Here is a 233,980-nt window from a genome sequence, read left to right as displayed (position 1 = left end):
CGATACCAGCCAGCTAGACCCAGGAATGACCGCACTTCCTTCTTGGTTCGGGGACGAGGGCATTTTTGGATTGCTTCTACTTTATCCAGCTGTGGTCGCACCTCTCCTCTCCCCAGCTGGTAACCCAGATATCTGGTCTCCTGTTGTGCCCAAACACACTTTGAAATGTTAAGTGTCAATCCTGCTCCTCCAATCTTTTCCAACACTCTTGCTAGATGTGAGACATGCTCCTCCCAGCTACTGCTATAAATGATTACATCATCTAGATAAGCAGCGCTGTAGTCTTCACTTCGTCCATTAGCCGCTGGAAGGTGGCTGGAGCACCATGCAGGCCGAATGGCATCACAGTAAACTGGAAAAGACCAGAAGGAGTACGAAATGCTGTGTACTGTCTGCTTGAGGGCTCCAATGGAACCTGCCAATACCCTTTACACAGGTCAAGGGTGGTAATGAACTTGGCTTTTCCAATCCTTTCCAGCAGCTCATCCACCCTGGGCATGGGATAGGCATCAAACTCTGAAACTGCATTAAGCTTTCTGAAATCAATGCAAATCCGCAGTGAGCCATCTTTCTTACACACGATGACTACTGGGCTGCACCACTCAGAGTTTGAAGGTTCAATAATACCTGATGTTAGCATGGTCTCGACTTCATCTCGCAGCTGCCCCACCAACTGTTGTGGAACTCTGTACGGGCGTTGACGAATTGGCTGCTTCTCTTTCAGTCGAATTGCATGCTCAATCAGAGTTGTCCGGCCTGGATTAGGAGAAAAGAGAGGAGACAGTCTCTGGAAGATTTGCTGAAGTTGTGAGGCTTGGTGTGAAGTCAAATGACTGAGATTGGGGGTTGACTGTTCAGCCATCACTTCAATACCAGGAACCTCTTCTTCCTCCTCCACTGGCCTCAACAGGCATGATGTTTCTGGAGCTGGACATGATGGTTCTTTCCACTCCTTCAACAAGTTCACATGGTATGCCTGTGTAGATTTCTTTTTTTCAGGATGGTAGACTTCATAGGTGGTAGGTCCTAACTGCCGGCTGATGGTATAGGGCCCTTGCCATTTTGCCAGAAGCTTGCTGGTGGATGAAGGCAGGAGAAGTAACACCTTCTGTCCAGGACTTAAGACCCTTTGCCGTGCCTGCTGGTCATACCACTTCTTTTGTTTCTGCTGGGCCTGCAGTAGGTTCTTTTCAGCTTCTTCCTGGTACTCAGCAAGCCGACTTCTCATCTGCAGCACGTACTGGACCACACCTTTAGCACCGGATGAGGTCTCTGATACATCCCAGCTTTTCCTCAGCAGGTCCAGTGGTCCCTGAACATCCCACCCATACAGGAGTTCGAATGGGGAGAATCCGGTTGATGCTTGCGGCACCTCACGATAGGCGAACAGAAGGAATGGTAACCAGCGGTCCCAATCTCGGCCAGTGTCATTCACAAACTTCTGCAGCATCCTCTTCAGCGTCTGGTTGAACCTTTCGACCAGTCCATCAGTCTGCGGATGGTAAGGAGTCGTCCTGATGGCTGAGATCCCAAGCTGTTTATGAAAGAGTTTTAAGAGATTAGAGGTGAAATTAGTCCCCTGGTCTGTCAAAATCTGATCTGGGATTCCAACTCTTGAAAACAGCTGGACCAGAGCTCGAACTATTGCTGGAGCAGTAATGGTATGTAGTGGAAAAGCTTCTGGAAATCTGGTTGCATAGTCACATACTACCAGGATGTACTGATGACCACGCCCACTCTTCACTAGGGGTCCAACAATGTCCATTGCAACCTTACGAAAAGGAGTGGAGATGACAGGTAGTGGCTGGAGGAGCGCCCGATCTGACTTCCGAACGGGACGAGTCTTCTGACATGTGGGACAAGAAGCACATAAGGTATTAACGTCATTGTACATTGACGGCCAGTAAAAACGTGAGCTGACACGCATAAATGTTTTGTGACGCCCCAAGTGCCCTGCCCATGGAATAGTGTGTGCTAAATGCATGACAAGTGCCCTACAGCTAGTTGGAACTACCAACCGCTGTTTATCATTACAGGCATACAATACACCATCTTTTAACACAAAAGTTTCTCTTCCACTCCACTTAGCATCATCTTTTCCACTCACTCGGTCAAATAAAGGTTGTAAAGACGCATCCTGTTTCTGTAGCGTAGCAATATTTTCAGGTACTTTCCACATGTCATCTACTGTTAAATCTGTAGACACATTTCCACTCAGCATTAACTTTTTCTCAAATTTTTTCTGCTTTCTGGATTTTCTAAACCTCTTTGAAACCTCAAACAAACTCTCATCAAAATCAGGTAAAGACCCAACTTGTTCTTTGGCCTGAGAACGGGTAATCACAGGACAGGAAACATTGTCACCCTCAGTTTGCACTTCCCCCAAAAGATGAAACATCACAGGTAAATCTGTACCCAAAATGACGTCAAAAGGTAGGTTTTTCACCACACCAACAGTTAGCAAATATGGTTGATCATCAATAATGACAGTCACTTCTGCTTTTGGATAAACATGACAATCTCCATGCACACACAAAATTTCAGTTTTCTTTTCATAGTTCACACATCCAACAGGTACAAGAGTCTTTTATAAGTGATGTGGAACTACCACTGTCCATTAATGCAGTCACTTGCTGTCCATTCACAGTCACAGTTTTATGAGTTCTAGTTTCAAAGTTTTTGACTCCAGCCTGATTTTCAGTTCTAGGAGCATAGCAGGAACCAGTAAACTTAGTCTTCTTTATTGGGCACACTGAAGCCTTGTGGCCCAGCTGCTGACAATAATAGCAAATCAGTGGCTTACCATGAGATGGTTGATTCACGGAACTGGTGGTACCTTTGACCTCCTGGCTTGGCTCTCTGGTATAATGTTGATGTCCAGCTGGTTGAGCAGGTCGTGGTGCAGGGTTGGAGAAACGTGCTCCTCCTCCTCGCCGTGCGTTCATGTACTGTAGAGCCAACTTTGCCGCAGTCAGACCATCCTCAGGCTCATGTTCCTTCACCCAGGTCCTTACATCAGAGGGCAGAACTCTCAGAAGTTGTTCCTGGATGATGAGCTCCCCGATGTCCTCCTTGGAATGCTGGTCCGGACGGATCCATCGTCGGTAGAGGCCTCTAAGGCGGTGGTAGGTTTCAGTAGGAGTTTCACCAGCAGGGATACTTGTTGCTCTGAATTTCTGTCTGTAAGTCTCTGGTGAAATGTCAAACTTTGTTAACAAAGCAGTTTTCAAGTCCTTGTAGCAGTGAGCACGGTCCTCATCCATGGCAGCATAGGCCTCCAGCGCCTTCCCAGAAAGGAGAGGAATGAGACGGCACGCCCATTCACTCTCTGGCCACCTCCAGGTCTTGGCAATGCGCTCAAACCGCAGCAGATAATTTTCAAGGTCTTCTCCTAATTGATAAGGGGGAATCTTTGGATCAGTGGTGTAACTTACTGAGAGAGGTTGATGGCTTTGATCACTGTCGTCATCATCATCATCATCACTTTGCTCTGGACCAACTCCTGACTGAAGGTGAGGACGTCGTACTTGCTGTGGTTGCTGCAGGGACATCCTAAGATTCCGCAGCTCATTCAGCAGCCCTTTCTCTCGCTTTTGCTGACCTGCCATAAAGTCCTTCATCAAAGTGAGAAACTCACTGCCAGACACACTTAATCCACTGGGGCCAGGTTTTGATTCACCTTCCTCATCTGATCCATCAGCCGTTGGCATGCTTTCCCATGCTTTGTCAGGCACCTGTTCTTCCATCTTCGATTGTGATCGCAGACCAGATCTTTGCTTCACCAGACGAGTTCCTCTTCTCCGGCTTGTCATAATCCCACTTCTGACACCATATGTGACGGGGTTCTCTTATGCTTGGACAAAAAAAAATGACTGCCCAAGGCCAGAGATCACTTTAGTGACATTTATTCAGTCCTTTAAGTGAGCAAAAACGTGGCAGGTGAAGAATATATACACAGGGACGTCCAGGCAGGTTAAAAACAGACAAAACAACAGTACCTTCTAGGTAAGAGTCCATCACCTTCACTGTAATATGGCAGGAGTCTAGCCACAGACTGCCTCCCTGTGGCGCAGAGCCCTGCTTTTAAAGCCACAGGCTCCGCCCACAGAAAGACCAATCAAGCAAACAAAGAAAAACAAAAACAATTACTTCTAACTCAAATGAACTATTAAAGGATACAAAACAGATCATAATAAGGAAAGTAAATAAACTTGTAATCAAAAATACAATAATCAAATTAATAGAACTTGCAATCAAAAGTACAATAACCAATTTAATAGGGAACACTCGGTATGTTCCGATGACGTCATCACCTGACTCCTGATGCGCCACACCTGGAAACAACTCTGCTTGTAAACAAAAACTGGGAAAGTGTTTGGAAGTGAAAACGGGTTAGGATGGATACAAACTGAAGCAAGAACACCGCGTGTGCACCCACGATGAGCCGCATCAGTTTAACCTTTAACAGAAATAAGCGATCGTGAGTATGTGTGTGCATATTAACACGGACTCCTAATTAAGTCCTGGCTCGTGACGGCTCCTCCGTCACAAGATGTCATACTAACAGGCAGCCATGACATTAGGCTGATTGATATTCCAAACTACTTTGAACCACACCCTTGAGGTCAGCATGCAGTGCTAATTTTCTTAATTCATTCTTAGTTTTCTGAACACTTTTTTACCTCAGCTTTTTTGACTCCAAATCTCCTCCTCCCAGCAAACTGGGTTCACCACCTCCCTAGACTCCTTGCAGTCAGTGACCTGTTTGTCAGACCAGCCTGCTCAGTATTTGTTTGCTGCCCATTCATCTCTTCCTGTTCCCACACTCCAAACAGTATGTAAAGTTTTTTTTTTCCATTAAAGATGGCATTTTTCTATTTTTCTCATCACTGTGAGAAAAACTAAGCACCCATCTATAGGGAAGTGACAAATATTTGAAGCAAATTAGCCCACTTTTTCATCCATTTCAACTAGAATTGCTTCAGCAAAAGTAGCTTAAGTCACAGTGTTGGCAGGTTTTATTTAAATATGCACACTTACATCTCAGTTCTAATCAGAATAACATCAAAAAACACAGCTACTTTGCAATACAATTCAAAAACTACAGCCAATATAATGTGGATTTACTACACTTAGTGATATTTCAAATATGTATTTCATCTTAAGAAATTCCAACCAAAGAGGATGTTCAATACAGAAATGTCACCCAACTGAAAAGCATATCCAGCTGCTGTACAATATATGCACTCAATACCTGGTTGGGTATCTTTTTGCATAAATCACTGCAATTTAATGCTGCATACATTGAAAGCTTATAGAACTTATTTAATGTGCATCCAGCAAATTGTTATTACCAATGGAAACTTTGTTTAATGCACACTTTCTATGTTAACATCCCCTAATGTTATGCAGTCTGTGCACTTTTATTCATTGTTAGTGAATATCATGAATTTTGTCTTGCTCATATTTAGTGATAACATATTCATGTCAAACAAAACTTTTAAATTCTGAGATAATAGTATCCAAAAGTTGTTGTCACCAGAAACTGATATATTTGTATCATCAGATCAGCAAATAAAATAAATCTTAGAATTGATGATGCCTTACTTATGTCATTAAAAAATAAAAGGAAAAAATTGGGGGCCAAATTCTATTCTATTCTATTCTATTCTATTCTATTCTATTCTATTCTATTCTATTCTCAGGGAATTCACTCTCCATCAGGAATACAAGGGAAGAAAATGAAGACCTCTCCAATGTCCTGTAGAAATCTGAACTCAGGCTGATCTCTAATGTTGTAATGGAGTTTTTGGGTGATTTCCCAGAAGCATTTCACAGCTTCATTTGCTTTGATCCACTCTTACACTGTACTTCACAAGAAGATGTCCACTATGAGCTGCCAATGAGGCAATAAGTTATTGAACATGTTGCTCGAGGTTGGTATTGTAGTAATTTAAAAGTTTTCAAATCACATTTTTATTTGAAAATGTTTTCCGTTCCTTTTCTCACTTTGATTTGCTAAATAGTTTATTTCTTTTATAACAAGGAAACAAACTTGTTGGAAAGTTTGTTTCCAACTGTGAGCAAATGGATTGACCTGAAAAAGACCTTTGTATTTTTGAAGACCAGAGTTTGGATGAGCTTGTAATCACCCTCAAAAAGTCACACTCTGTTACAAAGAGGACTGAGCGGATCTGTTGTAAAGAAATTATTTTGTTAATATTTTCTTCAATATATCCACAACAGCATCTAGCAGAGGGCATCACAAAACATAATTCAGGAAAAACTCAGTTGGTCAGGCGGCTTTTTCGGTCCTAGCATCACACACTTGGAATACATTACCAATAGAATTAAGAAACATCACATTATACAATAGTTATGGAAAATCCTTTAAACAATGCCTTTTATAAAATCAAAACTACATTCATGTTTTAAATTAATATCTCTGAATTAACAAATGTTTTTGTAGGGAATTTTTCTGACAAGACCACACATGTTCAGTCTGAAAGCAGGATTTCATGTCTTTTGTTCTCAAAACTTTTAATACTCTTGCTTACATTTATATTTAGAAAGCAGGACTTCATGTCTTTCTTCTAAAAACTTGTAACGCTTGTATTCAAAATTTCTCGCGCTTAGACTTGGTCTCTGCTCGGACTCTCTGCTCGCTTACAAAACATGGAACTGCCTTTTGGCACAGTTGCCTGGCAACCTCTCAGCCAGTAGATGAAAGTGTTGTACTGGGTGCGTTTGTTTCCTTCTAGTGGGTGTGCCTGTGTGGCTACTATCAATTGTATCAACCTACATCACCCACTGGATGTAGGGAGAAAGAAAGACGTCAGCTTTCTGCTCCGTAGCACACTAAACATTATCATCATAAACCTCCCCAAAAGACCCCAATTTAAAAAAATCTGAACTAAACTTTTGATAACAAAAAGCTAAATTAAAATAAGTGACAAAAGATAATATTTCTTACAGTCTGAGGTTTTACAAACATGTTAAAACTGCTTCTGCTTCTTTTCTCATTTGAGCCTTTTAACAACTTCAGACATTTATAGAAAACATAAAAAATACACTTAATGTTCACCTACTACTCCATACATTTCAACTATAAATAATCTAGAAATGCTTATGAAAAATACCTTAAAATGTTTAACACATCAACCTGTATCAGCTGTTTGAGATGTATGGCAAGCATACATCCTTCCAGTCATTACTTTCACATGCTTATTTATGCAGAGTCATCAGGAAGTTGGGGCCTACCTGCAAGCATTCATTAAGGTGTGATATTTCTTTCCTGCTGTGATGAATTTTAAATGTGGCTTTTCCTTCTTGCCAAAGAGAACCTACCTTTAGTTTGAGTTAAAAGCTCAGAAAAAGTGCAGTGTATGCAGCATGTGACACAGTCATATGACAAATTAATTTGCAAAATTTGCAACATATTTAAGGAGATCCTGAGCGGATGGAGAAAAGCAGGAGCTTCATGGATCCAGACAGCATGTCATCTTTCATAAATGTACAGTTTCTTGCCACACTGTGGACAGGAATGATGTGCATCTTGCAGTCCTCTCATGCACAGTGGAATCAGACAGAAACCGCAGAATAACCTGAAACACAGAAGAAGGGTCAGATCTGCCTGCTGAGCTTCAATACTGTAATTCTTCTGCATGTACATGGGTGTGTGGTGTGTGTGTTCTGCTCCCACCCCATTAAAGCCATAATGATACATGAGCACACAGCAGTCCTCCCAGCCACATACGTAACGTTACTAGTGACAAGCTCGAGGCAGTGAGGACAGCGAACAAATCCAGGAGAGTCTCTCAGACTGTTCAGTATGATGGGAATTGGCTGTGGCTGGGACACGACCGCTACTGTCAGAGCTCTGCTGCCTCTGGAGGCTCGTTCACCAACTGCCAAGAAGAAAAGAAACATGGAGCCAAATATGTACAAGAAATTAGTAGCCAATAGTAAATAGCGTTTAAAAAATAACTTAGTACTTTGTATAAGTGGGTGGACTGTGACTCTGGAGTTTTCAGATGATGTAGCCACAGCAGTTTGCCCAGAGGGTGGAGTCAAGACAGGAAAAGCACTTGGGAAAACTGTAAAAAAAACAAACAAACAAAAAAAAATTATGCAATTGTGTTTGAATTGTACATAATAATTCACAATTCTTTGCTTTTCTCTATATTTTCAATAATTTGTCATATTGTTTACAGGGTTCGTACCCGTCATGGAAAACCTGGAAAGTCACGGAATTTCATTTGAGGTCATAAAAACGTTATTTAAATTGCAAATAAGGGCAAAAAAATGCACCGCAGTGAAGTTAGTTTCAAGTTGGATATTCGATATTCGAGCTCCGCGGAGTAACCGGCGTTTAGCTCAAGGTTGATCCGATTTATGAACGCTACTGTCGGCCAGCGGTTCTCTATCGCTCCCGGCCGCAGCGCCCGAAGGTTCACTTAGGGACTATCAACAAATTACCGAACCAAACATTCCTGTCAAAGAAATGTTAATAAATGCCTTGAATTGTAACCAACTAACTAATTGTCTGTGCTAATTCATGCTTTTACATGAGCCAAAATAGCATCTATAAAATTTTAGTCATATGCAATATTTTCAATGATTTTAATATTAAATAATATAATGTTTTATTCAATAGCTTCCAGGTCATGTGACCTGTTGACTCAAAATCACTTTGAAATAATTATTCTAGTCCCTATAGTTGAGGCACAGATATTTGTTTTCCATTTTAAATTATTTTATTTTTTTAAAGAATTTTTTTTTGTCTAAATTGAGTATTTTTGTCAATAGCTTCCAGGTCATGTGACCTATTGACTCAAAATCATTTTAAAATAATTATTTTAGTCTCTTTAGATGAGGCACAGTCATTTGTTTCATATTTTAACAATTTTTTTGTATTTTTTAGCAATTTTTTTTGTCAAAATTTAGTATGTTTTTGCAATAGCTTCCAAGACGTGTCCTATTGATTCAAAACCACTTTGAAATTGTTTTACAAATCATTAGAGATGAGGCACCCTCATTTTTCCCCATTTTAGATTTACATAATTTAAATTTACAAATTAAAAAATATGATTGGTGTTTAATATCTTAAATTTCATGTGACCGACTGAAAAGGAATAAAAAGGGCTAAATGGAATAAAAATGAGTTTGCACCACCTATCCTGTCTAGTAGAATAATTTCACATTGATTTTGAGTTAATAAGACCCAATTAACTTATGGGTCTTATGACCCATAAGCTGTTGAAGAAAAATCAATCAATTAATCATCTTCCCCTTGTCTGCAGTCGGGTTGCGGGTCAGCAGAGGTCCAGACTTCCCTCCCCAGCCACTTGTTCCAGGTCCTCCAGGGGAATCCCAGGAGGAGCTGGAACGCTCGTCCACGCTGGAGAAACATCGTCCCTCCAGCGTGTCCTGGGTTTTCCTGTGGGCCTCCTCCTGGTGGGATGTGCCCAAAAGACCTCACTAGGGAGGCGTCAAGGAAGCATCCTAATCTGATACCTGACCCACCTCAGCTGGCTCCTCTCGAAGTGAAAAATCAGCAGCTCAGTCTCATTCCCTCCTGGATGACTGAGCTTCTCATCCTATCACTAAGGGAGAGCCCAGACACCTTATGGAAAAAAATAATTTTGGCCATTAGTTTGTGATTTTGTTCTTTCAGTCAAGACCTTTAAGCCTATGCCATAGATGAAGGTAGGGACGTAGATCGACTGGCAAATCAAGACCTTTGCTTTTCGATCCAGCTCTCTTCACCACGACAGACTGGTACATCGCCCACTTTACTGCACCAATCCTTCTATTGATCTCCTGTTCCATTTTGCCCTCATTCTTGATGTTATGGATTCTGTATTTTCCTCCATCTCTTTTAGCCTCTTAACACGCTGCAGCATACAGCATACATACCATGTTTATATGTGACTGCTGACATGTAAACAGACTGAAACTGATTAGAGTGCCGTTTAGGGAGGGTACAGATTGCAGAGATGAATAAAAAGCTAAACTTGCTACAATCTTTGCCTCACTTGGCCCAACGCTGGACGGTGAATGTAACATCAGAAGCATGAAGTTCCATTTGGATGATAAGTATGGCTTGTGGAATTTGATCATCTTTTAGCATTAAAGTTTGTTTTTATATATAACCAAATCTCATTATTTCTCAAGGTCATTTACGATGAGTGGTTCTGGTCGGGTCCTGAAACTGGTTAACGGACATGGGTGGTGAACAGAGACAGAAATGAATGAACTCCAACAGTGAACAAGATCCTAAAATGCTTAAACTCCTCCTCTTGGGTCAGGACAATCTTCCCTGACCCAAATAAGGCGCTCTACCCTTTTCCAGCTCAAGACCATGGCCTTGGATCTGGAGGTACTGATCCTCCTCCCGGCCGCTTCACATTCATCTGCATATTGCTCCAGTAAAGCTGTAGATCACGACCTGATGAAGCCAGTAGGGCCACATCATCTGCCAAAAGCAGAGGTGTGATCCCAAGGCCACCAAAATGGATCCCTTCAGAACCCCGGCCTGGGACAGAAAACACCCAAATCCAAAAATCTAATCAAATTTTATTATATATCACATTTCAACAAATAAAAAATATGTTAAAATGGAAAACAAATGTCTGTGCCTCATCTAAAGAGACTAGTATAATTATTTCAAAGTGATTTTGAGTCATTAGGTCAAATGACCTGGAAGCTATTGAAGAAAACATTATATTATTTAATATTAAAATCATTGAAAATATTGAAAATATTGTATATGATTAAAATTTTATAGATGCTATTTTGGCTCATGTAAAAGCATGAATTAGCACAGACAATTAGTTAGTTGGTTACAATTCAAGGCATTTATTAACATTTCTTTGACAGGAATGTTTGGTTCGGTAATTTGTTGATAGTCCCTAAGTGAACCTTCGGGCGCTGCGGCCGGGAGCGATAGAGAACCGCTGGCCGACAGTAGCGTTCATAAATCGGATCAACCTTGAGCTAAACGCCGGTTACTCCGCGGAGCTCGAATATCGAATATCCAACATGAAATTAACTTCACTGCGGTAAAAAACGCTGGTTTATGTGGTGTGTGTTTTCTGTACTGCGTTTGGTCTCGGTCGTGTCGGACATTGAGGACTCGGAATTTTATTTCAAGACCACAACAGTGGAAATGTCACAAAATTGCCAGCATATTGTCCAGTTTATTTGTCAACATCCTTGTTTTCACTGGATGCAAAACATACCGATTCAAATCCAAAGCATCAGGGAGTAATTTCTCATGTTGGTGGACAACAGAAAGTATGACAGCAGAGCGCAGGAAAAAGAAAAAGAAGAGTGTAACACATGAGTGATGAGGAAAATATCCAAACAGGGTTTTTTAAAACAGAATCCTCCTCCGCTTCTCAAAACGTTAGTCTTGCTAACAGCGGTCCTATGGTCCCACCAGAACCTGGAGTGTTTCTGATCTGATGCCTGCTGAGTCAGAGGCGGTAGAAGTCCGATCTTCTTCACTAGTCGCAACTATGACCATGGATAATCCGTACAGTACTGATAATATACTAAAGTGCAATCCAAGCATCCTCCACTCACTAACCCGTGAAAATTCGGGCCCTTTCGCATCGCTTTTGCGTAAGCGGGAAGGGGGGCTTAATAGGGGGGGGGGGGTTCAAATATTGGGCGGTTTGCTCGGCCCTTCCACCTTCTGGACCTTCGAACTCTTACTTCGGGTAACTGATGACTTGTGTCTTGAATTTGGAAGAAAAAAATCATATTTTATTTATCACTACAGAAGGGTTCAGTGAATGCGCATATGAAACTGGTGGGTTTGGTACCTCAAAAAAGGTTAAGAACCACTGATTTAGAACCATTACACTCTGTAGCCCGTTTTCAAACTGTGCCGTTGTCAGAGAAAACATTTGGTGGTTTCATGTAAATATACACTACAAACACAACAAAACTCTTCCATTTTCACCAAAAATCATTGTCGTGTAAACAGAGCCTTAGTGTATGATATTAAATATAATGCAAAAAAGAGCAGCATCACGATTGTCGAGAGCAAAGAAGACAAATTATCTTTCCCTGACTTCACTCTATCAGCATCCTCAAAGTTAGTGATGGGGTCAAATATTTGGAGCATTTCATCACCACTGACCTGTCTGATGATGGAGACATTTACAGGCAGCGTTGTACTCAATATGTACAAGCTAATATTCTCCTTCGGAAGTTCTCCTTGTGCTCAGCATCTGTCAAAATTGCACTTTTTAAAGCATCTGTACTCCAATGTATACAGTCCACCTGTGGTGGCGTTACAGGAAAAGCAGTATGCATAAGTTTCAGATCGCTTACAATGACGGTACGAGGATGCTGCTAAGAGTGCCGAGATGGAGTAGTGGCAGTCAGATACCAATGTACCGACTTGTGCTGTTGTATTTCAAAACATTACATAGAGATGTATGTGTAGGTTAACAGACTCTGTAAACAGCATCATTCATACCCTGACTAACTCTGTTCAAAGCTCAGTGAGGTTCTTCTCTGGTTTGTGGAATCACTGGTGCCTTAGTTTGTAGGCAGTGGATGATTATTTTATTTTTTAGTCGTTTTGATGTTGTTATGATTGATTGATTGATTGATTGATTGATTGATTGATTGATTGATTGATTGAATATTCCAGCCCTGTAATGTAGATAATGTTTAAAGAATGGGGAGGTAGACATCTTACCGGCCTCTCCATACGTTGGAGGAGGTGTAGATGGGGACTGGGCGGAGGTATAGACTGGAGAAGAGGAGTGGTTATGTTGTCCTGGAGACTGAATTGAACGATGACTGTTGGCTTCCTCATATGAAGGTGGTTCCATCAGCAAATTATCCAGTTAACCTCTGAGACAGCGGGTAAATGAAACAAAGCAATGTTAATCATCCTGTCATTATTTTTCTGGTATGTTTTAGCATCATTTCAAGCCATTCAGTGGTTGTTAGTTTGTCAGAAAGCTGTCACTGCTGTATGGCGCCAACATATCCTGCAGGGATCTGCTTGTTAATAAAACATTGAGATTCTGCTGTCTAAAGCTGTAAATTTTGGGATCCTCTGAAGGATTACACAATTATATGTGTTTGTAATATATGTACAGTAACTAGAGAAAAAAGTCACCACCACACAAATTGGTAACAGTAATATTTCCTTGGACCGCCTTTAATTTTAATTACGGCATACATTTGCTGTGTTGGTATTGTTTCAATAAGCTTTGGCAATGTCACAAGACATATTTCCATCCAGTGGTGCATTAACTTTTCAGTAAGATCTTGTATTGATGATGATAAAGCCTTCTCCAGGACATCTCAAAAATGATTAATGGGCTTGAGGTCTGGACTCTGTGGTGGCCAATCCGTGAAAATGATGCCTCATACTCCTTGAACCACTCTTTCACAATTCCAGCCAGATAAATTCTGGCATTGTCATCTTGGAATATGGCCGTTTCATCGGGGCAGAAAAAAGAAATTAGAAACGAAAAACCTGATCATTCAGTATATTCAGGTAGCTAGCTGACCTCATTCTTTGAGCACATTCTGTCGCTGATCTTTATTTGCCTCTACAGGCTTGTACATTACGCACTAGATTTCGCTTCTTACCCTGATGTGCCCATCACTCTGGAACGTTGGGTAAATCTGCACTCATCAGACCACATGACCTTTTGTATATTACTCCAGAGTGTAATCTTTATGCTCCCTACCAAACTGACGCTTCTTTTTTTCATGATTAGCCTCATTGATTTTGTGAGGTGATTTTCTTGAGGTTGCACAGCTGTTCAGTTCCCAATTGCTTGAGTTCTCTTCACATTTGTCTTCAGTTTAACCATTACATATAGCTTGGAGTCCTGCTGTTGTTGTTTTTGTTTTTTTCGATTTGATTTCACCAAACGTTTAAGTGAATGATCACTGTCATTCAGGATTTTTGATCACGATCAGAATTTTTTCTGGCCATATTTCTTCTTTGACAATGATGGGTCTACACTTCCAGTTTTTAATAATGCGCTGAACAATTCTTAACCCAAATTTAGTAGTTTCTGCCATCTCCTTAAATGTTTGCCCTACTTGACTCATGCCAATGATTTGACCCTTCTCAAACAAATTGACATCTTTTCCACGGCCACTGGATGTGTTTTTTGATATGATTGTTTAAGAAATTAGAAAAACCACATTGCACCAGTTGGGGTTAAATAACTTGTTGCCAGCTGAAACATAATCACCCTGCAGTATATCACCCAATAGGAGGCTTGTACCTATTTGCTTAGTTAATTCCAACTTTTTTTCAGTGTGGGTCCATATATACTGTATAAGCTCCCAGAGGCCTGGGAGCTTGAGGGTTCTGTGCAGTACCTTGGCTGTCCCTAGAAATGTGCAGTTCTAGGCACAGCCAAGATACTGGAGGAACCCTCAAGCTCCCAGGCCTCTGGTAGAGGACCTGAGCTCAGAGGATGAGCGAGACCACCCGCAGAGGGTGAGAAGGGGAAAAAAAAAAAAAAAAAAAAAAAAATATATATATATATATATATATATATATATATATACATATCAGTGACGTGTGGTGGGGTTCATAGCTGGTGAGGCACCAACTTAATTATTTACAAATCTAGACCCCCTGTATGTTATTGTTTACATAAGGAAATTTCGCGCATGCGTACAATGCTGGAGCGCAAAAAGACTATTCTTTAACGTGTGATGCTTAGCCGCGCCGCCGCAGAATAATTCCGTTATTAATATTATTAATAATATTAATAACAGAATTATTAATATTATTAATTTTGTGCTGTGCTTAACAGCAAAGAGAGAAACCATTAAAGTACAACTCAAAACCAAGTCTTTCTCGCTCTCTGTATCAGCGCAGCTACTGTATGGCTAGCTCGCTGTTACTATCTCTTACTCTGCAGTTGTGGAGTCATAATGTCGGGGTTCATGAGCGCCCCTTGCCATGAGGCACGAGAACTGCCTGCCTCACCTCGAATCTGCCGTGTATGATCGCTCCTCAGCACACGAAACACGTTACACACACAGTTAGTGACAATAAAAACAGAGTACATTAAATACATAAGCTAAATTATGGAAAATCAGTTCATACATTAAATGTTTTTAATCATTTTATTGGCGACGTACAGAAAGGAGGAGCATGCTCTCAGAGTGGCAACCGGTGCAGTTAGTGAGATGTTGCGCAATCCCAGGTGAGGCTCAGCTCACTGCTGCTACACCAGCTTCACTTCCGAGCATTTGAATGCGAAAATTCAACAATTTTGAAGGAAAAAAAACAACATATTTGGTTAAATTAAATGGAAAATAGGTACTTTATAGTACAAAACCACAGGGTGAAAATATGTTTATAAATTATTTTATTATTATATATTATTTTTCCATGATGACAAGTGAGGCTCTGCCTCACCTGCCTCCACTGACCGCACGTCACTGATCATATATATATATATATATATATATATATATATATATACACACACACATCAGTGTTGTGGTCAAGACCACCTAACCCGAGACCAAGACAAGACCAAGACCAGAGTGTATAGAGACCGAGACAAGACCAAGACTTTTAGGGTCCAAGACCAAGTCAAGACCAAGACCAAGGGAAGTCGAGACCGAGTCAAGACCAAGACCAGCGCCCCATGCTACATGATACGATAAAATGTGAAATATGATCAAACTTACTTCTCAAATTGATCTGAAAGATCCATATTCCCATAAAAACACCTAGATATTAAATACTTAATACATTTGATCAATATTAAAAGCAGAACAAACTCTTTGTTCTGCTTTGCTTCCATCTCTGTGCTATGATCCGCGGTGGTTTCGTGCCATCCCTAAAAAGATAACGCCCTGGGTGTTTGCCCATATTGCTCATGTCAGAAACCACCACTGTCTGCACCATTAAACATAGCAATTGAGGTAATGCCCTGATGCTCAACTATGAACACTGACCAAGGAGCAACAAGCAAGAAGTAACCAAGCACAAGACTGTTCTCACCCTCTCTACCGCTACATGAAGCCAAGTAGTCTGATGCCATGGCAGACTACCATTACAGCTGCCACTTTGAACGAAAACAATCAAAGAGCAATGTGCATGCTCTGTGTGTTCTTTCGTTCTTGTGTTTTATTTATTTAATAAAAAAATATCAATGTACATAATTAAATAAAATAATGATAGCTACTGCAGTGTATGAAGAGGATTACAAGAACAAAGAAGATTCTTCTGTCAGGTCAGCATACGCTGTCAGATCGTCATACGCTTAGCACAAACTCATGGCTACATCTGTCAGACACGTCATTACCATATAATTTTATTTAATTAGCAACAGAATCATGACGTAGATCATCATACACTTCATTAACAGTTGTATGGCATCCTGACTTAGCAGTTAAGTAGGTTAATGAGTTTTACACGGGCGTGTGTTGTAGTTGAAACATGTAATTGGCAAGTCAAGTTATTGGTTGGATTTTAATCGGTGTGTTTTGCATCCACTGAAAACAAAGATGTTAACAAATAAACTGGATAGTGTGCTGTACGTTTAATGATATTTTCACAGTTGCGGTCTCGACTGGTCTTGAAATAAAATGCCGAGTCCTCAGTGAGACAAGACCGAGACCAAATGCGGTCGAGTCCGAGATGAGACTGAGACCATCAAAAAAGGGTCTCGAGACCAAGACATTTTATGAACATTTTTTTAAAAATATTTTTTAAATATAATTTTGGTTTAAAAATAAAAAAGGGGTTAAAATGGAATAAAAATACAGTGCAGACCAAAAGTTTGGACACACCTTTTCATTCAAAGAGTTTTCTTCATTTTCATGACTGAAAATTGTAGATTCACACTGAAGGCATCAAAACTATGAATTAACACATGTGGAATTATATACTTAACAAAAATGTGTGAAACAACTGAAAATATGTCTTACATTCTAGGTTCTTCAAAGTAGCCACCTTTTGCTTTGATTACTGCTTCGCACACTCTTGGCATTCTCTTGATGAGCTTCAAGAGGTAGTCACCTGAAATGGTCTTACAACAGTCTTGAAGGAGTTCCCAGAGATGCTTAGCACTTGTTGGCCCTTTTGCCTTCACTCTGCGGTCCAGCTCACCCCAAACCATCTCAATTGGGTTCAAGTCCGGTGACTGTGGAGGCCAGGTCATCTGGCACAGCACCCCATGGTCAAATAGCACTTACACAACCTGGAGGTGTGTTTGGGGTTATTGTCCTGTTGAAAAATAAATGATGGTCCAACTAAACGCAAACTGGATGGAATAGCATGCCGCTGCAAGATGCTGTGGTAGCCATGCTGGTTAGTATGCCTTAAATCCCCAACAGTGTCACCAGCAAAGCACCCCCACACCATCACACCTCCTCCTCCATGCTTCACAGTGGGAACCTGGCATGTAGAGTCCATCCGTTCATCTTTTCTGCGTCGCACAAAGACACGGTGGTTGCAACCAAAGATCACAAATTTGGACTCATCAGACCAAAGCACAGATTTCCACTGGTCTAATGTCCATTCCTTGTGTTCTTTAGCCCAAACAAGTCTCTTCTGCTTGTTGACTCTCCTTAGCAGTGGTTTCCTAGCAGCTATTCTACCATGAAGGCCTGATTCACACAGTCTCCTCTTAACAGTTGTTGCAGAGATGTGTCTGCTGCTAGAACTCTGTGTGGCATTGACCTGGTCTCTGATCTGAGCTGCTGTTAACCTGCAATTTCTGAGGCTGGTGACTCAGATGAACTTATCCTCCGCAGCAGAGGTGACTCCTGGTATTCCTTTCCTGGTGCGGTCCTCATGTGAGCCAGTTTCTTTGTGGCGCTTGATGGTTTTTGCGTCTGCACTTGGGGACACTTTCAAAGTTTTCCCAATTTTCCGGACTGACTGACCTTCATTTCTTAAAGTAATGATGGCCACTCATTTTTCTTTACTTAGCTGCTTTTGTCTTGCCATAATACAAATTCTAACACTCTATTCAGTAGGACTATCAGCTGTTTGTCCACCTGACTTCTGCACAACACAACTGATGGTCCCAACCCCATTTATAAGGCAAGAAATCCCACTTATTAACCTGACAGGGCACAGCTGAGAAGTGAAAACCATTTCAGGTGACGACCTCTTGAAACTCATCAAGAGAATGCAGAGAGTGTGCAAAGCAGTAATCATAGCAAAAGGTTGCTACTTTGAAGAAACTAGAATGTAAGACATATTTTCAGTTGTTTTACACTTTTTTGTTTAGTACATATTTCCACATGTGTTAATTCATAGATTTGATGCCTTCATTGTGAATCTACAATGTCAGTAGTCATGAAAATAAAGGAAGCTCATTGAATGAGTAGGTGTGTCCAAACTTTTGGTCTGTACTGTATATATATATATATATATATATATATATATATATATATATATATATATATACGATGAACTATTTTCATGGGGTTGAACGACTACATATTTTTAAGGTCGACTACATCATAATAGTCGAGTCGATGTCGACTAGTCGTGGTGACGTCATAGTGACGTAAGCGCAAAATCCCTTCACAACTACTTGGAGGCGTTATCAGCTATTTTCACGGCAAATATTGACACCCCCTCCCCTTCTCCCGCTTTTACTAAGTCTATTATGCAGAATTAAAAGAGCAATAAACAGATCATTCTTCGTGAGCAGCAGAGAAAAGTTCGTTGCACAAAGTCCCCAGATAGGACACAATGTTAAATCAACGTTGAAAAATAGTTAGAATCGTTGATTTTTGGTTGAAGTCGACAAATGATGGTGGATCAACCATCAAACAACCATCCAATCAAACCGTTGAAACTCTGTCATTGAATCAATGTTGTTTGGTGGTTGAAATCTGATGACTGAAATGCCAAAGTCTGATCAACATCTGATCAATGTTGAATCAATGTCAGCTGTTTTGCCACACCCCTTCCCCTCCTCTCCTCCTCATCAGAGCTCTGGGTCAGAGAATTTTATTACTGAGCATGGGTTATTACATTTTAAATTAACCACTGTAGAGGATAGTGGGTGGTGATTCATTTCTGTGTATTTTCTTACTTGTTAATACAAATTCTTACTGACTGTTTGTGTGTGACATATTGACAAAAAAACATCTACAACATACTAAAAGGAGTGGAGCGGTCGACCCCCACTATTTACATGAGTGGGATGTCCCAAACACACAGCTGATTCACTGTTGGCTTGTTGGCAAAAGATGTTAATTCAATGTTGAATTATTATCACAGAGGTTGCATGTATAGTTGAGGTCGACAACTGACGGTGGATCAACCATCCAACAATCATCCAACTCTAGCCAATTAACTAACGTTGAAACTGTGTCATTGAATCAATGTTGTTTTGTGGTTGACATCAAATAAATGAAATGTCAACGTCGAATCCAGTGTGTTTCAGCACTGGTCCTCCAGGCCCTACAAGTTTTAGTCATTTCCCTAATTCAGCACACATGATATTAATTGACGTCTGATTAACGGGGTTTTGCTGAACTGAAAACACGCAGGTCAGTTTGATTGAGGACAAGGTTTGGGGAAGATTTACCCAGATAGCACACAGTGTTAATTCAATGTTGAATTATTATCACAAAGGTTGCATGTATGGTTGAAGTCAAAAACTGACAGTAGATCAACCATAAAACAATCATCCTATTCTAACCGTTGAAACTGTGTCAATGAATCAATGTTGTTTTGTGGTTGAAATCTAATGAATGAAATGCTGAGGTCTGATCAATGTCGAATCAATGTCAACTGTTTTGCCGCACCCCTTCTTCCCCTCCTCTCCTCCTCATCAGAGCTCTGGGTCAGAGCATTTTATTACTGAGCGGGGGTTATCAGGTTTTAAATTAACCACTGTAGAGGATAGTGAGTGGTGATTCCTTTCTGTACATTTTTTTACTTGTTAATAAAAATTCTTACTGACTGTTTGTCTGTGATATATTGACACGAAAACATCTACAACTTACTACAAAGAGTGACGCAGTCCACCCCCACCATTTACATGAGTGGGACGTCCCAAACTTTACTGTTGGCTTGTTTGCAAAAAGATGTTAATTCAATGTTGAATTAAGATCACAAAGGTTGAATTTATGGTTCAGGTCAATGACAGAAGCTGGATCAACCATCAAACAACCATTCAATTCTAGCCAATTAACATCCATCGGTTGAAATGCCACATCGAATCCAGTGTTTTTCAGCACCGGTCCACCAGGCACACTGCCCTGCAAGTTTTAGGCATTTCCCTAATTCAGAACACATGATTTTAATTGACATCTGATTAACAGGGTTTTGCTGAACTGAAAACATGCAGGTCAGTTTGCCTATAAGGTTTGGGGAAGAACTAGTAATCTAAATGTTCAATCAATGTAAGCTGTTTTTTGCACCCCTCCACCACCACCTGCCATTCAAACGCCCAACCCCCTTCCCTCCACCCGCCAAAGACACACACACACACACACACACACACACCCCTTTGCCCCACCGCCCACCCCTTACCTGGCCCCATCTACCCCTCAACTGGGTGAAACAACTTTAATATTAAGTGAGGGTTTTTCATTTTTCACATTGGCTCTAGTGGCTGTTATTCAATAGTTAATTGACAGGAAGGTGGGTAATGAGAGAAGGGGGAGGACATGCAGCAAAGGTCGGGAATTAAGCCTGCGACAGCTATGTTGAGCACTAAGGCCTCCATTGTGGGATGTGCTTAACCCCTTCGCCACCACAGCACAACTCCTTTTAGGTGAGGGTGAATCACATTTTAACTTAAGCACTATGTGTTGACAACACTGAGTTGTGATTCCGTTCTGTACCCAGATTGCACATGATGGCAATTCAACATTGAATTAACATCTTTTGCCAAAAAGCCAACAGCGAAGTGGCTGTGTGTTTGGGACATCCCACTCATGTAAATGGCAGGGGTGGACCGCTCCACTCCTTAGAGTAAGTTGTAGATGTTTTTGTGTCAATATATCACACACAAAGGACTTTTTATGAAAAAGTAAGAAAATGTACAGAAATGAATCATCACCCACTATCCTTTACGGTGGTTAATTTAAAATTTAATAACCCCCACTCTCTAATAAAATGCTCTGACCCAGAGCTCTGATGAAGAGGAGAGGAGGTGAAGGGGTGCGGCAAAACAGCTGACATTGATTCAACATTGATCAGACATCAGCATTTCATTCATTAGATTTCAACCACAAAACAACATTGATTCAATGACACAGTATCAACATTGGTTACTTGGCTAAAGCTGGATGATTGTTTGATGGTTGATCCACCATCAGTTGTCGACCTCAACCAAAAATCAACCCTTCTGACTATAATTCAACATTTATTTACTATTGTGTGCAATCTGGGCAGTTTGTTGGATCCCTCATCACCTCCTCATCTCCCCCTACTCCCTCCCATGTTGAGAACAGTGGGTTGTGATTCCTTTCTGTACATTTTCTTACTTGTCTGTAAATATTATTACTGACTGTGCATAATGTGTTGACACAAAAACATCTATAAGTCTCTACTAGGAGTTGTACAGTCCACCTCCCCGTTTTTACACTTGTGGTTTGTCCCAACCAAAAAGCCACTTTGCTGCTGACTTGTTTGCAACTGGCTTCTGAATTGAATTCTCCTCTGAGCAGTTGTATGGTAAGTTTTTCAATATTACTTTGATTTTAAATGTGTTTATTGAAAAATAAGGGCACTGTTTTGTGCCCATAGTAATCCTGCTTATTTTGGGGCAAAACGGATATTTTTAATAATTGAGGTCATGTCTCCTTTTGTATTATTTTCATCCTACCCACCACTCCAGGCCTAAGTATAAAATCCTGCAAGATTTTGTGGGATTTGAGTTTTTAAAATAGGGCGGGGCCTATTGTTTGGTCTGGGAGAACATGTGGTGGACAAGGAAGTGTAAGGCTGGCTGCTCCAGGTGGGCTTTAAATTGTTGTGATAGTAATCACTTGTTTTTAACTTTTTATTATGATATGCTTAGGGACGTGCTTAAATGAGCCTCTGTACCAGAACAGCTGAGTTAGATGATTGCATGATTGTCTGTAGCCATCAAGAAGTGCAGAAGGTTGTTAATCATCCACAGATTCAATCCAGGTGAGGCAGAAGGGAAACACTTAACATGTAAGGCAGGTGAAACACTGAACTAAACCTGCTAATGACTGATTCAGTCTGTTGATCCTTGGATTGGTAACTGGTTAAACTGAACTGGACTATTGTTACTTGTGTGGGATCTTTATTAGCATATAGACACTTTTTAAGGAATTTAATCAACTTATTTGGAAATATTTGTAGTTGATGGAAGATTGAACCAGCTATTTGATGGAAGTTTATTCTGTATAAATTATAGATAATTTTTCCAACTACAGTATAAATCACCTTTTGTTCTATTTATTTGTCTCTGGTGTGTTAAATAAACCCTGATAAACAACCCTTTTATTTTAAATATTGATTTAATATCAATATCATAAATCCTACACTATACTGCAGCTTGAAGGGTAAATGTAGTTGTATACGTAAAGATTAAGATAAATATTAATTTAACAGTGAGTGTACATTGGGAACTATATGGTTTGTATTTCTCAGACCTGTAACCACTACACTTTTTAATCTTTCAATGTCTTTCAGAACTTTTCAAATGTTTATCATATTTCTAACTGGCACCTTCCTCACTTTTATTTTTGTGTTTTTCAGCTGTTACTCTGCAGTTTGACTGAATGCTGACTCTTGAGGACTGCAGCAAAACTGTCAAGCAGTGGCTTCATTACGCGCCAGAACGAGAGGAAGACATCGCAAGGAATCAAAGTGACGCCAACCAGAGTCAAACTGGGGTTACCACAACTTGTACTGTTTCCCTAGTTCATACAGTACAAAGCTTAACCTCATGCACTCTGTTCTTCTGTGGACAACAGACTGTTGTTTTGACAGTCAAAAAAGAGTCAAATATGTTTAAAGATCTGTCTCTCTTTTCTTAAATAAAATGTTATATCAAACCCATGTTGTCATTTTTAACCTTTTGTACACAGTTTACCCATCATCTGCCAATAATATAGTGTGTTTAACACCAGTGAAGAAACTTTTAGTGGCATGTTATGATGTAGACCTATCAGACCTAAAAATGTACATAAATCCTTAGCTTTCATTCAATATAAAATCAACCCAAATCTGCATGCAGATCCACATTCAGATAATGGTTGAATCAAAGTTGATTCCTAACTGATTCAATGTAGAATCAACACAAACATGCATGTAAGTTGACATACAGATGATGGTTGAATCAACATTGATATAATGTCAGTTATGGTTGAAACCCTAACGATTCAAAATACAAGTCACCGACCACTTTCAATGTTGTTTCAATCATTCTGTGCTATCTTTTTTTTTTTCAAACACCGGCTGATGCTGATCTCTGGATAGCTACTCATAGGAGTCAAATTATCACACTGACCACAATGGTGCTTTTGGAACATCACAAACCAAACTTATTATGAACGGATCTCGTTTGGTTACAGTTGAATTCAACGAAGCCTCCTGCTGCTCCTCCGCCCGATGCGCAGCAGGAGGCTCTGCTGACTCAGAGTCGGTTCGGCTCTCTGAACCGACATGCAGACGGCGGCAGAGATTATGAGGGGCCGTTTAGGACAAAATTTACGTTTTGTCTCTCACACACTACCAAAAACTCACGCATACTCAAAAAAATAGCCACGCACACTCAAAAAATACTCAAATTGCGTATACACACACTACTAAAATGTCACACACACACAAACGTTAACTTTCTGGCTCACATACACTGCTAACAGCTCGCACACACACACAGACGTTTATCTCTCACATACACAAGACTAAAGTTGAACACACACACAGTACTAAGACTCGTTTTATGTATGTGTGAGAGCGAGACTTTTTGAATGTGTGAGAGTTGTCACGGAAGAGGCGGGGCATAATTTTTGGATCAAACTGCGCATGCGTAGATCCTAAACTATAAGTTTCGATTGTTGACTCACTGTATGTTCTATTACTTAGTATATTTGTGCTTTTAAAAATATATAGAACGTTTAACTTTCTTGTAGATTAAATGTGCTATAGAAGTAAATGAATCTGATTGATTGATTAAAAATATCAAAATTGCTGTAGTACAATCTGTCCACTGGGTTCCAGCATTACAGGAATTATTAAGAGGTCTTGTGAGAAATTCTGTTCCCCCGTGAAATTCTGTTCCCCCTGTGACGGGAGCGCGCATTGCAGCCAGAGACGCGGATCCGGTGAATCTGACCATTTTCACGGCGCTTCTGATGGATTTCTCGGTAAAAAACTACTCATATGATCATGTCAATGTGTAACTTTCAGTTTAATCGGCAGCTATCAAAATAAAAATACATACATAAATAAACGAGGTCTGGTGTGGAGGTTTTTTTTCTCTGTTTTGTGTTATTTTGAAAGCGAAGAAAATTGATCTTTTTTCAGCTTTTGTCTCGTAAGCCTGACAAATAAAAGTCAGTCAACAAACACAGGTTCCCAACACATAGTGTGCATTTATAATTTTTCATTTCTGATGAAGGAGGAAGGAGATTAATATACCTGCAAGATCTTTTACTTTGTTTTCAAAATATTTGCACTATGTTTGACATTTGTCCTTAACATAGTTTAATATAAGGTAGCTATTGAAAGATAGTTTCAATATATTTATATATTTTTAAAAGCACAAATATACTAAGTAATAGAACATACAGTGAGTCAACAATCGAAACTTATAGTTTAGGATCTACGCATGCGCAGTTTGATCCAAAAATTATGCCCCGCCTCTTCCGTGACAACTCTCACACATTCAAAAAGTCTCGCTCTCACACATACATAAAACGAGTCTTAGTACTGTGTGTGTGTTCAACTTTAGTCTTGTGTATGTGAGAGATAAACGTCTGTGTGTGTGTGCGAGCTGGTAGTAGTGTATGTGAGCCAGAAAGTTAACGTTTGTGTGTGTGTGACATTTTAGTAGTGTGTGTATACGCAATTTGAGTATTTTTTGAGTGTGCGTGGCTATTTTTTTGAGTATGCGTGAGTTTTTGGTAGTGTGTGAGAGACAAAACGTAAATTTTGTCCTAAATGGCCCCTCATAGAGATCGCCTCTATCAGATCCTCAGGATGAAGCTTGGACTTAGTTTCCAGATGTAGTCAAACCATATCTTTATAAGAGCGTAAAGCTGCTAGGTTAACAGCTTAATACGCAGGGTGACGCTGATCAGTTGGCTGGATAAAAAAGCCTGGCATCATGCCGCGTTGTCGCACATTACTCGGGTAGTCTTTTTTTTTTTTAAGGATTTTTTAGGCACTTGTTTATTTGACAGCAATCTGACTGTAAGGGGGCAAAGAGGGCGGAGAGAAGCGTGGGCCCAGCGAATGGAGGACGGGAGTGGGACTCCTGACTAAGTCTCTGTATGCGCTGCGCAAACCACCGCGCCGCGCAACGCCCCTATTTCGGTAGCCTATGCTGTAATTTACAGTTTGTCTTTGTTAAACTATTTACATTTTTATACAATTTGAGCTTTCTGACGAACTCACCTAGTTCACATTCTTTCATTTCCTCTGAAAAATCTGTTTAGTCATGTGATTGCAACTAGTCGACTGGCCCAGAAAAAAGTCATTGCAGAGAAAAGAATCGATGAGTCGACTAGTCGACTTATTAGTGCAACCCCTAGAATTGAGTGTCTGTTATCGTTTACATCGTTTACTATTGCTTTTTTGTTTCTATAAAATTATGGTAAAATTTACATAGTAAAATATATTTCTTGACATATTTTGCTTTTACCTTCTCAATAATATAATACAAATACAAGATTTTAATGAAGTGGTTTAAGTAAAAAAAGATGTCTGGAAACCACTGTTAACCTGAAGCATGAAAAGGGTTTCTCTTTTCATCTCTTACAATTTTCTCAGTTGCTTTGGTGCATTTCTCAGATAATTTTTGACCTTTGCAAAACAGTAAGTATATTTCTAAAAACAGCAGAAAAGAAAGACACAGCCCTCAAAAGGCTATCTTTCTCAAAGTTGTTAGTTAATCTCTCAAAATTGAATAGCTGTAACAATGAAAAAACAAGTGTCTCACTGTGTTCAGATAAGAATTGATTAGTCAAATTGATTAGCCGTGTTGCCAATATAACAGTGTAGTCTACAGGGATGTGCTGTTCTAAACTATGGCCAGTGGTGGGAAGTAACAAAGTACAACTACTTCGTTACTGTACTTAAGTACATTTTTCATGTATCAGTACTTTACTTAAGTAGATTTAATAATGGATACTTTCTACTTTTACTCTACTACATTTTACAGTAAGTATCTGTACTTTCTACTTCACTACATTTCTGTCGCGTTACTCGTTACATCCAAGTCGCGTTGCGCTTTTTGTCCCTTAAAATGTGAAGTTCAGGGTCTTAAGGTGGCGCCGTAAAATCCAAGCAATAACGTGACTTAGTGTCTGTTGTCACCCATCGTCTCCACCTTTACTCGCATGCGGAGCTCCAAGACATGCGCAGTGGTTTCCTCTGAGCGGGAGAAGATGTAGGTCTAATCGTCAGTAATATCATAACGCTGCATAAATCGACATGTAAAATAAGCAGCGCTTCGCTTTCACAGACGGTGGGGACTTCGTCCAACTTTTAGCGTCACTTGGAAGGAAAACTTAAAGAAAGGTAAGCTATGTGGACGTGATGCTAGCAAAGCTAGCTGTACAGAGACACACATGTTGCATCTGCGATGAAAAAAAGTTGTCACTCATGCGCTGAATTATTGTGTGGAGGTGTTGACTGAGGTGTCGCAAATATGGAACAACGCTGTGACCAAAGTCTGCATTGATATGACATTCAGGAACGATCCGATTCTTCTGGACAGATCTTTACTGATTAAATATATTTCAGCTCTAAGTATTTAATATCTAGGTGTTTTATGGGAATGTGGATCTTTCAGATCAATTTGAGAAGCAATTTTGAAGGTAAAACTTAATTTTTTGTTTCACGTAGTGCGGGGTGCTGGCCTTGACTAAAACAGTGCTACGTGGCGCCTTGGTTCCATGTCCTCCCCCACCCACCTTCTTTCCATCCCCTTTCTGTTGGATTTCTTTCAAAATAAAAGCCACTAGTGTCAAAAAAAAAAGTGAAGTTCATGCTATGTTAGGGCAGGAGACGAGACGTTTCCATCCCTGAAATTATGATGCATAGAATCACATATCTAAGTCTAAACTGTTACAGAGAGTAGACATAATAAAAACATGCTTTATCTGTGGCATTGTTCATTAAAATGGCACATTTCTAATGTATTAAAATTAAATACGATCAGTTCACTTAATGATATTAGGGATTAGGTAATGCATTCAACAAGTACTTTTACTTTTAATACTTAAGTATTTTTAAAAGCCAGTACTTTTTTACTTTTACTTAAGTACAAATGTTAATGTGGTAGTTTTACTTTTACTTGAGTATATTTTTGTCTGTGTATTTGTACTTTTACTTAAGTAAGTAAATTTTTTGAGTACTTCCTCCACTACTGACTATGGCTACAAGTACTGTACACTGTAATTATGGGAGATCAATGACAAGTTACTGGACAAGATTCCCATCTAGGCTTTTACTGTATTTTGTTGACAGACAAAAGCAGAGCACAAAAAATAAAAACTAAAGTAGCAATGGGAACATAAGACCTGTAAATGCAGTGTTGCTGGAATTACAGTTCAGTCTTTCCATCTTCATGCTGAGAAAATATTCTCAATCGGGTTAAGGAATGAAGAGCAGTGTGAGGAACTCCATCAGCATCTTGTTGTGGGTCATAAACCATTGCCTGATGATTCTTCTTCTCTCTGGCTGTTGACTCCATCCAAATCCTTGTCCTTCCATTGTCAGAAATGTAGCATTGTGTTGTTCTCTGTGTTGTTCTATGCTAGTGGTGCCCAAAGTGGGTCCTTGAGGGCCGGCATCCTGCATGTTCTAGTTTTCTCCCCGGTGGTCGTAACAACCTCCTCAGCAAGTTCATGTTCTTCTTAGTCCTAATGAGCCATCATTTGATCCAGGTGTGTTAAACCAGGTAGAGAACTAAAACATGCAGGATGCCGTGCACAGATAGTTAGAACACCTGTTCTCCAGGAGCTACTTTGGGCTTCCTAGTCCTTTATTTAGTTTTTTAGGAAACTGGTTGGACATTGTTTGATCTAAAGAGTCACACATTTACCTCTTTGAAAAAACTCAGGATTCACCTTGGAGCAGTGCATGTTATAATTTATACAATGCAATTATGCTTAAATATTGAAGCGTTTAGGACAATAAAACAGGAAGAAATGAGGCATGACTAAAGACAATTACACAAAACACATAGATCCCATCTCATGTTATATGATATGTTCATCACCAACTGTGAAAACAATGTTCTATGGGCACCACAATGTTTTATCCAAAGCTTATTGCTGCTGAACAGTGGTGGTTTCTAATATTAGCGACATGGGCATCCCCTTTCCCCCACCTGTTTGACCAAGGCCAATTAGGTGGGGGAGTAGAGTGAGAAATGGATAAAAGCAGACACTGCGCTCCATCCTTTGCTTCACGAGGTGTGCTAAGTTGACCTGACTAGAGCCCTGCACTGGATGGTTCCAAAATCAGTTTGTGTTATACACTGCATCATTGTGCATTATATCTTTTTATATGTAACATGATCAGGTAATGTTGACACCAGAAATAGGAAGTTAATGAGCTGTTTGGGTATTTACAGTTGTAACGTAAAGCCTCTGCAGAATGTGGAGCTGTGATTGAGATGTGGCAGGAGCTCCTCCCCCACGCTGCTGAACAATGAGGGTGTGAGTGTTTTAACGCTGAGTTTAGCTCTCAGCCTGCCTAACAGGAACCCAACAGACTTAAACGGACACAAACAAAACAAGAGCACTGACTTTAGTTTCACACGTCAATATTCAGCTTGTCTGTAAGTACAACTACTATGTTTAAAAAAATCACCTAAAAATAAAATTTTGTAACTTTTTGTGATTACTTCACATTAGGAGTAATTTGAAAATGTTGATAGTTTATTCAAATTCAACTGATTTGGAGATGGTTTCTGTTGAACAGTTGCACTTTTTATTAAATTAATGTTTATTATTTAGCCATCCATGAGAGTCAAGTAACCAAAAATTATGCAGATGTTCTTCTGAACCAGCAGAATCAGCCTTTAGACATACCTGTTGAATGTGGTCAAGTCGTTCCAGTTCACATGGGATTTCATTCTTTTGTAAACAGGACACATTCAAGCCTGTCCACTGATCCGATCCTAACTGGCCCTATCACATTCATCACAAGCACCAGGTCCAAACACAGTTTGTGATCCAGACTTCAAACAAGAGGAAAGAGGATTTATAGGAGTAGTGACCTTACCTCAGACAAAGGAGTGACTGGTTGCCTGGCTGGTAGAAGGAAATACATTCTAGGAGCTGTGACATTACAGCCTGTTTAAACCTGTTTTCCCTCAGGAATTAGAAACATTTCACTTGTTACATGTTAAAACCAGCCTTTCTGGTTTCCTCCTGGGCGGAGACGACACGCTCACCTGTGGGCCTCACCCACTCACTCTATATATGGAGGCACATAGACATAACAATGACTTTCATCAAGTTCCACAAATATAGTTCATAATTTTCATCATACAGATATGTGGTATTTCAGCCCCTTCAAAGTATTTATAATCTAGAACTACTAACTACTTTAAGAATTGTTGGTTGAACATAACAAATGTGCTTAGATATTAATTTAGAACATCCAATGGAACATTTTCTTCACCTAAATCCTGCAAAATTTGTAAAATTGTTGGCACTGTTATGTTATTTCTTTGTTGTGTTTTGGATCTTTCTTTTGGGGTGTTTTCAGGGGCAAGAAACTATTAGATAATGAAAAGCAGTTAGTTTGCCCTTATTGGGTAAAGTTTCAGCTGTCAGACATGCTGAGAGGACTCAAAGAATGCTGTAATCTTGGAAAATAAATTGCAGAGTTGTGACTCATGGATGTATCACTGATGAATCATCATTCAACTGATCACACTCTGATTCTGAGCTGTAATCTGAAAACTTGGCCTTCATCTTGTTGTCACTGAAAGGACATTTTCCTCCTGTCTCTTATTTGTTTACATATTTTTCAAAACCTCAACCAAAGAAAGGGGGAGGGGTGTCACTCCACCAGCTTTGCATTCATTGAAACAATAATTGTTTTGTCCATTCGTCATTGCAGAATGGCTTCAGCTCAGTCACATTAGATTGGCAGTGTCTGTGAACACCAACTCTTAAATCTTGCCACGGCTTAATTAAATTTAAGCCTGGACTTTAAACAGGCCGTCCTCATATGAAAATGTTTTCATTTAACAGTTCCATTGCAGCTCTGATTGTATGCTTTGAAATTTTTGTTCTGTCTCAAGATTTTTCCAGCTACCAACAGCTTTTCTGCTCTTTTATTCTTCAATAAAGAATAAATAAATAAATAAATAATTTTGTTTCTTTCCTTAATACAGCTTTATTCTTTGTCCTTAAGTTGTCAAATCAAACTTTATCATTTTAAGAATCAAATAGTTTTAAAAGTAGCAAACTGAGAGCTTAAACACTCATTCTAATTCTCAGTAGAGAGACAACGATTCATAAGTTGTATAACTTTTACTAAGAAAATTGGAAGAAGATAGCTTGACCTTAATATGCATTTAGCACGATTACAGTTCGTCTTTGGACGTCTTGTTTTCAGAAATTTCTGCAGACTCGTCTACTTCCTGAGAACAGAGAGGGAAGAGAAAGGTTTGACTGCAGCTTTAAATATGAGTAATAATGGCTAAGAGGTAATGAAATAATAGCAAACCTTGCTTTGATCACCACTGCTGTCTTCTTCTTTTGCATCTGAGCTCTCCTCACCATCATCATAATCATCATCATCATCATCGTCCTCACCATTTTCTTCCTGTGGTAAAACTCCTCCATTATCTAGGAACTTGCTAAATGTCTCCAGATCTCGGTTTCCCGTGTAGTCGACCACCTGAGTGAAAGGAGCAAAATGAAAAGGTTGATATTTTGTATGACTTCTGCATCTCTGTGGTGAGCTGAGAGTTTCTACCTCTTTGCCTTCAGCTGGGTAATATTTGATGGTTGGAAATCCTGAAATGACAAGCGACTCCACTTCATTGGCTGTGGCGTCCATCTTGGCTATGATGATGTTTTCATGATCAGCATATTTCTCTCCCAGCTGGTCCCAAATCGGAGCCAGTTCTTTGCAGTGTCCACACCATGGAGCATCTACGCAAACAGAGACAGGATGTAAGGGAAACTCAGGCAACTGCAGAAATAATAGAAATGTATAATATTTAAGTCACTGCAACATTCTCTTTTAAATATTTGAGGTTATTTGTTTAAGAAAAATGACCCCTCAAAAATTCTCAATTCAGATGATCTGTTAACGTCTGTTGGGATCCATTTTTACTAGTCACGAACTGATCAGATCTAATTCCTAAGAAATGTTTTGGCTGGAGACATCACTGCTGAACTACTCTACTGCAATAAAACTTTGAGATGATCTGATATGAACTGATCCCACTACAAAAACAAGATCTGAATCTTGCTTTTGTCTTTGGAGCCAACATTCAACTCAGACACAAGTCCTTTTCTTCTAACGTGCTGGCCAGGAAGAAGATTTATTTCTAAGCCTTTGAAGTCTTCATTGGAGAACTTATAGAAAGTAGTTTGCGTACCCTGCGTATCAACGCATAGAGACATGAAAGTCTCTGGACGCATCTGCCTGCAGAGGCTGGTGACAGCCTCTCCATTTTTCCAAGAGAAGGGTACTTTACTTGGTTTTTCCACCTCAAAGTACCAGAGGTTCTGCTGAAAACTTACCTGGGACGCCAGCCAACCATTCAATTTTTGAATTTTTGGACATTGCTTTGACCTGACTGACTATAGACTGAGTGATTATTATCAGTCTTTAAATCTATATTCTATTGCATGCTTGACTAGTGTTTTGCTGATTAATAAAGGTCAGTTGTGAAGGTCAAGCTGGCTCCACTGGAAGAGGTGAAGAGAGACAGAATGCTGAAGAAGATCAAAGCTATCAAGGATAGCTTCAGTGTGGTGGACAGCCTGAGGAGCAGAGCCAAAGATTACTGCAGCCCAGATCTGCTAAAAAACGCTACAGCAAGTCTTTTCTGCCTGAGGTTCAGACTATAAAGTAAAATTCATAGGTAGTCTCCAGAGCTGTGTGCTTTACATGTTGAATATATATTTAGTAATGTACTGAGCAATATGTGTGTCCTTAGGAGTATCACTGCTCATTGTTATTTATTATTGATGTATATGTATTCTTATTACTTTATTTTAATTTTTATTATATATTTTTTTATTTTTATCATTTGTTGCTAGCATGACTAGAATTCATTGGCTCACTTTCAGCCACTCTCTTCTCCCTCTTGTTCCTGCTTCTCTTCTTTCCTTGATTTCAAATTGATGTGTATTTTGTGGTCGTCTAAGACCATATTTTCTTTGTGTAGCCTAAATGTAAGCCCTCAACTGGTGGAGTTTCACCACTCTTTGTTTCAAAGTGCTGAGCCACTCTGGGTCTGGACAGTAAACCCGACCTCCTTCCCTTTTGCTCTGATCTTGATCCTCCTTAGCCAGGGGAAAGGGGTTCCTCTGTCCTACACCACTATTGTGCTGCATTCATGGTTCTGCAAAAGGGATTTTCCCTTTCTTTTCTTGTTTAATCGGTTAATTAGTTAGATTGCATGCCAGTAGTTAAAGAAAGGAGAATAATTTAGCTGTGAAGTTGGGCTAATAAACTCTCAGACTTGATTCAAAATGAATGTGTCAGTGATCATTCCTTCTTGTGTGGAGTTTCTTCTGCCAGTGGTCTGAATTCATTCCTTCACCAGAGACTGAGTTTGGCTTATTATTCCAGAAATTCTAGATGGTGCCCTGATTTAAGTAAGTAACTTAGATTTTTATTAACAATTTAATCAATAATAAATTATTGATCAAATTATTAATAATTACATAAGCCAAATATCAAAACAAGTTCTGACTCAGCAACAATTTTGATGCAACCTTGTGAGGATGTTACAACATTTTTTTGCTTTTTGCTTCCAGAATTCTGATTCCCCAATGCATCCCACCAGAGATGGACGGACGGATGGCCAAAAAATTCTGAGTAATGTTGAAATTTCCACTTAATTTTCCAGAAATAAGGGACAAAATGCAACAACTCCAACAAAATCTTTTATTGGAGTCTGCATGTTGTGAAGATGGCACTTAGTGGTACTGCAAAGTGAAGCGCTTAAAACCATAGTGTGTTGCTTTAAAGCAATACTTCTCAAATAGAGAAGAAATAAACAAATATTAATAAACTAAAGAAGGTGCAAGTAACCAATGCTTACAGATGTAACACTTTTTCTCTTTCAACCTGCTTAGTCTTGATTAAATGTTACTGATTCACTAAATAAACTGATTTTGGAAATTATTTCGAGGTTTTGGTAATAAGGTCATACAGTGCTGGAGCTAGTGGTTTGTACAGATAAATGATTAAATATGAACAGATTTGCAATAGTATTTCAATTCTGGGGAGGAAAGGGCACTGAAAGAAGTTGCAAAATAAAACATAAAATGTAATATTAACTTACATATGAAGTAAAATAAAACTAAATGAAACATCAAATATAAAGTTAGAAAGATTGATATCATCAGGGATATTTATTATTGTTAAATATTTATAGTTATTTGTATAAATCTTTTGCAATTTTTTCTCCTCATTTTTATTCATTCATATTTTATTTACTGTATCTATTTATGTGTTGTGTTTGTCTATCATTATTGTTGTTTATTTCTACCTACTGTTTGTGTACAGCACTTTGCAAATGTGCAATATGAATAAATCTGACCTTGACCTTCATCACATAGATCAGGTAAGAGTTTATGTATGCTTGCATAATTGTGAATGAGTTAAATTGACAAGTATTTAATTTTCTCTTCACCATATTGAAATGATAATGAGGCAACAGAAGTGTGTTCATATGTAATTTGAACCAACTGTTTTGAGCAGTTAGTAAAAAAAATTAAAAAAATGCAAAAATGCTGATATGGTACAAACTAACTCACAAAACTCAATAAAGACGTTTTTGGCTGGGTCCAGAGCCACAGATTTAAAATTCTTGCCCACCAGGACTTTGACTGGTTCTTTGTCCCACTCCTCTGGAATCTCTTCAGAACGATAGTATGGCTGCAGCACATAGTGACAAGACAAGTGACTGGATTTAATATGGGTGAATAGCTGCATTTAGTAAGTGGGTGAGCATCTGTTTTACCATTGCAATGCCATCAACAACTTCCTGACACAGCAGCCACAGTGAATCTGCTGTTAGAGCTCCAGAGGGAATACTGAACTTCTTCTGTGTTTCCATGTGGATGATCCTTGCAGTCGGTGCGTCGCTTTCTGACACTCCAAAATAATTTAGCACATGTGACAGGGCCTGTGTCACATCAATCAGAACAAACAACATCTAGATAACACACACAGAAAGTTCAGTTTTTGTCAGTATGATGTGTTTTCCAGGCACATAGTACCATTTTATAGCACAATCAAGTAATAATGTTACCTTTGGATGTTATAAAAAGGCTACAACATTAAATATGAATTAAAATAAATTTTACTTTGTAATTTAACATCTTAAGATTGTGGTCCCCTGTCTCTTTAAAAACTCCTGCTCTTTCTGAAACTCCACCTTCAGAAAGTCATCACAACATGGCTTCTCTATTAACGCTTTAACAATGTTTTCACCAGAACTGAATGGAGAAATTATATAAAAGTTGGCACTTTTATATAATGAGTTCAGCAGATACACACAGTTCCACCAGGTGTTTACGAATTGCTGCTGGCTAGTCTGAAGTCTAGCCTAAAGGATTTCTCAAACATTCATGAAAGAATCTAAGCAACACTGCAGCTATGTTTTTGATGGGGGAGTAACATTATAACATGATGTAAAGCAAAACAACAAAAAACAGTCAATTTTTTACATAATACTGTTACTAACTGCTGAAGATCTGTCTTTAAACAGTTTCATGTTGTGGGCTTATTCCTTTGTCTCGACAAAGTAGTCCAGTTTCTAACACAATCCAAGGCAAACCGATTAATGTCTGTGTAACGCAATTAAAAAAGCTGAAAGACAGAGCCCAGCTCTTACCTTGCCCTTAAACTCCTTGGCGACAGCCTTGGCCTGCTCCACCAGCTCCAGCTGACTCTGCACTGTGGAGTTGATGAACAGCAGGCTATGCAGGCGGATACGAGAAGCGAAGATCTTGTCTGCTACCTGAAAACATAGCATGAATATTTTCATTATAGATTCAAATTTGTACTTCTAATCATGTTGATAAGCCTGACTGCTTTACCTCAGTGTTGAATGGGATAATGAGCTCCAGGCTGTTTTCCTTGATGAAGGAGGTTAGGTTGTGTTTGTCTAATTTCTCTTCTTCTGACCACACATAGTCTTCTCTGCCATCATCAAACTACCAGAAACATAACTTCTTTTAATCACACTGAACAAATCAGAACAAAATGATTTGAGCTAAAATAAATTTCTGACAATTAACTGATGAACCAGCAAAAAATGAATAAACTCTGTGATTTTAATATTGCAATTCTTTTAATTGAATAGAAGTGGCAATAATTGCAGTTATTAATCTGCATTTGCTACCTTGTGTTGTGCAAACTGCCGTGTAATGGTGAGCTCTTTCCAGTTTCATTGGTGATTAATAAAAAAAAAAGCATTGTCACTGAAATGTGTGGTAACACTTTTTTTGAAGGGGTGTGCATAATGACACTGTCATAAACATGACATAACACCTGTCATGAACATGAAGAAGTCTTTATGAATGTTTATGACAGTTGTCATGAAGTGTCATTCGATAAATAATGACATTTTCAATGCAAAGTTGCTCTAATAGTTGCATTAAAAGTCCATTAAAAATGCCAACTTTGCATTAAATTATCATAATTTACAAAATCATGCAAAGTTGGCGCTTTTAATGGACATTTAATGCAACTTTTAGAGCAAATTTGCATTAAAAGTGTTATTTATCAAATTTATTTGAATATAATTTACGGGAGCAGGAATGCGTATCAACGTCGTGACCGACTTTCATACCAACAGAGCAATTTTTATAGGTATGAGAGCGATTTAAAAATTATTATGGGGACAAAAATCCACTCCATTTCTCACTCTATAAAAGCGGCATTTGGTGTCAGTTACACTCTGTGTTTCGGCAGTTGGAAATTTCGCTCGTTTTTTGCTTTTTACATCGCCATCGTAACTCCGATCCCCAATAAAAGTAATAGCTCCCTTCTCAGCATCAAGCCGCACGATTTGATACCACTTTTGTGGGTGGGAACGCAGCGGTACGAGCCGCATTAACAGTGATGGAAGAATAACTAGAAAATTCCTGCAGTAATTTTAAGGGGCCTGCCAAAGTGTGCCCGTCAGTTTGGACCCAGCGTTCTGATGCTAAAAATTAGCATTAATGCTAAAGAAAGCTTCGATGTAGTCAATAACCTGTGGAGAGTCAGAAGCATGTGGACTAAGCTGTACTTGTACCATTCAGTGTGTTAAAATTAATGCATAAACTAAAATTTGACAAAATGCTAATGTTAGCATGAATTGTATCAGTAGCATGTGAGGCATCACTAGCATGTTCTATGTCATTGACTTACTCCATTCAGTATACTAAACATGGTAAATAAGTAAGAACATTAACTAATAGGTTATTTTAGGTAAAAGACTAATGCGCGCAAGGCAGTGCACTAGTGGGGGGGCAGTGAAATGCTAATGTTTGTGCTGATGTTAATGAGCTGCCTTGCTGCGAGAAAAAAACTAATATTTAGTTTATATTAAGACATAAATATAAACAATCATGAACGTTTTCAGGCAAAGGAATAGAGGAAGTTAAAGGAAACTCTTTGGAACAAAGAACCACATCTGAACATTCAGTAGGTTAACAAAATAGTTTTAGCTTCTCCTGTCTGAGAAAGTCATTGCCTCAATTCTTTTTAATATTTTATTTTTTTTTACCTTTCGATTGGATTTTATTGCATGTGAAATTCATGAGGAAGTTTTCTAAAAGTGCCCTTGTTTCATTTAAAGAAATACTAAAACTGAAATTTTAACATCTTTATAAAATAACCTTCAGGGATAATTTAGCTTTATAAGTTAAAGAATTACTTTTAAAAACAGTTTCATATTACAGCATTTTATGAAATCAGTGAAAACTTGAGGCATGAACAGAAAATGCGTAAATGCCTGACAGCATTTACAGGAGCTGCAGTTTCTGTGGAATTGTTTCAGCTCAGTTTATGTGTCTTAATATAAACTAAATATTAGTTTATATTAAACTTAATATTAAACTTAATGTTATTTAATATTATATTATATTCATATTATTTAATATTATTCCACCGCCTACGGTGGTTCACTGACCTAAGAGGAACATGCAGCCTTTTATGTTGAAACTTTCAGTAAACTTCATTTTAAATTGCCACACTAATCCAATGTGTAACAGTGGTTTGGTTAATCCACCTGTATGAAGCCCAAAACAGGAAGTAGTTCTGAATGCCAGCTGAGGCCTCCTCTGTAATGACTGAGTGTTCCACCATGTTGTAGTTCTGACCTCCTGCTCTGCCCTCTGTATTAAAGTGTTCCGCCATGTTTAGAACTACAGTCTTTGTAGTCCAAACCATAGACATAATATAAGAGTAGACCCCGCATTGGCCGCTCCGGCGCAGGAAATACGGCGGCCATCTTGGAGCGGTATACCCTCCTACTTTGCTCAACCAAAACAGCAGAAGATGCCTCAGCACTGAGGGATATTGTTCTGGTCGATGGATTATTGATGCGAGGGCTCCACATACAACATTTCACAAGTAAGATGGACATATTATATATTGTATATATGTGTATATATTGTGATTAGAATATTACTTTACTGTATTTATGTCCAACTCCCAGCTAATATTAGCTACAGTGCTTGGTGTAATACGGGTTCAGCCCCGCTATGAAGGCTGAGATTCTGTAAATCTAAAAAAATTAATTATTCTCTAACATTGACTTAGATTATCTGACACAAGGGCCTATATTAGAAATGAAACAAGGTAACACATGTTATAAAACTTATATCATGTGTTATAACATTCACCAGCAAAGTTTACACAGGTGGTAAAAACTATTATTTATATTCTTTCACTCTGTCAAAAGTAAGATACATCCTAAATCTTCCGAACCTTTGTCAGCATGATGATGGAAATTAAAATGTAATGTAATTATGTAATTTCTACAGCACTGTACAGTTTTCCATGAGGAGATTGTCCTATGGTTCCTTTTCTACGTTTTTTTTTTGTTCTCTGCATTTCTATTTTTCTTTCTGAATCACCATGGCATGTAATAAATTACAGCAAAAGCGTAAATGTGAATTTTGTAGTTTCTTCCCATGACTAATCAATTTGACTGTCTTATCTGTACATAGAGAAATTACAACTTATTATTCTGAGTTACTGATATGTTAACTGACAGAGTTTTGAGAGCTGAACTAAGGATTTTTCAAGCAAACAAATGCTATTTTTGCTGTTTCTACGAATTGTTTTGAGAAATGTGTTTACTGTTTTGTAAATGCCAACAATGACTTGAGAAATGCACCAAAAGTGACTGAGAAAATCTAACATAGCATAAATTGTCTCAGGTGTATCAATTTGTTTGCCTGTGTGAAAAGTGTTCACATTTACAGCTTTGTTTCTGCTAGCTTGTAGGAATTGTAACTTACATAAATGGTTGAAGACAACTTATTGGCCTTCATGGGACTCGGATAAATGGTGAGTATCTATCTCATAAATTGCCTAAAACAGTTATATTTAACTTTTAAAGTCAATTTGTGTATTGAAAGTTGGACGTAAGATTGTTTAACATGTTACAAGGGTTCTCTCTTGTTTGGGGACGTACATTTGAAAAAAGAAGAAAAGGATTGCTGCTCCAAGACGGAGCTTTGTATAAACACCTGTCGACAACAAACAAAAGTTTAAAACTACTGAATTTTCAGTCAGAAATGATCACACCGCCTGGTTGAAGTACCAGTCTCCATATGCAAGTCAACAAAGGTGAAACAAACATTTAAGCGAATGGTGCATTTATAAGATGTTCATGTAATGCATCTTTCTAACTTTCGCTTTGTTTGTTTTCCAGCAGAGAGGAAACACCCAATTGACAACATGTGAGTCTCAATTTCAACCTGTGACTGGGAAGACTACAACCATCCTGAGCAAAGTCTGAACTCAGCGACTTGTGACTCTCAACCCAGAACAAGAATCCTTTTATCACCGGTTTTTCTTCTACAATATGTTATCTCTTATATGGACACATACTGTTTTTTAGTTGGTTTGTTTTGTTTTCCAGATCTCAGTAACACCGTGAGGAAACTGGACAGAAAATAGAATTGGTTCTTTTTTTAACTGAATTTTTAAACAGAAATTGTTTCTTTAAGTGGATTACTCATAATCTGTATTTTTTGTTTAATTTGAATAAATTTTCTTTATAACTTTCTGTATAGAAATGCTGACAAGTTACACTTCCTTGTGTGTTGAACTGTAATTTTTATGGTAAAATTCTGGTAAGAACAGCGACCGGTAATTTACCATAAAGTTTTGGGGTTTCTTTACAATAAAATGTCAATATATCATACAGTCTGGCTATGTTTTTCACTTATGCCTCAGGCAGTATGACCGTATTTACTACGGCAAAAGCACATTTAAATTTTTTATTTTATCATATTTTAGGAAATACGGTATTTTACCGTATTTTAAAAATACAATAAAAAACTGGCAGTTTTGGTTGCCAGAATTTTACCATGAAAAGACGGTAAAATGCTGGCAACCACAGCTGCCAGTTTTTTACCGTAAATTGAGGCTCTGTTTTTTTTTTACAGTGTACTTTTACATCAATATTAAGGAATAGTTCACTTTAAACAACCACCTATATATTTCTGTAAAGGTAATTATAAGTTAGTTTTGTCATATTTCAGGTGTACTAAGATATTTGACATAGAGACTAGACCAAAATGTATTTTTTGGTTTTGTGTTTTTACAGTGTTGAGGAATTTTACATTTTAAAATTGCATTTACTACTGTGTCTAATTTAAAGGCAGACAGGGCTCATCACTGAGAGCTTTTAACTCCCTGTGTTATGTGTCGGTTCATGGGATCTCACCATGAACCCCAGGTCATGTCTAAAAGACGTAGCCGGGGGGTTACATCCCTCTCAGGGTGGCCAGGAGGTGATCTGGCCACTCTGATCACCTTGCACTGCAAATCTTTACCTCATGAACATAGATTGGCGTTGAAGACTTTGGAGTCAAAAGTTTTGTGTGGAGTTGTGATTGTATTTTGCGTTTTGACTTTCAGTATGTAATCTAATCACTTTTCAGAAACTTTCAGTTGCTTTCTCAGCTAAGCTTTGGTTTGTTATTTTCATTCTTACATATATTTTTTGAGTAGTTTTTGTGTGTTAATTGTGCCTAAATTTAATGAGAGTTTTTATGGTAAGTTTGAAGTTTGATCTCTTCAAAGTAGAAGAGCTTATAATGATCTGTTTTTGACTGAAATAAATTCTTAAAAAACAAATTTTTCACTGTTTTCTGGGCAGCTTACCAATGAACTATAGACGGACAATATGGAATCTACACTGATTGATAATTCAACATAAAAACATTATTGCAGAGATATTTAAAATTTTTAACACCAATACATTTCCAAAGCAATGGATGACAGTTGAGTCTGTATCTTCCATACCTTTTTGAACAGTACCACTGAGTCTGATTTCACTTCGTACTTCTGAAACACTTCAGGAGTTGCAGTAACTCCAAACTCAACATCAGTCAAATCAAAAGCGACCTCCTTGAACACCTTGGCAGACTCACTTTCCAAACTCTGGAAAAAAGGAACAAGAGGAAACAACATGGATGTTTTAAACATGGACTTCTATCATGAGACATTGAGGCATTGCTGAGTATGCCTTATGAAACCTACATTGAAGAATCCTACAACAGAGATATTGTGGGTGCTGATGAACTTGACTGCAGAGTCCACAAAGTCAAGATTTGAAGTCCCAGGACCGGCACGACGCTTCATCCATTGAATTATTCCCACCACTGATCTTTTACCTGGAAAACAGATACACCCATGAGATAAATAGTAAAAGTGGGGATTTTATTTTTTTTTTTTTAGAAAAACATGGCATAGGTGAGTAGAAAAGGTAGGATTTTCACAAACTGTGCATGGGACATTGGTCAATATTTTAGGATTGGGCAATTGTTGGTTTTCATATTCACTTCCTTCCTTAGTTTTAAGATTCCTTGTTGGTGGTTCTAGTATTTCATATGGAGTTTCTCTGAGTCACAGTCATCGGATAAGTTTCTGTGAACTCCTAGATTTGAATCCCTCCCAGTGTCCCATTTTCAGCTGCATGTTTTCCCTACAAACTTACGATGTTCAACACATGGGTAAGTTTGAAATCGCACACATGCAACTGTAGAGCTTGAATAATTTACTAAAGACGTAATTCAACCTTTTCAACCATATCTACAGTAACAGAGAAACATCTAAGACTATATGGTGTGGGGTCTTAAACAGGTCTTAAGACTGTGAGCACAATTAATAGGGAAGTTTTAGTTTTGACTATATAATCATTTTATTTGTATTTTCCAACTCCACGCTGTATAAACTTGAATGTTTATTGACAAATACAAATACATATTGGCTGATATGTATTTATTTAATGAGGGAGCGTAGGGCCTAAGACGATCAACACTCTATATCAAGGTGTGCAGAACAGTTAGCCAGAAAAAAGATTTAAGTGATTCTAAAAAATCCAAAATTGTCAAAAAGTTTTTCAGATGGATGCAGCACTGTTGAAGTTGTTAAGCTATTGAGAAAATTGGGTGTCATCACAGATTCTCTGACACAGAACCATCAAACGTTTTGCTGAAAATAGTCAACAGGGTTGCAAGAAACATGTTGAGGAAAAAAAAGATGTAAATTAATTGCCAAAGATTTGAGAAGAATCAAATATGAAGCTACCAGGAACCCATTATCTTCCAGTGCTGTCATATTCCAGAACTGCAACCTACCTGGACTGCCCAGAGCTCTGAGACATGGCCATGGTAAAGAAGGCTGAAACCTGACCACCAGTGAACAAGACACATAAGTTGAAACGTCAAGACTGGGCCAAGACAGATCTGAAGACAGATTTCTCAAAGGTTTTATGGTTTGATGAGATGAGAGTTTCTACACCTCATGTCAACCTCAAGGCCCAGGGGCCAAATCCGCCCTGCCACAAGTATTGATGTGGCCCTAAACTCTTGAGATAAGAGTTGTGAATACTTGTAGTGGTTGCATTTCATTTCTACAATATTTATTAAAGATAAATGTCTCTGCATCTCTACCAGTGTAATCCAGTGGCTGCTTGCGGTCCCCGTTGATGAACACCTTCAGAGTAGGAAAGCTTCCAACCTCAAACTCATCAGCCAGCTCCTTCTCCTCAATGGCATCCACCTTAGCCAGTCGAATCCCTGCTTCCTCCTCCTTCAGTTTCTCTGCGACCTCGGCGTAAATCGGTTCAAACTCTTTGCAGTGGCCACACCAGGGAGCATCTTAGACAAACATACATGTATTTGAAGCACAATTGCACACTGTCAAGCAGAGTTGAGCAGTAAGTAGTTATTTACTCAACTACATTTACTTGAGCAACTTTTTTGAAAAAAAAATAATAAAAAAAAAATAAAACTTTTAAGAAGTATTTTTACTATGCTCTACTTTTTAATTTCACCTGTGTAGTTTTATTATGAAGTACCACTACTCTTGCTTGAGTAAAATTTCTGGACTCTCTACCCATTGAATGAAGAACCAACATGTTTTAACCAAAAATTCACCAGACACAGACCTGCAGTTTTTGATAAAGTTTCATATTTTCGCGAAACAGGCGGACGGAGCCTGGTGCTGCAAGGCTGGAGGCCTTGTCCTGTTAGGCTGTGATTTTATCTTTTCTTTTTATCTTTTTATTACTTTCTTTTTCTTTCTCACTGTTTAAAATTATGTAAAGCACTTTGAAATGCCTTGCTGCTGAAATGTGCTATACAAATAAAATTTGATTGATTGATTGATATGTTTTTTATTGAAAGAAGCCGAGTTGGAAAATTTTTCTTTTGCCTGATTTTGTTTTTTGTTATTTATATGAATTATTGTTATTTTTGTCCGTAAGATACCAACATTTCTGCTTGACTTTATATTTTGGTCCGCCTGATGTAATTTTTAAATATTAAAGGATTGATCATTTTTTCAGTTACTCGGTAATTGAGTAGACTATTTACCAAATACTTTTTTACTCTTACTGGATGGCTACTTTTTACTTTTGCTTGAGTAGAAATATGTTGAAGAAGTACTACTCTTACTTGAATACAATTTTTGGCTTCTCTGCCTGCCATTCACTGGAACATTGACTGGAAGCATTATCTGTCCTGTTGCTACCGTTCCCTCAATTCCCAGGGAAATAAGCTGCTGATAGCAGAAGCGGTGGTTGGCCTCAACCTTATCCTCACTACTCTTTTTTTCCCTCTGCTGTTGTCCTGCTGAGCTCATGTGTGGGAGCTTTTCAGCAGGACAACAGCTGGACTTGACAGGACATGTGTGGGGACATTTCTCCATTTGTTACATAGTACCTCAGGGTTATGGATATAAAATACCAGAGGAAATCCTCGATTAGTGTGTGATAAAATAATGTAATCCTGCAGCTCTAGGTGATATTTCATGATTATCTCAACTTTATTTCTCTCTTTTATTAGCAGAAATATTTCAGTTCTTTTAAGAAATGGTCATGCTTTATATTTAGGTATCCTTGTGACATTTTGAAGCCATTCATTGTTTTTAATTTTAGATCAATATTCCTTTAAAATAATGGGTAACACTTTATTTGAAGGGGGTTGAATAAGACCGTCATGACACTGTCATAAACATGACATAACACCTGTCATAAACATGAATAAACCTTCATGAATATTTATGACTGTTGTCATAAAGCGTCATTCGGTAAATTATGACACTTTTAATACAAAGTTGACATTATTCAAAATGTCTTTGTTATGACAACTTGACATTAACCAATAAATCATTACTGTTTAAACTTTATCTTTAATAACATAAAGTTACCTAATTTTTAAAGTGCAATCAGTAATACTTTTAGAACAAATTTATATCAGTAATGATTTATTGGTTAATGTCAAGTTGTCATAACAAAGACATTTTGAATAATGTCAACTTTGTATTAAAAGTGTCATCATTTACCGAATGACGCTTTATGACAACAGTCATAAATATTCATGAAGGTTTATTCATGTTTATGACAGTGTCATGTCAGTCTTATTCACCCCCCTTCAAATAAAGTGTTACCAAATAATGTTTTTGTATTAAAAAGCAGCACATGTAACATATGTTCTACCAACTTTCTGTAAAACACCACATCTTGCACAACCTGTCTGCCTGTTTAAACTTATGCTTAATAATAAGAATATTGACATTATATTTTTACTTACAAAACTCAACCAGTAAAAACTCATTTTCGCTGAGAGCTCTGTCAAAGTTGTTGATGTGTAGAACCAAAATGTCTTTTTCTTCTTCTATGTTTGTTGTCTTCTCCTTCTTTGGCTTCTTGTCTGTCTCCTCTGAGGTGTCCTCTAATGTCTCTGCTGATGATGCCTCCGTTGCCTTGTTGGGGTCATCCTTGGGGTCACCAGCCTGAATGCTGAAGGACCCCAGCAGCAGCAGGCCCAGCAGAGCAATGCATAGCTTGTGTGTTCTCATGTCTCTGTGTGTGTGTGACCTGCTCTGTCACCTCTGCTCAGGTGAGGGAGAACCTATCCTACGTTTTTTTATCTAACAAAGAGTGTGTGTGTCAGAACGTTACTGGTCTTCCCTCTTGTCCAATCAGAGGCTGCGCTTTCACAGGACTCATTGGAGCCAATCACATCATGCCATGTAAAGATATTGATTTGGTTCATAAACAGTAGTAACCACAGAATTTATTAAATGTCAGCATTTGTCATATTTTTCCCATTTGTTGGCATGTTTTTAATTAATACTGAGCAGATATTTACGTTATTTACTGAGCAGATATTTTATAAGCACCAATAAGTAGTTTTATTGGTGCTTATCAAAACCTCATTTACCTAAAAATGACTCAATGGTAAAGGTGGGAGAAAAGTTAGCTTTTTCTTTAACATATATTATGGTAGAGTTTAAACAATCTGTTGGACCTGGATGCAGAAGAAAATGGCAGGAACTATAGATTCAGGTGGAGTTTTTTTGTACAATACATTATGAAAGGTATTCCCACCAATTTCCCTTTTATATATTTAGTTTTTATTTACTTCAACATAGTCAATATATTTTATTGGAATGTTATGTGGCACCTTGAATACATCAGACCGGTCATTAATAAACTCAGCAGGTTTGACCAATAGAGTGACAGGAAGAGACCATAACTAAACCTTTTGGTCTATATGAAAAGTACAGAGTGAGGGATGAAAACTAACAAGTAGCACAAACCTGAATCTAAATGAGACTCCAGAGATATCTAGAGATATTTCAGCCTCTACATGTGCAAAACTGAGAGAGACATAAATCAACAAAAACCTTGAAATCCACATTAGTTCTGTGAATACTTTTGAAAAGTAATGTGTGTATTGTGTAGACACAGTATGAAGTCCATCCACACTCTGAGGTGGCTTTGTTGGTCGTTAATTGCTTCAAAATCTCTGGAAATGGAATAAAAACAAGTGAACAAGTAGTCAAGGTCCAAAGGAAAACAGAAAAAAATGTAGAAACTGTAAAGAAAAAGTGATCAGGATCACTATGATTGAGTAAAAGAGTCTCGAGCTCATGTAACCCTTTAACGGATAAACCAGCAGGTGTTCAGCAGTTCAACTGCTTCACCAGAAGACTCTTTGCTGGTGCAGATATGGCACCCGCACTCTTGATCTAGCACCACTACAACACTGCTGTGCTCTAAAGGTGAAGAGCTGAAGCTTAAAACCAACTGGGAGAATGCTTACAAATGCTGGTTTGTTGCATGAAATGTAAGGATGCACATTTTATTTGGACTATCATTTATATTAGTATATTAGATGCAGGTGATCTTGGACAATGAGTCTAATCCATGCTGGCCGGATACAGGAGCACCTTCAGTCAGACTCATTTTACCAAAGTGAATCACAGAGCAACACAGAAAACCATTTCTGCCTGTAGCCATTAGACTTTACAATGTCTAAGTCTGAGTTACTTAAATCTAATTTACTCTGCATTCATTTCTAGATTATTTATAGATTAACATGCTTCCATGTGCATGCTTGTTATTTATTTATTTACATTCAGTCATATTGAATTATCTCATCACTCTTAGGTATGTACATTTTATAAACTATAATCTAAACCAGTGTTTCTCCACCGTGGCCCTCACCCCCCCTGTCCTGCATGTTTTAGGTGTTTCCTTTCTGCCACACACCTGAATTGTATCTCTGGGTGATTAACAGGTTTCTGCAGCACCTGATGGTCATGCAATCATTTGAATCAGCTGTTCTGGAATAGAGGCGCATCTAAAACCTGCAGAGCAGGGGGGGGGGGGGGGCGGAGAGAACCAGGGTTGAGAAACACTGATCTATAATATTATAACATTATGGTTATATTTATATTATTAATATTTAATACCTTAGATGAGGTACCTTGTCAACAAATAAGCAATTTCCCCTTGGGATCAATAAATTATCTTCTGTTCTATTCTGAAAGAACCTTAGCTGAAAATAATAGGTATAAAATTAATATCGATATGAGGACTCATTTTCATTTTCATATCGGTGCATCCTTAATGAAATGTGCTCCGAAGGCGAATCAGTTTTTGAAATAATCAGAAAAAGAAACATTTCCTTCAAAATTAAAGCATGGTTTCTACGGCAACTATCCTAAACATTCTTGAAGTGTTTCCTTGTCAGAGTACAGGACTACAAAGAGAAGAAAACAACCTGCTTTGTTCCTGTTCATTTCTGTTTGTTGAACAGCTGCAGAGGTCGGAACCCAAGTTGGTTTCAGGCAGCTACTGCGTGTTTAATTCTGCGTGTGTGTCGTCCATCAGTGTGTGAGTGAACTCTGGGTGTGGGTCCCAGTAGGCCAGCAGGTCACTGAAGTCTGGCTCTCTGCCGGTCATGCCGTGCTGCATCAGCGGGTTGTAATGTGTGTGTCTGTCACTGGTCTGTCCAGGTGAGCTGCTGCTAGTGTGTGTGATGTTAGGTGTGATGGTGAAGCTAACCAGAGGGCAACGAGGAACTGGCTCAGTCCAGAAACTTAGTGGTAGGTGCCTGTTGATCATTGGCTGGACCCTGAGTCGACCCAGGCCGCTGTGATTGAACAGGTCAGCCAGGGGCCCCAAACCGCTGCGTCTTGGGTTGTCATCTGGAGCCAGCACACCGTTCACCTGCTCCTCTGGAGTCTCCGCACCTGCGATCCTCAGCAGGTCGTCATAGTAACGCAGCCGACCGCTGCTCACCACGGAGACAGAGTCGTCATAGATGTCACAAGTTTCTTGATCCGCAGAGGAGCGGCCAAAATACCGCTGGACGTCATGACTGATGAGGTCAGCAAACCTCAACAACTGACTGGTCACATCCAGAACATTCTGAGCAGGATTCACAATGAACTGATCCAAGCATTCCTCTTCTTCTTCTTCCTCTTCCTCCTCCTCCTCTTCATCTTGATCTTCTTCATCTTCTCGTTCCTGTGGCTTCTCCCTCATCTGACAACCTTCATCCTTCTTGTATGGAGAGTGCAAGAAAGTGTGGAAGTAGGCAGGAGCCGGGATCTGAATGTGGAAATTCCTGATAACTCCTGTGGCCATGTCACCTCCAGACCTGTAGAGGTCAAAACAGGAAGAAAAGAAAAAGTATAAGGATATAGGAGGCATAAAACACTGCAATGGGTGAAAAAGTTTTCCTACCTTGGAGCTGGATTTGATTGCGTGCAGTGAGTGTCCTGGAGGAGAGGGCCCGGGTCCTGTGTGTGAGCTGATGAGTGACAGTGGTCTCTGTTTTTATACCGCAGCTGACATGTGTCTTCTGTCGGACCGGGGCACCTTCCTAAAACAAATATTTGCGTACCGGATCGGTCAGACTCACTCTGTTTACTCCATCACTGGGCAACCAGGGAGGACATCCACGCTTAATGGGGGCTCTGCTAAGTGACCAGGGAGAGTTTTTACACACGTGTACACAAGCTCATCATTGCTCTTTCCGTTCCTGTTATCAGGCTAGTTAAAAGATAAAAGAGCGTGAAATTCAATCACCCGCTGTGTTGATTTCTAAAGGGGGTCGAGAGGAGGCTGGGGGTGGTCACTGTGTTCACCCAGACCCTTGTTTGACCTTGAAAACTACACTGTGACACTGCACAGTCTGCTCAGATTCAGACTTCCTGAAACATGACATTCCACCAATACTTTTTATGTGGAAACTCAATTTCTTTCATGTGTTTCTAACCTTTTCTGGCCTTACTGGAAGTATATAAGGATTACAAGACTGCATATAATTCTAAAAATTAAGCTTTAAGTCAGAAACAGCCTACAGAGAAACTTGGCCTTGCAGTGAAGCAGTAATTAGTTGCCATTTGTGGTTTAATGCTGAATCATCAAATAAAGCAGTGAAAGGACAATGTGGACAACTTCCTAAAAGAGCTCGAACATCTAATGATTTTTGCTAAAGTAGTCTCGGCTTTTAAACTTTTCACACTTTTTTCCATGTCAACCACAAACTTCAGTATAGTTTAACAGGGTTTGGTGCAATAGACTGTAGATGTGTGTCTGCTTCAATTAAACTGAACAGATTTTTTTAGGTCCATTAACAGGATTCTGAAGAACTTGACTCCTCTGATTAAATCTTGCAGAGAAGGTTTGATAGATATTTCCAGACCTGTGTAACATTGTGCATATGAGCATGGTGTGTGTGTGTGTGTGTGTGCATGTTATCAGCATATCCAGACTCCTCTGGTTTTGCCTGTCATCAGTATCCAGGCTTCTGTGTTGATTTTAGGACTAAAGATCAATAGCTGCAATATGTCAGCACTTGAGAGCCTAACAAAGAATTGCACACCTTTTTAGGCACACAAGCACCTAAACACACATGGACACACACTCAAAAAACTGTCAGATTTGGTTTTTACTTCATGGTTACAGGAAAGAAATATAATATATTTTAAGACAAATGTTGATTAACCACACACTGGCGGGCTGTCCAGGGTGACCCCGCCTCTCGCCCGGAACGTTAGCTGGAGAAAGGCACCAGCACCTCCTGACCCCACTAAGGGACAAGGGTGTAAAGAAAATGGATGGATGGATGTTGATTAACCAATACATTCCATGCTGTACAAGATGTCTTTTTTGTTTATATACATTAATATGCAAGTCATGAGCCATATTTCTTTGTATGAAATATGGCTCATGACTTTATAGCTAGTCACAACTCTTTAGCTATAAACTTTAATATCTAGCACAAAGGAAGATATGACACTACAGAAAATATGTAATTTTTCAGCTAATGAAACATTTAAGCTGTAGAAATAAAAAGAAAATAAAACAACCACCAGGTTCTCTCTGAAGATGTCATGACAGACTGGATATTTATTTCATTATCTTATGATCGCTCCTCAGCAAACAAACACATTACACATCATTATACACATAAGGTAAATTATGGAAAATCAGTATATTAAATGTTCTTAACCATTTTATGGTCGACATACAGACAGGAGGAACTTGCTCCCATAGAACGGCAGCCAGCAGTTAGTGAGAGGTTGCGCAATCCAAAGTGAGGCTCAGCTCACTGCTGCTTCACTTCTGAGCATTTCAATGGGAAACTGCGAAAATTCAACGATTTTTAAGAAAAAAATAATCAAAATTAGTTAAGCTAAATGAAAAATAGTTTATTAGTACAAACCACAGATTGAAAAGTTATTCTTCCATTATGCCTGCCTCAGGGGAGGATCGCACGCCACTGATGGTGTTGTCAAAGTAGTAGCATAATTAACCTACTCCCCACTATTATATATTTTTTAAATTAAAACTTTTTACTTACCTCGTGCACTAGCTGCTTTGAACATGGGGCACAGCTGCTGCCAAGCACATAGATGCAGACACGCAAAAAAAGGGTATACTAAAAATGGTCAGGCCAAAGTTGGTGGGGACACGTCTCCCAGTCCTTCAGAATGTTACGCCCGGACTTGTTACTACTGCAAACTGTCTTCCTTTTAGATTTAATTTTTTGACTCCTCTCTGTAAAAGTGCACACAGTGTACAAGTTCTTTGCATCTCGTTCCATTTAGTGTTTTTGGGTACAATTCTGAAGTTATCTCCAGTGCCCCGTTTCAGAAAGCAGGATAAGTGAAAATTCTGAGTAAGTTCTGTGCATATCCTGGGTTTTCCGTTTCAGAAAGCTGTGTATCAGCTATCTGGAGTCAACTTACTACCGCAAAGTACTCCGTGAACCATCCCTGCTCGGCAGCAGGATTGTTTGAACAAATCCTGTTTTAGCTGAAACCTGGCACAAGGAAAGCGTCAGAAATGAAATGTTCTTTTCTGTGGGAGGCTGTACATGTTGGAGAGTAGATAGGGGGTAATGGAAATAAAGACCATTGTTCAAGTACAAAACCTTGCTTTTATTTTCTATGATCAAAACTGCAAAACATCTAGAAAAATATACAACAAATGCTTCACCTCTCACAACATTTAACATCTGAAAATTGGAAAATAAAATAAAAGTAATATTCACATTTTCCCCTCTGTTGATAAAAGAACATTCATTTTTATTTCCTTTCTTTTATATTAGGCATTTGCAAGTATTAAGGTCTGCTGTTCTGGTTTTCGGATTCAGACATCTCCACAGTAGCCGGAGTCGTTGGAGAGCTGGGAGTTGGAGCTGCGGTTAGATGAAGAGTTCCATATGTCCAGGTTCATGTGTGGCCCGAACGGGTTGAAGCTGGAGTACTGGATGGGTCGGTAGGTTCCCTCCGGCTCTCGGGTGAATGGGGAGTGTGGAGGTGTGACAGGGGTGATGGGAGACATGGGGGACACTGGGACTGATCGCTCAGCTGGGAAGTGGGTCTGCGGGGTCCAGATGGAGCCAAACAGACCAGACATGGGAGAGAGGCTGCGGGTCCCCGAGAAATACGGCTGTGAAGGAGAGAAAAGGAAAGACGTAGACTTTTGGTTTTGCTTAAAGCTAATCCCTCAATGTGTGCCCCATTCTCCATTATGCAATGGCATAATAGGGCCAATGTAGAGAGACAAAAAAAGAAAAGTAAATTTCCACAAAAAAAAAAAACAACAAAAAAAACGAACAACTGAAAATTTGAGTTTTTCCAAGCAAACTTTCAACTTTTTAAGGCCAAAAAGTAAAAACTTTTTTCTAGAAATTTTCTGAGATTTTTTTTGCCAGAAGTGTGCTCCTTCTTTTCCTATCTACAATGGCCATTGTATCTTTATTCTAAAATATTTGTTTACAGAAGAAAAGATATTGTGGCGTGAACTTAGACCTGTCACAATACATTTTGCTGGATGATAAATTGTTCCAGAAGTTATTGGCAAAAATTATATTGTTGTTTTGAGATAATTGCAAGAAAATATTCTAAAAGATAACCTTAAATTCTAATGAACATTTAACACTTGAACAAGAAGACATTTTAAATATCCAAAATAAATAAACAAAACATAGTTAATTTTGAAGTCTTTGTAAACAAAACTGGGTAACACTTTATTTGAAGGGGGGTGAATAAGACTGTCATGACACTGTCATAAACATGAATAAACCTTCATGAATTTTTATGAATGTTGTCATAAAGCGTCATTCGGTAAATTATGACACTTTTAATACAAAGTTGACATTATTCTAAATGTCTTTGTTATGACAACTTGACATTAACCAATAAATCATTACTGTTTAAACTTTATCTTTAATAACATAAAGTTACCTAATTTTTAAAGTGCAATCAGTAATACTTTTAGAACAAATTTATATCAGTAATGATTTATTGGTTAATGTCAAGTTGTCATAACAAAGACATTTTGAATAATGTCAACTTTGTATTAAAAGTGTCATCATTTACCGAATGACGCTTTATGACAACAGTTGGCATAATAAATTTATAAATGATAAATCATGCCAATGGAAATTATTGGGTTTGTTTTAATTTATCATTCCATTAATTGATTTATTGATTATTGTGACAGGCGTAGCAGTGATGAACAATGTGACAGAAGTATATAAAAGTGGTACAGTGATCCCTCGCTATAACGCAGTTCACCTTTCGTGGTCTTGCTGCTTCGCGGATTTTTTTGTGTGCAGTTTTATTCACAGTGCATTGTGTTCTGCGTCCTGATTGGCTAAAATATACGTAATACAGACTGGCCATTCAGGAGATGGAAACTGAAACTTTGAATGCCAGCTGAAAAAAACTGTGGCCAGAGGCTCTGCCGTAGATACAACTGTGAATCTTGCAAAGCAGCTTGGAGGAAACGCTTTAATGACACGACTCTGGATCACATTAATGCTGTGATTGATGCACACGCACATCCGCTGATCTGAAAACAGGTTTTGTTCTTTGGTTTCGATGTAGAGTATTTAATTATGCTGTGTAATAGTTGTAAAAAAATAAAGGTAACTACTTCGCGGATTTCACTTATCGCGGGTTATTTTCAGAACACAACCCCCGCGAAAAACGAGGGATCACTGTATCATCTAAATTTAGCGAGATAGACTTTTTTTTATTTTACTAGTTTTAGAACTAGTAAAATAAAAACAAAAACTGTAAATATTTTCCCAGGTTTTCTGCACATTTATGCAAAAATTCCAGACTTTACCAAACGTCTGAGTTTAAATCCTTTGTTCCCACTTTAAAAACTAAAACCAAAGCATCTCTATAGATTTTAAGTTCATATTTGTATCATGAAACAGCTGAACTTTAAGATGGTGACTCTGTTTTGTCAAAATGGTTAAGAGAAATGTTTTCATGCACAGGAGAAGTTTTTACTACTGTCAGGACAACTTAAATATAGGAGGAAAGAAAAAAAAACATAACCATACATATCTTGGTCAATTTTGAAATCATCATTCTTATTGTATAGCAAGATTACCCATCCAGATTGAAAACGTCTTGCTTTCACTGCATTAAGAGAACAAAGCAAGACCATAAATGCAAAACAGAATCTGGACAAATAAATGTGCCATCTTTGTTTGCTAAGATTATGTAACACATTTGACTTAATACCTATTTTTTAAGATCTTCACTTTCTGATGACTGATCAGAACTAGGAAAACTTTCTGAGTCTGATATATGGACAACTGACCTGCACAGCTTTAATTGTTTTGAGTCAAAATGGAAATCTGATTTATTGTACAGTGTTATTAACTTGTCCAATTGTGAAAGTGTGTGATTCTTTGGTCTCAACGGTATTTGCAGCATCACAGTTTAATTTGCAGGGAATATTTATTTTTAGCTGAACAATTACAGCAGACACAAATGTACACAAGATGTCACCTTGCTCCCCACACATGCTGCTGAGTTCCAGGTGGAAGGAGATTCCTGAGGCTGCTCATTACTCCAGCTGCTCTGACTGCCATTGACGTTCTGCCCCCCCTGATTGGGGAAACCACTCTGAAAAGGTCCATTACCTGGAAAATGTTTCAAATAAACAAGTTGAAGATCAAACCCATAAAAAAACATATTCAAGTGGTTTGAAAACACTTAAGGAAGTTAAATGGGGGGAATGAAAGACTGGAATTCAGATATTAGGAGCTGATACCAGTGTAGCTGCAGGGACTGTTGCAATGACTGTTGGCACTGCTCCAAGTGAAGCTGCAAAATAAGCAAACATTGAAGCCGTTTTAATATTTACATAAAACTGCAATCACCGTGTTAATACACAAAGCACATTATTCAGAAAACATAACCAAACTTTTTACATCAGTAACAAAAAACTTCCTCAACTCATCCATTAATATGCTTGTCACAATAACACATTTTACTGTATGATAAATTGTCCCAAAAATGACATTGGTAAATGATAAAATTGTTGTTTACAGATCATTTTCAAGAAATTAAAAATTTACTTGCATATTTATAATGCAAGTTCTCTTTCTCAAGAACTAATAAACATTAATTTTGTGCTGAACACTCCACACTGGAAATGGAAGACATTTTAAATATCCAAAATAAACCCAACAACCAAAACCAATACATAAAAAGGAAATAAAAATCACACACAAGCAAGACCATAAATAAAATGCATGAAGTCTCTATAAACAAAGCTGCCCTTCAAATAAACATGGTTGTAAATTAATCAATAGTTTAAAAAAACGAGTATTGAAAGTAGAGATGTGCCGATCAGGTTTTTTCCTGCCGATACCGATCACCCATGAGGGCCGATCACCGATACTGATCACCTATACCGATCACCGATACCGATCACATAATTATTATTATTATTTTTTATCATAAACCCTACCGGTTACATTATGTGGAAAAAGGAACTATGAATTCACCTTAATTTAGACAAAAACTTGTTTTTAATAACTTTTTCCAAGAAGAAAACTAAACAAAACAGGCATTGTGCAAATTGTACTGCTATTGATAATACTGTCTTTAACAGACTGATAACATATGAAGGCTCTGAAGAGGCTAAATAATACAAAGAGCCAAAATAAAACCTCTCAACATTGCCAAAAAGTTCAAGTATAAAACTTAACATTCAAAGGCAAAAACAGGTTCCATTACAATAAACAATCCAGAGTTACTGAATGAAAACTTCCTGTTAGCATGGCGGCTAGCTGATTACTGCTAGCTCTGATTGGCTGTTTCTGACTGAGCGGAGTAATTATGCAGAACAGGGAGGAGATCGATTTTTTTTTTTTGAGATTATCTGTCTCATGTTAGGACAGTGAAAGTTTTAATACGTATGTAAAAAAGATTTTTTAAGTTAGATGCTGCAGCTTTAAGCAGAGGTTCGGTGTGAGAGTCACTACCAGGTGGAGCAGAAGCGAAGCTCCGTCTGTCAAATATTACTACCTGTAGCGTAGCAGCGGTTCAACAGGAGAGCAGAACCAGCGTCTTACATCGCAGCTCGAAGACTTAAATAATTTTGCGGGTTATTTGTTTAGCTTTCTGACCGTCATGCTAATCCGGGTGAGTGTTTGTAGCTGTGCGCTGCTTTACCTGCTATCTGATCCTCCGTATGTCTTTTTTACTGCAGTGAGCCTCGATGTAGCCAAACTCCGTCAAGTATGGCTTTGTTTTTATTCCATACTAGATTCGTCGTGTTGATGCATTTTGACCTGCTTCAATTTTCCGCCGCAACACGCAAACTTCCCCATTCACTCAGTGCGATATAGTTCCACATCGCTTTGGATTTGTTGCTGCGCGTTTGCGCAGAGTGAAGGAAAAAGGAGGGAGACCAGCTGCACAGGCAGGCTGGAACTGAGATGATCGGTATCGGCAACAAGAGCCAATGATCGCCGATCACCGATCATGCACTTTTTCATGAAGATCGACCGATTATGATCGGTGACCGATCGATCGGCACACCTCTAATTGAAACAAACATTTTCTTCGAAACAGAAAAATAGTGAGGTCATAAAATTATGTTTTTTTCTTCAAAGAAAAATAAAGCTTAAACACACACCTGCTTCCAAAACAATATGTTGGCTCTGATGTAGCAAAATGTCAAAGAGTCTAATGAGTATGAATGCTTTTGCAAGGTGCTGTACTACTACATTATCTAAGGATAAAAGAAGATAAAAGTAGTTTATGCAGCCCTGATGTTCTCCGTCTCCTACCCGTTGTACGATGCGGTGACTACTGGCTGAGTCATGTAGGGCAGAGCTTCGGTTGTGTTGTATCTGAACTCATTGGTTAGAGGGATGGATGGAGCTGACCATGTATCTTCAGGCACATAATGACCAGCTGCTGACCAAGGACGACATAAAAACTTCCATCAGTGATTAAAGAAAATGTCTCACGTGTTTCAATCCCAGTTATCAGAAGAAAAAGTGTTCACTTAGTGGTTCTGTTTTTACCTATATTCCTGTCCATTCTTGCAGCCACATCAGCAAAACTTGGGGCAAAGCTTGAGGGAGCAGGGTCTGAGCTTTGGCACATCTCTTTGTTGTACAAGCTGTTTGTGGAAAAAAAAAAAAAGAAGTTCTTTAGTGGGAGCAGGTAATTAAATGGAATCTTATTTGTTGCTAGGCAGCTTAAAATTGTCCTCCATTAAATGTTTATGGTATTTATTTAGCTCCGCTGTACAGGTCCTTCTCAAAAAATTAGCATATTGTGATAAAGTTCATTATTTTCCATAATGTAATGATAAAAATTAAACTGTCACATATTTTAGATTCATTGCACACCAAGTGAAATATTTCAGGTCTTTATTGTTTTAATACTGATGATTTTTGGCATACAGCTCATGAAAACCCAAAATTCCTATCTCAAAAAATTAGCATATTTCATCTGACCAATAAAAGAAATGTGTTTTAATGCCAAAAAAATCAACCTTCAAATAATTATGTTCAGTTATGCACTCAATACTTGGTCGGGAATCCTTTTGCAGAAATGACTGCTTCAATGCGGCGTGGCATGGAGGGAATCAGCCTGTAGCACTGCTGAGGTGTTATGGATGACATGCAAAATTTGCTTTCATCCGAAAAAGTAGTTTGGACCACTGAGCAAAAGTCCAGTGCTGCTTCTCTGTAGCCCAGGTCAGGAGCTTCTGCCGCTGTTTCTGGTTCAAAAGTGGCTTGACCTGGGGACTGTGGCACCTGTAGCCCATTTCCTGCACATGCCTGTGCACGGTGGCTCTGGATGTTTCTACTCCAGACTCATTCCAGTGCTTCCGCAGGTCCCCCAAGGTCTGGAATCGGCCCTTCTCCACAATCTTCCTCAGGGTCCGGTCACCTCTTCTCGTTGTGCAGCGTTTTCTGCCACACTTTTTCCTTCCCACAGACTGAGGTGCCTTGATACAGCACTCTGGGAACAGCCTATTCGTTCAGAAATGTCTTTCTGTGTCTTACCCTCTTGCTTGAGGGCGTCAGTGATGGGCTTCTGGACAGCAGTCAGGTCAGCAGTCTTACCCATGATTGCGGTTTTGAGTAATGAACCAGGCTGGGAGTTTTTAAAAGCCTCAGGAATCTTTTGCAGGTGTTTAGAGTTACTTTGTTGATTCAGATGATGAGGTTAATTTGTCATTCAGAGAACCTTTTCATGAGATGCTAATTTTTTGAGATAGGAATTTTGGGTTTTCATGAGCTGAATGCCAAAATCATCAGTATTAAAACAGTAAAAGACCTGAAATATTTCACTTGGTGTGCAATGAATCTAAAATATGTGTCAGTTTAATTTTTATCATTACATTATGGAAAATAATGAACTTTATCACAATATGCTAATTTTTTGAGAAGGAACTGCATTTAGAAATCTAAATATACGTTTCACATGTTTAAAGTTGTAAAACAAAAAACGGATAAAAACACAGGTTCCATTTAATTTCTCTTAGAAAGGAAATAATCTTAAAAGAAATAGGGAGGGAAAAATAAAATAAAAAGAAAGTCTGACATAACTTGGCCTCCTCTTTATGCAAAAGAAAAAAACAGAGATTTTTGTTACAGTGCAAAAAAACTCAAATTTCTCAACCAGAGAGACAAATCATGGAACAAATAGTTCCATGATTAGAACAAATAGCAACTAAAATATATGCCAGAAATGCAAAAAGGAATTAATTTAAGACTTAAGGAATTATCATTCATCTAGACTAGCGGTTCTCAACGTGGGCGGTACCGCCCCCCACGGGGCGTTCAGAGTACTGTAGGGGGCACTGACGGAAAATTTTACAAAAGGGGGGCGCTGGGATTCCTTTGGGGGGCGTTTGGTCAAAGGTAAACTTTACACCTTATATGCACAACAATGCCAGTTTAGACTTTGAACAACTTGGTAAAACTGTATTGTGTAACATTAAAACATGCTTGGCTGCAACTGTATCGATGGCAGCTCTTCTTCTTCTCCTATTCAGTGTTTGTAGCTTTTGGTGGAGCTCCGCTCCTGCTACTGGTAGCTTCACCACATCAGTTCAGCGTTACACCGGCTGATGACGTTGCTGTGATTCACTTTGTCTGGTATTTTTGTACAGATGTTTTGGCAGTTCTGTGATCATGTCAAAGCAGCAACTTTTATTAAAAAGTGTTTTATTTCCGTTTGAAAGCTGCCCGCTTCCATGGAAGGACAACAGAAAATAACTCTTATAAACATGTAATTACTAAAATCACGATACCCTCACTTTGTATCCCTCTGAAAAATGAACCCATTTAAATAAAGAAATCCCTCCATGGGTGATACCACGATAGAGAACTTTCATTTTATAGCGTTAACACCGGTGCTGTAAGTGGTCCGGTATGAAACGGGGGTGATGGAACAACGGTACCACAGCACTTTTAAATTTCAATAATCAGAATACCGAAATTGTTTCCGTTGTTTTGAAAGGGTTATGTCAGTCTGGCTTTTCCCCATCGATACGCTTCCCGAACGCTGCGCACCATAGGGGGTTAAAAAAAAGAAAAGAAAAGAAAAAACGACGCGCACATTGCGCAAAACTCTGAAACAGGAGAAGCGGAACATAAAACGGAGCGACGAACTAGATGTGAATTATGGCATAAAAACAGAGAATCCAACGCTGAACAGTGAAAAATCAACACATGATGTGAAACACATGATGATTAGGCGGCGCAGCAGGTGATGAGTGAAGATTACTGGTGGTGAGCGTCAATAAACGATCAAATAAATCTAGCAACAGGAAAGAAACTAAAGTGGACATAGCAATAAACCGAGAGAGGATAATACTAATCAAAGGAAACTAAATGTAAATGAATGAAGAACAAAATGCAAGAATAAACTAAGAAACTAAAGTAAATACAGAGGAATAAACTTGTATGGCAAGACCTTTTGAGCAATAATTAATACAGAGGACTGTAATGCAAGAATAAACAGACACTATTTCCAGATAAAAGGTAAAATAATATTATTGAAGTGCCATATCTGATACTGAGAATAAATATATCTTACAGACCATATCAGTAAATAACTTATCACTTATTTATGTTTTTAATTAGATTTGATATATTTATTTCTTCAATATATTTTTCATGTCAGTGTTAATGTCATGAGGCTGATGACTCCATGACACCTTCAATTTGACTCATTAGGATTTGATTAAGAACCAGATTTGTTCTTTGTAATTTCTGTCCAGTAAAACTATTAATCTATAAATCAATAGACAGGTCTATATAAAGATATAATCCATGTTTCTGTCTCATATTTGTATGGCATTAAAAGGATCTGGAACTTTTGTTTTTCCGCTGAAAAACAAAAGTGGGGGGCGGTGAGGGACCTGGATAAAGGCTAGGGGGGCGCTGGCCCGAAAAAGGTTGAGAAACACTGATCTAGACACTAGTTCCGTTTCCATTAATCCATTGTGCAATTTGACTTTTTGAAATAAAATTTGCTTAATGGAAACATACATATTTAAAAAAAAACTAGTGGTTTTTATAAAAAGAAAACTTTGTCACTAGAATGAGGTGGTTATTCAGCCGTATTGAAATTGGTTAATTACACAAAAACACTTTTTTGCATCACATGAATCACATGATCAACAACTGGATGTTGCCACTGGCGCAAACCACGAAGAAGATAACAGGAAGTAGTTGGAGGACCATGGCGTATTTTTTTAATGATGTATTGCATGAACAAACTGATTCCCATGTGATTTTAATTTCATTTCTCATTTAATGGAATCACAGCAATAGTGTTATGTATTTTGAACATTAGCGGAATGTTGATACAGATTTGTACATATTGGTGATGGAAACGCAGCTACTGACTTGTTTTAATGCAGTCGTATCTGACGTACATTCAACTCAGCTTAAATGCAGAATGTTCCTAAATCTTTCAACGTTCCCTACCGCAGATGTTCAGTTTTGTTATTTTGACCTCAGATTGACATTTGCTGAAAGCAGTGAGTCATGCTTCATCCAGTGATAAATGCCTCCCTGCCATCCATTAATACCAATTACAAATTTAAGCCTTACACACTCCTGTTGCCTCTTTGTAACCTCCGTTTCCAGCAGGCAGTTTCTACTAAAATGTGTTTTCTTGGTGAAATACCTTGAGGCCTTGTAGTTGTTATTCATGCTCTGGTAGCAGTCTGTTTCTGTAGGGTAGTTCTGCAGCAAATCTCCTGACAAGAAAAATGACATTATTATATTAAAGTCCTTGGTTTTTGAGATTTTTATTATTGCTTCCAACAGAGACAGCCACACTAAGAAAGAAGTTATAAATACTTGTGTATTTACTTTTTCTGTACGAGGTAGTGCAGGCGTGTGTTCGAGCACCATGGTCTTTGTCTCCCTCCATGCTGCTTGCGCTGCTCCAGCTGCCCCAGCTCCCTCTGCTGGCTCTCACACTTCCCGATGAACTGCCAGAGTCTGACCCAGACTCCGACAACCCCCCTGCGCGGCGCTCTATGGCTCCACACCTTCTGCGACTCCGACTTGGACACACACCTGTCAGAAACAGAACAGTAAGTGGTGTTCTTATTTTGCAGTCCAGAGCATCTCATGAATACGCACTGTTCTGTGTGAGCAGGTTTTCTGGTTTCAGCACTTCTGACTTTAAGCTGCTGCAGCCACGGTTCCTGGTACGGTTTTCGCTCATATTGTGATCCCTCGTTTTCCATTCAGGTTCCTTCTCCCTTTCTGGTACGGTTATAACATTGTGCTCAGGAGGACTACAGTGAAAAGAACAAAAACAAAACAGGGTGATTTTAAGGTTTGGCTTTTGCAAGACTACTTTTTCTTTTTGATTTTTTTTCCAAAATTTATTTATGCTTTAACATGAGGTACGGTGTAAAGGCAGTGCAGTAGTTACATAGTTAACATTGTACCATTAACATACAAACATAATTGGGCTAGAACACACCCAATTATACACACATATATATCTACATGAGATACATGAAATGAATCAAGTCAGAATAAGCATACTGCATTAGCAGACAAAAAAACAGACAAGACTTCTTTTTCAAATCAATCTAAATTATTTGCACAGCACTTTTCATGCAACTTTTGTGAAAAACAAAGAAGCCCCCACTGTCATGCATCAGCCCCGTCTCCAGAGGAGTTTAGCAGGGGGACATTGGCTTATTTTGGAGGTGCAGAGTAAATAAGCTTTTATCTTAGTATAAATACATAAGTAAACCTTTATGTAACCTTTCAAATAAACCTTTCAAATAAAATAACTATGTTTATTAATACAAAATAAACAATAAGGATGTAAACAGTGACATGTATAAAATGTTGAGTAAATACGCTCAACTTTCCACATACATTAGCTCAGAAATCTAAGAAATCTACTCCGGTTTTTGATTTGATACTTTTATTTTGATGAGAGCTTCCACTGTTTGTGTTGTGCAGCGCCAGCTTGGCAGCAACAGAAGGAATGGAAGATAAGTTACAACAGTGTTATAAAAATGTATCTTGCTATTAGCAGCCCCTTGATAGAGGCACATAGTATGTTTATTTTGTAAATAGGATATTTCTAATATTCATCAGATGGAACTGTGAATTTGCTTATTGTAATCAAATACAGTAGAGGTTTAGAATCAGTTGATATTGTTAGTACTGAACGTTATTTTCAGTTTTCAAATGTTACGGATGTAAGAGCGTGTTTTCTAGCTTACTGTCTTTGTGTTTGTGTTTGTACATACAATTCTTACGGTGAAACTCAGGGTTTACTTCAATAAACCTCACTGTTCATCAGTAAAGTCAAAATCCTTCTTTTGGGGATGGGGGTCTGATACAGTAAGAGCTTAGACCTCCAGGAGTAAGAGCTATACCTCCGGGAGAAGTAAGAACTTCGCCATCGGTGGTTCTAGTTTCACCCTCGGGATTAAGAGCAAACTCAAGTAACGGCAAGGCAACGGCACGAAGCAGCGAGCTGCAGCAACGGTCCGGTAACGTTTTGTTAACAATGGAAAATATGGGGGGAAAAAAGTGAAAAGGAACAAGGAACGGACAAAACTGTTAATGAAATGTTACTGAGACGAACGGAACAGCTTAGTGTACCCACTAAGAAGATGCTCTTACATCAAACGGAAATGAATGAAATGAAAGACTTAATGAAACAGAGAGATACCGAGAGTGTGTCAAGGCAGGAAATAAAGGACGTTGAATGCAGAGAGAAACAGTTGGGGAAACTTAATATGGATCTTGTAACTGAATTATCATTACCAAGGCAATCAGAGCGCCCTCCTGTGTTAACAGAAAAAATGATAGCCTACCAAAAGGAAGAATTAATAAAAAAAGAGAATAAACTGTTAATTCTTTATGAACACTTGAAAGGGCTCATCAGAGCATCCAGAGAAAGCTTAAAGTCTGACTTATCAGAGAGAGATTTATGTGTAATGGCAGACAATATTGAAAATGCATTGAATGGCATGATGAAATTGTACAGTGAAATAAGAGAACGTAGTTCTCCATCTCCTGATCTAAGACGCAAAATGGATTCTTGTGAAGCTGTAACAATGTAACAAAAGACATTATGAAGATACTAAGTGAACGTATAACAGCTATAGAAGATTTTGATGCAGAAAGAGAAAAGCAGCATCTACATCAGCTACTTTCACAAGAGTATGCCCGCTCCATCTACGGTACTGCCTCAATGTCTGGTCTGACATTTCAAGTATCACAGCCAAAAGGATTGATGCAGCTGCAGAATTGGCTGCAAAGGAAGCAGAATTCAAGATTGTCCAAGAGGAGATCAAACAAAAAGAAAAAAAAATAAGAGAAATGGAGGAGTAGTACAGAAGAGAATTAGAAGTACAAAATTCTGAACTTAAACGTCTGGAGGCAGAAAAGGAAATGATAGCAGCTCGTGAAAAATGTATAATCTATGACAGAGAAATCAACATGAATATGGACAATCAGCAAATGCAGCAGCAAAACATGCCATTCACTCTTGATCACCATGCTGCTTATGCAGCACAAAGAACTCCTTTTGGCTTACCCATGACATTGATGCCACAAAGGAACCTAACGAACCCCACCAATAACAATGAAAATTATTCAAACCCTCAAGTTAACTCTCAAACACCTCTTACAGAGATTTCCCAGCTAGCCCAAGCTATTCAAGATAGCATAGCCATAAACAGAATCCCAGTGCCAATGCCTACAGTTTTCAGTGAAGATCCAATTACCTATATTAAATGGAGGGCCTCTTTAATTTCACTTGTTGACTGTAAAGCCATATCATCTGCAGATAAGTTTCACCTCCTGAAGAAATGTCATAGGCCCAGCAAGTAACTGTCTCCAAGGAACATTTTATCGTAGTGACGATGAGGCATATAAGGATGCATGGGAAAGACTTGACCAATGTTATGGTCAAGCCTTTGTTGTCCAAAGAGCTTTTAGAGCCAAATTATCTAAATGGCCTAAAATAGGCTCAAAGGATGCAGAGGGTTTATATTTACATTTTCAGATTTCTTAAATGCATGTCTTCAAGCCATGCCACATGTAAAAGGCCTAGAGATACTAAATGACTATGAGGAGAATCAAAAATTGCTACAGAAAGATCTAGATTGGCTAGTAGCCCATTGGAATCGCCAGGTCACAATTACACAAACAACAATATCTGCCGTTTCCATACTTTTGTAGCAAATAGAGTCCAAAGAATTCGCCAGAGTACAACCCCTCAGCAATGGTTTTATGTGCCATCAGAGGAGAATCCAGTTGATGGCGCATCAAGGGGCAAATCTGTCACTGAGCTTCTCTCATCTAACTGGTTCACTGGCCCCTCAGTTCCCTGGAAAAGTGACCTTCCTACAACATAAGATTTTCAAATAATCATCCTCTGCTAGGGCCAGACCTAAGCAACAATCTAAATGGCCTAAAATAGGACCTTCGGTTCAGGAAACATCTGATTGCCCGAATGTGCGATATAGAAAAGATGTTTCATCAATTCCATGTCCAGCCATGTGACCGAGATTACCGCCGTTTTCTGTGGTGGAAAAATGGCAACACAGAGACATAGCCACAGATATTCCAAATGAAAGTACATCTTTTCGGCGCTGCTTCATCCATAATTTCCAGGGTGTGGAAATTATGGACTAAAGTATTTAGCAATGGAGCATTGTCGCTCGCAAGCTGAGTTTATAGAAAATAACTTTTACGTGGATGATGGAGTAACAAGCACAGACACTGTTGAAAGGGCTGCATAGCTTGCACAAGAAGCCACTGAAATATGCAAACAAGGAGGACTCTGTCTATACAAATGTATCTCAAATAGTACTGCTGTTCTACAAAGCATCCCACCATCTGAATATGCAATAGACACAAAAACAAAAAAGTTGACATTCGAAGACATGCCACAGGAAAGGGCCTTAGACATTCAGTGGAACATTGAACATGACTGTTATAGATTTGACAACACTTTAAAGGTACAACCATCAACATGCCAAAGCATCTTGTTGACTGTTGCAGCCGTCTATGATCCCCTTGGTTTCTTGGCACCATATCTGCTAAAAGGAAAAAAAAAATCTACAGGAGATGTGCCAACAAGGTATTAATTGGGATGACTCTTTGCCAAAAGAACTGAAACCAAGGTGGGAGAGCTGGCAACATAATTTTATCAACCTAAACAAGGTGAACATATCTCGCTGTTACTTTCCAGCTAGTTTTGGTGAGCCTAAAGAGATAGAGCTACATCATTTCTGAGATGCAAGTACAAGTGGTTATGGATAATGCACCTATTTAAGAGCCATAAACATTAAAAGCAGAATTCATTGTTCACTAGTGATAGCCAAGGCCAGTGGTCCCCAACCCCTGGGCTGCGGACTGGTACCGGTCCATGGACCAATTTGTACTGGGCCGCGCAAGAAATACCTAAATATTTCCGTTTTAAGTATTATTTGAGTCTCGAGGATCTTTTATTTTGAAAATCCTTTCACCGGATTCTCTGGGTTACGTCTTGAGCGCTAACATTGAGCCCACAAGCAGCAAAATGAGTAAGAAACAGGTCAGGTGTCTTTGGAAAGTTTCTTTGCGAAGGGGAAAAAGCCCAGAGAAGAGACAGGAGGATGGATTTATCCCAGACCTTAGGTGATTCCCACATTCCAAGCCCGCTCTGCATGATATGCGGCGACCGACTTGCTAATGAGGCAATGAAACTTCCAACTGCTTCGCCACATAGAAACCAAGCAGTCTGTGGATAAGTAACACTTCGGGTGTCATTGTCTCCCATCACTCCCAGATGGGACCGTCTCGTTGCAGAGAAACAAGCTCGGGGCTCCCATTTAGTCATTATCGTGAGTTAAAATGTTCACAAAAGTAAAATGTTTCGGGCCATTTGCGCATCTGTATCTTATTTTGAAAGGATATGTCAACGTTACCATAGCGACCAGAATCAGAGAGTGTTAGGGCAGTGGTCAAGACGAGATGAGTAGAGCTTGTGAGTCTTAAGTCTGGTTCACACGGCACGATTTAAGAATTGTCAGCCGATTTTCCTAACATCTGTGACCACAGAGCTGATAAAAGTACAACAGGTTCGATTGATTTGTGTGTTCAGCCACACGGCAGGAGCAACACACCACACAAGAAACGATTCCACTCACGAACATCCCGATTCCAGAAGAAAATCTAGTAAAACCCCTAACATAGCATACGGGAATTTAGAATAAACAAACACGGATGAGAAGCAGTAGTGATAGTTTGTGGACTCATTTTAAGCGATAAAAGACTTAAAAAGAAAACGCGTTAGATAAAAAACGTTGGGAGCAGCCGCTGTATTTGCTGCACTATGATTTGGAGGCGAGTTATGTTTTTTCGTAGTTAACATTTTTAACTGAATAAACGACCTTTACATATAATAATAAACATTTCCACATATCTCCGATGTCCACCGGACTCTCAGTTTGAGCCGTGTCAGCTGTTTGGGATTCCCTTCCGTGCTTACGTCACTGCGTTGTCTGATTGGCTACCTGTCACATTCAACAGGCTGTATTTTTGCTCCCAGTCAGGGAAAACCCCACAAACTGCAGTAATAGGGCCAAGACAATGTTGAATATGCCCGATGTTATATTGGGCATATTCCAACACACCATCACGTAACACACCACACACTGCAGGACATTGTAAGATTGTCGTAAAAGGAAAACCAGGTAAAAAACAAACAAACAAACAGACAAACAAAACAAAACAAAAATAAAAGGCTTTAGTGGGCTGGGAACACCAACATGCAGTAGCCTTATCTGACGGTCTTAACTTAATTATACCACAATAGGCACCAGAACAGGCAAACATATTAGAAGGACCTATAAGAACTCTAGAAATTGAAAAGACCAGCTCTTCACTCCAATCTGGTAAATGTCCAGGTGCTGATGGATATCCTGTTGAATTTTTTAAAACTTTAAAAGGCAAAATTAGCTCAATATTACAATGAGTCTTTAATACATCTCTTGAAAAATCTAAACTACCTGATACCATGTATATGGTAAATATTATTGTAATCCCAAAGAAAGATAAACACCCAGAACAATGTTCGTCATATCGACCAATTAGTAGAGGTGTGTCGATCGATCAGCCACCAATCATAATCGGTGGATTTCCGTGAAAAAGTGTATGATAGGTGATCGCCGATTACAGTCTCTTGTTGCCGATCACACAAACTGATCGCCTGCATCTCATTTCGCAGCCTGCCTGTACAGCTGGTCTCCTCTTTCCTTCACACTGCACAAACATGCAGCAACAAATCCTAAGCGATGTGGAACTATAACGCACTGAGTGAATGGGAAAGTTTGCATGTTGCGGTGGAAAATTACCTCGGGGTGAAGCAGGTCAAAATGCATCAACACAACAAATCTAATATGGCATAAAAACAATCCCATATTTGACGGAGTTTGGCTACATCGATGCTCACTGCAGTAAAAAAGACATATGGAGCGATTAGATACAAACACTCACCCGGATTAGCATGACGGTCAGAAAGCTAAACAAATAACCCGCAAAATTATTCAAGTCTTCGAGCTGCGATGTAAGACGCTGGTTCTGCTCTCCTGTTGAACCGCTGCTACGCTACAGGTAGTAATATTTGACAGACGGAGCTTCGCTTCTGCTCCACCTGGTAGTGACTCTCACACCGAACCTGCTTAAAGCTGCAGCATCTAACTTAAAAAATACATTTTACACACGTATTAAAACTTTCACTGTCCTAACATGAGACAGATAATCTCTGAAAAAATAATCGATCTCCTCCCTGTCCTGCATAATTACTCCGCTCAGTCAGAAACAGCCACTCAGAACTAGCAGTAATCAGCTAGCCGCCATGCTAACAGGAAGTTTTCATTCAGTAACTCAGGATTGTTTATTGTAATGGAACCTGTATTTATTTGCCTGTGAATGTTAAGTTTTATACTTGAATTTTTGGCAATGTTGAGAGGTTTTATTTTGACTTTTTGCATTATTTAACCTCTTCAGAGCTTTCATATGTTTTCAGTCTGTTAAAGGTAGTATTATCAATAGCAGTACAATTTGGACAATGCCTGTTTTGTTTTTATCTTGGAAAAAGTTATTAAAAACAAGTTTTTGTCTAAATTAAGGTGAATTCATGGTTCCTTTTTCCACATAATGTAACGGTAGTGCTTATGATTAAAAAAATATATATATGTGATCGGTTTTGGTGATCGGCTGTCATGGATGATCGGATTTGGAAGGAAAAAACCTGATCGGCACATCTCTACCAATTAGATAGAGATGACGGGCATATCCGACAACCTGATCCAATAGTTCACTCCTCCCTTAAGCACACTACATGATTTTTTGCCTCGATTTCCCGTTTACAACAATCTTAGAACGTCCAATGATCGTAACCGATCATCCTAGCGTGTCGTGTGTTACGACTGATCGGGTCCAGTCGGTAGAACGTCGTGACCGCTCCGATCTAAATCAGGCATATTCAACATGTTATATTGTCATGGCCAGTTTTATCAATGCAGCGTGTGGGGTTTTCCCCAAATGGGAGTGAGATCACAGGCTGTTGAATGTGACAGGTAGCCAATCAGAAAGCACGGATTCCCCTCCGTGCTTTCTGAGATGAAACACGGAAGAGAACCCCAAAGAGCAACCCAAAGTCCAGTGGACTTCGGAGATGATATGTGGAAACAACATTAATGTTTATTCAACATTTCGTGAGAGGAATATCCACAGAAATGACAAGGAGAGGAGTTGGAGCAAAATTGCTACAGCAATTGATAAACCTGGTAACTTTTCAGCTGTTCATCGTTAACGTGATAGGTTATGATGATAAGGCAATATATTCAGCTGTGTTTGTTTACTCTGAATTCATGTGTGATATAGTGAGTTTTTATGGGATTTTCTGTCCGTCAACAAAGTAGCTTTAGACATTTATCCGGGGTGCTTCGACTAGGGTTACCAAGGGACCAGCCCCTATACATTTAAAGCCGGGGGAGAGGGGGCGGGGGAGGAGAGACAGAGACTGCGGTGGCAGCTGTCAGTTGGTCTGTGTTACCCAGGAAGCAGTTGGGCACAATATCACAACACCAACAACAACCCCATGAGTGAAACAATGATTGGGGCAGCCTACTATAAAAGTACTCGGGGACCACTTCTTTATTATTACACATCCACATTTGTAGAGTACGGAACAAATCACATACTTTAAGGGTGGCAACCCTAACTGTACCGTCTTATAATGCTGTGCGCCTTATATATGAAAAAAGTTTTAAAATAGCCCATTCATTTAAGATGCGCTTTATAATCCGGTGCGCCTTATAGTGCGGAAAATACGGTAATCATAAAATAATATTCGGAGCAAGTAGCCTACATCTCATTTGGTGGTAAGCGACCTGGACAATGGATACGGGGGCGCTGGCCCAAAAAAGGTTGAGAAACACTGTACTAGTAAAATTTCAGGAAAATGCTAAATTAAAAATATCTTCAATTTACTTTTGAACACCAATATAGGCACGATTGTTGTGAATTTCAGTTCTTCTCATCTTAAAAAAAATGTGTGTTCTACCTGGAGACATTTTCTGTCATCCTGCGATTCTTCTTTCCCTTATTGTTTCCCACTGCTGTTCCACTCTCTGGATTCAGAGTCTTCTTTTTCTGCTCTTTGGCTTCTTCTCCAAACTGGATTTGTAAAAAGACATGGTAACACTTTATTTGAAGGGGTGTGCATAAGACTGACATGACACTGTCATAAACATGACACCTGTCATGAACATAAAGAAGTCTTTATGAATGTTTATGACAGTTGTCATGAAGTGTCATTCAGTAAATAATGACGTTTTTAATGCAAAGTTGATCTTCTCATTGAAAGTCCATTAAAAATGCCAAATTTACATGACTTTGTAAATAACGACAATTTAATGCAAAGTTGGTATTTTTAATGGACTTTCAATGCAACTTTTAGAGCAACTTTATTATTAAAAGTGTCATTATTTACTGAATGACACTTCGTGACAACTGTCATAAACATTCATAAAGACTTCTTTATGTTTATGACATGCGTTATGTCAGTCTTATGCACACCCCTTCAAATAAAGTGTTACCAAAGACATTTTAAGTGAGCTAATGAATTCCTGAAGCATCTGGAATTGATGCCTGACGCAGAGGCATCAATTCCTGATGCTGCAACAGAGGTTACATCTGTTACAGCGTCAGTAACAGATGGTTCATACTTGGACCTATGCAACCTTACCTCCAACTCAGAAATGTCCCTTTTCTCAGAGTCGATCTTCTCTGTGTAGCGCTCGCAGCAGCTCCGTTCCACAAGGCTGCAGAGTAACAAACCGGGTCTGGGTCCTGGAGCCAGTGTGGTGTCCTCGGGGAACCTAGTAGCTATTTCCACAGGAAACATAACTGCTGCTGACATACTGTGCTCCATGTCACCCTGGAGGTCCTCTTGAAAACCGGCGGGGATCTTTTTCTCTGGTTCGCTGATGAACGCTGGGTGGTTGTTGTTGCAGGAGTCCGGGGTGAGGCTGTCTGGCGTCAGGTCCTCGTGTTCTTCGTCCATGGCAGCAGCAGCAGCTGCGGCTGAGCTGGGCTTATGCTTGGTGTAATAAAGCGACACCTTATGCTTCTTCTGTGGTTGGAAGGTAGTGGTTGAGCCTTTCTTTGAGGACTGAGACCGCGGGGTCGGGCTGTTGGCCACAGCTGAAGAGCCCCGGCCCTTTCCTTTATCAGATGTGTGACAGGTGTCTATGTAGGTCTTACAGCTGCCTTTAGATTTACTGCACACATACATAAAAAGATGACAGTTATTTTTAGCATTTTAGTACAAACCTTAGAGCATAAAACCAATGCTTTTGACTGGACATACTTGACTCCGTTGGAGGTGATGTTATTGACAGAGCTGTTCTCCTGAGACAGGACAGAGTTGTGGTTGTTCCGGATGCTCGGGGTAGAGAACTCTCTGAGGATGTACTGAGCCTGATGGAAGGCCATCAAACACACGCCCACCAAGGAGAAGCTGCAAAAACAGAGACTCAGCAAATATTCACTCCTTCCTCCTCCTAGTAAAAAATATTTATGCAAGCCATCCTGATCAAAATCCTACCACTCCCATACTGATCAGAGGAATTTATGATCAAGTATCTGCTGACAGTCTGATAAAGTCAATACTAGTATCTTTAAGACACATTGCCTACATTAAAATTACTAAACTTGAACACCTTCATGATTTGTGTCTAAAGATCTCTGACTGAACTTGACACTACAGCTGCAGTCTGTTTTTCATACACTATGCTAATGCTTCAAACGTAGCTTTGCTCTGGATGCTGTAAAATTTGATGTGTAGTGTTTCAGCTGCTCTCTATTTACTTCCATTTATTTTACCAACTGCATTTATGCCTGACCCAGATATTTCCCCAACACAAACCATTTACCAGTCTGTTCCTAACCCTATGCTTAACCAAAACATACTTCACACATTACCTCTAAATCTGACCCTTAACCCTGAACAAGTGGGTCCACCAGGTTCAGACTGGGTTTAGGTAGACACAGATTGGAAGCTGTAGCAGGTGTAGTAGTCTCTCTTTTTGACTGCAGCAAACTTTTCCAGGAACCAGAGTAGTTAACTAGGCCCATTACTTACCAACCTACATTTTCTACCTCATTTCTGCAATTAGAAACAAAATCTGAGAAGAAATTTAGTCCAGAAAAAAGACTCTTTCTGGGAGGTAGTTCATTTAACAGGAACCATCTGTTGACCTTTTGTGGATGGAAAATTATTGAATTGATGGAATTATTAGCATTTATGATTCAGTTGTTTCTAATTAAAAATATTAACTTAACCCTCTTATGACCAACCTGTCAGCGCCGACAGGATTCAGCTTGTGCACTTCCCATTACCGTAACTTCTGAAGAGTTCAACATATCAAAAAATTCCAAAAGTGCAGAAAAGCTGAGACATTGCGCTTTCAGGGTATATATGATACATTGCGGTAGCCACCAGGAAAGCTGTGATATGAGCTTGACCAATCACAAGAAAGATTCTCCGTTGTGTCATATTTGTCACCCAACCTACTCTGTGTCGTAACTCCTGAACGGTTGGCTGCATTCAAAAAATTCCAAAAGTATTAGAAGGTGCATAAAATAAGCTTTTCAACTGTGTATCACATGTACATGTTGCAACACACATTAGAGTAAATATTTCCGTTATGGAATTTCTCTGCGGAGCTTCGTATTGTATCAACGGTGCGAGAGAGAGAGAAGACGGCAGAGGATGAGTTGAAGTCGTCTAAAAGAAAATCCACCAGACTGATAAAGGGTCCCAGAAGACTGATGTCTGAAGGCAGTGAACATGAGAGGCATATAACCAGGTTATGTAAAATATTTGTACAAGCTAACGTTAGTCATATAAATGCTGCACAACTATTAGCTCCATCTTGATTCCTGCATAATTTGTGCGATAACTATTTATTATGCTGAAAATAAAATCGTGGTCTTCCAAAAATAATGTCCTATGTAATATTTTTACCTAACATGATTTTGGCAAAAAGAAAAAAAAATCACCACCACTTTTTTTTCTGCCTAATTGGGAAAAAAGCAAGAACAACAAATCAGCCAAGTGAGGGATTGGTGACCTGTCCAGTGTGTCCCCTGCCTCTTGCTCTTGACCACTGGAGATGGGTACCAGCACCCTCTCAACCTGAAGTGTGATAGATAAAGTATGGATGGATCCAGAGTGGGATTCTGTCTGCAGCTGGAGAGGAACTGCTTTAGAGCCTACCACAAAAAATGAAAACGCCTGAAATAATTTCATAAAAAACAGGCATAAAAACTTGTAAATTGGAGGCCAGGCTTCACAGTTTTCTCTGCATTTATGTAATATAGTTGAAAGTTGAAATTGTTCATCTGAAATTGTTTGCCCCTGTCATCTGGAAGTTTTTGTTCAGTAATAAACCTCAAAATTTCAATTCTGATTTTATTTTATTTTTTTCAATTTAAACAGTTTGTTCACCATTTTTAATAGACAGAAATGTTAAATAACTATTAAATACTGAAAGCTGAGGTTGTTCTGGAAAAAAGAGCAAAAATTCAGACTCATTGCACATTTTTTGAGAATTTTACAGCCATAAAATCACAAAAATACCAGGTGGCCCAGTTACAATTATGGTCATAAGAGGGTTAACTACAACATCACAGAATATTAAAAGATTGAAAGTGAAGAAAAAGCAGCGTTGCTCTGCGTGGTTATTTAGATGAGCAAAATAATGTGCTCAACTTAGAATGGAGTTCTGCAAGCCGTGCAGAAACACAAAGTGACTTAATAAATATGCAGACCTAACATGGAGTAACATATACAGTAGAGCAACAAAAGTATCTGAAGCTCCAGTTTAGTCAGGGACTTGGATGCTGGTCATTTAAAAGTTGAGGGATGATGCTGGCGATGGTGATAGGAGTTTGTCCCTCAACTGTCAGGTGACTGACTGCATGAAATGGGAAGCAGTTTGAGAGCCTCTGGGCTTGATAAAGCTCTATACAAGTCATTTACCATTTAAAAATGTCTTAATCAGGACCGATATCTGGGACCAACTACACACCTTCCCCACTGTTTGGATAATAGTGACTAACCATGTGAAGATGAGAGTGACAACCCAAAAGGTTTCCTCCCAGCTGGGGCCTGGTACCACCTGGGCACAGAGTGGCAGCATGTGGTGGGGCAGAGTCACGTTAAGGGTGAAAGGGAAAGTGCTACCACGTGATGTCACCAAGGTGAGGTCCCGAATCACCCAGGAGGATGTGAAGTCTGGTGTAAACCTACAAACAAATCAAAATAATTAATAGAAAAGATGTGAGAGGTGCAAGAGAATCAGCAACAGAAGGAAAATGTTTAAATGAGGAAATAAAATGAATTAATGAAGTTTAATAGTTCTTACGCAATTGTAATCTCAGAGGAAGTGTTGTGCTCCAGGCTGAAGGAGCGACACTGCAGCACCTCAAAGCCATACCCCTGACATGCATAACCATTGATGTTCATGGACATGACTGTCAGAGGAAGCTCTCCTGCATTCTCCACCTTAAAACTCTTCCTGATAGCAAACAGAGGCTTACTGGTGCGCAGACCTGGAACAGACATACTCTATTTATCTTTTGTAGCATTTGTAACTTAGTTAAAGCCAGAAACGGCAACATGTCATGTTATAAAACAGAGCAGAAACAATGCTCTCACCGTCACGGCACTCCATCAGAGTAGACTGAGGAACGTTGAAGCGTAAAGACACGCCTGGACCAGGAAGTTTACCCCCGACTCTTAGGAGTTCTTTGGCTCCATGGCCTTGTAGGGTCACCATGTCAAATACTGTCAGGTTGTTTCTGAAAAACAGACATACAACCTCCTCTTACACAGCGGCACACTGAAAAAGACCTTGCATATCTAACAGACAGAGAAAAGGATTAAGAATGAACCGAAATCTGATGATTTTCAACTTGATCTGCCCCGAGTGGTGTGCAGCCAATGAGAAACGCTTCTCCTTTTGCTAATGCTGAACACCCGTACCCAAACTAACAAGACTATTCTTTGATGTGAAAGTTGTTAATGAAGAAAAAAGCTTAAGACTAGCTATATTTTGAACTGTTCACAGTCTATAAGAAAATTTTAGAGGTAAGATGAGAGTATGTAATCTTTTGGGCAGCGGTCCTCAACCATTCCTGACAGCCCTCCATCCAACACCAACTAAAACCTTTTGCTCCAACAGAAAACAACACTAATTTATCTCGGTGAAGAATGTCATTTTAGTAGTGATTGAAACAATTATAGCACTGTGGTGATATTAATTATTGAAATTACTCTAAATCCATAAATGCACTTTGGATAAGGAAATTACATGATTAAAACAAATATTTAATGCAATTTAATACATTAAAGATCTGCTGTCCTATCAACCCTTCCAGACTTTTCAGGTCTTCTGGTTCTGCTCTGCAACACCAGAACCAAACGAGGAGAAGCCGTATTCAGCTTCTATGCACTACAAATCTGGAACAAACTCTCAGAAAACTGTACAACTGAAACACTGACTTCCTTTAAATCTTGACTAAAATACACCTGTTTAGAGTCATTTTTGAAACATAATCAATTATGAATTTAACAATGGGACTTGACTTAATGTATAGTTTTCATTGTTGATTCTATGTTGCATGACTTTGTGTTTTGTTATGATGTAAAGCACTTTGAAATGCCTTGCTGCTGAAATGTGCTATAGAAATAAAATAGATTGACTTGATTGACTGGTAAAGGGTTCTGATAATCACTTAGTGTGGTTTTAGTTTGTATGCACGATGATATAAATAATTAATGATAGTTTTCAACAGTGAAGACATTATTTTTGTTTTTCTTTCAGCATATTCTGTCTGGCAGTGTTGTGCCAATGTGAGGCCCAACAGATTTACTTTCACAAGTGAAGAACTATGGCATTCACTATGATGAGATATACATATAGAAAACTAATTCAGATTGATGAATTAATTCTCTTTATACCTTTCCCAGCATAGGTATAAAGAGATATGGAGTTAAGAGTAGAGAGGGGAGAAAGAAGAATACAAGAGCACACTGCTTTTACACATGCAGAAAGAGAAAAACAACCAAGAAACCATAGCAACAAACAATATATCCACGTATAATAACTACAAAAAGTTAATAATGTATTCAGTGGTAACTGCAGCCCAACATGGTGAATCTGAAAACACCTAAATCTCAACAGATTTAGATTTCATTACTATTACAGGGTTTCCTCTCCCCCAGAAAAGTTGCTAAGCCGAGGCGGTCCACCATGTTTTTGTATTAAAAAATGTTAAGTAGCCAGGAAAAGTAAAAATATTACTGGGTGCTACGGGAAAACACAACAAGTCTTAAAAACAACAAATCAAAAAATATAATTAAAATGAATATCAATTATTTGCATTTCTGCTTAATCCAAATTAAGCCAGTGGCTCCATCAGGCCCCCCAGGGCTTCAGGGGCCCCATAAATGATAATATTTTAACACAGACCACAGATACATGAATGTAACACTGGTTTATTGAGATGATCAATGCTGCTGAATTTGATTTAATGGTTTCAGCATGCATAAATTAAAATACTTTAAATTGTTTAACATTTAAATTTAAGATTTTAAGAAGCTGGCAAGTTTACTTTGTAAAAGTTCAAAGAACAATATTCATAGTTAGATTGTTTTGTTACCATAGCTACAATCTGATGCTGTGAGTTTAATGTTTGAGTTTGAGCTGTTTTTCACAAATACTAGTGAAATAGTAAACTGCAATTATAACTTATTGCATTTTAGGTTGGCCAATTAAACTACTCCCTTCTCCCAGATTAAATCCAACACAGAAGCTGTTAGAGGTGCTGATGATTTTAGCAACAAAAGGGGCCCCTAAGTCAAATTCTGCTGAAGGCCTCATACAACTTTGCACAGGCCCCTAATGATGAGTTAAGTATGCTGAACTGTGTGCAGAGATCCGCAACAAACAGGAGATTTAATTCAATGCTGCTAATGTGGCTTTAGTAGCTCTAAGATTTCGTGCCTGTTGAGTTTTTAATAAGCGTCACAGAAACTGTTTTGGTTGCTCAAGTTTGTGGGATGAGTTTTTCAGATCTCCGCATGGCCGCATGCATTAACTCTGGTTGACTAAGTGGACAAAGCATTTGATATGCTTTGGTGCATCGTGTAACTGGAAAAATAATATTAAAAAATAAATAAAATAATATAAAACCAGCATGAAGCGTGACTACTACGAGAAAGCAAAAAGGTCCTCACCGGGCTGAACCTGCATGACGAGGTTAACACTGGTTCATTAACCACTAACGCTCCGGCCAACCGGGATCACATGCATGAACTTTACAGGGAAGACAGAGCCACATGCTGGGCAGCGAGTTGAGATGTAAATGCAGCATAATTGTTTGTTCACAAAGATAAATCATTCTCACCGCTCCCTCAACGCGCACCTCTGAAAGCACCACTACAAGTTATTCTTGCGGTTCATATAGAGCTGCGCAACCAGAGCTAACGAGGTGGGTTTTAAACTCTCATCTTGATGTAGAGTTCACCAAAGAGACATGATTCCACACAGGGGGTTGATGTAAATATCCATACCGGTCAGCCTGGGTCCAGTTTGAGTGAAAGGAGGCGTGCGCCAAGGTAAACAAGAGATCAAGGAGCGGCAGCACGCGAGACAACGTGCAGAGGCGCCAGCTGTGTGATTGGTCGCTCTCCCGGCTTTAAATCTTTTAGGAATAAATTTGCTCTGCCAGTGAAATGCTCAGAGCAACAGAGGCGCTTGCAACCCAGATTAAATTTATTTAAAAAATAGGAATAATAATAATAATAATAAAAAAATAAAATTTTTTTGGATTATTAATTTTTCTAATAAAAACAAGCAACACTTAGCCTGGTGGGGGTGGCTAGTAAAGCATGGCAGACCGCCAGGCTTATAATACACTGGGGGAAACCCTGTGTTATTATTATTATTATTATGCATCATCATCATTATTACAGTTTTTAGTTATACAGCTTTACAAAAACCTCTGATCAATAAATCAGAAAATAAAGGTGACTTGGAATTAGCTATTATACCTGATAACAAGAATGGTGGTGGTTGGTTTGTGTTGGGTGGGGCTAAACACCACAGCGACCTCTCTGGTCTCCCAGGGCTGCAGCAGCAGACGGAGAACACCCTCTCCTGTTACATCTGCTGTGGGCTCACCTGCCTGAAAAGAGAAACAGCAAAATGGAAAAAATGCTGTCAGAAACTCCAATAAGAGGGGGAAAAAAAGCAAGATAGCTGAGTGCAGATGGTGACTTGAAAGTTCAGCTAAGAAAAATCAAATTAATCCCAAAACTATTTACATCAGTAAAAATGATTCAAGAGTTGTTTAAAGGGTTACCTTTGGAGGAGATGCCAGCAGAGAAAACTCTTCTGTGCTGATGTTCACAGTTTGGGAGCTGATATTAAACCTATCAATAAAACAAAAAGAATCTATTAGGATGCTCTGCTCCAATATAACAGTTCAAAACAATGCAAGCACATCATTTTATTAATTTACTATAAATACCAACCAAACTGTTTACCATTTGGTTAGAAGATCCAGAGCTTCACTGGGAGAAGGGTAAAGGGAAATGGTTTGAATCTCCACAGAAACCACTGAGGGCGAAGGATTCTTCAGCATGAATGTTTTAACCTGGACCAGAGAGGACAATATGAACCACAAGTTTATGGATAGAAAGGTATTTTTCAGTAAATAACCATGACACTTTGCTTACTTTGCTCTCATTGACAGGCGTAGCCCCAAAGTACAGAGGAGCAGATCCCTCAGAAAGAAACCTGGGCCACCTGAAGAGACATTGAATTAATTATGATGTGAATGATAAAGCTGAGAAATGGACAGAGATGGGCTGGTGTTGCAGCTCACCTGCAGGGTAGTTTGTCTTTGTAATTCTGTGTCCGAGAGCAGAGCTCTGCAGCCAGCTTGCTGTCTACAGCCCAGGAAGAGGTAAAAGAGTCTGGCTGAAGGGAGCGCTGCCACTCCTGACGACCTGGGAGACATCACCAAGAAAAACATAAACAAATTTTCATCAGGAAGCAACGTCTTACTTCACACACATGCTGGAAGGGGCTAAATTTCACCTGCTTCAGATAAGCGAAGAGAACATTGTCGTGCACACTCACGCTCGGCCTCAAACACCACCTCCTCCTGTTGGCATACACACCATTAATAGTCAGCTCCCATTTACTTCACACATTTCCCAACCAAGAAAGCAGCAGCCAGGAACACATCAGGTTTACCTTTGATGAAGTTGAATAAAAGTAGAAGGGAATGTGCAGGCTGATGCCGAGCCTGGTGTCCAGACTCAGGGTCAGCATGTAATTCAGAGGCAGAGTCCTGTTTAGCAGTTGGAGGGACAGGATGCGCCAGCAACCTGTGGAGACGCTCACTGGACTACTGAAGTTCACCACCTGACAGACAGGGGGCAGCAGATGCTACTGTTAGAAAAGACTCATGGGTTTGCTTGATAAATGGCAAAACATCTGGAATCAATCTTGTAAAAACATTAAGCAAAGCATCATTTCATTAAAATATGTGATTTGTTTCCTGTCACAAATGAGCTTTGTGGAACAAACTTCCAGAAAACTGTTCTGTTAATTTAAATCTAGACTAAAAACCCACTTGCTAGAGTTGCTTTTCAACCATAATAAATAAAACATTGACCAACACATATGATGTGTATTGATGATTTCAGCAATGACACTTGACAAAATGTAATGTCTGTTATTGGTTTTCACAACTGTTGACTCTATGATGTGTTTGTTTTTTATGTTTTCACATTATAAAGCATTTTGAACTGCTGTTGTTGCTGAGATGTGCTACACTACCTTCACCACGCCCTGCAGCATTTCCGACAGCGTGGCATTGACCACAGTGAAAGGCAGAGGGGAAGGGTTGGAGAACCACAGCTCCATCTGGTGGTGGTTGCTTTGTTTCACCTGAAACAAACTGAACAAATCCCCTACTGTCCATCTGCAACAAAGCACAAATTATACAACAGTTCTTATTAATAAAACCAAAACCCCCAATAAACGTCAATAAAGAGACAAATGTGGGACCTATGTGTGATGTGTAATCCTGGGAAGCTGGAGGTCGTCTTGTTCCCCATTATTTTTAAACTGATATGACTTATACACTTCTGTCCATGACCTGGAAATATACCTGGGACCAGACAGGAGGAAAACAGCTGATCAGCGTTAATGTTTGACTGAGAAATTGCTTCAAGGAAAGGAGACGACTCACCTCTGCATGTTAAGCTGGCCACCTGGGTGAAGTTCTTTGCCTCTGGTCTAAGAAGAACCTTGTTAAAGTTTAGGCTGGTCTCCACCTTTGACAACACCTGCATGTCCTGGAAACATGAAAACATCTCGTTACAGACATAATAGCACAATGATAAAACTAAACAATAAGAAATTCTCACCTTTATGTAGAGCTGTTTCCCTCCAGAATTCAACATATAAACTCCTATTTTTGCATCCCCTGTGTGAAAATATAACAATATTGTCCATCTTTACAGTATAATCCTAAAATGTTTGCAAACCAGATAATTAAATTTGTTTGTCATAACAGATAATTAAATACAATGTAAAGGCAATGAAATTATTATTGTGGGTTACAAACAGTGAATGTCAGTTTTGAAACTCAAAATTAGAAAAGCGGCTGCACACTTCAGAAAACAAATGCTTCAAATCTCATATGACTTTCATTCCGGTGAATTATTTAAAACTGAGCTAAAGAAGGAAGAGGTGGGGGGTCTCTTCCTTCGGTCTCTTCTATTCATTATGAAACTGGGAAAAATAAATAAATTTGGAACATCCCTCAGAACTGAACTAAAAGCTTCTCTTCTGCAACTTTGTGTGACTCATGCTTAGATTAATAAATGTTTTTGAAAAGCTGACTATAGACATCAACAAGCACCCACCAAATGCAGCTGGTCCAACAGTAGGAGTGACCATCAGGAACAAAATGTGCTCAATGACGTAGGGCTTGAGCTTGTCCAGTTCAGCGGGCCGGTCACCACAAGCAGACAGATTAATCTGGAGACTGAGACGCTCCTCTTTCTGGAGGCAGGACCCCTGGGACGAGAAAGGAAAGCCTTACCAGTCATGCACCAAATACAAGGAAATGGAATTATTTGGAGAGTGAGGAGAGATTTGAGAAGCTCTATGAAGTGTGTACTCATTCGAAGTCCACGTAAGGATTTGAGTGTGCAGGTTACCAGCTTGCAAAATTGTGAGAATTAGGACAGTACGTTTCTGCTCCCCAACTTAAACATTGCTATTTAGGCATATATACTTCTAAAAAGTACAGTTACAAAAAGTAAATAATTTGAAGTGTACACTATAGGTTTTTTTCTTTCCAAAATCATTGCAGGATATATTTGGCTGTACACTACCATCTTTCTGAGATGTTTGATGATTGTCAAAAAAAAAAATCATCAAAAATTATGTTGTACTAGAATTCAATTCAACAGTCTTAGGGTGTATTCAGACTGGATAGTCTGGTAGACTCGGTTCGATTGGGGACTAAAACTGCAACATTTGTTACATTTTCAGAACTTAACTTCGCATTCAAACTGCACTGTGTCAAACGACTAAAAAACTAACAAAAAAAAACCTGTCCCCCCTTCGCCTGTGGTGGTGCTGCACCAAGAACTACTGAAGGAATCGACACAAAACCTCTGAAGAAGGCCAGCGCAACTTCCTTCTTCACAAAAAGTAAACAAAAACAGAACAGTGTCAGATTTTAGTGGTTGTAGGATTTCTTCATTGATATACATTACTGGTTTGGACAAAGCCTGTTAGCCGCTAATGCTAGCGACCAGTGGTGGAGAAAGTACTCAAAAATGTATGAAAGTAAAAGTACAAATATATGACAAAAATGTATGAAAGTAAAAGTAAAAGTACCACATTAACATTTGTACTTAAGTAAAAGTAAAAAAGTACTGCAGGGTTTCCCCCAATGTATTATAGGCCTGGCGGCCCGCCATCCTTTGCTAGCGCCACCGCCAGGCTAAGCCTTTCTTGTTTATGTTTTTAAGACAATAATAATAATAATAATAATAATAATAATAATAATAATAATAATAATAATAATAATAATAAAAAACAAACAAAACATTTTTTTTCTTCTTTTATAAGCCGGATTGCAAGCGTCTCTGTTGCTCTGAACGCTTCACTGGTGGAGCAGATTTATTCCTAGAAGATATGTTTATAGAAGATAGGTTTATAGTTTCTGTACTTAAAACCGGACCAATCACACCGCTGTCGCCTTTGCCTTGTGCGCTGCAGTAGCTGGATTAAGTTTACCTCAGCGTGGATCCCGCACGCCTCCTTTCACTCAAACTGGACACAGGCTGACTTGTATGGATATTGACATCAACCCCCCTGTGAGGAATTATGATTCTTTCCAGAGTTTTTGATCAAGGTAGGACTTTAAACCACTCTGGTTAGCTCTGGTTGCGCAGCTCTACGTGAACTGCAGGAATAACTTGTAGTCGCTTTCAGAGGTGCGTTGAGTGAGTGGTGAGAATTATTTATATTTGTGAACAAAGAATGTTGTGCGGCTTTTCCACCTCAACACGCTGTCCAGCGCCCGGCTCTGCCTGCGCTGATAAAGTTTATCTATGTGTTCCCGGTTGGCTGGTGTATTAGTTAATGAACTAGTGCTAACCTGATCATGCAGGTTCAGCCTGGTGAGGAGCTTTCGCGCTCTCCTGTCTGTAAAGCATCACGCTGATTTTATATTATTATAGTATTATTTTTAGTATTATTTTTCCGGTTACACAATGCATCAAACCGTATCAAATGCTTTATCCACTTAGACAGTTAATGTTCGCAGCCGCGCAGAGATCTGAGAAACTCGTCCCATAAACCCGACCAACCAGAATAGTTTCTGTGACGCTTATTAAAAACTCAACCGACACAAAATGAAAGAGCTACTAAAGCCACTTTAGCAGCATTGAATTAAATCTCCCGTTTATTGCGCATCTCTGCGTAGTGCAGCAGATTACCTCATCATGCAGGGCCGGTCCAAAGCTGTATGAGGATTTGAGCAGAATTTGATTTAGGGGCCCCCTTGTTGCTAAAAACATCAACACCTCTAACAGATGTGTTGGATTTAATCTGAGAGAAGGGGAGTAGTTTAATTGGCCAACCTAAAAAGCAGTCAGTTATAATTGCAGTTAACTAAATTGTATTTGTGAACAAACAGAGCTCAAACTTAAAGATTAAACTCATAACATCAGATTGTAGCTAGGGTAACAAAACAAGCTAACTATGAATATTGTTCTTTGAACTTTTACAAAGTAAACTTGCCAGCTCCTTAAAATCTTAAATTTAAATGTTAAATAATTTAAAATATTTTAATTTATGTATGCTGAAATTGAATCAAATTTAGCAGCTTTGATCATCTCAATAAACAAAAGTTACATTCATGCATCTGTGGTCTATGTTAAAATATTAGCATTTATGGGGCCCCTGAAGCCCTGATGGAGCTGCTGACTTAATTTGGATTAATCAAAAATGCAAATAATTGATTTTAATTGTATATAATTAATTGTATATTTTGATTTGTTATTTTTAAGGCTATTTGTGGGTTTAAATAGTGTTTCAATGGCAATGTTTCCCGTAACGTATACAGGTCCTTCTAAAAAAAAATTAGCATATTGTGATAAAGTTCATTATTTTCCATAATGTAATGATAAAAATTAAACTGACACATATTTTAGTTTCATTGCACACCAAGTGAAATATTTCAGGTCTTTTATTGTTTTAATACTGATGATTTTGGCATAAAGCTCATGAAAATCCAAAATTCCTATCTCAAAAAATTAGCATCTCATGAAAAGGTTCTCTGAATGACAAATTAACCTCATCATCTGAATCAACAAAGTAACTCTAAACACCTGCAAAAGATTCCTGAGGCTTTTAAAAACTCCCAGCCTGGTTCATTACTCAAAACCGCAATCATGGGTAAGACTGCCGACCTGACTGCTGTCCAGAAGCCCATCACTGACGCCCTCAAGCAAGAGGGTAAGACACAGAAAGACATTTCTGAACGAATAGGCTGTTCCCAGAGTGCTGTATCAAGGCACCTCAGTCTGTGGGAAGGAAAAAGTGTGGCAGAAAACGCTGCACAACGAGAAGAGGTGACCGGACCCTGAGGAAGATTGTGGAGAAGGGCCGATTCCAGACCTTGGGGGACCTGCGGAAGCACTGGAATGAGTCTGGAGTAGAAACATCCAGAGCCACCGTGCACAGGCATGTGCAGGAAATGGGCTACAGGTGCCACATTCCCCAGGTCAAGCCACTTTTGAACCAGAAACAGCGGCAGAAGCTCCTGACCTGGGCTACAGAGAAGCAGCACTGGACTTTTGCTCAGTGGTCCAAACTACTTTTTCGGATGAAAGCAAATTTTGCATGTCATACGGAAATCAAGGTGCCAGAGTCTGGAGGAAGACTGGGGAGAAGGAAATGCCAAAATGCCAGAAGTCCAGTGTCAAGTACCCACAGTCAGTGATGGTCTGGGGTACCATGTCAGCTGCTGGTGTTGGTCCACTGTGTTTTAACAAGGGAAGGGTCAATGCAGCAGCTATCAGGAGATTTTGGAGCACTTCATGCTTCCGTCTGCTGAAAAGCTTTATGGAGATGAAGATTTTATTTTTCAGCACGACCTGGCACCTTCTCACAGTGCCAAAACCACTGGTAAGTGGTTTACTGACCATGGTATTACTGTGCTCAATTGGCCTGCCAACTCTCCTGATCTGAACCTCATAGAGAATCTGTGGGATATTGTGAAGAGAAAGTTGAGAGACGCAAGACCCAAAACTCTGGATGAGCTTAAGACCACTATCGAAGCATCCTGGGCTCCATAACACCTCAGCAGTGCTACAGGCTGATTCCCTCCATGCCACGCCGCATTGAAGCAGTCATTTCTGCAAAAGGATTCCCGACCAAGTATTGAGTGCATAACTGAACATAATTATTTGAAGGTTGATTTTTTTGGCATTAAAACACATTTCTTTTATTGGTCAGATGAAATATGCTAATTTTTTGAGATAGGAATTTTGGGTTTTCATGAGCTGTATGCCAAAAATCATCAGTATTAAAACAATACTGATTTTTTAAATACTGAAATATTTCACTTGGTGTGCAATGAATCTAAAATATGTGACAGTTTAATTTTTATCATTACTTTATGAAAAATAATGAACTTTATCACAATATGCAAATTTTTTGAGAAGGACCTGTAATTACCAAGTGATATTTTTAAATTTCCTGTCACCTTAACATCTTTTAATACAAAAACACGGTGGACCGCCGGTGGACCGCCTCGGAACCCCGACCACTGGGCTTAGCAAGTTGTCTTGGGGGGATGCCCTGATCATGGTACAACTGTGTTAGATTAGCAATAAAATTTCAAAACCAATACATTACAGGGTTTCCCGAAGTGTATTATAAAGCAGGCTAGGCATTGCTTGTTTTTGTTTTTATAAACAATAAAAATAATTTTTAAAATTACTTCTTTTTTTAACATAATCCCACTGCAAGTGTCTCTGCTGTGCTGATCATCTCACTGGCTGAGCAGAATGGTTCCTGATAGATGCATTGAACAGGACAAGAAGGCTGGACGATCTTGCTCCTTTTTTAAACTCTGTAGTTGTGGGTTTAAGTATTGTCAGCAATGTATTCCAGGAACATATAAATTACCTAGTAATATTTTTTACTTTTAATGTTTTTGTATTAACATTTTTTAACACAAAAACACAATGAACATCCTGGTGGACCGCCTCAGCGCCCCAACCACCAGAATTAACAAGTTTTCTGGGGGAAACCCTATGCTGGCTTTTACAAATACTTAAGTATTAAAAGTAAAAGTACTTGCTGAATGCATTACCTAATCTCTAATACAATATCATTAAGTGTATCTATCGTATTTAATTTTAATACATCAGAAATGTGCCATTTTAATGAACAGTGCCACAGATACAGCATGTTTTTATTGTGTTTACTCTATGTAACATAGTTTAGACTTAGATATGCGATTCTCTGCTCATAATTTCAGGGATGGAAACATCTAGTCTCCTGTCCAAACATAGCATAAACTTCTCTATTTTTGCCACTAGTGGCATTTATTTTGAAAGAAATCCAACAGAAAGGGGATGGAAAGGAGGTGGGTGGGGGAGGACATGCAACCAAGGAGCCATGTAGCACTGTTTTAGTCAAGGCCACCTAGCCCGAGACCAAGTCAAGACCTAGACCAGCACCCCGCGCTACGTGACGCCAAAAAATTATGTTTACCTATCAAAATTGCTTCTCAAATTGATCTGAAAGATTCACATTCCCATAAAACCACCTCGATATTAAATACTTAGAGCTGAAATAAATTTCACCAGTATCAATAAAAACTCTTCATTCTGTTTTGTTTTCATCTCTGTGCTACAATCCACAGAGGTCTCCTGCCATCCCTAAAAAAATAACGCCCTGGGTGGTTGCCCATATTGCCCATGTCAGAAACCACAACTGTCTGCACCATTAAACATAGCAATTAACGGTAAAGCACGTGCAACTATTAACACTGTCCAAGGTGCAATAAGCAAGAAGTAACCAAGCAGAAGGAGCACCGTGACTGTTCTCATCCTTCCTCCTGCTGCAATGTCTTCCACCATGACAGGTGATGAAAACAAAGAGCAATAAGCATGCTCTGTGTTCTTACGTGCTTGTTTTATTTATTTTGCCAATTAAATACACACACACACACATATATATACATATATATATATATATATATATATTAATGAAATAAAATAATAATAGCTACTGCAGTGTACGCAGAGCATCACAAGAACAAAGAACGGCTCTCAGTGAGACTTTAGTACTATAGGTCTTAGGAACGATCCGTCCAGAAGAATCGGATCGTTTCTGAATGTCATATCACTATATTGCAGACTTTGGTCACAGCGTTGTCCCATGTATGCGACACCTCAGTCAACACCTCCACACAATAATTCAGTGCATGAGTGACAACTTTTTTTCATCGTAGATGCAACATATGTGTCTCAGTCTGTACAGCTAGCTTTGCTAGCATCACGTCCACAGAGCTTACCTTTCTTTAAGCTTTCCTTCTAAGTGACGCTAAAAGTTGGATGAAGTCCCCACTGTCTGTGAAAGCGAAGCGCTGCTGATTTTACATGTCGCCATATCTTATGATTTATGTAGCGCTATTATATTACTGACGATTACACAGACATCTTCTCCCGCCCAGAGAAAACCACTGCACATTTCTTGGAGCTCTGCGTGCGAGCAAAGGGGGAGGCGATGGGTGGCAACAGACACGCATAAGCCACGTTATTGACCCTATTCCTGGGGGCTTACTGGGGAAACGCTTATGGGTGTTACTTCCGGCGGATAGCGGAAGTAGCATTATTTCATTGTAATTTGTAGGGTTTTTTGCTAAAATATATTCATGACAGAAGTTACATCTCTCTTCAGTTATAATACAATATTTAGTAAAATTTGTTTACAGACACCCCGTCTGCTATCAGAGAGCTGCTCAGTACAGATTATCATCATTGTGAGTTTAATCACAGGTAGCAACAGGAAAAAGATTGTTAAGTTTTGTAACGGAATGATTGTGAATTAGCAGCGCTGCTAACAGCTCGTTTCTCTGAAGAACTGACAGTAAAAAAGAAAAAACAGAGAAGATCTGAGATCTGTCATAGAGCTGAGTTTTGCCGACAGTATGAAACACCAGAACGACACAATATTAGCTTGGTGTGATGTGAATTTTATTTTTCGTTGAATATTTAAAAGTAATAAAGTTCATGATCTGAGTATTTATCTTTATGATTGGGCCTGGAAATTTTATTTATAAGACAAAATAAAATATCTGGATTTATTTAATCCATCAGAACCAGAACCTTGAGGTTCTCCGTTGCCGAGTATCGCTGCAAATTAGCAGAGAAATAACCGCAACTGCTCCGCTCCAGATCTTGCGCAACAGCTAAATCTCCCAACTGGACTAGAACCGAACTGAATCACACGTTAACCTATTATTGAGAGCAACTTGCCACAGGAAAGTGTCGTAAGATGCCCTTGTGGAGCTCGGGTAACTGTTGTGCTGTTCGTGACTGTACTCTAATAAACAGACCACATTAAGTTTGTGGCTACAGCAAGTTCAAGATAACCTACATCTGCATCTGAACCAACCGAGTGAGTGAAGTAGCTATGCTCGTGCGGGTAGCTACATATGCTAGTGCGACTTGAAGAAATGCGGCCATTTCTTCAAGTTGTCATCCCTCCCGGCAACAGAGCTTTGGAACTTACGTCACTGTGTGTGACGTTTACGTCTCGCGGAGTCGCTCATCACCATCTTTGTTGGCCACAGACCAAAACAAACTAGTCAGAACACCGGTGTTTTCATTGTGTTACCGACCGCAGTGAAGTTGTTTTCAAGTTGGATACTGGATATCCCATGCTCCACGGAGTAAGGGGCGTTCAGCTCGAGGTTGAAACACGTCTACTGCCTGCTGCTTTTGGGTCCACCACCACACCACATCATGACAAACCAGATGGGCTCCTGAAAGAGCCCATCTTTAAACATTTAATGTGTAATGAAACAATAAAGGTGACAAGTACATTTTATGAAATAGATCACACTTTAAGTAAATATTTGTTGTATTTAACATATTTCAGGTAAGTGAACATGTAATGTAATAGATCATGTCCTAGAATTTTATGTAATTAAACATTACAGGTAACAAATGTGATGATCATCTGAGGTAATACATTTTATGAACATTTTAAAAAATATATTTTTTAAATATAATTTTGGTTAAAAAATTAAAAAGGGGTCAAAATGGAATAAAAATACAGTGCAGACCAAAAGTTTGGACACACCTTTTTATTCAAAGAGTTTTCTTCATTGTCATGACTGTGAAAATTGTAAATTCGCACTGAAGGCATCAAAACTATGAATTAACACATGTGGAATTATATACTTAACAAAAATGTGTGAAACAACTGAAAATATGTCTTATATTCTAGGCTCTTCAAAGTAGCCAGCTTTTGCTTTGATTACTGCTTCGCACACTCTTGGCATTCTCTTGATGAGCTTCAAGAGGTAGTCACCTGAAATGGTCTTCCAACAGTCTTGAAGGAGTTCCCAGAGATGCTTAGCACTTATTGGCCCTTTTGCCTTCACTTTGCGGTCCAGCTCACCCCAAACCATCTCGATTGGGTTCAGGTCCGGTGACTGTGGAGGCCAGGTCATCTGGCGCAGCACCCAGTCACTCTCCTTCTTGGTCAAATAGCCCTTACACAGCCTGGAGGTGTGTTTGGGGTCACTGTCCTGTTGAAAAATAAATGATGGTCCAACTAAACGCAAACCAGATGGAATAGCATGCCGCTGCAAGATGCTGTGGTAGCCATGCTGGTTCAGTATGCCTCCAATTTTGAATATTTATTCAAAATTGGAGGCATGGGATTTTCCCAACAGTGTCACCAGCAAAGCACCCCCACACCATCACACCTCCTCCTCCATGCTTCACGGTGGGAACCAGGCATGTAGAGTCCATCCGTTCATTTTTTCTGCATCGCACACGGTGGTTGGAACCAAAGATCACAAATTTGGACTCATCAGATCAAAGCACAGATTTCCACTGGTCTAATGTCCATTCCTTGTGTTCTTTAGCCCAAACAAGTCTCTTCTGCTTGTTGCCTGTCCTTAGCAGTAGTTTCCTAGCAGCTATTCTACCATGAAGGCCTGATTCACAGTCTCCTCTTAACAGTTGTTGCAGAGATGTGTCTCTGTGTGGCATTGACCTGGTCTCTGATCTGAGCTGCTGTTAACCTGTGATTTCTGAGGCTGGTGACTCGGATGGATTTATCCTCCACAGCAGAGGTGACTCTTGGTCTTCCTTTCCTGGAGCGGTCCTCATGTGAGCCAGTTTCTTTGTAGCTGTTACATGCCTGCCAGGCTGTTTGTTTCTCTTTCCCCTCCCCCTTTGTCTCTTCACAGGTACTAGGGAAAGCTGGTGTCAATCTCCCCTGATTGATTCTCATCAACCATGGGCCAATCAGCATCCAGGGAGGCCTTATTTAAGCAGCCCAGCTGGGGAGAGCTGGGATCTGTCTTTGTTACTTGACGCATAACTTGTTCCTCTTTGTGTGAAGGTTTGTGGTGGGAGTAAGAGGGTGAGGTAAGTTTGGGGTACCCTGTACATTTCATCACGTAGGTGTTTTTTCTGTTAGATACACTAGGTAAGCAGGTGGGTGCCACCCATGTAAAGTTTTGGTGGAAACTTTTGTTAGATTAGATAGGCAGGGTTTTTGTTTTCTTTTGTTTCTTTAGCACAGTCGGTAGATAGGCCCTGTTTTGTTTTATTATTTTCTTTGATTTGGCACCACCTAACCGCCCCTTTCTCCCCCACAGTTTGTGTGAGCCTTCTGGGATTTTTGTCATCAATAAATCCCTTCTTTTTACAACATTCACTTGGACTCTGTCAAGTTTTTATGGTTGTCGTGTTACTCCCCTCCTCCTCACAAAGGGGGGGGCCGCAACACAAGTGGGGGCTCGTTCGGGATCTCACCATTTTCCCTGAGCTGTAGACATCCATAATAATTTGAGAGATCCTTGTGTCTGTTTAGAAATGAGCTTCAGCTTAGAGGATTTTGTACAGGCTCCTAGCCATGAACAGCTGGAACTGTGTCGTAAGGACGACTTGTTATGTCTGGCTGAGCATTTTGACATTTCAGTGAAAAAACACTTTTCAAAAGCTGAAATTAAGAACATTGTTGTTCAAAAGCTGGTTGAGATTAAAGTCCTGGTGGACCCAAGTAAAATGGATATAGATGTTTGTGATCCTTCTGTTGATTTAGGACTCCCTCCTTCGAAAGATGAAGGAGTTGCTGTAATGGCAACGCCACCAAGGGGGTTGGGAGAGCCACAGGTGCCCCCTGCGACTTTACCACGGTTTGATCCAGTGTCACCAGAACTCAGTGGCTCCAGTGGTAATGTCAGACTCAAGGTTCGGCTGGCTCGCCTACAGCTGGAGGCACAGGAGAGGGAGGTGGTAAGAAAAGCTGAGTTTGATTTCAAACTTGAAATGCGCAAGTTGGAAATTGAAGCTGAAAAAGAGATTAAGCTGAAACAGCTTGAGGTAGAAGCTATGAGGCTTTCACGTGGCAACTCGCCTCCTCGTTCATCTGTGTACTCTGATTCTCCACAGGTGGTGTCAGACAAAAACAAGTTTGATGTCAGCAAGAATATTGCTTTGGTGCCTGTGTTTAGGGAGTCAGAAGTGGACTCTTACTTCAATGCATTTGAGAGGATTGCTGTGGCACTGGAGTGGCCAAAGGAGATGTGGGCTGTTCTATTGCAGTGCAAGCTCATAGGTAAAGCACAGGAGGTTGTTTCATCACTGTCAACAGAGGAGGGCATGAAGTATGAGGTACTGAAAAAGTCAATCTTGCGTGCTTATGAACTTGTACCTGAAGCTTACAGGCAAAAATTCAGGAACCATAAGAGGTCTAGTGGCCAGACCTATGTGGAGTTTGCACGTGAGAAGGGACTACTTTTTGATAAATGGTGTGCTGCAAGTGAGGTTAAAGGTGACTTTGAATCCCTTCGCCAACTAATTCTGTTGGAAGACTTCAAGAACACATTGCCCGAGAGACTGGTGGTTTTCTTGAATGAGCAAAAGGTGGCCTCTTTATCTAAAGCAGCCATTGTCGCTGATGAGTTTATGTTGACACACAAGAATGTATTTGTGTCTGTACCTCGTGCAGATAAAGTTTTGAACATTCGTCAACAAAAACCTGACCCCACTCAGTCAGAAGCTGAGGCTAAGCAGCAATCTCTTTCTCCACGTGAGGTAAGGGAGTGCTTTTACTGTCATAAAAAAGGCCATGTTATTGCTGACTGCCTTTCATTAAAGAGCAAGGCTTTGGCAACACAGACAAAAGGTGTTGGGTTGCTTAAAAATGTGTCGCACTCCAGCAACCAAACTGCTAAAAATGAGAATGAACTAGATCCCTGTTTCATACCTTTTGTTACCCAGGGTCTTGTTTCTTTAACAGGGGATCCAAAGGATGGCCGACAAGTCAAAATCCTGAGGGACACAGGTGGTTCCCAGACAATCATTCGGGAGGGTATTTTATCTTTGCCCGTCATGTCATCTTGTCACTCCAAAGTGGTTGTTCAAGGTATTGGAATGACTTTTGTATCTGCACCACTGCATAATATCCACCTTAATTCATCTCTTGTGAGTGGTTTTTGCAGGGTTGCTGTTCTTCCCACCTTGCCCATAAAGGGGATTGATCTTATTCTAGGGAATGACTTGGCAGGTGGAAAAGTATTACCTGTGCCTGAGGTGTTGGACACACCTGACACAAGTGTGGTCTTTGAACCAATGCCTGACGTTTTCCCTGCTTGTGTGGTTACGCGGGCCCAGTCAAAGAAATACAGTCTTGATTTGTCTGACTCTTTTCTTGCTACAGAGCAGACTCAATCAGCTGGATCAGAGACTGAACTCAACAAATCTAAAAATGTATTTCCTCTTCCAGGTCCAGAGATGATGAAATTACCAGCTTCCAGGGAGGAATTCATTGCTGCTCAAAAACAGGACACGACTCTGTTGAAATGTCATTCTTCTGTTCTTACCCAGGAGGAAGCCCAGGGGAAGAAGGTGGCATATATGGTTGATGATGGTCTCCTGTTGCGACGCTGGGCTGGTGAAAACTTGGAAGACTGGAGTACCATTAATCAGGTGGTTGTGCCAACAAGGTACCGCATGCAGGTGCTAGCATTAGCACACGATCACCCACTGTCGGGGCATCTGGGTATAAATAAAACTTATAACAAAGTTCTCAACCACTTCTTTTGGCCAGGTCTCAAATCTGATGTTTCACTTTATTGTCGTACTTGCCATGTCTGCCAAGTTTCAGGCAAGCCAAACCAGGTTATACCTCCTGCTCCTTTGTCCCCAATTCCAGTTGTGGGTGAACCATTTGGAAGGGTGATTGTAGATTGTGTGGGGCCTTTGCCAAAGTCTAGAAGTGGAAACCAGTTCATCTTGACTATAATGTGTGCTTCCACCAGGTTTCCTGAAGCCGTGCCCCTGCGGAGGATCACAGCTCCCATGATTACCAAAGCTCTGGTAAAGTTCTTCTCAGTGTTTGGTCTTCCCAAAGTTGTCCAAACAGACCAGGGCACAAACTTTAAGTCTAGAACCTTTGCCCAGGCACTAAAACAGTTGGGTGTAGAGCATGTCACCTCGAGCTCTTACCATCCTGAAAGCCAAGGTGCACTTGAAAGGTTTCACCAGACATTAAAAGCGATGCTGAGAAAATACTGTATGGATACAGAGAAGGACTGGGATGAAGGTATCCCATTTCTATTGTTTGCTGTGCGTGGAACAGTGCAGGACACTTTAGGTTGTAGTCCTGCTGGACTTGTGTTTGGACATGAGGTTAGGGGACCTTTAAATGTCCTTAAAGACCAACTAATCTCACTCTCTCGCTCTGTAAAGAGCATTCCAGAGTATGTTTCAAAGATGAGAGAGCGCCTTCAGGCAGCTTGCGCTCTTGCGCAGAAAGCCTTGGCTTCAAAGCAGGTCAAAATGAAGCAACATTATGACAGGAAAGCAGTCACTCGTGAGTTCAACCCTGGTGATAAGGTTTTGATCTTGCTGCCCATCCCTGGCTCTTCTCTGGAAACAAAGTTCTCTGGACCATATGTGGTAGAAAAGAAACTTAGTGAAACAAACTACATTGTTCAAACTCCTGATCGCCGCCGCAAGACCAGGCTTTGTCATGTCAATATGATAAAACTGTATCATTCAAGAGAGACCGACCAACCAACCCAGAATCGGGTTGAAGCCATTTCCCCTGTAACCTGTGTGTCAAAGTCAGCTGAGGAGGATATGGTAACACGCAAAGATCCTCCACAAGTTGCAAGGCTTAGTAATAGTGAAATACTGGCTAACCTGCCTGACTATTTGTCACATTTATCAGGTGACCAAGTGGAGGACATCACAAAACTCATATCAGACTTCCAATGTCTGTTTGGGGATGTTCCTACCAAGACTAATGTGGTGTCTCATGACATTGTTCTTTCCAATCCTGCACCTATAAAGCAGCGAGCATACCGTGTCAATGCCACAAAGAGGGAGGTCATAAAAAAAGAAGTGGAGTACCTTGTTAAAAATGGACTCGCCATTCAAAGTTGCAGCCCATGGAGTTCTCCATGTCTATTAGACATGAAGGCTGATGGAAGTCCAAGGTTCTGCACAGACTTTCGTAAGGTGAATGCTGTCACAGTCCTTGATGCACAACCGCTACCCCTCATTGAAGACTGTATTGATGAAATCGGACCAGCAAAATTTGTCACTAAACTTGACATGCTGAAAGGGTATTGGCAAGTACCTCTAACCAAACAGGCCTCTGATATCTCAGCTTTTGTTACACCAGACTGTTTTCTTCAGTACACAGTGATGCCTTTCGGGCTATGTAATGCACCGGCTACATTTCAAAGGCTTGTAAATAGAGTACTGGGAGATGTGCCAAACTGCCGGGTATATCTAGATGACATTGTGGTATATTCAAATAACTGGTCTACTCATCTTTCTGTTTTGCTTGAGGTCTTCAAACGTCTTTCAGCTGCCTCACTGACACTCAATCTGTCAAAGTGCGAGTTTGGTAAAGGTACCATTGTCTATCTGGGCCAACAGGTTGGTGGAGGAAAAGTGTGTCCTGTGGATGCAAAAGTCAAAGTAATTTCTGACTTTCCTGTTCCTTCAAGCAGGAGGGAGCTGCGTCGATCCCTGGGGATGGCAGGATTCTACCGTCGCTTTTGTAAAAACTTTTCTACGGTAGCTGCTCCTTTAACAACTTTGACCAGCCCTTCTACACCTTTTACTTGGTCTGATGAATGTCAGCATGCTTTTGAACATCTAAAAGGATTGCTCTCATGTTCTCCTGTTCTTTCCGCCCCAAATTTTAGTCTGCCATTTAAGCTGGACATAGATGCCAGTGCTGTTGGGGTAGGAGCTGTCCTTCTGCAGGAGGATGAAGACGGCATAGAGCATCCTGTAAGCTACTTCTCAAGGAAGTTTAATCTTCATCAAGGTAGATATTCTACCATTGAGAAGGAAGCGCTTGCACTACTCTTGGCATTACAGCATTTTGAAGCTTACCTTGGCTTGAGTGTGGAACCAGTCACTGTCTTCACAGACCATAACCCACTTGTCTTTCTTTCCAGGATGTACAATCAAAATCAAAGACTTATGCGGTGGGCTTTGATCATTCAGGAGTACAACCTGAAGATCTGCCACAAAAAGGGGTCTGAGAATGTATTGGCAGATGCTTTGTCATGTGCTTTTTGAGCTTGTTTTCTTTTACCTTGAGTATTCCAAACATTTATGTTTGGACTTATAAGGGTGGGGGTGTTACATGCCTGCCAGGCTGTTTGTTTCTCTTTCCCCTCCCCCTTTGTCTCTTCACAGGTACTAGGAAAAGCTGGTGTCAATCTCCCCTGATTGATTCTCATCAACCATGGGCCAATCAGCATCCAGGGAGGCCTTATTTAAGCAGCCCAGCTGGGGAGAGCTGGGATCTGTCTTTGTTACTTGACGCATAACTTGTTCCTCTTTGTGTGAAGGTTTGTGGTGGGAGTAAGAGGGTGAGGTAAGTTTGGGGTACCCTGTACATTTCATCACGTAGGTGTTTTTTCTGTTAGATACACTAGGTAAGCAGGTGGGTGCCACCCATGTAAAGTTTTGGTGGAAACTTTTGTTAGATTAGATAGGCAGGGTTTTTGTTTTCTTTTGTTTCTTTAGCACAGTCGGTAGATAGGCCCCGTTTTGTTTTATTATTTTCTTTGATTTGGCACCACCTAACCGCCCCTTTCTCCCCCACAGTTTGTGTGAGCCTTCTGGGATTTTTGTCATCAATAAATCCTTTCTTTTTACAACATTCACTTGGACTCTGTCAAGTTTTTATGGTTGTCGTGTTACTCCCCTCCTCCTCACAAAGGGGGGGGGGGGCCGTAACAGTAGCGCTTGATGGTTTTTGCGTCTGCACTTGGGGACACTTTCAAAGTTTTCCCAATTTTTCGGACTGACTGATCTTCATTTCGTAAAGTAATGATGGCCACTCATTTTTCTTTACTTAGCTGCTTTTGTCTTGCCATCATACAAATTCTGACAAGGCACACCTGTGAAGTGAAAACCATTTCAGGTGACTACCTCTTGAAGCTCATCAAGAGAAAGCAGTAATCACAGCAAAAGGTTGCTACTTTGAAGAAACTAGAATATAAGGCGTATTTTCAGTTGTTTTACACTTTTTTGTTTGGTACATATCCACATGTGTTAATTAATAGTTTTGATGCCTTCAGTGTGAATCTACAATTTTCACAGTCATGAACATGAAGAAAACTCTTTGAATGAAAAGGTGTGTCCAAACTTTTGGTCTTTACCGTATGCCCAATCTATATAGTTTCGTAGAATAATTTCATACAGATTTTGAGTTCATAGGTCACATGACCTAGAAGCTATTGAAAAAAAAAAAATTCTGACTACAGAAATAGCTAAAAAATATAAAAAGTGTTAAAATGTAATAAAGATGAGTGTGCCTCATCTATGCAGTCTAGTAGAACAATTCACACAGATTTTGAGTTAATGGGGCACACGATTTGGAAGTTACTGAAGAAAACATTTAATAAAATTATTTAAAATATTGAATATGACTTAAAATTTTAATAGAGGATAGTGTGTCTCGTGTAGTAGAATGAATTACCACTTTTTTGTATCAGTCACAAGACAAGGCATTTATTTACAGGAGTGTTTGGCTTGGAAATTGACGGTCCATACGTGAAGCTCCGAGCAATTGAGGAGGGAGCGGTAGAGAACATCTGGCTGAAATTAGCGTTCACAAATAGGATCAACCTTGAGCTAAACGTCCCTCTCTCTGCGGAGCGCAAATACCCAATGTATTTCATAAAATGTACTTGTAACCTTTATTGTTTAATTACACATTAAATCTTTAAAGATGGGCTCTTTCATCTGGTTTGTCATGATGTGGTGTGGCGGTGTACCCAAAAGCAGCAGGCAGTAGACGTGTGTCAACCTTGAGCTGAACGTCCCTTACTCCGCGGAGCACGGGATATCCAGTATCCAACTTGAAAATAACTTCACTGCAGTCGGTAACACAAAGAAAACACCGGTGTTCTGACTAGTTTGCTTTGTTCTGTGGTCAACAAAGATGGCGCCGAGCGACTACGCGAGACGTAAACGTCACACGCAGTGACATAGGTTCCAAAGCTCTGTTGCTTGGATTTTATGGTGCCACTTCAAGTCCCTGAACTTCACATTTTAACGGAAAAACAGGGCAATGCGACTTGGATGTAACAAGTAATGCGTCAGTTTTGTAGGAATGTAGTGAAAGTATAGATACTTACTGTAAAATGTAGTGGAGTAAAAGTAGAAAGTATCCATTATTAAATCTACTCAAGTAAAGTACGGATACATGAAAATTGTACTTATGTACAGTTACTTCCCACCAGTGCTAGCGACGTTCCTGCAGGCACCGTTACAACGCGGTGAGTCTGTCCATTAAACCAGGCTCTTCCAATGCGGGGTGAGCAGGAATCACAAAAATGATCGCAACGCCTTTATTTCTTACCCGATTTCTATAAACATGGCTTAAATTAAAGCTGAGGAAATTGCTGATGTTTGTAAGTATTCTCCCAGTTTGGTTTCTATCAAGATGCAAGAGAGGACTAAGCAAATTCCTCCATCCTATTTGATGATTATGTTCAAACAAATGAGGCAATCAGTCCCGTTTTTGTCATTTGTTAAAGGTTTAAAAATTACAGCAGCTGCACAGTGCCACAGCAATGGGATTTAAGCTGATAAACAGGTGAAACAACTTTAAACCATTTATATGCTGCTTTTCCTCGGTTTCTGTGTCGGCACGGAGACTCGTTGATATGACAACCAACACAACACTGAAGCACTTTGAATTGCCTTGTTACTGAAAATGTGCTATATAAATAAAATTATCTTACCTTACCTTACTTTAACATCTTCGTTAACCCGCAGAGCAGAGAGTAATATATGACCAGAATGTCCTGCACTGTGGCTAATTTCCTGCTTTTGGAACGGTCTCTAGGTAGGGTGCATTCAGACAGGTTTTCTACCGTTCCAAGAACTAGGTTTTCAGGTGGATCAGAGTTTGGTTTTTCAGTCCGTTTTGGAATTCAAATTTGCATTCAGACCTCCCCAAAAACTTGGAATTCCTAGACAAACGGATTAGAGTCTGATTCAGGACTCTAATTCTGGGTTGGTCTGAATATACCCTTAAAGACAACTCCTCCCGCTATGATTCAGCTAATTAAAGGTATGATTACATGTCAGCCGTTAATCTAAAAGGACTATATCTGACAAAGGTCTGCCGATCGATCATAATCGGCCGATTTTCGTGAAAAAGTGTATGATCGGTGATCGCCAATCACTGTTTCTTGTCGCCGATCACCAAAACCGATCATATTTATCTCACTTTGCAGCCTGCCTGTGCAGCTCATCTCCTCTTTCCTTCACACTGCGCAGGCGCACAGCAACAAATCCTATCGCGTGGAACTATAACACTCAGAGTGAATGGGGACGTTTGTGTGTTGCGGCAGATTACCTCGGGGTGAAGCACGTCAAAATGCACCAACACAACAAATCTAATATGGCATTTAAAAAATAAGCTCTTGACAGAGTTTGGCTACATCGAGGCTCACTCACTGCAGGAAAAAAAAGACATTCGAAGTGGCCAGACAGCAGGTAAACCAGCGCACAACTTCCAACTAATTTAAGTTTTCGAGCTGGTGGTGTAAGCTGGGTGCCGCTCAACCTCCACCCAGCAGTGAACTCTCACACTGAACGTCTGCTTAAGGCTGCAGAATGTGACTTAAAAAAAGATTTCAGATATATAATACTTTTACTGTCCAAGCATAAGACAGATAATCTCTGAAAAATAAAAAAATCGATCTCCTCTGCCTCTTCCTTGTGTTCTGCAGAATTACTCAGCTCAGTCAGAAACAACCAGTCAGAACCAGCATTAATTAGCTGGCCAGGCTCTCAGAAAGTTTTGATTTAGTAACTTAGGATTGTTTATTTTGATGGAACCTGTATTTGACTTTGAACGAATGTTTCCTTTTTTACCGACATAGGCAGTGTTATGAGATTTATTTCCCTCATATATATTTATGGTACTGAGAACATTATTGTTAAATATTACCATATTTTCTGGACTGTAGAGCGCACCTCACTATAAGCCCCACCCACAATGTTTAAAAAAACCCCAAAAAAAAACAACTGGAAAAGTACATATATAAGCCGCACCAGGATATAAGCTGCTGGTATCTCTGCCGCTCTCGGTTTTCCACAAGATAAATCTGCTATTAAGGACGCAGCCCTGCGTCTCCAACGTCGAACCATGGATTCGTCCACACCAAGCTTACGTGCAGCGGCTAACGTTCTGTACTGCCAGATCGATAGCATTCAACTTAAAAGCTACATTATATGAACTTCTTTGTGTGGTTTCCATGACGAGGAGGTATGAGTTTGAAAACATTTCTCTGTCGTGCCTGCTGCTAGCATGTGCTTGTTCTAAATGAAAATCAGCACTTTCTTCTGTGATTTCCAATTTTGACTTCCAATGATTCACTTCCTGCTAAAGAGCCCCCTGGTGGTTGAAGAAAAATCCACAGAAAAGACGCACCGGGCTATAAGCCGCAAGGTTCAAAGTGAGGGGAAAAAGTAACGGCTTATTGTCCGAAAAATACGGTATTTTACTGATTGCAGGTTTTTCAGTTGTACTTTTGACTCAATAGCTGCTGTATTGTGCCTGCAAATATTTTTGCATGTTTTATGACTAAATTAGGTGAATTTATTGCCAGATCATTTTTCCAGATCACATATCTATATCTAAAGTGAAAAATTAACAGCCAATCCATACTATCGGCAGTTATTGGTGATTGGCTGAGATCAGCTTCATGGATGAGGCAGCAAAAAACCTGATCCAAGCATCCCTAATATCTGACGGTGACTTTATAGATAAAAAATGTAATATCGTTAACAAACACTGTCAACTTTCAACAATACTCCCTGCTACTCAAAAATAAAAAAACATTTGTTTAAAAATTATGACGATATCCCTAGAGAAAATAAGAACCAAATAGCTTTCTTTTCTACTCCCACAATTTTTTTTATTTCAGAATTCTGTGTGAAGTTCATCCTTTTAATGACTTTCTGCAAAAGAAATTCATTGTAAATACCCGTTCCTGTGCATTTTTGTGACAGCAGAACACCTTTTTTCAATTGCAACTTTATTACCATTTCTTGAGAAGATTTTCAAATCTGGATTTTGTATACATATAAAAAAATCTATTTCACTTTAAAGTTTTGATATAATAGAATTGGGTCTAACGGGATGAAGAGTCAAATTATGACATCGATGATTTAATCCTCCAAGTTTTTATTCACAAATACTGCTTTCTAAATATCACCTCTATTTTTAAAGCAAAATAATACTAGTCAAGTAAACACTTCAAACCGACCACTGTTTTGCAGGACTTAATGGGCTGCCCTGTGATGCAACTCAAGGAATAAACAACACTTCATACCAGGTGGTGGTGGTAATACACTATTTGTTAATCCTCCAAAAGAACAGAAGAACAGAGAAGTTAGATGGTGGGGGAAGAAAATGTATAGGTCATGCTAGACTTTTTTCCATCATCAGCCATTTAGATCAGCAGTCAAAAAAAAATCCTGTCAACCTATTTTACCTAGCAATTTTTTTTAAAAGGTTTTATTGGTTCTAGAGTCTTTTATTTGAGAGTGGTCAAACAGGAAAGAGGGTAATAAAAGAGGGGGAGGACATGTGGCAAAGGTCATCAGGCTGGGACTTGAACCTGTGACAGCCGCATCGAGGATTTAAGGCCTGCATAGATGGGATGTGTTTCCACCGCAGCATCCTCTTTACCCATTAATTTTTAAAATGACAATGCATTTGAGTGCTTTTACTTTTCATTCTGTTGAACTAATATTCAAGAAGCTGAATAAATAATCCACGATGTGTCATCATCAAGCAGAATATATTAAACTTTTTCTCTGCAGTAACAAAGTTTTGGAAACATGTAACATTTCACCAATTTAAGTGATCAGAAGTTGGTAAGACTCTAAACATTATTTGATCCAAACACTCCCCTCGGGGGGACAACTTGTTTGCACTTTTTCTTTTGGCTTTCTCTGTGTATGTATGCGCCACAGAAAGACGACCTACCATCAAGCAAATAATTTTAGGTTGGGATATAGATCTAAATTCTAGCAAAAAATCTTACGTAATTTGTTAAAGCAGTGGTCCCCAACCTTTTTATCACCGCGGACCAGTCAAGGCTCGGCAATTTGACTGCGGCCCACAGGGGTGGGGGGTGTTCACATGACACAATTAAATTTTTTTTGCCCCGATTTTCCCTTTATGACAATCTTAGAATGTTCTGAGTTCAAAGATTGTCGCTTGGCATAATCGCAACTGATCATCCTGCAGTGTGTGGTGTGTTACGTAGAACCAATCTAAAATCAGGCATATTCAACATGTTGGGTTGTCTTGGTCCTTTTATCGCAGCGTGTGGGATTTTCCACACGCCGCAAATAAAGCGGCTGTTCTCACAGTCTTTTATCCAATGTTTTTAGCCCCAAGCAGCTAAGCGCTGCGAAGGCCTATTGAAATTGTGCTGTAAGTTATAATTATGCTTCCGTAAAATAAATTGGCTTTTTGGAGACTTTATCATATTCAAAAACTCACCAAACTTGGTGGACGCGTCGAGACTGTGAAAAACTTAAGTATTTTAAGGTCAACGCAAAAATTGCAAAAGAAACAGCTCAACGGTGCTACCTAGCAACTTTCAAAAGACCCTTTCCTATTAACTTACTTCATCGCAGAGACATGAAATTTGGTACACTTGTAGAGCTCCCCAAGACGCTCAGAATTTACAATGGGCTCTTTGCACCTCAGCTTCCGCGTTCGGGGTAAAGTGGCTCGATTGTTTCCGATCCAATACAAATATCATTTACATTAGGTGCTTGCAGGGCTTGGCCAAGGTTTGTACATCGATCCGAAGCCCCAACAAGTCAGCTGGAGAAAGGTTTTAAGATGTTCGCCTCGTTATACATTCACTGACATGAAGGTGAGTTTTACTTAAACTTTGTGGCTAACATTAACTTTAGCTTATGCTAGTAGGCAATATTCTCGGACATTGTTCTTGTAAAATGTGCTATTTAAGTATCTAAACATTCTAACTGACAACGTATTTATCTTATTTTCAAGTATATTATGTGTGTTTATTGTCGTTAGTGTCAGAGACTAACGGGGAGGTTACGGTTCGGGCTTTTTACTAACGAAGCCTGACGAAGCTCAACAAGCCTCATAGCTTAACAGTAGCGCAGCTCTGGTGTCAGAGATCTGGTTCAGCTGTTCAGGTTCAAAGTTGCTGCTTTTAGAAAAATATGACCGTGTTGCTTCATGTCTCCGTGTTATTTCGTTTTATTACCTTTGCATGTTTCTTGTTCAGAGCTCAGATAGGACGGTGTTTACAGCAGGATGTACAGGCGGATCAGTTGCTCGGCTGTCTGGCTCTGGTCTGCTCTCTGGTTCCCATAAACTCTTTCAGGCTGAATATAGAAGTGACTCCATGGAAATAACTCAGGAGGCTCCTTTATTTACCATCCGTATCCCCGGTAGTTTTAGGCTGATCCGGAGTGAAGTGAAGGCTGCAAACTTTGCTGTGCGGCGTTAGCTGGTAGCGACAGATATTTACAAGCCATCTTCTTAATTCAGGATCGCTTGGAAATTAACGAAAACTTAAAAGCCCATTATATTAGGAAGACAACAATGTTAATAGTATTGTTTTTTTGCATCTGAAATACGACTTAGTCTTTTCTACCAGTCATGGTAACTCAAAGCGGAAAAAAGTGAGCCGCATTAGCTCCTGGAGATGTGACGTCAACGCCTTAGGTGCAAAGAGCCCATTATTGTCATAGTGCAAGTATGACAGGAAGTCGGCCATTTTGGATTGAAGTTCCGATTTTGACCCCATTTTGGCCGTTTACAGCCTTCGCATTTGATCGAACTTCTCCTAGGGATTTCGATCGATGAGCTTCAAACTCGGTCAGGTCGTTCGTAAGGCATGCCCGATTAAAAGTTGTTGTTTCGTGCCTGCTAAAAGGGGTTTCCTGAGGTCAAAGTTCACCTATTCACCATGAAACACCAAACTGTTATAACTCCTACACAAAAACTCACAGAGGCACCAAACTTTCAGTGATTGATCATCGGGTGCCCTACAATACCCAATGGTCAAATGATGACATCACTTAGGCCACACCCCCTGAGAACAGGAAGTGTCATGTTTTACTTTGAACGGTCCCTTTCTGACCCCTTTGAGCTAATCAAGATCAAACTGTGTCCACAGACAGAAAACATGTTGGTGTAATCTGGATTACAACCCCGTTTGTTTTCGATGCAGTAGGTGGGCGTGGCGGCGTGGCGAAGTGACCTGTAACGGCGTTGCTATACGTTTGGCTCTAAATTCCACAATTCTAAGCAGAGCTGCACCAAACTTGACAGGAGTGATCCTGGTTGGATCCCTTACGTTCCTATATCGTCATAGTCTGATGTCATCTAAGCCCCGCCCCCTCAGAACAGGAAGTGCCTTTTTTGTTTCCCTTGGAAAGCTCCATCTCTGGCTCTTTCGACCTAATCAAGATGATTCTGTGTTGGATGACAGATAAGTTGGTATGAGAGGCCCCATGGGCCAAAACTTACAAACTCTCTTACACTCACAGTCAAACTCTCTTACACGTACTATCAAACTCTCTTACATTCACAGTCAAACTCTCTTACATTCACAGTCAAACTCCCTTACATTCACAGTCAAACTCTCTTACACGTACTATCAAACTCTCTTACATTCACAGTCAAACTCTCTTACATTCACAGTCAAACTCCCTTACATTCACAGTCAAACTCTCTTACACGTACTATCAAACTCTCTGACAGAGATTGATTGCAACGGAAGTTAACTTAAAATTTCAGTTTCTGATTGGACCCCAGGCAGGAGTCGGCAGGTTTTCACGGATAGAAAAATAGCTGAGCGGCAGCGACTAACAGAGGCAACTAATATTTTAAATGGCATCGTTAGCGCTCCTACAGTAATGTCAGCATTATCAGAAGTGTTTAGAAGCTGACAGCCAGCATCGGAAACCCCATCTATCAGTGGGATAGATGGGGCTAGCCGTCTCTTCGGAAATGGCAGTAAAGCCAGCCTGCACTCGATTTTAATGTGCGTGACAGCACAAGTTATGGCGCTCTCTTTTCAAATTAAAAGCGCATCTCCAGTTTATGTTTGATTCATACATCAAGTTTCTCTCCGGCGGCTATAACAGGCTATAAAGCTTTGTGTTAATTAACCCTCTATGGCATGACTTTTTATTTTTTTGGGGGAAAAATATTTTCCTGCATTCTTTGGGAGCTTGTTGGTCCCTAATTACATATCAATCATAAAATTGGACCCTGACACCTCCCGGAACCGGATTTGGGTTTGTTGCCTCAGGGCAACATTGCGCTACAAGGGGTCTAAAACGCCAAGTTTTCTACAGTGATTATGAGAAATGAAATACAAATCAAACAAAAACTATATTCAAACTTTTTTTTGACAAAAATAAATCACACATGGTTCCAACTCACCAAATATAAATAAACAACTAACTTTCATTAATGAATGGTACATTTAAGCAAATGACTAAAACGACCATTTGTGTGTTTGTACATGGGTATGTTTGGCAGAGTTAGAATCACTAAGGATGCTGAAATCAGTCTTTTTCCCTATTATATGTTAAACATCAGGAATGAATTGCTTGCTGATGTGAAAAAAAGTGTGCATCACATTTTTGGCTCTTGGTTATTGGCATACCTGGGAATCACCGTCTGTTTATCTGATTATCTATGGGTTGTAGCAACCAGATTCACATCAGTGACAGGACTTAGGGCTGCAGGTTCTTCTTTTTAAGAGTTTGTAGTTCTGATTTTTTCGGTAGAATTTGAGCCAAGCAAAGGATAACATTTCCACCAGCTCCCATATCTGGTAGATTTGGTGGTGGTATGGCTCACCCTGTGTAGATTTTCAAGTTGTAAGGAACACCATCTGCACCAGCCATATGAAGTACCCTGCAGACCCGTATATTTGGGTTTAGCAGGTATTGCTTCAGTCTTTGCCTGCCTTGGAATGGGGCCATTTGTTCATTGATGACCAGCTCTTCACCCTTTGGGACTGAAGTCAGTTTTGAGGATAAACAAACAATGAAATAATGGTTGTACAGTGGATCCTCATGTTTTCATTGGGAATGACCCCAGCTTATGAGCCATGCACATTTTGTCCATGAAACGATCTTGCATCTATCTCCTGTTGCTGCTAGTCAATAATAAAGTAAAAAAATTGGCTTTGATAGTTATTTTGTAATCAATTGCATATCATCGCATTAGAATAATATTGTCTGAGCAAAAGGGCCCCCCAACTGCGCAATGTTGCCCTGAGGCAACAAACAAAAAAAAAAACAGTTTTAGCATATAAATTATAAAAAAAATTGTCTTGAAATGATCTATAATGCTTCTTTACATACTTACAGATATTAAAATATTTTAGAGTGACCCAAATTTAAACATGAAGAAAAGTAGGAGGCAAGGTGTAGCATGCGCCTCCGCGTCATAAAAAGGACTGCTCCTCTTCTAAGTAAAAGGTCACATGAACCTCAATACCCATTTTATCTGGACAAAAATATGTCTGGAGGTATTTTAAATCATTCCCCCCAAAAAATAAAATAAAGGAGCAACGTAAGGTACAGAAATGTGGTTTGTTGCCTGAGGGCAACGCCATGCCATAGAGGATTTTAATTTGCAAAACGACATTATGTATCTGAAAAAAAATATTGTGTGGGCAAAAAATCCTGTAAAGCACATATGTGCAACCTCAGTTAAAATTGGTCTTATAGGTGTCCCTGTGTCATCCTGACGTGAGAAAAGTACCTGGTAAGGTATTGTTTATGTAATCTGAAAGAGTTTTTTGCATGTCAAATGTCAGCAATTTTGATTGAGGTAGCAGATATGTGGTTTACAGAATTGTTTGCCCACATAATATGTTTTAATTTATTTTCAGATACATGATTTCCTTTAGCAAATCAATTAACACAAAGTTTTACATTTTTAAAGCCGCAGGAGAGAAACATGAATCAAACATAAACCGGAGGTCCGCTTTTATTTTGAAAAGCCTGCCTGGGGTCCAATCAGAAACTAAAATTTTAAGTTAACTTCCGTTGCAATCAAACTCTGTCAGAGAGTTTGATAGCGAATGTGAGAGAGTTTGATAGTACGTGTAAGAGAGTTTGTAAGTTTTGGCCCATGTGGCCTCTCATAAGTTGGTCTCACTTGATTTAAAGTGCCAAGAGTTTTCAACGGAGGGCATGGCAATGGCGGTGTGGCGAAGTGACCTGTAACGCCGTTGCCATACATTTGGCAGTAAATTCTATATTTTTGAGCCGAGCTGCACCAAACTCACTAGGATGCATCCTTATCCATCCCCGAACAGGAATCCATAACAGTCGTTGGTGGGCGTGGCCTAATTTCTCTACAGCGCCCAATAGAATTTTTTAAATGATCAGCCCCAAGCCATGCTTTAACCTAGAAATATGAAACTAGGTACACGTGTGTATCTTGTCAGGAAATACAAAAAAGTCTCTTGGAGCTATGGTGCAAACCCAACAGGAAGTCGGCCATTTTGGATCAAACCCGCCATTTCCTTTTTTTCATACACATCACATCTGATCGAACTCCTCCTACAGCTTTTGAGATACAGACTTCAAACTCACTCAGCACACTCTTGAGACATTGAAGGTGAAAAGTTATCTAAAGAATTCTCGTACATTAAAGCATGTGGGCGTGGTTAAGTGTCAAACTTAGACTTTTCTCCATGAAACATGAATGTGCAATAACTTCCAAATGCCAGGTCAGAGCTGCGTCAGACTTTTCATGTCTCATTATAGACCAGCCCTGATCACATTAACATGGTGAATTGATGACATCACCTTAGCCCCGACCCCCTCCAAAAGGAAGTCACCTGTTTTTTCTGGTGGATGTCTTACTTTATACTCTATGATTCAAATGGGATCAATCCTGTGCCAACTGATATAAAATGACATGATGATGAACTCTGTGAATATTGGCTGCTGGCTGAACCATGGGGGCATGGCTAAATAGCGAATAGCAATGCTCGCCATATGTCTACGATTGTCTCTAATTCACACATGCATCATCCGATTTGCACCAGACTTTTTATGATTGCCTCTGGTGAACCTCTAAAGAGCCCAATAGCATTACATTGTAATTTGACTCCACTGAGCCCACTAGGTTAATCAAAGAGCTGTATCGTCTTGCTACATGGCTCAATCTGCACCAGATTTTTTGTGCATCGCCGGGGAGTGCTGCCGAACGCATCAATGCATATCGCCTGGAGGACGAGCGCGGGAGCCACACGAGAGCGTCTGCGGTGGCTGGCGTGTGGCAGTGCTGGAACCCCTGCGGTGGCCAATAGGCCGGAGCGGCGTTAAGCTGCGAGGGCCGTTCGAGGCTGCTTGCAGCTTTAATTTTCTTTGAGTCCGCAAACTATCACTACTATTTCTACATCGTCATCCGAGTTTGTTTATTCTAAATTCATATATGGTATGTTGGGGGTCTTACTAGATTTTCTTCTGGAATCGGGATGTTCGTGAGTGAAATCAGTTCGTGTGTGGTGTGTTGCTCCTGCCGTGTGGCTGGACACACAAACCGATTAAACCTGTTGTACTTTTATCAGCTCTGTTGTCACAGAGATTTGGAAAATCGGCTGACCATTCTTAAATTGTGTCGTGTGAACCAGACTTAAGATTCACAAGCTCTACTCCTTTCATCTCGACCACTGCCCTAACATTCTCTGACTCTGGTCGCTTTGGCAACATTAACACATCCCTTCAAAATAAGATACAGAGGCACCACAAAAACAAACATTTTACTTCCATAAAAATTTTAACTCATGACAAATCAATGGGAGCCCTGAGCTTGTTTCTCTGCAACAAGACAGTCCCATCTATGAGTGATGGGGGACAATAACACCCGAAGTGTGTTGCTTAAATGCACAGAGTGTTTGGTCTCTAGATGGCGAAGTAGTTTTGAAGCTTCATTTCCTCATTAGCAAGCTGGTCGCCGCATAACATGTAGAGTGGGCTTGGAATGTGGGAATCACCTACCGGTACGGGATAAATCATTCTCCCAGCTCTTCTCTGGGCCTTTTCCCCTTTGCAAAGAAACTTTCCAAAGACACCTGATCTGTTTCTTACTCACTTTGCTGCTTGTGGCTCAATGTTAGCACGTAAGACATAACCGAGAAAATTCGGTTAAAGGATTTTCAAAATAAAAGATCCTCCAGACTCAGATAATGCATAAAACAGAAATATAAATCTTTTTCTTGTGCAGCCCAGTACCAATTGGTCCATGGACTGGTACCGGTCCGTGGCGTGGAGTTTTTTTTTTGACAATAGTAGAATATAGATAAAGATTTGTGCACATTTATAATGGAAAAGCAGCTGGTGCCACCAGTCCAAACAGGTGAGGTATGTGGCGTGCACAACCTTCAGCACAGCTGAAGGTTAAGACTAAATTTGTGTTGCTCTATTTAGGATTTGTTAAAACAGTCAGAGAGACCATAGACTTAAAAAGAAGAGGAGTCACCCTGTTGTAAATTAATTTAATTTGTTTTTAAACGTTACTGTGTGAACTAAGATTATACAAGGGTGGACATAAATTTATATAGTAAATGTCTGTATCTATGTATATATGAATATAGGGACTTAGAGTAAATGGTGTTTATATTTAGTGGCATATATTTGCTAATCTGCTAATTTAGTTAGACTCAAAAATATAACATATCTATAGTGTCAAAGGTTCTTACTATTAAATTGTGTAACTTCTAAGTACGTTAATGTTTTCCTTTTTTGATCTAATAATGAGGTTCCATCCAAAAACACAGTATGACTTTGTGGGGTAGGAGCCCATACTACTCCTTTTTGAACACGTCAAGATTACTGTGGCTACAAAAATATGTCTCTTCCATTCCTTATGTTTCTTATTTTATGCTATCATGTTCAAAATTAAGAAATAAAATAAGGTAAATAAAAATATATACATAAATGCCAATTTGCTAAATATCGGTATTGGTGACAACGTAAACTGAGGTACTCGTACTCGGTGTGGAATAAACTGGTATGGGGACACTTCCTACCAGAAAGATATCTGAGATAAGGGAAGATTGGTGTGCAGTGCAGGAGAGGAGACCAACAAGCCAGCAAGTCAAAGCAAAAAAGTTAACTGTATCAAATAAAGTCATGGAAATGTACTGGGCGTACAAAATATACATGTTTCAATTCTTGCAATGAAAACATTAAACCTGACATCAAATTTGTACTGATGCTCTAACAACATTAATGATTCAATCAATAGTTACAGTCATTCAAGACTGTGCTGTTATCAAAGAAAACACAACAACAAATGATAAAGATTATAAAATGGTCTGGCTTTTATCCGGTTCAAAAAATAGTAAATTGCAACATCATGAAAAAAAGAAAGAAGCTGAAGCTGTTTTAACCCCTGAACTGCCATGACGACTCATGGACCCATCGACTTACTAGTGTTTTAGGAGAGACAGTTGAAAGGTACCATTACGGCAGTACAGTAATGGTAACATTTAAGAAGTCTTGCTTTTAAGAGTTGTATAATGAGTACATGGAGTTCTTTAGTAATTACAGTATAGTGTCTCTTAACAAAACAATTAAATGTTTGTAAAGAGATCCAAGTACGCCAAGGAGTAAGAGAGAAAATCTAAAGGTAAATAATCCAGCCAAAGCTTTAGAGAATCTGGCTCTCTTGTCAAGTCAAATAGAAAAAGTTAATTTTTTTCCACTTTATATTCCTGCTTCAATGTAAAACAACATTTAGTTTGTAAAATTCAAAACAAAATTTTAATGTAAAGCTTCCCTGAGTTGTGAGACATTGGCTTAGAAAAAGCAAAATAACACTGACAGGCTGAGAAAACAAGGAGTACCTGAGGACTGTTCAGTAAACTCTTTGGCAAACTGCACTCCAGGAGCAGACCCAGAATGGTGATGTTAGAGGCATCTTCCTGCAGAAACACACAGCAACAGCATGTCAGTGCAGGGGGTCGAAGACAGGATGAACCTGGCTAAAACTAAATCACTAATGGCAGTAACACCCTCACCCTTATACATGAATCTGTTGCTCAACTGGACAACTCCTTCAGTGACAGTGTTGCAAAGCAGGTGCACAAAGGAGCATTATTGAGGATCCTTTATTTCCTCTCTGTATGATTGCATTCCCTAAGATCCTTGTCCCTAAAGATAAATTTAATCATCTCTTTTTGGTTTCCCTTTTTAAACATTGATCATCCGCATACACATCTGATATGTAGATCAGACTAAGGTAACTACATGTCAATACTATGAAAGTTTGCTGATTAGAGAAAAACTGGCAGTAAATCACCCAATTAAACAACAGTCATGGTTATTGTGAGAGCTGATGGCCATACTGACATTTTCAAACTGCCATCTCACTTCCTGTTGTGGAGAGGAGAATATGTTTCAGATGCCTCTCACACACACAAACACACACTTGCACTGCCTCAGATTGCCTCTCAATCTATGAACAAGTCAGACGGTGGTGTTCACGCTGTGTGCTCCTGAAAAATGTAAAAACACTGAGAAAACAGTGTCTGTGTTCACAACGGACCTAAAAAATGAAGCTTAGCATGCCTGCCGATACATCAGCCATTAGCCATCAACCATCCACTAATTTAATCAGAGTGGGTGTATCTGTGCACATGTGTGTATGTGTGTGTGTGTGTGTGTGCGCGTGTGTGTAAGCATATTTGTCTGGGCTAGCAGGAAAAAGAAAATCAGCTGTTTCCAACTATGCTCTTATTGACTGTTATGCAAGGTCTGAATGAACAAGCTCATCAGCATTTGGATGCATACCTGAGTTTGGGTCAACTTTATGCTCTGGATGTGAGGGAACATTAGATGAGTTTTCTTTCGTTGGGAAGATTTCAATGAAGTTTGGTGGCTTCCCACACCAAACACCTGAAGAAAAAAAAGTTAAAGTGACAAGCTTACTGTACTCCAGATAAACACTGATATACAAAAAAAAAAACATTTACTTCTTAGAAAGTCATCAGAAAACTATAAAACTTGAATAAATGAAGATCAGATGTGTATTCTCTGTTGGAAGCTCAATTGGTAAGTAGAAAACAATGAGAGCTATAAGGAGGGCAGGTACATTAGCATGTTATAAATAAACAGAACTGTGCTAAAATGAGACAAAGGCTAAAAACAATTCAAGCTAATTTAATCAAAAGCAATCAAACCAATGTACACTTAATGAAAATTCTGTTATTTAAAACTAAGAGGAAAGTCAAAATATGTACAGCAACTTAAAAAGTGAAAAAACAACAACAACAACAAAAAAAACACTGAAGTAATTTATTGGCATTTTCCTGACAGATCAACATTTAATAAGTGCAGTGTGAATTTAATAAGCATCTCTAAGACGTTTGCAATCAACAATTAATCACATAATTTAAAACAAACTTCATAATTTCCATTTAATTGATTATTTTTTAAAGGACATCATAATCCATTTTATTTGTAGTTTGTGTTGTGTGGTTTTTATTTCCATTTAATTTATTGTTGTTGGTGGTTGTGTTTTATTTTTGGACATTTAAAATATCTTCCAGTTCCAGTGTTACATGTTTCTATAAAATTAAAGTTTATTGGTCTTTCACAGAGCAATCTTGCATTATTGTGCCATTGTTAATACATTACTTGAAAATGGTCTCAAAACAACACTATTCTTTACTGCAACAATTACTGGGACAATTTATCATCCAGTAAAATGTGTTATTGTGACAGGTCTACTGATTAATCTGTTCTACAAAATAAATTTTGTGCAACTCCAGAAAACAGCTAAGCAGAAAATATAGTCCAGAATACAATACACTGGCGTATTGGATTCTTAGGATAAATCCAGATTGCGTGCAAACATAGGACATTTGCTAGAGAGCATTAATGAACAGCTTCATGAAAACCAAGGAAGGTAGCAGTCGGATCAGGGAGGACCCTATGGAGATGTTTGAAAGTAGGGTTAGATTAGCTTATAAAACCAAGTCCTAACCTTCAGCTATGTTAAGGAACACCGCTGATTCAGAAGTAAATGGAAAAAATATTTCCTATTTAGTTCGTAAATGGAAAATATTTATGATCTAAATATTTTTAGATATTTAGATCGTTTTTATTTTTAGATATTAGATACCTAAAAATATCTAATATTTAGATATCTAATTTTTAGATATTAGATATCTAAAAATAGCTGCCTGCTATTTAGATTGTAAATGACGTGGCTGTCCACCTAAACTGACAGTCTAAACAAGAGAAGCTTAAGAGAGTGCATCTCTTGACTATAGATGCAATCAAGAGGGTTAACTATGGAGCTGCTTCAGAAATCCACAACTCAGGTCGGCAAATGCGTCAACAGACAACCATCAGTTGTGCACGCCACAAACCTCACCTGTTTGGACTGGTGGCACTAGCTGCTTTTCCATTATAAATGTGCACAAATCTTTATCTATATTCTACTATTGTAAAAAAAAAAAACTTTTGCAATTGCAGTGTTTCCTTTAAATAAAAAATGAAAGTAAAATCATACGTGATTAAACTAATTCATGCGGCAAGTCATTAAAAATTATAGCAGTGATGGATGTAAACAGTTACATTAAATACATTCATAATTCAGCCCTGACACCAACTTTCAAGCTCCAACGCCTGAATAAGACCCTGATGTCTGATGACATTACTGCCACAGGGCTTGTGGCTCCATATGCAAGGAGTCACAAGCCCTGTGTTCAGATGTGTTAATCTGTTAGAAACATATCTCATAAGGATGAACTGCTGCCAAAGGCGAAACTATGACGCACTGACTAGGCCTGTCACATCAAACAATAAATCAATTAATCGCATGATAAATTAAAATGACTGCAATCATTTTTATTTGCATGATTAATCATTTTTCTCTTCCTACCAAAACCAAGTTTGGTGCCTTGGTCTGAACTTGTCCTTTTTTTGAAGGCCAATTTTTTTTTACAAAGAGTTCATAATTAATTTTATTTGTTTTTTCTGTTGTTTGTTTTGGATATTTAAAATGTCTTCCAGTTCCAGTGTTCATAGATTGCCTCTCAATCTATGAACAAGATTGAGAGGCAATCTCAATCTTGTTGAGTTTGAGATTGCATAATAATGTTCTTGCATTATTATCCCTTTTCCATTTTATTGCTTAGAAATTGTTTCTAAGCAACAATAGTATCGTTGATCACAATAACTTCTGGGACAATTTATCGTCCAGTAAAATTAGTTATCGTGACAGGTATAGTACTGACCCAGTGGTGCTGCATATAAATGTAAACCACAATATGAATCTCTCTCCTTGTAAATAAATGTAAAAAAAATGTACATAAAAAAACCATTGGTGCTTCTTTTTTTAGACTTTACAATTATGAAATATATTTTATTGGTATGTCACATAAAATTCTAATAGGGTACAGGAATCTGTGGTCGAAACAGTCCAGTATGTGGAAAACTTTTACATGGTTTGATAATGCTGGATAATACCACAGTCAAAAAAAATGCCCAGTGGGAAAGGTTATTCATATACTGACCTGGTACGAAAGCAGCCCATGGGCTGATGTGTTTATAAATAATGTGTTTTCTACACTGCCCTCCTCAGATGGGAGGAAAATTAGTTTAAAAGATGCCTTTCCCTTCGGTGGTATGACCTACAGCACAAAAAGAACATTTCAGTACCCTTCAGTAAAACACAAATCATTGAAACAATAAACACTGGTATTTGTGAACATACTTACTCTTCTGTGAAAGGAAGGTATGTAAAAATGCCTGCTGGATGGAAACATTGACAGCAGGGTCACAGGAACTTCCTGGCTGGGGTTGTGTATATATATGGTTTCAGCTCTTGGCAACCCCAGCGGCCTGTAGGCAGCAGAGTATTAAGATCAGCACGGAAAACATTCATCCTGAATACACTGAGGTCAGCAGGAATAAAGTGGAGCAAAACATTCAAAAGAGGCAAATCATAAATTCCTTTCACACAAACTCTAGCAGTTCATTTATGGCTTCTGTTTCACAATGTTACACAAAGGTTTACATGTTATATGTATTAGGTCAACATTTTTTTCTACATTCCAGTAAAAAAGAATTAAAAATCCCATGTTAACATTCATAAGATAAAGCATGTCTTTTAATCATTAGTCAGTACAACAAAGCAAAACTGTTTCTGAGCATTTTGTCAGCATGAAGAAGATGGAAACCATTTACATTCACTAGATGCAACTCTTCAGCTATGAGCTGTGCAAATTTCACCTGAATGAGCTGGTGATGTCAGCAGTAAAAGCACATACAAGAGTAAGCAGAAAAGGAATGCTTATAAAAAACACTTATGAGATCAGGACTGAGGTCATCTCTCTCTGGGCTTGGCCAGTCTGTTAAGCTGCGACACTCAAACATGATTCAAAATGATTCACTACCAATAAATACCGTCTGCCCTGCAAGCACACCAAGCTGAATAAGCCTAAATGTTCTACCATTTACACTATGAAACTACCACACATCAATCCATACAGCAGCAGTGCCCTAATTAGACAAAATCAAAGAACAGTGGCAGCTGGAGATGAGATTGAGAATAACTGAGTCATAGTGACAGCAGGCAACTAGGCTTATCATCAATATGTATTAGACATGGCTTAATACAATTTAAGGTTGTTCATAGGCTCCATTTGTCAAACAGTAAACTTGCAAAGTTGTTTCCAGGGTCAGAAGAGGCTTGCCCAAGATATAAAAGCGAGAAAGGCACACTTGGACATATGTTCTGGGAATGCCAAAAACTGCAGGGCTTCTGGACATCTGTATTAAGGTTCCTGTGTGTGTCGTGGAATATTAATATTTCCCCAAACCCTCTCACTGCAATATTTAGGGTTGTTCCTCTGACATGTGGTGTGTCCATCTGGCATGCTTCAACTGTAGCCTTTTCCATATTGATTGCCCGTTGACTCATACTCTTATCGTGGAAAAGAGAGACCCCCCTTTCCCATAAGCGATACATTGAGGACTTGCTCTCAAATCTGTTGAACAACAGAGGCATGTTGTGCATGGTTCTGCCAACACATTTTACAAAATATGGCATATTGAGACACTCCCAGTCAATTCAGCAGAAAGTCAAGTAAGATTTGGGGGGGAGGGGTGTTCCCCCTTTGGTTTGCTTTGTTTATCTATGTAACAGATGTGTGGATTTGAATGTATTGGTTGGGGATTTATTTTGCTGAAACTCCAATAAAATATTAAAATAGAGAAACTACCACATCTCTCCTAACATTCATCTGCTAGTCAGATACAACAAAGGTAGTCAAACATTTCTGGGTGTATATTATTTATTATGTAGTGTTTCTGGTTTTTAGATGCAATTTTTCTGGAAAGCAGGTGTATAGCAATGCAATTACAGTCTCCACGTTTGGTAGTGAGGTTCTAACAGAAAGTACAACTGTTCCACGAATACTGTTGGTGGCCTGCAGTATTTCTAACTTCAGTGCTATGAATTTTAGCTGAGCTCATGTAGCACAGGTATTTATTAAATATGTTTCAAGTTTAAAACAGGCTTGTCTCATTCAGTACTTCAGCATTTTTTGCATTGCAGAGTAAAAGTTTAAGAAAGCTTAAAATTAATTTACATAATTTCAAAACAGCATTCAATACTTCTCTTTTTAGACTTCCTAGTGAGCTTAGACATTTACATAATAGTTTCCTAATGTGAGCAGTTTTACATGCATTACAGTATTTTTGTTTCAGAATTTTTGAAATTCTCTCAAATGATTTTTACCACCTAGCTTATAATGTTGGGTTGTAGCCTTATTCCAAATAATTAGCTATACTAAATGCCATATTTGAATAAGTTGTGTAAAAACAAAGAAAATACAAAATAATATTTGAGGCTTGTACTAAATTCAAAAACTCAGAGATTTTAAAAAGTATTTAAATACAATTACTTTGTAGAGTATAAATCTAAATCAATGCTCACAGACATGGATGCTTTTGCATTTCAACCTTTGTTTTACACTTTCCTATTATTGCCAAGCAATATGGGAATCATAGGAAAGTGTGCAGAAGGCCATGCAACAGACTTGTCATCAGACATTTTAAGTTTGAACTGAACTGTTCTCACTTCCTGCTCGTCTCCGAGTGTGACTTTACTTTCATTTTAGGGAACGCCATCACGGCCTGCATGAGAATGAAACCTGGACATCGAGTTCAGTAAATCTAGGTTTTAGATTTGAATGAAATATCTATATAAAATCATATCTAATATCATAGTGTTTTCAAGGACATGTTAATTATTTTATTTATTTGTTATCCATTTAAGTGGGGGTTAGTACTTCTTCAAAACATGACATGCATTTCTAATAGTATTTTAATAGTCTTTAGCAGTCAGCTGTTCTGACAATACTTGCATAAAAAGGGAACCACAAGACTGATGAGTGGGACATTCATTTCCCCAAAGCAATTATGTGTAGTTGTGAAAACATTTGTCCAGCACTGCTGAGATTTGGGGTGCCTAGCTTCTGCATTCTAAATGCATAATATAAATCATTTGAATTATTTCTTATGTTCAACAGGATGGGCAGAAAATGTTGTCAACCTGCAGAATTAGGTTCTGTGTATTTTTAGGCAGTTCTTTTTTTCGTTTGAAATGAAAAAAGAAAAAACGAAAATAGACTCGTTTTTTTGTTTTTCATTTATCAAACCAAAATCAAAAATCGGATAACGGCTCGTCTCTGCTCATCATCTAATTTCCCATTTAGTGCAATGGAAAAAACAGATGAGCGCTCAATTTCGATTTTCATGATTTCATTTTTGACAAGTCTGCTGACCCGGACGTTCTCTCTGCCAGAGTTAAGTACACTATTAATTTGTTACAAAAAATTGTTTTTAGATGTTTTGAGGCGAGAAAATAGTTCTCATAGCTTCATCTATCCATTTAGTGAATAAAAAATTAGGCTTCTTTGAAATGTACTCTGGAGGTTTTGGAGCAACGTAGCTCCGCGTGGCCGAGAGGCTCCAGGCTCAGTGGGCGGCTGGAGTGCATCTTAACCGCAAACTGCAGCCTGATCTCGGCAAGTCACCCTGTCATTTTCTGCTGCTTATTATCTGTTCGTAACGTCTCAAAGTGTGATATGAAGAGCTTAATGTCTTTTTAGGTTATATGAACCGTTTGATACATGTACCAAAATATAATATACTTCTCTAGAGTTTGATACTTCTGAAGATATTTTGCACAGTGTTTTCTTCCAATTCCAGTTACTAATATTCCCTTCCTCATGGATGTTTTTGAGTTTGCAAATTCATTTATTTTGTGTGTGTGCGTGTGTGAAATATGCACTTCCCTTCAATTGGCTTCTTACGTGCAGTGTGAACCTTTTAAATTATTTACTTTTTATTTTTTTAGGTAGGTGGCTCTTCAGGAGAAACCTCAGCTCCAGGTATGGATGCAGCTTCCCAGAATCTCCTAGTGATCCTCTTCCTCCTCCTGACATTGTCTTCTTCACTGTCTCCTCATCTTTTATATAATTATATTATAGGAATATTTTTTTCCATATTATTACTGTATTGATTTTACATCTAAGATAAATATTTCCCAAATAAGGTCTATTTTTATAACTAGTCGTAGTTCCCTTTAAGAAGGAGGGGCCCTGATTTCTGAAACTACAATTCTGATGGTTGTGATGTCATAATCTCCATCAGGGATCAAAACAAAGGGTTGCTATCAATTTTATGAGGGGTAGATATGATTGCATTTGTTTAAGTTTGGATATCTTGTCATGACTCCAGGAACTGTAGCTGGAGCTCAGCGAAAGCAGCACTTACTGTGTCCCAAAATCCAACACTGGGGGTTGAATATGCAGAGGCATCCCATTCTCTTGTGTATATGGAGAGGAACTGTTCAAAAGAAAACACACACAAAAAGTGTTAAACATAAAGTACTTATGGTTAGCTTTCTTTAAGAATCAGTTTCACATTGAAAGAGACCAATTTGACCTGCCATTGATGTGTCTCTGAGCAATGCAGGTAGTCATAGAATTGAGTTAGTTAGCAGGTCTAAATGTAAGCTATGTGTTACTTGCTTTTCCTTTGAGGATTACCCTGGACAGCTCACTAGATCATCACATGACAACACAGATACACAAAGGACAAACAACCACTCACTCATAAACACAATTTAAACACACACAATCCATTGCTATTGCAAAGGATTGTGTGATTTTGCAATTTCAATGTTGGCAAACACTAAAATTACAATGATGACTGCAGCTCAAGTTAAGTTAAAGGTATGGCAGATTTCCCCCAGTGCGTCATAAGCCTGGCAGGCCAACAGGCTTTGCTTGCCCCCTGCCAGGCTAAGCGTTGCCTTGTTAACAATTTAAATAGGCTTTTCTTATACCCCATTAACTCAAGACTGCGTTCCACTTTGCTGGGCACTTGACTGGAGGAGTGGAGTCCTTTCTGAAAAACCAGGAGCGCATACCAATCACGCTGTTGCCAGCCTAGCACGCTATTGCGACTGCATCTCTTAGGTTTTGCACCTCGTCGTGCTCATGCACATCACCTTTCACTCAAACTAGGTGCGCACTGAGTGCCATGACAATACGAGCAAACATTTTATGTGGTGTTGGCTCTGTGTCTGTGCTGAAGCTTGATGAAGTTTGCATGAATCAGGAATAAAACTGGTTATTTTAGTACTTTTTGCTATTTATTCAAGTTTTGAGCACTCAAGGAAAGTTTCCCTCACAAAGTCTTATTGCGCTCATCAACATCTAATACTAAGTAGGATAACTGGGCATTAATTATCCAACCTCAGTTTATTCTTACTTTATGTAATGACCATTGCCATTTTTTTGCCCTTCATATTAGTAACATTTTAATAATCCGTATGTCTGGTACCTGTGTGTTTCATGTCACTGAGCACCTCTGAACACACGATGAAGAGACGAAAGGCAGCTGAAGACCAATACAAGAAGGAGGAAGTTCAATGGTTTACGCTTTCCCTCTTTATGCAGGCCAATAAACCAATCAACATGACACTCTGATCAGGAACTACATTTTACTAAGAACAGTTTTATTCCTCTATCACTGTGCAACTCCTAAAGCTAGCTCTTACAGCCAGTTGAAAGTGGCTTCAGAAATATGGCTAAAAGAAGTTCAATGCATTCTTTGCAGAGAGTTAAAGATAAGTTTCATAATCCTCACAAATCCAGTGCAAAAATAAAAACAAAGCAAAAGTTTAAATGCAACAAAATCAGCAGACTTTATATTAACACCAGCGTGTTCATCAATAAGAAAGAAAATTACCAGATGCAGCATAATTTACTGTAGAAAAGAAAAAACAAAAACTATCGTAATAAAACTAAACACAAACGATGGTGGGCACGAAAACATTAAACTTGATCAACCTGTGTTTTTCTTCTTGAGCAGTTACAGTGAAGACAACAGTTACTGCTATTTTTCTTACCCTCTACCACAGCTTCCTGCACTGCAGTAGGGTCAGCTATAGATGTAGGACTACAGTAGAGGAAGTGACTGACATGATGTTGCAGCCACTCTGCAGCTTTTCAGCTTGAGCTGCAAGTACTAAACCCTTGGTTCAGATAAACCGCCTCTCCACCATCAGCAGCTTACATGCAGATGAAACCAAGTGTGCACATACACAGGACATGCAATTTGGGAGGAGAAAGCACGCGATTTGTGGAATTGGTCTTGCAAAGTTATGAAGGGTTACACAAGGCTACCACACTGGCCCTAATGAATACTGGTTTTTAATTCTAGAAATTCCTGTTTTGCTCCTTTTCTCAAGTTTACATTTGGTGGTGAAGGTATCAAAATATATTGACCGCGTTCATTCAGCCTCATTAACATTTTTTCCTGTCAGCCATATTTAAATTTTCATTCTAGTTCATACTAAACATAAGTTTAACTTTTATAATGGAAAGATTTTACTATGTTTTGAACGTCTCCGCCTCATTTTAAAACAATATATTTAAAACTATTTGCATTAGACCCTCTGAAAACCAAAAGCCTCTGCAACAACATAAGACTGCAAATATTCAGCTGTGAAATAAAAATGTATAAAGAGAAATGTCTTTAAAGGCTCAAGGTTATAGCACTGTCAGACAGACATGAGGGAACAGTCTGCAAATGTGTTGGTGAAGAATGCTAACACTGTCTATCTAGAAGTATAAATGCTGGTTAATTCTTAACTTGTCAAGCAGTATAACTTCGAATACCGCTCCTCAGAGGGAAAAACAAGGGTAGATAAGCAATGAGGGGTCAGATGTGGAAGGAAAGTGATGCCGTCTCCCTTTGCAAAGCTTCACTGGTCACCAGTCAAAGTATTGAACTACAAATTTTAATACCGTATCAACAAAATGTATTGAAGTTTGTTGTTGGCAAACTTTACATGGGAGTAACTCAGCATATTCCCTTTGAAAAGAAAACCCTACCATCCTACCAACAAGTGTTGCTCTGTACTCTAACACACCAGTTCTGACCACTGCTCAGTACAAAAATAGCTTGTGTTTGGTGCCATTTGATCCCTGGGATGCAAGTCAAACAACGTTGGTGGTAGCAGTGACCTTAACGGTGCCACAGGGGATAGGTTAGGAAGAGAAGAGTGTGGGCCAGCCATTATTCACACAAATGTTTGCATAAGAAAACACAGCAGGACAAAAACAAGTCTAAAATAACTGTTGTTTCAAATGACTATACATCAAAAAAGTGTAAAAGAGTCTCTCTCTCACACACACACACACACACACCCCCCCACACACACACACACACACACACACACACACACAAGGAAAGAAGATCAGGCATTTTGAGGCCTAGCACAGACGGAAATGCCATTAACCTCTCTATCTGCTTCCTGATTAGCTCTTTTGGCTGGGAGAGGGTGATGGCAGACCTGGTCAGTGGCTGATAACCCACATATGAGAGGCTTCACAGCCCACAGCACCTGGAATTAAAACCAGCCATATTCTCACTCTGTTCAGCTGATGTACATAAAACCAGATACACCTTATCATCTAAGCTGAAAAGTTGTCAGACAAGTTCTTTAAGTTAACCAGACTTTTAGAAGTACTAAACTTCTTCAGTCTATCTGGATTTGGGATATTTTTCTTTTTACAAAAACATATCAGTAAAGGCTGAACATTAATCTTATTCATTTACTGTGATTCTTACTACTGCAGATGTGACAAATTAAAAAATCCATGAAAATGGTCAGTTCTAAACCAGTACACGCTGAGTATAATATCAGGGTAAGACTTTACATAATCACGATGTGAAAGGCAGTATGCATTACTCTTTTACTCTTTAATCTCTTTTTTAATCTTTCTGGAAACACAAAGAGAAAAGACTGAAATATCTAGAATCAACAACCAGACATTGTGAAGGTTCCGTGATGTTTCCAAGCTTTCACTGTGACAACCACTTACAAGTCAAGCCGTTTATATTCTGATTATGACATCTATTTTCTGAGGAAGCAAAAAGACCAGAGATGGCACTTTTTCACTTTTTTTTCTATTTTTTTCAAAGAGTTCTAAAATTAGTCAGGAATTTGGTTCTGTGTCTCTGGAACGCACCCCCCTAAACTCTGTCCATCACACCCTCTCTCTTACTAACATAAACAACAGCCTGTATGCTGGGAAAGTCTTCTAAAGGACCTTTAACACAGGCCTATTAACCGGAATCACATTTTTTCTCTTCCTTTATGAAGAAAAAACTAAGTCTCCTCATCTTCCCACAAATACTATATTCTCCTCGATATATGCATTTCTAATCTGTAGAAAATTAAGCTACACTGAAGTACAGTTCACAGTTAGTCTCTCCACTCTGACACAATCTCTTGACTTCAGATAATTAAAGATGAATTGATACTGATGTAATTTGTTTCATTCAAGCATGCAAGAAAACTTCCCATGAGCCCTGTCTATTTTCTTCATAAGCTCAACTTAGTTGTGAAAAGAAGGGTTGCATCTAAGCACCTTGTGTCTATAGTGCATCAGAAACAGATTTTTTTAAAAAGCAGAAGTTGCATGATATTGGAGGAGCTCTTACCCGTCTTCCAGAGGAAGACCATCTCTTCTTCGCTCCTCCACCACCTGCAAATAAAAGCAAAACAAGACATCATTTAGAAAGGTTAACAATGTGAAGAAATGCATTTTCTATCACAGTTTGGTCATAGAAACTGTGACCAAACTGTCACAGTTTTTATGGCTGTGACTGTATATCCAAAATATCAGTTGGGATATTTGTGGATTGCCTCATGTCTGCCACACATTTTGCAAGCATTGACATTGTACACAGGATAGAAAAACAAGTGTGTCTGACATTAACTCTGTTTTCAAAATGCACATGCAGCTTAAATTAATGAATCCAGGATTGATAATAAAATCATAGGGACAACGGTAGGATTTTTAGAAAATCAGGCATAGATACTAAGCCTGATAGTATCAGCTAAACTTCTGTACTCCAGTCTGAGCATGTCTTGTGGAAAGCTTCCCAAACACAGCTGAAACTAGATATCTACACTGGAAAAACAGGCAGCTGTTTTTCTAACTGTCAGACATAGGGCAGCGTGATATTAAGAAAACTGCTGTGATGAAGAAATAAATAAAATCTAAATGTATTCATTCAAGCAATGCACAACCTGTTGTGAGATTTATTTTATAGTTAGTAGGCAATAAGACCCAACTACAATTTTAAATCAATTTAATCCAGACCACAATAAGTAATTAAAAACCTCAAGAAAAATGTTTTCATTATTTTAGAGTCAGGAGCATTCATTATAGGGCTGAAATTTTTATAGAAAATTGTGAAATGGCGACAATATTGGTAAATATTGCGATAATTCCCTCAATTGCGTCTTCTTTCTTCTCCTTCGCATCTCTACTTCCATCGTTTGCTGACCTTTAGAATTTTGGACAATGTCACTAGTAGGGTTGTGCCGATCAATCGGTCATTGATCATAATTGGTCAGTTTCCGTGAAAAAGTATATAATCGGTGATTGCCGATCACTCTCTTGTTGATGATCACAAAAACCGATTACCTGTGTCTCATATTGTGCAGCCTGCAGAGGCCCTGTGTATCTCCCACTTTCCTTCAGACTGCACAGGCACGCAGCCCCAAACCTTAAGCAATGCTGTGTGTAACTTTAAAGCTTTGAGAGTGAACGGGAAAGTTTGTGTGTTGCGACAAAAAAATACTTTTTGGGTGAGGCAAGTCAAAATGGACCACCACAATAAATTTAATATGACATTTATTTATATCGAGACTGAATGCAGGGGGAAAAAAAGACATCCAGAGCTATCAGATAGTGGGTAAAGCAGCACATAATTGCCAACACTTATCTGGATGAGTATGATGGTCAGAAAGCTAAGCAAATAACCCAAAAAATAATTGAAGTCATCGAGCTATATGACCAGCGGTGAAACACGCTGGGTTCTACTCTTGCTGTTGGACCTCCACTACACGCTACTGGGAAGTAATATCTCAGAGAAGTATAGACACTAGAGCTGCACCAGACAGTGTTCTCTCACATCAAACGTCTCCTTTAAGCTGCAGAATGTAACTTTAAAAAAAAAAAACTAAAGTTTTTACATAACAAATAAACTTTTGCTATGTCCTAACCTGAGACAAATAATGTGTGAAAAAAAAGAATTGTTCACTCAGCAACAACCAATCAGAACCAGCACAAAGCAACTAGCTGTGCTCTCAGGCAGTTTTGATTTGGCAACTTAGGATTGCTTTATAAAGCATCCTGCATTTGCCGTTGAATAAATGTTTCCTTTTTTACATACATGATTTGAAGCAGTGTTGTGAGATTTATTTGACTGTCTGTATAATTTAGGCTATAATTTAGCTTTACTATTAAATATTGTATTACTGATTGGAGATCTTTCAGTCATCCTTTTGACTGAACATGTGTTGCATTGTGCCTGCAGTGCAAGTATTTTTGCATGTTTTTGTCTAAATTAGACTATTTTATGATTCCATTTTGCCACATCACATAGTGGCATTTATACCAAAAGTGAAAAATTAACAGTCAATCCATGTGATGAGTATCTATGATCGGCACTCATGGGTGATCGGTATCAGAATCGGCAGAAAACAACATGATCGGAGCACTAGTTACTGGGGTTCAGTAAAGGTGTGATGAGGTGTAAAACTCAATACAAGACAGTACATAATATTGAATTTACAAGAATGAGACTGGACAAGATTTAGGTATTACTTTAAAAAAAAGTAACATGGGTCAATCAGATTGACCCATGTTGCTTAAAGGAACTTTAGGGACTTTATTCTGCATTTTTCCACCAAAAACTCAAACTCATGTCATTTTTGTGGCTTCTTGAAATTCATCAGACATTAAGTAGTGCTTCAACGAGGCAATGCTTGAAGTACATTTACCATTTCCCAGTTGCTGTTGATAGCGTGTGTGCTGGGATTGTGATGAAGCTCAATATTCCCCTAGACATCCAGCCATCAGTGGCTACAAAACATGTTGCATGTTATTGTTTTCATCCAGAATTTTTGCGCGATGCTGGAGGGCAGAAAGACAATTCTTTTAGATGCAATTCATAGCCGCGCTGCCGCAGTAGAACAATTCTATTATACTGAAACCTGAAGATATAGTAGTTAAGTGCAGTGCACCACAGCAAAAGACAAAAATAATAGAAACACATTGAAGAACAACTCAAAAACCACTTGTATTCTCTTTTCTCACTTTCTGCGTTGGCTACGCTACACACAAACTTGTTGTCGTAGCAACTGACTGACAAAGAGCTCCAACTTGTGTATCAGGATTTAACAACAAAAAACAAGCAAACATTTCCCACAAAAAGAACAGAACATTTAGTTTGTTACAGTATTATGTTTTCAGGCTTGTTGTTTATTTCAACGTCTGAACACAACGTTGATTAGCTAATTAAACATCTGCTCTATTGATGACCTGTTAGAAAGTTGATGTGTGGGATGCGTTTTTTGGTTAACTGAACGAAAACACACAGAATGCACTTCACTGCCTCGTTTAAGCATTATCCTAAGGTCTGGATAAATATAGCTGATTCTGCGGCACATCAGTATTTTAAGGTTGTCAGAGTCAAGCTAGCATAGCTGACCTACTTTCTGCTACCTCTCTATTTTTATTTTAATTAAAACTTTAAAATGGAATTTGCTTGATATATAAAACTGGTCTGAACAGCTCACTATATATTATAGCATTCTGCTGGGGTTTCTCCATTACATGATACAGACAGTACCCAGAACAGAGCTGGGCACTGTCTGTCAACAACCTCTTAACCTGAACAAGTTTAAATGAGATTGAAAGCACAACTTCAGTGTGTGGGACGTTTTGTACATTCAGTGTGATCAGCAGCGTCTCTGCAGCAGAGCTCACACCCACAGGTGATGATTTCTTTCTGACTGACCAAGTGACACTTTATTTTGTTTCCACATTACTCAATAGAACCAGTTTGGCTTGCTTAGCACCTCAACTGAGCCAGAACCAAACTAAGCCACAAATCGAGCCAAAAATTCCTAATATTTAGCAAATTTGTAAAAGCTTGATTCTTCCAATTAACTTTACAGGCGGCAGAAGAAGTGCTGCAGTGACTGGAGTTTTGTCCGAATGTATGGAGTCAACAGTACTGAGGTGCTGCCCCTCCCACACTTGCTGCCCCACACTGCTTGGACAACAGGCTAAAGAAGACTCCCACATTTTTCCTATGTTCTCCAGCTAGACTCCAGCGAGAAGTAGGTGATTTGAACCTATTTCTAGTTGCTAATAATACAAACATACATGGTATGTTAACACCATAACATCAATACATTTTCTCTGAAGGCTATCAATTGACTCATATCTAGTCTAATTGATTTTCCTCTACTTTAAAATTCTAAATGACTATTCAGAATAATGGATTTAAAGGATATTTCAATAACATCTCAACATTCATAACTTCTCTTTTAGACTACAGACCAAATAATAGCATCTGACAAATATATTTGTCATTTCTAAATGAATCAAACTGAATTATGCACTGCAAAATAACATTGCATACACTGCTTCCCACAGTCCTTTAGAAAACATAACAGAAGTGACTTGGAGCAGCTTGAAAAGTTCCAACTGGTGAGTTGTCCAATTATGGCCCCAAGCACATTTAAAGGGGATTTAACATGCAAAATCCACTTGTTTAGTCCTTAAAGTTGTGTGTACTTTGAGTGTCTTGAAGTGCAAAAAATGTAAGTTTATTCTCTTCTGGATTATCAATTTTGTAAAGCCACCCTTTTTTTCCTTGCAGCAATTTTGTCATCCAAGTTCAGTTCCGTCGAAATTGCAAGTTGATAAGTCAAAATGTTCGGTTCAGAGCCTATTTACCCACAAGATTCTTTATATCCTTCTGCAGGTTCGTCATCTTCATTCTCCTACTTTGGGTCAGACTGATGGGGCGTGAAATGTCTCTTACATTTAAAAAGACAGCAGCAAAATAAGTTGCTCTAAAACAAGTCTCCGATCAAGGGTAAACGAGTCTGTGTAATAATGAGTAATTCAGATCAAAGCATTGCTGTTCCACTTCATATAGACCATAAGTTAATGATTTATATATGAAAAGGAAAAAAATGTAAAAGCATGATATATCCACTTTAATGGAAGCAGCAGATTTTTTTTCCCTCCAAGAAAGCACAGAAAAACAGTCAATTTGGGAACAGGGCGGCAGGTGAAACTTGCACAAGCAACTGTTAAGATGTGTTTAAACTTGTGGAATTAAAGCTCAACTAACAGAAAACTAAAGACTGTTTTTATTTTAAATTAGACCAGTATTGTCAAACTCCATTCCCCAACAAGTACAACACACCTGAATTAAATGAGTGAGTTACCTCCTCATGCACTCAGTTTCTACGGAGTCCTGCTTATAACCAATGTGATACAGAACGCACACAGCTGAGAACCAGCTGTAGAAAACACCAATGCCATGCTCCGCTTGGAGCATGGCATTGGTGCCACTCTATTCATTGTGAAATGTGACACCCAACAATATCAACAATTTCACAAACCTCAATGGTTTGAGTGAAAGAACAGATCCAGTTCCTTAAATTGATATGAATATGGTCATTATTGCAGCATACTGAGGGAGTATTTAGAAACTTTATGAACATATACACTGAGCATATAAACTGCATCATCTGCATTTTTTTAAACACAGCATACATTCTTTTGTTAATCTACAAAAATGTACCACACAAATGTTTTTTAAACCATGTTTTTTCCTTCTTGCAATTTTCAGCACCGTCTCTTGAAAAAAAGAGTCCTACAGAAAATGCTGTTCAGCCCTCAGGTAGCACCAAACGTCAGGTGATGGCCTCATGACAGGTTATCTGTAAACACTAAACTGCCACTATGTGTATTTTCTGTGCACCATAATTACATAATCATCAGGAATGTCTACAGCAAAATGATAAGAAAAATGGTGCAAGCATCAGATAATTTTTTTTACGAGAAAGACAAAAACTGGATGTGCAGATAACTAAAATGTCAAAGAAGCCTTTAAACCAACTTACAATACACTGTTATCTTACATTAAATAAACTATTCAGTGCACATTAAAATAATCAACTGCAGAGAGTGGTCCTTCACTGTGGTTTCTTTAGGAGTCAGAGGCTGAAATTCACTTTTTGAAACATGGGGAATTTGTACACTTTAGGAGGTGGGGGTTCAAGGTCGTGTATTACTGTATTTTTCAGACTATAAATTGCTCCTGTGTACAACTCGCAGTCAAAAAATATGTCATGAAGAGGAAAAAACGTATACAAGACACAGTGGAATAGTCACAGAAAGTCACATTTGTTGTTTTAGAAATTGTTAAACATGACCTTGTTCAGGAACATGGTTCCCCTTGTTCATTGTTTCTGATACACTGGTATCTGTGCTCTAAATAGTGTGCTCTGCTGGCGAAGTGGAGCAGATACTCCTGCAGTGGAAAATTTGCCGTGATGGAGAGGCAGTTGCACTGCATGCAGCAGTAACACCAAGAAGGCCCTGCAAATCATTTATACTCATCTCCTTGGTAACAATCAGGATGTGGATACATAGCTGTACCATTCACAAGCCTCTCCTAGCAAAACGTTTCTTAAGAACTAGGGATGCTCCGATCAGGTTTTTTGCTGCTGATTCCAATAATGATCATTCATGAGGCCGATCTCTGCTGATCACCTATCTTTGCCCATCGCCTGGAACGGCTGCTAATTTTTCGCTTTAGGTAGAAATGATACTATGTTATCTGGCAAAATGGAAAGATTATCTGGTCATAAATTCACCTAATTTAGACAAAATAGACATATTTTAATACACATCTAAAATCTTCTTTTTCTTTTTTTTTCTTTAAGTTACATGCTGCCGCTTTAAGCAGACGTTCGGGGTGAGAGCTCAGTGTCTGGTGGAAGTTGAGCAGCGCTCCGTCTGTGAAATATTACTAACAGTAGCGTGAAGCGGCGGTCCAAGAGCAAGAGCAGAACCAGCATCTTACGCTGCCAGCTTGAAGACTTGAAATATTTTTCGGGTTATTTGTTTCGCTTTCTGACTGTGATGCTAATCTGGGTGAGGGTTGGTAGTTGTCCGCTGCTTTACCCGGTATCTGGCCGCTCCGGATGTCCTTTTTGTCCTCCATTGAGCCTCAATGTAGCCAAACTCCGTCAAGTGCTTGTTTTTTAAATGGCATATTAGATCCGTTGTGTTGATGCATTTTGACGTGCTTCACTCCCAAGGTAATTTTCCGCTGCAACATGGAAACATCCCCACTCACTCTCATAGTGTTATAGTTCCACACGACAGGATTTGTTGCCGCGTGTTTGCTCAGTGTGAAGGAAAAAGGAGATAAGCTGCACACAGGCTGCGTGTGAGATAAATGTGATCGGTTTTGGTGATCGGCAACAACAGAAATCAGCCGATTATGATTGGAGGCCGATCGATCGGCGTACCTCTATTAAGAACCCAACTGTGGACTCTTTCCTCCAGCTCTTGTCTACTTACCCATTTGGTTTTCTCTGCTTCACTTCTTCCACCTAATAACTTGGGCCTTAAAGGATATTATGTATTTCCCAGGCACATAGTACCATTGTATTAACACAAATAGCTAACAATGTTCAGTTGTTATAAAGATGCAGTGTATATCAAAAACAACTAAAAAGAAATTTGACACCTTGAAATTGAGTATGTCTCTTTAAGAAGCTCCTGTTCTTTGACATTCATCACAACAATCCTTCTCATTATACTGTTTACAACTGTTCTCAGGAGCACTGGACACAGAAGCAGCTCATATGATGAGTTCAACAGACAGTTCTAGTGAGTGTTTGGAAGTGCTGCTGCTATTCTGAAGGAGAGGTGTAAGGGGCCACAGTACTTCAGGTATGCTTTTGATTAGGAAATAACATATAAAGCTCAAAAAGTTGATTTTACATAATGCTGCCCCTTTAAATGAATGGCATACTTGTAAGCAAAGAAAAACACATAGGAAGAAATGTAACAGTAATTGAGAGATGAACTACAGATCTGGTCACATTTGTACTTTAGTTCCTTTTTGTCTCCTTCACTTTTTGTTGGCAGAGCTGCATCTGCAGCTCTCTATTCTTGCTTGGTTCCATGATCTAATCTTTTCCTGCTCTCATCCTTCTCAGCTCCACCTCCCTTTGCAGCAACAACTCTGTTGAAATAAATACTTAAATAATTAAATTGGTGATGTGACCTCTGACTATGCAGAACTGGCATCACAGGTAACCCAAACTATTTGCACTGAGGTAATTAGTTGCTCATTTCTCCAACTCTTTGGCTTGCATCAATAATCACATTGGTACCCCTTCTCTCTTGCTTCCATCTCTTCTTTCTCCCTCATCTGCCTCTGCTTCTTCGTTCTCCAGATTAATTGTTTCTGCAATAAATTAGCCAGTTTTTAAAAACTCCTTTGGGAAGACCGACACTCCCAAAATTGGAAAAATATAAATAAATAGATGGCTTGATAAAGAATTAATGTGGTAAATATTGGTAAATGTGGTGAAGGAGAAGGATCCTGTTGTCATCTTGGAAAATGAGTCTCAACCACTTCAAGGCCTGCTGGCCGGATACATTAGCACCTTCAGCCAGAGACTCATGTTGTCAAAGTGAACCACAGAGCGAAACAGAAGCCAAGTTTAAGCAACTTAAATCTAATTTTCCCGACACTCAATAATAGATTATTTTTAGATGAACATATGTGCATTGTTATTTGTTATTTATTGTTGCTTGTTATTTATACTTACTGAAATCATTATTTCCCACCAGGTTTTTCTTGGCTCTCCCCCTACCAGGCTAAGCATTGCTTGTTTTTGATTTTAGATTTAAAAAAAAGAAAAAAAAAAACTTGAATTTTTTTTTTTAATAAGCCGGATTTCAAAAGTCTCTGTTGCCCTGAAGAAGATGGGTTTATAGTTGACGTATTTAACAGGCAACAAAGCCAGGAGAGCAGACTAATCCAGGGTTTCCCCCAGTGTATTATACGCCTGGCGGTCCGCCATGATTTACTAACCCCGCTGCCAGGGGGGAAAATAATAATAATAATAAAAAAATCGGGGTTTTTTTGTGGTCATTTTTAAGGCTGGACTGCAAGTGTCTCTGTTGCTCTTAGCATTTCACTAGCAGAGCAGATTTATTCCTAAAGGGTAGGTTTATAATAGATAGGTTTATAGTTTATGCATTTAAACCCGACAGCGCGGACCAATCACACAGCTGGCGCCTCTGTGCTTTGCCTCGCGCTGCTGCTACTTTACCTCAGCGCGGATCACACGCGCCTCCTTTCACTCAAACTGGACACAGGCTGACATGTATGGATATTTACATCGACATGCTGTGAGGAATTATGATCCTTTGGTGAACTCTACGTAAGAGTTTAAAACCCGCCGCGTTAGCTCTGGTTGCGCAGCTCAGTGTGAACCGAAGGAATAACTTGTAGCGAATTCAGAGGTGCGCGTTGTGGAGTGGTGAGAATGATTTATCTTTGTGAACGAACAATTATATGAGCCGTTTACATCTCAACACGTTGCCCAGCGTGTGGCTCTGTGTCTGTCTTCCCTGTAAAGTTTATGTCTGTGGTCCCGGTTGGCCGGAGCGTTTGTGGATAACGAGCTGCGCTAATCTCATCATGCAGGTTCAGCCCGATGAAGAGCTTTAACGCTCTCCTCGGAGTCACGCATCTGACAGACAGTGAGACGTAAATTGACATTTACATGGTCAATTGATGACATCACCTTAGCCCCGCCCATTTCCAACAGGAAGTAACATGTTTTTTTCAACTGGATGTCTTACTTTTACTCTATGATTCATATGGGTTTCATCTAGAAGTGTGCCAATCAATCGGCCATCGATCATAATCGGCCGATTTCCATGAAAAAGTGTATGTTTGGTGATCGCTGATCACTGTCTCTTGTTGCCGATCACAAACCCCTGCATCTTGTTTTGCTATGCACCACTGGTAGTAACATTTCACAGACGGAGCGGCGTTTCTACAACACCCGCAGTGAACTCACACCAAACGTCTGCTTAAAGCTGCAACAGGCAACTTAAACAAACAAAAAAAGATTTTACATATGTATTAAAACTTTCACTATGTAATAATATGAGATAGATAATCTCTGAAAAAAAAATCGATCGATTTGACTTTTGCATAATTTATGGGACTGAGGACCTACTGTTAAATACTTTACTGATTGCAGGTTTTTCAGTTGTCCTTTTGACTGAATAGCTGCTGTATTGTGCCTGCAAATATTTTGTAATTTATGTATAAATTAGGTGAATTTATTGCCAGATAATTTTTCCATTTTGCCAGATCACGTAGTAGTATTTATACCTAAAGCGTAAAATTAACAGCCAATCCAGGTACGGTTGTCCCTAAATCACACATGCATCATCTGATTTGCACCAAACTGGATATGCATGACCTTTGTTCACCTCTAAGGAACCCAATAGTATTGGGTTATTCCATCAGCTATGTTTCCTCACTACATCAGCCGATCTGCACCAGATTGGTTGCGTCGTCAGGGAGCGATGCCGAACTCATCGATGTGTATCGCCTGGCAGACAGGTGCGGAAACTGCGCGAGAGCTTCGGTGGTGGCGAGTGGGTGGTGTTGAGAAAATAAATTTAAAATGAGCTAGTTTTAAAACTTAACATGTCTTGATTCAAATACCCTAATTGTGGTTTTGAAATTAGTAATGTATTCTGGCCTATTGACCTTTATGTTACTTGTAGTTACAGCAGATGGTTTGCTAGGATCGTTTGAACTGCCTTTTGTCTGTGTGGGAAAAATACAGTAGAAGTTCCAGCTTTTCACACTCATCTGTGAAAGGCCGTAAACACGGCAGGAGTTTCTGGCTTCAGATAGAGGGTCAGAGACAGCTCCTGGTTGGATGAGCAAAGATACGCCTTATTTGAATAAATTAAAGATAAGAATACGCCTTAACTATAAAACTTTCCACATAGAGTAACAAATCAGATTTGCTCTTGCAACTTCTCCAAAGACATCTTTGCTTTTCTTTCTTTCTTTCTCCTTCTTTTCTATTTGTCTCAGGTAAATGAATGTATGTCTCTGTTGTTCTGCAGTTTCTGTTGTAATTTTATGCATTGTCTTCTATTGGATTAAACTCTGTAATTCTGTGATGTCAACACGCATTGCTGTTTTCTTCTGAGTGACTACACATGGCCGCCGTGAGAGGACCCGGGATCATAAAGGAAGAGAGAGAGCCAAACTTTTCCAAAATCAACCTCATTTTAATTATCAGCTTTATCGACTCTTACCGTTTTTCTTTCCGTTGATGGCACTGAATGAAAAAAAAAGGCTCAACTCCGATGCTCTCCCCTGACCCTCCCTTCCTCATTTCCTTTGTGTAATGTCCAGCGCACACTACATGAGTAGTCCGCCGATTGTCGGCCCATTTTCAAAACCTGAGAGACCACACATTAGCAAACAGAAATCCTAGGTATAATGGTTCGATCGGGTTCGATCGTGCCGTGTGGTGTCCAGCCACATGGGCACAAAATAATAGCTATAAGTCCCGTTAACTAATTTTAAAACCAGGCATTAATCAATGCTTTACTAGAATCTACCTGTGATGCATGTGGCTAGAGTCAGCGTAAAGTTCTGACTGAATGAAAATCATTATAACCTATTTATGCCACGTTAACGAAGAACAGTTGAAAACTTACCGGGTTTATCAACTACGGTAGCAATTTGGCTCCATCTCCTCTCCTTGTCATTTCTATATTCTTTGTACGAAATGTTGAATAAACATTAATGTTGTTTCCACATATAATCTCCGATGTCAGCTGGACTTGGGTTGCACCATGTCAGCTGTTTGGGATTCCCCTCCGTAATTTCCCCTCAAAAAGCAGAGAATCCGTGCTTTCTGATTGGCTACCTGTCACATTCAGCTTTAAGCTCCCAGTCGGGGAAAACCCCTGCTGATGTAGATCAGAGCTACCATAACACACCATACACTGCAGAATGATCGGATACAAAACCGCAAGCGACAATCTTGGAACGCCCAACGTTCTAAGATTGTTGTAAAGGGATAATAGGGGCAAAAAATCGTGTAGTGTGAACTATTGCATTAGGTCAGGGGTGTCCAAACTACGGCCCGCGGGCCAACTGTGGCCCGCAGTCCAGTTTTTATTGGCCCGCAGCAAATTCTGAAAATATAACTGAATATGGCCCACACAAGAAGCTTGAGTTCAGCTCTGCTGCACTTCTCAGTTTCAACACTAGATGGAGCCAGCCACAGAAATGAAATTAAGAGAAGAAAAACCATTACTGTGAGTCACCAGAAATGGCAGCACCGAAGAAACGCAAAATAGCAAGTGAGTGTAGGAGATTTCAAACACGGTGGGAAAATTAGTATTTTTGCAAAGAAATCAACAGAAAATGTGTCTGTTTGATTTGCAATGAAGATGTTGCTGTAATGAAAGAGTATAATGTACGTCGACATTATGAGACCAAACATCAGAGCTACACATCGTACACTGGTGCCGAACGAACACAAAAAGTCAAGCAAATGGCAGCTAGCCTGCAAGCTCAACAGCAGTTTTTTTTCCATGCTAACAAAATACAAGAAAACGCCACAACAGCAAGTTATGAAGTCGCTAAACGTATTGCCCAGCACGGCAAACTGTTTTCAGATGGTGATTTCATAAAGCAGTGCCTTATCAAAGTAACAGAAATAATGTGTCCAGAAAAAGTGCCTGATTTCAACAATGTGAGCTTATCCAGAAATACAGTGGTGCGGAGAATCGAGGACTTGTCAGCTAACTTGAAACTTCAGCTGAGAGACAAAGCTTGTGCTTTTGATTTTTACTCAATAGCGCGATGAGAGCACAGATGCCACAGACACCGCGCAACTGTTAATTTTTTTGCGGGGAGTAGATGATAATTTTTGCTGTACGGAGGAGCTGCTTGATATGATGAGCCTAAAAGGCACAACGACGGGAAAATATATTTTTGAAGCTGTGTCAGAGGCAGTTGAAAAAATGGGGCTTAAATGGGACAAGCTCTGTGGAGTAACAACGGATGGAACTCCAGCCATGACGGGCGAGCGCAAAGGAATGGCATCGTTGGTGTGCGCCAAGGTAAAAGAGAGCGGAGGTGAGGCTGTTAGGATGCACTGTATAATCCACCAAGAAGCACTTTGTGCCAAGACTGTCCAGCTGGGCGATGTGATGAACACTGTTATAAAAACTGTCAACATAATTCGAGCTAAAGGACTGTACCACAGAGAATTTCAGGCTTTCCTATCTGACATGGACGCTGAATACGGGGATATACTCTACCACTCTGATGTGCGCTGGCTCAGCCGCGGCTCTGTGCTGCAGCGGTTTTATTCGCTACGATCAGAAATCGACCAGTTTTTAAAAGAGAAGGATCGAGCTCTTCATGAACTAAGTGACCCTCTGTGGCTGGCAGACCTGGCATTTTTAGTTGATCTTACCCATCATCTGAATACACTGAACAAGAACCTACAAGGCAAAGAACAGATGGTGCCATGAAAGCCTCCTGCGTAAAGCTCCGCCTGTTTGAGATACAACTAGGCTTTAATCCTGCACACTTCCCTGCGCTGTCTGAAATCAAGTCTGCTTTTCCAAAGACCGACCTTTCTGCTAAAAAGGAGAAAGATGTGTCTGTTCTCTCTTGTGACAGAATTCAACCAGCGTTTCCAAGATTTTTCTGTCCTTGAAAAACAAATCAAGCTGTTCTCGACCCCCTTTCTGGTGGATGCAGAAGAAGTGGAAGAGAGTCTGCAATTAGAACTGATTGAAATGCAATGTGATGATTCTCTGAAGAGTCAACATCAGCTTCTCTCCCTCCCTGAATTCTATCAGAGTTTGGATAATGCCAAGTTTCCTCTGATGAGACTCCATGCAAAAAGAATGATGAGCCTGTTCGGCTCAACATACATATGTGAACAAACATTTTCTCAGCTAAATCAGAACAAAAGCAGACTGAGAACCAGAATGACGGATACCCATCTCTGTGAAATCCTTCGTGTCTCAACCACTAAACTTTCTCCTAACATGTCAACCATCCTTCAATCCAAAGGACAGCATCACTGCTCCCACTGAATGCAATGTTCTTCACATTATAGATAAGTTAGAAATACAAATAGTATTGATGTGTAAATATGTGACCTCTAGTGTGTGGCCCGGCCCTTTGTTTATTTTTCTGTATTTGGCCCTCACTAAAAAAAAGTTTGGACACCCCTGCATTAGGTAGTCGGATGTGCCCATCTTCTCTATTTAAATCTAGTGATTACTGAAGGGCAATACAGACTTCATAATCTGCACTTATTTGGTTGAATGCAGTATTTATTTCCACTTTGGCTTTATGTTGTTTAGTTTTTATTCAAGTAGGTTTTTTGTTAATGGGGACTGAGAATTAATTTTATTTTTGTTTTTGGTTGTTTAGTTTATTTAGTTCATCAGTTCCAGTGTTATGTGTTCTATTGAAAATAAAGTGCATCTATCTATGGCAGGAAATCGCATGCATTATTAGTCATTTCCATTAATCAGTGTCAAAAGGTCTTGAAACATTATAGTTTATTGCAATAATTTTTTGGACAATTAGCAAAATTTGTTATCGTGACAGGCCTAGCTGTGAGGGCCTCCGATGCCGCTTGTTGCTTTAATCTTCTGATTCTTATGTTTCCACCAAATGAATTGGCTTTTTGGAGGCTTTATCATATTAAAAAACTCACCAAAGTTGGCGAACACATCAAGTCTGTGTGAAAATTCCGTATCTTAAAGTTGTTGCAAAAATTGCAGAAGAAACGGCTCAACAGCGCCACCTAGCAACTTTCAAAATACTCTCTCTTGTCTCCCTTGTTGACCCTTGTCCAAGCCCAACGGGAATGCGGTCCAATATTTGTTGGTGTGGCCTAATTACTCCACAGTGCCCCCTAGAGTTTTTTTTTTTAATCAGTCCCAAGTATGAAACTTGGCACACAAGTGTATCTTGTCAGGACCTACAAAAAAGTCTCTTGGAGCCATGGTCCAAACTCATTGGCCATTTTGGATTAAAGCAGGGGTCCCCAAGCTTTTCTCTGGTCGGGGGCCGGTCTTAGTCTTTGGAGAAAGAAACCTTAGAAAATTCTTGTCAACGGGGGGGGGGGGTCGACACATTCGTGCTTTTGGATAGATTTTTACCCAGAATGCAAATGGAAAAAACCGTGAGTGAAACGGTGACTGGGACTGACTAGTATATATTCCATTGAGGGAAAGTTAGTTTCACATCTGCTCAAGCCCCCTGGTGGTTGAAGAAAAATCCACATATAAACTGGAAAATAGAATATATGAAAAAAAAACACTGAATGCTCTCTGGTATGAGGAGGCGGGCCAGATCCGGCATTGTTCAGGGGGCCGGACCAAATGACGTGGCGGGCCGGATCCGGCCCACGGGCCGTAGTTTGGGGACCCCTGGATTAAAGTCTCCATCTCGGCTTTTTTAATGAAATCGTATCAGAGTGTACTCATCCTACAACTTTTGAAATACAGAATTCAAACTCAGTCAGCATAGTCTTGAGGTACTGAAGGTCAAAAGTTATCCTACAGTTTTTTGTACATCAAAGCATGTTTCAATCTTTGACAATTCGCCATAAAACAGCAAGGTTCAATAACTTCCACATGCAAGGTCACAGCTGCACCAGATTTTCTGTCTCATTACAGACCAGCCCTCATCACATTCACATGGTCAATTGATGATATCACCTTAGTTCCGCCCACTTCCAATCGGACATCCTGTTTTTTCTACTGCATGTTTTACTTTTACTCTTTCATTCATTTAGTTTTAAACCAGTGCCAAGTGACATAAAATGATAGGATGATGAAGTCTGTCAACGCTGTCTGCTGGCTGAACCGTGTGGGTGTGGCCAAATGGCGAATTTCAACCCCTCACTGTATGTATATGATCGTGTCTAAATCATATGCAACAATTATAATCATATGCATAAATCTGCATCATCGGATTTGGATCAAACTTCCTATGATTAACTTTTCTGAACCTCTAAAGAGCCCAATAGCATTAAATTGTAAATTGACTCCACTGCGCCCCCTAGGTTATTCCATCACCTATATCTCCTCGCTATATCAACCAATCTGAACCAGATTTTTTGTACATCGTCGGGAATACATTGATACATACTGCCTGGTGGACGGGTGCGGGTGCGAGAGGGTCTACGGTGGCAAGCAGGCAGCGTCGCTGGAGCTCCCACAGTCGCCACGAGGCCAGAGTGGCGCTGAGCTTTGAGGGCAGTTGAAGGCTGCTTGCAGCCTTAATTTTTATTATTATTTTTCTGGTTACACAAACCATATCTAATGCTTTCTCCACTTAGTCAGCCAGAGTGAATGTGCCCAGTCACGGGGAGATCTGAAAAACTTTTCCCTTAAAGTCCAGGCAGCCATACCAGTTTCTGTTTGTTATTAAAAACTCAACAGACATGAAATGGAAGCGCTACTAAAGCCACATAAATTAAATCTCCCGTTTGCCCAGCAGAGATGGCGAGTGCAGCGGATTTAACTCAAGGTCCAAGGTTGTATGAAGCCTTGAGCAGAATTTGATGTAGGGCCCCCTCTTGCTGGTAAAACATCAGCACAACTAACAACATTTCAACATGGATTTAGTAAATTCTGGAAGAGGGGGCCTAGTTTAACTGGTCAACCTTAAAAGCAATCAGTAATAATTGTAGTTTACTGAGATATATTTGTGAAAAAACGGAGCTCAAACTGGCGAGCATTTCACTGGCAATGTCTTTGCATAACATACAATTACCCAGGATCATTTTAACATTTTCTGTTGACTTAACATCTTTTAATACAAAAATACGGTGGGCCGCTAGTGGACCGCCCCGGTGCCCTGATCACCAGGCTTAGCAAGTTTTCTGGGGGAAACCCTGCAATTACTTACATCACTCTTTGGTTAATTTATTTTATAGACTTTACTCAGAAGCAGAAGACGTGGAGGCTCCTGAACAACATCATGCCAAAACCACCGGAGAATTAAACGCTGCAGATCTGACAAACATTTATATTAAATAAATAATGTCCAAGAGTCTAACATGCTGTCACAAACACTGATTCTTCTCGATGTAGACTATCACTTTCACTTACAATCCCAGTTAACCGTCACATTTACTGCAAGAGTAAATGCACAATAGTTTTGAGTAACGTGAGACACACTACTAGCAGAGGTCATCGTTCAGCGTTAGTTTGTGCTAGCTGACAAATGATGTTCATGCCGAACAACAAGACATTATTATGGACACAATAAAGTATTATCTTATCTCATCACATCGCCATCATCTGCAGATTTGTGTTGAAGAGTAGGAGCAGAACCTTCCTTCATTCAGAGTCTTGGGAAAATTCTGTTGGTAGTTTTCAAAGGATTCCTAACTAAACTGATCTGTACAAATTACAGTTGTCTTGGGCAACATCACAGGGATATGCATATGCCATGCAGCTCTGTTCTATGTGACTGGGAGAAAATGCATGAACGCATGCTCTGTATTGCAGCCAACAGCAAAACATTTTTCTTTCCCAGCAGTCACTGCAGCAGCAACTTAACATCTTCTTGTAATGAAATGGGTGGAGCTCCACTGGGTTGCCATGTGAGGGGCGGGGCACAGTTTGGGGTTGCTAGATAACAGAATTGTGATGCAACAGTTTAGAGTTTTTTTGAAAAAGGTCGTTTTCCAGACACCAACAGAATATTTACTAATTGCCAAAAAACAACAGGAGTTTTTTTTTTATCTTATGGACTGATACTAGCACCAGGAGATCATAAATGAAAGGACGGAAACATGTAAAAAGAGAATTTGCATGTTAAAAAATGTCCTAAATCCTCAGCAAAGTGTTACTGCTTTCACAGCCACACACACTCATTCACTGGCATTTGAAAGCTGGAGTGTGGTGATTATGGGGTAAAATATACACACTTATAGTTCCTCCTCCATACAAACATACTCAAGAAGGAAAGTGTAAATACCTGAAGCGGCACAAATGGGTCTGTCTCCTCTGGCTGCCAGACCTCAACCACGCTCGTGGACATCTGACTCAGAGCTTTGTGGGAATGAGATGAAATCAAATTAACATCTGATCATTAAGCTATGTGAAAAACAAACAAAGTATCAGATATAAGCAGCAGATTTAGATTAGGAGCTGCAACTTATATTATGTTGCAGGCTAAACTCTCATAATTCTTTATTTTTTAGATTTATAAAACAATAAGGCAAAAATTAATCAAAATAAAATAAATTGTAGTTTTACATCCCCCTCACCTTGCTATCAGAATGTAAATTTAACACTATAATTCCATACATAGCCTGATATGTGTGTGCGGATATCTATATATAGATATATGTACATATATATCTATATATACATACAACACACTGCTATGGTAAAAACTGGAAATTCAGTCCAGCTCATAGTACTAGGAGCATCTCTGATGTGCATGTTGCACCTGTCATAGGTTTCCTGCATTGAAAAACCTTATGACTGAAGTAGCACAATTTGTATTTTTGGGTGCAATCTAAATTTACTAATATACTTGATCACAATAATGGATAAATAAAAATCCAAAAATGTACTCCAGTGTTCAAGAATATGGATATTAGAGAGCCCTTAACAATAGAGTCAAGTTGGAAGTATACCTAGGTCTTCTCTTATTTAATCATTTTTGAAAACATTCTAATAAAACACAACTGTTTTCAAGATGAGAATAATTTACTAAAATTTCCAGACTTAACTAAGAGAAAAAAGAACAAACACTGAGTGTGAGAAAAGAGTGGCAATTTGAAAAGGACAGTAAGCAGGAAGCCTTGTCATTGACTTTTAAAAAGTAGAATCGAGAGCCTGATCCCTCAGTTTGACTCTTCTCCAGAATAGCTCCCAGTTTTTGGCGCAAAGATCTTTGGAACCTGGTTTAAAATGTACAATAAAATGTGCAAATAGGATCCCTCATGCTGTCCTGAAATCTCTCTGCAGGTTGGAGGAAGACATACTGATCAAATATTGTCACTCACTCACTGTTGTTGCTACAATCCATCCAAAGATCATTTGCACAAATTGCTATAAAATAACTTGGCATAATGATTATACCTTTCTCACAGAAAAAACACAGGGTTCAGTGAATTTAAATTCGATGCAGTCAGTTGGTGTTTTTAGGTGGACATTTTTTTAATAATTGGCACAGTGTGCTCTACTGGTCTGCTAAATAGGCTAAAACTTGATAGTTTGTGGTAGGACTTGCTTCTGATTGAGATTAAATACAAACGAATTGTAAATATGTCCATTTGAATAGCATGTTTCCATTACAAACTAGCGCTATATAAAGAAACTGAATTATTAATACGAAGATATCTGAACTTGTAGTGAATGACAAGCAATCACGAGCCAGGAAACGAGTCTTGCTCGGGAAGTTGACAAAGACTGTTTGCTAGCTGCTTGTTTAGCAGCAGGTTAGCTCAGAAGCTAACGAACTTAGAAAAAAAACACTTTATTGCTAATGAAAAAAAAACATTAAGTGGTGCAGAATTGCTCTAAAAACCCATCTAGATTTTATAGTACGAACAGATTACATTGGTAGTAGGATAGTTAATCTTCTCTACCATTTTCGAGCGTAACGCACTCAGTCAGGTAGCTAACTTCATTTTTTTCTCCTAGAAACGGTTGTTATTGATTTAGCCCGAAAACGCTTAAAACAAAGGTGAGAACAAACCTTGCAACTGAGCCCCTCCGTGTTGAACGTATGGTAGAAGTATCTGAAGTATTCCTAAAAATATATTAATCCACGTTTTCCTGTGACAGTGGCTGTCTTGTTGGAAGCCCTGTAGCCCCGCCATGCCGCCTCTGAGCTAGCAGCCTGCCTTGTTTCGCTGTGTTGCTCTTTCTGTGTCAGAGCTGCTGCAGCAGCAGCAGCAGCTTCCTCGTCGCTCGCTGAAAACACAGCGTGTAATGGGTGTAGTTCCCATCACTGCTGTTCATGCACGTCTATAGCAGAATAAGACAAACAAGTGTGACAAAAAGGTATCAGGCAACGTGTTTAAAGTACTCTGAAGCGATGGAATGTTAATTACAAGGTTATTTCATTTTTCATAGTTTAATCCCCTTTCATTACGTTCACCACCCAACCTTCGGTTCAGTTCAGTTTGCACAGCGCTATATAAAAAGTTATTTTATATAACAGCCGGTTTTAATCTCATGAAAGAAAACTGTCCAGAAAAGATGTAAGAAGCAGAAAGTAATAACTTTTCAGCTTTTCATCCTGAGCAAGCATAGGGTAATAGTGGTAATAGAGAAATATTTTCTCAACAGGAAGAAGCCTCCAGCAGAATCATGGGTGTCCATTTTCTGCCATCCACTTGAGGTTAAGAGGAAAGAAACATCATAACTAATTCACACTTCTAATTTTGCACATATGATTTAACATTAGTTTTGTGAATTATGGTAAATGGTAGAAGAAATGACCATGTTTCAATTATTACATATCTGTGTGTGTGTGTGTGTGTGTGTGTGTGTGTGTGTGTGTGTAACAAACATTTATATTAGATTTCACAAAAAAGGTACTGAAGGATGTGCATTGTTAGTATTATTGACATTTGGAAAATAACACTTTCTCACTGAGCATTAATTTAATAATCACTGCAAATACTTAGATGTCTCAAGGGAACTGAGGCTGAGGGTACTGCATTTTATAGTTCTCCAGAAGTCAGTGAGTAGAACTCCACGAATGAATCATAGTTGGGACGGGTTGGACAAGTACCTGCATGATGCCACTATTCACACATGTGGGTGTGTCAGCGCTCTAAAAACTGGAGCACATTTTTCAGCTGCATCAGTACTGCCGCAGACAGCAGTACAGAAAATGAACCTGACTTTGAGCCTCACCAGATTTTAAAGACAGTGCATCTGCTACTTCAAAAACAAAGTACACAGAACCTGTTTAAGCTCAAGGAGGGGCTGGAGCCCAACTGTTATCAGGTGGGTCACACCCGGTTTGGACTGCTTGCCCATCACAGAATCAACACAGTCACTCCCATAAGGCAATTCAAAGAAAATAGTAATAATCTAATGTGGAGGTTTTTCTAACAGAGAGGAAACCCAAGAAGACAGTGGGAATAATAATAATAAAAATGCAGACTTTGCTCAAAAACCAGAGACTGCTGTAACAAATGTAGTATGGTGCCACCCGCACATGGAACGTTTCAAATTTAAATCAGCCAACCAAGACGCATCAACTAGGTCAGATGAGTAAACCCAGTACAACCAAATACCCGTTTTGCATTTGTTTAAACAGAAGGCAAAGAGAGGAAACAGGGCAACCGTCATTTTAGATGCCTTAAGACAAGAGAGTTCCCTTTTTTCTACATACAGAAAAGAATTGTGCAGCTTCGGTGGAAGAAATGCTTTAATGACAGATTTTGCATAGACATAAAATGGAAAACCTGGTGTAAAAAACAAACTATCCAACATTTAAACAGTGAAAACCTCAGCTGGTACAAGGACTATGAAACCCATGCTCATTTTTTTTGTAATGAAATAACTTTAATGCACCTGAAGTAGTAAATATTTACAAAACTATTACTTAAACTTTTCTTCAACATTTTACTCTGGTATTTGTCCTACTGCATTAAATCAAGGCTACTCAAAGATGACAAAAATGAAAAATCTAAGAGGAAAAGTACACTAGTCCTTGAACCCAAGCCATCTGTAGAAGACATGTAGATTCTCCCATTGAAGATCCAGATGTAGTGAGTGTTGATTCTTTTTCATCATCAGCTTGGAGGTCTCAGTTTTCATCCAAACAGGTGCCCACTGTCAGTCTGCTTACTTATTTAATCACAGGATGCCCCCCACACCTCAATCATTAATGCTTGACTGTCTTTTCCAGGTGCACCTACGCACCGTCTCTACCGATGAATTCATATGGGTGGTGAAATCACCAACATCTCTCTTCAAGATGTAAAACTAACTGAATCCTGCTGCATAATCTTTGCTCCAGGGAACACAACAAAAACTTGGAATTAGGTCATCAGGAAAACTGGGTTCAAACAAAATCTCTATTAAACATTTTTCCCTCTGTGGAAGATATCCCAATCAGTCCATGTAGTCAAAGTCCTCAGGGATGCCAAAGGCCTTGTTGATGCAGCTGTCATCAAAAGAAAACTTCTTTTTTGTCCAAGACTTGATAGCAAAAACATTGTCTGAAAGAAGAAATAATCCAATATTGATAAAACATAAATTTGACAAAAAGTATATAAAAGTAGTTTACCCAAGCAGTGCTACCCCATTTTAAAGCAAAGTCACTTAGGAAACAGGAGGAAGATGTTTCACTCCTAGAAACTCCTGTAAAGTCCATAGACACAAAACCATTTGTCATTGTTGATGTTTTGGCTGAAGAGAATGGAGAACTACTTTTAGCTATTAACTTACCTGCAGCACCTAGAAAAGATTGGTTAATTATGGCAACAAACATATTGAAAATTAGGTACTCTGTTTCTGTTTTCCACTGTTGCTTAACAATGTCAGAGAGGCAACAAAGGAGAAACACTATTTAGCTTTTTAAGTTTTTGTGGGAACAACTGTAAGTAAGCTCTGATGTTCTAAAGCTCCAAGCTTCCTTTTACTATCAAGATTTGGAAATCTTGATAGTAAGGCTAAGGAATATGGATATTCATGCTTTACAGACTTTAAACGTCTTTTGAAAAAGTTGGAAGATGAGATTATCTGAATAGCCATCACATAAAGGACTTAATTATGGCAACTGACACCAATGCATTCACACAACAAAATTGAAAAAGCATTTGCACCATTTACATTTTTTGCAGCGACATTGTCTCTTCATGTCTTCTCTAGTGATTTTTTAACAGTTTATTTCCAGTCTATGTAGACATAGATATGAGAAATGCACATCAGCTTTAAAATTTGAGTATTAGCAAAAATAGCCAATGAAGGATGATAGTGGATAGTGAAGTTTTTTTTAAAAGGAGCATCTGTAAAGAGTTTGTCATCAGCAAATGAAAGCTCAAAATGGTCTTAGTTTAGAGAATCAAAAATAAAAGTTGAGTATGGACAGTCAAGCTAGAAGCTAGTCAGAGTGGAGAAAATGTCAAATTGAACTTCTGTCAACTGAAAACAAAGGACCACATATTTGCGAATGCAAAACAAAATACCTCTACAAAGTCTGCAAGTGCAAAAAGTCTGTTTTGCAGAAATTCCACCAATTAATGCTAAACCCCACTAACACTTTTAGCTCTAGACAAGACAGAAGTGATGAAATGAGTCACAGGCTTGTGTGGGAGGGTCTACAGATTTGGTTGAAGTTACAAACTGCAAAGAATTAAGATTTCTTCAGCTAATAGCACCTAACGGCAGGACAGACGTTACGTAAAGCAGGAAAATAAAATACGTTCTGTACATTTCAACAGAGAATATGTACAATTTGTTGTGAGATGATTTATTTGAATGTCAGTCTTTTTTTCATAATCATAGCTAAACCACAAGTAATGTTTCACATTCACTCAGTGAAGTGGTTTGAAGCATGTTTACTTAAGCAAATTTGGAGATTTGTGTATCTTTATGTCACCAGTCATTACAGATAATATCTAGTCATACAAAAATAAACATATCAAGAAATAAACATACCTGTCCACCTGGAGACAGCTTCTTTTGCTACAACATTCGACTTTCCTGCAAGACACATTTTGTCATCAGCATTGGCACTGCATTGTTTAAAGTTTATGTTGTAACAAACAGTTATAAATTTTGAAGAAGCAAAATAAGCCTGTGAAACAACAAGTAGGGCATTTAAAGGAGAAGCATGCAGTGGTGGGTTCCTCAACTCAATGTCTTAAAACAAACACCAACAACATTGGTGGATATATCACAACAAAAAACAAAAATAGTCATTGTCTCACTAATGCATCATGTGGCCTTGAGCATCAATTACACCTTGACGACTTCTTTTCGTGTTCACAAGCTGACTTATTGTCTCCTGAGACATGGCATCCACCTATTTTTCTTTAACACTGTAGTGGCCTTTATTCAACAGTAGATGGGCAAGAAGGATGACAGAGAGCGAAGGGTAAAACATGCAGCAAATTTGGGGGAGGAAATTGAACCGAGGACAAGTGCATTTAGGTCTTTTGGTCTGCTGAGTGCCTCTACATGGCAATGCAGCAGATCCCAGAGGTTTTCTATAGGATTTAGGTCTGGAGAGAGTTAAGGACATTTCATTCAAGGTGTCTTAGTCTCCAGTAGCCATTCCCTGATGATGGCACCTTGATAAGATGCAGGATTTTTGTCCATGTAAATGAAATTAGGCCTGACTTGTTCATTCTGGGGCAATACGACTGGATTAATGGCATTATTCAGGTTGAATGCACTTGTCAGTGTACCATTCACAAAGGGAATGGCAGTTCTGTATTGATTAGACACACCTGGACACTTTGCACCATGTCCAACACAAGACTCATGAGTCTAGACTCCTGATTGTTCTCAGGAGAATATCCTGAGAAGAGTCAGGATGATTTCTCCTTCTTGTCCATCTACTGTTGAATAAAGGCCACTACAGTGTTAAAGAAAAAGAGGTGGATGCCATGTCTCAACAGACAATAAGTCAGCTTGTGAACGCCACAAGAAGTCGTCAAGGTGTACGTCTCGTCTTGTCTAACATGCTGAGGACTGCTTAAATACCACTTCAAACTGAACCAAGAAAGTTACATCAAAATCAGAAGAATTTTATTGTCGTTGTCAGAAAGACAACAAAACTGCAGTTCCAGTATAACCATCCATTACACAACAAGACGAGGGAGGAGGGGGGGGGGGGATGAAAGGGGGGATAGTTGGCTGAGGCCTCGCAGCCTGACAGGCGCCGCCTTGCAGAAGAAATAGGAAAAATAAGAAAAACATCAGGTAAGGAGAGGGAAAAAAACAGCACATCTCACACTCTGCTCTTTGTAGGGCAGAGTTTGAGATTAAGAAAAAATCTTGGCACCTAGGGACATATAAACACATATAGACAAAACAAGCCGGGTATGAGGAGGAGGTGTGACGTGCATATGGGTCTCATGTGAGTTATGTGTGTGTCAGACCATGAACCCTAACTTAAGCACGCGATTGTCTGTGAGTATGATGTTGGAGTTCACCACCAGCTTATCAGTTCAGGGCCCACAGATGTTCTCTGGGAGGTGGGGGGCAGGCAGCAGAACAGAACCTTCTTTAGACATAACAACCAGGGGAGGATAGCTGGTCAGCCAAGGCCAGCCCTGGGAGCCAGATTCCGATAGCAAAAATTTGTTTAGCTGACCTCAGTTTACTGCCTTCCTTGAAAGTCTCGCTGGTGCTTCTCAATGGCAAATCCAAACAGCCAAATTTAGGGTCTCCCGCCTGACCTGAGCGAACAACATTCTTCAAGGTCACACCATATCCATTCTGAGTCTGAGATCCGCTGCCCGGCCACGGTCCTGTTCCAGGATCACACCCAGTCTACGGCTCAGCTCCCGTATCATATCAGTCTGAGTGTTGATCGCTCTGCAGATCCCATCAACCATACCTGGCAGCCTTGAAGTGGCCAAAACGGCCGCCGGCATCTTCCGAAATTTCCGATAAGCCAGGTAGCTGCCAACTCCAATAAGCAGAAAACCTGTTATCATAAATCCAATCATGTATACATCTTCAACATCCTCGACTGACAGCATCGTCAGACACACGGTCTTCCACTTCCATCCAGAATCCATTGTGTATCCAGCGAAAAATGTCCCATCGGGACACGAGGGTTCCCCTTTACCCGGTTTTCCAGTGGAAAAAATTTTATCAATTGCGTTGAGAGACCAGCTGACCAGATCCATAATTTGCAACTTCAGAAGCTATTCAAAAGAAGACTCTAAAAACACAGGACAGAGACGCTGAGCTGAGATAGGGAGGGCTGGGAGACAGAGAAAGTGTGTCGTCCTCCTTCGAAAGACGGAGCAGAAAAGGTATCTTAGTCTCCAGTAGCCATTCCCTGATGATAGGTTAATTTGTGGGTCAAATACCTCTTGTGAATTTTGTTGTTAAAGTTCTTGCTAGAGAACAAAAGATTGTGGAAGAAGTACTAAAACATTCAACAGTTGGACATATGAATTCACAAGATTAGAGAATATCACATTAAAGTCACATGAAAAGGTTTGAGGGCAATTTAGGGTAATTCTGAAAACAGAATATCCCTAACCTTTTGTGAGTAGAGTATTTTGAAGCTGTGCTTTATTTTCTGTTTCACAAATCATACGACAGTTGGCTTCCAACTTGTCAGTGTAATGAAGCCTATTTTGCTGCTCTGTAAACGTCTGTACAAACTTAGATCCGCTCTGTTGTAAAATTTTTGACAGACTGAATGGTTAATTCAGTCTGTTAATGCCTTAATTTTGACTGAAATAATGAAACTGCCAACACTTTGACACCCATCATAGAACCCCTAAACTACTGGTTTAGTTTGAAGACGTTATCCTAGAAAAGCAGTAAACATGGCCCTTTTTTTGATTAATGAATGAGTGTGAATCATGTCTGTGGGTTTGGTCAACAATTCAAAAAATGAAAAATTAGATGGACAAAAGCTTCAATTGTGACATGACTAATCAAAGATAATTATCTACATGCAACTTTCCAGATATTCAACTTTTTCCCCCTTTTTAAGACAATTAGATCTGGAAATCCAAATATTAATTTTCTTCAACTTCTGTCCAGAATTGGAAAATGGTAGAAATAAAAAAATCATACCTTCCATGACTGAGTATGAGCCATGTGCAGACATAACTATATTGATGTGACTAATGAGCTTTAAATTTTTTTTTCTAATCCTACTCTTACCTGACAATAGTTTATTGGCAACTATGGGAGTGAGAGTCGATAAGTTCTGATGAATCCTAAACTTTGTCATTCTTGTGCACACCCCCACAAATTTTACAGGTTTTACAAATAGTAAAAGCACCACTCCTTCCTACAAAGACAAAAATATCACCTGTTACAATGGTTTGTAGGTGTATAGGTGTAAATTTGAGAAACTCTGTATCAGAGTTTCTCAAATATACAGATGGAATGAATCAACAGGTTCGCCTTGGCACGTCTCTCCTTAGCGCTCACGTAGCAGACCTCACTTCATCTAAGCCACCTGCCTCTGACTTCACAGAGGATCCATCACTCTACGCTTCTGTACGCTTCTGAGGTCTGAGACCGGGGTCCAGATATTATCTTTACACCCGTCTTCCTCCAGAATGTGTCTGGCCCCCCGGCACTGCAAAACAGGACATTACCTGTCCGGATCACTACAAGAAAAGTTACAAAAAACAGAAATACAAAAAAGCAGCGGTCTTAATTCAAATCTCAGACTGATCCCCTGCCTAAAGGAACCTCAGACTGAAGAACTTTTGTTCTCTACCTCACTTAAACTAGCTCTTTTAAATACCAGATCTCTCTGTACTAAACCTTTATTAATTAAAGATTTCATCACTGAGCATCATATTGAGGTTATGTTTCTGACAGAAACATGGTTGAATGACAATAATGAACCAATCATACTAATTGAATCAGTGCCTCCTATCTACAATTAAGTGAGAATAGAAAACATAAAACAGGAGGAAGCATGGCTTCAATACTTAAGAATACCATAAATTGTAGTAAAATTTCTTTGGGTCATTTCACCTCTTTTTAGTATCTGGGAATTTAGGTTAAAGGCCACCAATGAACTTTGATACTAACTTTATACAAAACTCCAACATATGTGGAAAATTTCTTTACTGACGTGAATGAGCTTCTATTTCTCATATGCATTGATTATAATTGTTTCAACATTCATGTTGACAACCTGAAGACAGAGGGGCAAAATAGCTCTGTAATATATTAGAGAGTTTTGGTTTAACACAACATGTCAAACAAGCAACACACACTTATACTCATGGACACACACTGGACCTGGTTATCAGTAAGGCTGTGAATATTTCCAATGTCTCTGTAACTGATGTCGGCCTGTCGGATCACTTTGCTGTTATCTTTGAAAGTTCTTTATCTGTTAACCCACTTGGACAAACAGTTACTGTCACAAAATGTTCTTTCACAGAAAACACAGCAGAAACATTTAATCAAATCTACTCTTCTTCCTCGCCCTTAAGCTATAATGACATAGATAAGTTGGTAGATGATTTTCAGTCTAAAATTTCAGATATCACTGATTATATTGACCCCATTAAAGTGAAGGTTGTGTCTGGTAGGATGAAATATACATGGAGAAATGCACAAACAGTTCAATCTGCAAGACAACTTTGCCGTAGGGCCAAACAAAAATAGTGTAAAACTCAACTTCACGTTTATTATGAAATCTATAAAGAAAGACTACGTAACTATCATTCAACACTAAAACATGCAAGGGAGGCTTTCTTTGCAGATGTCATAAACAAAAACATTAACAATGCTCAAGCTTTATTTGCTACTGTTGACAGGCTCACAAACCCTCCTATGACGTTACCACCTGAACTTCAATCAACATTGAATGCCGCCTGCAACAAGTTTTCCGGCTTCTTTTCAGAGAAAATAAAGAAAAATAACAGGATTAATCTGCACATCCACTCTAAAGTCAGTACCAATGCTGCCCTCAAACAAAACAAATACAGGAAAAATAACCCAATTTCAACTACTTAATTATAAAACCTTAGAAGAAATTATAAGTCAATGAAGCTCCAGTTCCTGCTGTCTGGACGTCCTACCCACACATTTCTTTAAGAAAGTCCTGCCTGTCATTAATGATCTGATCCAAATAGTAAACTCATCGCTCTCTTCAGGTGTTTTCCTCCAGGCTTTGAAAACAGCAGTTATCAAACCACTGATAAAAAAGAACAATCTAGACAAATCACTACTGCAGAATTAGAGGCCGATCTCCAACCTCCCATTCATCAGCAAAGTTATTGAAAAAGCGGTTTAAACAATTAAATAACTTCCTAACAATAACCAACCGCTTTGACTCCTTCCAGTCTGGTTTTCGTGCTCACCACAGCACGGAGACTGGCTTAGTCAAAGTGTTCAATGATATCCATATAAATACAGACCACAGAGAACTACAGTGCTGGTTCCGTTGGACCTCAGTGCAGCTTTTGACACCGACGACCATGACATTTTATTGAATCGACTGGAGAGTTGGGTCAGACTCTCCAGACCAGTGCTCAACTGGTTTGAATCTTACATAAAGAACAGGGATTTCTTTGTTTCAATCGGAAACTTCTCATCAAAGAGGTCAAAGGTCACATGTGGGGTACCCCAAGGTTCAACCCTAGGACCCGTCTTATTCAATATTTATATGCTCCCACTGGCTCAAGTTATAACAGGAAATAAGATCAGCTACCATAACTATGCAGGTGATACACAGCTCTACATCACGATGTCACCAGGTGACTCTGAACCCATCCAATCACTGAATAGATGCTTAGAACAGATAAATGTGTGGATGTGCCAAAACTTTCTCCAGCTAAAAAGACACAAAACTGAAGTTATTATTTTTAGACCTAAAGAGGAGCGAACTAGAATCAACACACAGCTTCAGTTATTACAGCTAAAACCTAGTGATCAGGCCCAAAACCTGGGAGTAGTGATAGACTCTGACCTGAACCTTCAGAGCCACATAAAGACAGTTACAAAGTCGGCCTTCTACCACCTAAAAAACCTTTCCAGGATTAGAGGACTTATGTCTCAGCAAGATCTAGAGAAACTCATCCATGCGTTTATCTTTAGTCGCATTGATTACGGTAACAGCGTCTTCATAGCTCTGACTAACATATCAGTCCTCCAGCTGTAGCTGATCCAGAACGCTGATGCTGATGTTCTCACTAAAACCAGGAACACCAGTTCTAAAGTCCTTCACTGGCTCTCTGTAGATCAGAGAATAGACTTTAAAATACTGTTGTTAGTTTATAAATCACTGAATGGCTTAGCACCACAATACATTAAAGATCTGCTGTTGTTGTATCAACCTTCCAGACCTCTCAGGTCTTCTGGTTCTGCTCTGCAACCCCAGAACCAGAACCAAACATAGAGAAGCAGTGACCATAAAGCTTTTTGTGTGTGCGTGCGTATGTGCACGCATGCGTGCGTGTGTGTGTGTGTGTGTGTGTGTGTGCGTGCATGCGTGTGTGTGTTTGTGTGTTTAGGGAGAAGGCGAGGGAAATCTGATGCCATAAGGCATGTGAAAACAGATGAGCGAACACAAACCACATATCTCAAACTGTTTATGTTGAATATAGTACAGTTTACAATAGGAATTCTGCAACACTGTAGGGCTTGGCAATCAACTTTATCGAGTACATGAATTTTTTATTCAAGTTATCTATTAATTTTCCACCAATGCATTTTTTGGGTTTCCATAGTTCAAAGTGGAAACCCGAAAGATGGTGGGCCATCTTGTTTGACAACCATGTTTTAGAGCTTCTGATTATTTGGATTTTGAAATCAAAGCAACTCACAGAAAGAATGATTGAAATAAAAGTCAGGTTTTGAAAATATTTCCCATTTCTAATTTCTTTTTAAGAAAGGAAAGTCAGGAGTGGAGGGATGGAAGTCAAATACAATTGAAAATCAAAATGGGTATAAAAAAATATGATTTTATTTTCAAATTGGTACAGTAACAAAGAAAGAGCTGAGACCTTAGCTCCCTGTTATGCTTTGGTGGGACTTTCGGGGAGCTGTGAAACTGTTTTGTTGTCAGTGCTAATTAAATAAGCTTAGTACAAAACTAAAGGGGCTTTGAAGAACCAAGTTATTTTAAGTTATTATTAGGTAAGCTAAATCCTTCTCGTGTCAATCATATTTACTGTAATTATTTTTACTGGAAACTTCTATAAAGATATTTCACTGAATAAAATATTTTTACTTCAGTATTAAAATTAATGAAATGGTGATCAGTAGGTCAATCATTAAATTAATAAAACTAAATACTTTCAACATGCATATACAGTGTATCACAAACTTTTGTGATACACTGTATATGCATGTTGAAAGTATTTAGTTTTATTAATTTAATGATTGGAGTAAAAAAAATTTGATTTTTTTTTTCAGTACACCCCTCACATTTCTGCAGATATTTAAGTACATCTTTTCATGGGAAAACACTGACAAAATGACATTTTGACTCAATGAAAATTTACACTGTCTGTGTGCAGCTTATATAACAGTGTAAATTTGTTCTTCCCTCAAAATAAATTCATATACAACCATTAATGTCTAAACCACCGCAACAAACGTGAATACACCCCTTAGTGAAAGTTCCTTAAGAGTCAATATTTTGTGTGGCCACTATTATTTACCAAAACTGCCTTTACTTTCCTGGGCATGGAGTTCACCAGAGCTTCACAGGTTGCCACTGGAATGCTTTTCCACTCCTCCATGATGACATCACGGAGCTGGCGGCTATTCAAGACTTGGCGCTCCTCCACCTTCCACTTCAGGATGTCCCAAAGATGTTCTGTTAGGTTTAGGTCTGGAGACATGCTTGGTCAGTCCATCACCTTCACCCTCAGCCTCTTCAATAAAGCAGTGGTCGTTTTAGAGGTGTGTTTGGGGTCATTGTCATGCTGGAACGCTGCCCTGTGACCCGGTTTCCTGAGGGAGCTCTGCTCAGCTTCAGTATTTCACAGTACATACTGGAGTTCATGAAATGTAACTCCTCAACACCTGCTGCACTCATGCAGCCCCAGACCATGGCATTACCACCACCATGCTTAGCTGTAGGCATCACACACTTATCTTTGTACTTCTCACCTGATTGCTGCTACACATGCTGGAGAGCATCTGAACCAAACAAATTAATCTTGGTCTCACACAGGGCATTTTGATCAAATAATCAAAATGCCCTATGGTCATTTTGATTATTTTGCCCTATGGTCATTTTGATTATGACCACAGGGCATAATCCTGTGGTCATAATCAAATTGAGTGAGAGCAATTTGATCAACTAATCATTTGAACAAATTGTGAGGTAATGTGGGTGACTAGACTCACTCATGTCTTTGATAATGTCGGGGTCACACTCGCGGTACTTCTCCAGCTCGGCTTGCAGCTTTGTTCGCTCTTCCCTCAGAGACTGCAGCTGCTTCAGCAGAGAGCTTCTTTCTTTCTACACACACACACACACACACACACACACACACACACACACACACACACACACACACACACACACACACACACACACACACCCTGTTAGACAGATTCTTATGCACTAAACCTGATGACTGTGTGAAGGTTCTTTGATACCACTTCCTCTTACCGTTCCTTCTCGTCCCACTTTTGCCTTTTCCACTGTTTTCTCTAGAGAAACTTTTCGATGCTTTGCATCAGAAACCTGTAAAAGAAACAAAAACAAGAAAACAACATCAAGCTTCCTATAAAGTCTCAGAGTCTGGAAATTTAAGGAGTTTGATTTCAATATTTTCAAGGTCTAAATAAATCTAGATTTTAAATCTTCTGCAGTTTCATTCTGTGTCCTTTATTAATTATGATCAATATCTACATTTCCAAAGGTAAATTGGTCCAATCAGAGCTTGAAAATTGTAGCTTAAATAAAAGATGCAAAGTTTTTAGTTATCCATCCATCAACCAGACTACCCATCACTCGTCCATATTATAATCCAATCATCTGCCTATAAAAATGCATGCCTGTCCATTCATCCTTTGTCCATTTTTAAAGTCTGTGGGTTTTACAGGTTCCATATGAAAGGGGTTTGAACTCAAATATTAACTGGAATTCTGTTATGGAAAATGTGAAGAATATCTTTAATCACAATTAGGGCTGCAACTAACGATTATTTTAGTGATTGGATAAAAGAGAAAAAAAGCCCATTCTGCAGATTTCTCATTAAACCACTTAAGCCTTTCTTATATGGTATCAGAAATACATGAAAATATGCAAATAAACAAGAAATTCAATTCATTTTTGAAATAAGAAAAACAATGTATAAAGCATTGAACAAAAGCCTTCCTTCTGGTATTCAGAAATTATTTAAGTTAAGAGAGAATAAATATCATTTGTGAGGTTTGTTTATATTTGAATGTGCAAAACAGAAGAGCCAGATAAAGTCTAGATGTGTTTCAGTTATTGGTGTGAAACTGTGGAATGAATTGAATGATGATTTTAAGTTATGTCCTTTCTTGGTGAGCTTTAAAAGAGCTCTAAAATGTAAAATGATAAATTCTTATTCTGTTATGTAGATTTATACATGTACTGTGAAGATATCTTGGTTGGGTATAAAATAGGGTAGGCAAGAATAAGCGTGGCTTCAGCCTATTCCTTTTTTAGTAAATTATGGGTAAATTAGTGTTTTTTTTTTGTTTCCTGTGTTTAATGTGGACAATTTATCAAAATAAATTGATTGATTGATTGATTGATTGATTGATTGATTGATTGATTGATTGACTGACTGATTGATTGATTGCCTAAATTGCAAGAACAGCATGCCTTTAGTGACACTTGATCATTTGTAGCCAATGCTAAAAATATATCTAGAAATTACACATATGAAAAGCTCAGCCCTTTCTGCTGGACTTACACATTTTTTGCCCTTCTTTGGCTTCATTACTGTTCTAGCTGTGTTATTCTTTAAGTAAATGGCCTTTTTGAGACTATATTCTACATTTAATTAATTGTTTACTAAATTAGTTGGCAACTATTTCAATAACTGATCCATCACAATTAACCGTTTCAGTACAAATAATCATTATTATATTTTGTAAACAAATGGGTTCTTCTCAAATGGGATGTAAAGGCACAACAAAAGTAATCTAAGAACCAAGCTGTGTTTGGGATGCAGCTAGTGATTATTTTAATGATCAGATGATTTTCTACTAATAAAATTTGTAGAAAATATTTTTCACTATTTGACTCAGCCAATATCATCAGTAGTTTGCGCCATTGATAAAATCTGAAACCATCAGTGCAGTGATATGACTGTATGACAGCAATGCAAGCACATACTTGGAGGAAATTCACATTGTGCCACAATGTACTGCTGGTTTGTCTCTGAAAAAAATGGCAGCTGACATTCTCTGCAGAGTTAAAATTACACCATCTGTCAACCAGGCAACCAAAGAGGGAAGTGGGTCATCACAGACCACGAGAGCTTCAAAGAGCAGTAGAGTGACTTTTATGCCATTATAAACATTCTACAGATGAGCAGAAAACCCAAGACGTTTCCTCAGCTAAATTGAGAGAAATGAGTTACAATTTATTTTAAACTCTGATTTATCTGCCTTTAAAATAAATTAGAAAATGCAAAACTTCAATTCTGGCATTTTAAAATACAGATATTTACTGCCTCTTCTTGTATCCTTTTAGCAGTTTTTCTAAGCTATTTTCTGCATCCCAACCTCTTTACTACAGCAAAGTCAACTACAGTTGACAGCATCATTCTGAACAGAGAAGCAGACAAAAAAGGCCTGCTGGGAAACAAAACCTCGTCTCCTCCCTTCATCAGTTACAGATTTTACTAAAAATAAAGAAGCATTGATTAATTTATCTGTTAGGTGTGTGGTAGTTAGCAGTATCAAGACACATCAAGGTGTTAAGTGTTCCGTCACACAATTCCTCAGTTTAAAATAATTTCTAAAAGACTGTGAGAAAACGTGATTAAAGTTTTGACAGAATACCGGACCTGTTGCTGCACACAAACTGTCAGCAGCAACACAAAAACTGTCACCTGTTTCTGCAACTCCTCTAGCTTGTGCTTGCGAGCATGTAAGGCCTTACTGGGAAAAGCCCAGTAGTAGTTGGAGGTGCCGATTCGTTCACAGTCCACCATGTTGTCATCCACCAGGCTCTGTAGCACTTCCTTCACCGTCATAGGAGCTGAAAGCACAAAGGTTAGAGGACAACAGTCCAGACATGCTTCTCTCAGGACCGAAGGCTACTTGGAGATTTATAAGAGAACTACAAGCTCAGCTGTATTTGGCATCATGGATGATATAGTGTTTTCCTGAGGATCATCACCATCAGGTTTTACTTCTCCAGAGCTCTACTGGATCAGTTCTGGGACCCACAGCTACAGCCAGGCAGATGGTTAAACACTGTGCCTAAAGAGTTTGCTGCATGAGCAGAAGTTACATCTTGAATGTTGTTAGTGGTGAAATGTGATACTCTAATGCTTTGCTGGTTCCTTTCACACTGAAAACAAAAGCTGCTGAGAGGAGGTAAAGCAGCAGCAGAAACACAGAGGGCCGCTTGAACACTAAACAAGCTCATGGTTGCTCAGGAAACTGAAAACATAAATAAATTCTCAAACTAACATGGATGCACCACTGGACAAAGCAAGCAGCACTGTGAAGATCATGTTTGTGATTTCTTTTGTCCATTTAACACAATTCAGCCTGATCTACTCTGTGAGAAACTCCAGAAGACAAAGGTGGAGGCCTCAACAATTACCAGGATCTATGACTACATCACAAACAGACTGGAGGACTTTGTGTCTAACCAGGTGGTCAGCAACACAGGAGCACCGCAGGGCACTGTACTCTCACCATTCCTTTTCTCTCTGTACACTTCAGACGTCCAGCACAAGTCTGACTTCTGTCGTCTACAGAAATACACAGATGACTCTGCAGTTGTCAGGTTTATCAGAGATGGACAAGAGGCTGAGTCCAGAGAGCTGGTGGACCGCTTTGTGTTAAGGCACATGTGTCAAACTCAAGGCCTGTCCAAGAAAAGAAAAATCGATTTACAAGTAAGACTGAATGAAGATGTGTGAGTTGGTGTCTGGGCGGCAGGTGGCGCTAGACTTTTTTTGTTATCCGTTATCTTGACCGACAACATAAAATAAAATCGGTCATATACTATTTTTATCCGTGAAATTACAATCATATTAACATCGGCCATTTAGTCACATTTTATGCGGTTTAGTTAATATTCACCGTGAGTCCAGATCCCCTCACACATTAAGCAGATAAATGTATCTATATCTAAGCGACTTCACTTAAATTAGCATCACTTCACCCGCTGGGGTCTGAACAACTTCCTCCTGGTTCCCATCTGCAGAAAAATCTGCGCTAATTCATCAGTCAGTTGGATCTGTCTGATCCAAACAGATCAACTGAACTCTGAGTGTTTTACCCTGCGCGGTCCGGTGTGAGCTTTTACCAGGATTTTTTTTTTTTTTTTTTTGCGTGGTTTTGCTTCTCCCAAACGGACAGATGTTTCGTCTGCAGCTCCTCCAGAGCGCCACTCTCCTGGGTAACATTCACCAAGAAGGCTCCATTTGTTAAATCTGCTGGATGAGTTACTTCCAGCGGTTTCTAATTCTTCGCAGTCCGCAGTGGTTGAGCAGCGGACTGCGCATTACAGTCTAATTAACTTTTGCATCGTCATTTATTTCCTCAAGATAAACTACCGGCTCCTCAAATGGATTAACACAACATTGCATTCTCTTTAGTTTTCTCTTGTCTGTAATGGAGACTTGAATTTAACGGCCATTTCAACCAAAGGTTTGTAACGCGCTTCCTAACCAGACGCTCCAAAGCGTCCGGTCCATAACTCTTCAACACGCTGTCAGCTCCCGGTCAGAAAGACGCATTTAGTTCAGAGACCATGAGATGATATTCAGAAAGAATGTTTTTAATTAATTGATTTCAGTTGCCTCTGAGACTAAATCTTTGCGTAAAGTCTATAATGTCTGCCCATGTGACTTGTTTTTATTATTTGTTTGCTTACCTTTAAACACTGATTTAAATATTATAATTTTTAAACTGAGCAGTAATTTTACATCCATGGGAACTGAAATGTAATATTTAAAACTTCAATACATAAAATCAGTTATTTAACTATATGAGGTGTTTAATTTATTTTTAACATTGTATTTTCATACATTTATGCTAGGGGTGCCCAAGTCTAGTTTTCCAGAGCTACCATCTGCAACTTTAGATGGATTCCTTCTCTAACACACCTGGACCATTGACTCATTATAAGCCTCTACAGAACTGAATGAGGGAAGTCAACCTTTTGTCTGGGGTGTTTTAGCAGGGATGCCCTCCTGATTTGTACCGTCAATGTGGCCCGTTGAGGGGGGCCAATATGCTGAAGTGGCCCTCGGTGAAATTGAGTTTGACACCCCTGCTCTAGCACATAATAAATCATTTAGAATATTTAGAGTTAAAATAACATTTCTCATCTTAGGATCAACCACCAACTCCAACATCCTAACTCTTATCCCCATAGGCCTGGTAGTTGCACCAGGGCACATTTGCACAAACAAATTGATTCTATAGAAAATTGCAATTCCACTTTTGAGAGTGCACTCTAAAAAGTCTACTCTAAAAATACACTGTTTAGAGAACACTTTAGAAAGTGTATTTGGCTGCAGTTCATCTTATGGACTTATTTACATGGATCTCACTGAATTCTTTTGCTTTAGTTATGACAACTTTCTTTCATGTGTTCAATTAGCTACAAGTTACAAATCTTGAACTTAAAAGAACTTTTTACTTTGACTTTTTTTACTTTTTTATTTTATTTTCTAGAATAAGCATGCTGCTAACAGATTTTAAATTTATCTACTTGTGACTGAAATAGAAATTAATTTTTGATTTTTCAAAATATCTTTAGCTGAAAGAAACTGATTTGCATGAAACCAGTGAGCAATTTTAAACTGAGTGATGCTCACCTGCGTTCTCTCAATCTCAACACAACTTTATAGATAGCAGAAACGTCATAAACATGTTGAGCAGTAGGTATAGTTGTTACTATACTGTTTACAACAAAGACACTGAACATATTTCTATATGAAATGAGGGTATTGATATAGTTAAGGAGTGGTATTTAACTCTGACCTGCCTTCAGGTAAACACTTCAGAGTTCTGGAAAGAAAAACAACCTGCTTGACTTAATTACATTCCCTGCAAGTCTCAGTAAGAACAATGTCTGTGTGCAGAGAACATTAAATCCCTTCTATGTATTCACACTAATTGTATTACATTACTATCAGACTTTAAATGTTGTCCTGAATATGTACACACCTTCATAGTGTTAATTCAACAGGATTCATGTAGTCCTGTAGTCACCCCATTATTAAATATTTTTGATTTAGATTTTTTTCTGTTTTCTGTAATTTATTTTTTTAAAAAGTGAAAGTGACTTTCTTTTGAAAACTGTTTATATTTACTCACCAATGCCCTTTGACTTGGGGGCAATCTTCTCAATGTCTTTAAGCTGAAACACGTCCTTCTAAAAGAGCAAAAAAAAAAAAAACATGCTTAAGAACTTCTTACTGGTTATATGCAGGAGGAAGAAGACCATTTAACTTCTGTCTACATGAGGATCAGTTTATATTTAGGTTTTATGGATGCTATTACAGGAATATGGACAATAATTTTTTTTGCAACATTAATCCCCAGGTTGCTGGGTATGTTTCCTGTAACCATGCAATTAAAATGCTTTAAGGAAATTTAACTGTGGCTCTAAAAAAAGATTGGAAATTTGTTAGACTAAACTATCACTCACATAATTTAAGCGTTTTACATTAAAATAGAATACAGATAATTCTAAAAATATTTTGGAGATATTCCAGTTTGTTAAAATAGAATTTACAATGTCTACAAAAAGTATTTACTCCCTTGGATGGGCTTTTTTGACAAAGAAAAATACAAAAAACCCTGTAACATCAAAGTGAAAATCAATTCCCATAAAATAACGACAGGTAAAAAATATTAACATCCATCCAGTTTCTAACACCCTCAGTGTTGTGGTACTCGAGATCGGTCTTGGTCTCAAGTCCGGTCTTAAGACCGTTTTCTGATGGTCTCGGTCTCGTCTCGGACTCGACCGCATTTGGTCTCGGTCTTGTCTCGGTCTCGGGCTCTGAGGACTCGGCATTTTATTTCAAGACCAGTCGAGACCGCAACTGTGAAAATATAACTAAACGTGCAGCATACTGTCCAGTTTATTTGTTAACATCTTTGTTTTCAGTGGATGCAAAATGCACCAATTAAAATCCAAGCAACTACGTGTTTCTCCCCCTCCCCCTCCCCTCCCCACCTTTCACTCGCACGCGGCGCTCCAGGACATGCGCAGTGGTTTTCTCTCAGCGGCAGAAAATGTTTGTCTAATCGTCAGTAATATAATATCGCTGCATAAATAGTAAGAAATCCGATGGCCAGAGCTAACTCAGCAGCGCTTCGCTTTCACAGACGGTGGGGACAACGTCTAACTATTTTTGTCACTTAGAAAAGTAGCTCAAAGAAGGTAAGCTCCGTTAACGTGATGTTAGCAAAGCTAGCTGTACAGAGACACATAAGAATTTGTGATGAAAAAAAGTCACTCACTGCCTGAATTATTGTGCGGAGATGTTGACTGACTTGTCGCATATATAGGACAACGCTATGTCCAAAAGTCTGCAATATAGTGATGTGACATTCAGAAACAGTCGATTCTTCTCCACGGCTCTTTATTTATTAGATAGGACTGGAGTGTCACTCACTGAGAGCCGTTGTTCTATCAGATTACCATACGCTGTCAGAATAGCAAACATGCAGTGAGTACCATGCCTGCGCATGCGCATTAAGAAGTCCGACCGTCAGAGGAGTTGTCAGTTCACCATATGCAGCAAGTTATGACGAAAATAAGTCATTAAATTGTTTTCAATGATAACTATATAGATATACATGTGTTGTCATGGTTTCAAAGTGTATTTAAAGCAGGTCTGGCTGCAGCTGGAGTCAGCTACAACACACGCCCGTGTAAAACTCACTTAACCGCTAAGTCAGGATGCCATACAACTGTTAATAACAGATCTACGTCATGATTCTATGTTCTTAGCATACATGCAGTGAGTACCATGCCAGCGCATGCACCTTAAGAAGTCCGACCGTCAGTGGAGTTGTCAGTTCAGCATATGCAACAAGTTATGACGAAAATAAGTCATTAAATTGTTTATAATATGACATAATATGATAACTAGATAGATATACATGCGTTGTCATGGTTTCAAAGTGTATTTAAAGTAGGTCTGTCTGCAGCTGGATGCCATACAACTGTTAATAACCAAGTGTATGATGATCTACGTCATGATTCTATGTTGCTGATTAAATAAAATCATATGGTAATGACAGCGTATGCATGTCTGAGCTATCTGACAACGTATGCTGATCTGACAGAACACCGTGAGTTCATGTTAAGCGTATGACGATCTGACCTGACAGAACACCTGTTCTTTGTTCTAGTAATGCTCTGTGTACACTGCATCATTATTTAATTATGTACGTTGATATTTAAATTAAATAACTAAAACACAAGGACAAAAGAGCACGCAGAGCATGCACATTGCTCTTTGTTTTTGTTCAAAGTGGCAGCTGTAATGTCTGCCATGGTGTCAGACTACCTGGCTTCATGTACTGGGATAGAGAGTGAAAACAGTCCCGATGAGCGCCTTCTGTTTGGTTACTTCTTGCTTGTTGCTCCTTGGTCAGTGTTCATAGTTGAGCGTTATTTACCGTCAGGGCATTGCCTCAATTGCTATGTTTAATGGTGCAGAGAGTGGTGGTTTCTTATATGAGCAATATGGGCAAATTCCCAGGGTGTTATGTTTTTAGTGATGGCACGAGACCATCACACATTGTAGCACAGAAATGGAATATGTAATATTGGTAAAATGTATTAAGTATTTAATATTTAGGTGTTTTTATGGGGATATGGATCTTTCAGATTATTCTGAGAAGCAATTTCGATCATATTTTACATTTTATTGTGTCATGTAGCACGGCCGCTGGTCTTGGTCTTGACTTGGTCTCGGACCCTAAAAGTCTTGGTCTTGTCTCGGTCTCGATACACTGGTCTTGGTCTTGTCTTGGTCTCGGGTTAGGTGGTCTTGAACACAACACTGAACACCCTTGTCCCCAGCGGGGTCAGGAGCGGTGGTGGTGCCTATCTCTAGTGAACATTTTGGGCTAGAGGCAGGGTCACCCTGGACAGGTCACCAGTCTGTCGCAGGGCAACACAGAGACAGACAGGACACACAACCACGCGCACGCACACACACACGCACACACACACACACACACACACACACACACACACACACACACACACACACACACACCTACAGACAATTTAGAGAAACCAATTAACCTGACAGTCATGTCTTTGGACTGTGAGAGGAAGCCAGAGAGAACCCACACACACAGGGAGAACATGCAAACTCCATGCAGAAAGACCCCGGACCAGGAATCAAACCCAGAACCTTCTTGCTGCAAAGCAGCAATGCTACCAACGGCGCCACTGTGCCGCCCAATATTTTACATATTCACATAATTTGAAATCCAGCCAATTGGTGATAAGTCATCTCAAAATGAGTAGAATGGGGATTATTGAAGTAAGTGAAGTGATAGTTTAAAAACCACTCACTGGTTCATCAACATGTCATTATAGCATGAAGGCTAAAGAACACGTGTAAATCTATATGTAAATTATTTCTGCTTGTCCTTACTTTTGTAGAAATCAGTTTTCACTTGAGGGATTTTTCTCTAAATGTTTTTATCCAAAATGTTGTTGATCATGAGTGATTTGTAAACAATAAAAGAATAAACATCCATGGAGCTGAATACATTTTTAGAGGCACTGTACATGAAAATTACAAGACGGAGTCAAAAACAAATTTAATTAAGGTCTTAATTTTTTTATATAGTTATAGTTTTTTTCTAAAATCTAAATCTAAATTTTGAAGGGGTAAAGGCCAATTCAAACATATTTAATCCACCATAGATTAGTAATGTTGAACAAAAATAAACCTGTGAGGAAATAAAATGAAGAGGCAAGATGATTCTCTGCTGAGGGAAAATCTTTGGATTCCCTAAAATGAGTTGAGCTGAAAAAAATGCAGGGCTTCCCTGCCCCCAACCAGCCTAGCCATTGTGTGTTTTTGTTTTTTTTAAAAATAATTTTTTATTTTTTTTATTTTTTTAATAAGCCAGATTGCAAGCGTCTCTTCTGTGGTGAGCATTTCACTGGCGGGGCAAAATTACTCCTGAAATAAAGATGGGTTTATAGTAGAGATGTGCCGATCAGGTTTTTTCCTCCCGATACCGATACCGATCACCCATGAGGGCCGATCACCGATACCAATCACATAATTATTATTATTATTATTTTTATCATAAACACTACCGGTTACATTATGTGGAAAAAGGAACCATGAATTCACCTTAATTTAGACAAAAACTTGTTTTTAATAACTTTTTTCAAGAAGAAAACTAAACCAAACAGGCATTGTGCAAATTGTACTGCTATTGATAATACTGTCTTTAACAGACTGAAAACATATGAAGGCTCTGAAGAGGCTAAATAATGCAAAGAGCCAAAATAAAACCTCTCAACATTGCCGAAAAAAATTCAAGTATAAAACTTAACATTCAAAGGCAAAAACTGGTTCCATTACAATAAACAATCCAGAGTTACTGAATGAAAACTTCCTGTTAGCATGGCGGCTAGCTGATTGCTGCTAGCTCTGAGTGGCTGTTTCTGACTCAGCGGAGTAATTATGCAGAACAGGGAGGAGATCGATTTTTTTTTTTAGAGATTATCTGTCTCATGTTAGGACAGCGAAAGTTTTAATACGTATGTAAAATTTATTTTTTTAGGTTAGATGCTGCAGCTTTAAGCAGAGGTTCGGTGTGAGAGTCACTACCAGGTGAGCAGAAGCGAAGCTCCGTCTGTCAAATATTACTACCTGTAGCGTAGCAGCGGTTCAACAGGAGAGCAGAACCAGCGTCTTACATCGCAGCTCGAAGACTTAAATAATTTTGCGGGTTATTTGTTTAGCTTTCTGACCGTCATGCTAATCCGGGTGAGTGTTTGTAGCTGTGCGCTGTTTTACCTGCTATCTGATCCTCCGTATGTCTTTTTTACTGCAGTGAGCCTCGATGTAGCCAATCTCCGTCAAGTATGGCATTGTTTCTATGTCGTATTAGCTTCATTGTGTTGATGCATTTTGACTTGCTTCAATTTTCCGCCGCAACACGCAAACTTCCCCATTCACTCAGTGCGATATAGTTCCACATCGCTTTGGATTTGTTGCTGCACGTTTGCGCAGTGTGAAGGAAAAAGGAGACCAGCTGCACAGGCAGGTTGGAAATGAGATGATCGGTATCGGCAACAAGAGCCAATGATCGCCGATCACCGATAATGCACTTTTTCACGAAAATCGGCCCGATTATGATCGGTGACCGATCGATCGGCACACCTCTAGTTTATAGTTTTTAATAGTTTATTCATTGACAGGAAGCGTGCACCAATCAGACAGCTGGCACCTCTGCGTGTTAGCCGCTTAGCTTAGCGTGCGTTGTCGTGGCTTGATCTCTGAATAGGGTTGCCACCCGTCCCTTAAAATACAGAATCGTCCCGTATTTGGCTGTTAAATGTTGCATCCCATATTGAACCGATATGGGACATGATTTGTTCCGTATTTTTATAAATGTCCGATAGACACAATTTAAAATATGCTAGTTTTAAAACTTAGCAACATGTCTTGATTGAAATAGCCTAATTATAGTTTTCACATTAATAACTTATTCTGCCCTATTAACCTTTATGTTACCTGTAGTTACAGCAGATTGTTTGCTAAGATCTTCTGATCTGCCCTTTGTCTGTGTGGAAAACAATCAGGAGAAGTTCCAGCTTCACACTGATCTGTGAAAAGCCATAAAACAGCAGGAGTTCAGGCCAGTGGAGGAGAAGCTCTGCTTCCACTTTGTTTAGATAAAGGTGACAACTGGTGTTTGATCTTGAAAACAAATTGTAGAGAGCTTCTAACTTTAAAGAGGGTCAGAGACAGCTTAGGGCTGTTGTAAACGAATATTTTAGTAATCGAGTAATCTATCGATTATTCTTACGATTAATCGAGTAATCGGATAAAAAAAAAATTATAAAATGAAATATTGGTAAATCTGGCATAATACCGGTGTTACTATCAGATATCAATATCAGTCCAATTTTTCATATTTGAGCATCCCTAACAGTTGCTTTTTTGTAGTTTAGAAAACTAACCTGTAACAATAATAGCTCACTTTCTAAGTTAACCAGAAGAAAAGTTATAGAAAAATCTGAAATCATATTGAATTTAATAACAAAGAGGCAGGCTCACAAATATGCTTATAAAAAATGTCTACAATCCAGCTTTTAGTTTATGTATTCATCTTCAGTGAGTTTAATAGATTAATTAAACTCACCTTGCCACCTAACCTGTCACGCTTTGGGTTTGAAAATACGGGAAATGCCGCCTGGAGTGGGAGGAGAGGGCGAATGAACGAACGAAGATGGGGTGGAGGGGAGGAAATAGACCAGCGGACTGACGAACCGTTAGACCGGGGTCGAACACGGGGGAAGCAACATGGGATATTTACGACACCTTCACTGGTCACACTCAGAAACTCATCTACCAGCCATGTACGATGCGCTCCGCCACCCGTTTCTTCAGACCGGGATATGAAATTTATTGTGCGGTTCGTCGGTAAAGCTACATTTACACGGTAAGCATCAGCTACTCAGCCGCCCGCCCTGTTCAGGCTATCCGCTCACCTCAGCGCTCTTCCCGCTGTTCGCTTTCAACCAGCAGCCCCGGAGGAGAAATGCTGCCGTACTCCAGGCATTCCCCCAGTCATTTTAAGGATGCTTATTGGTTCCCCAAAAAAATGATAAAAAGTCGGGCATTATCATCAATCAATAAAATCCCCACGGGCCAATCTTGAAGATTGGACTTTATGCCGCTGAGACTTGGCTTTTGTCAACAACTCAGAGGCGGAAGTGAGAGCTCCGCGCAACGCAAATGAAGTCCCGGCCGGAACACGGTGCACTAACTAATAAAACATAAATTAACGAAGCTTCGAGGCAGGTGAATTTTCCTCGAGGAATTTTAGTAATCGAGGTACTCGAATCATTCGAGGAATCGTTTCAGCCCTAAGACAGCTTCTGGTTGGATGAGCAAAGATACGCCTTATTTGAATAAATTAAATACGCCTTTACTATAAAAGTTTGTACACAGGAGTAACAAATCAGATTTTGCTCTTTGCAATTTCTTCAAAGACGTCTTTGCTTTTTGTTTGTCGTTTCCATCTTTTGTCTTTTTCCATCTCAGGTAAATTTGTGTGTTGTTTGTGCTCTGAGTTTTCTGATGTTTTGTGATGTGTTTTTTCTGGTGATCGTATGAATCTGTCTAGAAATGCTGATTATTGTGACGCTGTTATCTCTGTGTGATCTCAGTCTTTGCACATAGCATTTTCTGAATCCGGGCATAAGAGAGGATATAACGGGTCAAAAGCTTTTAAAAAGGGTTAATAAGTTTTACAATCTTTCCTTTCTTAATATACGCTTATCACACACATTGTTACTAAGTGTAACAATAATGACCAAAATAAAATAGGAAATATTAAGGTCAGCAAATTCTCGTTATTTAGAACTACAGAGTCTTTGTAGTCCAAACCCCAGCAGTTCTCCCTATCTCTGTATTCTGTTGCTATAGTGATGACACTGCCCTGAGTGTGTGTCAGACTTATCTATCTTTATGAGACACCCAGTCAGTTTTAATGAAAAAAGCAGTCCTAACAACTGCTTCCCGTTCAGGATCCGTAAGGCCGATCCAAAAACCGTTTGAAGCATATGAGAGGGCTATTTGTCGTCTCATTTAGTACCGCGTTTCATATCTGTAGCTCATTCACAGTAATTGCAGTGATGAGAGAAAAATGGTGTGCGCTGAGCTCAGAACTTTTTCAGAAATGTATGTAAAACACTGGGGAGGAGCGTCAGTTAGTCCTGTCCCAAAACTTTGCTCCGAAGCACCTGGACCGAAAACCGTAAGCCCTAGGGAAATTTTGAAAACATTTTACCACTTTTGTGGGTGGGCACACAGCGGTACGAGCCGCATTAATGGTAATGGAAGATGTTATAACTAGAAAATTCCTGCAGTAATTTTAAGGGGCCTGCCAAAGTGTGCCCGTCGGTTTGGACCCAGCGTTCCGATGCTAAAAATTAGCCTAAATGCTAAAGAAAGCTTCAATGTAGTCAATAACCTGTGGAAAGTCAGAAGCATGTGGACTAAGCTGTACTTGTTCCATTCAGTATGTTGCATACGGTAAAATTAGCCAAAATGCTAATAATAGCATGAATGGTATCAGTAGAATGTGGGGTATCACTACCATGATGTCAACCATTGACTCAGTCCAATCAGTATTCTAAACATGGATAATAAGTAAATAAATTGGCTAAAAGCTTATTTTAGGTAAAATGCTAATGCGTGCAAGGAAGTGCACTAGTGGGTGGCAATGAAATGCTAATGTTTGTGCTGATGTTAATGAACTGCCTTGCGCAAGGCAGTTCACTATCCTGAGAAAAAAAACATAAAAGAAGAATAATATTTTTGCACCGCCTGCGGCGGTACACTGACGTGAAGGGAGTATGCAGGCTTTTATTTTGAAACTTTCAGTAAGCTTCATTTGAAATGGCAACACTAATCCCATGTGTAACAGTGGTTTGGTTAAACCAGTTATCTAACACAAAAAAGAGCAATTACATGATGTAAAAATTGTCAAGGCTTTTATTTTGAAAATTTTCAATAAGCTTCATTTTAAATTGCCACACTAATTTCATGTGTAATAGTGATCAGGTTAAATCAGTTATATAATGCTCAAAGCACAAGTAGTTTATAATACCAGCCAACTCCTCCTCTGTAATAATTGAGTGTTCCGCCATGTTGTAGTTCTGGCATGCTGCTCAGGCCTCTGTTTTAACTGACTCTTGGCCATAGATAGAACTACAGTTATGGCAGTTATGGCTGCTGGTTTGTAGTCCAAACCAGCAGATCTGCCTTTCTCTGGATTCTGTTGCTATAGCGATTGGCCCTCAGCCAACTGCTGTGTGTGTGAGACAGAAAGCTGGGGAAGGATTTCAATCTTTGAGACACCCATGAAATGCTAATGTTAATGAACTGCCTTGCGCAGTATCCTGAGAAAAAAAACATAAAAAAAAGATTTTCATTTTTGCACCGCCCATGGCGGTGCACTTTCGTGAGTGGGATTTGCAGAGTTTTATTTTGAAACTTTCAGTAAACTTAATTTTCATAACCACACTAATCCAATGTGTAACAGTGGTCTGGTTAATCTACCTGTATAATGCCCAAAACAGGAAGTAGTTCTAACTGCCAGCTGAGGCCTCCTCTGTAATAATTGAGTGTTCCGCCATGTTGTAGTTCTCACCTTCTGCTCTTCCCTCTGTATTAAAGTGTTCCACCTTATTTAGAACTACAGAGTCTTTGTAGTCCAAACCCCAGCAGTTCTCCCTATCTCTGTATTCTGTTGCTATGGTGATGAAACTGCCCTGAGTGTGTGTCAGACTTATCTATCTTTATGAGACACCCAGTCAGTTTTAATGAAAAAAGCAGTCCGAACAACTGCTTCCCGTTCAGGATCCGTAAGGCCGATCCAAAACCCGTTTGAAGCATATGAGAGGGCTATTTGTCGTCTCATTTAGTATCGCGATTCATATCTGTAGCTCATTCACAGTAATTGCAGTGATGAGAGAAAAATGGTGTGCGCTGAGCTCAGAAATTTTTCAGAAAAGTCTGAAAATGAATGGTGGAGTGCCTGAAGGTACCCTTGATTTTGCTCTGAAGCACCTTGACAGAAAACCGTCAGCCCTACAGAAATTTCGATGACATTTTACCGGAGCAGGAATGCGTATCAATGTCATGACCGACTTTCATACCAATAGACCAATTTTTGCACCCATGAGAGCGATTTCAAAATTATTTTGGGGTCAAAAATCCACTCTTTTTCTCACTCTAAGATTCGTCTAAGGTTCGGCAGTTGGAAATTTTGCTCGTTTTTCGCTTTTTACGTCGCCATCGTAACTCCGATCCCCAATAAAAATAATAGCTCCCTTCTCGGCATCGAGCCGCACGATTTGATACCACTTTTGTGGGTGGGCACGCAGCGGTACAAGCAGGTCAGTCACTGCTCTCCCTATGAATTGCTATGGCATGCCCCAATAATAATAATATCCAGGCATTCTATTGGGTGTAGAACAATACGTGCCTGCCATGCAATGCATGGAGGCAGTCCTTATGCATTGCTAATGGCATGCCCTGATAATAATAAAGAGGCGTTCTATTGGGTGTAGAACAATAGGTGCCTGCCATGCAATGCATGGAGGCAGTGACTGACTGCTCTCCCTATGCATTGCTTATGGCAGGCCCCAACTAGAAAATTCCTGCAGAAATTTTAAGGGGCCTGCCAAAGTGTGCCCGTCGGTTTGGACCCAGCGTTCTGATGCTAAAAATTAGCCTTAATGCTAAATAAAACTTCAATCTAGTCAATAACCTGTGGAGAGTCAGAAGCATGTGGACTAAGCTCTACTTGTACCATTCAGTGTGTTAAAATTAATGCATAAACTAAAATATGCCAAAATGCTAATATTAGCATGAAGACTATCAGTAGCATGTTGGGCATCACTAGCATGTTGTCTGTTATTGACTTACTCCATTCAGTATACTAAACTTGGCAAATAAGTAAGAAATTTAACAAATAGGTTATTTTAGGTAAAAGACTAATGCTAATGCGTGCAAGGAAGTGCACTAGTGGGGGGCGGTGAAATGCTAATGTTTGTGCTAATGTTAATGAACTGCTTTGCTGCCCAAGGCAGTTCACTATCCTGAGAAAAAAAAAAAAACATAAAAAAAGCTTAATATTATTGCACTGCCTATGGGGGTGCACTGACGTGAGGGGAGTATGCAGGCTTTTATTTTGAAACTTTCAGTAAACTTCATTTGAAATGGCAACACTAATCCCATGTGTAACAGTGGATTTATTAAACAGTTATCTAATGCAAAAAAGAGCAATTACATGATGTAAAAATTGTCAAGGCTTTTATTTTGAAATTTTTCAATAAGAGCAGACCAGAGCCAGACAGCCGAACAACTGATCCGCCTGTACATACTGCTGTAAACAACGTCCTATCTGAGCTCTTCACAAGAAACATGCAAAGGTAATAAAACGAAATAACATGGAGACATGAAGCAACACTGTAGGGCTGAAACGATTCCTCGAATGATTCGAGTACTTCGATTACTAAAAGTCCTCGAGGAAAATTTACCTGCCTCGAAGCTTCGTTAATTTATGTTTTATTAGTTGGCGCACCGTGTTCCGGCCGGGACTTCATTTGCGTTGCGCGGAGCTCTCACTTCCGCCTCTGAGTTGTTGACAAAAGCTAAGTCTCAGCGGCATAAAGTCCAATCTTCAAGATTGGCCCGTGGGGATTTTATTGATTGATGATAATGCCCGACTTTTTATCGTTTTTGGGGAACCAATAAGCATCCTTAAAATGACTGGGGGAATGCCTGGAGTACGGCAGCATTTCTCCTCCGGGGCTGCTGGTTGAAAGCGAACGGCGGGAAGAGCGCTGAGGTGAGCGGATAGCCTGAACAGGGCGGGCGGCTGAGTAGCTGATGCTTACCGTGTAAATGTAGCTTTACCGACGAACCGCACAATAAATTTCATATCCCGGTCTGAAGAAACGGGTGGCGGAGCGCATCGTACATGGCTGGTAGATGAGTTTCTGAGTGTGACCAGTGAAGGTGTTGTAAATATCCCGTATTGCTTCCCCCCGTGTTCGTCCCCCGGTCTAACGGTTCCTCAGTCCGCTGGTCTATTTCCTCCCCTCCACCCCATCTTACGTTCGTTCATTCGCCCTCTCCTCCCACTCCAGGCGGCATTTCCCGTATTTTCAAACCCAAAGCGTGACAGGTTAGGTGGCAAGGTGAGTTTAATTAATCTATTAAACTCACTGAAGATGAATACATAAACTAAAAGCTGGATTGTAGACATTTTTTATAAGCATATTTGTGAGCCTGCCTCTTTGTTATTAAATTCAATATAATTTCAGATTTTTCTATAACTTTTCTTCTGGTTAACTTAGAAAGTGAGCTATTATTGTTACAGGTTAGTTTTCTAAACTACAAAAAAGCAACTGTTAGGGATGCTCAAATATGAAAAATTGGACTGATATTGATATCTGATAGTAACACCGGTATTATGCCAGATTTACCAATATTTCATTTTATAATTTTTTTTATCCGATTACTCGATTAATCGTAAGAATAATCGATAGATTACTCAATTACTAAAATATTCGTTTACAACAGCCCTACAACACTGTCATATTTTTCTAAAAGCAGCAACTTTGAACCTGAACAGCTGAACCAGATCTCTGACACCAGAGCTGCGCTACTGTTAAGCTATGAGGCTTGTGCTTCGTCAGGCTTCGGAAGTAAAAAGCCCGAACCGTAACCTCTCCGCTAGTCTCTGACACTAACGACAATAAACACACATAATATACTTGAAAATAAGAAAAACATTGTCCGTTAGAATGTTTAGATACTTATATAGCACATTTTTACAAGAACAATGTCCGAGAATATTGCCTACTAGCATAAGCTAAGGTTAATGTTAGCCCAAAGTTTAAGTAAAACCCACCTTCGTGTCAGTGAATGTATAACGAGGCGAACATCTAAAACCTTTCTCCAGCTGACTTGTTGGGGCTTCGGATCGATGTACAAACCTTGGCCAAGCCCTAGTGTAAAATTATATTTTTATTGGATCGGAAACAATCAAGCCGCTTTTCCCTAAACGCGGAAGCTGAGGTGCAAAGAGTCCACTGACGTCAGTTAGTGAATTCCACCATATATTTCAATGGGGCAAAAATTTGCACAAAAGGGCAATTATTTCAAAAAGTACAATAGTGAAGTTTACCAAAAGTCATAGCACCATTCTCCTGAAGAAGCTGAATGTTTTGATATATGAATTAGTACAATTAGTGAAAGATAGTAGAAGTAGTCAACGAACAAAAAACGTACAGAAGACTGGATAATAATAATACAGGGAAACAGAAACACTAGTAGTGAGAATGCATTGAATCCATTCTCACTGACTAGAAAAATAGCTGTTCCTAGCGAAACAGCCGTGAGAATGCATATTTGCAGAATGACTGCAGCAGAAATGCAAGAAAAAGTTGAGAAAAGCTTAAGTAGTAGAAGAAAGGATAAGAAATAGAAATAGTTGGAACAATTAAACAGTGAAACATAGCAACATAGGAAAAAGCATAAATTAGCAGAAGCGGAAATCAGTACAAAACCAGAAATAGTTGAAACAATTAAACAGTGAAAGAAGCATAATTTAGCAGAAGCAGAAAAAAACAGAAATATTTGAAGCAGTGAATTATAGCAAAACATTGAAACAGTTGACATGGCTACATTTTAATGCATAAATTATTTCTCTAGAGTGAAATATGTATGAACAGCATCATTTTGTTTATCAAAAAGCACTAAAAGTTCAAAAACGGCAGTTACTAAAGTAGATCTCTAGTAACTGATAACAGTTAGAGAATCCCACCATGTATTTCAATGGGGCAAAAAATCTGCACAAAAGGGCAATTATTTCAAAAAGTACAGTAGTGAATTTTAGCAAAAGTCATAGCAGCAGTCTCCTGAAGAAGCCAAACGTTTTGATATATGAATTAGCACAATTAGTTGAAGATAGCAGACCGAAAAATGTGAGCAGGATCTTAATAAGTGAGAATGCAGTAATGCATTCTGACTGATAATGATAAAGAAATAATGAAACACTAGAATAGAGACATTCTATTGGGTGTAGAACAATAGGTGCCTGCCATGCATTAGGGTTAGGGCTAGGGTTAGCAGTGACATAGGGAGAGTCACTGCTGCATTGCTATGGCAGGCCCCAATAAGTGTAAAGGTCAAATGAATATAATTACTTTGTTTCTTGTAACTGCCATTAAAGTTTTATGCTTTTATTTTGGCAAAGTTCTGTATATGTATCCAACAGTGCTATGGGAAAAGGTAAACTGCAGTGAAGGAAAAGGTTAACAGCAAGGCAGAAAAACACATAAAAATCAACTTAAATTTAGCTTCAGTCAATAAGGGAACATGGTAACGGCGATTGAAGTTTATTTAAATATTTTAATTTTGATTACTTAATTAATGATTAATGAAAGGAATTGTATAAATGTAATGAGCTATGCTTCATGAACGATGAAAACAATTGTAATTTTTATTTTCCTTGTTTAGTTCTTACAGTGGTTGATGACATACAAGGATGGCTTTAATAAATCACCATTTTACCATCAGTTCCAGCCTTCTCACAGTTGACTGAATGCTATAGTAAGGCTTTTAGTCACATGTTATACAACAAACTGAAAAGATCTTTCATTTCTCTTCTCTCTAGACCAGACATGTCTAAAGTCCGGCCCGGGGACCAAATGCGGCCCGTGGTCAAATTTCATCCGGCCCGCAGCCTCTGTCATAAAATCAATAATGTCTGGCCCACACGTAGAATTAATACATTGGGCAGCAGTGCTGTTACCTGCATATGGCGTAGCTTACACACTAAATGCTGTTCCTCATTTACCCACTAGAGGGCAACAGCCCGTGTGACTCAGACCATTTGCAGCTGGAGCTGATTGAGTTGCAGTGTGACGCAGAGAGCTGCGGTCGGCACCATAGACATACTATAAAAATAGACCCCGCATTGGCTGCTCCGGAGCAGGAAATACGGCGGCCATCTTGGAGCGGTCGTCCTTCCTACTTTGCTCAACCAAAACAGCAGAAGATGCCTCACCACTGAGGGATATTGTTGTTCGGATTGATGGACTATTGATGTGAGGGCTCCACAAACAACATTTCATAAGTAAGATGGACATATTATTGTGTATATTTTGTGATTAGAACATTACTTTACTGTATTTATGTCCACCGGTGAGATACCAGCTAATATTAGCTACAGTGCTTGGTGTAATACGGGTTCAGCCCCGCTATGAAGGCTAACTGAGATTCTGTAAATCTAAAAAAATTAATTATTCTCTAACATTGACTTAGATTATCTGACACAAGAGCCTATATTAGAAATGAAACAATGTAACATATATTATAAAACTTATATTATGTGTTATAACATTCACCAGCAAAGTTTACACAGGTGGTAAAAACTATTATTTATATGTAATTCTTTCACTCTGTCAAAAGTAAGATACATCCTAAATCTTCCGTCTTTGTTTTGAAGGTTTCATAAATACACGATGTGAGGAAGAAGTGGGAAATATCTTTTAAGAGAGACAGATTCACTGCACAGCACGGATGAATCTCACATCGGATCTTGGACTCAATCTCAGCTGCTGAATCACTGAAGCTAGAACTCGTCGGCTGAAAAACATATACATTTATCTATGTATCTATCTGTTTGTCTGTCTCTCTGTCTGTATGTATGTATACACACATATAAACATGTATCCAATATATATTATTCAGTATTAATCATTATTTATTTGTGTCATTATTAATTGTTTTTTATTTGTGTTTGTACAGTTAAATAAATATGTATTAATATTACTAAATAATTTATTAAATAAATTATGAACGGCTGTGTGCTTTGTAATATGCCCTTCATACATCGATATCAGAATATTCCATTCCTATTCTATTGTTATAGCCACTAAGCATATTTAAATATGCTGAACTATGTATTAAAAACATACTTAAAAATACAATTGTTCATAAATGTTGCTTTGATAGATGTTTGAATATGGTTTCCAGTAACAAAAAAGCGTGTTATGATCGATTAAATGCGCTGATACGTCATTGTGCTGCTAAACACATAACGCTGAGTGGAGTGGTGGACCGCTCCAAGATGGCCGCCCTAAATCTCGTCAGCAACAATAGGCAAGAGCGGTCCATGAGGCGTCTATTCTTATATTATGTCTATGGTCGGCACCAGCAGCTTTCTCTCGCGAACTTTTACCAACAGCTGGATAAGGACAGGTTTCGAGAGATTCGAGCATTTGGTAAGAAAATGCTAAGCTTGTTTGGGTCGACGTTAGGGTTGCCACCTGTCAGAAATCAAAATAAAGGACGCATCGTCCTAGTCTCATGGGGGGGTGCACGCGCTTGCACTTCAACTAGAGTTACCAAGTCCCTATATATTTAAAGCCGGGGGGGCGGGACTGCGGCGGCAGCGTGTCGGTTGGTCTGTGCTACCCAGAAAGCAGTTGGGCGCAATATCGCAACACCGTGAGTGAAACAATGACTGGGGCAGCCTACTATATAAACTACTCGGGGACCACTTCTTTGGTCCCGTCTATGTCTATAGAATACGGAACAAATCGCGTCCCGTTTAGGTTCAATACGGCACGCTACATTTAACAGCCAAATATGGGACGGGACGGGTTGCAACCCTAGTCAACGTATTTGTGTGAGAAGATATTCTTGGTTGTGAACTTAAATAATGGACTCTCACTTACGAGACATCTTGTGCATCAATACCACTGCCTTTGAACCAGACCTGGCCTATGTGCTGCAGTCCAGATCTCAGTATCACATTAATGCAGACAAGTCAGGGTTTCCCCCAGTGTATTATAAGCCTGGCGACCCGCCATGCTTTACTAGCCTCAATGCCAGGCTAAGCGTTGCTTGTTTACATTTCAAGGAAAAAAAAAATATCCTTAAGGATAGCAGATAGGTTTATATTTTATGCATTTAAAGCCAACAGCGCGTGAACTAATCACACAGCTGGCGCTTCTGCGCTTTGCCTCTGCACTTTGCTTCGCGCACTGCTGCTACTTTACCTCAGTGTGGATCACGCGCGCCTCCTTTCACTCAAATTGGACACAGGCTGACCTGTATGGATATTTACATCAACTTGCTGTGAGGAATTATGATCCTTTGGTCAACTCTACGTAAGAGTTTAAAACCCGCCGCGTTAGCTCTGGTTGCGCAGCTCAGTGTGAACCGAAGGAATAACTTGTAGCGAATTCAGAGGTGCGCGTTGTGGAGTGGTGAGAATGATTTATCTTTGTGAACGAACAATTATATGTGGTGTTTACATCTCAACACGTTGCCCAGCGTGTGGCTCTGTGTCTGTCTTCCCTGTAAAGTTTATGTCTGTGGTCCCGGTTGGCCGGAGCGTTTGTGGATAAGCAGCGCTAACCTCATCATGCAGGTTCAGCCCGATGAAGAGCTTTCGCGCTCTCCTCCTAGTCACGCATCACGCTGATTTTATATTATTTTATTATTATTTTTAGTATTATTTTTCCGGTTATACGATGCATCAACCCATATCAAATGCGTTATCTACTTAGAGTTAATGCGCGCGGTGCACGGAGATCTGAGAAACTCGTGACCGTCAGACACGGTCGAGTCCCATAAACTCGACTAACCAGAATAGTTTCTGTGACGATTAAAAACTCAACAGACACGAAATGGAACAACTACTAAAGCCAAATCTCCTGTTTGTTGCGCATCTCTGCGCAGTGCAGCGGATTTACTCGTTGTGCAGGGCCGGTCCAAGGCTGCATGAGGCCTTGCACAGACTTTAACTTAGGGGCCATCTGGCTGCTAAAATCATCAGCACCTCTAACAGCTTCTGTGTTAGAGTTAGTGAAATATGGGAGAAAGGAGTAGTTTAATTGGCCAGCCTAAAAAGCAATAAGTTATAATCGCAGTTTACTAATTTGTATTTGTAAATTCAAAGATTAAACTCACAACATCAGATTGTTGCTATGGTAACAAAACAATTTAACTATGAATATTGTTCTTTGAACTTTTACAAAGTAAACTTGCCAGCTCCTTAAAATCTTGCATTTAAATGTTAAACAATTTAAAATCTGTTAATTTATGTATGCTGAAATTGAATCAAGTTTAACAGCATTGATAATCTCAATAAACAAGTGTTACATTTATGTATCTGTGGTCTGTTTTAAAATATTAGCGTTTATGGGGCCCCTAAAGCTCTTGGGGGCCCGACGGAGCTGCTGACTTAATTTGGATCTACAGAAGTGCAAATTTGTTGTTTCTAGACTAGTTGCAGGTTTAAATAGTATTTCACAGGAGACATTTCCTGTAACATATAATTACACAGTAATACTTTAATATTTTCTGTCAACTTAAACAATTTATTTAAAAATTCTGTAAATATTGAACTACCATGGTGAGATATTTTTTTATGTTTCAAATGTAATTTGCACACAAGAGTACAATTACTTCTGTTTAACCGTTAGAAAAAAGTTAGTGTTAAAAAAGTGAAGTTAAGTGAATATTCAATTGCATATGATATACATGTTTCAAATGAACCAAAAGACATGCTTAAGATGGCTGAAATTAAAATAAAAAAGCAAATGTAAAACACAGAATGGCTTGCTGAAATTTGTTTAAATATATTGGTGTTCTATGTAAAGAATGTCTGCCCAGGTCGGCCCCCCTACATTTTTAACACACCAAATCTGGCCCCCTTTGCAAAATGTTTGGACACCCCTGCTCTTCCACCCTCTCACTACAGATCATAACATCATCTGAATACTCACCCCATCAGGAGACCTGTCTCTGCATATGACAACCTCTCCATCATCATAATTTTTAACAATAATCTGTCTCTGTAGAGACAGATTGACTGAAAGGCAATATAATATTTCAGGGCTTTAAGCATTTTTGTCAGAATGTTTTATAGCATTTACGAACAAAAGAGTGAAGAGGGTCTCATTCTACTTCAGTGTGTAACTGCTGGAAGTTGGACTGGCACAGTAGAATTTTTCATGCCATGAAAAAATCATTTATTCACCAGTAACTGAAAAACTTACAGATTCGAAGAAAATCTCCATCATCCGAATTCTCTTCTCTTCCAAACTGAGTCCTTTCTTTTTTGACTGCAACAGATCCAAATGATGATCGCAAAAAAATTAGAAACCAATAAACCACTAACAAATTTATTTCTGTGTAATTAATCTACAGTTTAAATAATCACCAAAATACGTACAACTGAAATATAAGCATACTTGATTTTAATTTAGTGGATTGATACATTTTAGAGGTAAATTAAGATAAGTTGTTTTATCTTGTCTGTTCCGTCTTAGAATGATTTGCAGTCATTTTTGGTTTTATATTAATCATCTATAACTAGTGCTATAAATAACAAACTATAACGATTTAGCTTGATGTAATTTTTCCCCTTGTGGCGAATTTGCCTCTCTCAATATGGATGGCGACATGACGAATGTGGCGTCAACTTTCTTTTTGACTTAACGTTGACTTTAGATTTAGCCCCTTAAAATAGAAAGCCACCAGTCATTCTCACCATTAGGTTTGTGAAAGATATCTCCTGGGTTTTAGTTGGTAAACAGCAGACAGTCGGGTGGCGTTTCATTATAAACTAGCTTGAAAAAGAACTCGTTGCTGGCTAGGTACACGAATGCCTCAACCGCTGATCATCAATTCCGAACTAAGAAAAAATTTACTTACCATTTTCAGGCGGGACTGCACCAGTTACACCGGTAACAACGTTTAGGGTAGTTTAACCGCAAAATACTACTTTCAGTATATCTGTAATCCAAACTACAAAAACATCGCCTGGGTGCTACTGAATCTCCCGCGACACAGTGTCAGGGGTGAATGCTGCATTCAAGTCTACTCGTAAATTCTCCCACTACCATTTAACACAGATGTGTTGCAAGAAAACTGGACATTTTTGCTAAAATGCAGTGACTGAGGATCATAAGGGAAACTGAAAGTAACTATTTTAACTCGTAAAAAGTGGTAGTACATGTCTAGGTAATCTGCATAAAGATTTTTTCCCCAATCGTCCTCGAAGGCATCAGCTTGATCATCTATTCTAGTGCTGCCCTCTTCTGCATTATAGTAGCAACATCGCAATATAAAACTAATTTTTCTTTAAATTACAATTTTTTTCTCCTTACACGCGTTCTCCCCCATGAACCCAAACATTTTCCCGCTTTGGCTCTTTAATTCAATTTGGAATTACAACTATATACAAGACCAAAAAAAAAGTAAAGAAACTACTTTACAGTCTTGTGTAGAAATTGAATGACTGACCTCATGAAGACAAATACCAGTTGTGTGTTTCAAGATTGTTTATGGTAAAGGCCTTAAAACAAAAGTGGATCCTATTTTACATTATATACACCAAATGTTTATATACATATCACATCTTCTAGATCTGCAAGATAACCACCAACCTGTAACTAGCACTTGCAGAGATATTGAAAAGACATAATAGCATATTAGGATAAGTGAGGGTTATTAAAGCTTAGCAGTTCTGGAACCAGTGATGCAAAATTAAAGCCATATTTCCCCAAAATGGCCAAAGTTTTCAAACAGGATTTCTGCACATCTGAATCTCAGGCACATCACACATGTATGCACAGCTGATGCCTATGGAGATCCAAACACTATCACAAACAAACAGTTCAATAAAACATGAATATTTAGATGTGTCAGTTTATTTTGTAGCAATCTATGGATAATTATGAAATATGATGCTAAAATATTTATTTTAAAAAACACATTCGTTGCCTGACTGTCTACGTTATTTCATGGTTAATTGCTGCACTATTGAGGGCCAAATGTTCAATAAACAAGTTGTGGAATATTTATAAGTGATCATAATAAAAATAAGACTGTCTCCATTCTGTTGTAGAATATCATATAATATCACTTGTGGTATGAACCAAAGTGACAGTAGGCTAATATTTTCCAACGGACTTTAATTTCATAGTGATTCAAGTTTTATTTTAAAATGTACACTTTTATTGACTTGTACAATTAATAATATATTACACTTGTATAATAAATACCTTTTGAAATATTGAATAAACTTATTAGAGTAGGCTTGTGTCATTTTGGACCCTCATACAATATATGGAGAACAAATTAATTAAATAAATATCAAAATAATTGTAATGGATCTTAAAATATAACACTTTAAGATTAAAGAAATTTCACAATTAAACCATTATATTTTAAATAAATATTGACACAAATAATCCAAGATACATTTATTTATCATCTGTATATCCAAATTAATTTTAATTATGTAATTGAAATATTTATTCATGTCACTCATTGCGATCCACTCAGGTCAATATCAGGTGGCCCATGTTTGTGATGTAAATGCATCCATTTCGTTTTCTTAAAACCAATCAAGAAATCAGTTCTACTTAAAATTATAACAGAACCAAATAGCTGTTTTTTGATGGAAATACTGAAAAACTGAAACTGTGGAGGCATTTTAAGTGATAAGCTTGTGATACTGAACTCTGTAGTTTCAATGCAGTACACTGTAGTAGATAAGATGTTTGCTAAAAACAGCATGCATAGTATTGTGTGGTCATGCTTCAAATCATCCTACACTATTTTTTTTATTCTGAGAGTGAACAGGCAAATTGTGAGGCATCTTAAGGGCATTTTATCAGAAAAGTGCAGTAATATCTGTATATTTCTGAGGTACCTAAACTGTAGTTTAATATACACATCTTATTTTCACTTAACAAGCAAGTCATTTTCAAAACCAGTGCAGCAGTTTGTTTCCAGTTTCCTAAAATCTGTTGACAAGTTCTGGGTGTATCGCTATTAAAGCTTCATGTTAGCACACTCCAAATGTCTTGTGAAAGTCGTGATCAACTTCTTCAAATCACTAACCAGCAACAACTACCTGTGATGAGTTATTGCTTCAGAATCAAGAAAAAAGCCTAACAGATGGCACAGTGGAAAGAATGAATGGATGAGTTGATGAATGCAGAGTGTTCCAGTCTTTCCAGTCTACCATTTCCTGGTAGTAAGCAGGTGTAGAAAGGTGAGCTACTGCAGATAGCGGTAGACTTTGAAGCAGTGGTTGCCAGAATCTGCGACCACCACATGTCCGTCAGAGGTGAGTGCCAGTCCCTGTGGGCCGTAGAGCGGGTCTGCCGACGTGTTGATGTAGGAGAGGAAGGAACCACTGGCATCAAACACCTGCAAAAGAAACGCAGCATCAGTACCCCTCCATTCATGACTTACATCATGTTTAGAACCACTTTGCTGGTTGACTTTTCTTAGAAACAATCAAACAATCTGCTGATCCAACCCTGCTTTTTCTTTTTCAGTGAGAATGACATTACCCTACAGATGCATCAAACTGAGGAAAATTATTATTTACATTCGAGTGAGGTTTTCACAATATTTTATTTTTATTTTCTTTATTTTGTGTGCCTGTTATAGTGTTCTCTGAGGATAAATGTGGTTCAGTTTCATTGTTTTACGTTTAAACAATAAAATATTAAAATCATGAAAAAACATCGGGTTTGATGCTTCTTGGTCTAAAAAATATTGAATGAAATCGGATTTCAGTGGATTTAGGCGAGTTTTGGCGCTTTGTAGTTTAAAATTGTCCACATAAAAAGTTTGCGTGGCTGCTGCACATTTTCACAGCAGCTCAAAGTCTGCATATATTTACGCACATTTTCACGCCAAGTTCATTTTTATACATGCCGACTTATGCGTAAAATATGGCACCGCATATTTTGTGTGCGTATGCACGCTTTATACATGAAGCTCCAGAAGAGGCATTATTATTAGCTCAATACAGTTCTTGTTCCAAGGATTTAACTGTATCATTCATTTTTTCCCACATTGATTAGAACACTGGTTTTTAAACCTGCTGGCTTCCAACAGACAAAATATCAATGGAAGACACTGTAGACCCTGACTACTAGTTAAGTATACAAGCATTACAACCAACTCAAACACAGAAAAACACAAAGACACAAACAGCATCAGTAAGGAAAGTATTGACTTTATCTATTTGTAAATATTATTTTACCTTTGTTTCTAACATTTTTTGCATAAATATGCTTCATCTTTCTGTCTTGTTATTTTGTTTCAATTTCCTACTATGGGAAAGACAAACGAACACACCACTGAGAAAAAGCTACTTGTATAAGACTACTCATATTTACAGTCAAAGATGAATGGAAAACTGTGGCAAACATGGCCGAACGAGGACTCCAACTCATGCCGCCACCATGTACAGTGAGGAGGATGATACAAGAGGTATGGAAATCTTAAAAGGCCACTGCCAAATCTCCAGAGCAACAACATACCTGCAACCTGTTGCTTGGGATTGATGTCGAAACAAAGCCCCTTTCTGTTGTACCATGACATAGATCACATGACATGGAAAAAAAGGGCAAGCTTCTCATCAAAATGGGAAAGACAAGTGTTCATGACATTCCGTGTAGTGGAATGTGTGTTGATAAAAGTCAGGCTTTGACTGCAAGAAAATAGCTACTCATTTCTGTTGATATACACAGCAAGAAGAATAATTAAAAATGCTTAAAAGATGTGTGGTAAACAGATCTGGATGAGGAAAAATATGAATTTGTTTTAATTCTTTTATACATTTTAGCAAGACTTATAGTACGGTGTTGAGAGAGCTGTAAATAAGAAATCAAAATTCATTGTGCATTGTTTAAGAAGTTAAATGGTTTGCTGACCTGTATCCTGCTGTTGCCCCAGTCCGCTACAATAATATTCCCATTGATGTCCACTGCCACGCCAGTGGGGGCATTGAACTGGCCGTTACCTTCGCCGTTAGAACCAAACTTCAGCAGGAACTCCCCTTCTGTGTTAAAGACCTACATTTAACAAGAAACAGAATAAACATGGTCCCTGATGTAACAAGTGTCATTAAATTATCTCATTAATCATGTGGCTTAATTCAGCACTGAAGAGGTTTTTGCAGATAAAACTGAGAAATGTCTTTAAAACCCCTGAAAAGTGAAAAACCTTGTTTTCCCCTTTACAGAGGCAGTATAATGTGTTTTCCAGGCATATAATCCTATTTTGTTGTACAATCAAGTAAGTATGTCAAAGCACTCACCTTGACTGAGTGATTGTGAAAATCAGTCACAACAATTTCGTTGTTATTGTTGACAGCAGCAAAATGAGGGCCTGGAATATGTCAAATAAAACCAAACACATTTCAGAAATTTGTCAAATTCAGATCAGAAATGAAAGAGAATAAATTTTCTTAAAAAGCAATCCTGCAAAACCAAAAGGTGTGATACATTTATAAAAGAAATGCATGCTATAAAAATATGAACTGTTGATAGTCACGTTTTGACTGCAACTGGGTTAATAATGTCACCTTTAAAAAAGTCACATTTGACTGATGCGTCTATATGATCAGTTTGAACCTATGAGGGGCCATCTAGGACAAAAACTATGTTTTGTCTCTCAAACACTACTATAGACTCATACACACACAAAATATTAAAATTGCACAGATATACTATTAAAATATCACACCCGCATACAATTTTTCTTTCTCACACATATACATAAGACTAAGATTGCACATATACACTACTAAAATATCACACACACACACGCATACACACAAAGCATACAGACATACTATTCTGAATGATAGCCCAAGTAAAAAAAAAAAAGTATGCTTTAGTATACTAAATTTTAACATGCTTTAGCATACTTTGATTGATGTACTTAAACTGTACTATTTTGGAACAGCTTTTTTTGTGCTTAATATACTTTAGTAGTAATTAAATAGTATAAAATTACAACTTTTAGTATAGTTAGTATACTTCAACATACTTTTTTGGAACAACTTCCAAGTAGTACTTAGTATACTTTTTCATGTAGTATTCAAGAGAAATATTCCAAAATATTCCATATTGTGAGTGTACTAATTCTGTCATAGAATTATATTAAAAATATACTTTTAATATACTTTAAATATATTTTAAATATACTACTATTATATTAGTAATGTATTTAAATTACACTTAATTTTTTGTTTAGATTTACTGCTATTGCTAATAAAGTACAATTTTAATTACTCATGAAATTCCTACTTTCCTATTTTGTACATTACATGCATAACTACACTACAGTACTTACATTGTTATAGGCTACAATTACACGAAAAGATTAATTACACAAGATGTTCAACGTAATTCAAATATTTTGTTTTATTACCGACATTTTAAAATTGTCCAATTTTACTCACAACTTTATGAACTTTACATAAATTATCAGTTTACATATTAAAATTGAACACAATGAACGTGAAAATTTAAGAGTGACAAAAAACATGAAACTTATTATTTTAAAGAACAAAAATTATAATTACATTGTGCTTTCAATATATTACCATTTTGGTAACACTTTATTTGATGTGTTAAATAAAACATCAATCAATTTTATTGTGACTGTCATAAACATAGCATAAAACCTTTCATCCAACTTTTAAAGCAAATTCTCATTAAAATTGTCATTATGACACTTCATGACACTGTCATGTCGTCTAACTCATGAATAACATGAGTTAGACGACAACACAACTGGACAACAACCGATGGAAATGAAACGCATGAAAGACTGCTAACGTGTTGCTAGCTAGTGGTAAATTTGCTTATTAATTATCTTTGTTTAATTATAAACAGTGCAGTAAAGAAATATAACTTACGTTGGTTTCATAAATAATTATTTTATCAATTTTATTGTGACTTGTATGATTATTACTATAGCAATCATTCAGCTTCGTGTTATAATTGCATGGAGGCTGTTTGTTGCGACTTATACTTTTATTCATAAACTTAACCTGGTTTTAATTAAGCTCCATAAGACAGAAAGACTTTGATATTGTGAGGTTGTTGTTATAACTTGTTCATCAACGTATGTTTGCTGTCTAACTAAGCAAATGAAGATGAAAGAGGAAGCCAGAGAGATCAGGTGTTAGAAAACCTAAAGACTTTCTGTCTCAGAAGAGGCTCTGACTCCACCAGATCAACAACCAGCTCTGAGGATGAACCTCCACATCGTCTTAATGGTGTAAGTATTTTTTGTTTTGTTTTAATGAGGAGCTAGCTACATTTTGAACAACAAAAACTGGTGTGTTACCAACACCAAGTGCTTAATAAACATGATTTGATTTAAAGATAACTGGAAAGAATTTTTTCCCCTTGTTAATCTAACATTTATCTTTTATTCTTTTTATTTGTTGTTAACTTTCAGGGCCCTGTGATGAACTGGTGACCTGTCCAGGGTGAACCCTGCCTCTCATCTGATGACTGCTGGAGATGGGCACCACCAGCCCCCCTCACCACCCTGCAAGGATCAGCGTGTTCAGATCATGGATGGAAAGTTTTTAAGGTAGTTTGTTTCCTTAAATCCACAATTAAAACAGCTTCATAGTTAATGCCAACATCAGTTGATTCTATGACATTGCTGACTATTTTTTTTCCACTTCTAACATAAACAGTCAAAGAAGACACCCAGAAATGTTTTTCCACCCCAGGCATCCGGTCCCAGTCATTGTCAGTTCGGATAATGTCACATACTTGGCGAGTCCACAATGTCTTGAAATTGTAAGTATTATTTTTTTATTTGCCATTTTTCTGTTCTCTTTAAAATACAAATGCTTTCTCTGTTTAATTGATCTATTGTTCTTTTTGTAGGTTTCTATAAGGTGCAGTGGTCCAGTGAATGGGAATATTCTGTCGTTGATCCTCACTCGGACTAGGATGTCACCAGCTTGAATTTACCAAAATTAGTAACTATTGTTAAGGCCCTCTCTACTTTTAAGGCAATATTATGCGAGTAAAAATGGTGAATTTGAACAGCGTCTGTTCCCAGCGTTCAAGTTTTTTCTTCTCTTTATGGCGGTTTTTGACAAAAATGAAAGTGTGCAAGACCACAACTGTCTGGTCTGGAGTGTGAACTGGAACTAATGCCGTTGATTATAGATCTTACATCATATCTGAAAATGGATTGGGTACTTTCTTAAACAACATTACATCATGATTATCATTTTCTTTATTCTTTGTAATTTTAACAAAAATAGTAAAAGATTATTAAGGCACCTAAAAAGACATACTTTTTAGGTGCTTAAAAAGTATGCCTAAAATTTACATGAAGAGTACTTTATAGGTGCCTAAAAGACATACTTCTGCATATGTATCAATTAGTTTTATTTTGTGATCAGGTTGTTGCGTGTTGCAGATTTCTGCCCAGGTCCCTCTTGAAATGAGATCTGGATCTCAACAGGGTTCACTCGATTAAATAAAGAAGTTAAAAAAGCATACTTTAATAGCCTAAAATTTAGACTGAGATGTAATTTAAAACATAGTGAAATTAATAATTTAAAGTAGTAACTGAATTTTAAAAAACTCTATTTTGAGCATATATTTTAAAATATACACAAAATATATTTAAAATATATTTAAAATATACTTGAGCAAGTGTATATTTACACTTGGGCAAATATATATTTTGTTCTCTTAAAGTATACTTTTATTTAATATATTAAAAATGTATTTTGGTACATTTAAACACACTTTTGTTTAAGTGTGTTTAATGTTCTAATTTCAAGATTGGTACAAGTATACATTTGAGATATATTTCATACTTCAGATATATTTATAGGTAATACACTTAATACTTAGTATACTTAACGTGTACTTTCATAAATGTACTTTCACAAATTTGAAATATACTAAAGTATACTTTTTTTCACCTGGGAGGTGGAAAAGTGTGTGTGAACTAACACCAGGCTGACAGAATAAATGAATGGGGATGAGATTTGTATTTGTCTGTTTGAGAGACTTGCATTTTTTGTCTGTGTGAGAGTTGTCACGGAAGAGGCGGGGCATGATTTGGAGATCAGATGATACCACAGTGAAGTGAGCTTCAAGTTGGATAATGGATATTGGCGCTCCGCGGAGTAAGCAGTGTTTAGCTTAGCGGTTCTCAACGTGGGCGGTACCCCGTGGGTGGGGTCCATTCAGAGGATGGCAGGGGGCGCTGGCGGAAATTTTTACAAAAGGGGGGCGCTGGGATTCCTCTGGGGGGCGTTTGATCGAAGGTAAACTTTACACCTTAAATGCACAACAATACCAGTTTAGACTTCGAGTAACTTGGTAAAACTGCATTGTGTAACATTAAAACATGTTGCAACTGTATCAATGGCAGCTCTTCTTCTTCTTCTTCGTGTGAGAGGAGGGTGTTAAACTACCATCTTTGTGTTTTTCTTACTATTTTTTCAATGGGTGTTTTTTTTATTAAAGAGCTCTCTCAACACGGTAAGGTGGTTTCACCGATTAAAAAAGTACAGTCTGGGTGCAAGTCGCCACTATTGAAACATGTTGTCTCTCACAGGAGACAACTGTTCATGATTCTAAATCGACGTGACAAGGAGCTAAATTTGAGGTTTCATGTTAGATTAGATGATTTTGACTGTGCTTTTTGCAACATCTGCTAGCATGAAATGTTTTGCTTGTGATCAGGAGGGGCACATTATTAAGATGTGTCCCGACAGGGCCGGGCCGCCCCGTCGAGTGCAGCAAAGCAGCAGCCCGCTGCTGCTGAGCAGGCGGAGGACCCCCCTGGTGAAGCTGGGGAGGCGGGGTCCCCCGCTGCCGCCGCAGAAGAGTCCGCAGCGGCTGCGGCAGGGCCCGCAGTTGTGCCGGAGGAATCCGCGCTGGAGAAACCCGCGATAGCGGCGGGAGAACCCGCGGTGGTGGCGGAAGAGTCTGCTACAGGAGAGCTGACGGAAGGTATTGTTGAAGGTTCAGTAGTGGACGGTGAGGAAGCTGTGAGAATGGATAGAAGCACGGTGTTGTGTGGTGATGGGGTGAATGACGGTAGTGATGGGGTGAATGGTGGTGAGGGTGAAAGTGAAGTGGTAGAGAGGAATGGTGTGCAGGGAGAGCAGGAGGAGGTGAGGGGCGATGAGGACTATTTAGTGTGTGGGGATCAGGGAGGGAAAGGAGAGGTACAGGTGGAGGGACAGAACAGTGCAGAGTTGTTTTTTGGAGCTGGAGTGGCAGGAGAGACAGGTGAAGCAGAGGAGCCAATGGAACTGGAGGCTTCAGCCCCGTTAAAGAGGCGAAGCAAACGGAGGAATGTGGTGTCTGCCGTGCAGGCTAGCAAGCAGGCCAGTAAGCTGGCTGCAGAAAAAAAAGAGATGTCAGATAGCAGTGACAATGAGAGCTGGTTCTCTGATGCCAGCGAGGTTTCTTTAACTCAAAATAGTAGTAAACAGCCTAGATATCCTGCAGAGTCTTTTAGAATATTTTTAAGGGAAACTAAAGGGTTGAAAGGAATAAAAATTGAAAGTCATTTTGCAGAAGACTGTGTGCGTCTAGCTTGCGCTAATTTCAGATTTCTCCTCAATTGAATCTTCCTCGGTCAGAAGGAATAGGCCAACTCCACCGGTGCAGCTTTGAAGTTTTATTGATAGAATAATAAGAAGCACATGGGAGATGATGGGACAGATGATGACGTAGAGATAGGGACGATGTAGTTGTATTTGGTTTTATATGTACATGTATGTGGGTGTATAGATGTATGTGTATATATGTGTGTGTATATATGTGTGTGGTTATCTGAAACAGAAGAAACAATAAAGATGCATATTAATAGCCAGGCGGGCAAAGCGGCTACACATACATGCAGGATGAAAATGGCCTGTAGTAACACAGAAATCCAATAGAGGGCATCATAACACCACACATGGATTATAGGTAAAATGCAATAAACATACAAATGACAAAAAACCGTCAGAAAATATGAATTAACGGCAAATCTCCTCATATGCTACTACAATGATGATATATATCTGGCAAAGAATAGCATAGAACTTGAGTTATTACAAGTAATAGCTTGCATTATCGGTAGCCAGAGAAAACACAAGGCTAATTTCACCTCGTGGGATAATAACTGACATAAACCCAAATAGCGGGCAGAAAAAATGTATACTTACATAATAAAAACGCACACAGGTCTCATACACACGGGATTAAAGAAAGACTGATGGTGGATGCTATCCGTTGATGGATTTTTATGCCACCGAGCCACACAGAAGCACAGAAAATAACTTGCTCATCTACGTGAAAGTCGGACTACAAAAAACAAAGATGCATCATGGGTATTGTAGTCCTAGAACGAACAGGTGGACTTTTAACACATTTTCCTAATTTAAAAATGTTTTATTTCTCAGCACGATATTACATCAGGAACAAGGAGGTTTCAGGATTTACAGAAACAGAAGTGTTTAGACTAAAGAAAATAATGACTAAAGTTAGAAAACAACTCTGAGTAAAATGATGCACAGTAGGTTTTTAAAATTATTTATTGTCTTTATGTATTTAGTTTTTAGCTTCTTACCCAATATGGATTCTTTTAAAATAGCATCATTGAATCTTAGGCTGAAAAACGTGTTTTGATTTATTAAATGCTGAACCAAAAGAAAATTGATGTAATTTACCTGCAAGAAACTCACAGTGATCATTTAATAGAGACAGACTGGGTCAGAGAGTGGAGGGGGGAGGTCATGGCAAGTCATGGCACCTCCCAGAGAGCAGGGATGGGCTTCCTTCACCCCAAACTCAACAGAAATCGAACATGTTATTCAGGGGAGGCGTCCTTTAGTCAAGACAAAGTTTGATTATTTTAGTTTAGTTTTTATTAATATTTATGCTCCTATCACCAATGCAGAGAAAAAGCATTTTTATGAAAAAAATCGGGGAAAGGTTGGGTGATTGTGGGTCTGAGGATTATGTTTTTATAGGTGGAGATTTTAATTGTACTGAAAATGAGTTTTTAGACCGTAACCATGCAGAGCCGCATCCAGCGGCCCAACATGCTCTGCGGCAGCTGGTCTCATCTCAAGGCCTGGTGGATATATGGAGGAGGATGCATGCAGACTCCAGGCGGTATACATGGTCCCACATTAAACAAAATAGAATCTCTTTAGCCTGTCTTGATCGTTTTTATTGTTTTAAACACAACTTTAATGTGTTTAAAACATGCCAGATTTTACCGGTGGCTTTTACAGATCACTCGTTGCTTTTAGGTAGTGTTTTTATCAGAAACATTTTACCTAGAAGTGCTTACTGGCATTTTAACTCAGCCTTAACTGATGATCAGGGTTTTAAAGAGATTTTACATAATTTTTGGACTGGTTTTAGACAAAGAAAGTCTGATTTTACTAGTCTTAAACAGTGGTGGGACTACGGAAAAGTACAGATAAAACTGCTGAGTCAACAGCACACTCTCAATGTCACCCGTGACATTACCAGATCTGTCAGAGATCTGGAGATAAACATCGTGGAATTAGAACGACTTAGTGAATCCACAGGAAATAGAGATCATATTGAAGCTCTCAAATCTAAAAGTATATTATGTCACTTATTTATGTTTTTAATTAGATTTGATGTATTTATTTCTTCAATATTATTTTTCATGTCAGTGTTAATGTCATGAGGCTGATGACTCCATGACACTTTCAATTTGACTCATTAGGATTTGATTAAGAACCAGATTTGTAATTTCTGTCCAGTAAAACTATTAATCTATAAATCAATAGACAGGTCTATATAAAGATATAATCAATGTTTCTGCCTCATATTTCTATGGCATTAAAAGGACGTGGAACTTTTGTTTTTCCACTGAAAGCTCTGGTTTGCACAATAAATGCCATGTGGGTGAAATTTTATGGATGATACTCTGATGTCCCATTCTCCTGAAGGCAGCACAGAGATGCACCACCAGAAACTGACAGAAACACTGAAGAGAAGAAGAGCTATGATTAATGTAGTTACAGTTCTATCCATGTTTTAATGTTCAGTCGTTTTGCAAATAGATCAAAGTTTAAACTGGCATGTTGTTCATCTTTTATCTGGTCATTTTGTGCAAGATTTAGCAACTAGAAAATGGCACAGATCAGCCACTCTGATTGGCTGCTGTTAGACCTACCAATTTTAACTTGAATGTTCATTGCATTGTTTTGTAGACGCCTGTGAAAATAATTTCTATTCCCATTGCTTTTTTGTTTTCTGGGAAATTATTTTTAATGATAAATACAGAAACAAGCAAAAAAAATCAAAACATCTACAATAGTGATAGTAATATTAATAATAAAATAATAGTCAGAGCAAAGTAGCCTACAAATTCTTTAGTGGGGGTCAGTGAGGGACCTGGATAAAGGCTAGGGGGGCGCTGGCCCAAAAAAGGTTGAGAAACACTGCTTTAGCTCAAGGTCGATCCAATTTATGAACGCTAATTTCGGCCAGCCGTTCTCTACCTCTCCCTCCTCAAGCACTCGGAGGTTCATATAGGGCTCTAATGCCGCTTACTCTGGTTCTAAGGCCGCTTACTCCAACCTTGAGCTAAACACCGCTTACACTGTGGAACGCCAATATCCAACTTGAAGCTCACTTCGCTGTGGTATCAACACAGCGTGATCTGATTTCCAAATTTTGCCCTGTCCCCCGTGACAATTCTCACACAGACAAATACAAATCTCATCCCCATTCATTCAGCTTAGTGTTAGTTCACACATTTTCACATTTTCGACCTATCATTCAGAATAGTATGTCTGTATGCTTTGTGTGTGTGATATTTTAGTGTATATGTGCAATTTTAGTGTTGTGTGTGTGTGAGAGAAAAACAGCAAGTGGATGACTTCTGAATGTTTTGGCACAGATGCAGCTTTCCACATGCATCTCAAAGTTCTATCTTTGGGAATACCTGCAAACTGCTTGTCACCGTTGCCACGGTTACCAAACTTGGTGACCAGCTTGCCATTGACCTGGAAGATGAAAACGCAGCAGGCCTTATTGTCTACCACAATGACGTGTCCGTTCCTGTCCACTGCAACGCCTTTGGGTCCCATCAGCTTCCCTGAGCCCACTTTGTTCTACAGAAAGGAGACACTTTAGGCTTCTGCTATGCAAAACGTGAGACAGCTTCAGTGTTTTATCTAATACCTGAACAAAGACAAAATAGAAAAAACTTACCTTAAACTTGCCTTCATTTGAAAAGATGCTGACCCATTTGTTGTCATAGTCTGCAATGATGATGTCACCACTGGGGTGGACAGCCACGCCCGTCGGCCGCTGCATCTGACCTGGGGTCCTGCCACGGATGCCAAAACGACTTCTGAATTGGCCGTCATTAGAAAATATCTGCAGAGTAAAACACAGCCAAAAAAAATCTCAGAGTCAATCAAGATATACTACTGCGTAACAATATATTTAATCTACATTCAAGCTTTAAAAATCTATAAACATCTTCAGAAAATATTTTTATATTTTTTTTTACCTGAACACATTGGTTGTTGCTGTCTGCTATTAGGACTTTTCCCTGAGAGGAGGCAGCCACTCCCTGCAGATTTGTGAACTCCCCTTTATTTCTTCCTTTGGTGCCTAAAAGAAAAAATAGTCCTGCCATAATATATCAGACTCGCAACAATATTCTATTTACAATGTCTTGAAACAGAAAAGGAGGTTAAGACTGGGTTTGTTTCTGAACATTTTCATATAATCTCTTTTTTTCCTTAAAGGTGCAGTATGTAACTTTTATGAAAACATTTTTTTTACGTATTTGTTGACACTGTGACTATTTATATTTTTATTGTGACAGGATGGCATGAGACAAGAAAAGCAAAAACAAACAAACAAAAAACACCCAATCTGCCTTCTCTAGAAGCAACAAATCAGAGCCAGGAGGCGGTTCTTAGCGCTGCCAATCACAGTCTTGTGTGCCACTCCTCATCTTCCCTCTATGCACCCCCCTCTGCTAAGTGCTGCAATAATAGAATCACCCATATATATGGGGGCAGGCGGGTATGTATGTATCCATGTATACATAGCCTTTCTGAAACTCCGTCTTCAGGAAATCATCATAACATCGCTCCTCTATTAACCCTTCAGCAACAGTTTTAGCGTTGCTCTGAGAAGCAACTCCTATAATGAGTTCCATCAGGTGTTTGTTCATTTCCACTAGCTAGTCTGAAATAGGTGAGTGTGGGAGTCATGTAGGAGGGATGCTCAGGGAGGGAGAGGCTCTGCTTGGAGACAGCAGCTCTGAGCAGGAGCTTCATCCTCAAAGGCAGCGTTAGATCCAAGCAGGTATTTTGCACAGCTGAATGGTTACCATGGAGATTAAAAGATTTCTCAAAAATGCATGAAACAATCAAAGCAACACTTCAGGTATGTTTTTGATGAGGGAATAGCACTAACATGATGAAATGCTCAAAAGTTTATTTTATATAATACTGCCACTAAGCAAAGTATACAGAGAACTTGGATGAGTCAAGACTTTTGCACAGTACCATATTTTCAATTGTGCATCTTAAAATTAAATTATTTTAGCTATGTACTGCTGTGCTGACTACATCCCAAAGTCTTCTTGCAGCAGTGGTGCAACACTTTGCACCTGGAACTTAGGAAGCACCCTCCCCTTCCCCCTTACACCCTCCTCACCTATCCGAAAGATGAGGTCATCTTCAATGGGATTCTCTTTCCTTCTCCCTGTGCTGTACATGCTTGCCGGCCTCTTGATGGCTTTCTGCTTGACGTGTCCACTGCCCGGAGACTTCAGCGTCTTTTTGATGCCATCTGTATTTGGGGATGAGTGGATGGTGGCCTTTATTTTGAAGGGACTTCCTCTGATGTGCTGGTTGTACAGGCGCAGGGATAGGGTCAGAAAGCCTTCTTTGGGAGCAGTGAATAGGTACTCATACGTGCCGTTCTGGTTGTCCAGTATCTCCCCGTCAACTTTGCTCCCGTCAGGGGAAGAGATGTCAGCAGCGATGACTGCGTTACCCATCTTGCACAGCTCTCCATCTTTGTCCTTGGTAGTTATGGTGACAGCCGTGGGCACGCCCACCACGCAGTGCCGCAGCCCTTCACCTGTCACCACGGTTTCTGATGCGACAGCATTTGTAGTTACCACGGTACCCAAATTGTGGATGGATTTCTTTAATCCATCAGTCTCCATGAGGAAGTCCAGCTGGCTGTTCTCCCCAGGCTGCAAAGGAAGTTCCTGATTGGCCAGCTCCACGAGGCGCTCGCCCATCTGCTTCTTGACCAGCAGCACCTCTGCCTCGGTGCCATGACTCAAGGCCTGCTCCGTGAAGTTACAGCTGCTGTTGATGCCCTCCTGGCCCTGCAGCAGTGTGTCCAGCTGGGCCTGAAGAACCTACATACGGAGACACCAGGGAGCAGCAGAAGGACACTGCATTAAATGACCCCTGTAGTTTTAAAAATGAAAACAAATGGAAGCCAACATTAGGTTGAAACCTAAATGGGAAACAAATGAAAGCAGTTGTGGGTTTTTTGGGGGGGGGGTTTCAGACAAATCCAAATGATATCTGAATGCAGACATGATGACAGTTCATGGTGTCAATACTCTTCTTTTCCATTATGGGAGAATTTTTCTGGCATAATCCAAGAGCACACATGTTCAGTCTGGAAGCAGGACTTCATGTCTTTCTTCTCAAAACTTTCAATGATTGCACTCAAAACTTCTCCTTGCGCTCACCCTTTGCCTCTACTCAGACTCTCTTGTCGCTGTTTGGTAAGCGAGTAGAGATAAGAGAGTTGTATGATTATTATTCTCACTTTAATAGATGACAATAAACAATTGAGATGGGAAAATTTTCCGTTTTAATTCAGTTGCATAATAATTCTGCACACTAATAGTTGCTCATTAGTCGTGCACACATATATATTGTCATAAGAAAGCCAAAATCTCACTTTTATTTTTAAATGTTCAGGTTTGAGAGGCTTTTTGACCAAGAATACTATAGTTGTTCAAGAATAAAATTAATCCTCAAAACTACAATTTGCGTAATAATTCTGCACGCAGTGTATCTTTCCAGCTGCCACTCCCACATTATGAGCTGTTTTTTTTGTTTGTTTTTTGCAACTAGTAGACACCCTTTCAGCAGTTTCTCCACCTGAGCTGTGTATCTCTTTACTCCTCCAGTGCTACCAAATGATTCTTGCATGGTCCTCTAATCTGTGCTCTCCTTAATATCTGGAAAAGGTTTATAACATAACTCTGCTTTGCACTTCTCAACGTCCTTCCTGACCTGAGTTCCTTGATATTCATGATGCCTCTACAGATTTCCTGGACCAGCTGGATTTCTAAAGGCAGTTGGTTGGACTGGATTTCACTTTGAAGTATCATAGTAGAGGGGCCACTACAAATTTACGCCTGACTTTTCAGGTTACGAGTACTACTACTTTGTTTTTATCCATCATATGAAAGGAAATTACAATAAAATGTGGTTGAATGACGTTTAAGACTATGATGTGTAAAATGTGTAAAGTTTATGGGGAAGGGATATTTTTCTTTACTCTGCATCTGCTTCGAATTACTTTTGGAGCAATTTCAGTTTTCTGGAACACAAATCTCCTTCAACAAACTGAAAAATAAGAGACAATATGTTGGGTTGCCTTTCATGAAAATGTTGATTTGAAACGATTTCCAGTTTTTCCAGTTTTGTAGTGTCAGTTATTCCTTCTGTTTCAGTTTTCTTTGTCACCCTGAGGTGTTTACAAGAGCAGAACTACATATGTTAGTTAAAAAGGAAAGATCTGGTGTGTTGGCTCTCTGCTTATTTGACAAACAAACATTACTGAATCATGCAGCAACCTTGCATTTAATGCTGCTGCACACAACAGATCCCTTAAATATTAACTAAATAAACAAGCAGTAAAATACTGACTATATATCAACTAAATATGGCTTGCTATAAGGTTTAACTTTAAAACTATTATGAAAGAGAACTCACAAAGCTTGGTGAGCTGCTGGTGAACTGCCTCTTTTCAACTGGAATATCAGTAAACTCACCGAGATCTGATCATCAAAGTCATCTTCTTTTCCAAAGCAAGATGCCATGAATGTTTTTTGATCTGAAAAGTTTCATCCAAAATCCCTCATCTGTCTACCAGAGAAAATGAAAAACCCTCTGTGCATAGAGCAGAGCAGGGATTGAGGGTAAAGTGTCTCCAGTGTGAAGAGCACAGCGGAGAAGTATGGTACGCTCTCACTGCACATGACACACCCAGATCGACCCAGAAGAAAAAAATTAAAAAACAAAACAAAGCACAGCTCACTGGCTCCATCTAGCCATAGTGCCAGGATCTCAGAGAGTCACGTGTTTTACCCCAGGGATCATGTGTGTTGACTTCACACACTTGATCCCAGTAAATTATAAATTGTAAATCATTGACTGACGAACTCCAAGAGAGCAGGTCAGCTCGGCCTGATCTCCGACCAGGTGACTGGATGTGAGGCCAACTGAAGTCCTAACAAACAGATTTCAGTTTGTCAGGGCCTCCAGGGAGGAAAGCAGGCAGTCACTTATTTGATTATTTGATATGTAAACATCATAAAAGTGTCCAATCACTAGAAATCATTTTAATAATTCATTAGGTAACAGCACTGAAGTGCTGCTTAGCAAAAATCTAAACTAGGAGCACTGATAATATCCCATTAAACGATAACATTACACAAACAAAGCTGTAAAATCATGATAATCAGAACAAAATCAAAACATTGGAAGTAAGACCTTAGCTATTAATGAACCTGTTAAAATAAGTGTGTTTTTGATAGGAATAAAGTGGCATTTCTCAGAAGATAATGAATCTTATAGCAGGAAAAATAATTAAGAAAAAAACATTGATTTTATTGACATTTTATTAAAAATGTCAATAAAAAGTAATATATGACACACCCAGATCATGTGTCATCTGTTGTGTGTCAGAAACGATTTTATTGACGTTTTATTAAATATGTCAATAAAAAGAGAAAAATCTTAATTGGCTTTATAAAAAACAAATTCTTTTTGCTCTTTTCCACTGATATTATGATTCAACACTGATCACGATGAGCTCCAAGTATCTGCATCCAAGGAATGTCTCCTTTAAAACATTCATTTTATTTAACCTTTATTTTACCGGGAAAATCCTGACAAGAAATCTCTTTTGCAAGATTAATAATAATAATAGTTATATTTTAATAATAACATATACCCAGTCAGAAGAAGCATTATAGTAAAATAAAAAAAATTAACTAAATAAAAAAACAAACATGTAAACCTAAATCTTATAAGGTCATCAATCATTTTGAAATGAACTCTGTTTATTTCTAAAACTTTTTCACATATGTATTATTTTCTCAACAGTAAAGAAGTTTTGTTTCGCCAAATACATTTTTAGGAGCAAAGACAAAATCATTTGGATGCAAATGGTTTCTGACCCCTGCAATACTAAATATGTAACACTGAATATCATTAAGCAAAATGAAAATGTCTAATTGCTCTTTTGTTAAGTTGTTAAGCATGGAGGTTTAATTGTCCAGTGAATTCAAATAATAAATTACAGAGTTTGACATATGACTGATGCAAAGTCAAGGAACCTAGAAAAAAGCAAGATTATCAGGTCCCTTATGAATGTTTAAACCTCCAACCTCACCTTCTGTTTGAGTGCATAGTTGACCTCCAGCTCCATCAGTAAAACACTCTTGCGAACATTGAGAGTCTTCTGCAGCTCATCAAAGGTTGTGTGGATCTCATCTTCTATGGAGCTTTTCTGATTGGTCAGCTGTTGCAGGATTTCTGACAGCAACAGCAGAGCCGAGTCGATCTCTGGCAGTCTAGACCGAGATGGGCACATAATACAGCCATTTACCGAAAACAGAAAGGAATGGAGGGCTTTCTCTAAATTCATCATGTCTTTGTTGTCTAATAAGCTTAAAGACCTAGCTTACCTCTTCTTCACAGCATTCAGCTGGTCCTGCAGTGAGGCCTTGTGGTGCTCCACCACATCTTTAAGAGGCACAGTTGGGTGCTCTCTATGTTCGCCGCTTGTGCACTCTTGACACATGGCTGTCTCACATGGAGGACAGTAAAACTCCATCACCTAGAACACAAATAAAAGGTTTAGATCAATTCACTCAGCCACATTTAGCAACAATGGCTACAGCTAATGGTGCACCGACAGCAGTTTTCTGGCCAATTGTTGATTTTTAAAAAGCCTGACCTGCCGATTCTGATTTTTTTTTGTCTGAAATGTCACTAAATATAGCAACAAAGTTGCCGAGTTGGCAACAATGGGGTGATGATTGTTAACTGCAAATGTGCAGACATGACCTGGTGGGACAATCTGTCAGTTAAATCTTGCTCACAGAAGAGCAGAAGAGGATAGTGACTGATTTTCAGACCTTTGTTGAGGTTGATCAATGATCGATGGATAAAATACACCAATCTGACGGCAGATACTCTGCAAGTATCACCAATCTCCCAAAATGAAGAAAATCGGGGTCGATTTATCAGTGTACCACAAGCTGCAGCTCAATTTTGAGTCCATATAAGTCTTGATTTTGAATAAAACCCTTCCTGTATGAAGTTTTCAGACTCGATCTGCTGAACTATTAACTATTAAATACTAACTATTATACAGATACAGGGTTATGTCCTTGGAACACTTCTGCTCACCATTTATATCTAATGTAATCACTAGATAATTGCAATTTCCATCTTTACACTGATAAAGTCTGATAATTATACAGGCTATATTCAGAATTGGCCACTATTTTATCTTCTTCCAAAAAAACTAAAATTACCCCAGATGTTAAATGGTTTATTGGGGATTAAAAATATAAGAAACAGATTCTAATGGTGAAATGCAGCAGAAAAATTGAGACACAACAGTGATTAAAAAGGACTGGTTTCATTGGAAGCATCACTTACACTTCCTCCATGGTTGGGGCAGGAGAGCAGTCGACCCGTTGCCACGGTGGTGATGTTGCTGAGGGTGGTGGCCTCCTGCCTGCAGGTATCTGGCCTGTGCTGCAGCACGTCCATCAGGTTGGTGATGAAGAAGTTGTTCTGCAGCGCGGCCACCCCCCTCTCTGGGAGTATTGATGTCTGACGGCACACGGGGCACGACAGGGTGAGGCTGTGGGCTGGGATGTAATTCTGCAAGCACCTGGAGTTGGAGTAAACAACATGTCACTCAGTCAACTGCATTTCAGTTGACTTTGTTAAAACCAAGTTGTGACAGCATAATATGAGACAGATAATCCATGAAAAGGTCAATATTCTCCACCTCCTCTCAGTGCTACTATAACCATCTGAAGAAATACAGCGCTCCAAGTTAAAAATAACTCATTGATCAAAGTCAGGAGGGTTTTAGTGCCGTCAATGATCCTAATGTACTTGCTGCTAAGTGTGTTAATAGTGGAGAAACAACTCACTGTTACAGAAAAACTGTTTTTCCTCTGTCATCAGTGGCCATGCATGTTGCAATTCCAGAGGGAAATTAAATAAATAAGAAAAGCGGCAGAAAAGACTACCACATAATATACTAGTATATTGTTAAATGAAACCTGATTTTCCAGAAGAATTTAGAGCAAAGAGAACAGATATGCACCATTAACAATCTGTCTGTTGCAGTGGTGCCCAAAGTGGGTCCTCGAGGGCTGACATCCTGCATGTTCTAGTTCTCCTCAGCATGTAAATGTTCTTCTTAGTCCTTCTAATGAGCCATCATTTGATCCAGGTGCATTAAACCAGGGAGAGAACTAAAACATGCAGGATGCCGGACCTCCAGGACCCACTTTGGGCACCACTGGTCTATTGTTACAGAAACAGAAGTTTATTAACAATAATGACCAACACACCAAACACAACAGCAACACATCTTCTCTCATGAGAACATGAGAACACACCCTTTCTATATTTAAAGCCATTCTTTCCTTCACCAAAGACAAACAGCAAAGAAAAAGTAGCTACACAGAATACTGGGTGTTGTCCTGCATGCTGGTTAGCACCTCAGCCTATCCTCTCACCTCTCACAGAAGGTGTGCAGGCAGGGCAGTACTTTGGGATTCTGGTAGCGGTCCAGACATATGCTGCAGATCAGGAACTGCTTGTCGATTTGGCAGACAACAGGACTGGGAATAGTGGAGCTTTCCGTGGCCATCCTAAAGCTCTGACATCGTAGTCCCTCTTCCTCTTATGCTGGACCCTGAAGAGTGACAAAGCAAGCCAACCAAACTAACTGTTTGATCAAAAACAGTAATAACATCAGAATGTTTGGATAATTAAGATGAAATTTTCTTTGTTCATTTCCTCTAGTAATTTTGTGAATGCTTGCAGTGCTGGGAGACCATTGAAATACAGAAATCATATTCCTGAATAATCCCTGGAACTGACACAGTTAAATTACACAACAATGTTTTAAACAATATACAGTGTTAATGAAAGATTTTCAATCACACCTGGATAATCTCAAATCAATATAAGTAGGAAGCTAGATTTACTAGACCCTACCTTGTTATATTGACAAGCTAGCAGGATTTAAGAAGATAGTTGGAATTTAATGATTGAGAGGAAAATACAGTAAGGTTAAAATCAAACTGATATCTAAAGCAAAAAAATAAAATAAACATTATTTTTGAAGGAAGCAAAAAGCTCTAAACATAAAGTCCATCCATCCATTTTCTGTACACCCTTGTCCCTAGTGGGATATGGGTGTACAGAAATCACTAAACGGATTAGCACCACAATACCATACCATACCATACCAACTTTATTTATAAAGCACTTTAAAACAACCACAGCTGATACAAAGTGCTGTACAATAAAACACAACATAACAATAAAAAAAATAAAAAAAATAAAAACTCTTACAGTTTTTAAAAACAAACAAACATACAATTTAAAACTAGATCCTGCTGGAGTTGAAAGCCAAGTAAAATAGATGGGTTTTAAGATGAGCTTTAAAAGTGGACAGTGAAGGGGCCTCTCTAACGTGCAAAGGCAAGTCGTTCCATAACTTGGGGCCCATGACAGAGAAAGCCCTGTCCCCTCTGAGCTTCCTTCTTGATCTCAGTACCTCCAAGAGCAGCAGATTTGCTGACCTGAGAGACCGATAGGGTATGTGGGGGTGAAGAAGCTCAGAGAGGTAAGCAGGGGCAAGATTAAGCAGTGATTTAAAAACGAACATAAGAATTTTAAAATGAATCCTAAAATATACAGGCAGCCAGTGAAGTGAGACCAGGACAGGGGTCACGTGTTCCCTCTTTCGAGTTCCTGTCAAAAGTAGTGCAGCAGCAAAAGTAGTGCAGCAGCAACCAGCTGCAGACGTGAGATCAGCGACTGACTGACTCCCAGATAAAGTGCATTACAGTAGTCCAATCGAGTTGAAATAAAAGCATGGATCACTGTTTCAAAATGCTGCCTGGAAAGAAAAGATTTCACTGACGCCAATCGCCTTAAATGATAAAAGCTGGACTTAACCACGGCTCTGATTTGGCTGTCCATTTTAAAATCACTGTCCACCTTAAAACCAAGATCTGTAATAACAGGTTTAAAATATACCTCCAAAGGTTCCAGGTCAACAGAGGAGGATTCACAGGAGCCACTGGGTCCAAACACCATCACTTACATTATACACAATACATTAAAGATCTGTTGTTGTTGTATGAACCGTCTAGACCCCTCAGGTCTTCTGGTTCTGGTCTGCTCTGCATCCCCAGAACCACAACCAAATGAGGAGAAGCAGCATTCAGCTTCTATGCACCACAAATTTGGAACAAACTTCCAGAAAACTGTAAAACAGCTGAATCACTGAGTGCCTTTAAATCTCAACTTAAAATCCACCTGTTCAGAGTTGCCTATGGCTGAAGAAGAGTTAGAGTCCAAGTTGAAGGTGTTTCAAATAAAGTCCTAAAGGATTTGAACTTGTGTCTTTAATAGAGTTTCGGAACGTGACGTCACTGCTCTAGTCGGAGGGGTGTCAGCGCCATCTTTTATGCCACCGACAAAAACGACTGTCTCACAGATATTTTAGCTATGGGACGAACTTGCTGCGTTATTGGGTGTAATGTCCGATCACATGACTGAAAAGGTAAAAAGATGGAAAACAGACTTTCGTTTCACTATTTTCCTGCTTGGAAACAATTTTTTTTTTTTATTCCTTTATTTAACCAGGTAAACCCCATTGAGATCTAGATCTCATTTTCAAGGGGGACCTGGGCAGAAGTCTGCAGTACACAGCAACCTGGTTACAAAACAAAATTGATTAATACATATACACAATTATAAAACAGAATAAAACAATTTAAAAACAGTGACACTGTTTAAAAGATTCTCGTTGCCTGTTTTTAAGAATCACTGGAAATAAATCCAGTGAAATCAATTCTGACATCTTGATTTCAGACTGAAGCTGATTCCAGGCTGAAGGAGCCATCACACTGAAAGCTTGCTTTCCTTTTTCAGTTCGGCAGTGTGGAACATGCAAAAGAAAAATGTTGTTGGAACGTAAAGAATGGGAATTAACAGTGAGAGGAGGCTAAGCTAATGGAGCTAACTAAAAGAAGACGAATGTCCTTGGTGTCAGCGGTTGAGAGATCCTGATATTACGTTCTCCAAAATCCCCAGATACCTACAAGTTTGCTCCAGACATTTCCATACTGGTGAGGGTTTAAATTCGCTTTGTTGGTGTTGTGTCATAATTTATTTTGCTATGATTTTGTCCAGGTGTACTCATGTTCTGTTTTGCTGAGTTCATTTAAGTGGGTCAACCTTGTTTAGGTCAGGCTAATATTGTTTCTGTAGCATAGTCCGAGTTTTGTCAGTGAACATTGAGGTTATTACCTTATTGTGAAGTAAACTATTTTACTAGTGTTGTCAAATTTACAGTATTCAGTGTTGTGGTCAAGACCACCTAACCCGAGACCAAGACAAGACCAAGACCAGAGTGTATCGAGACCGAGACAAGACCAAGACTTTTGGGGTCCAAGACCAAGTCAAGACCAAGACCGAGGGAAGTCGAGACCGAGTCAAGACCAAGACCAGCGGCCCATGCTACATGACACAATAAAATGTAAAATATGATCGAAATTGCTTCTCAAAATAATCTGAAAGATCCATATTCCCATAAAAACACCTAGATATTAAATACTTAATACATTTTACCAATATTACATATTCCATTTCTGTGCTAAAATGTATGATGGTCTCGTGCCATCCCTAAAAACTTAACGCCCTGGGCATTTGCCCATATTGCTCATATAAGAAACCACCACTGTTGCACCATTAAACATAGCAATTGAGGCAACGCCCTGATGGTAAATAACGCTCAACTATGAACACTGACCAAGGAGCAACAAGCAAGAAGTAACCAAGCAGAAGGCGCTCATCGTGACTGTTTTCACTCTCTATCCCAGTACATGAAGCCAGGTAGTCTGACACCATGGCAGACATTACAGCTGCCACTTTGAACAAAAACAATCAAAGAGCAATGTGCATGCTCTGCGTGCTCTTTCGTTCTTGTGTTTTAGTTATTTGTTAATTTAAATATCAACGTACATAATTAAATAAAATAATGATGCAGTGTACACAGAGCATTACAAGAACAAAGAACCGGTGTTCTGTCAGGTCAGATAGTCATACGCTTAGCTCAGACATGCATACGCTGTCATTAACATATGATTTTATTTAATCAGCAACATAGAATCATGACGTAGATCATTATTAACAGTTATTAGCAGTTGTATGCCATCCAGCTGCAGCCAGACCTGCTTTAAACACACTTTGAAACCACGACAACGCATGTATATCTATCTAGTTATCATATTATGTCATATTATAAACAATTTAATGACTTATTTTCGTCATAACTTGTTGAGTATACTGACAAGTCCACTGACGGTCAGACTTCTTAATGCGCATACGCTGGCATGGTACTCACTGCATGTATGCTATCCTGACAGCGTATGGCTATCTGATAGAATACCGACAATATCTCTCAGACACGTCATTACCATAAGATTTCATTTAAACAGCAACATAGAATCATGACGTAGATCGTCATACACTTTGTTATTAACAGTTGTATGGCATCCTGACTTAGCGGTTAAGTGAGTTTTACACGGGCGTGTGTTGTAGCTGACTGCAGCAGCAGCCAGACCCTGCTTTAAATACACTTCGAAACCATGACAACACATGTATATCTACATAGTTATCATTGAAAACAATTTAATTACTTATTTTTGTCATAACTTGCTGTGTATGGTGAAATGACAACTCCTCTGACGGTCTGACTTCTTAATGCGCAGGCATGGTACTCACTGCATGTTTGCTATTCTGACAGCGTATGGTAATCTGATAGAATAACGGCTCTCAGTGAGTGACACTCCAGTCCTATCTAAGAAGTAAAGAGCCGTGGAGAAGAATCGACTGTTTCTGAATGTCACCTCCCTATATTGCAGACTTTTGGACATAGCTGTCCCATATATGCGACAAGTCAGTCTACACCTCCGCACAATAATTCGGGCAGTGAGTGACTTTTTTTCCATCACAAATGCTTATGTGTCTCTTTACAACTAGCTTTGCTAACATCACGTTAACAGAGCTTACCTTCTTTGACCTACTTTTCTAAGTGACGAAAAAAGTTAGACGTTGTTCCCACCGTCTGTGAAAGCGAAGCGATGTTGAGATAGTGGTCATCGGATTTCTTACTATTTATGCAGTGCTATCATATTACTGACGATTAGACAAACATTTTCTGCCGCTGAGAGAAAACCACTGCGCGTGTCCTGGAGCACCGCGTGCGAGTGAAAGGTGGGGAGGAGCGAGTAACAGAAACACACTGTAGTTGCTTTGATTTTAATCGGTGCATTTTGCATCCACTGAAAACAAAGATGTTTACAAATAAACTGGACAGTATGCTGTACGTTTAGTGGTATTTTCACAGTTGCGGTCTCGACTGGTCTTGAAATAATTTGCCGAGTCCAGAGCCCGAGACCGAGACAAGACCGAGACCAAATGCGGTCGAGTCCGAGACCATCAAAAAATGATCTTAAGACCGGTCTCGAGACCAAGACCAACTTCGAGTACCACAACACTGACAGTATTCATACTGATGTGTGTTCTGATATGTCCTCTTAAAGGCAAACCGACGTATTTCGGATTAGCTCAATCCAGACTGGGTTCCAGTGCTGAATATGGGTCACTGCGAGGTAAACACCACAACATCGGACTGACATGGGCATCAATTAAAGAGGCGATACAGCAAGATTATCAATAAAGTGGGGGAGCAAGTTATAGAGACTGTTTTTATTATTTACCCCAGAAGAGGTAAATAATGAAAACACAGTAGCAGAGGATGTAGATGAGGAGCAAGTTGGAGAGGCTGAGGAGGAAACGCAAGGAGAGGAGCTCAGCAAGGCTGCAGAAATATGTTACAGTTGGAAGTGGCTGTTTTCTCTCATTCAATAATTTAATGTGGTAAACATTCATGAAACATTTCTTCAAGATGCATGTAAACAGGTGAAGAAATTACTTTGGTGTCCAAAGTGGGTCCTGGAGGGCCGGCATCCTGTATGTTTTAGTTCTCTCCCTGGCTTAACATACCTGGATCAAATAATGGCTCATTAGAGGCCTAAGAAGAACATTGACAAGCTGAAAAGGTTGTTACTACCACCAGGGAGAGAACTAAAAATTGCAGGATGCCGGGCTGTAACAGGGCGGCCGTTTGCGGTTGGATTTTACGGTGAAGAAGACTTCAAGAGGTAGAGTCAGGTGGAAACAGCAGTTGGTTTATTCTCTTCCCAGCATCAACACACACTCAATCACAATCCGTTTCTCTTCTCACACAGGTGAAACCACAGGCTTAAATAGTCTCAGCTGTGCTGGACCCAACCACCTCCAATTCACAGGGGGATCTCCCTTAACAAATCTCCACCTATTTAAATAAACTACAATTTATTAAATATAAACATTTAAATTTACTTTTTATAAATATTTTATATTTTTTCTTACACCAAATGAAACACCACAAAAAACCCATAAACAATTATCTCCCCACACTTTTCAATGGCCTCTCCCGAACCTATAAATGGTGTCTGGACCCCCGGGGTTGTATTTGTCCAAACACCCTGGAGAGGACACAGAAAAGACAGGTGAGTCACTCATTATCAGCACTCCACACCTAACAGATATTGCACAAACATTTGCTCAGTTTTACCCACCAGTAGCTCCTTGCTCCGAGTAACAATTATCCTCCCTCCACAGGCAACCACCTCACTTTCCAATGAGGAGCAGCTGTGCAGAGCCCAGAACAAAAGGCTACATGCTAATTACTAAAATATTCAATAAATACAATTAAAACTTCTCGTGTGCAAATTGTTGTTTATGTGCAAATCTCTGCTTAAAGTGCAGTGCTAAATAAAGTGCTTGTTAATAAAGTGCAAAAAGTGCTTTTAAAGTGCTAAACAGTGACTTAAATACAAATAGACCCAGTAATGAAGCTCTCTTCATTACACGGGCCTTGAGGACCGACTTTGGACACCCCTGGTTTAGCCCTTCATGGTCCTTTTGATATTATGCGTGAACAGTCAGATAAGGCTTCTGGATGTTGGTGTTCCAGCTAAATCCTGAATATACCCAATTTGATTGTCTTGGCCCTTTTATCACAGCCTGTGGAGTTTACCCAGACTGGGAACGAGAATACAACCTGGTGAATGTGACAGGTAGCCAATCAGAAAGCGTGGTGACGTAAGAAAAGAGGGGAATCCCAAACAGCTGACATATCGCAACTGAGAGTCCGGTGGATATCGGAGATGATGGAAATGTTTATTATTACATATAAAGGTCATTATTATATATGTTTATTCAGTTAAAAATGTTAACTATGAAAAAACAGTCACCTCCAAATCATAGTGCAGCAAATAGAGCGGCTGCTCCCGCTGTCTTTTATCCACCACCTTTTCTTTTTGTTACGTCTTTTATCTCTTAAAATGAGTCCACAAACTATCACTATTGCTTCTTACATCGTCATCCGTGTTTGGTTATTCTAAATTCCCGTATGCTATGTTGGGGGTTTTACTGGATTATCCTCTGGAATCGGGATGTTCTTGACTGGAATCGGTTCGTGTGGTGTGTTGCTCCTGCCTTGTGGCTGAACATGAACCGATCGAACCTGTTGTACTTTTATCAGCTCTGTGGTCACAGAGGTTTGGAGAATCGGCCAACAATTCTTAAATCTTGCCGTCTAAACCAGACTTAAGACTCACAAGCTCTACTCATTTCGTCTCGACCAATGCCCAAATGCTGACTCTGGTTGCTATGGTAACGTTTACATATCCCTTCAAAATAAGATACAGATGCGTCACAAAAACGAACATTTTACTTTCGTAAAAATTTTAACTCACGATAATGACTAACGAAAGCCCTGAGCTTCTTTCTCTGCAACGAGATGGTCCCATTTAGGGGACCCCTGGTCTAGTAGAATGATTTCACACAGATTTTGAGTTGATGGGGCACACGATTTGGAAGCTATTGAAGAAAACATTTAATATTATTTAAAATATTGTATATGACTTAAACATTTTATAGAGGAGAGTGTGCCTCGTTTAATAGCATGAATTACCACTTTTTTGTATTAGTTGGTCACAAGACAAAGCATTTATTTACAGGAGTATTCGGAAATCGACGGTCCCTATGCGAACCTCCGAGTGCTTCAGGAGGGATCGGTAGAGAACAGCTGGCCGAACTTAGCGTTCATAAATCGGATCAACCTTGAGCTGAACGTCCCTTACTCCGCGGAGGGCGAATATCCAGTATCCAGTTTGCAAAACAACTTTGCTACAATGAAAACACCAGTGTTCTAACTAGTTTGTTTTGGTCTGTGGGCTACAAACATGACGCCGAGCGACGTAAACGTCATACGCTGTGACGTCAGCTCCAAAGCTCTATTTCTTTGAGAAGGACCTCGCTGCAGCAAACAGAAAGGGGCGGGGACGGACCACCATAGACATAATATAAGGGTAGACATAGACGTAATATAAGCATAGACGCCTCAAGGACCACTCCGGCGCAGGAAATACGGCGGCCATCTTGGAGCGCTATACCCTCCTACTTTGCTCAATCAAAACAGCAGAAGATGCCTCAGCACTGAGGGATATTGTTGTTCGGATCTATGGATTATTGATGTGAGGGCTCCACAGACAAGATTTCACAAGTAAGATGGACATATTATTGTGTATATATCGTGATTAGAATATTACTTTACTGTATTTATGTCCACTGGCGAGATACTAGCTAATATTAGCTACAGTGCTTGGTGTAATACGGGTTCAGCCCCGCTATGAAGGCTAACTGAGATTCTGTACATCTAAAAATATTAATTATTCTAACATTGACTTACATTATCTGACACAAGGGCCTATATTAGAAATGAAACAATATAACACATATAAAATTTATATTATGTGTTATAACATTCACCGGCAAAGTTTACACAGGTGGTAAAGACTAAATTCTTTCACTCTGTCAAAAGTAAGATACATCCTAAATCTTCCGTTTTTGTTTTGAAAGTTTCCTAAAGACACGATGTGAGGAAGAAGAGGGAGAAATCTATAAAGAGAGACGGATTCACTGCAGCACGGATGAATCTCACATCGGATTTTGGACTTGTCAGCTGAAAAACATATATATATATATATATATATATATATATATATATATAAATTCCCTTCTCACCCTCCGCGGGTGGTCTCTTTCATCCTCTGAGCTCGGGTCCTCTACCAGAGGCCTGGGAGCTTGAGGGTTCTGCGCAGTATCTTGGCTGTGCCTAGAACTGCACATATATATATATATATATATATATATATATATATATATATATATAGTGTATACTATACACTATATATAGTGTGTATACTATATATATATAGTGTACAGGAACATCTGTCCGAATATGGCTTCCATCTGACCTCGGGGCTTCCAGTCCGAATATGGACTGGAAGCCCCGAGGTCAAAATGGGGGACACCCCCAAAGGTGGTGGAGAATGACCGAGCTAAGATCCTGTGGGACTTCCAGATCCAGACAGACAAGATGGTAATGGCAAACCAACCGGACATTGTGGTGGTGGATAAAGAACAGAGGAAAGCCGTTGTGGTGGATGTAGCAATACCAAGTGACCACAACATCAGGAAAAAGGAGCACGAGAAACTGGAGAAATACCAGGGCCTCAGAGAGGAACTGGAGAAGGCCTGGAAGGTGAAGACCACAGTGGTGCCTGTGGTCATCGGGGCCCTCGGGGCAGTCACCCCCAAACTGGAGCAGTGGCTCAAACAGATCCCAGGAACAACATCAGACATCTCAGTCCAGAAATGTGCAGTTCTAGGCACAGCCAAGATACTGTGCAGAACCCTCAAGCTCCCAGGCCTCTGGTAGAGGACCCGAGCTCAGAGGATGAAAAGAGAGACCACCCGCGGAGGGTGAGAAGGGAATTTATATATATATATATATATATATATATATATATATATATATATATATATATATATATATATATATTTCACTATTAATATGCTCTTCATACATCAATATCAGAATATTCCATTCCTCTTCTATTGTTACAGCCACTAAGCATATTTAAATATGATGAAATATGTATTAAAATACAATTGGTTATAAATGTAGCTTTGATAGATGTTTGAATATGGTTTCCAGTAACAAAAAAGTGTGTTATGATCGATTAAATGCGCTGATACGTCATTGTGCTGCTAAACACATAAGGCTGAGTGGAGTGGAGTACCGCTCCAAGATGGCAGCCCTAAATCTCAACAGCGACAATAGGCGAGAGCGGTCCATGAGGCGTCTATCCTTATATTATGTCTATGCGGACCACTGTCAGCCTCATACCTTATTTGGAAATGGGACCATTGCAATCCGGAAGTGAAGGGGGCGCTATTTCCTGTATTATCAGGAAAATATCACATATTTTCTTTTGAAACATGTGATATATTTTCACCTTTAGGAAGGATTTTCACTCTCAGAATATATTTGAAATTCAATCTTTTATTTACTTCAGCGCAGCTTAGTTTTTTTTTTTTTTTAACAAATTCTGAGTACTTATAAATCTGCTCCTTAGTCGCATCTTTTCAGGCGTACTACTGCCTCTAGTGGCCTGGCGGTGGTAACACAACTAACAATCACGTTACTAAATCAGAATACCACAACGTTTTTATTTACTATTAATTTTCGGGATTACTGGCACCGTAAAAGATAAATTATCTCATAAACACCATATTTTTTCATTTTCTTAAGTATGTAGAGCTAATTAAATGACAAAAAAATAAAGAGACGAAAAACAACATGATCAACTATAATAAAAATACCATTTGCAACATATACATAAGAAATTTAATTCAGCAAAAGTCAATAACAAACAAATTAGGAATAACAACCCAGGTTGTTACAACCAGGGTTGTTAAACAGATATAAGCAAAAATTCACATTTTTGTTTTTACGGTGCCATGTATATAATTTTGAGAGACTTGTTATTGGTAGAATGTCATATATAGGAAAAAATAAGATAAAACTATTTAATTTATCAAGGTGAAAATTTTCCTTTGGCTCTAAAACAATAAATCATATTCATAGAATCACATTATCAACAATTTGTGAGTAGAGCAAAACACTTGGCATGCTATAGGTAAATGTTATTTAGTTTGGTTAAAAATAATTATTGCACTGTCAATAAATTACTTCTATGTTCTTAGTTGCCAAAGGAACACAGTAACATCTTCATGAGCTCAGAGGGTCAAACTGATGAATAAAGAGGATGGATGCTCTCTGCTAAAATATTTCTTGCCATCTTCCATGTTCTTTCAGCAAACAGTTGAGACAGAGTTGTTTTTGGTTTCACCACTATTTACCTGCTGTTATACCTGCCATTCAAAGTATTCTTAAAAGATTGTCTGTTAATCTGCAGCTCATGTACGATATGAAAAGTTAAAACTTGAGTTAAAATGTTGTTTTAACTTGAGTTTAGTTAAAACTCTAGTTACAATGTTAAGTTTTAACATTTTAACTCAACAACCTCTAGTCGTGTACAACTAGAGGTTGTACAGAACCTCAAGTTGGATAACCCCAAGATCACTGGGTCTTCTTAAAAGATAGAGTCTCTGAGAACAGTTCTTAAAGGTATAGTCAGTGTTTTCAGCAAAGTTGAGCTGACTGTCCAGGAATGACAGAAGGAATTTAAAATTTCCCACAGTTTCAACAGGTTGGCCATCGAGTGAAACTGGAATCACTTTCAGGTCTTGTTTATCTCATTTAATTAGCTCTACTTCCTTAAGAAAATGGAAAGGTATGTTCTTTTGTGAGGGAATTTATCTTTTACTGTTCCAGTAATGCCAGAATTAATAATAAATAATAAATAATGAAGGCTTTGTCGTATTCTGATTTAGTAATGTAATTAGATTCGTTGTGTTACCACCCCCACGCCACTAGAGGCAGCAATGGACCCCGAAAAGATGCGACTAAGGAGCAGATTTAGAAGTACACCGAAAGCTACAGAATTTGTTAAAAACTGTGAGCTGCGCTTAAGTAGATAAAAGATTGAAGTTCAAATACATGCTGAGAGTGAAAATCCTTCCTAAAGGTGAAGATATATCACAGATTTAAAAAGAAAATAAAAACGGGAGACCGCGGATAATACAGGAAATAGCGCCCCCTTCGCTTCCGGATTGCAATGGTCCAATTTCCAAATACGGTATGAGGCTGACAGTGGTCCGTTCCCGCCCTTTTCTGTTTGCTGCAGTGAGGTGTACTTGATTTCTTCAGCAAAACGTTTTTACTAAATTCTGTAGCTTTCGGTGTACTTCTAAATCTGCTCCTTAGTAGCATCTTTTCGGGGTTGGTACTGCCTCTAGTGGCATGGGTGTGGTAGCACAACTTATTAGTAATTACATTACTAAATTAGAATACCGCAAAGTCTTTATTATTTATTAGAAATTTTTCATTCTCCTAAGAATGTAGACCTAATTAAATGATGTAAACAAAACCTTAAAGTGGTTCCAGTTTCTCTCGATGGCCAACCTGTTGAAACTGTGGCAAAATTTTAAATACCTTGGGTCGTTCCTGGACAGTCAGCTCAGCTTTGCTGAAAACACTGACTTTATTTTGAAGAACTGTTCTCAGAGACTCTACCTTTTAAGAAGACTTAGTGATCATGGGGTGACCCAACTAGACTCTAGTTGGGGCACCCCTATGTCTTGAATTTGGGGGGGAATCATATGTTATTATCACTTCAGAAGGGTTCAGTGAATGCGCATATGAAACTGGTGGGTTCGGTACCTCAAAAAAGGTTAAGAACCACTGCTCTAAAGGGTTAGAAAAGGGGTGCGGGTTTTAATGTTTTTTAATATTTATTTATTTATTTATTTATTTATTTATTTATTTATTTATTATTGTTTATTCAATGTCACATGACTCTGATGTTTTTGTTTTGTTGCTGCTGAAATGTGGTATGCAAATAAAATTTGATTGATTGATTGAAGGCAACAGCGCTACCAACTGCGCCACTGGGCAGTCTGTATGACTTTAAAAAGTTTAAGTAAAATGACTCATCACATTGATTAAAGTAAGTTTAATCAAACCCCTTATTTAAAAGAAATTCAACTAAAACATCTTTTGACCACAAAATAATGTTTCTTTCCTTTTTAATTTACTTTAAAAACACAATGCTTCAATCCACTAAGCAACATAAGGCTGAAAATAAAGAAGACTTATTCCTTGTGACCTTAATGCGAGCCTCAAACCGCATGTTGGAAAATATGCAGGAAGTGCTTTATGTTTGATAAGAAGGCCTTTTAGGTGATAAATATGTAAGTAGGAAGTAAAGCACTTGCATGAAATGGAAAAGAGCATCCTTTATAATGTACACCAATTCTGCATTGTTACTCTGCAGCTTTCTCTGCATCGTTCTGTAAAAAACCTGTAACCAAATCTGGCAGCAACAGACCTAGAAAGTGTGTCACAGCTTTCTTTGTCTCCTCACATTCAACACAGGCTCAAATACAGGCCATCTCTGCTGCTGGAAGAGAAGTCTTTTCTGAGTTCACATCCCCTTCCCCAGCCCACTTTCTTCAGGGGCTGGGGAAGGGTTGGGGTTAGGGTTAGGGTTGATAAAGCAGTTTTATCAACCAAAGAACAAGTACGATTTCAAAGTAGTGATAATGGAATGAATCTGATGCTACTACACAGATCAAATAGCTAGTATTTCAGCACAAGCATGATCACAATAAAAGCTTAGTTACAATACAATCAAATCTATAAAAGCAAATGAATGTATGTAAAACTGCACCAGAAGGAAGATTTGAATGAAGCTATCCAAAGCTCAGATTAGATCCTTAACTTACCAGCTCCACAGAGCAGATGAACTGGGCATCAAACACAGCGTTGATTAGTCAAACTCCTAAATCCTGCAGACAGCCACAACACTAGCGGTGCTGTGCTGACAGAGCACAAGGTCGCTCTGCTCTTATGTAAGCAGAGCTGCTTCAGCAGAGCGGAATAATTCCTGCTGGATGTAGTTCCCCTCATCTATCACACAGAAAGGAACGGCGGGATTCATGGGATAGGATGACAGAATGTGACATCATCACGGTTTCTTCATGTGTTTATGGGAGCAAAGTTGAGAAGCGGAGCTGGTGCCAGACTGCACTTCAGTTTTACATAATTTTTTCCTCTCCTGTTTTCTTCTTCTCCCTCTCCTCCCTGTCCCTTCCATTCATCTCCTTCCTTTCCTTCTGCCTGCAGAAACTGCTGCCTCACAGCAGCATGGCGCAGCATGCAGTATGTGAGCTAGTATTGGCTGACTGCTTGTGATATAACAAATAGAAACAGGAGAGATGGAAAGGAGAAGGTTCCTCATTGCCAATAACAAAGGACTTTCTGGTAACATGTGGGTGTGTGTCTAGCTGCTGAGTCACAGAGCAAACAGAAACAGAAAAAAGAACAGGTGAAAGGCCAGACATCAAATGTGCCGTGAGAACAGAGAATATACTAAAGCAGTGGTCCCCAAACTATGGCCCGCGGGCAGGATCTGGCCCGCCTCCACATTTGGTCCGGCCCCCTGAACAATACCAGAGAGCATTTAGATTTTTTCCCATGTACCGTATTTTCTGGACTATAAGCCACTTACTTTTTTCCTAAGCTTTAAACCATGTGGCTTATGGCCCGGTGCGGCTTATATGTGGATTTTTCTTCAACCACCAGGGGCCTCTTTAGCAGGAAGTGAATCATTGGGAGTCAAAATTGGAAATAAAAGAAGAAAGCATCCATTAAAATGAAATTAGGTTTTAATAGGGAATTGATATTTGAGAATGTTGTTTATCAGTTAAATAGCATTCAGGGGAAAAAAGAAGATTTTTCTTTTTTTAAATAATACTGGGATCATTATGAGAATTTGAGGTGTAGATATTAGGATCCAATAGATGGCAGTAGTGCAACAATAATGGATGCAAGCTGCTGTTGAAATCTATAGAAGAAAAAAAGAAGAGGAGGAGAAGAAGAGGAAAATGAGGAAGAGGAGGAGGAAGAAGAAGAAAGAAGTGCCCATTTTCATTTAGCACATGCTAGTAGCAGACACAAAGGACCAGCACTTTTACTGTTACAGTTACCGTTCGGAAACTACCGTAATCAGTTCAGTTAAATCTAATCTTGGCAACTTTTTATTTTTCAACCATAATAAATGTGATATTCAATCGACCTGTTATGACTCAAATTTTGGGTGTCCGCCCCCCTCTGCTGCTGCTGCATCGTTGTGGAAAACCTGGAGCGGCAGAGATATCTGCAGTTTATAATCCCGTGCGGCTTATTGTCCATAAATATTTCGTAAATAGTGTTATTTCCTGGATTTTTTCTGTGAAGAACCCAGAGAGAGTTATTTCTGGGTTCAAATCATTAATAGTGTTATTATTTATTTCCTGACTTTTGTTCTGTGAAGAACCCAGAGAGGGTTATTTTATTGTGCTTTCTGGAAATCAATACATTTTTACATTTAGGCACTCCTGCAATCATCACACTTTTTCTGTTACAAACTGACTCCACCAGCCCCCCACCAGAGAAGGGAAAAGTTATGTGGCCCTCACAGGAAAAAGTTCAGGGACCCCTGTACTAAAGGAAGAGACAGACCAGATGGGTCACAGGAAATAATGTTTAGTAACTCCATGCAATTATGCTGAAGGTGTTGAAAAGAAGACAGATTGTCACGCCTCTGATGCAGGAGGAGCAGTGTAGGTTTTGTTCTGGTGGAGGAATACAGATCCAGATTGTTCTCCTCAGATTTCCAGAGAGAATCATGGGATTTTTAGATGCTTTAAATGGCCAAGGATCTTGAGTTGATTTGGATTTTTCTGGGATTGTAGTCTTGTGTTCTGTAGAAACTTTAGCGTAAGAGCTAGGAACTATAAGTTTCTAGCATTTACACTAGAAACTTATGCTTATTTCTAGCCCCTGCTTGCAAGTTAATTCCTGGAACACAAAGTTCATAAGGTGATGGACACTATGTCCAAAAAGCCAACTGCCATGTCTTTTTTGCATCTGAAATCATTGTCAGATGAAGACATTTTGCAGGAAAAGTTGAGTGCAAAGTATGCAAGAAACTTCAGGAATAGATTTTAAGCATATTTTGTATATCTGTGACTAAGCAAGCTAAAATTTGGAAAACAAGAAATTCTTCATCAGAAATAGTTAGTATCCCCTGCCTTCCACCCAATACACTCCATTGTGTGTGACAGCGCCACAGCTGTATTCAGTGATCTCATCTCTGCCTTCTCCAAACACACTGAGCTCACTCAGAGGAATGACGCACAACAAAAAACAAAACTGTAAAACAGCCTTGAATGTGACATCAGTGTAGAAACAGCAACAAGCAATGGGATTAAAACAATTGTCAACAGTGATTACCTTAACACTCAGATACCATTATTCTGATCAAATTGGGAAAAATAAGACAAAAAATGAAAACTAGAACCTATAAAGCTCCCAGTAAGTAAAGTAGTTCAAACAAAAACTGTTCTAGTGTTTTTTTCTATGAAATCTAAAGACAATACTATAGTAGTAGTAGAACTGCACTCCCCATTTAAAGGAACATTGCTCTTTGACCACAAAGGTTATCCAGATTCTATATGATTACATTAATGTCCATCTGATCTGCTTCATATGGAGCTCTAGGGGACATGGGGAAATATTTTTCTTTTACGTTACCTATCAAAAATATTGCACTCCCTTGCACTAAATTTTTAAATACACACTGGTTTACTTTACATAACAGTCACAAATGTCAATTTAAAATGTCAAATATACATTTTAAATTATATATTTGACATATACAATTTATGTATATGTCAAATATACAAGCAGCTCAGAAACACTGAAGCATTTAAAGAGCCTCAGTGAAAACATATTTATATATTCTTAAATTTTTGATGCAAAAAAACTGACTGAAAATCAAATTTATTCACTGCATGTTTATGTCTGGTTGTGTAAGGTTGAGATAGAACAGCAAATGAAAATCAATAACCATTCAGACTACCAACACATAAAAGACACAATCAAAACTATCAGACGACTTATTAGTGAAAATAACTCAAATATAGTCCAAATAGTTTGGATATATGTTTTCTTTCTTTCCTTCTTATGGAACGTTTCTGTTTACATCTCAGAAGGGATGGAAAGAGGTGGGAAGCTCTTTGGCCTGTTTTGCTTTTGCACATAGGTTTGTGGTGCATTTCTATCCTGAAGATAAAAATATAACATTTCATATATCTCACAACCGAGATATTAACATACATGGGAAAACCTTGTAGCAGAAAGTACGATGGCCACTGTAAGAAAGGCTTACAGTATTCAATTATGCCACATGAAATGATCAGATCCAAAGATCCTGAATGGGGCAAGGAGAGGCTAATTGAAACTACATTCACTTTCCTAAAAAAGCTTTTCAGAATGCTATAAAAGCATGTAAGGGCATTTCAGAGTTTGGAATTCTGCTTTTTTGTTTATTTTATTTATTTTTAATGTTTCAGCTTACAAAATTATTTTTGGTGCATCCCTTAACTCAATGGGTGAGCAATGGGATGGATGTTTATCTCCATCATAAATAATTGGAATTTTAGTCATTAACATTTTGTTTAAATGCAGCTCAGAAGCTATTATAGTTTTAGAATCTAAACCCAGGTCAAAGTCTAGGTTTAAATATCAGACATTTCACTAAGGTTCTATTCAACTGCTTCAGAACATCTTTGCACCAATAGCCTTTTAAGACTTTTTTTCCACCCCCTGTGTAAATTCAGGGGGTTTATGTGGCAGTTGTGCTGCAGCCATACATTATAGCATTATCATGCTAATCTTAAGCATCCAGTAGTAACAGGATGATGAGATTACAGTAGCAGAGCATGTCACCATCCAACTCTGTATCCCACCTATGTATCTGAACCACCAGAACATAGATGAAAAGTGTTCTACCAGGTTTATGGGCTTTACATGTTGGACAAACTACAAAACTTCTGCTTTGCTGCTCATGCATGGGGATTTCTATGTTTGTCCTCCATCTTTTAAGTTTTTTTTTTAATTATATGTGCACATTTCAAAGAAAAGGGGTAAGGGAAATGAGTAAAATGGAAAACTCTGCATCAGAGCGCCAGGGCAGTATATCTGCCAATCTTGCATTCTGCATGCTTGAGATAAGACCATGTTCGGTATCTCTGTGTCAGGGTGTATGTATGTATGAAAGCTACAAAAGTCAAACTGAAGTGTACAGTTGTGCAGCTGTAAGGAAAGTGGAAAGCATCCATGCTGCACATCTGTCAGCCAGAATTCAGTCAAGCTGAAAACATCGCAGTTCAATGTAAAAATTGAGTGAAACAGTGGCATCAGAAAATTGTCCTTGTTTTAGGTCTAATTAATTTTTACCCAGTTTGTGTTGTAATAACTCCAGCTTGGATTTGATTCATGTTGTTTACTACATAAAATACTTGAACAGACTTGTTTAATGCACAGCTCTTGAATCATCATTATAAATGTAAGTTCAGCACAGATTAAAACAGTTCAAAGTACAATTTTGGTTGTGAATATTTCATGCAGAATATTTTAATTGATTTAGATTACATGAACTAGCTTGCACAGGAAGAATCACAAACAGGGAAAGGAAATGAGAAGACATGAGAGCATAAATGTGAGTTTCACCATGTATACACATGAGGCTGTTTAATCTGCAGCTGGAACTCACCTTTCAAGTATATACCCAGAGAAGTCTTCCAGGGAAATAACCTTTAACTTTTGAAACAGCTTTCAATACTTTTTCCTCTTCCAGAACCAAAAAACATCAAGCAAATATTTTTCAACAAAGCTTTCATCATTTTCATTGTATAACCTCCTTTCCTTTACTTATAAATCTTTTCCTCTTTCTTCCTCTTATCTTTCCATTTATAACTGGGTTAACGATGGCTGTTAGCACTTACTTTAACTCCATGGCTGTTTTCTTTCTTCCTGTCTTGTTTTCTCAGAAGAGAAACAGTACGCTGCTCTCTGTCACCTAATCCTGCTCATGGTTGATATCTTGTGGTGTGCTCAGTGGGACAGAGAGGGAGCACATGTGAGGCCTGAGGAGTTCCAATAATCCAAACGGACTGACAGCCACTGGCAGAGCAGACTGAGGATGGGAGGGTCTTGTTTGTTGGCTTAAGGAGAAAGCAGTGGCCAATCAAAGGAGAGAAAGAGGTAAAGTAGGAGGGGATTAAATCTTATAAGCCGAGAGCCCAAAAGTCTGAAGGTACAAAGGTGTATTTGAGCCATTTTAGATAGAAAAATGAAGCAAATCTCCACCCAAAAAATAAATAAATAAAAATTTGAGATGTCAGAAATTTTAGAGAAAAAAAATTTTTTTCGAAAAATTTATTTTTTCTATCAAATTTGCGACGTTTTCCAAAACAGAAATGCCCATGTTTGTTTCTAGAACATTTCTGATATTTTTTTGTCAGAAATTTGTTCCTTTTTTTTCTATCTACAATGGTCTCTTAATACAGCGTCAAAGGCCCCGTCAGACAGGAAGATGGCGCCTGAACCTCCTGCAATACAAACATACATTCATGCAGCTTTATATATTAGAAAGGTGACTGCACTTCCTATTTATGTTAAATTACACTGCTTTTCCAATAATCCACATGTTAGGGTTAATGTTAAGGCCTTAATTTTCTGTTAGGCAGCTGAAACAACAGGAGGTATCATGTCCTGGAGATTCTGGTGTCAGTCATTTCCAGTTTGTTTAGAATTGGGTCAAACAGTTTGATATTTCAGATCTAAGAAATAAATATTTCAAGCCAAAACTACAACAAATAGTCAAAACTATTTCAGAATCTGTGCTGAAATCTGTGCTATTTCAGCACAGATTCTTTTATTACAAACAAAAAACAGACACCAGAGTCAAAGAGTTTGACGTTCTCCAAAATGCAGTGTTTTCAGTGTGCAATTTTCACTGTAGTCAAGAATTTGGAATAACAAAAATCCCAAATTCAATGTCTCAGAAAATTATAATATTACATAAAATATTCTAATTTTATGTAATACAATAAAAAAATACAATAAAAAAGAACATTTTAAAACAGAAATCTCAGGCTTCCGAATAGTATGTTGAGGACAACCCACACATAGTGCTTACTTTAAAACCTGATTAACCCCCACTCAGTAATAAAATGCTCTTATAAAGAGCTCAAAAGAGGAGTGGAGAAGGGGCGCGACAAACAGTACACAATGATTCAACATTGATCAATGTTGAATCATTGCCAATGTTGGCATTTCAATCATTAGAATTCAACCACAAAACAACATTCATTCAACGACATCTCTTCAACTAGAACTGGCTAGATTTGGGTGATTGTTTGATGGTTGATCCACCATTAATCGTCAACCTCAACCAAAAACCAACCTTTCTGACAATAATCCAACATTGAATTTACCATTACTTCCAATCTGGGACTCACTTTCAAGCCAATTTACAAATTTGTCTCTGCAGACATTTATCAGTTAGAAGCTTTACTCTATCCTACGTTGCTGTGAAAGTCAACAGCAGAGATCACAGTAGTGGGTCCACCCCTCATGAAAGGTCACAGTTCAACGGATCAGAACCGATTAGCCCTCAAGGTCGCCACAGAAAGAGACTTGTCTCTTTCTGAGACACAAGTCTTAGAAATAAATCACAGACAGCTTTATGGGAATAAAAAATTAGTTGATTGACAGCCAAAGATTTCATCCAAATATTCACATTTCTCTAGCCTTTCCACATTCTATCCCATTTAAACCACAAATTATACTATGAAGCAAACTAATATGAAGTAGGACACAGAAATTTTTTTTATTATGAAAAATCTGAAAACGACAGCATTTAGTTGTTTTCTATGAGGGGCCGTTTAGGACAAAATTTACGTTTTGTCTCTCACACACTACCAAAAACTCACGCATACTCAAAAAATACTCAAATTGCGTATACACACACTACTAAAATGTCACACACACACAAACGTTAACTTTCTCGCTCACATACACTGCTAACAGCTCGCACACACACACAGACGTTTATCTTTCACATACACAAGACTAAAGTTGAACACACACACAGTACTAAGACTCGTTTTATGTATGTGTGAGAGCGAGACTTTTTGAATGTGTGAGAGTTGTCACGGAAGAGGCGGGGCATAATTTTTGGATCAAACTGCGCATGCGTAGATCCTAAACTATAAGTTTCGATTGTTGACTCACTGTATGTTCTATTACTTAGTATATTTGTGCTTTTAAAAATATATAAATATATTGAAACTATCTTTCAATAGCTACCTTATATTAAACTATGTTAAGGACAAATGTCAAACATAGTGCAAATATTTTGAAAACAAAGTAAAAGATCTTGCAGGTATATTAATCTCCTTCCTCCTTCATCAGAAATGAAAAATTATAAATGCACACTATGTGTTGGGAACCTGTGTTTGTTGACTGACTTTTATTTGTCAGGCTTACGAGACAAAAGCTGAAAAAAGATCAATTTTCTTCGCTTTCAAAATAACACAAAACAGAGAAAAAAAACCTCCACACCAGACCTCGTTTATTTATGTATGTATTTTTATTTTGATAGCTGCCGATTAAACTGAAAGTTACACATTGACATGATCATATGAGTAGTTTTTACCGAGAAATCCATCAGAAGCGCCGTGAAAATGGTCAGATTCACCGGATCCGCGTCTCTGGCTGCAATGCGCGCTCCCGTCACAGGGGGAACAGATTTTCACGGGGGAACAGAATTTCTCACAAGACCTCTTAATAATTCCTGTAATGCTGGAACCCAGTGGACAGATTGTACTACAGCAATTTTGATATTTTTAATCAATCAATCAGATTCATTTACTTCTATAGCACATTTAATCTACAAGGAAGTTAAACGTTCTATATATATTTAAAAGCACAAATATACTAAGTAATACAACATACAGTGAGTCAAAAATGGAAAATTATAGTTTAGGATCTACGCATGCGCAGTTTGATCCAAAAATTATGCCCCGCCTCTTCCGTGACAACTCTCACACATTCAAAAAGTCTCGCTCTCACACATACATAAAACGAGTCTTAGTACTGTGTGTGTGTTCAACTTTAGTCTTGTGTATGTGAAAGATAAACGTCTGTGTGTGTGTGCGAGCTGTTAGCAGTGTATGTGAGCCAGAAAGTTAACGTTTGTGTGTGTGTGACATATTAGTAGTGTGTGTATACGCAATTTGAGTATTTTTTGAGTGTGCGTGGCTATTTTTTTGAGTATGCGTGAGTTTTTGGTAGTGTGTGAGACACAAAACGTAAATTTTGTCCTAAACGGCCCCTCATAGTTTTCAGCCCCCTTTACTCTGACACCACTATGTAAAACCCAGTGCAACCATTTTCCTCCAGAAGTCTCTTAATAATTAGCAGGGGTGGAAGTAGGCGGGTATGGTCGGGTACTGCGTACCCCTAAAAGATTTAGCGGGGGTACGCAGTACCTGCAAGAGAGGGGAGCATCTGTCTGCTGTAGAAAATCAGTGGGTTCACTGAGCAGCCGTGACTGATTAGTTTTTCAAGAACAATCTAAAACACAACTTAATCAGTTAATAAATCACTTTTTTCCCCTTTTCATATTGTTTCTAAACTGTTCGTGCTTTACTAGAGCAGGGCTGCAACACGTCGATCGGGGAAGGTTTGTGTCGATCTCGGCATTAGATGACAAACTGAACACCGCCAGGACGCTGAGACCAGCACGACCTCCTCTGACTCCTTATCAAAACGTTCGTAACTTTATTAAAGAACAAAAAAATAAATGAATAAAATCAATAAAATGTGTTCAAATTAATGACCCAACAAACATAATAATCTCAGTGATTATTGTTTCAACAAGGTGTTGAGCAATTCTGAGTTTCGATTCCATGCCAAAATAACTAGCAGAGCAGGAGTTTAAAATGAACTAATCAACCACCGCTGTCTTTGGGGAGCGCTTATTAATGATCGCAAAATAAATATAGAGCCTGAAAACCTGAGGACTGAATGTTATCATTTTAAGTAATCTCTGATCGGCTTCCAGAGCGCAGGCGTTTGCCATGGAAACGGGTGTGCTTAAACCAGTGGTTTTGAGTTGATCACCTGTTCGGGTTGTTTTACCTTTGTTTACATTTGTTGTGGTGCTTTACAGCCACCATAGTTTCTGAACATTCAATAAACGACCAACTTGGACTAATTACCTCGTTCTTCTGCAAGCAGGCACGTGCAGAGGGGAGGGGGAGGAGAGGGTGGGGGTGGGGGTGCTTGAGCACCTGCCCCTTTTGCTCCTTGCCCCCAAGTGCCCTTTTGGTCAATTTATTTATTTATTTTTTTATTTTTTGGTATTTTCTAAGCCCTCTTCTGACGCATAATAACATGTCATAATGTGTGGTTGAGGTGGTGAGGATGAGGACCTCCTCAAGGGGCGGCTACCAGACGCCCAACAGAAAAGTCCAAAAACAAAATGACCCAACAGGGTGGGCGGAGGGGCAACGGCAGGAGGGCTAGAGTCCAGAAAAACAGCCCAAAACAACAAAAAACAACCCAACAGGGTGGACGGAGGGGTGACGGCAGGAGGGCTAGAATCCAGAAAACAAAACTTAATCCAAACAGGAACTCAGACACGGAAAACCGTCCGGGGACCGACCACGACACAGGAGGTGGACCTCTCGTGGAAGGTCCGGTGGGCGTCGCCGGCGCAAGGAGCGGAGTCCAGGAGGCGGGTCCGGCAGGAAGGGCGGCTGGAGGCTCGGGAGGAGCGTCCGCAAACTCAGGGGGCGGTGCCACAGGAAACTCGGGAAGCTCGGGGAACTCTGGAGCGGGGGGCTGCTCACATGCAGTGGACACAGGAAACTCTGGGGCAGGCGGAGACAAACGCCGCCTCGGCGCTGGGACCGGAGGCAGCGGGAACTGACGCTGCCTTGGTGCAGGGACCAGGGGCAGCTGCAGGCGGGGCCTCAGGGTAGCGGTGATGGCTTAGCCCAGGGGCCGGGACCTCCGGCGGCTCAGGGCAGCGGTGACGGCGGGGTCCGACCCCCGGCAGGCGGATCGCCAGTTGCGATCCCCATAGCGGTCCCAGGTGCAGAAGAGCCCCTCCACAAAACTCCTCCAGGGAGACCGCTCCAAACACCCGCCAGGGGTTCCACCGTCGGGTGTGGGCCTGCCACATGCATCCCTCACCTTTTCTGTGGTTGGATCCTACTATCATAATGTGTGGTTGAGGTGGTGAGGATGAAGACGCGGAGACCCAGGTAAGATGAAGAATGATGAATTTAATGATAATAGTCCAAGCACGGAACAACGGGGAACAACTGACGGCACAAGGAAACAGGTAACGCTTGACATACGACATAGATCCGACCAGGAACACAGACAACAGGTTCTCACCTCTAAATACACTGAGAGGGTAATCACAGGAACGAGACACAGCTGGGATCAATCAACGGGGAGGACAGGACAGAGACTCACAGGAAAACGGTATTAAACACAGAAAATCTAAAAAATAAACACACAGAAACACGGATAATGACACATGTACTAAAATTATTTGTTTTTTGTTGGGCTTTTTCATTTTTGTACAACATAATAAGCCGGTCACCTTGTTATCTTTGACCTTTTGCCTGTGACACATGATGCAGTTGCCTGTCGCACAGTGAGATAAGGCAGCTAACTGGAGCTCAATGTAGCAAACGTTCCAGATTACAGAACAGTTTTTGGTGAATTAAAAATAAAACGTTTTTGGTTAATACAGTGGAGTAGACTTGCTACTTGTCAGATGACGGAAAACCACGTTGAACTTTGTATAGTTTCTGCTTCAGCACGGAGTAGCGGTTTAAGCAGAGAGGTAATGAAATACAACAGACACTGACAGGCCTCTGCGTCTGCCTTTCTCTGAAGAACTACTGAGCGGGAGGAGACAGCAGGTGAGGAAAAACTTTTCTAATCTACCGATTCAGTATTTTTATCATATAGACATTAGGCTGTTGTTGTTGTGCTACTAGCTAGCTGCTAGCTAACGACCTTGCTAGCAAAGCTAGATAACAAAAAGCTTCTTCCCTGTATCGTTAATGATAGCAGTCATTCTTCAGTGTCGCTTATTCAATATGGGGCACATCGCCCGTCCAAAACCGATCATCTCCATATGTCTTCTAATGTACATTGCACTTATTCTGCCGTGAGGTAAACATATCTTGAAGGAGAATAGCACTTAAATAAAAGTCCAACAAGGATATTCATTTAATGTATAATAAAAGTGGGTAACACTTTATTTGAAGGGGGGTGAATAAGACTGTCATGACACCGTCATAAAGATGACATATCACCTGTCATGAACATGAATAAACCTTCATGAATATTTATGACTGTTGTCATAAAGCGTCATTCGGTAAATTATGACACTTTTAATACAAAGTTGACATTATTCAAAATGTTTTTGTTATGACAACTTGACATTAACCAATAAATCATTACTGTTTAAACTTTACCTTTAATAACATAAAGTTACCTAATTTTTAAAGTGCAATCAGTAATACTTTTAGAACAAATTTATATCAGTAATGATTTCTTGGTGTTACCTAATAGTGTGTGATTAATGAAGGGGAAAAAAACTCAATCCAGACTTTAAGTAAGTTTAGGGTCTGGTTCGCAGAGTATGCAGTTATTTTTTTCCCCCAATTATCAATGAAAAAAAAAACTAACCTCAGTTAAGTAAAGTAAAATTGTAATCAAAACCTTTGGAATTGTAATGATTTCTTTTTAAAAACAAAACGTTTTGTTAAAAAACTTTTTATAAATTAAATAACTAATTTTTGTCTCGTGAACTTAAAAAGTTATTTGCCAAACATAAACTTTTATTTGCACACATCAGAAATCTTTTGTTGAGATTTTAGGCCCCGCCCACGACGTCATGTGAGAATCACAAGCAAAACTTTGAGTCACAAACAAAAACTTAGAATATCAAGAAAAGATTTCTGACATGCACAATTAAGTTTGTTTTGCAGATATTTTTTTTCACTTTATGAGACAAAAATGTGTGATTTTAATTTAAAAAAAAGTTTTTTAAGCAAAACTCAGTAGGCTTTTCTCATGGTGACATGCATTAACAATTAAATTTTTGCTTTTGTTTTTGTCTTTTTTCTGCAGTTCCATGTTAAAGTTTGATGCAGCTCTGCTTTCCTGAATGGACCATCTTCATCTCCACTGCAAGTGTAGCAAACAAACAGCTTTTTTATAGATTACAGTCCACTGAAAGGTTGCATTGTGCCCTTGTTTATATTTTTAATAGTGTAATTCTGTAAAGACAAAATATGTCTGGTGGTCCAGCTCTGATTTACATATCTTGCTAATATTGCAATACTTTCCTATAACAAAATAGACCTGCAGAAAGAAATTACTTATAAAATATCTTACATATACATAGTTACATGCTCTATATAGACATTTTCCTTAACTTTGATTGTATATCTCACAATTTTGTAATTTATCATTGTTTATTAAACTCTGAAAGCTGTGTTGCTTTAATAGTCTGTCCTACCTACAAGGCGGTTAGATGTGCCGTTTTTTTTTTGTTTTTTTTTGAGCACCTGCCCCTTTAGTGGTCTCTGCCGCATGTGCGTAAACCTTTGGGTGTCTGTTATGATCTAGAGCCTTTTGGTCCAGATCTCAGTGCTGTAGGTTTTATCTGTACCTCTGTCTGCATATAAACACAGAGAGATGTCAGTCACAGATTGTCAGAATTGTGTGCAGCCTGTGTAAATCTCTGGCGGGACCAGCGGACCTGTAAAGTGGGGGAGGCCAATGGCCCCCTGCCCCCTCCTGTTCCGGTGCCTATGCTGTGATGTCAGCAAGGAGGTGGTGGAGTCATTTTTTGGGCTGAAATCATGGAGAGAGAGCTTGGTTGGCCCCTTCAGAGAGCCATACCTTCAGTAGTAAAATCATATTCATGCATGACAATGCATGCTGCAAGGAATACCACTGTGTCATTTCTTGCAACATGACACAGGAATGCTGCATAAAAGGGGAGAAACTCATGGTGTGGTCACCATCCTCCTCTGACCTCAACCCTATCGAGAACCTTTGGAGTATCCTCAAGCAGAAGATCTAGGGGTGGGATGTAGTTCATATCAAAACAGCCGTTCTGGGAAGGTATTCTGACATCTTACAAAGAAATTAAAGCATAAACTTGTCATGTCCACGAAGCGGTGCTGTGAGTGTGTGTTGTCTCCTACTCTCTCTCCTGCAGGGCGTGTCGGACAGGAGCGGCCAGCTGGAGCTCATCTATCCATCAGGACGAGCGGTTAAATAGAAGCCGGATCCTGATAGCGCTGCCAGATGGTTCTACGCTTCCAGTGAGTCCTTGTTCCTGGTCAAAGAGTCCTCGTTCCTTGGTCTGAAGTAATCCTCGTTCCTAGTCTGTAAGAGGGTCTGGTTTGGCTTCTCGTCCGGCTCCACGCGGCTCCTGCTCACAGCCGTTCCCCGTCTCCTGCCTGGCTCCGTTTCCTGTCCGTCCGCCTTCGTGCTGGATCACCCCCGCTCAACGCGCTCGCCTGCCTGTCCACCCATCGACCCTCAGTGGATGCTCCGGCTATCCCTCCCGGGACCCCCCTCGCCTCCTACAAGCAAACCCCCGACGGGTCCTTACCCGCTGCCTGCTGCTGTTCCGTCCACCTGTCTGCCCCGCCCCCCACCCCCACTGCTGGTCACAAATAAATTCGAACTTACCTTTTGCTGGTGTGGCGTTTGTAGTTGTTTCTGCTCTAGAGTCTAGTAAACAAACATGTCAAAACTATCCACAATTTCACAAGTTCAATGGATGCAAGAATTGTACAAGTGATATCAAAGAAGGAGTCCTATGTTAACATGTAACTCGATCTCTTAAGATGTTTTACATTGAAATAGCTTTTGATTTTAGTACCGGTGACCACTTAATGCTGCACATTCAAAGAGTGACCGTTTGCAATTCTTTATAAGCCATAAAATGTTTAGAAAATCTGCTGTGCATAATAATTTGGAACAATGCATTTTGAGTTTATTTTTGAAAAAAAATAATGTTCTCATTGGGAGCTTTGTTCAGTAAAATTTGATTTATACTGTAATAGTTGGTAACACTTTATTTGAAGGGGTTTGAAGGTGCATGATTTTGTAAATTATAATTTAATGCAAAGTTGGCATTTTTAATGGACTTTCAATTCAACTTTTAGAGCAACTTTGCATTAAAAGTGTCATTATTTACCGAATGACACTTCATTACAACTGTCATAAACATACATAAAGACTTCTTTATGTTCATGACAGGTGTTATGTCATGTTTTTGACTGTGTCATGTCAGTCTTATGCACACTCCTTCAATTAAAGTGTTATCTAATAGTTCATGACTTGAAAATTATACTGACCATCATTTGCATTGACCATTTAAGAAAATCTCAGAAAATATCACTTGGATAATAATTTGGAACATGGTGTATACACATATATTTTTTGAGATGCCTTGTCTGTTCCAGTCTATTTAGGGCATTGGCGTACTGTTGTGATCAATTTTGCTTTGTTTTGAACCAGAGAAGTCCCCTTCCAGACCTCCATCTGAATTTCGCATGTCATCCGGGTCACGTGTCTGAAACCCAGCAATATTGGTATACATTAGATATGTATATATGCAGGTAGATGTGTATGTGTATATGTATACGTGTGTACGTATTTTCTTCATCTGGTTGAGGAACTATTTTGATTTAGAAGGAATAAGGGAAATGGGAAGATTATTTATCTTATGAATTATTGAATGGAAAAGAGGTATGATTACATAAGTCAAACTTCTCACAGTTAGTGAACAAGTGGTGGATTTACATGCATTTGTAAACTTCTGGAAAACCAGCAGCCTTCAGATTCTTAATGGGACATGCAAGCCAGTTCTAACAGTCTCTGAAATGATAACCTTTTTCAATCTGCACTAATGAAAATGAGGAGCTAACATTCACAAATGACATTGAAATAAATTCCAGTCCAACATCTGGTCTGAGGTGATGCCTCTCGAACCTGTTGGAGGAAAAATATCCCAACTTCAGAAGATGCGCGTTTATCTTAACAGTGCTCTTTGGTTCCTCCTATCAGTATGAAATTTCTCATATTGTTCAGATCTTCCATAACTGATTGATACCTGCTGGCCTCAGGTTTGCAACCATATCCTGACTATGAGAAACCAGCAACCTCCTACGGTACATTAGCTTTTCTATTACTTTAATATCTCTGCTATAATTGATGTATATTTGCATATAAAATAAGTCAATAGAGTTTCAATTGCAATTTTTATATCTTTGTGTCATGTGGTAGATCTCAGCCGGCTGGTGAGAGAAAAAGTAGATCTTGGTCTCAAAGTTTGGGCACCCCTGCTGTAGAGCCTCCCTGAAGGAATAACCTAAGTATATCGTAAAAGAAATAGATTCAAATGCTCTCTTGATGTTTGTTATGGTTTTGGAAGCTCAAGTTTAAAATAAAACCAACATTATAAATAAAGATGAAGGAAACAATTAGGCTTTTTTATGGCAACCTCAGGAACCATCAGTGAGAAAACTGCTCACACAAACAGACTAAAGCTGCTACTTACTTGATACAGAGATGGGGTTATGATGAGCTGTCTGCACAGGAACGCTCCCCTTTTTGTCCAACTACTGAAGCCTTCTCCATCATGTCAGGAAAAACAACAATCAGTTGGACCATTAAGCCATTAGCTAAGAAAGAGAAGACATGTTTCTACCTGCAGGGAGTGAAAGTGAAGATCTTCCTTGTCAAGAAAACTGGCATGGACTTGTGAGATCTCTCTAGGTACACGCAGAAAGCAGGGTAAAAGGCCTGAGGAGTGACGATGATCTTGTATTGATTTAAGATGATTAAAGAAATGAAATACAAAATACATAGTTGTGTAATAGTTGGAATGATTGATGTATTGTAATCACCATGTCTGTAATGTATGACTGAAATATATAATCTGTATTCATGATCTGCTGTAACCGTAACAACTTAGTTGGTATATATGATTTCAGATAATGGTAAAAAAACAAATTGATTATGTTTTGAGTTAACTGTGTTTCAGGGTACATTATAAGAAGATTGCAGAGTTGAGCACAGGAAAATAAAAGAGTCACAAGCACTGAGCTGGCTGGGCGGGGGCCTCAGAACAAATTGCCAAAAAAGGTAATAACTACCAGATGGCCAACAGAAAAGAGAGAAATGTTGCAAAGGAGTTGCAACAGTCAAAAGAGGGAGGTTTGTGTATTACCAATTCAGGGTGGAACAAGGTTTGGGTGGGACGGGTGCTTTCCGATGAGATATTCGGGAAGAATGAGTCATAAGACCTCTCACATACACAACTGTGGGCCAAGAGGGTTTAAAAGCCAGCGAGCTGGGGAGGAAACTGTTCTTAGTCCGCGGCGCTGAAGGAGAATCAACAAGAGGACGCAGGCGAAAGATCAGCGGAGGACCACACCCTGGGACCGGGGGAAAAGTTTGAGACTTCTCGCCGCAAAGAAGGACAAGATCCGTCAGCCCCAGCCCTGGCCCCTGAATCCGACCGTTTCCTCTGCCTCCATCCTACGATCCCTATTCAACAGCAGCAGACTTGGGGAAAAGACAAAGGTCACCTAGTGATGAAGATTCTGTTCGTCTAAAAGAGGTTGGACAGATTGACTTTGCTGCTTTTCCGGAAAAGGACTTTGCCCGGCCAGGACAGAGACTCTAACCAAGGACGTCTAAAGATTTCGGCTGCCAAGATCGACTAACATCGGGTGTGAGTTGCCCTGCCCCTAAAGCCTCGCTCAGTGAGATTAGTGACACAGGTTAGGGATAGAAATAAGATAGGATATGGTTGATTTGGTTGATTTTATAATTTGAGATTAATACTTGTTACAAGTTTACAATTACTTTTATTAAATCTGCTTGTCATTTACCCCTGCTAAAGCTTGCTTAATAAAATATAATAAAAATAAGAATAGAGGTTGTGGACATTGAATTCAATTGAGTCACTGTTTGATGAGGGTTCTTCTGGTATAAGTAAAATCTAAATGCATGATTCTAGAAATTGGTGGCTTCGTACTTTCCTTTGGCGAGCAATAAATAATGGCCCTGGGACTTATATCTAAGTCACTAAACCCAATCTAGCCGATAACAAGTGCACGTTATTTTAAGGAGGAAAGCTACCGTTAACGGGAGTGGTTGTTGGAACTATGCGGCAGCTAGCGCTACTCTGTCGACTGTTTCTCAACTGAAAAGGGCCGTAACTTCTGGATCTGAAGGTAGTTAGAGCTAGACGAGTTTTCTCCGCCGCCAGTTTAAACAGAAATTCTCTAGTAAACCTGTGATAGGGTAAGACCCAGGTTTCAGGGATTTTCCGGACCTGTTAGACAGAGAACTGGTCAATAGTCAGTCAGTGGTGAAGTTAGGGCGTGGCTGGCTATTGCAGAATAACGAACATCCTCTTTAGGTCAAAGGTTGAGCTGTAGGATAAGGAGGGATTGAAGGAAGTATTATCTGTGGCACATGGCCACACTAACTGATCCAGAGAAAAACGTGCCAAGTCACACACCGTTTGACCTCTCGTGCTGGAGGAACTTTTACCGAGTAGCAGAAATACAGAATGGGCCTGCTCCAGGATCTGTCTTGTGGACCAGTATAGGCCCTACATAGTCAGCACTAACACATACTGTAGCAGACCCACCCCACCCCCCAAAGGAAGGATTGTGTCTTTACTGATGAACAATGAGGTTTATTGGAAGTAAACTATGAGTTTAACCGTAAGAGCTGTATGTACAAACATGGAAAGAATCAGAACAACGGATGCAATGTTTAGCAGTTAATTCAACCATAGATAATGGTAATAAGGGCTTCAGATTTCACAGGTGAGGAAAACGTTTTAATTTAAAGAAAAGATTGAACAAGTGAGCAGTTGGTCAGTTATACTAGCCTAACTGTTGCTGGCCTGCTATTGACTTTGATAACCTTAGCATGTGCTGGACAGTTTGGTGTGTTTTGGTTCCATTAGCACTAAACAAGCAGGACTCTGGAGAACGTATCTACGCAATAAGGAGGCAATTGAGCCATTTGACTCAGGTGTTTTGTACCTGTGGCATATCTAAAAACTGCCAAAATGTTTTGTCATGTTGGTGACTGTGGCGGGGTTCTCTTATGCTTGGACAAACAAAAAAAATGACTGCCCAAGGCCAGAGATCACTTTAGTGAAGTTTATTCCATTCTTCAAGTGAGCAAAAGGTGGCAGGTGAAAAATATACATACAGGGACGTCCAGGCAGGTTAAAAGCAGACAAAACAACAGTACCTTCAAGGTAAGAGTCCATCACCTTCACTATGATCTGGCAGGAGTCTAGCCACAGACTGCCTCCCTGTGGCGCAGAGCCCTGCTTTTAAAGCCACAGGCTCCACCCACAGAAAGACCAAACAAACCAAACAATTACTTCTAACTCAAATGAACTCTTAAAGGATACAAAACAAATCATAATAATAAGGAAAATAAATAAACTTGTAATCAAAATACAATAATCAATTTAATAGAACTTGTAATCAAAAATACAATAACCAATTTAATAGAGAACACTCGGTATGTTCCGATGACGTCATCACATGATCACCTGGCGCGCCACACCCGGAAATAACTGCTTGTAAACAAACTGGGAAAGTGTTTGGAAGTGAAAACAGGTTAGGATGGATAAAACTGAAGCAGGAACACCGCGTGTGCACCCACGATGAGCCGCATCAGTTTAACCTTTAACAGAAGTAAGTGATTGTGAGTATGTATGTGCGCATATTAACACGGACTCCTAATTAAGTCTCGGCTCGTGACGGCTCCTCCGTCACAGTGACTGAAGCCTGTTATGATGACTTCAACACATTTCTTCAGACAGGTTGGCACGACTTTTAATGCTGTCCAAAATTTTTTTCTATAAGCTGACTAATTTCTGTAGTAATTATTTCTGACTTTTTAATGCTTTATCTTGTAAACAGGGTGGGCAGAGTAATTTGAATGAATATGATGGTGACACACACAGGTGGGTCTGATTAGTTTTGCCTCACACTTCTTTTTAAAATATTTATCTATTTTCCTAATGTTTCTACTATATTTCCTGTTTTTTCCTTCCAGGCTGGAAGTCTTCCTCCTTCATGTTGCTGAAGACAAGAGCAGCACCAAAGACACTTCAACAACAGTGATCACAAGACCATCCATGGCTGCTTTCAATTAACTTTCAAAGCACACTTCACCTTCAGTGCAAAGTACCATGAATGTATGACCTTTGTTGTATACTGTCCATGCTGTTTGACGTTTTGAAATAAAAGTAGATTATATACTGCAACTGGTGCTGGTGTTTCTGTAGATTCAAGTGGCATCTAATGTCTTTTAAAATGAATTTGGGGATTACTGATGGCCAATATTTTCTGGGAAAAAAGGCTTTAATTGCTCAAGTGGCTTTTATTTGGTAGTAAATTGACAAAAATGTGAGTAATGGAAGACCGGGAAGCCGCATTGAAAACTAGATCCTCCATATGTGGGTTGTGCTTAACCCCTGCACCACCATAGCACACTCTGCCAGTAGTATTTTAAAACTCAGATTTCTATGTTGATATATACTTCACACTGTTCTGTGTTAGATTAACACGTTCATCGTGTTAACTTTTGACTAAATACACTAGTGTTGAGTAAGTCTACACTGATGTGTGTTTAATTTCAACTACTGTGAGTGTTGATTCAACTGTATCACAAATAACACTTTCAAAAGTCTAATTTCTACACCATCCAGAGTGGATCAATATAGACACTATCAGAGTGTTGAATTCAACTCTGTAGGAGTTGACTGAACACTTCCAAATTTGCTGTGCATATTCAAGATATCAGTAATGTCATTCTGACTAGTCAGAATGTTAATTTATCTTAAATAGAAAAACTGTGTAATTCAAGATATCTCTAATTCATTTGGAGATATCTGAAAATGAATTTTGACTAGTCAAAAATACAATTCAAGATATCCCTAATTTAGTTTTATCTAGTCATTATTTGCTTTTAAGATATCTATTATTTAGTGTCCACTAGTCAAAACTACATATCTCCTATCCAAACATATATTTAAGATATTTTAAATTATGGAGAATTATGACTATAGTCAAAACTAAAATCGAGATACCTCAAATTTACTTTATGACTAGTCATAATTTAATTGTAGATATCTAAAATGTGTATTTCAGATAGTCAGAAAATCATTGTCGATTTCTTGAATTGAAGTCTCTATATAACTCAATGGTAAATCTGATGTCATTTCAACTAGTCAGAATGTAATTAGAGATATCTCAAATCGGTATTTTGTTAGTCAAAATATAATTAGAGATATCTACGAAAACGACTAGTCATAAAACAACTTGAGATATCTGGAATGTAAGGGCAGTAAAACAGAATTTATTTTATAACGGCCTGCCGCTAAAAAGATACATTTTTACAACGCTGATCCTTTGGTCGTTAAGCTGCCGTTCGGAGGAGCCAAGATGGCGGCTAGCCTTTAAACGTTGTTTGGAACTTTCCTCCAACTTTATGCTTTTCCTGTCAGAACAGATATATTTGTGATGACTTCAACCTTTACAACAAAATGCA

General features: G+C 39.1%; 8 protein-coding genes and 3 long non-coding RNA genes across 15 annotated transcripts; 4 read left to right on the top strand and 7 right to left on the bottom strand.

The window, feature by feature from the left end:
• Positions 1–2,095: 2,095 nt before the first annotated feature.
• LOC148161020 (uncharacterized) lies at positions 2,096–3,816 on the bottom strand. Its single transcript, XM_088011418.1, has one exon. The coding sequence runs from the start codon at positions 3,810–3,812 to the stop codon at positions 2,553–2,555; it is 1,260 nt and encodes a 419-aa protein (XP_087867544.1). The 5' UTR covers positions 3,813–3,816; the 3' UTR covers positions 2,096–2,552.
• Positions 3,817–5,000: 1,184 nt separating this feature from the next.
• On the bottom strand, positions 5,001–30,505 carry LOC106926627 (lipopolysaccharide-induced tumor necrosis factor-alpha factor homolog). Of its 2 annotated transcripts, none has more exons than XM_088012216.1 (5): positions 29,435–30,505; positions 12,719–12,876; positions 7,995–8,096; positions 7,703–7,907; positions 5,001–7,604 (listed from the first exon to the last, which is right to left on the bottom strand). In XM_088012216.1, the coding sequence occupies exons 2-5, from the start codon at positions 12,852–12,854 to the stop codon at positions 7,499–7,501; spliced, it is 549 nt and encodes a 182-aa protein (XP_087868342.1). In that variant the 5' UTR covers positions 12,855–12,876; positions 29,435–30,505; the 3' UTR covers positions 5,001–7,498. The 2 variants fall into 2 exon arrangements, with proteins under 2 accessions (XP_087868342.1, XP_087868034.1); XM_088011908.1 differs by lacking the exon at positions 29,435–30,505 and adding an exon at positions 29,242–29,379.
• Positions 28,908–30,054, top strand: LOC148161019 (uncharacterized). Its single transcript, XR_015765315.1, has 2 exons — positions 28,908–28,988; positions 29,300–30,054. It is a non-coding gene; the product is annotated as an uncharacterized LOC148161019 (long non-coding RNA).
• Positions 30,506–30,681: 176 nt separating the features above from the next.
• Positions 30,682–45,035, bottom strand: pdia2 (protein disulfide isomerase family A, member 2). Its single transcript, XM_014977440.2, has 11 exons — positions 44,686–45,035; positions 42,544–42,750; positions 41,129–41,262; positions 40,892–41,029; positions 35,458–35,574; positions 35,253–35,378; positions 34,377–34,571; positions 34,171–34,291; positions 31,145–31,323; positions 30,893–31,066; positions 30,682–30,806 (listed from the first exon to the last, which is right to left on the bottom strand). Exons 1-11 carry the CDS (start codon positions 44,951–44,953, stop codon positions 30,750–30,752), a joined length of 1,716 nt encoding a protein of 571 aa, XP_014832926.2. The 5' UTR covers positions 44,954–45,035; the 3' UTR covers positions 30,682–30,749.
• Positions 38,612–39,783, top strand: LOC148161018 (uncharacterized). Its single transcript, XR_015765375.1, has 2 exons — positions 38,612–39,205; positions 39,294–39,783. It is a non-coding gene; the product is annotated as an uncharacterized LOC148161018 (long non-coding RNA).
• Positions 45,036–47,124: 2,089 nt separating the features above from the next.
• Positions 47,125–48,242, bottom strand: percc1 (proline and glutamate rich with coiled coil 1). The gene has a single exon (XM_088007131.1). The coding sequence runs from the start codon at positions 48,099–48,101 to the stop codon at positions 47,238–47,240; it is 864 nt and encodes a 287-aa protein (XP_087863257.1). The 5' UTR covers positions 48,102–48,242; the 3' UTR covers positions 47,125–47,237.
• Positions 48,243–50,815: 2,573 nt separating this feature from the next.
• On the bottom strand, positions 50,816–141,194 carry tmem131l (transmembrane 131 like). Of its 3 annotated transcripts, none has more exons than XM_088009832.1 (34): positions 140,975–141,194; positions 139,241–139,314; positions 121,754–121,797; positions 117,509–117,580; positions 113,443–113,566; positions 113,239–113,355; positions 110,507–110,611; positions 109,561–109,638; positions 80,258–80,411; positions 79,757–79,815; positions 79,579–79,684; positions 79,395–79,497; positions 79,164–79,308; positions 78,576–78,746; positions 78,417–78,483; positions 78,202–78,325; positions 78,053–78,122; positions 77,861–77,970; positions 77,677–77,746; positions 77,366–77,499; positions 73,967–74,109; positions 73,674–73,860; positions 73,369–73,554; positions 70,613–70,762; positions 69,989–70,523; positions 69,305–69,417; positions 60,847–61,004; positions 60,571–60,780; positions 60,383–60,455; positions 56,251–56,348; positions 56,011–56,140; positions 53,982–54,034; positions 53,717–53,850; positions 50,816–51,353 (listed from the first exon to the last, which is right to left on the bottom strand). In XM_088009832.1, the coding sequence occupies exons 1-34, from the start codon at positions 141,096–141,098 to the stop codon at positions 51,051–51,053; spliced, it is 4,524 nt and encodes a 1,507-aa protein (XP_087865958.1). In that variant the 5' UTR covers positions 141,099–141,194; the 3' UTR covers positions 50,816–51,050. The 3 variants fall into 3 exon arrangements, with proteins under 3 accessions (XP_087865958.1, XP_087866274.1, XP_087866574.1); XM_088010148.1 differs by having other exon boundaries at positions 56,011–56,137; XM_088010448.1 differs by lacking the exon at positions 73,369–73,554.
• A 1,451-nt stretch (positions 141,195–142,645) lies between these two features.
• On the bottom strand, positions 142,646–178,794 carry mnd1 (meiotic nuclear divisions 1 homolog (S. cerevisiae)). Its single transcript, XM_088009566.1, has 8 exons — positions 178,584–178,794; positions 177,926–177,991; positions 159,418–159,475; positions 155,964–156,112; positions 153,539–153,613; positions 153,271–153,385; positions 144,901–144,945; positions 142,646–143,459 (listed from the first exon to the last, which is right to left on the bottom strand). The coding sequence occupies exons 1-8, from the start codon at positions 178,584–178,586 to the stop codon at positions 143,353–143,355; spliced, it is 618 nt and encodes a 205-aa protein (XP_087865692.1). The 5' UTR covers positions 178,587–178,794; the 3' UTR covers positions 142,646–143,352.
• Positions 178,795–179,194: 400 nt separating this feature from the next.
• On the bottom strand, positions 179,195–218,449 carry trim2a (tripartite motif containing 2a). Of its 2 annotated transcripts, none has more exons than XM_088008851.1 (12): positions 218,263–218,449; positions 199,785–199,963; positions 198,685–198,922; positions 197,703–197,854; positions 197,408–197,588; positions 193,406–194,123; positions 192,243–192,346; positions 191,939–192,106; positions 191,670–191,838; positions 182,998–183,068; positions 182,612–182,752; positions 179,195–181,091 (listed from the first exon to the last, which is right to left on the bottom strand). In XM_088008851.1, exons 2-12 carry the CDS (start codon positions 199,916–199,918, stop codon positions 180,939–180,941), a joined length of 2,229 nt encoding a protein of 742 aa, XP_087864977.1. In that variant the 5' UTR covers positions 199,919–199,963; positions 218,263–218,449; the 3' UTR covers positions 179,195–180,938. The 2 variants fall into 2 exon arrangements, with proteins under 2 accessions (XP_087864977.1, XP_087865262.1); XM_088009136.1 differs by lacking the exon at positions 218,263–218,449 and adding an exon at positions 213,157–213,702.
• LOC148161016 (uncharacterized) lies at positions 185,905–189,236 on the top strand. Its single transcript, XM_088007167.1, has 3 exons — positions 185,905–185,913; positions 187,456–188,257; positions 189,106–189,236. The coding sequence occupies exons 1-3, from the start codon at positions 185,905–185,907 to the stop codon at positions 189,234–189,236; spliced, it is 942 nt and encodes a 313-aa protein (XP_087863293.1).
• A 13,444-nt stretch (positions 218,450–231,893) lies between the features above and the next one.
• LOC148161015 (uncharacterized) lies at positions 231,894–232,694 on the top strand. The gene is made up of 3 exons (XR_015763782.1): positions 231,894–232,247; positions 232,348–232,391; positions 232,484–232,694. It is a non-coding gene; the product is annotated as an uncharacterized LOC148161015 (long non-coding RNA).
• The last annotated feature ends 1,286 nt before the right edge of the window (positions 232,695–233,980 follow it).

Source organism: Poecilia mexicana, unplaced genomic scaffold (assembly GCF_051168715.1).
Source record: "Poecilia mexicana isolate PSO_F unplaced genomic scaffold, ASM5116871v1 scaffold_1, whole genome shotgun sequence".
NCBI lineage: Eukaryota > Metazoa > Chordata > Actinopteri > Cyprinodontiformes > Poeciliidae > Poecilia > Poecilia mexicana.
This window is presented reverse-complemented; position numbering and strand designations above follow the sequence as displayed.

Coding starts and splice junctions, on each gene's coding strand:
- LOC148161020 (XM_088011418.1), bottom strand. CDS start 3,812: ATGACAAGCCGGAGAAGAGGAACTCGTCTGGTGAAGCAAAGATCTGGT.
- LOC106926627 (XM_088012216.1), bottom strand. CDS start 12,854: ATGGAACCACCTTCATATGAGGAAGCCAACAGTCATCGTTCAATTCAG. Junction 7,908..7,994: donor AGTCCACCCACTTATACAAA/GTACTAAGTTAT, acceptor TCTTCTTGGCAG/TTGGTGAACGAGCCTCCAGA. Junction 7,605..7,702: donor ATCATTATGGCTTTAATGGG/GTGGGAGCAGAA, acceptor TCTGTGTTTCAG/GTTATTCTGCGGTTTCTGTC.
- pdia2 (XM_014977440.2), bottom strand. CDS start 44,953: ATGAGAACACACAAGCTATGCATTGCTCTGCTGGGCCTGCTGCTGCTG. Junction 41,030..41,128: donor CTGTTGTAGGATTCTTCAAT/GTAGGTTTCATA, acceptor CCTTTTTTCCAG/AGTTTGGAAAGTGAGTCTGC. Junction 31,324..34,170: donor AAACGTCTTTATTGAGTTTT/GTGAGTTAGTTT, acceptor CTGTTTGCGTAG/ATGCTCCATGGTGTGGACAC.
- percc1 (XM_088007131.1), bottom strand. CDS start 48,101: ATGCCTCCTATATCCTTATACTTTTTCTTTTCTTCCTGTTTTGACCTC.
- tmem131l (XM_088009832.1), bottom strand. CDS start 141,098: ATGGCGGGGCTACAGGGCTTCCAACAAGACAGCCACTGTCACAGGAAA. Junction 77,747..77,860: donor CTGGATCTTCTAACCAAATG/GTAAACAGTTTG, acceptor TTTTATTGATAG/GTTTAATATCAGCTCCCAAA. Junction 69,418..69,988: donor GGGACATTTCTGAGTTGGAG/GTAAGGTTGCAT, acceptor TTACAAATCCAG/TTTGGAGAAGAAGCCAAAGA.
- mnd1 (XM_088009566.1), bottom strand. Junction 153,386..153,538: donor AAGTGGGACGAGAAGGAACG/GTAAGAGGAAGT, acceptor GTGTGTGTGTAG/AAAGAAAGAAGCTCTCTGCT. Junction 144,946..153,270: donor CGACATTATCAAAGACATGA/GTGAGTCTAGTC, acceptor TGTGTCTTGCAG/GAAAGTCGAATGTTGTAGCA.
- LOC148161016 (XM_088007167.1), top strand. Junction 188,258..189,105: donor AGGAATAAAAATTGAAAGTC/ATTTTGCAGAAG, acceptor GACTTTTAACAC/ATTTTCCTAATTTAAAAATG.
- trim2a (XM_088008851.1), bottom strand. CDS start 199,918: ATGGCCACGGAAAGCTCCACTATTCCCAGTCCTGTTGTCTGCCAAATC. Junction 194,124..197,407: donor ACTATGCACTCAAACAGAAG/GTGAGGTTGGAG, acceptor CTCCGTATGTAG/GTTCTTCAGGCCCAGCTGGA. Junction 191,839..191,938: donor CAAATGAAGGCAAGTTTAAG/GTAAGTTTTTTC, acceptor TCCTTTCTGTAG/AACAAAGTGGGCTCAGGGAA.